The 240,291-nt window shown below is 54.8% G+C and overlaps 30 protein-coding genes and 3 long non-coding RNA genes across 75 annotated transcripts in view; 14 read left to right on the top strand and 19 right to left on the bottom strand.

Moving 5' to 3' along the window:
• Positions 1-2,957: 2,957 nt before the first annotated feature.
• On the bottom strand, positions 2,958-20,924 carry gcm2 (glial cells missing transcription factor 2). Of its 2 annotated transcripts, none has more exons than XM_077624239.1 (12): positions 20,579-20,924; positions 20,039-20,211; positions 19,817-19,923; positions 19,339-19,708; positions 6,086-7,188; positions 5,182-5,245; positions 4,876-5,064; positions 4,686-4,798; positions 4,480-4,605; positions 4,149-4,411; positions 3,851-4,079; positions 2,958-3,723 (listed from the first exon to the last, which is right to left on the bottom strand). In XM_077624239.1, the coding sequence occupies exons 5-12, from the start codon at positions 6,176-6,178 to the stop codon at positions 3,463-3,465; spliced, it is 1,338 nt and encodes a 445-aa protein (XP_077480365.1). In that variant the 5' UTR covers positions 6,179-7,188; positions 19,339-19,708; positions 19,817-19,923; positions 20,039-20,211; positions 20,579-20,924; the 3' UTR covers positions 2,958-3,462. The 2 variants fall into 2 exon arrangements, with proteins under 2 accessions (XP_077480365.1, XP_077480366.1); XM_077624240.1 differs by having other exon boundaries at positions 4,528-4,605.
• Positions 8,753-24,806, top strand: lama1 (laminin, alpha 1). Its single transcript, XM_077624933.1, has 63 exons — positions 8,753-8,872; positions 9,026-9,092; positions 9,198-9,368; positions 9,472-9,584; positions 9,650-9,701; positions 9,786-9,976; positions 10,068-10,247; positions 10,327-10,416; positions 10,489-10,606; positions 10,688-10,866; positions 10,932-11,198; positions 11,282-11,422; positions 11,497-11,622; positions 11,678-11,779; positions 11,859-12,076; positions 12,143-12,254; positions 12,340-12,450; positions 12,684-12,811; positions 12,895-12,981; positions 13,076-13,287; positions 13,422-13,528; positions 13,604-13,784; positions 13,889-14,025; positions 14,086-14,319; positions 14,400-14,543; positions 14,607-14,786; positions 14,935-15,120; positions 15,200-15,327; positions 15,404-15,536; positions 15,604-15,744; positions 15,812-15,930; positions 16,007-16,096; positions 16,174-16,367; positions 16,442-16,584; positions 16,665-16,763; positions 16,829-16,931; positions 17,008-17,164; positions 17,223-17,424; positions 17,503-17,813; positions 17,899-18,043; positions 18,122-18,218; positions 18,284-18,382; positions 18,449-18,652; positions 18,728-18,882; positions 18,958-19,101; positions 19,420-19,553; positions 19,615-19,765; positions 19,841-19,965; positions 20,056-20,206; positions 20,532-20,676; positions 20,754-20,895; positions 21,020-21,134; positions 21,347-21,505; positions 21,583-21,734; positions 21,816-22,010; positions 22,081-22,264; positions 22,401-22,507; positions 22,592-22,781; positions 22,848-22,997; positions 23,058-23,211; positions 23,305-23,438; positions 24,286-24,499; positions 24,598-24,806. The coding sequence occupies exons 1-63, from the start codon at positions 8,753-8,755 to the stop codon at positions 24,750-24,752; spliced, it is 9,375 nt and encodes a 3,124-aa protein (XP_077481059.1). The 3' UTR covers positions 24,753-24,806.
• A 40-nt stretch (positions 24,807-24,846) lies between these two features.
• LOC144091687 (uncharacterized) lies at positions 24,847-36,088 on the bottom strand. Its single transcript, XM_077624232.1, has 24 exons — positions 34,910-36,088; positions 33,934-34,100; positions 33,755-33,874; positions 33,569-33,673; positions 33,427-33,469; positions 33,276-33,351; positions 33,089-33,210; positions 32,919-33,015; positions 32,748-32,835; positions 32,518-32,670; positions 32,337-32,434; positions 32,052-32,227; positions 31,841-31,906; positions 31,231-31,362; positions 30,873-31,159; positions 30,752-30,796; positions 30,638-30,676; positions 30,385-30,573; positions 26,942-27,034; positions 26,350-26,853; positions 25,831-25,875; positions 25,583-25,678; positions 25,418-25,498; positions 24,847-25,338 (listed from the first exon to the last, which is right to left on the bottom strand). The coding sequence occupies exons 2-24, from the start codon at positions 33,994-33,996 to the stop codon at positions 25,330-25,332; spliced, it is 2,727 nt and encodes a 908-aa protein (XP_077480358.1). The 5' UTR covers positions 33,997-34,100; positions 34,910-36,088; the 3' UTR covers positions 24,847-25,329.
• Positions 35,484-40,680, top strand: zbtb14 (zinc finger and BTB domain containing 14). Of its 6 annotated transcripts, none has more exons than XM_077624238.1 (10): positions 35,484-36,012; positions 38,079-38,273; positions 38,360-38,530; positions 38,613-38,711; positions 38,799-38,942; positions 39,044-39,279; positions 39,368-39,453; positions 39,515-39,654; positions 39,744-39,839; positions 40,089-40,680. In XM_077624238.1, the coding sequence occupies exons 2-10, from the start codon at positions 38,085-38,087 to the stop codon at positions 40,227-40,229; spliced, it is 1,302 nt and encodes a 433-aa protein (XP_077480364.1). In that variant the 5' UTR covers positions 35,484-36,012; positions 38,079-38,084; the 3' UTR covers positions 40,230-40,680. The 6 variants fall into 6 exon arrangements, with proteins under 6 accessions (XP_077480364.1, XP_077480362.1, XP_077480361.1 ...); XM_077624236.1 differs by lacking the exon at positions 35,484-36,012 and adding an exon at positions 36,019-37,016; XM_077624235.1 differs by lacking the exon at positions 35,484-36,012 and adding an exon at positions 37,025-37,222.
• Positions 38,753-43,175, bottom strand: LOC144091691 (uncharacterized). The gene is made up of 3 exons (XR_013305814.1): positions 43,026-43,175; positions 42,741-42,830; positions 38,753-40,401 (listed from the first exon to the last, which is right to left on the bottom strand). It is a non-coding gene; the product is annotated as an uncharacterized LOC144091691 (long non-coding RNA).
• A 998-nt stretch (positions 43,176-44,173) lies between these two features.
• Positions 44,174-59,089, bottom strand: LOC144092145 (piezo-type mechanosensitive ion channel component 2-like). Its single transcript, XM_077624932.1, has 53 exons — positions 58,685-59,089; positions 57,976-58,071; positions 57,101-57,208; positions 56,990-57,032; positions 56,756-56,932; positions 56,478-56,662; positions 56,127-56,340; positions 55,821-55,968; positions 55,606-55,737; positions 55,426-55,531; positions 54,950-55,326; positions 54,735-54,843; positions 54,439-54,656; positions 54,178-54,326; positions 53,990-54,068; positions 53,794-53,888; positions 53,298-53,727; positions 53,033-53,203; positions 52,856-52,969; positions 52,559-52,759; positions 52,276-52,480; positions 52,090-52,191; positions 51,823-51,994; positions 51,659-51,745; positions 51,414-51,570; positions 51,213-51,309; positions 50,961-51,126; positions 50,795-50,884; positions 50,640-50,728; positions 50,497-50,562; positions 50,301-50,425; positions 50,112-50,223; positions 49,977-50,036; positions 49,740-49,906; positions 49,056-49,642; positions 48,869-48,970; positions 48,636-48,792; positions 48,332-48,514; positions 48,116-48,251; positions 47,912-48,008; positions 47,694-47,841; positions 47,541-47,628; positions 47,343-47,469; positions 47,109-47,267; positions 46,905-47,052; positions 46,636-46,824; positions 46,478-46,570; positions 46,213-46,379; positions 46,012-46,128; positions 45,857-45,936; positions 45,536-45,767; positions 45,145-45,286; positions 44,174-45,065 (listed from the first exon to the last, which is right to left on the bottom strand). The coding sequence occupies exons 1-53, from the start codon at positions 58,749-58,751 to the stop codon at positions 44,964-44,966; spliced, it is 7,968 nt and encodes a 2,655-aa protein (XP_077481058.1). The 5' UTR covers positions 58,752-59,089; the 3' UTR covers positions 44,174-44,963.
• A 266-nt stretch (positions 59,090-59,355) lies between these two features.
• Positions 59,356-64,732, bottom strand: sycp2l (synaptonemal complex protein 2-like). 6 transcript variants are annotated; one of them, XM_077624479.1, is made up of 24 exons: positions 64,577-64,732; positions 63,271-63,390; positions 63,084-63,197; positions 62,906-63,007; positions 62,795-62,828; positions 62,641-62,720; positions 62,491-62,579; positions 62,387-62,421; positions 62,168-62,310; positions 62,028-62,080; positions 61,866-61,911; positions 61,700-61,792; positions 61,539-61,614; positions 61,324-61,469; positions 61,088-61,181; positions 60,954-61,006; positions 60,821-60,887; positions 60,673-60,740; positions 60,559-60,592; positions 60,125-60,462; positions 59,964-60,058; positions 59,803-59,902; positions 59,569-59,627; positions 59,356-59,496 (listed from the first exon to the last, which is right to left on the bottom strand). In XM_077624479.1, exons 1-24 carry the CDS (start codon positions 64,625-64,627, stop codon positions 59,436-59,438), a joined length of 2,151 nt encoding a protein of 716 aa, XP_077480605.1. In that variant the 5' UTR covers positions 64,628-64,732; the 3' UTR covers positions 59,356-59,435. The 6 variants fall into 6 exon arrangements, with proteins under 6 accessions (XP_077480605.1, XP_077480604.1, XP_077480606.1 ...); XM_077624478.1 differs by having other exon boundaries at positions 61,324-61,472; positions 64,577-64,731; XM_077624480.1 differs by having other exon boundaries at positions 61,324-61,472; positions 62,804-62,828; positions 64,577-64,727.
• Positions 64,733-65,027: 295 nt separating this feature from the next.
• On the bottom strand, positions 65,028-67,151 carry LOC144091786 (caveolae-associated protein 4a-like). Its single transcript, XM_077624423.1, has 2 exons — positions 66,450-67,151; positions 65,028-65,555 (listed from the first exon to the last, which is right to left on the bottom strand). The coding sequence occupies exons 1-2, from the start codon at positions 66,786-66,788 to the stop codon at positions 65,103-65,105; spliced, it is 792 nt and encodes a 263-aa protein (XP_077480549.1). The 5' UTR covers positions 66,789-67,151; the 3' UTR covers positions 65,028-65,102.
• Positions 67,152-67,212: 61 nt separating this feature from the next.
• Positions 67,213-70,862, bottom strand: LOC144091784 (tomoregulin-1-like). Its single transcript, XM_077624420.1, has 9 exons — positions 70,168-70,862; positions 69,440-69,549; positions 69,238-69,367; positions 69,132-69,161; positions 68,918-69,014; positions 68,697-68,845; positions 68,466-68,619; positions 68,240-68,401; positions 67,213-68,007 (listed from the first exon to the last, which is right to left on the bottom strand). Exons 1-9 carry the CDS (start codon positions 70,307-70,309, stop codon positions 67,929-67,931), a joined length of 1,053 nt encoding a protein of 350 aa, XP_077480546.1. The 5' UTR covers positions 70,310-70,862; the 3' UTR covers positions 67,213-67,928.
• An 848-nt stretch (positions 70,863-71,710) lies between these two features.
• On the top strand, positions 71,711-80,931 carry LOC144091774 (melanoma receptor tyrosine-protein kinase-like). Of its 2 annotated transcripts, XM_077624395.1 has the most exons (27): positions 71,712-72,045; positions 74,185-74,336; positions 74,581-74,788; positions 75,136-75,270; positions 75,353-75,421; positions 75,485-75,603; positions 75,680-75,821; positions 75,907-76,023; positions 76,114-76,240; positions 76,387-76,460; positions 76,532-76,622; positions 76,689-76,888; positions 76,973-77,105; positions 77,168-77,261; positions 77,369-77,526; positions 77,733-77,765; positions 77,851-77,995; positions 78,091-78,213; positions 78,300-78,398; positions 78,488-78,673; positions 78,804-78,959; positions 79,050-79,125; positions 79,196-79,342; positions 79,426-79,523; positions 79,722-79,853; positions 79,915-80,005; positions 80,194-80,931. In XM_077624395.1, exons 1-27 carry the CDS (start codon positions 71,886-71,888, stop codon positions 80,511-80,513), a joined length of 3,585 nt encoding a protein of 1,194 aa, XP_077480521.1. In that variant the 5' UTR covers positions 71,712-71,885; the 3' UTR covers positions 80,514-80,931. The 2 variants fall into 2 exon arrangements, with proteins under 2 accessions (XP_077480520.1, XP_077480521.1); XM_077624394.1 differs by having other exon boundaries at positions 71,711-72,045; positions 75,907-76,240.
• Positions 80,932-81,141: 210 nt separating this feature from the next.
• sugct (succinyl-CoA:glutarate-CoA transferase) lies at positions 81,142-90,969 on the top strand. Of its 2 annotated transcripts, XM_077624416.1 has the most exons (15): positions 81,142-81,319; positions 81,736-81,787; positions 81,903-81,976; positions 82,440-82,525; positions 82,912-82,962; positions 83,052-83,172; positions 83,252-83,343; positions 83,436-83,579; positions 84,113-84,208; positions 84,280-84,351; positions 84,422-84,519; positions 84,605-84,707; positions 89,520-89,583; positions 90,385-90,579; positions 90,901-90,969. In XM_077624416.1, exons 1-14 carry the CDS (start codon positions 81,184-81,186, stop codon positions 90,555-90,557), a joined length of 1,362 nt encoding a protein of 453 aa, XP_077480542.1. In that variant the 5' UTR covers positions 81,142-81,183; the 3' UTR covers positions 90,558-90,579; positions 90,901-90,969. The 2 variants fall into 2 exon arrangements, with proteins under 2 accessions (XP_077480542.1, XP_077480540.1); XM_077624414.1 differs by lacking the exon at positions 90,901-90,969 and having other exon boundaries at positions 90,385-90,649.
• A 5,295-nt stretch (positions 90,970-96,264) lies between these two features.
• inhbaa (inhibin subunit beta Aa) lies at positions 96,265-98,754 on the bottom strand. Its single transcript, XM_077624417.1, has 2 exons — positions 98,149-98,754; positions 96,265-97,093 (listed from the first exon to the last, which is right to left on the bottom strand). The coding sequence occupies exons 1-2, from the start codon at positions 98,600-98,602 to the stop codon at positions 96,300-96,302; spliced, it is 1,248 nt and encodes a 415-aa protein (XP_077480543.1). The 5' UTR covers positions 98,603-98,754; the 3' UTR covers positions 96,265-96,299.
• A 2,611-nt stretch (positions 98,755-101,365) lies between these two features.
• On the top strand, positions 101,366-111,484 carry nub1 (negative regulator of ubiquitin-like proteins 1). 5 transcript variants are annotated; one of them, XM_077624407.1, is made up of 20 exons: positions 101,366-101,561; positions 101,734-101,856; positions 102,016-102,183; positions 102,268-102,332; positions 102,400-102,467; positions 102,544-102,699; positions 102,836-103,031; positions 103,145-103,439; positions 103,522-103,674; positions 103,779-103,925; positions 103,989-104,048; positions 104,129-104,300; positions 104,369-104,507; positions 105,960-109,484; positions 109,673-109,773; positions 110,475-110,541; positions 110,635-110,747; positions 110,933-111,045; positions 111,256-111,314; positions 111,394-111,484. In XM_077624407.1, the coding sequence occupies exons 2-13, from the start codon at positions 101,740-101,742 to the stop codon at positions 104,503-104,505; spliced, it is 1,734 nt and encodes a 577-aa protein (XP_077480533.1). In that variant the 5' UTR covers positions 101,366-101,561; positions 101,734-101,739; the 3' UTR covers positions 104,506-104,507; positions 105,960-109,484; positions 109,673-109,773; positions 110,475-110,541; positions 110,635-110,747; positions 110,933-111,045; positions 111,256-111,314; positions 111,394-111,484. The 5 variants fall into 5 exon arrangements, with proteins under 5 accessions (XP_077480533.1, XP_077480531.1, XP_077480536.1 ...); XM_077624405.1 differs by having other exon boundaries at positions 110,475-110,553; XM_077624410.1 differs by having other exon boundaries at positions 110,475-110,553; positions 111,256-111,318.
• ssr1 (signal sequence receptor, alpha) lies at positions 104,583-108,277 on the bottom strand. 2 transcript variants are annotated; one of them, XM_077624421.1, is made up of 10 exons: positions 108,110-108,277; positions 107,013-107,140; positions 106,844-106,940; positions 106,659-106,762; positions 106,379-106,537; positions 106,224-106,300; positions 106,046-106,124; positions 105,882-105,975; positions 105,752-105,766; positions 104,583-105,093 (listed from the first exon to the last, which is right to left on the bottom strand). In XM_077624421.1, exons 1-10 carry the CDS (start codon positions 108,177-108,179, stop codon positions 105,026-105,028), a joined length of 891 nt encoding a protein of 296 aa, XP_077480547.1. In that variant the 5' UTR covers positions 108,180-108,277; the 3' UTR covers positions 104,583-105,025. The 2 variants fall into 2 exon arrangements, with proteins under 2 accessions (XP_077480547.1, XP_077480548.1); XM_077624422.1 differs by lacking the exon at positions 105,752-105,766.
• A 46-nt stretch (positions 111,485-111,530) lies between the features above and the next one.
• LOC144091789 (uncharacterized) lies at positions 111,531-116,092 on the bottom strand. 7 transcript variants are annotated; one of them, XR_013305852.1, is made up of 8 exons: positions 114,190-116,092; positions 113,409-113,549; positions 112,764-112,828; positions 112,521-112,681; positions 112,234-112,429; positions 112,104-112,162; positions 111,985-112,028; positions 111,531-111,587 (listed from the first exon to the last, which is right to left on the bottom strand). It is a non-coding gene; the product is annotated as an uncharacterized LOC144091789 (long non-coding RNA). The 7 variants fall into 7 exon arrangements; XR_013305853.1 differs by lacking the exon at positions 111,531-111,587 and having other exon boundaries at positions 111,779-112,028; positions 112,234-112,284; positions 112,360-112,429; positions 114,190-116,090; XR_013305848.1 differs by having other exon boundaries at positions 112,104-112,429.
• galnt11 (UDP-N-acetyl-alpha-D-galactosamine:polypeptide N-acetylgalactosaminyltransferase 11 (GalNAc-T11)) lies at positions 114,529-117,862 on the top strand. Its single transcript, XM_077624411.1, has 12 exons — positions 114,529-114,887; positions 115,145-115,420; positions 115,497-115,620; positions 115,694-115,860; positions 115,941-116,066; positions 116,176-116,425; positions 116,484-116,601; positions 116,670-116,822; positions 116,890-117,093; positions 117,178-117,282; positions 117,359-117,496; positions 117,630-117,862. The coding sequence occupies exons 2-12, from the start codon at positions 115,255-115,257 to the stop codon at positions 117,756-117,758; spliced, it is 1,680 nt and encodes a 559-aa protein (XP_077480537.1). The 5' UTR covers positions 114,529-114,887; positions 115,145-115,254; the 3' UTR covers positions 117,759-117,862.
• A 2,436-nt stretch (positions 117,863-120,298) lies between these two features.
• On the bottom strand, positions 120,299-124,827 carry LOC144091780 (zinc finger Y-chromosomal protein 1-like). Its single transcript, XM_077624413.1, has 3 exons — positions 122,581-124,827; positions 121,677-122,084; positions 120,299-121,613 (listed from the first exon to the last, which is right to left on the bottom strand). The coding sequence occupies exons 2-3, from the start codon at positions 122,065-122,067 to the stop codon at positions 120,403-120,405; spliced, it is 1,602 nt and encodes a 533-aa protein (XP_077480539.1). The 5' UTR covers positions 122,068-122,084; positions 122,581-124,827; the 3' UTR covers positions 120,299-120,402.
• On the top strand, positions 123,357-126,836 carry LOC144091776 (5'-AMP-activated protein kinase subunit gamma-2-like). 7 transcript variants are annotated; one of them, XM_077624403.1, is made up of 14 exons: positions 123,386-123,797; positions 123,857-124,347; positions 124,555-124,570; positions 124,645-124,757; positions 124,865-124,946; positions 125,009-125,067; positions 125,182-125,227; positions 125,312-125,366; positions 125,440-125,566; positions 125,639-125,804; positions 125,878-125,915; positions 125,978-126,127; positions 126,185-126,278; positions 126,364-126,836. In XM_077624403.1, the coding sequence occupies exons 1-14, from the start codon at positions 123,611-123,613 to the stop codon at positions 126,747-126,749; spliced, it is 2,010 nt and encodes a 669-aa protein (XP_077480529.1). In that variant the 5' UTR covers positions 123,386-123,610; the 3' UTR covers positions 126,750-126,836. The 7 variants fall into 7 exon arrangements, 6 of the variants coding, with proteins under 6 accessions (XP_077480526.1, XP_077480525.1, XP_077480527.1 ...); XM_077624404.1 differs by having other exon boundaries at positions 123,724-123,797; positions 123,857-123,966; positions 124,022-124,347; positions 125,182-125,366; XM_077624401.1 differs by lacking the exon at positions 124,555-124,570 and having other exon boundaries at positions 123,381-123,797; positions 123,857-123,966; positions 124,022-124,347; positions 125,009-125,102; positions 125,137-125,366.
• Positions 126,826-130,908, bottom strand: xylb (xylulokinase homolog (H. influenzae)). Its single transcript, XM_077624412.1, has 19 exons — positions 130,767-130,908; positions 130,523-130,605; positions 130,162-130,231; positions 129,996-130,076; positions 129,839-129,925; positions 129,649-129,777; positions 129,518-129,583; positions 129,304-129,376; positions 129,109-129,230; positions 128,472-128,553; positions 128,352-128,392; positions 128,159-128,274; positions 127,968-128,083; positions 127,835-127,908; positions 127,669-127,765; positions 127,540-127,598; positions 127,335-127,422; positions 127,156-127,250; positions 126,826-127,092 (listed from the first exon to the last, which is right to left on the bottom strand). Exons 1-19 carry the CDS (start codon positions 130,827-130,829, stop codon positions 127,024-127,026), a joined length of 1,611 nt encoding a protein of 536 aa, XP_077480538.1. The 5' UTR covers positions 130,830-130,908; the 3' UTR covers positions 126,826-127,023.
• Positions 130,909-131,064: 156 nt separating this feature from the next.
• On the bottom strand, positions 131,065-134,386 carry eci2 (enoyl-CoA delta isomerase 2). Of its 2 annotated transcripts, none has more exons than XM_077624419.1 (11): positions 133,877-134,386; positions 132,981-133,042; positions 132,806-132,909; positions 132,590-132,688; positions 132,327-132,524; positions 132,186-132,255; positions 132,009-132,111; positions 131,819-131,939; positions 131,668-131,757; positions 131,446-131,589; positions 131,065-131,362 (listed from the first exon to the last, which is right to left on the bottom strand). In XM_077624419.1, exons 2-11 carry the CDS (start codon positions 132,991-132,993, stop codon positions 131,207-131,209), a joined length of 1,098 nt encoding a protein of 365 aa, XP_077480545.1. In that variant the 5' UTR covers positions 132,994-133,042; positions 133,877-134,386; the 3' UTR covers positions 131,065-131,206. The 2 variants fall into 2 exon arrangements, with proteins under 2 accessions (XP_077480545.1, XP_077480544.1); XM_077624418.1 differs by lacking the exon at positions 133,877-134,386 and adding an exon at positions 133,468-133,834.
• Positions 133,907-138,188, top strand: rmc1 (regulator of MON1-CCZ1). The gene is made up of 20 exons (XM_077624424.1): positions 133,907-134,109; positions 134,188-134,264; positions 134,327-134,411; positions 134,518-134,574; positions 134,655-134,741; positions 134,830-134,970; positions 135,053-135,156; positions 135,285-135,374; positions 135,443-135,548; positions 135,627-135,735; positions 135,827-135,880; positions 135,963-136,016; positions 136,084-136,212; positions 136,287-136,393; positions 136,457-136,633; positions 136,745-136,822; positions 136,896-137,069; positions 137,157-137,244; positions 137,316-137,453; positions 137,533-138,188. The coding sequence occupies exons 1-20, from the start codon at positions 134,011-134,013 to the stop codon at positions 137,610-137,612; spliced, it is 2,034 nt and encodes a 677-aa protein (XP_077480550.1). The 5' UTR covers positions 133,907-134,010; the 3' UTR covers positions 137,613-138,188.
• Positions 138,189-138,736: 548 nt separating this feature from the next.
• On the bottom strand, positions 138,737-152,129 carry rreb1a (ras responsive element binding protein 1a). Of its 2 annotated transcripts, XM_077624391.1 has the most exons (19): positions 151,882-152,128; positions 145,541-145,645; positions 145,309-145,459; positions 145,179-145,239; positions 145,021-145,110; positions 144,778-144,941; positions 144,208-144,349; positions 143,986-144,149; positions 143,729-143,918; positions 143,424-143,645; positions 142,947-143,340; positions 141,572-142,874; positions 141,311-141,486; positions 140,910-141,110; positions 140,676-140,837; positions 140,472-140,588; positions 140,292-140,389; positions 139,676-140,222; positions 138,737-139,563 (listed from the first exon to the last, which is right to left on the bottom strand). In XM_077624391.1, the coding sequence occupies exons 2-19, from the start codon at positions 145,641-145,643 to the stop codon at positions 139,229-139,231; spliced, it is 4,620 nt and encodes a 1,539-aa protein (XP_077480517.1). In that variant the 5' UTR covers positions 145,644-145,645; positions 151,882-152,128; the 3' UTR covers positions 138,737-139,228. The 2 variants fall into 2 exon arrangements, with proteins under 2 accessions (XP_077480517.1, XP_077480516.1); XM_077624390.1 differs by having other exon boundaries at positions 145,309-145,645; positions 151,882-152,129.
• A 2,206-nt stretch (positions 152,130-154,335) lies between these two features.
• On the bottom strand, positions 154,336-159,077 carry LOC144091770 (coagulation factor XIII A chain-like). Its single transcript, XM_077624389.1, has 17 exons — positions 158,457-159,077; positions 158,325-158,387; positions 157,930-158,224; positions 157,589-157,837; positions 157,380-157,498; positions 157,162-157,269; positions 156,893-157,067; positions 156,655-156,793; positions 156,460-156,563; positions 156,192-156,280; positions 155,936-156,089; positions 155,752-155,861; positions 155,441-155,606; positions 155,219-155,373; positions 155,022-155,158; positions 154,831-154,936; positions 154,336-154,601 (listed from the first exon to the last, which is right to left on the bottom strand). The coding sequence occupies exons 2-17, from the start codon at positions 158,352-158,354 to the stop codon at positions 154,539-154,541; spliced, it is 2,199 nt and encodes a 732-aa protein (XP_077480515.1). The 5' UTR covers positions 158,355-158,387; positions 158,457-159,077; the 3' UTR covers positions 154,336-154,538.
• Positions 159,078-160,124: 1,047 nt separating this feature from the next.
• On the top strand, positions 160,125-164,513 carry nrn1a (neuritin 1a). The gene is made up of 3 exons (XM_077624852.1): positions 160,125-160,286; positions 162,040-162,187; positions 162,915-164,513. Exons 1-3 carry the CDS (start codon positions 160,247-160,249, stop codon positions 163,156-163,158), a joined length of 432 nt encoding a protein of 143 aa, XP_077480978.1. The 5' UTR covers positions 160,125-160,246; the 3' UTR covers positions 163,159-164,513.
• Positions 164,514-165,463: 950 nt separating this feature from the next.
• On the bottom strand, positions 165,464-171,319 carry fars2 (phenylalanyl-tRNA synthetase 2, mitochondrial). Of its 5 annotated transcripts, none has more exons than XM_077624310.1 (10): positions 171,301-171,319; positions 170,098-170,412; positions 169,652-169,738; positions 169,517-169,576; positions 169,285-169,453; positions 168,817-168,979; positions 168,614-168,745; positions 166,282-166,442; positions 166,036-166,193; positions 165,464-165,873 (listed from the first exon to the last, which is right to left on the bottom strand). In XM_077624310.1, the coding sequence occupies exons 2-10, from the start codon at positions 170,328-170,330 to the stop codon at positions 165,735-165,737; spliced, it is 1,302 nt and encodes a 433-aa protein (XP_077480436.1). In that variant the 5' UTR covers positions 170,331-170,412; positions 171,301-171,319; the 3' UTR covers positions 165,464-165,734. The 5 variants fall into 5 exon arrangements, 3 of the variants coding, with proteins under 3 accessions (XP_077480436.1, XP_077480435.1, XP_077480437.1); XM_077624309.1 differs by lacking the exon at positions 171,301-171,319 and adding an exon at positions 170,899-171,156; XR_013305833.1 differs by lacking the exon at positions 171,301-171,319 and having other exon boundaries at positions 165,725-165,873; positions 165,955-166,193; positions 170,098-171,160.
• lyrm4b (LYR motif containing 4) lies at positions 171,132-173,081 on the top strand. The gene is made up of 3 exons (XM_077624312.1): positions 171,132-171,281; positions 172,576-172,696; positions 172,908-173,081. The coding sequence occupies exons 1-3, from the start codon at positions 171,196-171,198 to the stop codon at positions 172,953-172,955; spliced, it is 255 nt and encodes an 84-aa protein (XP_077480438.1). The 5' UTR covers positions 171,132-171,195; the 3' UTR covers positions 172,956-173,081.
• Positions 173,082-175,086: 2,005 nt separating this feature from the next.
• On the top strand, positions 175,087-179,449 carry LOC144092120 (uncharacterized). Of its 2 annotated transcripts, XR_013305980.1 has the most exons (5): positions 175,087-175,406; positions 176,609-176,728; positions 177,583-177,702; positions 178,455-178,572; positions 179,161-179,449. It is a non-coding gene; the product is annotated as an uncharacterized LOC144092120 (long non-coding RNA). The 2 variants fall into 2 exon arrangements; XR_013305981.1 differs by lacking the exon at positions 178,455-178,572.
• A 3,225-nt stretch (positions 179,450-182,674) lies between these two features.
• Positions 182,675-194,230, bottom strand: tmem108 (transmembrane protein 108). 2 transcript variants are annotated; one of them, XM_077624908.1, is made up of 6 exons: positions 193,910-194,230; positions 193,004-193,304; positions 187,258-187,344; positions 186,130-186,636; positions 185,818-185,969; positions 182,675-183,743 (listed from the first exon to the last, which is right to left on the bottom strand). In XM_077624908.1, exons 3-6 carry the CDS (start codon positions 187,298-187,300, stop codon positions 183,636-183,638), a joined length of 810 nt encoding a protein of 269 aa, XP_077481034.1. In that variant the 5' UTR covers positions 187,301-187,344; positions 193,004-193,304; positions 193,910-194,230; the 3' UTR covers positions 182,675-183,635. The 2 variants fall into 2 exon arrangements, with proteins under 2 accessions (XP_077481034.1, XP_077481035.1); XM_077624909.1 differs by lacking the exons at positions 193,004-193,304; positions 193,910-194,230 and adding an exon at positions 190,319-190,717.
• A 147-nt stretch (positions 194,231-194,377) lies between these two features.
• topbp1 (DNA topoisomerase II binding protein 1) lies at positions 194,378-203,214 on the bottom strand. 2 transcript variants are annotated; one of them, XM_077624906.1, is made up of 26 exons: positions 203,040-203,214; positions 202,681-202,777; positions 202,465-202,599; positions 202,245-202,388; positions 201,979-202,160; positions 201,713-201,906; positions 201,443-201,619; positions 200,741-200,901; positions 200,501-200,664; positions 200,194-200,441; positions 199,858-200,129; positions 199,586-199,758; positions 198,522-198,733; positions 197,999-198,459; positions 197,695-197,889; positions 197,517-197,632; positions 197,323-197,446; positions 197,018-197,255; positions 196,781-196,946; positions 196,520-196,719; positions 196,298-196,459; positions 195,989-196,152; positions 195,770-195,904; positions 195,604-195,693; positions 195,377-195,538; positions 194,378-194,587 (listed from the first exon to the last, which is right to left on the bottom strand). In XM_077624906.1, the coding sequence occupies exons 2-26, from the start codon at positions 202,765-202,767 to the stop codon at positions 194,462-194,464; spliced, it is 4,488 nt and encodes a 1,495-aa protein (XP_077481032.1). In that variant the 5' UTR covers positions 202,768-202,777; positions 203,040-203,214; the 3' UTR covers positions 194,378-194,461. The 2 variants fall into 2 exon arrangements, with proteins under 2 accessions (XP_077481032.1, XP_077481033.1); XM_077624907.1 differs by having other exon boundaries at positions 200,741-200,898.
• Positions 203,215-203,395: 181 nt separating this feature from the next.
• Positions 203,396-221,984, bottom strand: dnajc13 (DnaJ heat shock protein family (Hsp40) member C13). Of its 3 annotated transcripts, XM_077624905.1 has the most exons (56): positions 221,788-221,984; positions 220,209-220,289; positions 218,721-218,796; positions 218,493-218,642; positions 218,371-218,412; positions 217,997-218,197; positions 216,443-216,649; positions 216,267-216,362; positions 216,109-216,200; positions 215,880-216,046; positions 215,728-215,807; positions 215,492-215,661; positions 214,651-214,750; positions 214,465-214,572; positions 214,230-214,385; positions 213,993-214,049; positions 213,795-213,916; positions 213,628-213,703; positions 213,040-213,135; positions 212,823-212,963; positions 212,638-212,655; positions 212,013-212,095; positions 211,781-211,934; positions 211,591-211,694; positions 211,354-211,513; positions 211,206-211,268; positions 211,038-211,139; positions 210,863-210,967; positions 210,560-210,762; positions 210,390-210,474; positions 209,659-209,813; positions 209,550-209,595; positions 209,330-209,484; positions 209,062-209,263; positions 208,876-208,991; positions 208,715-208,793; positions 208,518-208,653; positions 208,272-208,456; positions 208,129-208,203; positions 207,937-208,056; positions 207,367-207,762; positions 207,188-207,301; positions 206,937-207,053; positions 206,687-206,864; positions 206,527-206,618; positions 206,349-206,448; positions 206,073-206,260; positions 205,836-206,005; positions 205,713-205,755; positions 205,466-205,639; positions 205,222-205,401; positions 205,012-205,152; positions 204,802-204,945; positions 204,638-204,737; positions 204,383-204,487; positions 203,396-204,210 (listed from the first exon to the last, which is right to left on the bottom strand). In XM_077624905.1, exons 2-55 carry the CDS (start codon positions 220,274-220,276, stop codon positions 204,432-204,434), a joined length of 6,744 nt encoding a protein of 2,247 aa, XP_077481031.1. In that variant the 5' UTR covers positions 220,277-220,289; positions 221,788-221,984; the 3' UTR covers positions 203,396-204,210; positions 204,383-204,431. The 3 variants fall into 3 exon arrangements, with proteins under 3 accessions (XP_077481031.1, XP_077481027.1, XP_077481030.1); XM_077624901.1 differs by lacking the exon at positions 204,383-204,487; XM_077624904.1 differs by lacking the exon at positions 204,383-204,487 and having other exon boundaries at positions 212,638-212,652.
• Positions 221,985-223,523: 1,539 nt separating this feature from the next.
• Positions 223,524-227,491, top strand: lztfl1 (leucine zipper transcription factor-like 1). The gene is made up of 10 exons (XM_077624318.1): positions 223,524-223,825; positions 224,223-224,347; positions 224,422-224,616; positions 225,240-225,297; positions 225,368-225,439; positions 225,509-225,574; positions 226,064-226,141; positions 226,233-226,409; positions 226,487-226,590; positions 226,913-227,491. The coding sequence occupies exons 1-10, from the start codon at positions 223,823-223,825 to the stop codon at positions 226,929-226,931; spliced, it is 897 nt and encodes a 298-aa protein (XP_077480444.1). The 5' UTR covers positions 223,524-223,822; the 3' UTR covers positions 226,932-227,491.
• A 2,029-nt stretch (positions 227,492-229,520) lies between these two features.
• On the top strand, positions 229,521-232,094 carry LOC144091866 (C-C chemokine receptor type 9-like). The gene is made up of 2 exons (XM_077624530.1): positions 229,521-229,577; positions 231,039-232,094. The coding sequence occupies exons 1-2, from the start codon at positions 229,521-229,523 to the stop codon at positions 232,092-232,094; spliced, it is 1,113 nt and encodes a 370-aa protein (XP_077480656.1).
• A 5,222-nt stretch (positions 232,095-237,316) lies between these two features.
• gli3 (GLI family zinc finger 3) overlaps positions 237,317-240,291 on the top strand; it is a 66,993-nt gene continuing 64,018 nt past the window's right edge. For both annotated transcript variants that reach the window (XM_077624393.1, XM_077624392.1), the window contains exon 1: positions 237,317-237,657. The gene's annotated coding sequence lies outside the window, so the exon portion shown is untranslated. The remainder of the gene's footprint in view (positions 237,658-240,291) is intronic.

The following is a 240,291-nucleotide window of genomic DNA, read 5'->3' as shown; positions in this document are numbered from 1 at the left end:
CAGTGGATTGCATACCTGTCAACCTGGGCCAATTCCTCCCCGTATTAATGATTGGAATTCCCCGTATTAAGCAATAGAAAAGTGTACAAATGCAACGCGGCACATATTTACTCACATACTAGGGTGCACGTCAAAGTGTTCTGGTCGCGCCGCGTTGTCGTGACGCGACCGTGAATGTATTCGGACCCAAGCGCTATGACTCATAGCTGCTTAAATAACGAAACAGGAAATGATCATTAATCATTTCCTGTTTCGTGTGAAAGGGGAATGCGTGTGCGCATATCATGCTTAAAGCATGACAATATTAGCAGTTGACGATGACGTTTTCGTCTGCTACCAGTGACCGAGACGATCCGGATTAGAGCCGAAATGCGTCAAACGAGATCCGTTTGACAAAAAACGTACTTTAAAAAAAATCCCGTACAAAAGTTGTTATACGGCGTACACAATTTGAAATGATCAAAAAACGTATAAAATACGGGACAAAACGTATAAGTTGACAGGTATGTTTTCCTAAGTCAGAGTGGGAGGCGAGCTGGCAAGGAAAAATGACGTCTAGCTTAACCAAACCCAAATGAAGAGGCTGGCGTCCAAGCGGGCTTTTGCACACAGGTGAAAGCAATCAGCAATCAGCAATCACCAGGACAGCACAGACACTTTCAACAACAACAACAAGAGCAACAAAACACCACATGGGAATGTCAAAGTTGACGGGAGATGGCACACAATGTTTTTCTCCATGCAGCATATTTCATTGTTCTCTATCGTCACATTCAAGTGGAGCAAAAATGGGCTCGCCGCCGGACAAACCACCATTTTCTTGCCCCATTTCATTTCCTGTACACTTCCCTTTCCGAAAAAGGCTGGATTGGCGCCCCGCCCCGCCCCGCCGAGTCCCAGTTCAATCTCAAATGGGAAAGCGGGTCATCAAAGGGTAGAGGAGAGTCGGGGGATGGACGTCAAGTAGGCCCAGAAGCTTCTCGACTGGCTCAGCTGCCGTAATCTCGCCTTGTAAAAAGCCCGCCGCCGCCGGCCGTGGCTTTTGGCTCTGGGCTCTAAAAGCCCACCGCTGTCCAAACTGGAGTGGGGCGACCTTTCATCAAGACGGGCCGCCACCTGCTCCGCTCGCTCGCCCTAAAGTACGCCCGCCCGCCCGCCCGCCCGCCGCCTTTCATCTTGTCTCTTCATGCAAATGCATGAACCTCAACCCAAATGCACTCCACTTTGCGCCAAACGTGCTCCTTTGGCCCGCTTGAACTGCTCTGTCGGAAGGGGGGGGGGGGAAGGACCCTGGAAAATCCAAATAAAAAGCTGTCAAAACTAAGCAAAATAAAAAAAAGGCCCCGAGCTCCATCCCTAAAGGCAGCAAGTAAGCGCGCCTGACAAAGTATCGGAGGGAAGAAGCGTTCAGGGGGGGAGGCGTTGGCGGCACGGTCACGTGACGGCGGCGTCGCTCGCATTCCCGACGCGGGTCGCCGAGCGCCGATCCATCATGTGACGCGACGCCGTCCGTGGCGGAGAAGATGACATGTTTACTCGGCGGCTTCCTGCCGTGGGAGTGGGCGCTGCGGTCTGGTATAGACCCCCGCCCGTCCCCCCCCACCGCCACTCTGCGAAGATCACAAACGCGTCGCGCTCAGACCTGTCCCGTCCCGTCCCGTGGCCAGTTTTCGTCGGAGATAAACTTCAACATAAACCCAGTTCATTCTTCTGCACTCAGGCGCTACCTTCCTGTTCTGTCAAAACACGCACACCTGCTCCCAGAAGTCGGCCATCCGGCCGGCACGGGATCGAGGGGGGGGGTGACCGGTGCCCCGACCCCCCCCGGTCCCCGTGAACCCGTGCCGTCTGGGTTAAGTCTCACGCGAAAATGGCGGACGACGGCGCTCCGGTTTGAGTCCGGGAAGTGAGAAGGCCCAGCCATTCCGGGTGGGAGGCCCATTTTTGGGGGGTGACACTCCTTCTTGCTTATCCTACATGTTGGAGTCAAAGAAGGAAGACAGAGTCCTTTCTCCACAAAGACCCATTTGAATGGCCAAAATCAAAGTATCTGCAGGTCTCACTTAGCTAGCTCAAGGCTACCGCCACCAAATGTCCTCAAAGAGCCGTTCCAAGGGTTACCATCTCCGGCTCGGAGACATTTTTAGCGCTAGCGAGCGGGTCGCGCTCCTCCTTGCATGTCCTTCGTGTGACCTCAAGATGTTTTCATCTGACGCACACACACACACACACAGGTGAGCGAGCAGGTCCGGCGCGTGCGCGCGGGTTGAGGGCGGGGGTATCCGCGTGTCTTTGATGTGAAGATGTCTTGTTGATGTTGGCGTCCGCATTGCGAAAGGAAGATGAAAAGCACCATCATGCCGGTACTGGTTCTGGACGTCTACGTGATGAGACGCCGATGAGACGCTCCGATACGCGCCGATGATACGATTGCGGCCGGAACCGGTCTGGCCGGTCGGTCGGGCGGGCGGGCGCTGGATCGGGGAGGCGAAAGGCCCAGGCGTTTCTTCGCCATGGCGCCTCTTTGTTTGATCCCCGAGAAACGCAGAGGCATTTCCAATTGCGGGGCGGCCGCGTCAAGGTCCCGACGGATGGGCCCGGGGACGGACGCGGTCAGATCCGCCCGAGCCAGGGAGAGATTGGCGTGGGAAAAATGGCTGATGGAGATCAGCACAGGAGGAGAAGTAGAAGAAGATGAGATGATAAGAAAGGATAGAATGACTGCCTTGGCTGACTTCCAAGTCAAAACAGATCCGAGTGGAGCCACGGCGGGGCGGCCTAACAACCTTTCTTCTTCTTCCTCCTCCTCCTCCTCCTCCTCCTCCTCTTCGCACCTGTCCCGCCGACTCACCCCTTGGGCTGACCTTCGATCTCTAATTACCTTCACCTCACCTTGAACTCTGTGGAGGCGCAAAGACGACTCCTCCTAATGGAACTTAGTGACAGACACCAAACTCTTCCTGTCCGCACACGTTTATTACGCACACACATTTCGTGTCACGGTCGTCCTTCGACGTCACGCGCCGGCACACTTTTTGCCTTTTTTTTTCTTTCTCCCCGAAGGCCGCGGCCATCGAGCGTCGGCTCGTCACAAGTCGTTCGGGAAGCCGATCGCCCGCCGGTGAATAAATAGAACAAACGGCACGTCGGCGCGAGAGTGGTCGCGTCGTTTGAAATGAAAGGAAGTCACAAAGGGGGAGGGGCCCGTCAAAAACGGCGGCGGACCCCGACGGGTGGAGGGCGGGAGGACGTCATCTCCGGGACCGAGCGTTGGAATGTCCGTGGGCGGAACGCCGTGCGGCGAGGGCTTCGCCCCACTCCGGTGAAGTTGCGGCCGTGGTCACCGGGCGTCCCCGTCCCAAGCGATTCGCCACCGGGAGGTCTGGGAAATATTTCTCCCCGAGTGGCTTTGTGTTCACATCGGCCAAAAGAGAATGCGCCGCTTCCCCCAACCCCGTCACGTCAGTAGTCGTCGTAGCGGAAGGCGCCGGCGGCGTTGGCGTTGACGTAGCCGTAGCGGTAGTCGTAGCCGTCGGCTCGCTCCGTTTTGGTGGGCGCTGCCGCTTCGGGCTGGAAGGAGAGGGACTTGATGACGCCCCCCGACTCCTCCGTCACCTTGACCTGGGCCGAGTAGGCCGACGGGTCCGGCGGCGAGGAGCAGCCCGGCTGCGCTTTGGGGCAGGCCTGGTAGACGCCGCCCTTGGGACACGGCTGATAGGAGACCTGGGGGGGGGGGGGGGGGGGGGGGACCGGGGACCGGAGACCGGGGGCGCCTTCTCAGACCAGGAGCAAAGAGACCAAAGACCCAAGACGCGAGCGGGCGCGCGTGACGGCCAGCCGGTCCACTCACTTTGGTGGTGGTGGTGATGATGGTCTGCAGCGCGGCCGGAGACGGCGGGGGGTTCCCCGGGTAGCGGCACGCGTAGTCGGGAGCGTAATAGTGGTGGCCGTCGCCGTACGCTGACGAATTCTTCAGGAGATCCTTCCAGCCGGCTTTGGGCGGCGCCGCCGCCGGGTCCAGGGAGGACGACGAGAGGGGGGCGGCCGTCGAGGACGCCGGACAACCCAGCGCCGTAGCCCTGCCGAGGTTGGCCGGCGTTTAATGGCGGGGCCGGCGGCGGCGGCGGACGCCAATGCGCCGGGCTCACCTGGGATCGCAGAATTCCGAAGCCGCCGTCGGATACGGAGGCGAGGTCAGGTAGCCCTGGAACTCGTACCCGGGTCTCCCCACGTAGAGTCTGGGAGCGCCGGCGCTCTTTTGCGCCCCGGGGGAAATCTCCCCCAGCGCCACGTGAGGGTTGTAGTAGGCCTCCGGACTCTGGAACGGCGGGTAATGCTGCGGGAAGCCGGGCTCGACGAAGGAGATGCGTTCGGCCGACTCCACGCAGGAATGCGGGGCGGGCCCGAGAGCCTGAAAGCGCCAGCGTCAGCGAGAACGGCGGCGCCGCCGCCGTCGGGAGCGGGGCGCTCCTCCTTTACCTGGGCATCCGCCAGGCGCCTTTTGGGGGCGTACGGCGGGGAGCTTACTCGTCTTTTCACGGAACTTCTGCGGGCCTCCGTCTCGGACTTGGACTCCGGTCTGGGATGGTCGTGGACCCCTTTGGCCTAAATGGAAGCGAGCGGAGGTGAGAGGAGCCGACCGTAGGCTCAACGGCTTAGGTTTAGGGCTTTGGGCGTCCATCCACCTGGAAGAAGATGGCTTTCCCGTCCACCCTCCAGAAGTTGGTGACGGGGTAGCCGCTGTGGCCGCGACACGGCAGGAGCTCCAGGGCGCCGCCGCAACTGGGACAAACCTTCTCTGGAAGGGGGAGCACGTGAGCACCCTCTCGGCGAGCGCTGGCCGGGAGGGAGAGAGGGAGAGCGCGGGATACTCACTCTGCTGCTTCTGGCGCGCTTTGTCGCAGATGGCGGGCCGCAGTTGCAGTCGCGAGCCGTCGGGCAGGGCGCAGGCGCGAGAGCACACCACCACGCCCAGGCAGGACTTCTTCAGGATCTGGCAGTTGTGGTTGTTGGTGTTCCTCATGGCCCAGCCCGACAGGTGGCGCTGGGCGTTCTTGTCCTCGGCTAAAAAGGCATCGTTAGCGGGGCGCGACGACACTCGCCGATTCCAGTTTCGGGAAGCCGAGCGCCTTCGGGAGCCCAAAAGGCGGCCGAGAGGCTTCGAAAGGGTCGGTCGCTCACCGCTGTAAATGTAACGCACGTAGCCGTCCGTCCACTCCTGGAAGGCGTCAAACTGCTTAGTGTCCTGCAAAGAGGGGTCGGCGTTTAGCGCCACACTTTGCCAAACAGAGCGCCCGCGCCGCCACTTGCGGGAAACTTTACAGAAAAAGCAGACGTAATCTTTTGGCTGAAATGTTTCTGCAAAACGCTGTCACGGTCGTCCCAAAGCTATCGATCAGATCTGCATGTGTGCGCGTTTGCGTGCGTGCGTGCGTGCGTGCGCGCTGCCTCTTGTTGTTTAAACAGTGAAAACTGGTTTTTATATTTTGTTCCCAGTCAAACCAAAACACACGCACCCCGCAAGCTCCCCCTTCCCCGGTGTGCGCGCACACACACACACACACACAAAAAAGTTTCCTTTTTAACAGGTCATCAAAAATGTTCCCGACATCGAGTTATTTTTCAAGCCATCGGTACACTCGATGGTTTTGCAATCGGGCGATTTTAGTGGCGGACCCTGTAAAAAGAAAAAAAAAACGAGCCAGTCCCAATGCCAGACCCAGACCTTACTCAAGGCAGACCCAGATTTTTGGGAGTCCCGACACAAACGAGACCTTCGGAACGCGGTCTCCGTTTACGGATCCGTCTTTTAGACCATTACGAGGACTTGTTTTTTTGAAAGAGGTGAGTGACTATTGGGTCCCACTTTGAATCCAAAGGAGTTGATGGCCAGGAGACGTCCGGTCCGTTCCAAGCGAGAAGGCTACCTTTGCTCATTCGCCGCCGAGCAACGACGGGACGTCTACTGGCGACAAACTCGTTTCAAGGGCTTTCCATGGAGTTTTTGAAGAAGGACAGGGAGATGGACAGAGGAGAGGAGAGGACAGGAGAGGAGAGGATAAGAGTGCAGTCGGCGTTCTAGGACCTGTGGGAGTTTGGGGTCGTTGATGTCCCAAGTGGACTTCATGCCGAAGGAGCAGACGCAGTCGGCCTCCTCGCGATCTTCCGCTCGGGACATCCCCGCTTCCGGATCCCGGTCCCGGTCCCGTGCACGTTCCCGCTCCGCTTGGTGGTCGTCCCCGTCGCTTAGCGGAAAGTGGCAACAAGTGGGCCGCCGTCGTCTTCGTCGTCGTCCTCGGAGATTGCGGCGGATGCGGCTCTGCTCACCGTGCCGCCGGTCCCGATGAATGACTAGGTGAGGTGAGGAGTGCCGTGCCGCGCTCTCCTGGGTAGGAGGGGCCTCTCCGTGTGTACAGTATGGGAGCGCTTTGACGTGCGTGCGTCAGTGCGTGAGTGCGTGCGTGCGTGCGTGCGTGCGCTCATTCTAACCTCTGTCTTTTGGATTGGCCACAAGGCGCTGCTTTCATGTTTTTTTTTTCAAATGCCATTTATTTTTAGAGCCCGTTTGTTCCCCGTTTTCTCAGAGTTTTTCCAAACGCTTAAGTTTGCCTCGGAGTTTCCGAGTGGAGCGGAAATAAATACATTTAGGACTAGAGCCGACGGCCGCCCAAGCGGCTAACTTCCAAAGCGTGGTAGCACCGGATTTATCCAGAAGTCATCCGTTTCACGGTTACGTGGTTTCACAGATAACCACCGGACGAGTCTGTGAACGACAGGAGTCGATCGCAAGCACGTGGGTGCTACGACACGCCGAAGGCTGCCCCCTACTGGTCAACTCGCAAACCGCCGGCAAGACGGCCCTCTCCCACAGAAGAAGGCCGTAGCGCTAACTTCAATCTGCCCGTTAGCAAAAGGTCCCAATGGATAGAGAGTGGCCCCCACTGCAAGACGCGGGATTTGAAAGTTAGCGTCCGCAACGACAGCCACCTTGGCCGTGACTCTGGTGAGGGAGGGGCCGGGAGTAAAGACGAGCATTGCGCATGGCGCCCTCGCGTGGGATAAGATTTGATGAAGCTAAAATGAAGCAAGTCTTTGAGCTCTCCCTCTCTGGCGAGTGTGTCCGTGTGTGTGTGTGTGTGTGTGTGTGTGTGTGTGTAGTAGTGGTGTTGTGGAAACAGGTCCGTGTTTCTGTCAAAACAAACAAGTCATTATAGTCATCAATTATGGACTCCTTAGCGCTCGTGCATTTGGTGTACAGACAAACACGGAGTGGGGGAAAAGTCATTGGTTTGCGCTTCAGCCGCGCCGTAGCCCGTTGACCTCGGGAAAAGCGCCGCCCCTTCATTCTTCTGCCGTCACTCCAACGCCGCGCCAAAGTCCGGAAGCGACGGGACCGAGACGCGTGGACGTGCGGACCGCTTTGCCGCTGCGGGATTGGCTTGGACTTTCGCATGGTTGGACATTGATAGAGGGAGATCCCATTCCAGGCTTCGGACTGGAGGCCTTGTGCTCCGGGCAGCCCACCCCCTCAAAAAACGTGGGAGCCCCCTGACCCCCCTCCCCCCTTACACCCTCACTCACTCTGAGGCGGCAGGGTGGGCGGCTAAAAGCCAAAGGGAGCGCTCAAGATGACCATTGGAAAAAAAAGCTTCTAGTCCTTATACGGCCCAGACCTGGTCAAACACCACGTCATCATCGTCATCATCATCGTCGTCGTCCTCTCGAGCCTACTTGAATTTGTTCAAACGCTCGATGGCCAAGTGAGGCGCCTCCGACCAATAGGAGCCATGCAACCCGTGAATTGGATGCAGTGCAACAAAAAAAGTGGATGGGATGCAAAGGGGGGGGCTCCCGAGTGCCAAAAGCCGATTGGTTGCACCGTGGCCGGCACGCGGACCGGCCGCTAAAAAGACCAGGCGGCCCCCGGCAGCCCCCGCTCCCTGCGGGGAGGTGGTACGGTCCGCCCCTTCCCTCCCCCCATTAGAGAAGAGAATGAATGAAATGGCATTGGGACACAGCGACACATTCTTCAAGTGGGGCCGCCCGGCGCGCATTCCAGCGTCATCGCCTTGGTCTCGGCCCGCTTTTCGCCATCGCCATGAAGTGCCTCCTCTTGCTCTGGCTCTCCTTCTCGCCGTGGCCCGCGGGGCTGGCCGCTTCCCGCCAGAGAGGTGAGACTCGTCCTCCTCCGTCCCGCCACCCGCAAATTCGTCCGTCCCGCAATGCCGGGGCGAGGGTCCGTCCGGGGTGGCCCGGGTCGCTCCTCGTCCACCCTTGACTACTTTCTGCCGAGTGGGAGCGACGGCCCGGGAGGGCCTCGTGACTTTGGCGCGCTCCGGAGAAGTCGCCATCCGGCTCACGAGCCATGCTGCGAAAGCGGGCGGCCGGATTCCTAGAGCGTGTTGGTGTCCTTGACGCGCCCGTCCGTGTTTAGTCTGGGCGTCGCGTTCCCGTGCCAAGGACGCTCCGCGCATAGGAAAGCGGCGCTCGGGGGAGAGTTCAAACGTTTGTCTGCCGACCGCCGGCCTTTTGTCCGCTCGGGTGGAAAGTGGCTTCTTCCGTGTGGGGGTTAGGCTTAGCTTTGGGCTACGGGTGAGGGTGAGGGCGAGGGTGAGGGCGACGCTTGAGAAAAGAAAGGAAGCAAGGAGCCAACGGGAAGCCCAGAAAATGGTGCTTAATGGCGGGTAATTGGGCGTCTTGACCCCCGCGTGCCTTTGCCAAGGGGTAATCTTGTATTCTGGAACCAAGAGCAATGGTGAAAAGCAATGGGGAAAGAAAGCGCCTGTGCCTGTGCCTGCGCCTGCGCCTGCGCCTGCGCCTGCGCCTGCGCCTGCGCCTGCGCCTGCACCCGCACCTTTGCTTTTGCCTTCGCGTGTGCCTGATAATTAGCCTTAACAAAGGGCATCCTCCCCCGCCCACACACACATAACAATGGCAGCCCCAATCCCCCCGGGCCAGGCTCCTCAATGCCACTTTGTGCGCGAGGGACCCGGACCACCCACTCGCTACTCTCGCACCTTTGCAGCTGCGCTCGCAAGAGCGCGGCCTCTGGGAAAAGTCCGCACCGGCTTTCTTCCGGGGGGTCCATTTAGGTGCGATCCGAGTCCGCTCGGCAAACTTCATCGCTCCCAATCGCCCCCAAAATGTTAAGGCCTAAATGGAGCAAAAATTCCTCGAGCCATCCCCGGGTGTCGCAGGTTTGTTTCCGGCCATTTTGAACCTGGCCAGCAACGCGGACGTCAGCAGCAACGCCACGTGCGGAGACCCGGAAGCCGAGGTCTACTGCAAGTTGGTGGAACACGTTCCCGGACGCCTGATCAAGAACCCCCACTGTCCAAAGTGCGACGCCAACTCCATTCTGTCCAGAGGTAGCAGGTTTTTCCAGGCCAGACCAGAGGCCAGAGCAGAGGCCAGACCAGAGGCCAGCCGGGCGGGCCAATGAGAATTTGAACGGCGGCCTTCTCTGTCCAGAACGCCACCCCATCGGCAACGCCATCGACGGAACCAACCGATGGTGGCAGAGTCCCAGCATCAAGAACGGGCGGCGCTTCCACTGGGTGACCGTCACGCTGGATCTGAAACAGGTGAGCTCGGCGGAAGCGGCCGCTCCGTGGCCGAGGCCCATCCCCCGTCCCTTCTGGCCTTTCAGATCTTTCAAGTGGCCTACGTCATCATCAAGGCGGCCAACTCTCCTCGACCGGGTCAGTGCGGCGCCCCGCCATCCTGGCCAAACGCCAAATGAAAAGCCGGAGGGCGGGGAGATGTCAACGGGGTCCTCGCCGCAGGTAACTGGATCCTGGAGCGTTCGGTGGACGGCGTGACCTTCCAGCCGTGGCAGTTCTACGCCATCAGCGACTCCGAGTGCTTGTCTCGCTACAACGTGACGCCCAGACTGGGACCCCCCACCTACAAAGGCGACACGGAGGTCATCTGCACCTCCTTCTATTCCAGGCTGGAGCCTCTGGAGCACGGAGAGGTGAATTGGGTGTTCCGGTTGGGAGCGCCCCTTGCCCCCCTTCCGCCTCTTCCGCCTCTTCCGGACCCTCCTCTGGCGTCTCTCGCCGCAGATCCACACGTCGCTGATCAACAGTCGACCCGGAGCGGACGATTTGACTTCCGAACTGTTGAACTTCACCTCGGCGCGTTTCATCCGCCTTCGGCTGCAGCGAATCCGAACGCTCAACGCCGACCTGATGACCCTGAGCGCCCGCGACCCTCGAGAGGTGGACCCCATCGTGACCCGTCGGGTAGGTCTGGGCTTTTCGGCCATGGCGGCCGACCGGAGAACAACGACTCCATGGCCCCCCCCACCTCTTTTTCTCCCAGTACTACTACTCCATCAAAGACATCTCTGTGGGCGGGATGTGCATCTGCTACGGACACGCTCGCAGCTGTCCGCTAGACCCCGTCAGCCAGGTAATGGAGGGCGGCGCCGTCCCGTCGGTGCCCGCCGGCCGCTTTCTGAGGCTTTCTGGTGCGCCCCCGTAGAAACTACAGTGCGTCTGCGAACACAACACCTGCGGGAGCAGCTGCGAGCACTGTTGTCCCGGTTACCGGCAGCTGCCGTGGCAGCCGGGCACCGTCTCCGAGGGAAACACCTGCGAAGGTGAGGGTCGGCCCGTCTCCCCCCACGTCCGGCCTTTGGCGGAAACGGAGGGGGCAAATCTCTGGCCGTGCCCGTCGTCAGAGTGCAACTGTCACGGGAAAGCCGACGACTGTTTCTACAATCAAACGGTGGCCGATCTCGGATTGAGCCTGGACGTCCGGGGCCTTCGCCGCGGGGGCGGCGTCTGCGCCCATTGTCGGCGGAACACGGCCGGGATCAACTGCGAGACCTGCGCCGGAGGTTTCTACAGACCCGAGGGGGTGAGGCGCGCCGACCGGCGGAAGCCGTGACGCCGGGGGAAGCCGTGACGCGTGCACGCCGGCAGGTTTCCCCGCGTGCCGAGTCGCCGTGCGTGGAGTGCCGCTGCGACCCGAGGGGCGCCCGGTCTCCCGTCTGCACCAGGGACGACGCTTGGCCAGGTGAGTCGGCGCCGGGGACCGGCGCCGGGCAGTGCGCGTGCAAAGAGGGCTTCGCCGGGCGCCGCTGCGACCGTTGCGCATTCGGCTTCCGGGATTTTCCTCTCTGCGACCGCTGCGAGTGCGAGCTCGCCGGCAGCCTCGGCGACGACCCGTGCGACGACTGCGTTTGCAAAGTAGGTCCCCGGGTCCCGGCTCCCGGGATAGGATCCCTCTTGATAGGCCGGGGCGCTACACGAGACCGCTGGGTTCTTCCCAGGCCAACGTGATGGGGGTGCGCTGCGACCTGTGCAAAGCCGGATTCTACAACTTGCGGGCCGCCGACCCGCTGGGCTGCACCGATTGCTTTTGCTTCGGCGTGTCCAACGTCTGTGAAAGCTCCACCTGGTCCACCGCGCAGGTGACAAAGACTTCAAATGGGTCCGCTCGGGACAACAACATGAGGACGGGCGCTCCAATGTCCATTTCTGGCAGGTGGTTTCCAAGGACCCTCGGCTTCGCCCTTCCGCGGAGGCCTCCGACGACGACGCCTCCTTCGTCGAACGGCGTCAACACGGAGGGCTGTCGTGGGAAGCGGGCGACGCTTTTCTCGGCAACAAGGTAGGCCACGATCGGCGTCCGTCCGTCGCGGGCGTCAATTCGCCTCTCTTTTCAGCTCTCGTCCTACGGCGGCCTCCTGAATTATTCGCTGGCGTACCGGGGCTGGCGGGACGAGCCGCAGCGTCCGGTCGCCGTCCGCACCGATGTCAGGCTTCAGGTAGACGGACGGCGCCGAGCCAACACCGGCCCGAGCGCCAGGTGGATCGTGGTCGCCATGAGCGCCTTCTCCTCCGCAGGGGGACGGGCGAACGCTCCGCCTCTCGGCCCTTCGGGCCGTCCTTCTGTCGCCGTCGGCTCGGCGCTCCGTCGCCGTGGAGATGCTCCCCCGGCATTTCGCGGAGGAAGGAACGAGCGCGGCGGTCAGCCGCGACGACCTGATGTCCGTCCTCGCCGAGGTGACCTCGCTGCGGGTGGAAGTTCACGTCGACGACGCCTCCGCCGGCGACGCCGTGAGGTGAGGTCGCGGTCGGACACGCCTTGGCGATCCTCGAGCCACCATTCCAAACTTCCTTCCCGGCAGTCTCGTCGCCGCGTCCCTGGACGTGGCTGACCCTCGGGCCGCGTCGGGCGTCCGCGCGGTCGGCGTGGAGACCTGCCAATGCCCGTGGGGGTACGGCGGCACGTCCTGCGAGGTGAGACCGGAGGAAACGGGGCCACTCCGAGCAGAGGGAAACACCGGCCCCTCCGAATGACCGTCTTTCTGCATGTCCTCCGCAGTCCTGCCTTCCAGGTTTTTACAGGCTGGGCGGCGTTTTGTTCGGAGGGAACTGCGTGCAGTGCGAATGCAACGACCACGCCTCCGAGTGCGATGCCAACGGCACGTGTCTGGTGAGTTGGACGGCGAGGCCACACATTTGCCGTACGCCGCAGATGAGACGAGGTTTTGAGGCGGGTGGGGGGCATCTGGTGCTTCCAAATGCCAGAGGGACATGACCACGGGAAGCCAAAGATGAGGAGGGGGAAGATAGGTCGGACGGGGGAGCGACTGCCGGCGTACACACGCTAGCCAATGTTTGCCACGAGACCCGTCGGCGAGTTTAGTCACGTGGTGTGTCCGGCAGGATTGCGGCCATCGCACGGGCGGACCGCACTGCGAGCGCTGTCTCCCCGGTTTCTACGGCGACGCCACCCAAGGGACGGAGGACGACTGTCGGCGCTGCGCCTGCCCTCTGACGGAGCCGTCCAACAAGTGGGTGGCGCCGTGGCCGATCCTCTTCAAGTGGGGTAACCGACGACGGGCTCCCTCTCCTCTCCTCTCCTCTCCCGCTTCAGTTTCAGTCCCACTTGCGCGCTGGACTCCTTCGGACTGGCGCGGTGCGACCGGTGTCGGGAAGGCTACGCGGGCAGCAAGTGTCACAAGTGAGCGCCCCACGGAGGCGAGCGGCGGAGGCGGCGGCGGCGGCGACGAGTCCGACGACGAGAGCATCCCGACCTTTGTGCTTGGTTTGGCCAGGTGTTCGGCCGGTTTCTACGGGAACCCGCAGGTGGCGGGCGGCTCTTGCGTCCGCTGCCAATGCAACGGCAACGTGGACGGCGAAGAGGAGGGGCGCTGCGACGGCGAGAGCGGGGAGTGCCTCCGTTGCATCGGCAACACGGCCGGAAGCCACTGTCACATCTGCGCTCCCGGTTTCTACGGAGACGCCGTGCACCAGAAGAACTGCCGAGGTCTGTTTTCTTTTCTGTTTTTGAAAGCCCCAAAGGAATGTAGAGCTCTCCAAATCCAGATTACGAACGCTCGCTCTTTGGCCCCTTTGTGCACTTTTGTCCAAATCCCTTCACTTCCGGTTCCTTTTCGACAGACTGCCAGTGCGACGTCAACGGATCTTCGTCCGGCGTCTGCGACGAGGCGTCGGGCCAATGCGTCTGTCGAGACAACGTGACGGGACGGGCGTGCGACCGTTGCCAGGTTGGAGGACTTTTTTTTTGCCCTTTGCTCTTTCGAATTCAATATCACCGAGCGCCGGCCGACGTTGGGCTTCAGTCGGGCTTCTTTGGATTGCGGAGCGCCTCGGGCTGCGAGGCCTGCCGATGCGACCCGCGAGGATCTCTGGGGGAGACCTGCGACGACAACGGACGCTGCCCGTGCGTCGAGGGAGCGGGCGGAGACAAATGCGACCGCTGCGGCCGCGGATACTTTGGTTTCCGTGCCGACGACTGCGCAGGTGACGGTCACGTTACCGGAGCTCCGTGGCTACGGGAGTTTCCAAAGAACAATGGAAAAAGTCCATCTATCGTCCTCCAGCTGACGTTCTTCTCCTTTTCCTAGCGTGCGACTGCAACCGCACGGGCGGGAATTGCCACCACCAAACTGGGGAGTGCATCTGCCCCGCCCACACGGAGGGAGACACCTGCGAGGCGTGTCAGGCGGGATTCTGGGATCACCATCCCGTGGCCGGCTGCAAGGTACGCCGTCACAAAGTCATGGCGACGGCGTGAAATCAGGCGGTCCCTCCGTCCTTTCAGCCTTGCGACTGCGGTGCGGACGGGAGCTCCGCCTCCCGCTGCGACCCCACCGACGGCCGCTGTCCCTGCAAGGAGGGATTCTCCGGCAGGCGCTGCGAGCGCTGCGCTCCCGGTCACTACGGTTACCCCACTTGCCCGCCGTGCGGCTGCGACGTAGCGGGGACGCGGGAAGAATGGTGCGACGCCACCTCGGGAACGTGCGACTGCCGGCCCACCGGCGAGTGCGCGTGCAAGGTAACGCCAGACGGGCCGCGCCAGGTCGCCGTGAGTCCCGCCGGCCTACCTAGCGAGTATCTGCCCGTGTGTCCTCGTAGGCGGCCGTGTCGGGGCGACGCTGCCAGGAATGCCTTCGGGGTTTCTTCGCCCTGTCCGCGGAGCGGCCGGAGGGCTGCACGCCGTGCTACTGTTCCGGAGTCAGCCGGGACTGCGAGGAGCGCGCCGGCCTCGTCGGAGCCCTCGTGCGTAGCCCGGGATCGGGGCTCGCCCTAATGGCCGCTCGCTGACGCCTTCCCCTCGGGCAGATCTCGGCGGACCGCTCTCCCGTTCTGCTGCCCATGGTCGGCCGGGCCGACGGCGAGGCCGCCACGGCCGGAGTCTACCGACGGGGCGGCGACACGCTGCTGGATACCAGGCGGCTCAACGCCAGCGGTGGAGGAGGGCCCCTCTATTGGAGACTGCCCCCCCAGTTTGAAGGGCAGCAGGTGAGCCCCCTTTCGTTCTGTAGGGGTCAGCCAGGCACTTTGTTTGGCGCCCGTTTGGGTTAGCGTCAGAGCGTCGGATACAACGTCGGTCTGCGCGTTATCGGGGAAACGTGGGGCCCAAAGTGGTCACTCTGGCATTTGCCTTTAGCTCCTGTCCTACGGCGGGGTGCTGTCCTACGTGGTGACCTTCTACGCGGACGACGCCGGAGGCTTCGCCAATCAAGACCCGCAAGTGCTGATGAGAGGCGGAGCCTTAAGGAAGCTGCTCATCTACACCGACGCGGCGGCGCCCGACAACGGCGTCGGGACCCGGCACGACATCCAGTTGACAGAGGTGCCGGCCGACTCCTCGGGATTGGACCGCCGCTAACTTGCGTGGTGACCTTCCGTGTGTCTGTGTGCGCCCGCAACAGCGCAAGTGGAAGTACTTCAACTCGGTGTCGGAGAAGGCGGTGAGTCATAGCGACTTCCTGTCGGTTCTGGCCGACTTGCAGTACGTCATGGTCAAGGCTTCGTACGGGACGGGACTGCGGCAGAGCAGGTGAGCGCCGGTCAAGCTCTCCCGACCGGCCCAACGTTTCCGTCCGGCCCCTTTGACGTCTCCCGAGCCTTTCCAGCATTTCCAACATCACCATGGAGACGGGGCGGGAAGCCCACCTCTCCGAGGCCGCCGAGGCCGGCGGGACTGGCGCGACCGGGTCGATCGAGTCGTGTTTCTGTCCGCCGGGCTACGCCGGACTGTCCTGCCAGGTAATGCCGAGACTCCGTCGTCGGGGTCGGCGTCCTCTGACTTTTCCCCACTTTGGTTGGTCCGTAGGATTGCGCCCCGGGTTTCTTCCGCCAGCCGCTATCGGAGTTGTCGCCCGTGGCTCGAAAGTCTGCTTTCGTGAGGCCGTGCGTGGCCTGTCGCTGCAACAACCACAGCGCCGGCTGCCACGTGGAAAGCGGGCGCTGCCTGGTGAGTGGCGATACCGGTCGGAAGGACCGCGGAGCCACGCTCACGCGGCGCCGTCCCGGTCGCGCAGGACTGCCGGCATCACACCGACGGGGCCAACTGCGAGCGGTGCGCTCCGGGTCATCACGGGAATGTCAGCGGCTCCGTCGACGACTGCTCGCCGTGCGCCTGCCCTCTGCGGGACAACAGGTGTGGCGCCATTCTTTGGCTCCCGTCACTTTCCACAGAGTCAATATTTCATTCTCCGATTTTGGAACGCTCGCAGTTTCAGTCCCACGTGTGTGTCGGAGGGAACGCTGGGAGACTTTCGCTGCAATTCCTGCCTGCCGGGATACGAGGGCCGCTACTGCCAGCGGTACGCGGCCGCCTCAAGTTACGTCGGGCCGCCGCCGCCGCCGCCGCTCCCGCGTACGACGGCTCTCCCTCTGGCAGGTGCTCTCCGGGTTACTACGGCAACTCCTCGTCGCCAGGGGGGAAGTGCAGCCCGTGCGGCTGCAGCCATTGGGGCTCCCTGGAGGCCTCGTGCGAGCCCCTGACCGGCCTGTGCCGGTGCAGAGCCGGGGTCCGAGGTCCCACTTGCGACCGCTGCGACGAGCGCTACGTCTTGGAGGAGGGCAAATGCGTGGGTGAGTGCACGCCCCCTTGCCAAAAACCACCCAAAAGATGGGCCTCCACGTAAGCCGCCGTCGTTGGCCTCTAGCGTGCGACGACGATTGCGCCGGCGCCCTGCTGGACGACCTGGACGCCGTCCACCGGCGGTGGCGAGCCTTCAACATCAGCGCCGTCACTATGGCGCCCTACCATCAGCTGGTGGCGCTCATCCAGAAGACCGGCGACTTGAAGGTACGAGCTGGTGTCATTTATCGCCACAGGATCCGCGTCACGGCGTACGCGTTGGCTCACTCGAGCGCTTTGTCTGACAGCTGATGCTATCAGAAGGCGCTTCTTTCGAGACGAGAGTCTCGCGTGTAGAAGAAGAGGCGGCGCATCTGACCTCTGACATCGCCGCACTGATAGATCGGGTAAGCACGCGTGGGTCATCCTCCAAGGGGTGGCTACAAGGAAAGCCTTTCCAACCTTTGGCCAGGCCGCCGGCGCCGTGTCGTCCGGCCGCGGGGAGCTCGGCGACAGCTTGTCGCTCGCGAGCGGCTTGACGGAAAAGATCCAGGCGATTCAAGACGGCATCCAAAGTGAGCCGTCCGTCGCCGTCCGTCGCCGTCCGTCGACCCCGGCTGGCTTCAAGTATTTAACTGGCCGTTGGCGCAGCGCTCGGGGCGGAGGCGGAGCGACTCAACCGGACCGACCGAGAGGCGCTACAAGCGGCCGATCGGACGCGTCTGCTGGACCGGATGACTTCGGCGCTGCAAAACATGCGAGCCCCGCGTCTCGGCGGGGCCGCCGATTTGGCGCGTCGTGAGCTCGGGTGAGTTTTCCATCGCGCTCCATCTTTGCTCCGTCGAGCCCAGCCATCTCTTTCTCAGTCTCGCAGAGTCGCTGGCGGAGTCCATCCCACGGCGCTTTCCGGCCGGGGAGGACGGCGCCCTCCGCCTCCTGGCCGGGGCCCTGGACGCTAACGTGCAAAAGCTGCGAGAAGCGCAGACTCGAACGGGAGACGCCGCTCGAGAAAGCGCGCAAACGCAAGTGTTGCTGAAGGCCGCTAACGGGCTGCTGACCGACTATGAGGTAGGTAGCCCCTCCCCCTTCCCGCTATTGGAATAGATCCAATAGCCAACCACGAGTCGGCCGCCGTCTGCGCGTCAGGCGAGGCGGCGGAACGTCAGTGAGGCGCGGGCGTGCGTGGAGGGCGCGATGGAGGACGCTCGGCGGCTGCTGGACGACGTGCTGGACCTGACCTCGCCGCTGGCCAACGTCAGCGCCGCCGGACCTCCGCTGGCCCAATTGCCGAAAGAGGCGGACGCGCTGGGAGGCCAACTGGATCAATGGCGCACCCCGCTGAGAAAGAAAGTGGAGGCTCTGCTCACCGCTTTGAAGAGCAGCGACTCGCTGGAACGGGTTTATCGAGCCGAGAGCCACGCCCGCCAGATGGAGAGCCACGCCCTCTCCCTGGATAGGTAACCACCGTGCCACTCGGCGGTCTACCAACAATGACGCCGCTTTTCCAAAACTAAAAACCGTGGCCGTATATTACCGTCTTAGCGATTTGTCACCGGCGCGGAACGCTTCCGAGAACGGCCGGCGATCCGCGTCGGCGCCGCCGGAGGCCGACGTCGCCGACGACGTGGAGCGCGCCTGGCGGATGGCCTTGGACGCCGTCCGCTCCGCGGGCGCCGCTCTCGACCTGGTGAGAAAAAAACTCCCAGACTCGGCCCGGAAAGGAACGTGGTCAGAAAGAGCCGCGCTCTCTCGCCGCGTCTTTCAGACCGGCCGGTGGGAGCCGTCCGCGGAGGGCGGAGCCGCACCCAACCGGATCTCCGCCGCCCTGGACGAGACTCGGGCCGTGGAGCGGACCAACCGAGGTGAGTCCTCGGGCGTGGGGCGCGCTTTTCCGCTGGAACGCTAGCTCGTCCTTTGCGCTCGCCAGACTTGCGGCTGACGCTGTCGGCGCTCACCGGCAGACTGCGGACGCTGAGCCAGCGCACGCTGAATACCAGCGTCCTCCTCCGTGGGAACCTCACCGCCGGTGAGACTTTGCCGCTTCCGACCCGAGGTGGAGCGGCGTGCCAACTAACTGGCCCACGGGACGCAGGACGGCCGCCGGGGCAGGAGGCCGGCTCGTTGGCCGGCTCGTTGGCCGGCTCGCGGGCCGCTCTGGCTCACTCCAGCGTGCGGGAGGCGCTGGAGCGTTTGTCGGCCCTGGGGCGCCAGCTGAGCGACTCCCGTTCGGCGCTGGAAAAGACCAACGCCAGCGCGGCAGAGACCGAGCGGCTGATGACGCGCACGCGTCTGGCAGGTTTGTCTGGGCCGAAAGAGCGGGCGGGGCCCCTCGCCCTTCTTCCGTCACCCGTGTTTTTGGCGGCGCACGCAGCCGACGAGGCGCGGCGTACCTTGGAAGAGGCGGAGCTTCGCACGCAGAACCTGAGCGAGAAAATCAAGCCCTTGAGCCGGCTGGGAGAAAGCCTGAGCAGGAACCTGTCCGACGTCCGGGAGCTCATCTACCAGGCCAGGAGACAAGCGGCGTCCGTACGTGCTTCCCCCGACGTCCCGCCGTCCCGCCGTCCGCCCCGCGTGATCCGTCACGTCGTGCCGTGTCCTCAGATCAAGGTGGCCGTGCGGGCGGACGGCGACTGCGTGCGGTCTTACCGACCGCAAATTCAGTCCAGCAACTTCAACACCTTGACTTTGACGCTGAAGACCAAAAGTCCCGACAACCTCCTCTTCTACGTGGGCGGCAAGACGACGGTAAGCGCCTCGTTTCTCCGCGACGACTTGGTTTTTGGGGGCGGAAACCAGATGCGCGAGGAAATGCAGAAGAAAAGAAAGGCACGGTATGGAGCGCAAACTGTCCGACTATCGGCCCCCGCATGAGCGACTGAATGGTGGGCGAACTCGAGCTTTGACATTTTCAGCGTTTGCTTAAGACCCGAGAATCAATCGTCTAAACGTCGCTTTGCAAATGAATACATTTGAGTTACTCACTGCGAATGGACGTGCCAGCTGCCATTGGCTTTGAGGGTTGTCGCTATTCCGCCGCCGCCGCCGCTGCCGCCGGCTATCCAGGTGGACTTCCTTGCGGTGGAGATGAACCACGGCAAGGTTTCCTTCCTCTGGGACGTGGGATCGGGCAGCGCCAGGCTGGAGTATCCGGGGCTGGACATCGCCAACGACAAATGGACCACAATCAACGTCACGCGGTAGGTACCAAAACCTCCGTGCGCGCCCGGCGTCGGCGGTAAAGGACGGCCATTTTGGCAGGTTGGGCGCGCGTGGCTTCCTGTCCGTCCACCAGCTGGAGGCGTCGCCGTCGCCGCCGACGGTGACGGCGGCGTCGCCCGGACCGGCTCGGGTTCTACACGTGGGCAACGACACGACGGTCCACATGGGGGGATTGGCGGACGGCGCTCAGGTGACCCGGACGCGCGTCGCGCCACGTACGGGCGAGCGGGCGGGCGCTTACCGTCTGTCTGTGTGGCGACGGCAGAGGCCCGCGGCCTTGCGGCGGTCGACGTTTCGGGGATGTCTGGGCGAGGCGTCGCTCAACGAGAAGAACGTCGGCTTGTGGAACTACGTGGACAGACGGGGACAGTGCGGAGGCTGCTTCAGCAGGTAGGCAGCAGAAAAGTAGCGGGACGGACGGGACGCGCCGACACGCGCCGACACGAGGCCTGGCTAAACTTACGCCCAACGCCATCTCAGTCCACAGGCGGAGGAGACGTCGTTCCACTTTGACGGCTCCGGATTCTCCGTGGTCCAAAAGTCTCTGCGGGCCACGTCCACTTCCGTGGTCTTGCTGTTTAAAACGCTGTCGCCGGGCGGCTTACTCTTGTACCTGGCCTCCAACGACACCGTGAGCTGGAAAACACACAAATGTGACAAATATGGGGTCGTGCCGAAAACAATGTTACTTTATGGCTCATAGAAAGCGAGCTAGATGAGCGGGTGGGTTTTAAGAGTCCACGTCATACGACGACGCTAACGTTCACAGTTGCTACAAAGGTGGCTAGCTAGCTTCAGGGCGCTGACCGGGCTCCGGCTCATCATTGGACGCAGTTACGCCAGAGTCCCAAACGAGAGGGGCTGAGCCAAAATGTATCGACAAGATGGCTTTCCAAAATGGCCGGGCCCTAAAACGACGACGATTACAGCCTAATGTTTCCTGGCCTTTCCCGCAGAGGGACTTTCTGTCCATCGAGCTGGTGGAGGGCTGCGTGCGTCTTACCTTTGACCTGGGCTCCGGTCCCCTGGTCCTAACTTCGCTCAGGAAGTACAACACGGGCTCGTGGTACAAGGTGACCTCGCAGAGGAACCGACGCAAAGGTGAGCCCCGCGCGCCGGAGTGGGACTCGAGCGGGCGGCCCTGAAGGACGGCGGTACGTGTCTGCCCCCGACTTTAGGCTACCTGTTGATCAATCCGGCCGACCAATCGTCCGATAAAGAGATGCTGGAGGCGGAGTCCCCCGGAAGCGCCTCCGATCTCAACCGTTCCGATCTGGACCCCATCTACGTGGGCGGACTTCCGGCCTCCCGACCGATCAGGTCGGGTCGGACTCCGGCGTCGGCGCGGTCGTGACCCGACAGCTTGTCGCGACCCGACAGCTTGTCACGGTGGTGACATCACACTTTGGCATTCCATGCTTCCCCCCCCCCCCCCCCCCCCCAGACGCCAAGTGGCCTCCAGGTCCTACGTGGGCTGCATCAAGAACGTGGAGATCGCCAGGTTGAACTTTGACCTCCTGAGGGATGCCCACGGCGTGAGGAAAGGCTGCATTCTGGAGGTGAACGTCTACCGTTTGGACTCTAACCCTAGCTCGGGAATGTCCAAACTTCCACTCTGGCCTACGGTCTGGATATCAGCAGACACAAGTGGCTCATTTGGATAAAGCGGGGTGTCTGGAGCGTTCGGTGCTTGCTAGACATTTGCTCCGACTTTTGACTGCCTTAGCTCACTTGTGGATGTGTTTGGTCTGGCATCTTCCCGGCCATCTAGGCGGTGCGAAGCGTGTCCATTTTAAGCGCCGGCGGCGGCTACGTCCAGATTGCTCCTGGTTCCCTGGAGCAGGAGGCGGAGATTCTCTTCTCCTTCACATCAAACAACCGATCGGGAGTCCTGTTGGCCGCCTTGACTCCAAAGCCTTCGCAGCGGCGGGTAAGACGATGTCGATGCCGCCTCTGCCACAGGGTGGGCGTGTCCCACCTTAGAAATACCCGCGCCCCACTTGCCAGTACTTTCTGTCCGCGCACCTGCTGGCCGGTTCTTTGGAGGCGGAGTTCGGGGAGATCGGCGCGGAGGGCCAACGGGTGGCGGTCGCCGCGCCCGACGGCGGATCCTTGGCCGATGGGTCAAAACACTCGGTGGTTCTGAACTTCAATAGAAAGTAAGCCTCAGCGGCGCCGCCGGTGGGGGTGGCGACGGCTGCCCTCGCAGCCGTCCCAACGCCAACGGGTCCTTCCCGCAGGTCCTTTTCCCTGCAAGTTGACGAAGGAAAGGTCAAATGGGCCTCGCCGACAGCCGGCGGATTGGCGGACCTCTCCGCGGCCTCTTTTTTCATCGGGGGACTGCCTTCGGGGGAGGAGTCTCATTTGCCGCTCCGATTGCAGAACCTGTCCAAGTCCTTCAGAGGATGCGTACAGCACCTGGTGCTGGGCGACCGGTCGGTTCCGCGCGTACCAAGGCGGGCGGTCCCCACGTGCTCTCCGTATTGATCGGTGCCGTCCCGCTAGCTTGATCGACCTGTCGGTGGCGCTCAAGTATGAGGGGGCGGTCCTCGACAGCTGCCGACTGGAAGAGAAGATCACGGGGGCGTTGCTTCCCGAAGAGGCGGACGTGGAAGCCACTCTGTATCCTTCCCACCCGTCGGTGGCCCCGCCCACCCCTCCCGGCACCATGACGTCTGCCCAGCTCACGGTAGATCAAATTCCTGGAGAAAACTTGTAATGGTCCAAGTGCAGACAAATATATATTATTACCCACGCTATCATTTTATGAGTGTAATCTTTTGTGCCACTTGATCTCCTGAATGTATCACCCCCATCCCGAATAGTGCGCGCAGGAAAAGGAGTTGAGCTTCCTGCCCACGGCGGTGCAGTTTGGCTCATCGCGACACAGTCACATGACCTTTCTCTTGGAGCCGGCCGCCGTGCGCAAAAGGTGAGTCGGCTCGGGGGGGGGGGGGGGGCGCCGTTGCCCGGCCGCCGCTCAGGTGACCCGACCCCTTCTCTTCTCGTCCGCCAGCGTGTCCCTGCGACTGTCGCTTCGAACGCGGGCTCGGGACGGCTTGCTGCTGCTCCTGACCGACGACCGCCGGGCGGACTTTGCCGTCCTGCAGCTGGTGGGCGGCCGGGCGCTGATGTCGGCGGATCTCGGGAAGGGCGTGGCCACCGCCGCCTCCTCGGTCAGCGTGGACGATGGCAAATGGCACACGGTAAGCGGGGCGGAGGTCCCAAAAGTGGGCCGGCGGGCGGACTTGACCGAGCCGCTCGCCTTCCAGGTGAGCGCGGACGTCGGTCGGCGATCCGTCTCCGTCTCCGTGGACGCCTCGGCTCCGGACGTGGCGGCGGTCAAGGGCAACCAGCTGGACGTGAGCGAGCGCCTGTACCTGGGCGGACTGCCGCCGGCGTACCGGGGCCGAAGAATGAACGTAAGAGCGATGCGGCGCCGGCACGGTCTCGCCGGGGATTTGAACGAGCGTCCGTCTCAGGTGACGAGCGGTTTCCCGGGTTGCGTTCACTCCGTGAGCCTGAACGGCGCCACGCTGGATCTCTCTCGGCCGGCATCGCGACGCGACGCCGCCTCCTGTTTCAGTCGGGACGAGACGGGGAGCTACTTCGACGGCAGCGGCTACGCCGTACTGAGTGAGTCAAAGCGCCGGCCCCGGCGAGCCCCGGCGAGCCCCGGCGAGCCCCGGCGAGAATCTCATGGCTCACCCGGTGGGTCCTTCCGCTCAGTGAGGGACGGCTACAAGGTGGGTTCCGACGTGTCGGTGTCTCTGGAGTTTCGCACCAGCCGATCGGAAGCCGTCTTCCTCGGCATCAGCAGCGCCAAAGTGGACGCCATCGGACTGGAGATGATCCGAGGGCAGGTAAGCGCCGAGCGCCGTCGAAATAGATTGGGCGGTGCGGTGGGCCGACACGGGGACTTTTTCCTCAAGATTGGCCCATATTCAAAGTTGGCCTTTGGACATTTTGACGTGTCCCATTCCAAATCCCACAGCCGTGGATCTCTCGTTCCAATGTTCCTACGGTATTCCTGAAACAATTTGCATACAGAACCAATGTTCCCTCTAATTTGACCATGCAATGTGGGAGGAAACCGGAGTACCCAGAGAAAACCCACAGTGCAAACTCCACACGGGTCAACCGACCTGGATTTGAACCCAGGACCCCAGAGCTTTGAGGCCGACGTGCTAACCACTCACGCCGCCGGGCCGCCTAGCCATAACATTTAATGATTAATATCCATGCATAGTCCAAATTAATAAATGGAACTAGAATTTGCACAAATCTGATTGACCTTATTTTTCTCATCTGTCCTTGAGGTGATCTGGCGTCCATTGATAGTCCCTATTTGTCCATGGGAAAACTCGCTGACATGAGCTTCGCTGCATATTTTGCAAAACAGACTTTTGTCACTCAAAAAAACAAAGTTTTAAACACTTGTTCTCCTATTTGGACGTACTCCGACAGCCATTCCCACTGAAAAGACCCACTTACGAGCAAGTGCTGTCAATGCCGTGATGCGTGACTGCGCAGTGGGATTGCATTTTATCCAATGATGGCTTGGACAACTGTCACTCAATGAATTTCACAGTAAAATGATAGAAAGAAAGAAAGAAAGAAAAAAAGTGATATATCCGATCTATCTCATCTGTTGACTGCGCTGAGAGTGTGCGACCAGTGCACAGCTGAGTTGTACGGAACCCTTTTCAGGTGGTGTTTAACGTGAATAACGGGGCGGGGAGAGTCGCGGTGGCTTCCGGCGGTCCGGCCCTCTGCGACGGACGTTGGCACCGCCTGCTGGCCAGAAAGACCAAACACAGCCTTACTCTCAGCGTGGACGGGAGGCGCCACTCGGTTCCCAACCCCTACCCGCAGTCCACCTCAGCCGAGACCAATAATCCCGTGTACGTGGGCGGCTACCCAGGTCAGGCCCGCCCGCCAACCCGCACGCCAAGGTTTTCTGGGGCGAGAACACCGGTCAGCCGGTAAACGCCTTTTGCCTTTTGTCGTTTGCCGCCGCAGACGGAGTCAAACAGAATTGCCTGTCGGTGGAGTCGCCCTTCAGAGGTTGTCTGAAGAACATTCGGCTGGTCAAGTCGCACCTGGACACCCACCTGGACGTGAGCCGAGCCCATTTGTCGTCCGGGGTCACGCCCGGCTCGTGTCCGGCCGCCTAGACACGTTTGGACGAGTCCGCTCTTCCGCTAATAAACAAAAATCTTTGCTCTATCGTCCGGATTTGAGAGTTTGGTGAAAAGTACGGACGGCGGCGAGGGATGACACCATTGTTTTATTATGTCAATGGTAACGTGACGTTTGAAGAGTGATAAATAGAGCCAGATCCACAGCCAGTGTCACAAAAATCAGGCGGAGCACGGGAAAGTCATGACAGTACTATTGAAATAGCCAGAGAGCTAAAGTTTAAGCATCAGTGCCAATAAATATTTGCATGGAAAATAAACTAATCTAACGAGCCAGACCGGCATGCTAACGTGGCAAACGCAGACACCAGCGTTAGTTCTAAGTTGCCGGGCCGCCACGCCACGCCCACAAAAAGGCCCTTTTGATTCGTCTCAGCCCTGAAACGCTTTGCGATACAATTTGGGCCGCTAAGCTGAGCGCGCCGCCGATCATGCTACATGGGGAATTTGCAATCGGTCCGACGGAACAAAAGATGAGGATCCGGGCGATCCGGGCGGTCCGGGCGGTCCCGCCGACTGCGGCGGCTCCTTCCAATCAACGTTGGGTTCTTCTTCAGGCTTCCTGAAAGACACAAAGACGGACGTGGATACCGACCGACCGGGACCGGTCCTGGGGCGGGCGGGCGGACGGGAGCTCGCACCTGCTCCGGCTCCATCTCGGTGTCTCCGCTGATCACGATCCTCTTCTCGATCCTGGTTTCCAAAAGTCCTCGACTGGCCACCTGACAACGGGCGACGACGGTCAAGGTCCGGCCGGCCGGGAGGGACTCGGGCTTCCTTCCACTTTGAGGCTCCTCCTTCCTTACCTTGCTCACTTGAGAGCCGGCAGACGTCTCGGTCGCAAAGGTCTGCGAAGTCAGCAGCAGCAGCGGTCCCACGGGCCGATCCGCGTCCGCTCGTCTCTGAAAGGCATCGGAACCAATTGGTCAAACTCCATCTTACGCGTCCATAGCCGGCCATCCGCGGAAAGTTCGGCATTTCATCCCCACGTGAATGGATTTTGCCGGAGCCAAATGTTTGGAAGTTCCCCAAGGGAGACCAAAAGAGTCCTCACCCCCAAAGCTTCCAACATCAAAGTCTTCCTCGCCAGGGGGGCCACCTGACAAAGACACATCAAAACCACCATTTGAGCCACCAAAAGCGGCTCCAAAGTCATCAAGCCGTAGGTTATGCTTCAAATGGCTCGCTCTAACTGGGAGTTACGCTCCAACCCGCTTCTTTTGCTGGAACTGGGTTGCTGGGAGCGGGCGGGGCGTGTTGGGTTTTGGGGGGAAGGGGGGGGGGGGGGGGGTGGCGGTAAGCCAGGGGACTGCTTTTGTTGCGGGAGCTTTCCAGACCGGTTTCATTGGAACTGCTTGCAACGTTTTGATATTCCCCAGTTTCAATGGAACTGGAACACAGGGATTGGATGGATGCAGAGGAACTGGTTGGTTCACTGGATGTGGTTGCACGGGGACTGCCTTCAAAGGGACGGCTTCACAGGAAGGGGGAAATTACAATTGCTTTCAATGAAAATGCCTTCACTCAAAGTGGCTTGATGCGGGACAGCTTTCGGGGAGCGCGTGGGCGTTACCTCTTCCAGAGGTTCCCGCTGGTCCGGGTTCCCCGACCGCCCTCGATCGCGGGAGCCCTGCCGGGTCGGCGCCGGTTGCGCCGGGAAAGGGAGGTTTCCCCGAGCGCCCCGCCCAGCTCCGTCGTCGTCGGAATCCTCGGGGCGGTCCGCTTGGGGAAAGCTGGCCGTTTCGCCGTCCCATTCGGCGGCGGGGCGGCGCGGACCTCCACTTTCTGGCGATCCGGGCTCCGTGGCGTCTTCCGCCACCACCCGCGCTAACACGCTGATGGCGTCTTGGCTCGTCTCGCTAGCGTCATCGTCGCTAGCTCGGCTACCCGGCTCGTCGTCGTCGTCGTCGAACTTAAATTGACGGCTAGCCCGTCGGGCCTCCATCATCACGTCCCTGACTAGGGCCTCCGCGGCCTCATCGACACGAACGAGTCCCCCGAAAGCTCCTGGGGCTACCTGGATGAGGAAGTCGTCCTCCCCGGCGACCGGAGCGGCGGTCCTCGTCCTCTCCAAAGCCTGAAACAAGCGAGGGGACGACGGGAGGGCGTTAGGGTGGCGTTAGGGTGGCGCGGTGGCGGTCCAGGCCGGCGAAGCCAACGAACACCTTCGGCGGCGCCTCCTCTGGAAAAGCTGCTTCTCTGGCCGACTTGAGCAGGGCGTTGAGCTCGGGAGACATTTCATCCCACGGAGGCCTCGGCTGCGCACACGGGAACACAAACTGCAGTTATCCAGTTATCGAGTCGGGTAGGCCAACAAACTGAGCCAGGCCAACATCCTAGCTTTGCGCGGGGGGTGGGGGGGGGGGGGATGCTTAAGCTCAGAGACAAGACGAGACGAGTGCTCGCACGGTGCCGTTTTTGACATTTGCTCTTTTGACGAGCGACGGCGGCTAGCCGGTCCCCCCTCCTGTGGCGCAGCGCTCGCTGTCTAAAGCCTGCCTTTTCCTTTCCACTTTGCCTCTTAGCTGCCCCGTGCTAATCGTTAGCTCTGAGTGACGTCACCATAACACGCACCGAGGCGCGTGCCCGCCCGCGAGCCAAAACAAAAGTTCCCTCCCTCCCTCCCTCCTTTCGAGAGCATCACCATACGTTGCCCGGACTGGTCACCAGCCAATCACAGGGCACGGTCAACTTGTCATGCCGACTCTCCCACACACGAAGTAAAAAACACGGCGGGTGCAAAACACAGTGTCAAATCTTAACACCCCAAAACCTATAGAGCAGGGGTGCCCAAAAAATTGAAATTGAAATAAAGTTCGAATATAATCTATCCTAGATGACCAAGGTACTATTATTGGTCGATAGCACAACAATAATATTTTCATCCCCCTCTCTCTCTCTGTCCATTTCCCAGGCTAAGCTCTTACAAATTTCCCATGAATGGAGAGTGGATGTTAAAGTAAAAAAGTTGGAACATCCCCACCGCAGTAAGTCACAGTGTGATACCTTTCTACCACTCTGGTATGTTGCAAGTGCAATCAGTGGATTGCAATCAGCTGGTGCTTGTTTCAGCAGCCCAACCCCCGCTGCTTCAACTTCAACTGTGTCTTGTCCAGCCAAAAGCTTTAGCCAGCCACAGCGTAGCCGCCTAGCCACCTAGCCGCCCGTGAGGAACGCTTGGCCCAGCCCTGAATTGTAACCATGACAACCAAGTAGAAGGCAGGGAGAGGTTGCCTCATTTAAATCAGGGCTGCCCACGACGTAAATGGCTAGATGGCCAAGGTACAATTATTGGGTAGATAATATAACATTTTGATCCCTCCCCTCTGTCCATTTCCTCAGCTAAGCTCTTACAAATTTGGCATGAATGGAGAGTGGATGTTAAAGCAAAAAAGTTGGAACACCCCCGCCGCAGTAAGTCACGGTGTGATACCTTTCTACCATTCTGGTATGTTGCAAGTGCAATCAGTGGATTGCAATCAGCTGGTGCTTGTTTCAGCAGCCCAACCCCCGCTGCTTCAACTTCAACTGTGTCTTGTCAAGCCAAAAGCTTTAGCCAGCCGCAGCGTAGCCGCCTAGCCACCTAGCCACCTAGCCACCTAGCCGCCTGTGAGGAACACTTGGCCCAGCCCTGATTTGTCACCATGACAACCAAGTAGAAGGCAGGGAGAGGTTGCCTCCTTTAAATCAGGGCTGCCCACGACGTAAATGGCTAGATGGCCAAGGTACGATTATTGGGTAGATAAAATAACATTTTGATCCCTCTCTCTCTGTACATTTCCCGGGCTAAGCTCTTACAAATTTCCCATGAATGGAGAGTGGATGTTAAAGCAAAAAAGTTGGAACACCCCCACCGCAGTAAGTCACAGTGTGATACCTTTCTACCACTTTGGTATGTTGCAAGTGCAATCAGTGGATTGCCATCAGCTGATGCTTGTTTCAGCAGCCCAACCCCCGCTGCTTCAACTTCAACTGTGTCTTGTCCAGCCAAAAGCTTTAGCCAGCCACAGCGTAGCCACCTAGCCGCCCGTGAGGAACGCTTGGCCCAGCCCTGATTTGTCACCATGACAACCAAGTAGAAGGTGGGGGGAGGTTGCCTCATTTAAATCAGGGCTGCCCACGACGTAAATGGCTAGATGGCCAAGGTACGATTATTGGGTAGTTAATATAACATTTTGATCCCTCTCTCTCTCTGTGTCCATTTCCCAGGCTAAGCTCTTACAAATTTCCCATGAATGGAGAGTGGATGTTAAAGCAAAAAAGTTGGAACACCCCCGCTGCAGTAAGTGAGGGGTGCCCAAGAAATTGAAATTAAGTTTGAATATAATCTAACGTAGATGACCAAGGTACTATTATTGGTCGATAGCACAACAATAATATTTTCATCCCCCTCTCTCTCTCTGTCCATTTCCCATGAATGGAGAGTGGATGTTAAAGCAAAAAAGTTGGAACATCCCCACCGCAGTAAGTCACAGTGTGATACCTTTCTACCATTCTGGTATGTTGCAAGTGCAATCAGTGGATTGCAATCAGCTGGTGCTTGTTTCAGCAGCCCAACCCCCGTTGCTTCAACTTCAACTGTGTCTTGTCGAGGCAAAAGCTTTAGCCAGCCACAGCGTAGCCGCCTAGCCACCTAGCCGCCCGTGAGGAACCCTTGGCCCAGCCCTGAATTGTCACCATGACAACCAAGTAGAAGGCAGGGAGAGGTTGCCTCATTTAAATCAGGGCTGCCCACGACGTAAATGGCTAGATGGCCAAGGTACGATTATTGGGTAGTTAATATAACATTTTGATCCCTCCCCTCTGTCCATTTCCTCAGCTAAGCTCTTACAAATTTGGCATGAATGGAGAGTGGATGTTAAAGCAAAAAAGTTGGAACACCCCCGCTGCAGTAAGTGAGGGGTGCCCAAGAAATTGAAATTAAGTTTGTATATAATCTAACGTAGATGACCAAGGTACTATTATTGGTCGATAGCACAACAATAATATTTTCATCCCCCTCTCTCTCTCTGTCCATTTCCCAGGCTAAGCTCTTACAAATTTCCCATGAATGGAGAGTGGATGTTAAAGTAAAAAAGTTGGAACATCCCCACCGCAGTAAGTCACAGTGTGATACCTTTCTACCACTCTGGTATGTTGCAAGTGCAATCAGTGGATTGCAATCAGCTGGTGCTTGTTTCAGCAGCCCAACCCCCGCTGCTTCAACTTCAACTGTGTCTTGTCGAGCCAAAAGCTTTAGCCAGCCATAGCATAGCCACCTAGCCGCCCGTGAGGAACCCTTGGCCCAGCCCTGAATTGTAACCATGACAACCAAGTAGAAGGCAGGGAGAGGTTGCCTCATTTAAATCAGGGCTGCCCACGACGTCAATGGCTAGATGGCCAAGGTACGATTATTGAGTAGCTAATATAACATTTTGATCCCTCTCTCTCTGTCCATTTCCCGGGCTAAGCTCTTACTAATTTAGCATGAATGGAGAGTGGATGTTAAAGCAAAAAAGTTGCTTCAACTTCAACTGTGTCTTGTCGAGCCAAAAGCTTTAGCCAGCCACAGCGTACGGCCCATCGAACAAACATTGCAGGAATTTGGTCTGGCGCCGGCCGGCCTCACCTCGTCCGCTTCCAACGGTTCGATCATCGGCGACTCGTCCATTCGGCGGACGGGCGAGGCCGCCAGCCGCTTATCCCACTCGGTGGGCCCGGCGGTCGGGCCGCCGCCCTCCAGGAAAGAGCGGCGCAGGTCGCCGATGGCGCTCGCCGGCTTCTCCACCCGGCTCAGAGGCGGCGGCGGCGGCGCTCGCTGCGGACGCAGGCGGGGCGGCCATGGGAGTCCCGGCACGGCCCCGAAAGGCGGCGAGTCTTACCCGCTCGTCGCCGGCCGAGACGTCTTCTTCCTGCTCCGACTGATGCAAAGACAGAGGCGTTAGTCACCTTCACTCTGAAGCGTTCCGCCGGCCGCCGTCGGTGGTTGTCGTCACCTCGGTGGCGGTCAGGTCTCCGTCCGCCGTTTCCGTCGGTTCCGTCTGAAGGCCCGAAGAAATGGACGAGAGGCGGAAGCATACGTAAAGATTGCCTTCACTATTGTCTTTTTGTACCCACGTTGTGAAGTTTGCCGTCGAGGCGCTCGGCGCTGGACGGACTTTCCGACGCCTCGGTGACTTTGCTCAGGTCCCCGTCTTGCTCGGGTTCCGTCTCCGGATCTGGCTCCGTCTCCTCCCTCTCTGGCTCGGCTTCCTTTTCCGCTGGCTCGGCGTCTGGCGGCGGTTCTTGCTCCGCCTTTTGTTCCACCTTTAGCTCCACCTTTAGCTTGGCTCCTCGCTCCACCTTCTCCTCCGCCCCCGGCGCCGCCTTTTCCTCCGCCCTGAGACGCTCACGCACCTCCTCGACTAAAGAGAAAAGGAGATGACCGGAGGAAGAAAAGCCAAAGCGGGTTTTTTGGTGGGACTTTTCCACTCACCAACGGCAACGGCGCTTTCCCGATGGGTTCCGACGTCGTTCCGCCCCTCCCTCCTCTTCTCCGGCGTCACCGTGGCGATGAGGTCGCCCACGGTCATGGCTTTGGACACCACGTAGAGACCCGAGCACATGTCTACGCGGGCACAAAGACGGGCGGTCAGCCGTCCCGAATGCCGCCACGCCACGCCCGTTTCACGTTCCGCACGCGGGGACGCATGCAAAGCAGCCAGGGTAGCGGCCGATCGGCTCGATCCCACGCGGCGCGGACGCCGGCGTTCCCTCCCAAGCGCAAAGGAGGTTTGGGCGGCGGAAGGACCGGGGCCGCGACGTCGGCTCTTGGCGCCGCGACCCCGGAGGTGGGGCTGGCTTATTTCAATGTGAGGCTGGCCACTCGGCTTTGCGCGAGACGTGCGAATGGAGTCGGGAAAGGCCGTGGCGCCGTCGAGCTCGGCGGCTCGGGCGAGTGGCGCGAAGGAAGGGAAGGGGCCGCCGGCCGACGGCGACGCTTTCCCGCCCGCGGCCAGACGGAAGCCGTGCGGGGAAATGCGTGGGAACCGCCGCCAATCGTGGCCCTGCGCGGGCACTGGATTGGCGGAGTCCTGGACTGCTACCTGTTCGAGCGCTTCCAGAGAAGGCGGGAGAGCCACTCACAGAGGAAGGGGGCGTGTCGCTCGGAGCTGAGGACCAATTCAATCTCTGGTCACAACAAAAAGAAGGCACTCCCCAAAGACGGGTCGCCGAGCGCACGCACGCACGCACGCCTCGACTCAATCGTGAAGCGGCCCGATGTGCGTGTTTTGCTTTGCCGTGTCCAAAACGTACCTCCGTCCAGACTGCGACTCAGCAAGTTCCTCTTGCTGACGCATCTCGGGAAGTTGGGCGCCGGCCTGGAAATCTGAGCGCTGGCTCTGCGGCTTTGGATTTGAGTGCGCCCGCTGTAGCGGAACTTGGATCCCAGATTGAGAAAACGCTTGGGAGGTTCTTCCGGGGAGACCAGCCTGAGAGAGACAGAAGGGTCGGCCGGTGGATGGTGGTCAGATGGGACGGTCTCGGGACGGTCTTGGGACCGGCCGGCCGGCCGGCCGGCCCACGGAGGCGCTCGCTTGCCTGAAGAAGGAGTGGTGCTCCACGCAGACTTTCCACAACCTCTTGGCCGCTCGGTGGTTGAGGAGCTTGAAGGCGATGGTGGACTCAAACTGCTCAAACTGGACACCGAGGAAGAGCGCCAAGTCAACGGCCGTGCCGCCTTTCGGCGCCACCCGTCTCCGCTCCATCTCGGGGACTTCACCTCTTCGGGTCGGATCTTGACGTAGAAGTTGTTTCTCTTGTAGGAGATCTTCAGGATCTTGGGCCAGGAAAACCTGTTGATTCTCAAACGGTCTCTGTAGACCAGTAGGCCGCTACCGCAGACGCCCAGCGCGATGGCCACGCCCTCCGAGTCCTAAGCACGAACGGACCGGGCGGCGGCGGTCAAAGGCGTACAAAAGGAAGCCGGATAAACGCGCGGACCCTATTTACCCTGGCGTGATGAAGGTCCACGCCGTACATGGAAAGCTTCTTGACGTTTTCCAGGAAAAGCATCTCGGCTTCGGCCGGCGTCATTCCTCTGAAGGCAGGCGGAGGCTATCAGCCGTGGGCCCGAAAGCCCCCCGGTGGGCAAAGCTGAGCGGGCGGAGCGGGCGTCTCCACCTGTGACTTTTGTGAAGCTCGCCGATCTTCTCCTCCATTTGCTTGCTTTGGTTGGGAGCCAGGCAAAGTTCCCCGACGTAATCCCAGCCGCATTCGTCTGAAGGATGGAAGGAGGGCGTGAGGAGAGGCGGCGCCGCTGGGATTTTGGCGGCCGGACCGTCCGCCCTCACCCGGGTCGTGGTCGCCGAGCTCCGACTGAAGCGTGTAGGATCCCAGGACCACGTGAGTGGCGAAAGAACACGGGAGTCGGCCCGAGGCCACGTCCCGCCGCAGCTGCAGGCACAGGAAGTACCTGCCCGCCCGCAAAAGTCCGGGCTAGGGGGAGGGACCGGAGGAGGGGCCAAGGCGGTGACCTACCTGGTGAGGTCCTCGGAGAGCCGAGCGGGGTTGGGGGGGTAAAACTTGACGTCAAAGGAGAAATTCCAGGGGACGCCTGCCGGCACACAAAAACCCAAACAAGTCAAATATGACCAAATATTTGGGCCCGGGAGGGAACTGGACGACGGACCTCTCAGCTGTTTCTTCATCTCTTTCCCGGGATCCAGCCAGTTCTACGAGCGAGAAAGAGAGAAATGAGAGGGGAAGGGCGTCCGCGGGGAAGCGGGCGACCGCGGGGAAGCAGGTGGCCGCGCGTTTACGGCCAAGCGTGCCTTGTTGTCGTCCACGTCTCTGAAGGACAAGGCAAAGTAGTCTCGCTCCAGCAGGTTGACGTGCTCGCACACTTTGTCCAACAACTGCAGACCGTGAGCTCGTTTCTGCAAAGCCACAAGTGGCTCAAATGTGGACAAATGCCAACAAAAGCGGCCAAGGCGATGGCGAGGCAACGGCGCGCTCACCTCCAGCGTGCAGCTAAAAACGCTCCCGTCCAGCAGGGTGACTTTCGTCTGCGCCGTCCTGAAACTCATGGACCTTCTGACCGGCGGAACGTGCGACGGAAAGTCCCGGACGCCGCCGCCCTGAGCGCGGAGACACGTCAGCTCGGCGCGGCCCCGTCGTCGCCGGCGCCCGTTCTTACCTGCGCGGCGACCCCGTCCGGGAGAGACTCCGCCTCCCGAGGCTCCCGTCCCTCGGTGGTCATGGCGACGCGAGGGCTCACCACGAGCGGGATGGAAAACGATGGGCAAAAGGGTTGCTTTGACCAGCGTCAATCTTTTGAGCAGTCCAGCTGTCGGGCATGGGTCGCTATGGCGACGGGAAAAAGGGATTAGGAGTGGCGCTCTGCCTGATGTGGGTCAGCGACCTGGGGGGGAGGGGCGGGGCGGCACGACGGAAAAAGCCGGCGGCCCAAATCCATTGGAAGCGGAAAGGTGGGAGTGGGACCGTGGTTTTGAACGGGAGGGAATGTGTTCGCCGGCCCCTCCCGATCAAAACGGACCGGGCGTCAGTTGGTGGTTGGAGCAACGTATTCAACTCCCAAAAAATACTGGTGGTGGGATATGACCATCCCACCCAAAAGCGAACCAACGCGTCAGGTTTTGGTCTTGACAAATGACACTTGGTGATGTCGGGTTGAGTCGACAGCTGCCCCACAATATTGGCTGCCATTGGTTGGCGGATGGGCGGACCCAAATCCATGGACTCAAACGAGATCAAATGAAAAAGTTGAACTTCTGGGCTAAACGTCGATTGCATTCTGACTGGCTGAAAATGCAAGGACGGTGCAAGGTGGTGCAAGGTGGTGCAAGGTGGCGCGACGTGGCGCGGCCCATTGCGGGGAGGGAGGGAGGAAACACCCCACCACCCCAAGTAGCCGCTCGCTCATTCGATCGTTCGGTCGGTCGTTCGTTCGTTCGTTCGTTCGTCCGAGTACTAGCGAGCACCGACCGGGCAGATGCAGCTGTAGCATGATGAAGCAAGTGCATCCGTGAAACTAATGATGAGGCAAGCGCTCGCTCGCTCGCACGCACGCACGCTCGCACGCACGCACGCACGCACGCACGCGCTCGCGGTTCAAACGTTTTCGTCAAGGTGAAGGTTAGAAAGTGGCCTACCTGACTCGACGACGACTGGATGCGTCCGGGACGCTCACTCGCTCAATCGCATGCACGCCCCCCGCCGCCGGGATGGTGATGGTGCTGCTGCTGCTGCTGCTGCTGTTTTTTTATTTATTTTTTTAACCCACGTCATTTCTTTGACGCAGTGACGTCACGACGCACAGGACGGGTGGGGGCGCTCCAACACTTTGCTTCATTGAAAACTTGAAGGATTTTTCTTTATTTTGTTCCTGTAGAACTTTGGTGTTTTCCTCTACGAGACTCCCCGGTAGCGGCAAATGGACCAAGGATTGGACATTTATCGCCGTCAATGGCAATTCACTGAGCGTGACGGATTGTTACTATTGATCAATACTATGTAGACGTCCAATGCATTTGGGGGGGCTGGCATCCCATGATTTCTTTCACTTTTTTGCTTTGTTTAATCACATACAGTCGTGCTGTTTGTCATTGGCTGCCCTCGACGCTAATAGACGTCCAATCTATTTCATTGTAGTCACTGAAGAAGCTTTTCTGTGTGACTGGTGATGCCAGTGGGGTCGGGAGGGATCCAAAGGCTCGGGGGGTCAGTGCTGTCCTCTAGAGGCAGATAGTCGCAGCCGGGAATCAAACCGTCGAGCAAAATTCCAGCAACAACAAATCAAGTGGAGCTATCATGCTATCGGGGGAAGAGGAAGCCTTAAGCGGGTCAGGTTTGGACGGAGTGGGCGAGCGCAGCTCTTGCGGGCTCCCCAAAGGCCAGGCCAGGCCAGGCCAGGCCAGGCCAGGAACAGGCCAAGACAAGCCGGAGCAGGCCGCTGCGCGTGAAAAGAGCGCGCATGCGCGGTGAGGTGAGGGCAGCAGGCACCGTTCGGGATCTTGGCGTACAGGCGGAAAGCGCGGCCTCGACAAAGACGACAACAACGACGACGACATCATCATCATCATAATCTTCTTCATCGTCGATAAGATCTGGAAAAAAGCACCAGGAGGCTCGAACCCGGAGCCATCGGAGCGCTGCTCAACTAGCTGTTGGGGTGGGGTGGTGGTGGTGGTGGTGGGGGGCGGGCCGGCTGTGGCGGCCACGGCGACGGGAGCGAGGGCGGCCGCGCGGCACCGAGGTAAGGAGTCCGTCGTCGTCGCCGACACTGCCGTCGCCGCGCCCGCGCTCGCGCCCTGTTCGCGGGGATGGCTCCTTGCGCGTTCTCGAGCCGCCGTTCACGGTCGCTCGCTCGCTCACTCGCCCGCCCGCCCTCGTGCATGTCCTCCGTCTCGCTCCCGAACGCGATCGGCCGCGCGCAGAGGGAGAGCGTAAGGCACCGAACGGCCGGCCTCTCTACGAGAGCCCAGCCGAGTCGATTGACACGGACAGCGCCATTTTGTGTCTTTGAGTCGCTCGGACAGGCCGCCAGCCATTAAACGGCGCAAGCTAGCCAACAAACTGAGCCAGGCCAACGTCCTAGCTTTGCTCGGGGGGGCCTTAAGCTCAGAGACAAGACGAGACGAGTGCTCGCACGGTGGCGTTTTTGACATTTGCTCTTTTGACGAGCGACGGCGGCTAGCCTCTAGCGGCTAGCTCGTCCCCCCTCCTGTGGCGCAGCGCTCGCTGTCTAAAGCCTGCCTTTTTGTTTCCACTTTGCCTCTTAGCTGCCCCGTGCTAATCGTTAGCTCTGAGTGACGTCACCATAACACGCACCGAGGCGCGTGCCCGCCCGCGAGCCAAAACAAAAGTTCCCTCCTTCCCTCCCTCCTTCCCTCCCTCCTTTCGAGAGCATCACCATCCGTTGCCTGGACTGGTCACCAGCCAATCACAGGGCACGGTCAACTTGTCATGCCGACTCTCCCACACACGAAGTAAAAAACACGGCGGGTGCAAAACACAGTGTCAAATCTTAACACCCCAAAACCTATAGAGCAGGGGTGCCCAAGAAATTGAAATTGAAATAAAGTTCGAATATAATCTAACCTAGATGACCAAGGTACTATTATTGGTCGATAGCACAACAATAATATTTTCATCCCCCTCTCTCTCTCTCTCTGTCCATTTCCCGTGCTAAGCTCTTACAAATTTCCCATGAATGGAGAGTGGATGTTAAAGCAAAAAAGTTGGAACACCCCCACCGCAGTAAGTGAGGGGTGCCCAAGAAATTGAAATTAAGTTCGAATATAATCTAACGTAGATGACCAAGGTACTATTATTGGTCGATAGCACAACAATAATATTTTCATCCCCCTCTCTCTCTCTGTCCATTTCCCGGGCTAAGCTCTTACAAATTTCCCATGAATGGAGAGTGGCTGTTAAAGAAAAAAAGTTGGAACATCCCCACCGCAGTAAGTCACAGTGTGATACCTTTCTACCATTCTGGTATGTTGCAAGTGCAATCAGTGGATTGCAATCAGCTGGTGCTTGTTTCAGCAGCCCAACCCCCGCTGCTTCAACTTCAACTGTGTCTTGTCCAGCCAAAAGCTTTAGCCAGCCACAGCGTAGCCGCCTAGCCACCTAGCCGCCCGTGAGGAACGCTTGGCCCAGCCCTGAATTGTAACCATGACAACCAAGTAGAAGGCAGGGAGAGGTTGCCTCATTTAAATCAGGGCTGCCCACGACGTAAATGGCTAGATGGCCAAGGTACAATTATTGGGTAGATAATATAACATTTTGATCCCTCCCCTCTGTCCATTTCCTCAGCTAAGCTCTTACAAATTTGGCATGAATGGAGAGTGGATGTTAAAGCGAAATAGTTGGAACACCCCCGCCGCAGTAAGTCACAGTGTGATACCTTTCTACCATTCTGGTATGTTGCAAGTGCAATCAGTGGATTGCAATCAGCTGGTGCTTGTTTCAGCAGCCCAACCCCCGCTGCTTCAACTTCAACTGTGTCTTGTCGAGCCAAAAGCTTTAGCCAGCCGCAGCGTAGCCGCCTAGCCGCCCGTGAGGAACGCTTGGCCCAGCCCTGAATTGTAACCATGACAACCAAGTAGAAGGCAGGGAGAGGTTGCCTCATTAAAAAGTAGATCTTGGAGCAAAAAAAGTAACTATTTGAGCTCAATTTAATAAAAAAAACAACAACTAAATTATACACATTATTATTGAGTGGACTCACTTATGAGTCCCGCACGAAAGAAGGCGTCAGGGGTAAAAGGTCACCCGAGAAGAGGGTCTGAGCCGAGGATGTTTTTCCCGCCCGAGGTCCAGATGGCCGAGACGGTGAAGTACGTGGACGAAGAGCACAAGAACGTCTTCCTCAAGTTGCTGAACGAGCAGCGGCTGGAGGGCGAGCACTGTGACATCGCCGTGGTGGTGGAAGACGTCAAGTTCCGCGCTCACCGCTGCGTCCTGGCCGCCTGTTCCAACTACTTTAAAAAGCTCTTTAAAAAACACGAGGTAGGCAAGCCGCCGTCGCCGTCGTCGTCGTCGTCGTCGCCACCGCCCTGGCCGATGCCGCCGACTCAGCGAGGCCTTTCTTCCAGGTGGACAACTCGTCCGTCATCGAGATCGACTTCATCCGCTCGGACATCTTCGAAGAGGTCTTGAATTACATGTACACGGCCAAGATCTCCGTCAAGAAGAGAGACATCAACCTGATGATGTCGTCGGGACAAATTCTGGGCATTCGCTTCTTGGACAAACTTTGCTCGCAGGTACGCCTCGTGTTCAACGGCGGCGTCGACGGCTGGCTTTTCGGGGATCCATTGGGATCTACAAAATTGATCTCTCCATCAGAAACGAGAAGACGCGCCGTCCGAGGACAAAGACAAGTTTCCTTTCGACATCGTCAAGATGGCGCTCCCTCCCGAAGCTCAGCTGGTGGCGGACGCCGAGGTCAGTTCCCCGGCCCCCGCAACCCCCCTCCCCCTCCCCCTCCCCTTTCGCTCAACGGCGTGCTGAGGCGAGCGTATATCTGGGCAGGTTCTCGGGGAGCACGAGGTGGCGCCCGTGGCGGACGAGCTGGCGGGGGCCGGCGCCAACCAGGAGATGGACAAGTCCCCCGACGCGGCGCTGCGCGAGCAGGAGGCCATCCTGAAGGAGCTGGCCAACGAGCACGTCCACAAGGTAGGCGGAGTTCCCGGGGCGGCCTTTCGCCCGAACGGTGTTTTCTTGCCGTTCCTCGGGGTGAAATGTCCCACCCGGGCGTTGGCCGGCCGGCCCCCCAGGTGGCCTGCTACGACCAGGACGTGGTGCCGGACATGGAGACGGAACCCAAGGAGCTGGGGGCGGAGCACCACGCCACCCAGACGCTGACGTTCGACAGCATGGGGGAGGTGAAGGACGAGCAGCCGCCCGGTTGGGCCACCGCCGACATGAAGTTTGAGTATCTCCTCTACGGGCACCGGGACCAGCTGGCCTGTCACGTGTGCGCCAAGACCTTCCTGGACGAATCCCGACTCAGGTAGGGTGGGTCAGGGCTCCTCGGGCCAGGCCACGTCACGTCACGGCCCATCCTGGCACCCAGCTGACACGCCGCCTTTGGTCTCCAGGAAGCACGAGAAGCTCCACTCGGCCGAGCGACCTTTTGCCTGCGAGATCTGCGCCAAAGCCTTCACCACCCACGCTCACCTGAAAGGTAACGCCGACGGGCCGTGCCGGCCGGGTCTTCCCACGTGACGTCGTCCCCTTCCTCGCAGAACACCTGAAGATCCACACGGGCTTCAAGCCGTACCGCTGCGACGTTTGCGGCAAATCCTTCATCCGGGCTCCGGACCTGAAGAAACACGAGAGAGTCCACAGCAACGAGCGCCCGTTCGCCTGTCAGATGTGCGACAAGGTGCGTGCGCGAGCCGAGGTCTCGCGTCTCGTGTCCCGGGTCCCATCGTCCACTCCTCACCCGTCTCGTCCCGTGCCGTCCGTCTGCAGGCTTTTAAACACAAGTCTCACCTGAAAGATCACGAGAGGAGGCACCGAGGAGAAAAGCCTTTTGTGTGCGCGTCGTGCACCAAGGCCTTCGCCAAGGTACGTGGACTCCATCCGTCTGCCGCGGGCTTCTTGGCAAACATGCATGTTGATCCATGGTAAAATGGAGTGCTTAGAATTTCAGTCTCCGCCAGTTTTAGCTGGGAAATGGACTTGGTTATTTCAAAGTGTCCCAAAGTGTCAAAGAACAAGAGCAGACTGTGAGATCGGGGGAATCAAATGCCACCATTTCAAAGTTTGTTCTTTTTTGGGGGGCCCGGCTGACCGCCACTTTTTGTTCCCGCCCAGGCGTCGGATCTGAAGCGACACGAGAACAACATGCACAGCGAGAGGAAGTTGGGGAACCCTCTTCAGAGCGACGCCGACGCCTTGCAGGCGGCCGCCATGGCCGCCGAGGAGTCGCACATGGATGGCATGGCCTGCTCCTAAGCGCCCGCCCCGGGACGTGGAGGACGGACGGACGGACGGACGGACCGGGACTCAGGGTTTGACCAGCCAGTCGCAGCCGGGTTTGACGCCGTACACGTCCAACAAGATGCAGTGTGGGTGGAGCCGCCACTCGCCGATGTTCCCGCCGACCTCGAAGAGATGCGGCGCCACGCTGCAGAGAAAGACAGACAGATGGACGGCGCCGCCTTCACTTCCACTCTATTGGCGTGACGTCATCCAGCGTTAGCTAGCGGAGGCCGTCGGATCCCGCCGCTCGCTTTGTCACCCCGACCGACCGACCGAGCAAACGTCGGCCGGCGCTTTTTGTGCCGGCCGTCACCGGATTTCCCGGGACATTACGCTAACGTGTACGGACCAATGACGCGGGTTGAAAAATGACCTTACTTTATTTGTATTTTAACTTGAGAATAAATGCCGAAAAATCCAGCCATTTATTTGCCTTCTACCCATGCCGTCCAAATGGAATGGACTAAAAATCCCTTAAATAAATGAAAATAGTTACAGGTAGAAATACGAAACGATTGTGGTATAATTAGATGATGTGAGTCATGTGGTCAAGAGATCACCATTCAGCTTTAAAGGTACCAGCCGAAAACACAAAAGCTTTAAAAGATATGACAAGAAAAGCCACGGCATAAATATTTGGAAGCAATGAAAAGGTCAAATACAATTAAAAAACAAAAATAGTTAGTACTTGCCGTTTTTAACCGATCTGCGCATGTGCACTGGCAGGATGTTTTTTAGGTTTTGCCAAAACACAGGTTTGGACACCTCTGGCCAACATCACCTTCAAACTTGACCCTTGTCTTCTCAGATAAAAAAATATATCCCTTAGATCTTCAAATCCTGTCTGCCCTCATTAACTTGTAGTCTAAAGCTCTTTTGGCAAACTTCTTATTCTGTCAATCAGATACCATCAAATCCTGCTTCCAACTTGTCAATTTGGTTACTGTACCAAAAGTGAAGCTAATTTAGGTCACCAAATAGAAGCCACCAGCTACCGATTTCAATTGATCACAACTTCACGGGCCACTGTCAGTCAGTCAGTCAGTCAGTCCAACACACCCACAAAATGAATAGTTCACAACGTTGAGGTCATTCCCTGGCTATGCCAAGACTGTATCTTTGCGCATGATTGGCAGGCAGGCAGGCAGGCGCAGTCATTACAGTAGATCCCCCCCCCCCACTGGCTGGCTGTTCTTTTTACTCTCCTCTAGTCTGGGTAGCGGTGGCGGCGAGGGAGGGGGTTTCTTACAGTATAGGGTTAGGGTGTCAGCACGGAGGCCCCATCCAGTCTGGTGTGACGGCGATGTCGCCTCCTGACCAGTCCAGCCCTGACCCCCTCTCGCTTCGGCCCGCATCGCCCCCGAGAGACGTGGAGGTTGATGCGGGCGGGCGGGCGGGCTAGCACCGCGGGGCCCTCCCTCCCTCCCTCCCTCCCTCCCTCCCTGGCTGGTGCCTTTGCTGGTGGTCTCAGTGCCCTATTAGTGACTCGCGGTGGGTCCATCACGCTGACAAAACAGGGGCCTGTCAAATTAAGAAGGGCGATATGTACTCGGACGCACCGAGGGAACGACTAAAAAATGATCGGAGTCTTTAAAAGGCCCCTTATCCAGTCTATTTTTCATGTTTTCCTCCACAAACAAATAATCAGGATCTTGATGTGGTGTTAAATATAGAAAACACACAGGACAGGGGTCCACAAGGTTCAAATGACATGAAAATAATTAATCAAATAAATCCTACTTCTGCCTCGAGTTTTTCAGTCAATTATTTCAAATCCATTCATTCTGAAAAAATAAATATCCAAAAAGCTTCCGTTTTTGTTTAAATGAGTCAAAAATGACACCTGCACTGTTGTTGAATAAATGTCACTTAGGTTTTGTCAAAACCACATTTAAAACTAAAAATGAAACGGTCCAAGCCCTATGGTCTTTAAGAAAGTTAACGGGGTAAAAGTATATCATCGATTTGAGTGCACAGTTCCACTACATGGCAGATTTTTTTGTACCAATGACCAATTTCGTCATACGCACTTATCTGGGTAGGATGACAATTAGGCTTTTGTCGAGTCAATGATGATGACAAAGCCTATGTTCGATTATCATTTGTAAGTTCAGAAAGATGTGAAACTCACAAGCGGAAGCTACTCCTACACTTGCCACTATAGTATTTTTTTTAAATTCAATTCAATAGGGATGACCCTACTTTACAGTTTTTCATTTATCACAGCCATGTGTGGTCTACATTAACCGCGATAATCGAGGGATTACTGTTTCTTCCTTACACGTCCACTAATGGCATTTGTGTGGGTGACTTATCCACAGGTTTTTGCTATTAAAAAAACACCAAGCTAGTCAGTGTTTTCATTCAAAAGTTGAATGTATCATGATGAAAAACGAGCCAATTGCGCAAAGCCTTGAATACTGAACGCTGACGTTTAAATATGACACGGATAGAGAAAATGGGAACTATTTAAAAATGACTCACTTTGTTATGGCGTCGACAAGCTATTCCTTTCTGGTGGTTTGGGCCAGCCCCATTCTTGATGTTTCCCAGCAGTCTGTGCTCGTTGAGGGACTGAAACACACAATGGAATGATTTCTTTTTAAACAAAGAGCAATCGGTAACGCAATGTAGCCAATTTGTTTGCAAACATTTTGCCGTCTGCACACACACACACACACGGGGCTGGCTACATCACGTCAACAAATCATGCTCTTATCAGTCTTAAGACGAGAAGTGGGGCTTCCAAAAGCCCAAATGACAACGTACCGAATGTGCTGCATCGTCCTGTAAGAACTTTGTCGGGCTTTCTTCGGCAAATGGTCACTTTTGAGCCGCTCTGCAGTGCACGAGCGTGCTGCCTCCTGGCTCGTCAGCCATCTTGGGCTTTGACGTTGGCTATTTGAACTCTGACCTTGGCCACACCTATTAAAAATAGACACACAAAAATATAAATTCTTTTCATAATAACGTGCATTAGTCAGTGTGTGTGTGTCGGGGGGGGGCTGTAAATGCTTTTTGGTTGGACTTTAATACTTTTAAAAAAATACAGTGGTACCTCATCATACGACCGCTCGTCATACAAAATGCTCGTCTTACGGGGGAAATTTCGATCGAATAATTTGCCTGTGATGCGGTCAAAATTTCGTGATGCGACCAAGGCATTTTTTTTGCATATCTTTCGTGTATAACAATATTTACGAGCACCGGATGAGTTATTCAGACCAGGAAACGCACAACGCGCATGCGCGGGGAAAAGAGGGCTTTCTGGGTCATGAAGTATACTCGTGCACACTACGCCGACAGGCAATGGCACTCAGAATAAAACTTGACCCACAATCAATACGTGGGTAAGCTCAGCTGCTGCATTTCCTGTTATTTTGATTATCTAATACGAGGAGTATTATATTACTTGTCGTTGGCTGCTCATAAGAACATCAGGGGCACTGGCTCGCAACAGCATCCCCGGTAGCAACTCTATCATAGGCGCCGTTCAAAGGGGATGCGAATACAGATGCTACAAGCTAAAAGGGAGCCGCTAGCCAGCGCCCCCGAGGCTCCCATGAGCAGTGGAGCGATCGCTGATAAAAGACTGCTGCTCGTTGGCAAGTGATCGTGCGTTATCCCATTGTGAGGACATTTGTGTGCATCATTTTCGGAGTCTTTTGAAGGGAATAGTACGACAGCAAACAGCCCATCGATAGCGAACGTGAGGGTGGAGTGTTTGTTCCGTTTACGAGTGTGTTGTGTGGAGAAAAAAAAACCCGAAGCGTCCGCGAGGACAGAGCGGTTCACCAAGACGAGGAGGCGTTAGACGTTGATTACAAATCGGCGATCGGCTGAGGAAGAGGAAAAGCCAAAAGCTGACGAGCCAATGGGGTGAGCCCAATAAAAAGCACTCAGGCCAGGCCACAGAGCCTTGTTAGCTAAGTTCCTTTTTATATTTTTGCTCAGGTTTTGGCAAACAGAAGTTGTCTTGGGTGTCGCCAATGAACCCCGGCGCTTATACGCATTTTGGAAACAAAAAACAAAAAGGTTTTTTTCCTCGGGCGTCCAAATGTTAACATTCCCTTTAGCTCCATGGTTAGCACATGCTAGCACCTTCACTTCAGCTGCTTTTTCATTTGAGAATGTTTATCAGAGTTGATATATATATATATGGAGAGAAAAGCATCTATTTTACAAAGCCTTTGTGGCTTTATATTTCTATGTCGGTGTCCAAAAGGCTCCACTCGGGGAAGCCGCCAAAAACAAAGGGCACCTCCAGCGAGCGCCACGAGTTCCGGGCTAACCGGCAGAGGTGATGAGCCCGCGACGGGAGTCGGTGACACGTCAAGCTCGACGCAAATGATGTCACTGCTGGAAATAAAATGGTCTTTTAAGAAAGCTTTGGAGTCCGGTGGTCCTTTCCGTGAAAGCGGGGCATCCCGGCCCCATTTGAAAAAGGGCGTTCAAGAAAGGGCGTCCTGGCAGAATTTTCCAAGCGTTCCTTAACCGCTTCAGTGCTTGAAAAAATGTCCCGCCTTTTCCAGAAGAATTCCCGTTGTTTCCAGTCGTGCTCTTTGACGCCGGCGACGCATTGGAAGAAGGAGGCCTTCCGCAGACTCCCCGTCGCCGTCGCCGTCGCCGTCGCCTTCGCCCGGACCAAAACGGAAGGGCGAGGACGACGGGCGCGTTCCAAACGGATGGACCTTTTGCCGGCGTCCGTCAGCGCCTAGTCCACTTGATCAAAGTCTCCGGCGACCGGTACAAGAAGATGAGTTTGGCGTAAAGCTCCTCTTCCAGCTCCAGTTCCCCCGTCTCTCGCACCTAGGAAAGAAAGAGGGAGGGAGGCCGTGAGCTCGGGTGCCTGGAAACCAGGACGGCCGGCGGCGTGCGTGGACGCTACCAGGAAGATGTCGGTGCACAGTTTGAGGATGCGGTCGACGCAGGGCAGCTCCTCGAACATGATGGAGTGACTGATCCCGCTGAAAAATTCCCGCACAAACTTCCCGATGACCAACACCACCGAAGCGTACAATCCCATGATCCTGCCGGACAGCGAGAGATGGAGTGAGAGAGGACAAACGCTCAGAGGGGGGGGGGGGGTTAGCAAAGTAGCACCTAAAGCAGGGCTGGCCAAGTCCAGTCCCAGAGCGCATCCAGTCTTTTTTCCATGTCTCCTTCCGCCAACACACGCGAATGAAATCATTTTGGGAGGGAGACAGACTGGATGTGGGAGGGGCTCTCCAGGACCGGACTTGTCCAGCACCCCGACCTAAACGAAGCGCCGTCCGCACCCGTATCCGGCCAGGAAGCCCAGACTGGGCGGACTGACTTTGTCGCTGAAGACAAAGAGCTGAAGTCCCGCCTCTCTACCGCCGTCCGACACCGCCGCCGCCGCCGCCGCCGAGCCGCCTCCCAAACGTACGAGGCCGGGAGCCGGTTGGTCGACGATCCACCATTCCCGCACCTCTTGGCTCTCGTTGGCCGTTCGCTCCAGGGACAACGAGATGTCTTTGTAGCGGCCGTCTGACGATGACGTCGAAAGGGGGGAGAAAGTCGACGGAGCGCGCTTTAGTCGTGAGAAGCGGCATGGCACGAGGACGAGGATTTGAAACCTGGGTAGAGCTGCTCAATGGGCTTGGCGTTGGAATCGCTGGGAGCTCGCAGGAACGCCGGCAACACGCCGTCGATCACGCTAGAAGCAACAAATGCCCGGTGAGGCCACGGCAAAAGCTCGGGTGGGCGGCGCGCCCAAAAAAGCTTCACTCACACGGGGAGCGCCCTGGTGCCGTTCAGCAGCTGGATCAGTTCCAATCGAGTGCGATCGGTCAGGTAGATCACGTGTTTCCCCGAGGCCAGCTCCGCCTTTGCCCCCAGACTTAAGTTCCTGGTTTTCGGGAGAGAGCGGCCTCGGGGTTAGTTAGTCTCTCGCTCCGACCGCTGGTCGTTTTGTCAAGGAGGGAAGCACCACCTCTGAACCGTCCAGGACAAGGTCAGGGGAAAGTGGTCCAGGTTGAGCACCTGGCTCAGGTATCGTCTGCTGGGCGGACTGATGGTCCACAGGGAGTTGCTGCTCCCCTGCAGCTCGGCCACCGTCACGTCCTCGTGAGTGTAGGCTTCCAGAAACTGCAAAGCACTCTGAGAGGGGGGGGGGGCAAAAAGCCAAAAGGATTTGGCGGGACTCTCGCGGCAGAGTTCTCGCGACACCGCCTCCTTCGAAAGGAGCCAGGCCTTACCGGGGTGTAACTGTAGGAAGCCACAAAGGCTCCAAAGTCCTCCTCCGTCAGCTCTTTCAGCTGGTTTTGTTGCGCGCTCATGGTGAAGATGGGCTGACGAGCGGCAACGGTTAAGTCTTGGGTCTGGCCGTTTTGCCGGCCCGGGAGGGCGCCTTTACCTGGAAGCCGCCTAGGGTGACGGTCAGGGAAACGTCCAGCGGTTGGTTGACCACCCCGGCCACGGACTTGACCAGGGACATGAAGAGCAGCGGGAACCAGACGATGCAGATCAGCAGCAGAACGATCAAGCCTCCCATCCCGTACTTGACCACCCGTTTCTTCTTCTGCCCGCGAGGCTGAGGGTACCTCTGGAGACCGCAAGCAAACAAACAAACAAAAAGTCTCTAGGAGGCTCACGGTCGAGTTCGCCGCCGCCGCCGCCGCGGACCTTCTCCGACTCCCGCCAACACTTTAAGACGAAGCAGTGGGCGTAGACGTCCTCCACGCAGATCCAGGAGGACAGAGACAAGGTGGTGTCGGTCCAAACCCAGTCCATCACCGCCCGCAGCTCGGTCAGGAAAGGAACTAGACGGAAACTACATCGGGGGAAAAGTCAGCCGGCCGACGGCCCAAGCGAGCGTTCCCGGCTTACCCCTGGAACAGGAACAGGTTGAGGTAGTTGTGGCTCTTGGTCAGGAAGTTCCCCAGAACCCGCGTGGGATAACCCGAGCGAATCTGATACGCCGACAAGCCGAAGTAAATGCATTTGACGAAGTACCACAGCTGAGCCACCAAGTTGTGGTTGAAGCGTCTGGCGAGAGGCGGACCGACAAACGGGTTGGGCGTCAAAGCGCTGGGTTCGTTGGACGAGGCGCCAAACCTTCACCTTTCCGTGACCGTGGGCAGGATGAAAAACATCCAAAAGTGGATTCCCAACACCAAGATCACTTGGAAGACCAACTTTCCCAGCACGGTCTTTCTTAGATACAGTGCTCGGTCCACGACCATGGTACCTGCGGAAGTCGGTGACGACGTTCGTACGGTCAGGCGGACGGCCCAAGGCGCGCTCGACGGTCGGACCTACCGAACTGGATCAGAACCATCACCAAGAAGGCTTCGGGAACTTGGTCCTCCGAGAGCGAGGAAGTGATGTCGGCGGCCGCCGAGTGTTTCTGATCGGTCGGAACAAAGAACAAATGTAGAGAGCGCTCGGCGCTGGCCAAAGACCAAAGCCTACCCCGAAGGCCCAGAAGCCAAAGACGATGACGATAAAGTCCACGGTGTCGGCCAGGAACATGAGGACGTAAACGTCCGTGACGGCGCTGTATTCCGGTTGGACCAGAGCTTGGAAGAACTGACTGAGCGGATGGTAGAGGGACTTGCACCTGGAAGAGTTTGCTCGTGGGAAAAAGGGAGGGCGGGGCCGCCGAGATTTAGCGGCGCCCTTTGGCCTACCTGCTGACGCAGTAGCGCTTGCAGCGAATGGACAGTTCCACCACTTTGTCCAGGAACAGCTCCAACTTACTCAGCTGTTCTGTAGAATTCAGGCTGCCTGAAAACAACCAGGTTCCACGCCAACATTCAACAAGTCTGCCAGACTCGACAAGTCTGCCGGACTCTGGACCCCGGAGCCCGAATTCGGATCGCCCGCCCTTTTACCTGCAGGCGAGTACACCTGGGCGGAGCTCCATCGGGCCCGGCCGCCGGCGCGCGCCGAGCCTCGGCTTAGTTTTGCTTGGCCGTCAGCGTTGCGTTCGGGCCGAGGGGAGGCGGTCTGGTCCCAAAGTCCGTGGCACTGATGGGGATCCAGAAGCAAAGGCATCTGGAAATCGGCCTTCGGGACGCTCGGCGGCAGCGGCGCCGCTCGGGGCAAACCTTCAGGATGGCTCGGTGGTAGAAGAGGGCGAGCAGTTGCAGCAGGTCGTACAGGACGTAACCTTCCTTCTTCTCCACCCCCAGGATGTTGGGTGGGTGGAAGGGCTTGGAGCGGTCCAACTCTAGTTTTTGGTTGAAGGGAAAGAACCCGAACTGGAAAAAATACTTGATCACGATGGTGACCTGGGGATGGAGACGGAGGGCCGGGCGGGACAAAGGTGAAGACCACGAAGACAAGAGCCCGAAGCCGTCTGGCGGCAGCGACGGCGGCCCGACGATCGGAGCGCGAGCGACGGCGTTTAACCTCCGTGTAGACGATGGCCGTCATCCAGAAGGTTTTGCTGGGACGCGGAACGGAGAGCGTGGCCCACAGGAACACCAGGACGGGAAGTACCAAGGTCAGGCAGCTGGCGGACACCATGTGGTTCAAGACGATGACCAGGTAACACACCGTCTCGGACCTGGGACGGTCGGGAGTCGGGGGTCAGGTCCGCGCGGGGGTTCCGTTCGGCGCCGGTTCCGTTTGGCGCCGGTTACCTGGCGGCCAGGATGTTGTAGAAGGCGTAGCACAGCTGGAGCAACTGGGGTTGGTTGCCATAGAAAGCGTCGGACGCCTCCAGCTCGGCGTTTTGGAAAGTCCTGCTCCAAAGACAACGTAGCATCGGAAGGCGCCCGCCTAACCGGAGCGCAGCGGGCGCCTTCCGCTGCTACGCCGGCTCCTCACATGTTCTTCAGCAGCTCGCTCGCCGTCAGCTCCCGAGGACGCGATGGCAACAGACGGGAAGCCGAGGCGCAACCGGAGAGGAAGTCGCCCTTCTCCGGTAACGGCCGCCTGCGTCGTCCCGTCTTGCCCGTGCTCTTCCCGGAGCCCTCCTCGCCAATTTCCGCGTCTCGGATGTCCGAAGCCGGGGCCAGGCTGTGGGGAGGTGGGGGTTTCCGAGAGGCCACCCAGGAGGCCTCCTCCGGGGGTTGACTTCCCTCCCGGGCGGTAGACGGGACCCACCCGCGGTCGTCCTGGTCCGAAGAGGAAGACGAGGCCACCCTCTCGGTCCGGCTCAATTTGGCCCGGCGGCGACGACTTCCGGCGGCCGCCAGACATTCCGCGCAGTCCCCCTCGGGAAGGAGCGCTAAGGCTGACGATTGGGCGTCGGCGGCGATTGGGCTTCCCGCCGGCCGTGCCTCCTCCTCTTCCGCATCCGCCGTCTGGGCCTCTCCCTCGGAAGCGCCGCGGTCTGTTCCTAATTCGGTGGGACTCCTCATCATCTGTTCCTGGTAGTACGCGTGGATGGCCTCCCTGGACGGCGCTCGACCCTGAGGAGAGAGCAGCGGGCGCTCGGAACTCCGGGCGCCTACTCCGGACGGGAACTCCGGGCGCCTACTCCGGACGGGGCCCCCGTCGGCCCCTCACCTGCTTGGCCTGCTGGGTCAGCATGCAGCGCTCCACGCGCAGGACGGTGGAGATGGCCACGTGTTCGCGACACAGACCGCCGAGCCAAGCGGTCAGCGAGTCCAGCAGAGCCGAGAGCAGGACCCAGCAGAAGCGAAGGATGTTGGCGGCCCGGTGCAAGATGGTATCTGCTCGGAAAAGGGGCCGTCAAACGGGGCTTCCGGATGCCGAGCAAAATCCGGGTCAAAGTCCGGCTACCCGGTCCGTCCTCCTTGGGCTCCTCGGCGTCGTCTTCCGGGTCCTCCGTAGCGTCGGGCGCTGGGGAGAGCCTCGGCGCTTTCAACAGAGCCTTTTTCTTTTACGGTTCTGCCTTTGAGTGGGAAAAAAAAGTACCTCCGCTGGGCTCGCACGGCGAGGCCTCGGTCCTCCGCTCGGGCTTCTTGGCTTTCTTGTGGCGCGCTCGCAGGGCGGTTCGGGAGTCCGTGATCCAGGCGTGGTAGACAAACTGAGGCGGGCGGGGGACACGGTCATGTTTGCCCCCAAAAAAGAGCCCACCTTGAGTCACGCAGAAGAGGAGCGCACCTGAAAGGCCGACTTGTCATCTTCCTCCTCCTCCTTTTTCTCCGCCTCCTCCTCCACCTGCTCCTCCTCCTCGTCGTCTTCCTGGCTGTCGCTCTCAAAGAGAAAGTAGTCGCCGCTCCTGACCACTGCAGCGGACACAGAGCTTTAGTTTGAGCCAGCCAAAGCCATTGGCCCATTGGAGAGAGACGCCACTGACTGGAGGCGTGGTTGACCCACGGTCTCCACCAATCCCCTTGCGTTTTCCCTTTGGCCTTTTCCTGGGCTGCGGGAGCAAAGGGATGGAGTTTAGACGCCGCCGGCCTCCTCGGGTAGCCCGGCCGGCCAGACGGACGGGCGCACCGTCGCCACGGGAGCTCCTTTGGGTCAAACTCAGCATTTTCTCTTTTCCTCGGCGGAACTTCTGCTGCCGGCATTTGATCCTCTCCATCCTGGAACGCACGGCGCCGCTCATTGGCGTGGCGGAGGGGGATCGGCACGGCGGGAAGGGGCCTTACTGTTTTTTCAGGAGGTCCATGGACATCTTCTCCACCTCCAGTCTGGCTCTCACCGCTTTCACGGTGGAGGCCTCAAAAAGTTCGGCCCCCCTGCGGAGCACGCAGAATTATTCTGATAATATCAGATGGTCATTAAAAAATATATAAACGGAAGGGACTTTCCTACCTGGAGGCCAGCAGTTGTGTATTTTGCAGGTCCAGAACCACGTAGAGGAAGTAGTGACTCCTGAAGACCCGGCGTTGCAGTAAGAGGAAGCAGAAGCAGACGCCGTCCCAGATGATTCCCGCCTCGTCGCTGGGCAGTTCGCATTGTTTGCTGCTCTGCTGCTCCGCTGGCGAGAGCACACGGCGTGGGTGAGGGGGGGGGGGGAAAGGAAGGAAAAAGGAAGCGGCGCCCGCGCTCGGACGGCCTTCTCACGCTTAGCGTATCCCCGGATGGTGCAGGCCAGGCTGAAGAGCTGAACCAGCCAGCAATGCTTGACCACCAGCGACTTGATAAAACCGCACGCCAGGATCTGCGCACATTCCAAAGCCTTGCCGGAGTCCGTCGGGTTCCCGGGTTCCCGAGTTCCCTGTCGGCGCCCGAGACGCCGCCGCCGCCACCCGCCGACCAACGTACGGACAGGACGTTCTTCATGGTGATGACAAAGACGTTGTAGCCGATCAGGCAGTCCCAGTAGAGCAGGATGGAAGGCACGGGTTTAAGCAGGAGGTCTCCGCCCACCAACAGGAAGTAGAAACACGCCACCAGGTAGCCCATACAGAAAATGCTGATCCTGCCAGAGGTCGCGAGTCAAGCCAAAGCCACTGTCCCGTCGTCCGGGCATTTCCGACCCGTCCCTCGTCGGGCTCCGACGGACCCACCTGGTGGTTCCGGTGATGAAGATGATGGTGAGCACGAACCAGAACATGTAGCTGAAAATGATGATCTTCATCATATCCAGGTAAGACCTGCGCACGCCGTCCGGAAGGTCAGAGGCGGACGTCCGGGGACGCGCGGGCACGGCGGTGACGAGAGCGCGGCTCGCCTGCACAGCGTGAAGTCGGGCACGGCGCAGAGGCGGAGCCCGGCGGCGGGGTCGTCCCCGTCTTCCACGTCCGGCTCGCCGTTGTCCCCCGCCAGCGCCCGGAAAACCGGGTCGCGCTCGTCCCGGAAGACGCCGAGCTGCAGCGAGGCGGCCAGCGCTAGCAGGAAGTCGTCTGCGATGGAAAGGCGGAGCTTTTGCCGGAGGTGGCCTCGGAGGGCGAGGGTCGGGGCGAGGGCCGGGGCCGGGGCCAGACCCGGACCGACTTACAGAGGAGGAAGAGCGGGTTCGGGGGCGTCAGGTGATCCGGCAGGAAGAGCCACTTCACCACGTTGGAGTCCACGTCGGACGTCGGCGGCCGCCACGGGTAGTCTGCGGTGGCGTTCCAACACGACGGACATTTTGGCCTCCCGTTTTCAATGGGCTCCCCAAAAAGAGCAAGGAAAAAGCACTCACCTTTGCAGGCGGCCGGCGGGTATCCCACGCACAGTAGGTACTGGAAACACAAGAGGCCCGACAGGAAGTAGCAGTACTTGGACCACACCTGGCCGATCCGCTTCCTGCTGCGCCTGGACAGCACGCCGATGAGCCCCAAGGCGTGGCCTACGGCAAACAGGTCCATCCGCTGACCGATGACGTTGACCGCCAACAGGAAGCAGGTCTGACGGGGAAACGGACGGTCGGTCGGTCGGTCGGTCGGTTGGCCGGGGCACGCCGGGGCGCCGTCTGGGCGTCTCACCTCCAGCCCGAACTTGTAAAAGAAGTAGTTGAGGAAATATTTTCCGCAGCTCGCCACGTCTCGGTCCAGGTGACGCCTGCCCACGTCGTGGAACATAGTCCTGCTGGGGGGCGGGACTTTGTTGGCGCGGAGGCGGTACAGTTGCTGGTGTCTGGAAACGGTCACCTCCAAGGCCAGCAGCGCCAGCAGCGTCAGGTTGGGCTGCCCACACAATTTCACGTGACGGTCAGAGAAGAGAAAAGGCGGGCGTGTCGGGCGGACCGGGCAGAGCGGGCAGAGCGGGTGGCTCCTTCTCACCCTCAGGTAGTCCAGCAGTTTGCCCTGATACTTGTAAAGGCCCACCCACTGGGCGGGGTCAATGGGAGCGGCGTACAATCTCGAGGTAGACGCGTCGCTGCTGGAGTTACCTGGCTACACGCACACACGCTCAGAAAACAAGTCTCAAGCGGACGGACGGACGGACGTCGGCGTTACCGTGGTGCAGTTGAAGGTGTCCGGCTGGACAATGTTGAGCTGGTACACCATCTTACAAATGGCCACCACGCACGTCCACACGGTGCAGACTCCGGCCAGCGGGGGGCGCCAGGCTCGGCAAGGTAGCGCCACCGCCACGCAGGCCACAAACAGAAGGTTGAACACGCACACCTGCAAAGAGAGACGCGGCCGGGCGGGGCTGAAAAAGACAGACGGATGGACGGACGGATGGACGGACGGGCGGACGACGGCGCGCTGCGCAGACCTCCTTGACGGAGATCCAGATCATGTAGGACGAGACCATTTTGACAATGTGCAGTTCCAGCAGCCACCACAGGAGGCGCTGGAGGCGCTGCAGAGACAGGAGGAGTCGCAGGAACAAGACGGAGAGGCGGTCCACCACCAACCTCCAGGACACCGACGCCGCGGTGTGTTCCGAAAAACTCTCTTCTTCAAAAGTATACGGGAACTCTTTTTCGTCCTCTTCCTCCTCCTCCTCTCCATCTTCTTCCCCTCCTACTTGCTCTTCTTCTTCTTCTTCTTCTTTTTCTTCCTCCTCTTCTTCTCCCAGCCTCCAGGTATCCTCGGCCTCTGGCTCTTTTTCCGAAGTGGCGCCTCCTTTCAGTCCCTCCTCAAAGAACTGAGAAGCTCCTCCCACGGACACATCCACGAGGCTGCCCTCGGCGTGCACCAACCTGAAGATCGGCAGCGAAACAGGTGGCGGCGCAGCTCGGGGCGACGGGCGACCGATCGGATGTTACCTGGTGATGGTACTGTTGTGAGTGTCCACCACGGTTTTCAGGTCGGTCAGTCGGAGGAAAGGCTCGTGGAAGTAGTGCAGGTGAACGATACACACCTGCTCCGTGGAAACCAGCGTTAGCATTAGCGTTCGGGGGGTCGACGTGCCCACCTTAGGGCCGGCCCCCAAAAAAGCCGTATTATGTGGTCGATGCGCACCAGAAGGAAAGCCGTGGGGATGAAGATCCTGGTAAAGAGGACGGGAACGGAGAACTTTTCCAAACCCAAATCCTCCAACCTGGACAGACGGAAGAGAGCAGAGGTTGGAGACGAGAGGAGACGAGAGGAGCCCGGGCCACGTTCGGAGACCGAGCCACGTTGGGAGCCTCGGGGATCGGACGGCCAACCTGCGAGTGCTGAGTCCGGTGTAGTAGCTCCAGGTGTGGAGGGACGAGGGGAACTGAAAAGTGTAGATCAGAAAGAGGACCGACATGGAGTAAACCACCACGGCCACCCAGAAGCCCCGCAACAAGGCCCGCCACTTCTCATAGTTCAACTGCGGATGCGTGGGAATGGGTGGGGGAGGCCAGAGGTCAAAGGTCAGAGGTCGGCCCTTCACGGATGGGCTCCCTCGCCAACGCGCCGGCCCCCGGCCGGGTCTTCCCCACCTGGTAGAGGGCCACGCAGCACAAGAACATCACCATGTAGATGACCTTGTAGGCCACGATCTTGCCTTCGAAACTGACAAAGAAGAACATGGTGCCGCAGACGTAGATCCAGTATTTGACGAACATCCGGGTCACGGCCGCCGCCAGGGCGTCCGTTCGGACTCCTCCCTTCATCTGGAGGACCTCCCGGTAGGAAATCTCCTCCATCTTCTCCTGGTCTGAGAAGTGGACGGGCCGACGTGAGGCCGACGTGAGGCCGACGTGAGGCCGACGTGAGGCCGACGTGCGTCTCTTACCTCGAGCGTGGACGGCGACGGCGGACGGCCCGGAGTCGCTCGGCCGCCGGTCCCCCTTCTCGGCGCGAGCCTGCCGCAGCAGCACCCAGAAGGTCAGCAGACACACCAGCTGCCCAAAGCACGTGGTTAGACGGGAGTGGCGACAGCGCCGGTGACGGTGGAGGCGGCCCGTCGGTGACCCGCCCGCTCGCTAAAAGGCACCACGGCTCTTCTACCTTGGCGGCCAGCTCCCGGCAGGGGTCGTCCATTTTGGGAAAGAGTCCCGGCACTTGTCGGACGCCGGCGAAGCTGAAGACGTACTGCAGGAGCAGCAGTAGGTTGCCGTAGGCCACCAGCCAGGGCGAAGACGCCAGTGTGTAGCGGCGCCGATGGCGCGTCATCCACAGGGCGCACGACCACAGCAGCAGAGCGCAGGTCAGCCACGACACGTAGGTGATGGACCAGGCCATCATGGCCACCAGGGCGGCCACGTAGCTCTGCCTCAGGAGGAAGCCCGACGCCGCCCAGGCCGCGCCGGAGGCTCCCGACGCCGCCGCTTCCGACTCCTGGCCCCAGCCACCGCCGCCTTCCAACGCGCACGTCTCCAACGTGTCTGAGCGTGTCAAACGGACTATTTCAGCGGACGATCTCAACTCGTGGATGGAGGTCCCCGCTTCCGGCTAAGCTGTCCGTCGGCGCGGATTTTGCTCACCCGAGCGGCTGAAGGAGGAGCCCGGCGTGTCCGACTCCAAAGGTGTGCTCTGCGTGGGCGGGGCCAAAGACTCGCAGGGACTTTCCGACCCGAAAGAATCCAGAGGCTGAAAAGAGCGCAGGGCGGCGTCACGCGTCCCAACCGGAAGCCCAATACCGATACCAAATCAGACGTGCGTACGTATATGTAGTCTTGCTGGTCGTGGGATTTTCTCCACAGTTGTCGCCGCCGCTCCGCCGTCGACTCGCTTCTGACGCTCGCCGCGTCGTCGGTGACCGTCTTCTCCTCCGCGCCGTCCACGCCGTCCAGCGTCTGAAAAAGAGGAGCTTTCGCTGTCACGCCACGGAAGCCGGTCGGCCCGTCGCGGGTGGCGAGGCGCGCCGGCTCAAACTGACCCGGTTCCGTCGCAGCCCGGCCACCACGTGGTAGAGCGTCAGGAGCGTCAGAGGGCTGACAAAGTGAAACCAGCGGAGCTCGGGGTTGACGCGCATCTTCCAGGGGGCGGCGCAGTCCACCGACACCAGAGGCACCAGGCCCAAAGCGCTGCGTGGTCCAACGGCAGAGGCTTAGCGGTGGCGGGGGTAGCGGCGGCGGCGACGGCGGCGGCGGCGGCGACGGCGGCGGCGGCGGCGACGGCGGCGGCGACGGCGACCACCACGGCGACCACCACGGCTCCCTTCCCGTCTCCGCCCACGCCTCACCCCGCCCAAGGGGCGTCGGGAAGCCACGCCTCCTGCAGCGACGGCAGCTGGTAGGCGTAGACCAGCAGAAAGTGGGCGGCGGAATAAAGCAGCGACATCAGCGACAAACACCGGAAGAACGGGGCCGGGAAGCCGCCGCTCCAAGACCACCGGGTGCACGCCACCTGAAAGGAAAGCAGGTAGGGCAGGGAGGAGAGGGACGGCAGCACCACGCCTGCCGTTGGGCCGGGGGGAGGAGAGGGAGACCGGGTCGTTAGCGCGGATTTGGGGGTGCCGGGTGGCGTTCGGGGTGAGAGGAGGATTGACGGGAACTAGCGGGTTTCTCTAAGTAGCGGGGCGGGGCCAGGTTACCTGTAAGTCCCAGCAGAAGCGTGAGGAGAACTTTTCCCCCGGCGGTCACCGCATTGGCGACCATCACCCCGGTCTTGCGGAGCAGTTCTTCCACTTCGGCCAGGACCGGGTTCCCGCCGCTCCCGTCCTGGCGGGGATCCTGCCGGTCACACCAGTTCGGGTCAACAACGCCATCGCTCAAAAGCCTCCGCGTGCGAGAAGCGCTAACCGACTCTGAGCAGAAGGCCGATCGTTAGCGTCCGTGGCACGCTCCTAACGAGGTTACAAAGGCCGGTTACAAAGTAACACAATAATAGCCCAGAAACCCGACCTGCGTCTCCGCCTCCGCCTGCGCCCGCGGCTGCGTTTGGGGACCCGTTTTGGCACTCAGCCTCCACGCCAGCAGGCCGACCAGCAGCACCCCCACGTCCGGGAGGACCTGCCGCACGGCCGACGCCGGCTCGCTTCCTGTCAGACTGAAGGACGGGGGTCACGGGCGTCCAAACGGAGACGGGCCGGCGACCTCGGCTCACCTGACTAAGCCCAGCTGACTCAAGGCCTTTTGCCAGGACGTGCCTGCGAACAGACGGGTGAGTCAGACGTGCGGACGGACGGACGGACGGACAGACGGACGCGTCTCTCACAGTTGTACTCAGGTGCCAGGGTAACGGTGGTGATCTGGAAGAACGTCTGGAAGAGCAGGAAGAGGAAACTGGACACGCAAACGGCGGTCACGCAGCGAGCGCCGTTGCCTAGGAGAACAACGGCGACCGCTTTCAGACCCGCCAAACCAAGTGAGTACGCGTCCGGTGGATCCACCAGGGAAAACATGGCAAAATGAGGCCGACATTTGGATGGGGGGGCCGGCCAGAGCTGGATTCCCGGGTTCGTCCGGGAAGCAAACAGGAAGCCCGCTGGCGCCGTGACTCATTGGTCAAATCCGCCCCCCCCCCCGACGCGACACGCCAAATGTGCGCATCTGCTGGGGAGTTTTCTTTGGCTTCCTCAGGAAGGAAGACGACGCGTGGCCTCCTTTCCTTCTCTCCTCAGCCTGAGCTGGCGCACAACAAACAAATCGATGGCCGGCGCCGACATTATCCGGATGGCGCGTTCATTGATTGTTGGGGACATGGGCCGTGTGTGGGTTGGCGCGGGAGCGAGCTGGGCGTGGCACTCCGCTCCGTTCATCCATCTCGTCCGAGGTTTTGACGACGCCTCGGTAGGGCTGGCGTACAAAAAACCTGGCCAAAACTAGACTTTGTTGTTCTTATTGTGAGTGTCATTATAATGATATATCATGAACTGCATTCAATACATAGTTGAATAGAATGATGTCAAATTCATCGTTTAAGTTATTTTTAATCTGCCAAAAAGAATCTAGTTTGACATTATTTTTTGCCATGGTGGGCATCATCACGACCGACTCCCCTCCCCGCCAATCGAGAGGGCTCCCCTCATCCCCTAGTACGGCTAGTGCCCCCCGCCCCCAGTCTATCATCACGACCGGAACGACGGGTACCTGCGTCGAGGGCGTCGCCGGGTCGGGGCAGCAGCGGCAACGCCAGCAGCAACAGGACGTAGACCAGCGAGAAGCCGTTGAATCGCAGCAAGGCGGCTGCGCACAAGGACAAGGTGTCAAAAGTCTCTCCTCTGGCTTTATGATTCACAAGGCCAGCCAAAAGAAATAGCCAGAAATGAAGCGTTAAGACAATGCAGCGCAGCAAGTGAAACTTAGCAATCGACAATCGATTGAAACGATCGACGTCAACGAGTTCCAAAAAGGTGGAACGCAACACTTTTCGGACTTTTCTGATAGTCGTTTGGAGCGTCCGACGGATAGGAAGCCCGAGAACCGCCGGTCTTGGGCTGGGAAAATCTCGGCCAACCCTAACCCATCTCCGCGTGTTGGTGCTAAATTCTTCGGGTCGCCTGAAATGAGGACGTGACTCGCGCCTCCCTGGGCCTCAGTCCGGACCGGACCGGACCACACGGAGTCCGTCAAAAATTGTCATTTTGTCATTTGGATGAAACTCGCGCGATGGCCCAAATTCCCCCCTCTCAGATGAACGAACGAACAGTCAGCCAAAACACTTATCAAGCCGACAGCAACGAAGCAAATGATCATTTTGGCCAGACTAGACGAGTGAGAAGAAGCAGTTTGGAAAGCTCAACGGCGGCGACAATGAGTTCATGAGAAAAAGAAGGAGAAATAGAAGAAAGTGTGGTACCTGCGGTGAGGCTGAGCGGCAGAAGCAGCCTGAAGATAAAGCCCAACAGGAGCAGCCTGGACGACATCCTGAGCGAAGGACGAACGGACGACCGGCCGGCCGGCCCTGCTTCTGCTTCTGCTTCTGCTTCTGCTTGCGTCTCTGGATGTCCCGGTGTCAGAGGTGCGTCCACCCGCAGGGCAGAAGGAGCGCTGCCGCCAGCACTGCCACCTCCACCGGCATTTCGCACCGTGGAGCGCACTCAGGCAGAAAAGTGGTCCAAAGTTGCTCTTCACAAAGTCCTAAATGTGTTTTTGTCGTCTTTAGTCTGGAGAAGGGCCACCGGGAGCTACGCAGATGTTTTCAGACTCTTGTTTTTCCTTTTTCTTTTTTTTTTCTTTTTTTTTCCTCCCTTTTTCCTCTCTGACGAAATCAAGTCTCTGGCCCCGCCCCCCGCTCACCTTCTCAGCCAATCGGTGCCAGGAGGAGGCCCGCGAGCCCCACCCCGAGAATTGCCCCCTTCCCCAAAATATGACGGGCGATTACAGAGCGACTTTGTTCGCCTGGACTGTGAGTGCCAAGAACCTTCCTTCCTTTTTTCCTTCTTTTTTTCCCTTCGTCTTCCCCATTTCAACTCAGAGACGGACGGTGATGCCCGTCGGATTTTTCCCAATGACATCCACACAGACCCATTTCATTTGCTTGCATTTATTTTCAAAATTCAAATGAGTGCGATCGAAAAGAGGGGAAAGGTGGCGAAGGACGGCCGGCGTCACTCTGGGTCGGCCGGACGCAAACTCCGCCCCAGACTAGGGCTTTCCCCGGACCTCAACCTGGAATGGACACGGCGAACCCCGCCCTTTAGAGCTCGCCTCTCGCCGGGACTCCAAAAAGGTGACGCTCACCTCTGCTGGTGCTCCTCGCAGAAATCAGACAGTCGGCGCTTCTCGGACTGGAAGAAGTTCTGCAAGGAAAAAAAAACAAAACACAATTCCCCCATTTTTGTACGTATACGCATGTATAAAATGCATTGCAATACCAAAATGCACATTGGACTCGGCTCCGTACATTTATTCATTTAACGTCGATTCATTTCAATGACAATACGGGGGCTTTAGGAACGGCTAACGTTAACTGACCGTCATTTGCGAGTACATGTTGTCCAGGTAGGCGGACGTTTCCTCCAAACACTTGACCAGGTTCCAAAGAGACGTCTCAAAGTCCTCGAGGAGCGTCGCCCTGCGCCGAGCGTCCGTCAAAAAGATGCCGCGGAATCGACGGAATCCGGGTACGGGAGCACCTGTGCCGCCGGATGTCGTCAAAGAGCGAGTCCACGTGCCGTTGGAATTCCCGGGGCGACGACGACACCTGGGCCCGGACCTTCTGCCGGCGGGCCTGCCCAAAAGAAAAACTTGCAGTTCAAAAGGGCCATCAGAAGAAGGGACGGGAAGTAAAGCAGACGTGGAAATGCTGCTCCAAGCTTCTCTTCAACGCTTCCAATGCATCCGTGATTCCGGGGGCCGTGTCCGACAGGGGCGTGGGCCCGGTGGGCCCACTGGACCCGGCGGGCTCCTCCTCCTCCTCCTCCTCCACCTCCTCCTCCTCCCCCTCCTTGTCTGCCACTGCCACTGGCGCCACCACGGAGGGCGGCCCGGCATCGCCCTCCGCCGACGCCATCGGCGGCTCTCGGTCAAAGTCCAGACGTCGATCGGCGACGGCCGGACGGTGGATTCCGGCATCGATCTGACCGGCGGCGGTCGACTCGCTCCCGGGATCGTCGCATTGGTTGGACAGGTAGCCTTTTCAAAACAAAAGACGGGCACAAGCGCCGGTTTCGGACCGGCCGAGAATCCGACGGTCCAATTTGAGGCGGCTAGACGCCGCGTATTTGAGACCTGAATCCGTTTTGTCGCCCGAAGCGAACTTGTCCTGCAAACACAGAAAGTCAAAGCGTCAGCGGGGTCGGGTCACCTCCCGGAAGAACAGAGTCCATGGTGCTCAAATCCAACCATTGTTATAGGAGAAAGGTTCAAGGCGTCCCCCTGAAAGATGGCGGGCTCCTCCTCGAAAAGAACGCCTGCAAGTCAGCAAAGGTCTAAACGGCGTCGGCGTCGGCGTCGGCACCGGGTGCCTTGGCCGTCCGTCCCTTCCGCTTACCAGAGTCCTTTAAGGGTGTGGAGTGAATGACCTGTTGGAAAAGGACCTCCGCGCTGCTTCTGGAAATCTGCCGAGTGGTGAAGGAGATGGGCCCGGAGATGGCTTGCGCGAACGCCGGCGTCGAGAGCGTTACCTTGAGAACCTTGGCGTCCTCGTCCGAGGTGCAGGGCGACGACAGGGGGAGGACTGCGAGAACACATGCGGGCGGGCGGAAACAGCCAGCGGGAGCTTCGTGTCATCCGTTCTTCCAAGGAGCCAAGGACCCACCTTTCAGTTGAACGCGGGGCCTCTTTCTGCCGCATCGCCCCAGCGTCCTGGTCTCCGAGGGGGGGGCTCCCTCGGCCGGGTCTCGCTCGGCCACCTGTTAGAACGAGACGGTCGACGGACGCCGCGGAGAAGGAAAATGGTCGGCCACATTCATTCTTTTTTCCCCCCAACGTGGTGCACCGCTTTAACTTGGACGGGAAGCCGCAGCCATCCGAGCGCGTTTGGCTTTCAGGCACCTCTTGGGGAAAGACGCCGCCGGCCGCCGCCCGCAGCTCTTGCAGCAGCTGGGGCCGGAAGAGCAGCTCCACCCGGTGTCCTTTGACGCCCAGGTGCGTCACGGGAACCTTCATGCGAACGCCCAGGACGGCCCAGGACCCGCCTCCTTCTGACGGAGTGGGCGCAGTGGGCTCGAGGCCGGAGTTGTCGGAGTTGCCGCAGTTTCCCAACTCACCCTCCTCCTGCCGCACCTCCAGCCGGTAGCGCTCTACCTCCTCCATCAGAAGATGCACGGAACCCCACAGGAAGCCCTGAAGGATGATGACACACGCACACGCTCAAACCACGGGGGGCGCCCACGGGAGGCACCCGGCGGGCTTCCGGGGCGAAGACCACCTCGGGCATGTCCACGAAAAAGGTGACGGATCGTGAGCCCAGGTTGAAGTCCACCCAGAACTCGTCCAGTTTCTCATCTTTGGGGCGGCAGAGCTCGAGAGCACAACAACAAAAAAAACAAGGTGACGGCAGGAGGGCAAATGCGTCCTAGGCGGCTTTCTGTTACCTCGGTGGTCTCCAAGAAGGCTCGGACGCACGGGAGGGTCCAAACCCTGAGGAGAGAAAAAAAGCAACAAAAAAAAAAAAATCACTCCCGGGACGTCCGGCTCACGGTCGACGGATTGAAATCCGCGACGAGGGGACGACGGGGCGCGACCGGCGGGCTCACCGTTCCCGGTCGTCGCGACGATCGTTGAGGAAGTTGAGGAAGCGGCGACAGTCCTGTCGGGGACGCGGACGTGGATGGGACGGGGCCCCAGCGGTCCAACGGCGTCGGCGCCGGCGCCAGCGGACGGACACCCGACGGACCAACTCAAAGTCGCCGTCTTTGATGAGGCAGAAGGCTTCGGCCAAGTCGCTGCGGGAGAACCAGACGCCGGCTCGGGCCATCCGCTCCTTCCTGGGCGTCAGACGGCACAAGGCCTCCAGCAAGCTGGCCTGCAGCTCGTAGTCTGAAACCAAAAGCGGGCCAGCCTGACGCCGGGCCCACGCCGGGCCCGACGCCGCCACGCTCGCTCGCTCGCTCACCTCCGATGGTGCGGATGGTCGCCGCCACCTCCAACCTACAGAGGGAGGGACCAATCTGCCAATCTGCCAGCGCTCTACCGGTCGATGAACGTCGGCGTGCTCACATCTTCTCCTGAAGCTCCTTCTTCGATTGGACGTGCTTCTTCCCCTCTCTGCTCAGAGAATCCAGGATGCTGTTGAAGGTTCTGGTGGCCTGCGAGAGAAAAGGCAAACGGCAGGACCTTCCCGCGGAGGAGGCGGGCGGCGCCGCTCACCTCCAGCCTGACGCCGTAGTGCAGCCGGCCTTCCAGAAAGGTGTGCAGGAGCTCCAGGAGGATCACGTCCAGGTCGGAGCCTGACGGACGGAAGGAGGGAAAGAAAGAGGCCGTCACTACTGGCGACGCCACTGGACGTGGCGCCACCCGTCACCTGAGCCACCTGGAGGACGCGAGCGGCTGAGCAGCTGAAAGAGAGAAAAGTCTTTAAGCCTGAAAGAAGAGACAGACCGAGCGGCCAAAATGTCCGCCCGCCGTCATTCACCAGCAGGATGTCGTAGAAGCTGTCCATCAGAGGGGTCTGGGCAGAGCTCCTCTGGTCGGCGGAGAGCAAACGGTCGCGCACCGTTTGGAACCACGACAGCACCTGAGGCCGGAGCGCCGGCGGTGGGCTCGGTTGGGTACCCGTCCCAAGTGGGAAACTCCAGCGCCGCAAACCTTACCTGGTACGTGATGGCTAAGGCGAACAGGTTGCAAGCCACGTCTTTGTCGTCCAGCAGAATCTCCAAGGACTTGAGGACCACGTCCACGCGGCCAAAATCGGCCGAACTCAGCCTCTGCGAGCCCAAGAGAACGTGTGACTCTTCTCGCGGGGTCAGCGCCCGTCGGCGCCCGTCGGCGGGCGCTCACCTTGCGGACCAGCAGGCTCAGCCGAAAGAGCGTGGTGTCGGTCAAGCCCTCGTTGAGGAGCGAGCGAGCCAATCGAGACGATTCGCCGTCGGACATGCACGCGTCCATCTCCGTCTCCAGCTGCCACGTCAGGGAAAGCGTTTGACAAGCGCACCAAAAAAGTCACCCGGAATAGAAGAGGAAAATCCCCCCAATTAACATCATGGGATCGGAACAGGGACTCGAACCTCAAACAAGAGGAAGTGAGCCGGCAATCCGGAATTCGGAAATTCTAACTAAATGCCCTCAAATAAGGTGAAATGAACAGGAAATAAGCCCAAATCCTCATGGTTGCAAAGCAAATTTCCCAACTATTTGCATTGTCCCATTGATTCTGCTCTATTTTGTGACATACAATTTTGTTTAGTTTTTTTTTTCCTTCTATCCTCTGCATGTCTGAATGTCGCCCCGACCAAGATGGCCGCCGCAGCGTGTCGCGGGAGGGGGTCGCTTTTCAGGTGACTTATAAGGTGACTAAGGCCTGAAAAACGACTGGCGTGGCTCACAATCACCAGCTGGGGACGCTAAAGCTCCAGTTTGGACGCCCGACAAACGGCCAAATGGTTTGAGATTTTCTTTTCAACTTCGACCTGAACCGGTTTGGCAAAGTCGCTCGCTCAATGGGGCGAACAGGTCCGAACAAGTCAGAAGGTCCTTCCACGTGACTTTCCTGCTTTTTCTAACCCCAAACGAGACATTCGGTCACAAGGTGGAGGGAGGAGGGAGGAGGGAGAAACATACCTGTCAACCTGGGCCAATTCCTCCCCGTATTAATGATTGTAATTCCCCGTATTAAGCAATAGAAAACCGTACAAATGCAACGCGGCACATATTTACTCACATACTAGCGTGCACGTAAAAGTGTTATGGTCGCGCCGCGTTGTCGTGACGCGACCGTGAATGTATTCGGACCCAAGCGCTATGACTCATAGCTGCTTAAATAACGAAACAGGAAATGATTTAATCATTTCCTGTTTCGTGTGAAAGGGGAATTCGTGTGCGCATATCATGCTTAAAGCATGACAATATTAGCAGTTGACGATGACGTTTTCGTCTGCTACCAGTGACCGAGACGATCCGGATTAGAGCCGAAATGCGTAAAACAAGATCCCTTTTACAAAAAACGTACTTTAAAAAAATCCCGTACAAAAGTTGTTATACAGTGTACACAATTTGAAATAATCAAAAAAGGTATAAAATACGGGAAAAACGTATAAGTTGACAGGTATGGAGAAAGGAACAAGTAAATGACGACTGAGTGAGTTACCATATAGTCAGCACGCAGGTGCAGCTCGTTCATGATTAGCGCATGCGCCATCGACAGCCTCGCTTTAAATCCAAGTGGTGACGCTTGACCTTCGACCTTCGGGAGACACTTTTTCCTCAGGCAAATCCATAGATTGTCTTGCTTGTGTTTTTCAAAGAAGTTCAATGGGATTCATTAATTTATTGGTGGCAATGAATGGACGCCTGACCGATTCATTTTGACAAGGGGCGGGGGTGAAAGAGCGTCAACCCTCCCACTTTTAATCAATTGGATGCCTAGCTTTGACAACGGCAGCCATGAGTCTTCAAAAAAAAATCATCTTTCGGGGGTTGTTAAGGGCCATTATCAGAGGGACTTTGTGTTTTGGATTCACTTTAATACGTATACGCGCGCTACATTTGTCAATATATGAGTGCAGTGCAAGCTATCGCTAAGAATAAAGGAAACAAGGTTCCAGCTGCAATTTATTGACACCCGGGCCCGACATTTGGTTGCGAAAAGCCAGCCGTCGCCCTCCGAAAGCTGCCTACGAGAGCTGCCTCATGTCGTAGACGGGCACGTCGCTCTCCCGGTCAGAGGGGCGGCGGCGGCCTTTGGGGGGCGGCACGGGCGCGCCCCCCTCCTGGCCCTCGGCCACCGTCCTCTCCTTCTTCAGCACGCCCTTGGCCAGGGTCTCCTTGATCTTCTGGCGCCGCTCGTCCGGCACCATGCGCTGGCCCAGTCTGTTGACTTTAGTGCCCAGGCTTTCCCGGGTCTTGCTCAGGTTCTCCCGCGAGAAGGCCGCCTTCAGGCTCTCCATGCGGGTCAGGCCCGTCTTCTTCTGACGGGCCGCCGCCACGTCGGCCTCCTCCACCACCATGTACTCCTCGTCGTCCGAGTCCGACGGGGGCGCCGCCCCCGCGGAGGGTTCCTGGTGGGCGCCGGCACCCCTGGGCTCCGCCTCCTCGGCCGGCGTGGCCTCTCGCACTTCCCGGTCGCCCTGACGGAAGATCGGGGGACAAATTCAAACGGGCGAGAAAAGGAGGGCGCGCCCACGACAAGTCTTGAATCGATTGCGTGCGATAGGCGCGAATGAGATTTAGCCCGACGAAAGCGACGTGCCGACGCGAGCCCTCTTCGTGGAAAGGGCGGGGGAGGAACGAGGCCGTCTCCGGAAATAACCGACGGCAGCTGGCTCGCTAAAGATATCGGCGGGCGAGCGGGCGGGGCGCTCGGGTTTCCTGGCTCGTTGACAAAGCACGGATCGTGATGTCAGAGGTCGAAGGTCATTCCGCCAAGTCACTCCCTCCACGCACAAAGGCGCACCTCCGGCACTTAACCCGGAGAAGTGCGATACGTCTTTTTTATTGTTTTATTTTGAATTTTTATTTCGAATACGCGTCTCCTCCTTTCGCCGACCAGCGCACAACGGGGGATGGCGGCCGGTGAGGTGACTTTGTTTTTCCCATCGCTACGGAACATGACACCGCGGACGGGGATTGACCGTGGCCAACTCACTGGCTAACTGGCTAACTGGCTAACTGGCTAGGCTGCTCCAGGGCTGCTTGCTCCCTTTCCTTTCCTTTCCTTTCCCTTCCCCCAACACAGCTGAATCAATCAATCAAGCCTCATCTGATTCAGGTGTGGTAGGACAGCTAATATGGAAAAGAGAGTTGGGCACACATTGCCATACATGAATATTTTGTCTAGAGAGATATAAAACATCATAAATAATACGGTAATAAAAATAAATAAATCTGAGTTTAGATAGCTCTCCCCCCTTAAAAAAAAATAACAGAATAGCTCATCTCCTAGAGTTTGAATGGAAATTCCCCACTATCAAATCCCCACCACCACACCCAAACAACCCCCGTCGCACCGGCTTCATGCCGACCTGGTAGATGACCACCCGGAACTTATTCTTTGCCAGGAGATCCCCCTGCGTGGCCTCCACCTTCTTGACGCGCAGGTTCTGGTTCTCCAGGCGCACGCGCACGTCCTTGAGGTGTCGGCCGACCTTCCGCGTCTTCTCCAGGAGCTTTTCCAAGCCGACGGCGGCGGCCCCTTGCTCGGCCGCCAGCTTGAGCACGGCGCCGCGGATGGCCTCGGCGGCGTTCTCCAGGCCCAGCTGCCGCTCCTCCATGCGCTGCTGCGTGGCCTGCACGCTCTCCATCAGGGAGGCCACGCGCTCCAGCAGGGCCGTCACGCCCGCCGCGTCCGAGCCGTCCGTCATGCTGCCGGCCTCCCCGCGACTGGCCGAGCGCGGGCGGGGGTCTCAAAAAAGAAAAAGGGGCTGCGGCCAGCCAGAAGGGGAAGTGACACCACGCGGGGTTGTTGTTTTTTTAAGACGGCCCTGGCAAAAGCTAACCCTTCCCACCAATCCCACGTCTATCCTCGTCGATAGCGGCGAGCGACTGGAGTGGCAATCCGAGGCTCGCCGACGACTTCTCCGGGCCCCCGAAACGGAGAGGGATTCGGGATTAAGGCGGATGCCAAGGCGCACGGTCAGATGGATCGGAATAGCAAGATGAACTCGAGGGGCCGTCCGTCAACGGGGAGGGGGATTTCCCACCCCGCGCCAGCTGACACCTAAAATTAACCTCCCCGCCCGCCGGAGCACGGGCCCGGGTGATGTCAGCGACCAATCCGAGCTCCCGTTCATTTGTTAGCGTGGTGTTTAATGGTACAAGATCCTATTGGCACCGTCACATCACAGCAGCATGCAACAAACTACATCTCATCTAAAACATGGACATTAGCTACTGACATCAAATATTTAAAAACAGGGGGAAAGAGCATCTCTAAATGTCACAATTACAAAATAATATTAAAATAAGGTATAAAAAAAAGACAAAACATCCATAAAAACAAACATCAGAGTTCCTTTTTCACCCCCGAAAACGACAAGCGGGCGAGCGAGTGAACCGCTTGGGAAAGAGTAGAAAAGAAGCAAAGGTCACGGTCTCAGCCGGGCTCGACAGCGCCCCCCGGCGTGGTGAAAAGGCTTTACAAAATTGGAAAAATGTCCAAGTGGTGAGCTACAAACGTTTTCAATAGGATAGCCAAAAATGTGCCGCTTACTGCAAAATGTAAACAAAAGCAACAAAGAGGCGCTAGCGCTAACCCTCAAAAAGTTCCTCCGGAGCGGAGCCTCGGAGTTCGTCCGCGCCCGCCTCTTTCAATCAAAAAAATGACTAAATAAAGATACGAGACAGAGAACAACTAAGGCCCCTTGGGAGTCAAAAGAAAGAGGCACCGCCAGTGGAGTTATCAAAAGTGTCTGTGAAAAAAAGTGGACCAAATGGAGGGGGGAAAAAGAGGGAGCTAGCCGAGTTAGCCGGGCTAGCCCGGGCCAGGCTAGGTCGGGTCGGCGCTACATCATCCTGGACGACGTTCCGGACGGGAAGTGGTGTTGCTTCTGTCGCCGCCCTGGTTTGGCCTTGTTACACCTCCTGCGTGACAGGCGACAAAGGCACGTGTCAAAAAAATGGCGGACCAAAGGCTAACTTATTATTAGCATCCCCAATGGAGATGGACCCGTATGGCTTCACTGAACGGATACTATATTTGGTATTGGCGCATCTGCCGAAGTCAAAAAACGGCCTGGGTGCGAGACTAGCGGCGGAAGGACTAGCGGCGGGAGGGCTAGCGGCCGACGGGCGCTTTAGCGTCCCCGGCGACTACCTGGTGAAGCACATGACGAGCGCCACGATGATGGCAATCTGCACGGCGCCGATGACGCCGGCGATCAGGACGTAATGCAGCTTCTGGCCGCTGGGGACCACGTAGAGGATGTTGAAGTCCAGCGGACGCTCGCACCGGGGACCGCCGTACGACGGCGAGCACCTGCGGGCGGAGGCGACAGAGATCAGCTCGCCGACCGTGGCTGGATTTGGGCCGACGGCCGTACCTGCAGGCGGGCCGCTCGTCCCTCATCTCGCACTGGCCGTGGATGCAAAATAGGGCGCGGTCGGGCGGGCAGGGGGCGGAGCCCTCAGCCGAGCCGTCCCCCTCGGCCAACGTCTTTCCCGAGGCCTTGACGCCGTCGTCCTTCCTGCTTTTGTCTGACGAGAGCGACGGCGGTGGGCGACGCCCGTCTGGTTGGCGGCGGCGGCGGCGGCGAGGGCGAGGGCCAGCTTACCCTGGCAACGGCCCACGTGGCGAATGTCTATCTTGGTCTGCTTGAGACAGGAGGCCTCGCGCACGTGGCACGGCGTCTCGTAGGTCACGCCGTCGTTGCCGCACACGGGGTTGTCGTTGTGGCCGCTGCACACGATGTTGCACATGCAGCTGCCCCGACGACCTCCCTTCAGTCACGACCCCCTTTTTTTCTTCCCCGTTTGTCCCCGGGACGTTACTCACAGCGTGTCCTCGGAGTCTTCGTCGCACTCGGCGCCGTACTTGCAGTTTCCGCATTTGGAGGTCTTTTTCCCGCGGACGCCACCCGAACCTTCCTCGTCTACGCGAGAAAGACGCCGTCTTTAGATGGCCGTCGTTGTCGTGATTCGTTTTTAGGCAAAATATGCGGATCTATTTACGAGTAGTACGCGGAAAAGAATGACGGCGGACGACGTACCTCCTCCATCTCCAGATCCCGAGCCTCCATCTGCCCATCGGAGGGAAGCAAACCGTGAGGCTGCGCTCGCTGGCTCCCTCCCTCTCTCCCTATGTACGGCGCTTACCGCGGTCGCAGGCGCCCTCCGCCACCGTGCCGATGGCCCGCTGCTTTTTGCACGCCGCTCGCCGCAGGAAGCACTCATTCTGGTAGGTGTCGCCGTTGGAGCCGCACACGGGGACAAACTTCTTGGGGCACTAACAAAAAAAGCCAAAGAGGTCAACAACGAGCGTCCGGCCACGCCCCGCCCCCGTCGGCGCCGGACTTACGTGGAACTGACACACGCATTTGATGTCGGCGCCGTTCTCTCGGCACGTCCCGCCGAATCGGCAGGTGCCCGCGTCGCAGACGCGGAGGTCGCTCTTCTTCACCGACGCGTCTGGAAGAAAGGTGGGCAAAGGCACGCTGAATACGCGGGGCCGTCCGTATCCGGGAGGGGCCCGCGCGTCCACAGACTGGTCCCAACCGCACGTGTAGCTAGCTCGCTAGCAAGGATGTGGAAAATAACATCCAGCCGGCCCAGACGAAACCACACGGAGGATCTCGGCGGTCGTCGCCACGACGACAACGCGACAACAGGCGCGGAGGCTAGCCGCCGACGATAGCGCTTCGGCGCCATTGAAGTGGGGGGGCGGGAATTCAATTGAATTGAACGTCTATTGCCGTCCGTGGCGGGCGACAACTTGGAATCGATCGGTGGCCATCGACGGCCACCGGCGTCCAATCCGGCCGGTCCGGATGAGCGGACAACGATCGCCGTCGGTGGCGGCCGACGGGTTAAGGTTAACAGCCTGTATTGTTTATTCCTGAAAGCTAACTGCACTCAGAGGAGTTCAATCATTCAGTACCATTGACGACCGGAGGTGTCCAATTCATTTCGAGGAGGAGGAGGAGGAGGAGTCAGGAGAACCCACCCGTCCCACTCGGAATGAATTGGACGTCTGCGGCCGCCGAAGCAAAGTAGGTGTGTGCGCGTGCGCGTGCGCGTGCGTGTCACCTGGACACTCTTGGTCCTTTCCCGGTCCACATTCGACGGTGGAGGTGGAGGTGGAGGCCAAGGGAAGCAGCTGTGCGACGACCAGGACGAAGAGGAGTAGGGGAAGGAGAAGCAGTTGGAAGGAGGCCACCGGACGGGCCATGATGGATGACGTCAGGCGTGGAGGAGGAAGGAGAGCTTTTGTGCAAAAAGAAAAAAAACGAAAAAAAAACGCTGTCTGGTGGCGGAGAACAACAAAGATGGCCTTCAGCGCCTCATGTCGACCATGGGGAGAAGCAGGTACGAAGAGGGGAGCGATGGCCGGGACGGGAAGGAACCAGACGGAACGGGACGGGACGGGGCGGGACGGCGACCCCCACGTAGACTCGCACGCTCTTCTGGAAGTCCTCGACTAGCAGCGTTCGCCGGCAGGCTCCATCCCCCCGGAGCCGCGCTGCGAGCTCAAGAGGCGGCGGCGACGGCGACACGAGCTCTACGACATCCAAGCGAGGATCCCGATTTCCGAGTCCGAGCAGATTAGGATTAGGATTAGGATCCGGATTCAGATTGGTTTTTCTCCACGATCGCTGGCTCGCTGGTTTGCTGGCTCCTTCTTCTCTTGGACCTCCTCCTCCTTTTTCGTCTTCTTCTTCTTCTTCTTCGAGCGATCTCGTCAACAAAGGCCCGGCTGGCTCACGTGACCACAGCGACACCCCGCCCATTATATTCCCAGCGAGAGAGAGAGAAAGGGAGGGGGGACAAGTATTCGGTAGAGTGACGTCACGACGTTGTCTCACTCCAGGTGTCCCATACTTGAGTCCATCCCAACTAACTATGGGAAGGAGCCAGGGTACACCCTGTTAACCAAACGCAGAGGATTATTAATCGCATTTATTTATTTTAAAAAATACAATTTTTCCACATGCGACGATCTACGAACATGCGAAAAAGTTCCAGCAGAGGGCTCTCTGCTCGCAGCCGTTCCATTCAAAGAGAATTCGCAAGGCAAGTTTGGATGACAGACAGAAAGCATCACAGCATCAGACCACGATTCCGGTTTGACTGCAAGTTTCGATCATCGTGACGACTTGCATCCAACGAGCGAGGCTTTCAATTTCTTCATCGATTGCCTTTAACGAGCAATTTTCACACCGCAAACGGGGAGGCGGCCAAGGACGCTCCCATCCCATCATTCTTAGCCTTATTGATCCATGCGCGCGCGCGCTCTCGTTTTGTGATGTTAAAGCCTTAAGAGCTCGTTAGGAAAGTCCCTTGACGTCGACACGGAAGGAGAATCTTTCTGTACCGCGAGTGGACGGCGCTAGACGTCCAATCCATTAGGACTGGGAGGGAGGGGAACATTTTTGTAGAGCTGGAGCAAGATATATTTATTCATCTCATTCATCAATTCATGTCGTCAGTAACAAAACAAGCCCATTTTGACCCAATTATCGTGAGCAAGTGCTCCAAACTGTTTCCGTCAAGACTCGTTTCTGAAAGCGAGCCAGTTGTCAGTCAAAGCTCGCACACTGGCAAAAATGGGCGTGTGACAAAGGTGTGTGCGTTTGTGTGCGCCCGCGCGCGCATCCTCTCACGCCGTTGTTGTCAGACGAGAAGTAAAAAAAAAAGAGTAGCCTGGTAGCCTACGTCGTCCTTAATTTTTCCGGCCGCCGGTACGGTCCACATCGGAGCTCCTCTTGGAGCGGAAAAAGTGGAGCGCCGCCGAAGTGCACGTCAAGATGTTTGGCGATGGCGAAGGCGATGGCGAAGACGGTTCGGTATCGGCGACATCGGCGACATCGGCGACCCCGAGCTCTTATCGTCCCTTCTGGACTTTTCTGGCACTTTTCTCCTTGTTGGACCCCGGCTCGTGCACGCCGACGCCGAGCGACAGGAAAGGTAGGACAGGACGCTCGCCCCACTTGTCCGCCAAATCAGGTCAAAGAGACGGCAAGACGCACACGCACGTCGATGTCGCGCCGCGCCGCGCCGCGCCTCCAAGTCTTCCGGTGTTTGAACTCGCCACTCGCGTTTTACCAGTTTCTCGAGATCCAAAATGGGCTCAAGAGACAACTGGTAGAATCTTGAAAACCTCGACAGCCAGCGAACGCACTCGTATCTCGAGGCAGCTTTGACGGCTTTTGATGGATGACTTTTATGTGTGTGGAGTTGCTGCTCTTTCTCTTATTTTTCAAACGGCAAATAGAACACAAATGAATCTATTGGATTGACTCATTGTGGTTATTTTGGAGAGAAAACATGTATTGCTTAAATGAGATCACATATTCAGGATTCCACTTTACGTATTTTCTAACCTATACAACGGTTTAGTTACTATGAACATTTTCTCCTCGTCTTGACAATTGGCGTTCTTCTGCGTATGCAATTCTTGGCATTGTCTGGCGACCGGTCATTTGTCGGACAGCCGCTCCATTGTTTGTCCTCGTATCGGATGGGCACCTCGTTAGTCTCGGCGCGTCCTCGCTTTGGCTGGCGATAGTGTGTCACCACACAAACATTTTTAACCCCTCCTGGTGACCTTGTCAAAGCATCCTTGAGCCGGATATCGAAGGCCGCGTTGGCGCCTCGTCGGGCGCCACTTTTTGTGTCAAAACCTGCCTCCCTCCGGGCGCCTGTACTGGCATACGAGTTTAAAGTGGATAGCTTTTATGCCCCACGTGAAGAGTTCCTATAGAAATACCATTTGTCTTTGTGTATTTGTGGAGTTGGAGTAGGTCAAGTGGGGGGCTTTTTCATTCATCTGGATCCGGTCGGTCCGCCCACGGCCGCAACCTACGGAAAGAAATGATTGACATGGCGTTGGGCTAGGGCTAAAGTGCTTTTATTGATTGCACTTTAAGCAAGTGGGGTCGCCTCGGGCTCACGGCAAAAAGGACAACACGGTGGCCTTGTGCGCTAATCTCCCCGCCTCTCTCGCGCACGTACGCACACGCACGAACAAGCAAGCGTGCGAGGAATGTGTCATGCGGCCGAAAACATTCACCGGCCCGATTCCCACCCAAACACGGCGACGTGCCACTTCTTCACAACGCCACTTGGGAGGCTTAGGGCTATTTGTATTTCGATTTGGACGCTGGTGGGCTAGCCTTTAGCACGTGTGTGCGTGCACGCTTCCCGGCTAGGCCCACCAAACGCTCACTTTGTTCACTTTCGCAATTCGCAACCAGTTTCTACACGTCAGACGAACACACACACACACACACACACCCCTCCGTGCAGAAAGTGAGAGTGTCTGCGCCCTCATATCTAAAAAACAAGCGCTCCTTTATTCAAATGGTCTCATATGTAAATACATTTTTTGTAGTAAATAGTTCAAATGTATTGAACTCCCCACTCAGGTTGTCGCCATCACCAAATTCCGTCGGCCGAACGGTGCCCGATTCGCACGGACGGACGGGGGTTGTGTGAACGTGGCGGTGGTGGTGATGACCTTTGACCTTTCCCGGGGGCGCTCGATCATGTCGAAACCTGACGACGGGCGCGCGCCGACCTCCGCGTTCCCGGAATTCCGAAGCGAGAAATCCCTCGGGGCGCCCGTGAATGAAAGCGCGAAGGAAAGCGGTGAGCGAGCGAGCGAGCGGGCCGTCGCGCTTCCGCGTGACCGGAATCGGGTCATTCCGTCGGCACGGAGAGATGTAAGGGAGGCCAGGTCCCGTCTTCGGGGGTGTGAACACACCGTGCTCCCGGTGTGAGGGTTAGCATTTAGCCTGAGCGTCCCAGGCCGAAAAAGAAGAACCTTCTTGGCCGTGGACGTGCTAAATGCTACGTGCGCGCCAGTTGAGGTGGCACTCCAGTCCATCTTTGGCCAATCTGGACTGGAGTTCAGTTGCTGGCTACTATGTAACGCCTGCGCTAAGATGTGTGCGTCCAACCCTCACGCACGGGGGAACCCAACCACTTTTTTGTCTCAGTTGACGGGGATAGGCGTCCGATCCGTTGGTAATGGGACGGGCGCGACGGGATGTGACGTGGACGGCGGCCAATGACGTTGGCTGCCTTTTGTGCGTGTGTCATCAGTGTGCCAGGGCATGAGCAACCAGCTGACTTTCCTGGGAACGCCGGAGAATCACTACGACAACATGTTGCGCATGTACGCCAACTGCTCGGTGGTTCTGGGCAACTTGGAGGTGACGTACGCGGAGGAGCACCACGACCTGTCCTTCCTGCACGTAGGCCACGCCGTCCGTCGCACTTTGCCAAACGGGGGCGCGTCTGGAAAGGAAGCGGAAGGTCGCAAAAGCGTGACCCCGACCGAGCTCGGCCACTCGGCCGGTGGTTTTGAGCACGCCAGCTTTGGGTGGCCCGAATGTGGGTGACCTCTAGGAAGACCTTTCCAGACGCGCCGGCGTTTCCCCGAGCCGCGCGCCGCCAGGTACGACGGCGGGGCCTCTGTCGCACACGCTTTGTCTTCAGTCCATCCAGGAAGTGGGCGGCTACGTGCTGGTGGCCATCAACGATGCCCGGACCGTGGCCCTGCCCAAGCTGAGGCTGATCCGAGGTCAGAACCTCTACGAGGGCAAATACGCGCTGCTGGTCGTGGCCAACTACAACCGGAGCAAGCCGCCCGCCGTGCCCAATATAACGGGTGGGCTGTCCCAGCTGCTGCTCAGCAACTTGACCGGTAAGGCCAGCCAGGCCAGCCAGGCCAGGCTACTGGAAAGTTTCCCCAATTGTGGAATGTTCTGCACGGGCTCCCAATAATTAAAAAAAAATGTTTCTTAAGGATCCGGAATCATTCTGTTATGATTAGCCTCGACACACACACACTTTAGATTTACTGAAAAAAAATAAGAACAGGAAAATCCTTACAAACTAAGACTGGGAAAAAATGAATAAAACACAAAGTTACACAGAAACAGTTTTGGACGCTGGTGAACACGGAGACGCCGGCCGATAGCGTTTGCACCGTGCTAGGGTTAAACATGTGAATGGAAATCAAATGAAAATCAATCCAAAAATATGCTTTAGAAATCCTCCGAGGAGGCGTGAAGATAAGCCACAATCCCTTTCTGTGCAACATGGACTCCATCCAGTGGGGGGACATCGTGGACCAGAGCAGCAATCCCAGCATGCTTCTGAAAATGGAGCCATCGGCACACACATGTACGTAGGCTCTCCTTCTCCTTCTCCTTCTCCTTCCTCTTCCCGACCTTCTCCATCTGTTTCACCCTCCCGACTTGTCCAGGCTCGCCTTGCCACCCCACTTGCGTCAACGGCTCTTGCTGGGCGCCCGGACCCCAACACTGCCAAAAACGTGAGCAGCCATCGAGTGCCCCCTGGGGAGAAAAATAACGTAACGGCGTCCTCCCCGACGCAGTCACCAAGCTCTCGTGCGCCGAACAGTGCAGCCGAAGGTGTCGCGGCCCCAAACCCGCCGACTGCTGCAACGAGCACTGCGCGGCGGGTTGCGACGGCCCGCGGGCCACCGACTGCCTGGTGAGCGTCCGCCGCCGTCTTTTTGGGGTGCTCCCGCCCACCCCGTTTAACCACCGCGCCGGTGCTGCCTCGTCAGGCGTGCCGGCTGTTTAACGACGACGGCACCTGCAAAGACGCCTGTCCTCCCGAGAAGCTCTACGACCTCAAGACGCATCAAGTGGTCAACAACCCCAAGGCCAAGTTCACCTACGGCGCCACCTGCGTCAAGGCCTGCCCGCGTAAGACGCCCGCCGCGCACCGTAGCGACGTCGCGCGTCCGTACGGCCGACGGTACCCCGTACAGAGCGCCGCTCGCGTCTCTAGACAACTACGTGGTGACCGGGGGCTCGTGCGTGCGGACCTGCGGCGTCGGCATGTTCGAGGTGGACGACGACGCCGGCGTCCAGCGATGCCGGACCTGCGAGGGTCCCTGCCCCAAATGTACGTACGTAGGCGCGGCGAGAAGCGGCGGAGCGCCGGCGGTTACCCGGGCAACCCGGCCAGCCTCGTCTGTGCTCCTCTCCCGACCAGCGTGCGACGGCATCGGCGTGGGCGACCTGGTCAACACCATCGCCGTCAACGCCTCCAACATCGAGTCCTTCCGAAACTGCACCAAGATCAACGGCGACATCTTCCTCATCCAGACTTCCTTCAGCGGGTCGGTCCAAAACCAACAAACGCGGCCCTTTGCCGTTAGCCTAGCGCTTGGCATTGGACTTTTCCCCCCTTTTTGCTTCCGACGTGTGTCGGGAGCAGAAGTAGCCTCGCCCGCCGCCTTTCCGTCTTAACGCTTGCTCTCCGCAGAGACGCCCACGACAAGATCCCGCCCATGGACCCGGCCAAGCTGGAGTACTTCCGAACCGTCAAGGAAATCACAGGTAGCGCCGATGGCCAACGAGCCGGCGCTAGCCCAAGCCCGGCGGAAAATCTCCACGTTTGGCGGTTGCAGGTTTCCTGCTGATCCAGGCCTGGCCCGAGACCATGAGCTCTCTGTCCGTCTTTGAGAACCTGGAGATCATCCGCGGGAGAACCACGCGAGCGTAAGCGCGGCCGTTTTTCATCCTACGGAGCACCGGCGGCCGCGTCCGACGTGTTTGCTCCCTCAGACAGCACAGCCTGGCCGTGGTGAGGGCGTACAACCTCCGCTGGCTGGGCCTGCGCTCCCTGAAGGAGGTCAGTGCGGGAAAGGTCACGCTGAAAGACAACCCCAAGCTCTGCTACACGCGCAGCGACCAGTGGACCCGCCTCTTCCGGTCCAAGGACCAAAGCGTGGCCCTCAAAAACGTGTCGTCGCCCCAAAGTTGCCGTGCGTGGACGCGCCCGTCGTCGTCGCCGTCGTCTCGGTGGCCGCCTTGGCGATAACGGCGCCCTTTGGCTCCTCCCCTCGCAGAAGAACAAAACCATACGTGCGACCCTCAGTGTTCCCCAAATGGCTGCTGGGGGCCCGGGCCCGCCATGTGCGTCTCCTGCCGCCATTTTGAGCGAAAGGGGAGCTGCGTGGCCTCGTGCAACCTGCTGCGAGGGTAGGACGCCGTCCTCGCCGCCCACCCGACGGAACGTCAGCCCGCTTGTCGCCCGTCCGCAGGGAACCCCGCGAGGTGGCGCCGAACGGCGGCAGCTGCGTGGAATGTCATCCCGAGTGTCTGGTCGCCGACGGGACGCCGACCTGCCACGGAGAGGTCGAGTACCGGCCGGGTCTTCCTTCGCCCCGCCTCTTTTCCATTTATTGCCGGGGGCGAGGGAGGGGCTCTGGAAAGTGACGGCGCCCGCCGCCGGCCTCCCGCAGGGTCCCGACCGATGTTCCCGCTGCGCCCACGTCCAAGACGGCCCCCACTGCGTGCCGCGCTGCCCTCACGGCGTGATGGGCGACGGCGACGCCATCATCTGGAAATACGCCGACGACCGAGACCGCTGCCAGTCCTGCCACCGCAACTGCACGGAGGGGTAGGCGTCATCCTCCTCAAAATAGTAGCGCTGCACCGACACCGGTAGCGCTAGCTTGCGCCGCGGTACCGTGCTGACTGGAAAGGATCTATCGCTCCTTTGAGCGCCGATGTCGCTGGAATGTCATAAAATACTTTGAGTTTGAAACTAGTGCAACTGAACAGAAGATAACTGGAAGCCCGTGTTTATCCGCTTGTCGTCCGCAGGTGCACGGGACCGGGATTGTCGGGATGCGCCGGGTAGAGTGACCACGTCGACGACCACCACCACCCGCTCTCCCCCCGGGGAGACTTCTCAGAGACTTTTTCGCTTTTGCGTCCTCAGAGCGGCGGGGGATTCCACCCTGGTGGTGGGCGTGGTCAGCGGTCTCCTGCTCGCCGTCATCCTGTCGTTGGTGGTCTCGCTCTCGCTCAGGCGGTGCTACATCAAGAGGCGGAGGACCGTGCGCCGCCTCCTGCAGGAGAGGGAGGTGAGCCAGCCGCGTCCGGGACGCCGCCCTTCTTTAATCGCGTCCGGGACGCCGCCCTTCTTTAATCGGCGCCGTGTGCCCTAATCCGCGTCCAGCTGGTGGAGCCGCTGACCCCCAGCGGCGAGGCGCCCAACCAGGCTCTGCTGAGGATGCTGAAGGAGACGGAGCTGAAAAAGATCCGGGTTCTGGGCTCCGGAGCTTTCGGGACCGTCTTCAAAGTCAGGCGCCGGCCGGCGCCGCCACCGGGTCGCTTAGGGTGTTAGCTAGCGCCGAGCCCGAGCCAAAGGTGCTTTTGTCCCTCCAGGGTTTGTGGATCCCCGAAGGTGAGGACGTGAAGATCCCGGTGGCCATCAAGGTTCTCCGAGAAGCAACGTCGCCCAAAGCCAACAAGGAAATCCTGGACGTAAGCCGCCGTCTGGTCCCGCACGATGATTGTCGGCGTGTACATTGTTTTTTTTTTTCTTCCCCTGGGTTGCCCTCGACGGCGCGCAGGAGGCCTACGTGATGGCGAGCGTGGAGCACCCCCACGTGTGCCGCCTGCTGGGAATCTGCCTGACGTCGTCGGTGCAGCTGGTGACGCAGCTGATGGCGTACGGCTGCTTGCTGGACTACGTGCGCCAGCATCGAGAAGACGTGGGCGCTCAGTGGTTGCTCAACTGGTGCGTCCAGATCGCCAAGGTAGGCCCGAGCCAAGCTAAGCTACCTTTCGGGCGCTGGGGCAGCCGTGTCATTTCTCGGCGTTCGCCGTCCCGACCATGACGTGGCTTCAGCGCTACACTACTTTTTGACGCCGAACCGCTTTTGGCAGGGGATGAGCTACCTGGAAGAGCGCCACCTGGTACATCGAGATCTGGCGGCCAGAAACGTGCTGGTGAAAACGCCCAATCACGTCAAGATCACCGACTTCGGCCTGGCCAAGCTCCTGACGGCCGACGAGAAAGAATACCACGCGGACGGGGGCAAGGTCCGTGCCGTGTCCCCGGCCGGCCGGCCGGGTGTGCCGCCGCCCTCGGCCGATCGGCTCGCGTGATGCCAATCGTTTGCCTTGGCTCAGGTTCCCATCAAGTGGATGGCCTTGGAGTCCATCATTCAGTGGACGTACACGCACAAGAGCGATGTTTGGAGTTACGGTAGGTTGTCCGCTCCCGCGTCCGCACGTCCGGCCCCCTCCGTCGAACCGTGGGCCGCCCCCCCCGCCAGGGGTGACCGCCTGGGAGCTGATGACGTTCGGGTCCAAGCCGTACGACGGCATCCCGGCCGGGGAGGTGGCGTCGCTTCTGGAGCGCGGCGAGCGCCTGCCGCAACCGCCCGTCTGCACCATCGACGTCTACATGCTCATGGTCAAGTGTGAGAGAGAGCGGAAGACCGGCGCCCATGACCACGACGACCAACGAGCGTGCGCGCTTTAATAAAAACAATTGCGTCCTCAGGTTGGATGATCGACGCGTCCAGTCGCCCCAGCTTCCGGGAGCTTATCGTGGAGTTTTCCAGGATGGCACGTGACCCCGGCCGCTACCTGGTCCTTCAGGTAGGTTAGCGTTAGTCTTGCCACCGTTTTACCATAGGCACTGGCACTGGCACCGGCACTGGCACCGGCGCCCCTTCAATGGGATTGGACGTCTAGTGCTAAAGTTATTTCAAGCATCAAAAGACCTCACGTGGCCTCATGTCGGGAAGGTTAAGGGGGTTAGGGAGGGTCAGCTGACTGTCTTTTCAACTGTGCCAGTGCGACCCGCCCAGCCCGTCCGACGGCAGGTTCTTCTCCCGCCTGCTCAGCTCGGACGATCCCGACTATACGGTGGACGCCGAAGAGTACCTGCTCCCCTACAAAGGCGTGGCCCGCCCATGCGGCGCAACGGTACGGACCCTTCCCCGCCCCTGTCTGGGTCCCATTCGCCGCTTAGTTTGTATGTGCGCAGGCTCATCCCGTACGGGCCAACAGCGTAGCCATGCGCTATATCAGCGACCCCACCGGAACCGCCGCGGACAAAGACCACCTGGAAGGGCACGGTAAGGATCACCTGCAATAGCAGGCCACCTTGTTGCTACGTTTGGCTGAAAATCTGTGCGAGGAGATTGTTTTCTTAAACGATATCACCGAATTTAGTACGCGGTCTGATCCGGTCCGGTCCGAAAACCACTGGCGCTTGAGGCCATCGTGGAATAATCAATAAGGCGCCCTCCCGCATTTGTCGCAGAGTACGTGAACCAGGCCGAAGGCGGCGCCGGTAGCTGCCGATCGGACTTGCGCAACCCCAACTACGAAGACTTCCATCCGTTCTGGGACCCGGCCTCGCCATCTTGCCCACGGGACAATGGAAAAGTGGGCCCCCGCATCCAAGAGGGCCCCGAATACTTAAACACGGCGCAGAACTCGCTGCCCCGCATGGCCAGCCTGGACAACCCGGACTACCAGGCCGACTTCGTGCCGAGGGCGGCACCCACGAACTCCCTGTTAGCTGCTGAGAACCACGAGTATTTGGGCCTGACCGCGGAGCTGCAGACAACTGCCTGCTAGGGAGCGCAAAAGAGTTGTTGTTGTTGTTGTTGTTTTTTAATCTCAGAAGTGAAACCAAAACACAGCTAAGAGAGAACAAGGACGAATGAAGAATCATTCTAGTCGCACTCACACGTTCACGTCTTTTTTAAATGAATGTCGAATGCTCTGTATTTGCCTTTAGCTTGTAGCTTTTTAATTTATGTGAAATCGTTGTTGCTGTTGTTGTTGTTGTTGTTGTTAGAAACGTGTTTACAGTTTCCCTTAATGAGCACAGAACAATTGGACACAATTAAGCTAATGTCCTCGTAGTAGCCCTGCATTGTAAGATACTTCATACTTCTGGACTTTTATCAAATGACTGTGACACATTCATTCATTTTCCGTAGCGCTTATCTCGACTGTGATTCCCGTGAAATAAACAAACAACTCAATTGTAGGCGAGCTATATGCTTTTACTTCAAGACAATTGAAATGAAATGGACTCTCTGCGTACGAAATGAATGATAATTTCAAGAAAGTATTTGAAAGTTGAGACTCATTGGAACTCGAATTGATTTTCTTCATAGTGTGACTCGGTCACACGCCACATTCAATATGGCAGATTTGTAGACGTGTCCCGTCAGCGGGAGCATGTTTTTTGGGGGGAGGCACTTGTTATTAGCTTCGGTCAAGCGACCGCCGTGCCGTCATGTTTTTGTTTGGTTACCCTCCAGCCCTCGTCCGTGTCTTTAGTTGGCCGAATTTGGCCTCGCTGTCGCCGGGGAAGATGAGAATAAGAGTACGAAGTCCGGCGTGCGGACGGCTGCTGTCACAAAGCGCAACAGGTAGCACGACTAGCCACAAAGCGCAACAAGTAGCACGACTGAAGCTAACAGGCTAACGCCGAACGCAGGGTTGGCTTTGCACGCCCATTTTACTTTCTCGACAAATAGCGCCCCCAAACGTGCTGAACGTGGCACATTTAGATCAACTCTAGCTTTTTGGATCTAAACTACGTGCCTTTTTTAAATTATAAACAAGTGGTAAAGTCCTATTTTCAAGTGAACATCACCCAGCCACTTACAATTGAAATAAATTCTCCCCAAATTTAGCTAACAAATGGGTTCAAATTAAAAATAAATAAATATGAAAGGTTTTATTTTCATTTCGAACTATAGTACAATGACATTTAATAAGGATAATATGCGTCCTAATAGTCAACTTGATGAGGAATTGACACACGTATCTCACTCCTCTGCAGGCGATGACGGCCGATTGCCACTGGAGGGCGTCAGAGTGTTGGATTTGACCCGGCAAGTTTTTTTCTTTTTCGTGTTGTTAATGAACTCATGCAGAGCGTACCAGATCATCTACATTTGTTGTTCCATTGACAGCGCCAGACTTTTAATCCCTTTTTTTCCAATTTAGAGTCCTTGCCGGCCCCTTCGCCACCATGATTTTGGGGGACCTTGGCGCTGAGGTCATCAAAGTGGAGAAACCAGGTATTGTGAAGGATGAATGGTGAGAATAAAACTCAAATGGCCATCAATTGAGGGGAACCTATCCTCATATTTCTGTCGTCCATTGAAGCAGACGGATGTCTTTCCCCTCAAATGGTGCAAACATCTGCTTTGACTTGGGAAAACAGTCCCGTCCATTTCTGCTGATGTTTTTGATTTGCGTTACAAAAAAAGCAGGGATAATGCGCAAATAAGTGCTTCCTCTTGGAAAATAAAACGTCCCTTGTAATTGCGGCTCCTTTTACGTGGCTCGTCCGTCGACAAATTGGACCACGGGAAAAAAAATCCATTCAGTGGCCCCTCCCTGTCAACGCCAATCGGATGTTTGGGAAAAGGCCAAAATGGCCTCCGCTACGATGAAGACCAGTGAAAACAAATAACGGCGTGTCGCCATCCAAAGTTGATGGATGACGGATGTTTTTTGTGCACGTGCTGTTTTCCGCAGGCGGCGGCGACGACACCCGAGCGTGGGGCCCCCCCTTCGTGGGCTCGGAGAGCGTCTACTTTCTCAGTGTCAACCGCAACAAAAAAGTGAGTTTTTTGCTCTCGCTCGCCCTCCATTCTTTGTTTTGGAACCATCCGCCCGTGTCTCTTTTGGCGTGGCGTTGGCCCGCGCTGGCCGGAAACCAAGATTGGAAGCAAAGACTGATGACGGTGTCACAGCCAAGCTATCGAGACCTTCCCAAAAAATGAACGTTAATAAAAGTGCAACGGTTTATAATTGAAACCGAACCTATCACCTTTCCCTATTGTTATTGTGCCGCTTGAATTTATACGTATGTTAAATAGCTGGGCGCTTCTTAATCACAAATCGCGCCCTCTAGCGGCCGGTCGCGGATAATGTTATTTTCGTCCGTCGTCATGTTTCTAGCGTTTGGGACGAATTGTCTAATATCGCCAACGCTCTCCTCTTTCAGAGCGTGGCTGTGGACCTCAAACACCCGGCGGGAGTACGAGTCATCCGGGAGGTATTTTGGCCCCGGCCGCCGGCCGCACGGCGCCCCGCCGGCCCCCCGCCGGCCCGCCGCCGGCCACCTAACGCGGCCTCGCTCGTCAGCTGGCGGCCGTGAGCGACGTGCTGATGGAGAACTTCCTCCCGGGCAAGCTGGCGGCCATGGGCTTGGGATACGAGGAGCTGAGCCGCCGCAACCCGGGGCTGGTCTACTGCTCCATCTCGGGTGCTCCTTTTGCGCCGGTGGCCGACGCCAGTCCCGCCACGACTCGACTGGCGGTAACCTTTTGACCTTTGGCCGGCAGGTTACGGGCAGACGGGTCCCCTGAGCGGAAACCCCGGGTACGACTCGGTGGCCTCGGCCGTGTCGGGGATGATGCACGTGACGGGGTCGGAGGTGAGTTCTGGCAGGCGGGCGGGCGGCGCCAACGCTCCCGTTTGGTGACCACGTCCCCCAGCGCTCACTCATCCTCCCACCCCGACCGACAGGGCGGCGAACCGGTTCGGCCCGGCGTGGCCATGACCGACTTGGCCACCGGCCTGTACGCGCACGGCGCCGTCTTGGCCGCTCTGTTGCGGCGCCGACAGACGGGGAGGGGAACGCACGTGGACTGCGACCTGCTGTCTTCTCAGGTATGACGGACGGGCGTGAAAACTCCCGGTGGCTTTCCCCAGTCTAAACAAACCTCCCACGCGGCGCTTGGTTTGTCGGCTGGCCTCCAATCCATCAAAGATGTTTTTTCTTTCTTTCTTTTTTAATCGGCAAAGGGGAAGAGTTGACTTCAAAGCCAAAAGTCCATTCTCTGTAACTCCCGACAAATGTCAATCATCGATCGGTTGTTTTTAAATGAAAACCTATTTTGCTGATGTTTTCCACGCTCTGCTCCCGCCGGTCTGTTTTGCGTTTGCGCCGGCTCGCGTTTCGGGCCAAGAGGAAGAGGCGCTGGCCCGGCTCGGGCTGGGCCGGCCGGCCGGGCCAGACCACATGTGAGGCATAGCGCCGCTTTGAGGAGCCTTTGCTGCGGGCTGGCTGGCCAGCACAATCATTTACGGAGGGCTTTGAAAGACGCTTCTTCGCCGTAGGAGAAGGCTTTCCGACTCATTTGTCGCCAGCGGCGGCGGCGTCAACGTCGCTACGCGGGACTGAACGCTGCTTTGGTCCTCAGGTGTCCTGTCTGAGCCACATTGCCGCCAACTTCCTCAACGGCGGGAAGGAGGCCAAGCGTTGGGGGACGGCGCACGAAAGCATCGTTCCCTACCAGGTGACCTGCAACAAAAACGTGTCCGTCTCGATAAAGGACTTCAATTTAATCGCCCCCCCTCCCTCTGTCAGGCCTTCACCACCCAGGACGGGCACTTGGTGGTGGCGGCGGCAAACGACCGGCAGTTCGTCAACGTGTGCCAGGTACGCGCGAACCGTCTGCCGGCCGGCCGGCCAAGGCACCGACCGATGGTGACCACCGCCACCTTTTCAGGTTTTGGGGCTTCCCCAACTGAGCCGACGACCCTCCTACGCCACCAACCGCCTCCGGGTTGAAAATCGCCGGGGGCTCATCCGGGAACTGGCGCGGAGGTACGTGCCGCCGGGTGGGTTGGTGGGTTAAGGTCGCCATTTGCGGGCCTGGCCTGCCTGGGCTTAAGACCGGACCTCTGGCCAGGTTTCTGCAAAAGACCACGGGGGATTGGCTGACGCTGTTCGAAGGCTCCGGTGTTCCCGTGGGACCCGTCAACAGCATGCGACAGGTCTTCGCCGAACCTCAGGTAAGCTTAAGCGCGAGGAGATGAGCCGTTTTGTCAAAAGCGTGGGATTTGGTGGAAAAGGGGCTACGGTGTCTCTCTCGTAAGCGGTCCGATCGGGTCGGACGAGCGCTTTGGCCTCACGGCACGGCACGGCACAAAGTGAAGAATTGAACGCGTGGTGAAAATGTTGTCGCGCCGCGTTAGTCACCCGGTGGCGTCTGCAGAATGTTCCAATGTTTTTGCGGAACGGGGCTCGCTCGCTCGGGCGCCACCTGGCACGGCGCTGTGGGATCCTCGCTATGATTCAGCGCGAGCGCCTGGCCTGCCTGGAGAAGCGGACGCTTGTTTTCAAAAACATTGGATTAGTTTGAATGGCTGGCTGGCTGGCTGGCTGGCTCCCTCCCTTTCTGCCTCCCTTCTTCCCTCCCTCCTTTCCTCCCTCGCGCTTGTCGAGACGCACCTCTAGTCTGGCGATGCTGTTTGTGTGATGTCTGAGAAGTCCAAAACACTTGTCAACTAACTTATTGGGAGACCAAGAGAACACATCCAAACTCTAATCTTCAGTATTTTGACGGATTTGTCAATCTGTGAATCCCATTTTTTTGTGTATCCCCGAGAAGCCAGGATTTGTTTCCCCTTATTGTTTAGCTGTGACGGCTAGATGGACTATTTATTATGAAAGTGTCATTGTGAACGCCAGGGCGGAATCGCTGGATCCGTTTCGTCTTACAAACACCGATAAGACTCCCTCGGTGAGTTCTGAGACTTTTTGACTCGACCGTGTAAAGCGTTGCGCCCCAATGTCCAAGCCCCCCCTCAAAAAACCAAATCTGAGCTCCAAAGCTCCATTTTGGCCCGTCAACCTCCGCCCGTAGAAGCGTGGCGTGGTGGAAAGGCCCGTTCCGACGTGGCCTCTGGGCCGTCTTTTGGCTTCCGGCGACGCGGAGGCTTCTCGTGGCGGAGCGCGCCCGCCGCCCCAAAGAAAAGTCTGGAAGTCATTTGGCCGCCGTCCCTCCCGCCGTGGCGTCAGCTTTGGCCGCGCCGGCTTTCATCCGGACTTTTCCATTGCTTCAGCTCCGCGCCTCGGAAATCCCGCCGTTCCGCCAGAGGAAGTCCGCCGTCTTTCACGGCTTTTATTATTCTTTTTTTCCTCGGCGCAGATGAGAAGAGGGGGGGGCGCCATTTCCGAAGAGCCACTACGTACGAAAAGAAAGGCGAGGGTGAGCCGGTGGGGCAAATTCAAGTCTTTTTTTGACGTCCAATCGCGGGACGGAAACGATATCCCCGCCCGCCGCTTTTGGTTTTGTCCAAAAAGAGGCAGCGAGAGAGGCGACGTTCTGACCCGGAATGTCGGTGTGAGGTCCGTGCGACCCGAGAGATCCGAGCGGCATTTTACCGCAACTTTGCTTCATTTGACGCTTCCCAGAACGTCATAAAGTTTATTTATAGCGCTGATTTACGTCCGACTTCCACTTTGCCGTTGTTTAGCTTTCGGCGGCCCAGATAAATCACCCGCGTCTCCGCTCGCGGGGAGATGGAAGCCATATTTAGCCGCAGATTTTGGATGGCGGCTACCGGACGGCGCTCGTAAAAGGCGGGACTTCGGGTCAATTAACGCTCAATCATTCCCACAATTTATGAGCAAGTCGGACAGAAATTCCTTCTCCACTTTGTGCCGTTTTGTGCCCCAAAAAAGCCAAACCGCTCTAAAAAAAAAACGTCATCCATCCGAGAACGCGCCCGAAAAACACCGTGAAACGTTTTTGTCAAACGGTGCCAATCAGACGCGTCCCCGACGGCGCGCCGAGACGTCAGCGCGGTTGTTCTCCGAGGAGCGCCGCTTCCACCGAGCGCGAAACGTGCCGTTCCGCCGACGATCGCGAGGTGACGTTTGTTCCTCGGGCGCCGACGGGCGAACGAGCCGTCGAACCGGGATTGGGCCACGTGGGATTTAGGGGCGGAGTCATCCGCTATCCCCTTTGCCGTGACGCCGGCCGCCGACTGTTGAGACAGCTGGAAGGCCGGCGTCACCTCTGGGCGACGGCGAAGACGCCGGAGGCTTAGAGGGCCCGATTCGGCCGCGTCCGTTGTCACGGCGACCCCGCTCGCTCCGCGGGTCACCGGCGGGCCAGGCCACACGTGCGAGCGCGTCGATGTAAGACGATCGCCGCTCGCTGGAAAAGGAGCGTGTGAGGGAGGGAGGACGCCATCTGTAGAAGGTGAACCAAATCGTTGGTGAGTGAGTAGCATTTTTGTGGGATGCCCCCCCGTGCCACGTTTTGGCTAGAAAAGGACTTTCTAGCTAAGAGGCCAGTAGCGTTACACCGCAGCGGTAGCTACTGGGGTTAGCTCATCTCACGCCCGTGTGGCTAGCGTGCCGAGCGGACCTCGGCCCAGCTGGCGGTGGCGGCGGCGGCGTGACAAATTTCCCAAGGATCCACTTTGTTTTTGTGTCGGAAAAAAGCGGCGGGAGGAGACATTTTTTGGCGGGGGCAAACGTCGGCCTCCCGTGAAACCCGGCCCCGATCACACAAGCAAGGATGGGTGCTCCGGGCCAAGCAAAAGCCGGGGAGGGCGGGAGGGCGGGAGGGCGGTCGGGCGAAGCCTCTCCTTTCCCAAAGCGCCAAAGCCCAAGCCGAGCCCACGGCGGGCCGGTGGCGGCGCGGACCCCCGCGGGGCGCCGGCGTAATGAAATGAAAATGCGCCCGCATACTTTCCCATGGCGGAGGAGGCTCCAATTAAAGGCCGACGGCGTAAACAGACGGGCACCGGGACGGACGGCTGAGCGGCGAACAAAAGCGCTCGCCTTGTTTGGATTTCACGTGTTATTTTTGGAGGTGTTTTATGTAACGGGGTGCCGCTAACGAGCACAAATACCAAAATACAAAGAGTGGCAGACAAAGGCCAAGTCTCTATTTTTGACTCGTCCGCCGCTCGTTAAGGCCGGCGTCGACAATGCCGCGAGGTGGCGTCGTCGTCACGTGACGCTCGGAGGAGTCGCGGCGGCCCAAATCCGGGGCCAGACGTTGGTTGGTTGGGGGGGGGGGGGGGGGGCGAGCGTGTCCCACCAAAGTCCGGGGAGGCCCAAATCCACCACCGGGACGGGGTCAACCCTCGGCCTCGGCCGCTTTATTTTGGGGTACCGTCGATACCTTGGCCATATTTCCACGAGTGACGGCAAAAACGGCCAATGACCCCACTTAGGAGATGGCTTAAGTGCATCGGCCCGACCCTCTTTTTGGCTTCCGGGCGAGAAGGCAACCTTCGGCGGCCCTCGGCGGCCCTCGGCGGCCCTCGGCGGCGCCTTCTCATCAGACGTTTGGCCGCCGATGACTGGTTCGCCTCGGCGGGCGCGCTTTGCTCTTTTCTTTGCCCGCCCCGGGGAGCCTTTGAAGCCGAGCGCGGCGGTCCATTAAGCCGACGTTGCGGCCCCCCGGGGAGCGCCCGACGGAAGATCTGAGCTCGCCGCAACCTGCCGCTCCCGCTTTGACCTCGCCTATCAAAGCGCGCCTTGCATGAATTATGCTTTTCATGGCGAGCCCCCCACGCGAACCTTGACCTCCCGGTCCGAGGCGTGGCTCGGGGGAGCCCCCGTTGCCACTTTTAGACAACAAAGAGACCCCCCCCCCCCCCCGCTTTGAAATTTGGGCTCCGACGCGGCCTTCCTCGCCGGTCGGAGCGCGCGACCGGCGCCGCCCGGCGGAGGCGAGCTGGCCCGCCACTCGTTGGGCGACTAGTGTTGGTGAAAATGAAGCGTGTTCAGTGGCGTGTGAGCGCTCGCTGGAGAAGGGCTTTTCTTGGCTAGCAGCTTAGTCGCTGAACCCGAGGAGGCCCGATGCTTCCTTTCAATCTGTCCAGGACACGGGCAGACAGACAGACAGACTTGGGAGTTGAACAGCAGTCCTCTGACTGCAACTCAAGGGTATTCTGGAGTGCAGCAGAACCCTCAGCCAAGCTCTTTGACCAAACTAGCGTTGACAAAGGCGCGGCGGCGGCAACATTTTCCACGCCGCGTGTCAATCCCAACTGGAACGACGAGAGGCTTCTGGAAACGTTTTCCTTCAAAGCGTGGGGACGTCATCTTGGAGTCATATGTTTGACGGATGGCGCGCTCCTCCGATTCCTTTGCTAGTACCTCCCCACCGTCGTCCTTCTTTGAACCGCCATATTGCTGAAATATGAGCCAACCGCCCGGCCCTTCCTTCGCACGGCGGCCGGGCCCGACGCGCTTGGCGAAAAGGGTCCGAGTTTCCGCCCGGTCTTAGGCTTTGGGCTCCCGTTTTGGGCTCCCCGCTCTCCATTCGGGTCCGGTTGGCACGAGGGGCCGGAAAAATCTAGGGTGGGGAGAGAACAAAGCGCCCGTGTGCGTGCCCGCCTGCCCGCCTGCGTGCGTTTGCGCCGCCACGGCCCATATGGATGTCATGAAAGGGCGCCTCAAACACGCAGCGAGCGTGGCGTGCGCACACATCAAACCGGTGAGTCACCGGGAGTTTGCGCCAATGTCGAAAACACTCAAGACGTGGTCGCCTGACACGTCCCGAGCGCTCCCTCCGGAGCTCCCGAGGCGGCCGAGAGCGACCGTCGCCGCCCTCGCCGCGGGCGGGGAGCGACCGTCACCCCGCCCCCGCCGCGTCTTCTCCGTCCCGAGCACATCTGCCACGCATCTGGGCCCGCTCCCGTTTGACACCCGCCGGCTGTGGGGAAACCCCGGCCACCGTGAGGAAAGAGCGGACGTGGGAAGTGGGCCGTCCGTCCGTGGGCCGTCCGTCCGTGGGCCGTCCGTCCGTGGGCCGTCCGTGGGAAGGGCTAACCGTTTGGCCTTTGTGTGTGCAGGTGAAACACAACGGGCTGGTTCAGGAGATGATGCATCCTGTCGCGGGGCCGATCGCCGTTCCCGGTCAGCACCCGTCCTTTTTTTATTATCCCTCCCTCCTCCCGATCCTCTCCCCGACGGCGACGGTCGGACCGTACGGAAGTCCGGGATCTCCGTACGGTGACGTCCGATCCGTCTCCGGCGGACGACGTCGGCGGAGACGGATCGGACGTGGGCCGAGTCTTTCGTCGCGGTTCGGTCTTTTGTCACGTGTTGTCCACTCCGGCCGGTGACTCGAATGGGTGCGACATTTTGGCCGGAAAGGCGCATCGGAAGCACACGCGCGGGGAAAAGTTGGACGGCGAGCGCTCTGCGACTATGTCAGGCCGTGATTGTTTGCCAAAGCGAAAGCAGATGTTTTTCTGCGCGTATTTCGTTGCGATGGCTTGTAAACTTGATCCGCTTTTATCCGCTGCCACGCCACTCACAGAATATTTCAATGCACATACTGTACATATATATATATATATATATATATATATATATATATATATATATATATATATATATATATATATATATATATATATATATACTTAGTCTTAGTTGTTAGTTGTATTTGCTAGCTAAGACTAGATTGTCAAATTCCATTGGGTGACCTCTGTGACCCCAAAATTGAATTGGATAAAGAGCCCCTGACTGCTTTGTGAGCATAAACATGTTTGTTAAAAATGAAACATTGGCCTCTGTGACCGATGACAGACACACGAGGAGTAAGAAAAAAAAACCACGCCCGAGTTCTAAAAAGAAAAAAAACACAGAGCGTGGCTCGCCGCTATTTCCTTTGGTCCCATTTAGCCGGGTGACCACCTCGTTCCTCGTCAGGTCCGGCGGTTCGCTACGGCGGCGGCGGCGGCCTGAGGCGCCGCCCGGCCGCGCCCCCGCCCGTGGTGGGCCAGCACACGGCCCGAGTGCTGCGGGACGCCCTGGGCTACGGCGACGACGCCATCCGGGAGCTGCTGGAGGCGGGAGCGCTGGCCCAGAACCCGCTGGCCTGAAAGACGTCTGACGTCCGCGCCGGTCGGTGCTTGAAATTGGCAAACGCTTGACAAACTTTGGACTTAAAAAAATAAAGATATTGACAAATGTCTTTTTTGTATCTTTTCAATATTGCTTTGCTTCAAAATGTTCTTTTTTTGGGAGGCTATTTTCAACTCATTGCTTCCATGTTGATGGCTACTTAATACTTGTGGCTGGGTTGAAATCTCCAAAAAATCCCCCCAAACTCCATAAGATTAAAGGAAAGAAAATGAACAGTTAAAAAATATAGATCATGAATAAAATGCTCTTGATTGGGAAAAACTGACGAGTGAAATCTAAACTTTTGTTGTTGTTTTTTAGGCCTGTTTTGCGGGATGGCTTTCCCGTGGACCAAGGAATCGACCCACCAAACAAAGCGCCCGCCGTCGCTTTCAAGGTAAGTCAGCTCTTCTTTTATTAAATGGCAAAAACGATAGCGGTAAAAAATCGGACATTGGATCGACGCTGCTCCCTCAACAAAATGAGACAAAATACATTGAAAGCATGCCTTGAAAAAGGCCGATAAAGGTCAGAGGTGAGACGAACCCAGCGCCTTTCAAATTGTGTGAAACGTCGACACCGAGCGTGTTTACAGTGCGTGCGAGCGGGCCGTCATAATACAGCTGCGCGCTCTCACTGAGTCATCCGCTTTGTTTACGCCGTCCGTCTGCCGTCTTGGCCGGGCCGGACCGGACCGGGCGGGGCCGACGGGAACGCCGGGAACGCCTCTTTTGATTTGTTGGGCCACGCGTTTGCCAGACGCGTTTTCCCAGGCCTTCCGGAGCCCCCCCCCCCCCCCCCCCCCCCAAGTCAGGCGCGGGTCAGCCTGAGCCGGCGGAAACGCCGCGCTCCCCCCCCCCCACTTCCAAGCCTCCCCGACTTCTCGGAGGGAACCTCCGCGTCATGGCGCTCCCCAAAGAGAATTCCGTTCGCTTTTGATCTTCGCTGCCTTACGTTTAAAGGGGGGTGGGGGGTTGGATTTTTAAAGGTCTGTTTTCTCCCACACTTGGGAGCTTTCCCTTTCACTTTACGTCTTCTTTTTTTCCACTTTTTGAGACATTTTAGGCTTCTTGCTTGGCTGCCCCCTCCCCAATTCCAAAACCCGCGGCCTTCCAGACTTGACATCTGGTCAAAAGTTCGCCTGGCTCCGTCCGGGGTGGAGGCGGGCGGGCAGCTTTTTGCTCCTGGCCGTCCGGCCGGCACAGACAGAGCCCGTGCCGTCCAAGCAACGGGGGTCGCTCGCTCACTCGCTCGTGCTGAAACCAGAAGCACCTGACGCCAATCCACTGATTGCACTCGCAGGACACTAGTATTGTGGAAAGCTTGCTCTTTATGAAAACCTACATTTTGTGGAATCATTTGAATATAAAAGCCTAGTCTTATCGGATGTTACGCCTTTATATCAAATCAAAAGCCTTTATTGTCATCATACACAGCTGCGTATATAACCAAATGGGTGAAATATCATTCATCAGGGTGCTCTTAAATGGGTGAAAATGGTCAAAAGTTTGCACTTTGATGGCCCACGTTTGAAATAGGTCAAAAAAAGTCTTGAATTGGCTCTTGACAGTTTAGCTTTGCAAAGGTGACAAAGGCACATACTACATAGGTGAAAAAGTTGAATGGACAGGGGTTGGGCCGCTGTGGGACGGAGGGATGGGAGAGAGCAGCTTTCCGTTCAAATCATCCAGCAGCCACCGAGCTGACAAACTTGAAGGAGCGGGGGTTGGCCTACAAGATGCACCTGACGCCAATCCACTGATTGCACTCGCAGGACACTAGTATTGTGGAAAGCTTGTGCTTTAGGAAAAGCTACATTTTGTGGAATCGTTTGAAAGGAAAGCCTAGTCTTATGGCATGCTAGACCTTTATATCAAATCAAAAGCCTTTTTGTCATCATACACAGCTGCGTATGTAACCAAATGGGTGAAATATCATTCATCAGGGCGCTCTTAAATGTGTCAAAATGGTCAAAAGTTTGAGCTTTGATGGCCCACGTTTGAAATAGGTCCAAAACAAAAAGTCTTGAATGGACTCTTGACAGTTTAGCTTTGCAAAGGTGACAAAGGCACATACTACATAGGTGAAAAAGTTGAATGGACAGGGGTTGGGCCGCTGTGGGACGGAGGGATGGAGGGAGGGAGGGGAGAGAGCAGCCTTCCGTTCAAATCATCCAACAGCCACCGGGCTGACAAACTTGAAGGAGCGGGGGTTGGCCTACAAGATGCACCTGACGCCAATCCACTGATTGCACTGGCAGGACACTAGTATTGTGGAAAGCTTTGCTCTTTAGGAAAGGCTACATTTTGTGGATTAGTTTGAAATGAAAGCCTAGTCTTATGGCATGCTAGACCTTTATATCAAATCAAAAGCCTTTTTGTCATCATACACAGCTGCTGCGTATATAACCAAATGGGTGAAATATCATTCATCAGGGTGCTCTTAAATGTGTCAAAATGGTCAAAAGTTTGAGCTTTGATGGCCCACGTTTGAAATAGGTCAAAAACAAAAAGTCTTGAATGGACTCTTGACAGTTTAGCTTTGCAAAGGTGACAAAGGCACATACATAGGTGAAAAAGTTGAATGGACAGGGGTTGGGCCGCTGTAGGAGGGAGGGAGGGAGGGAGAGGAGAGAGCAGCCTTCCGTTCAAGTCATCCAGCAGCGACAGGGCTGACAAACTTTGAAGCGACGGGGGTTGGGCCCAAACAAGCACCTGACGCCAATCCACTGATTGCACTGGCAGGACACTAGTATTGTGGAAAGCTTGCTCTTTATGAAAAGCTACATTTTGTGGAATCATTTGAATATAAAAGCCTAGTCTTATCGGATGTTACGCCTTTATATCAAATCAAAAGCCTTTATTGTCATCATACACAGCTGCGTATATAACCAAATGGGTGAAATATCATTCATCAGGGCGCTCTTAAATGTGTCATAATGGTCAAAAGTTTGAGCTTTGATGGCCCACGTTTGAAATAGGTCCAAAACAAAAAGTCTTGAATGGACTCTTGACAGTTTAGCTTTGCAAAGGTGACAAAGGCACATACTACATAGGTGAAAAAGTTGAATGGACAGGGGTTGGGCCGCTGTGGGAGGGAGGGAGGGAGGGAGGGTTAGAGGGAGAGGAGAGAGCAGCTTTCCGTTCAAATCATCCAGCAGCCACCGAGCTGACAAACTTGAAGGAGCGGGGGTTGGCCTACAAGATGCACCTGACGCCAATCCACTGATTGCACTCGCAGGACACTAGTATTGTGGAAAGCTTTGCTCTTTATGAAAAGCTACATTTTGTGGAATCGTTTGAGATGATAGCCTAGTCTTATGGCATGCTAGGCCTTTATATCAAATCAAAAGCCGTTATTGTCATCATACACCGCTGCGTCGAAGGAAATGGGTGCAATATCATTCAACAAAGGTGCTCTTAAATGAGTTCAAATAGTCAAAGGTCTGCACTTTGATGGCCAACATTTTCAATAGGTCCAGAAAAAGTCTTGGACTGGCTTGGAGAGTTTATACCAGGCAGCTTTTCCTTCCTTTTCCGAGCCATCCAGCACATACATAGGTGACAATGTTGAATGGACAGGGGTTGGGCCGCTGTAGGAGGGAGGGGAGAGAGCAGCTTTCCGTTCAAATCATCCAGCAGCGACCGACTGAGCTGACTGACAAACTTTGAAGCCACGGGGGTTGGGCCCAAACGAGAAGCACCTGACGCCAATCCACTGATTGCACTCGCAGGACACTAGTATTGCGGAAAGCTTTGCTCTTTATGAAAAGCTACATTTTGTGGAATCGTTTGAAATGATAGCCTAGTCTTACGGGATGCAATGGCTTTATATCAAATCAAAAGCCTTTATTGTCATCATACACAGCTGTGTATAACCAAATGAGTGAAATATCATTCATCAGGGCGCTCTTAAATGGGTGAAAATGGTCAAAAGTTTGCACTTTGATGGCCCAGCACAGACACAGAGTTGAAGCAACGGGGGTTGGGCTACGAGAAGCACCTGACGCCAATCCACTGATTGGACTTGTGACTTACCAGAGTTGTGGAAAAGTCTCCTCTTTGGGGCTTGGCTGGTGCCAAGCACCCTCACACCCGACCGGGAGTGTGGTACGTGTCGCAATTGTTAGCGAACCAGGGAAAGTCACATCAAACCCCCGTAGTCCCCACACATTGGACGTGCGGCTCTCCAATTGGAGAGTTCCAAGCCGGCGCCGACGACGCCCCTCCCTCACTGGCGAGAACGTTGGCGAGCGCCCGGGCAAACGTGGCGGCACGCGCGCGCGCTGATTCACGCGGTGAGTCACCACGTGGGCACGGCGTCGCGGGACGGGTCGCCGCCCCGTCCCGAGGCGACGAGCGAGACGAGACGCCGGAGCGCGTCTAGACGGGGTGGTCGCCAGACGGGCGCCGGCCGGCGACAAAGCCGAGCGGAGCGGGAGAGAAGGTCGGGCCAGCCAGACGGGTCAACGTCCCGCCGTCGTTTCCTTCCCCCGTGAGCGCCGACTAATCCGTAAGTAAGAGCGAGCAGAACGGGAAATGAAAAGGCGGATGGAGGCCACGGCGGCGGCGGTGGCGGAGGCGGAGGCCCCGCCGGCCCGCCCCGCCGTGCCCGACATGAGACGTTTTTGTCCTTTGAAAGTTTAATGTGAAGCAGAAAAGTCCAATAAATTAGATGTCAACAGCACATTTGTACATCAAAGCCAGAGTTTCCATATTTACAAAATAACAAATAGACTTTTTAGCGGCGGTCCTAGCGTCGTTGTCGTCGTTGGTTTCTGCGGAGCCGGACCCAGAGAAAGAAAGCGGCATAAAAGCATCCCGTGACCACTGGAACCAAAGTCTTTCTATTCCAGTCCGTCCTACGTAAGGATGCGGTCGGGATAACGTGGCTACGCTCAAATCCGGCGGTAGCGATCGGAGCGCCATTCCAATTAGAGCCGTTGTAAGCTTTTGGAAGCTAAGGTAGGTAGCGGCTAACGTGGCTAAATTAGCCAACCATCATCGTACAACGGACCGCTTTATTTTCAAAATGTCATCACTTTTAGGATGATCTTATTCTCACGTTTTTCGTCTTTGCTCGGGCCTAACATGCCATCGTACGGTCGGCGTACGCCACCCGACTTGGGATTTTTTTCTTCTTTTTCTGGAACCAAAGACATTTTGGTCCCGCTCTAGACAACACCACAATATTAGACAATTGTGGACGCCGGGCGGCCGAGCTTCCTCTTGGGATTTCATTCCAAAAGGCCGGTCTCCGGCGTCCAACAAAAAAGGGGCGCCACGCTAACATTTCGTTTTGCGTCCGAAGACGTAGTGCAAAAACAATCCTCCGAGGACCACGCGTCGTCGTTATTAGCGATATAATATTCTTCGTACGTAGCGTAGCGACAGACGGAAGACGGATGGACGGACGGACGGACGGAGAGGCAGCGCCTTTGGCCGCTCCTTTCGTCCCGGTCGTCCGGGGGTGGGGCCTCCTTTTGGGAGGGTCACTTTTGGAGGGGCTGGCTTTCCGGCGAGGCCGCGGGTGGACCGCGCTCCCGGCGGTTGCATAGTTTGCGGCGCGGCGTGTCAACGTCCGTTCAGAAAAATATATTAATATCCCATTTTTTTTGTTTTTGGGGGTTTTTGTGTTTTTTTTGTCGTTTTTTTTTCCCCTTAGGGAGAATGGCAAAGTGCCGGCTAGCCGGCCAGCCAGCCAGCCTTGGTGGGCGGCGCCTAAGAACAGCCGCACTCGTCCACGATCATGTTGTGGATGTCCTTCTTGATGATCTTGTGCTCCTCGTTGTAGTAGAGCATGGACATGGCGCGCAGCCGCGTGGGCACGCAGCAGGAGCGCAGGTTCTGGAAGGGGGCGTAGTTCCGCATGCGGTAGTGGCCGATGACGGTGGAGTGGAAGGAGAGCGGCGGGCCGCCTCCGGCCGCCGCCGCCGCCGGCCCATGCGAGGCGCACTCGCCCTCGCAGTAGTTGGCGTGGTAGCCGCCCGGCGCGATGATCCAGTCGTTCCAGCCGATGTCCTTGAAGTCCACGTAGAACTGCCGCTTGCAGCACACGCGCAGCTTGCCGTCGCACTCCAGCCCGCGCTTGCGTCGGCGACGGCGGGCCGCCGCGTCGGGGCGCAGCACGGCCATCAGGAAGGGCCGGTGGGAGCGCTCCCGTTGGGAAGGCCCGCCGGCGGCGGCGGCGGCACCCCGCCGCCGGGGCTCGGACGCAAGCGCCGGCGCTGCCCCCGCCCGGGCGCACAGCGGGCAGGAGACCCTGACGGCCAGCGGCGAGTCCCGCGGCAGCGCCCGGGCCGCCGCCGCCGCCAACGGGAAGGCGTGCCAGCCGCTGCGCCGGGCGTCGGCCGTCTTCTCGGCCAGCAGCGCGTCGTCGGCGCCGTACAGGCGGACGGCCACCTTGCCGCGGCCGGTCTTGGCCGAGCGCAGGAAGAGCCAGACGTCGGCGCGCTCCACCGCCGAGGCCTCGCCGTCTTGCGACAGGACGAAGGTCACCGTGTCCCGGCTGGCCCCTGAAAAAAGAGGCACGTCAGGACGGATGGACGGGAGGAACGCTTGGCCTTTTCCTAAAATAGAGAATGCGTGGCGTGCCGTTGGGTCGGGGAGGAGATTTAGTTTGAATGGAAGATGGAAAAAGCACACGCTTCCGTCCGTCTCCGTGACGTCGCGACGCGCGCGGGGAAACAAACGAGACAATATTTAGGAGCGTCGGGTCGGCCGGGCGGGCGGGCGGGGACCACTGGAGCGCCAAAGTTTCCAAAAGTTTGGAGCCAGCTTCTTTTCGTCCCTCCTCGTCTGGGAACAGATCTCGTTCGCTCGCTCGCTCTTCCGTCCGTCCATCCGTCGGCGTGTGGACTTTGATCCGCCCCGGCGGAAAAGCCAAGAAGCCGCAGAGAGACAGACGGATGTTTTTTTTTTCCCTCCGTCTCGCTTTTGTTTACCAGCTGTTTGACGGCCATTTCTCAACATGTGCCGCCAATAGAGAATGGCGGGCACGCCATCGGCGCCTTTTCGTGCGGTCGCTGGCATTTTTTTCCCCCCCGGCCGAGAACAAAGGCTCATCCGCGAGGACCCGTGGTGTTTTGCGCGTCTCATTCGTCGGCTTTTTTCACACCCGCCGTCGTCACGGCGTGAAGCAAATGGAGGCCGCTACCGATTGGCGTCCTGAACGGATATGTCAACGCTAAAAGAACATATGAGCCGCCTAAAGTTGCCGGCCAGTTTGGGGCAGAATTCTGACCCCAAAACTGGCTCGTTTTCGATTGGGGCGTGACGGAAATTCCACGGCGAGTCGGACCCGATGAATGCGCGCTGGGCGCTAGCGATGCGTTCAACAGAGTCCAATTAGCCTAATTGTCCCCCCTCGCGCGCGTCCCAGAATTCCAGTGAATTAGCGAGTCGGTCAACGCATGGCTAGGCGGCCACAAAGGCACGACGGCGCTTTGGCTATTTTGGCGACGGCAACGACGCTTTGGCTATTTCCAGCGCCGACGTTACGCCGGCGGCGATGAAAACTTTTGCACCAAACTTGTCTTTTGACACGTTTGGCGTCCCCCTCGCCACTCACCGGGCTCGGCGAAGGCGATGATCTCGGTGGCGTCTCGCTCGTCGTCGTCGTCGTCCTCGTCGTCGCCGCGGTCCCGGCGGGAGGCGGCGGCGGCGCCTCCTTTGCCCGCCCGCCCCCCGGCCCGGGGTTCCTCCCCCTCCATGTGCACGCTGCCGTCCTCGGCCACCCGCCCCACGTGCAGCTTGCGCAGGGCGTTGAGGAGGGCAGCGCGGGGCACGGGCCGGGTGATGTTGGGCCGGGCGCGCAGGTGCAGCGCGTCCAAAATGTGCCGCTTGACCGCCTCCACCACTTCCCGCTGGGGCCCCGCCTCCTCCCGCTCCATCCCGGCCAGGGCGCAGGAGGGGCAGCGGGTGGCGGCGCTCGGCTCCGGCGCCACCGCCACCGCGTCCGGAGACGAGGGGCAGACGTGCAGCAGCAGCAGGACGGCGCCACTCAGCGCCGTCAACGCCGACATGCCGGAGAGCGCGAAAGGAGTCGGGACGGGACGGAGAAAAGCGGTGGAGAGAGGAGTCAACTTGTAGCTGGCTGTCTGTCTGTGTCTCTGTGTCTCTGTCTCTTTCTCTGTCTTTGGCGGCGATGCTTGTCCTTCCTTCTCTTCTCTGCTGGCTGAGCGATCCTTGAATGATCTTGAGCGCACTAGTTGAATGCTTTCAGCCGGGTGGGCGGGCCCGCGCTCTCTCTCTCTCTCTCTCTCTCGCTCGTTCACTCGTTCTTCACCGCCACCGCCGCGTTGGTCTCTGGACGCCCCTCACGCTCCCCCCACCCGCCCTCCCTCCTTCTCTCTGACTCAGACGCTTCCAACTTTTACCTCGGCTGCTTTTTCTTCTGAAACCCCCCAACACACTCATCACCCCCGACCGCCAGCCCCCTTTGAACTTCCCCGTGACGATCCGTTCCTCACGAGACGTCATCCCCGTGCCCGTCTGGACGCCCTCCGGCCGCAAAAACCACGGGCGGGCCTCCGAAGAAGACCCGCCAACGAGGTTCCGGCCGTCCGAGGCCGTCGGGCGGGGGGACGGACGGGCGCCACCGTCTCCGGTCCCGTCCGACAACCCAACCCCAAAGCGGACGGGTTCGGATGGCCCGTCTCTCGGTAATGGGAAGCAAAAAGTTTGCCTGATCCGGCCGGCTCCCGGCCAAAATCGGCGCCTTTGCGGACGCGCTGACTCAGTATTTGAAAGATAAACAATCTACGGACATTGTTTCCTTTGTGGAGAAGGCCTTCCCGTAGACGGCGCTCGTCGGACGTCTCCCGGACCGCGTACGTCTGGCCTTAAGAGCCACGTCCGCTCGCGTGCGGGAAACACTTTGCTCGCCCTCGGGTTAGGGGCCAACGTGACGAAGACCGGCAGACGTGACGCACCGTGACGTGCCGTGCCGTCGACGCCCATTCGCCCAAGGCAGCCCGACAGCCCCTCTCTCCCTTTGTGAGTCAAAGGCCTCGTCGTCATCGCCGTCGTCGTCATTTTCTTCTTCTCTATTTCATCTTGAGCGAGTTAGTCCGGTCCAGACAGGATGTCTCATTCCGTCTCGACTAAAAATTCGGGCCCGGACGGCCTCCTCGGCTCAATCGTCAAGGTAGAGAGTAGCTTTGCCACCGTGTTGCGGCCTCTCGGTGACGACAACTAAGTTGAAGTGAGCGCCGTGTCTTCGTTGAGACAAACGTACGCTTTGCCTAAATGTTGAGGATTTTTAGCGTTGGCGCGGGTGAACCTTTTCGACCGCTTGGGGAGCACCTTGACTCGCCGCTTGATAAATGCTGCGTAAAGCCCGTTAGGAAAACAGGAAATAACCCGCTTCAGTCGAGCCATCGCAAAAAGACTATCCAAATGCGACAGCCCTTTCTTTTTTTGAATAGAGGCTTTTCCCCACACGGCGTTATTGTCAGCATCCACTCCAGCTCGCGCGAGCCATCCGTAGGCCCAGTGGCGTACGCGTCGAGGCCCCCGAAGTCACGCCAGGACACGCTAAAGGCACGCACGCACGCACGGACAGACGGACGTTCCGCCGCAGCGCCGGTCGGGAATGTCGATGAGGACGAGCCGACGGAGCGAGAGGGAGAGAGAGCGAGCGGTCGCTCAATCAGGTGCGCGGGGAGGCGGATGATTACGTGCCGATGAGATTGGGATTTGATGTACTATATGCGACGTGCCGCCGTGAATTATTCATGCACGTCGATGTGCTCGGCTGCCGTTTAAGGTGAAGCAACGGGCTTGAAAGAGACGAGGACGCCATCGGCGGCCGCTCGGCATCAAAGCGAAGGGGTCGAGTCGGAACGCCGCTCACCTTAAACGCTCTCGGCGAAGAGGCGCGAGGACGAACGCCTTCAAAAGCGCGCTGCCAGTCGAGAAAAGTCCAAATCTCCACAAACATTGGCCGGCCTTAGCGCGTCATGGCCTTTGCCACCCAGAGAAAAAAAAAACGGGAGGCCGCGCCTGCCTAGTAAGCTAGAAAGGGGCTCCAAAAGAAGCTAGGAAAACAAAAAGGCCAACGGAACAACAAACCCCCAAAATGGCTAAGGTTTTTGGCCAAATGTCCTTTGTCAAAAAGGATCTTTGGTCCCTCCCGGACGTTTAGCGGCGGCCAAAGATTTGGTGGCTTTGCCATTTTTGGGGCCTGACCTTTGACCTTCCGCGCGAGCGGATGAAGTGACGCTCGCTCGGGGAGAATCCCCAGCATCATTAGCGCGGCTTCAAACGACGGCGGCGGTTCCCGACGGAGCACGTCCTACATACGCTTATCTGCTGAACTTCACCTGAACTCTGACGCTTCCTCGTTTGGCCCGCGCGCTCACGTTTCCACGGCAACTCCATTCTCGCGTCCGTCCGCCACGCGTTTATTAATTATTATTATTATTATTAGGTTTTTTTTATGAAAAAAGTTTAATCCACTCAAATGTGATGAGACATTTTCCCATTTTATTGAACGAACAAACGCCTACAAACATTTGATCGACGAGTAACGGATTGTGGAATGACAACAAAGGCATTCAATTCAATTCGATTCGATTGTATTTTCCAGTGTCGTTGTCGCCCCCTGGCGGTCAAACTCGGGGTCGATACGTCCTCGTCACGTGTCTGTAGATGAACAGAATATCGTTTCGCTTTTAAAAACGTCACATTGTCGCTGAAAGCAAACTTTTTTAGGGGGCCCAAGTGCCATACGTAGGCTCAAATCGATGTGGAAAAAAATGAATTATAACTCGGTTTTCCCTTTGACCTAAGCTTCCGTTTCCGTCGTCAGCAGGAAAGATCGTCTATCCGCGAAGAGGCATCGCTCCAGCGGGCGAGGCACGGGCCCAGCGGTCGTCTACGCGAGTCGTGCCTGGCGGGTGGCGGTCCAAGTGAGAGCTGGTCTCAGCGGGGGAAATCTGCGAAAAGAAGGTGACGACGCCAGTGAGAAAGAGACGAAAGGTAAGAATAGCGACGTGTTCCCACCCAAGCGAACGCAAGTCAACGTCACACTCGGCGACGGCGACGGCGAGACAAGTGTCGTGACGTCAACGTAGCGCTCGGAGCTCTCGACTGACGCGACTGAAACTTTGCGAAGCCGATGTCGTAGACGCGCTTGCTTGTGACGTCACAGGGGAGCATGGCGGAGCAGAACTTGGAAGCCAAATTGAAGACGTTGCTGAAGCGGGATAAGATTCAGTTGTGGACGGAGCCGTACACCGACGAGCGGCAGCAAGCCGGAAGCGCCCACATGCAGGTGAGGCACTTTGTTTCCTCGTGGCAAGCTCGCCAACGAGTTGTTTTGGCGGTGGGAGGCGCTCCAAACGGCTCTTTGAGGAGAGGTCGCTCTTGGCCCGGCGGGCGGAGGGGTCGAAGGGTCGAAACCAAGTCTTGTCCCCCCCCACCCCCTCTTCAGGAACTGGCGGAACGCTACGGCGTCCTGCTGCATCTGCCGGCCCAGGAGGTGTCTGGTGCCCTGGAGCGCCTCCGCGCACGGGCGCTCCAGCGAGGTCAAGGCAACCGCACCTTCAAGGAAACAGATGTGGCCACGCTGGAGCTGCTGCTTCCGCCGGCCTGTCGAAAGGTACGACCATCCATCGACTGGCGCCGTCACGACCGGTTGTAAACACCACCGCCTTCTCACGTGTCCTTCTCCTCCTCCTCCCAGGACGGCCGGTCCCGGATGTTCCTGGAGAGCCGCTTGGACGTGCTCGCTCAGGAGTTCATGGACAGGTAAAACGGCGTGGATGGTGACCAACCGATCGATGGACCCACCGAAATGCTCCGGTCCCCTCCCCAGGATCGCGCGAGAAGTGGGCACGCTGGAACACTTCAAAGTCATCCTGAACGGGAAGACCCTGGACGGCGGTGAGCGCACGTTGCCGGGCCCCCCGCCGCTCGGACCCCCGCCCTCCCTGAAGGCCGCTCCGCTCGCCGTCCCCAGGTGCGCGGCTGGACCAGCAGGGCGTGGGCAACCACAGCAAGATGATGGTCCTCAAGGTGGGCTCCCCCGCCGCTTCGCCATCCGCCTCGCCGTCCACCTCGCACGACCGCAGCGTCCAGCGCACGCACAGGGGCTTCCAGATACTCTCCGAACGAGGTACGTCCGGAGCTTGACGGGGGGCGGCGGCGGCGGCCCCCGTCCGGCCGTTTTCGGTCGCGTTGGTACGACGTGTTTCTTTTTTAAAGCCCAAATGTATTTGACGGAAGACGGCTAGCCTCGTGTCGGTCGACAGACGGCAGCGAGGACCCGGAGAGCGCGCCCTTCCTGGAGGTGGCCGACCAGAAGGGGAACCCGCTGGAGATCCCCCGGCAGGAAAAGAAGGCGCTGATCCTGGCCATGGGGCTCCACGAAAAGGGGCGGGCCCTGATGAAGCGGAAACGCCACGACGAGGCGCTCTGCCACCTGCTGCAGGCTGACCTCCACTTCAGGTGAGGGCAAAGGTGGCGGCAATGGCAACGGCAACGGCAACAATGACTGACGGACAGTGACCTCGATCGACCCCGCGCTCGCTTGACACTGACGCCCGCCCGCCCGCCCGCAGCCGGTGCGGCTCCACGCTGCTGGGCGCGGTGGACAACTACGGCGTGCTGCAGCTGGACGTGGTGTGGTGCTACCAAGCCCTGGAGGCCCTGTCCTGCCTGGAGGACGCACGCGAGCGCCTGCGGCGGGCCGAGGACTGCTTCCTCCGCTGCTACGGCGAGCGCCGCCAGAGGCTGCTGTCCATCAAGGGCAACGCGGGGCGGGAGGAGGCGCTCTTCCTGCGCCTGCACCTCCTGCGGAGCCTCCTGGCCTTCGTGGACGGCGACGACCCGCAGGCGCGCAGACAGCTGGAGCAGGTGAGGAGCCGGCGGATCCGGCGACCGCTCGACCGGGGCGACCCGTCGACTGACGGCGAGCGCCCAACCCCCGTTCCCCCAGGCCGAGTCGCTGTGCGCCCGCCTGCGTCCCGACGGCGAGAAAATGACGGAGCTGATGCTGCTGGGCTTCAGCGAGCGGGAAGCACGGATGGGCCTGCGTGCGTGCGGCGGCGACACGCACGAGGCCGCCGTGCTCATCGCCAACCAGCGACAGGTCAGTGTTTTGGCCGGCACCGACCGCCGCTCCAATCGGACGCCTTTTTTGGCCCCTCCCGCCAAGCGGCGGACTTTTCTTTTCCTCCTGCCTTGGCCACTCAGGAGCGGGAGGAGCTGCGGCAGCGCGAGCGCCTCCAGCGGCGACGGACCCGGGCCGGCTTGGCCGTCCTGACCCAGGCGGGCTACGCCGACAGGGACGCCGCCGTGGCGCTGCGTCAAGCCGACGGCGACGTGGCGCGTGCCTTCCAGGTGGCTGCCCCCTCCCTCCATCCCGTCCGTCCCGGCCACCAAACTTACTTTCCCACCTCTCAGATCCTGCTGGATGCTAGCCAAACGCCGGCCGCGTGCGGTACGGAAGAGCAGGTCCTGCGGGTAGGTCAGCCGTCTGCCCCGCCCGAGCTGGTGCGTAGCGTGACGCACCACAACGCAACGCTCCGCCCTTCTGTGGCCAGTTGTCGTATTTGGGTTTCGAGCGTTCGGAGGCGGAGGCGGCGCTGGCCTCGACCGACGGCGACATCCAATCGGCCGCCGAGCTTCTGATGGACAACGGGGGTCGGGTCCCCCGGCCCGCCGCGTCCCCGGACTCCCCGGAGGAGGAGCCCGCCACGTCGTCCGGCTCCACGGGTACGTCCGACCCGCCGCGCGTCACCGCGTCCAAAGCGTGCGTGAGCGTCTCTTTGTTTGCACGGCAGACGAGAGCGAGCTGGTCAAGGAGGTTCTGGAGGACATCCCGCGTCACGAGGACGACTACTTGGACCTGACGCTGGAGGAGGAGCTGCGCCTCATCGACAGCATCAAGACGCACCTGGTGCGCTCGCCGGCACCCTGATTGTAAGAAGGCCGTCGAAATGAGCGCCAGCCCCTTTTTTGGAAAGATATATTTCTAGACATTGAGCGCCACACAAGTGCAAATGACATTTTATTTGCAGATATTAGAAAGCAACACAAAGTTCAATGAACAGTAGTCTTCAACTTAAGTTCTATTCAGCACCGACAAACCGTTCAAGTTGCCCCCGACCGAGCGTTTAAACATAAACATTTGACACGTGCGTTTTAACACACAGCTCCAACCCCCCCAAAACAAATGAGCAGACATAAAGTAAAAAGCCACGTGGAGGGCCCTTCTGAGCCTCCCTCCTTCCCGCCCGCTGGCCACCGAGACGGGCGTCCGAACCGTGGGACGTCCGTCGCTGCCTCGGCTTGAGCGGCGGCGGCGGCAGCGCGGGCGGTCGGTACGATGCGGGGTGAAGAGTTTGGCGTTTCAAAAAGGCTTTTTTGGGAGAAGGGGGAAAAACATCAAAAAAGTGGCCCTCATCGTCCAGATGGCTCCGGCGAGTGGGCGGGCGCCGTCACTCGTCGGAACCGGCCGAGCGCTTCTTGTTGCGTTTGCGCGGGGACCTTTTGGGCGATGCTTTGTCTGGGAGGGCAGGAGAAAGGAAGAAAGAAAAGAACACATTAGCGCGAGAACTCCAACAGTCTATCAAGCAACATACAGGGTGTTCCAAAATGTTGAACCCCATTTCCTAGGCCAATCATTTTCCTTGGAATGACCTCCAATTTTACAGCCTGTGTAGAAACCTTTCAAGTTTAGGTGTGAAAGCTTTGCCATTTCTATCTCTTCGGGTTAACAAATGCCGTGCACTTGAAAAGAAAAGGCATTTTGCGCCCATTCAAGTCATCCAAGAAGACGTGGCTGCTCAAGTGGTTAGTGCGTCTGCCTCACGGCTATGGAGCTCCGGCCGCCCGGGTTCACATCCCGGCCGGCCCGGCCCGGGAATACCAGCTTGCTCTAAGGCAGTGGGTGCCTGGTATTCCCAGGCCGGCCGGGATGTGAATCCAGGTGGCCAGAGCTCCATAGCCGTGAGGCTGACGCACTAACTAACTAACTAACCACTTGGATGACTCGAGTGGGCGCATACGGTCGGGTCAAACATTTTGGAACACCCCCTGTATGTTGCCCTTTGGAATGAATCAAGTTTTGGACAGACGGAAGTAAGTGGGAAACCCGCCCCACCGAGCCGTTTCCAACGTCTCGAGACGACGGTTACGGACGACTAGCCGCGACCGAGCCTCACCTCTGCAACTCTGCACTGAAGGCGTGAACCGGAGAGCGCCGGAAGCCAGAGAACAGACGAGAACGTAAGCAAAGTTCAGAAAGGGGGAGGAAAATGAGAAAAGGACAGACTGAGCGAGCGAGCGTCTTACTGATCTGGTTGAGCGTTTCTTGCGGGATCCAGCTGAGATCCACGTCGTTGTGACCCGATGTTCCCATTTCCACTTTAGCGGCCGGACGCCGCCTCTGTCGGACGGACGGACGGACGCAGAGGTGGGAGGGTGGTCCGGCGGAGTCACGTCTTTTCGGCTTTTACCTTTCGGGACTCCAGCAGCTGGTGAAGGCCCACGATGACCAGCAGGCTCAGTCCGGACAGGAAGACGTACATGAAGATGCTGTCGCAGAAGGAGAGCGGGAAGACCTCGTTGAATGCAAGCATTTCAAAAGAATAAAAGAATTGACGAGCACGACAACAACAAAAAAGCTTTTGTCACGTCTCTCCGTCGAGTCCGTCCTCCTTCTCGGTCACGGTGACCGTCTGGTTGAAGACGGCGTCCTGGAAGACGTTCCCCTGCTCCAAAAGAGAGGGCCGGTCAAGGGAAGGGCGCGTTTAGCCGGCGGTGGCGGCGGCGGCGCCCGCCGGGCTCACCTCGCCGTCCTTGTAGTTGAGGTTGACCACCAGGCCGAAGGGACGCCCACCCATGGGCTCTGCCGGAACGAAGGAGTACTCGAAGGTGGCCTGGCGACCGGGCGCCACCGCCGTGTCCAGCTGCAGCGCCGTGAAGTTCTGGATGTAGTACTGGTAGTCCTGGCCACCCCCCAAAAAAGACCGGCGTTTCAAAGGGCCCATCTTTTCTTTTGCTTTTTTTACTGCACTCTGCCGATACCGTACGCTGGTAATTCCAGATAGAACGTTGGCGGTCAGTCACCTGCGGGTATCGGAAGGATGCGTCCAGGGAGTCCACCACAAAGTCCTCGGAACCTTTATTGGTGAAGCCCAGCAGGAACTTGACCACGTCGTTGGCGGGGAAGTCTGCGGGGTGGGCCCTTTTAGTGAATGACTGGTCGCAGGCACGCCGGACGGAGCAAAGCGCCCGACGGTCCGCTCACTCACCTTCCCCTTTGACGAACAAGATGGCGGTGTCGGCGTCGGGCGAGGCCCGCATCTCGCCAACCGACGGCTCCTCCTCCTCGTCCTCCCTTTCTTCCGCCTGAAACGAGGCGCGGTTTAGCGGCCGGCTCAGGTGTGGTGTGGGCGGGGGCCGGGCACTCCCGGTCCTCACCAGTTGGGTGTTCTCGTCGTCTTCCACTTCGGCTTCGTCGTCCTCGTCGTCGGCCGGCACTTCGTCCGTCGCGTCTTCTTCCGCGGCCTCCTCGTCCTCCGTGGGGTCCTCGCCGCGAACCACGGCTCCTGCGCTCGCACAAACGGGTGTGTGAGTCACTTCCATTAAAAAATATATATATAAACTCTTTTCCTTCAAGGTGTGTGTGTATTGACATTCTTGAAAAATACCAAATTGCTTAATTTCTAGCTTCTTTTTTTTCGTGAAACATTGATCATTTCAATCCATTGTAAAACCACAATAGATGAATAAGAGACTATTTTAACACCCCGTGAAGCAATTCGGGGACAAAGTTTGCACTTGATTGCTCTGAGGAGATTAGAAGATGACCTCTTGAGCAATTTACAATTGACTTTTGAATGTTTACATTGATGAGTGCTTAGCGCGTTGCCTCACGGTGCAGAACCTGGGTTCAAATCCAGGTCGGTCCACCTGTGTGGAGTTTGCATGTTCTCCCCGAGCATGTGTGGGTTTTCCCCAGGTATTCCGCTTTCCTCCCACATTCAAAAGACATGCGTGGTAGACTGATTGGACACTAAATTGCCCCTAGGTATGAGCGCAAGCGTGATTGGTTTATTGTCTCTTTGTGTCCTGCGATTGGCTGGCCACCGATTCAGGGTGCCCCACCCCTTCTGGCCCGATCTCAGCTGGGATAGGTTCCATCACCCGCCGCGAATCTAGCGAGGATAAAGCGGTTTCGCAAATGAGATGAGATTTCAATGCAATCAGTGCTATCCAATGGAGTTTCTTAGCTGGCGACTAGCAGGAAGGACACGTCAGTCTAAACGAAGCAAACTCTAATTTAAAGGTAATCATGTGCACAATGCACGCGGGATAATTCAAGCACTCTGTGTACAAACTAGGGTTTGTCGGAAGTCGTTATATTAACAAAATTAACTATGAGAATGATGAGGCACGTCAATTGAAGAACAGACGGTCTTTACCCGGATGCTATTCCAAGCTAGCGCTAGCGCTCGCCCAGGCCAACGCCGCTCCTGCTGGACAAAAGGGTTCCCCAAAAAACAAAATATACAAACCTCTAAAAACAACGTGCGCAGGGAACGACAGCAGCATCACGAGAAGGAGTTTAGGAAGAAAGGACATCATTTTGTACAACAATAAGTCGCCACCGGTTCATTCACGCGAGACAGTAGCAACAGCGACGTCCCCCTGCTTTTCTTCTACGCTTTTGGCTTCTTCTTCGTGGGTAGGTACACCAGAGCAACTTTACCGTGGAGGTTGAGTGACTGCCGCCCTCTGGTGGATTCATTGCATAACTGCAATAGAGCGGATCCTAGTTATTTTGGAACTGTTTGATTCTGACCGGATGTGGATAAACAAGAGTGACTAACATTTACACTTGTTGTAATTGTGCCCAAAAGAGGTTTTCTTTACTGTTGTGCTTGGTTTTGACAGCATTGCAACAAATTAATGATAATAAAAATAGAGTTTTGGTATTCATTGAGTTGTTGTTCAAAACAAAAAATAAAGTTGACAGCAGGTAAAAAAGCAACGAGTTAGTGATCGTGAAATCGTCCCAAAGCATTCTATTAAGGACTTACAATGATATGCTGTGATTTATTTCACTGGAATTTCTTTCAATTAGTGGCTTGTTACTCAATTTGTTTCTATCTCTAGCCATCGGGGAGATATGAGATGCTGGGCCGATGATGAGCTAGTAAAACTGTTGCTATTTGAAATTGGGCGACGTGATTTTAAAAAAAAAATCAACAGGTATAGTAAGGATTCTTTTTTTTTTTTAATGACCATGAATTGTAAGGCATTTTTTAAAGACCATGTATAGTGAGGCTTTAAAAATGACCATGTATAGTAAGGCTTTTTTCTTAAAAAACTGACCGTGTAAAGCTTTTTTCTTAAAAAAAACTGTATGAAAATGAAAAATGATCATGTATAGTAAAGAGTTTTTCTTAAAAACAAGACCATGTATAGTAAGGCTTAAAAAATGACCATGTATACTAAGACTTTTTTTTTTAAATGATCATGTAAAATAAGTAAATGTATAGTCTCATTTCATCTCATTTTCTGAACCGCTTTATCCGCATTAGGGTAGAAGGAAACAAAGGAGGATGGATTTTATGTACAAATAAAAAACAAATAAAAAATATTTTTGGTGAGTAAAATGTGGCTATATTCCTAAATAATATTTCAATTGTATGAGGTTATTATTGATGCGTTTTTATATGTGTCGCATAATACACGTTAGTATTATGAAAACAATGTAGTATTTTGATGTGTCTATTTTTGATACGCATTACCTACGTCAGAGTTCAAAGGTCGGCTCCACCCTTCAAAATGGCGGATGAGCCATCTGCCAGTCCGCTAGTAGACTGCAGGCAGCTCAGAAGTGACCATTTACCGAAGAAAGACCTGATCAAGTTCTCACAGGACACGGTACGTTGTCATTTGGGGATTTCGAAGCCCCAGTTGTCATTTGAAGAGGGCTTTACGACGGTAGTAGCATGCTTCCATCGCGTCATGTGGCCCAACGTGGATGATGCAGACAGTCAAATGTTTGCAAACAAATTGGCTACATTGCGTTAGCTACAGCTCTTAATGTTTCATTCCATTGTGTGTTTCAGTTCCTCAACGAACACGGATTGCTGGGAAACATCAAGAATGGGGCCATAACAGCCAAAAAGGAGCAACTTGTCGACGCCATAACGAGCTGTTTGTCAGCAAAGTGAGTCATTTTTTTTAAATAGTAGTTTCTATTTACTATATCCGTGTCATCATTAAATATCAGCGTTCGGTAATCACGGCTTTGCTAAATTGGCTTGTTTTTCATTATGAGACATTCCAGTTTTGAATGCAAACATTAACTGGCTTGGCGTTGAATTTTTTTTTTTTTTTTTTTTAAATAGCAACAACTTGTGTGGATGACTCACACCCACATAAATGCCATCAGTGGAGGTGTAAGGAATAAACAGTACACTTTTATAGAATATAGACATTTCCCTTCACTTTCTTAAAGGAAGACCTCAGGGCTTGGACCTTTTCATTTTTTTTTTTTTTAATGCGTTTGAGACATTCAGTCAACAAAAACGCAGGGGCCGTTTTTCACTTGAGTTTAAACATATGATAAAATAACAATTTTCCCTCATTATAGGTCTCCAAACTGGTCCTCGAGGGCTGCTGTGGGTGCAGGTTTTGCTTTCAACAGATCCAACATTAACAGTTTAACCTATGAGGTTTCTGCTGAAAAAATAGAATCACCTGAATGCAATGCAGTGATTGTACTACTAGGATACCAGTTCCAGATTGGTGGAAAGGTTTCTTCTTACAGTTTGGAATGAAAACCTGCACCCGCCGCTGCCCTTTCTGGAATAGTTTGGGGACCACTGGTCAAAATGAGCAATTCTATAATCATGCTGTGTTTTGTAGCGGTTTAAAGCCACGGACGGACACGGACGGTGGAAGAGGTGACAGCTGTCAAGAAGTCAAGGCAAAGGTTGTGGACGATGTAGGACCCAAGTGTTTCAGGTGATTTATTTTCTTGTAATGCGTAGTAAACCTCCTCATTGTGTATCTTGCTTCTCTTCAGTGTCCACCCAAGTTGACCAAATCAATGCTGAAGAAAGATGACCAGACAAACTTTCCCAAAAAGGGTGACAGTGGTGGACGGTGGCACACTTTTTGACAGCAACATCCCCTCAGGTACTTGTCATTATAGAGCAGGTGTCTCCAACTCTGGTCCTCAGGGTCCCTATCCAGTATGCTTTCCATATCTCCCACCACATTTGAATCAAATGATCAAGGTGTGATGGAGGACATGGAAAATAAACTGGACTGGGGCTGGAGGTTATTTATTTTCTTGTAATGTGTATGTTGCTTCTCTTCAGTGTCCACCCAAGTTGACCAAATCAACGCTGACGAAAGATGACCAGACAAACTTCCCCAAAAAGGGTGACATTGGTGGACGGCGGCACACTTTTTGACAGCAACATCCCCTCAGGTACTTGTCATTATAGAGCAGGTGTCTCCAACTCTGGTCCTCAGGGTCCCTATCCAGTATGCTTTCCATATCTCCCACCACATTTGAATCAAATGATTACGGTGTGATGGAGGACATGGAAAATAAACTGGACTGGGGCCCCTGAGGACTGCAGTTGGAGATCCCTCTTATAAAGACATTTTTAAGTCACCCAATATTTTTTCCTCCTAGGCCTTTAATTTTGTGTGCGATGAAGGCCTGCTGACTGAGGAAAAGAGAGCCTTTCTGATGTTGGTAAAACCTAACTTTTTACTTAACTAATCCTGGACTTAGTCTATTGTGTGTTGACCCTCTTTTTTTATTTTCCAGAATGCCAAGAAGAGATTCTTTGTCCATGACCAGCAACACATATTGAAATGCTAGCTGGCTTATGTGGAAAAATAAAAGTTCTTGAAATGTACATTTGCATTCTTTTTTGCTAGTTATATGAAGAAAAAACAAGTGGCTTGACATTTGAAAGTTTTTATTCAAAGGTACACATTGGTATGAACCGTCTTCTCCACCTGTAGACAAGATTAAAACATGTTGAAATTTTTCTAACACTTAGGCTAAAAAAAAACAGTTTTTTTTTATTTAAAACACTTAGAAATATTTCAACATACACTTAGTCAGAAAAAAGTAAGCAATTTGGAATTTTTTTTAAACAATTAAAAGACTTAGAAAAATTTCAACAGCACTTATAATTTAAAAAAAATCAACATAACACTTAGGCAAAAAAAAAAAACTGGGCTTTTGAAATGATAAAACACTTAGAATATAAACACCAAAAAAATAAAGGAAAAAAAAGACCATTGAGGGTCTTGGGTCTTTTTTCTCCAAGTGTTTTAACAAAGACAAATGACACTCAAATCTCTTTTATTAAAATTTCTGACTGAAAAAAAGAAGTGAGATCCTCCTTACCTTAAGGATCTGGTCACCATGAGCCAGAGAACTCCTGACTTCACCTAAGAGGAAGGAGAGTAAATTTAGTCAATAAAATAGATCTGGATGAATACTTGGATATTCGACAATAAACGAACCTCTCAGAAGACTGCGTTCAGAGATGAGGCATCACTTGGAGACCCTCCAAAGTCTGGACCTAATGTGTGCAAAAAAAAAGAAGCAAAAGTTAGCATATTTAGACACTGGAGATTCAACAAATAGACTTACATTTTTGTTGTTAAATCTAGTTTGACCTTGATGAGAAGACCAAAGATGATGCTAAACGGGGGAAACTTCATTTAACAAAGCTATTTAGGAGTTGCCAAACAACTAATACAGGAAGAGAAATCTTACAGAGTTCAGAGACGCCGCATCATCTTCAAGTGGGCAACCTGGGAAGATCACCTGGACATGGACCTGATGTCTGCAAAAAAAAAAGAAGCAAAAGTTAGCATATTTAGACACTGGAGATTCAACAAATAGACTTACATCTTTGTTGTTAAATCTAGTTTTACCTTGATGAGAAGACCAAAGATGATGCTAAACGGGGGAAACTTCATTTAACAAAGCTATTTAGGAGTTGCCAAACAACTAATACAGGAAGAGAAATCTTAGAGTTCAGAGACGCCGCATCATCTTCAAGTGGGCACCCTGGGAAGATCACCTGGACATGGACCTGATGTGTGCAAAAAAAAAAAAAAGAAGCAAAAGTTGTCATATACAGAGACTGGAGATTCAACAGATGGGATTAGTTTTACCTGTAACCTCAAGGGTTTGAGTGTCCTGGGGCACACGGGAACAACTGCATCTTGATTTAACCAAGCTATTTGGGAGTTGACAAACAATTATTACATGAAACAGAAATCTTACAATAAATGATCAAGATAAAGAATGAAAATAAGTTAGTGAGTGATCCGTGCTAATTTCCCTTTTCCAGACAAGGCGATTAAATATACAGACTGAAGTTAACAGCTAGTAGAAAGTTGGCTTAACAACTTTTGATTAAAATGATTTGTTTAGCACTCGCAGTGAAAACTATCAGTACATACATCATTTTGGAGTGAGCCTTTAGCTAACAAACTGTCCGTTGATATCTCGGCTTTGTTTGAATCCACTCAAAGTCTTTCTACACGACTCGAAAATGGAGAAAACAGACTATAGATCTCTTAGTATTAACATCAAGACGACACTTGTCGTGGTCAAATGGAAAGCGTTGTCGTGACGCTAATGCTAAGATAGCTTGTCACATGTGGCACAGAGCCCAAACTTAAATTGTCGACGGTGCGGTCAACCTGGCATTAAACTTACAGATTGGTTGGCGGTTTTGCTACATTGATTCCTAAAAAATCTGCCGGTAGCGTGATAAAAATGCACTTAGGCCAGTAAATGGCTCGACGGCTTACCTCGTTGGCGTGCTTACACGGCCATCTGCATGGACATGGCTGTTGGAGAAGACGAGGCACTGCGCATGTGCTTAATTTACACAGCTTCCTTGAAGATAGGCCACGCCCATATTAGCGACATCTAGTGGTTAAAGACACGATCTGAAACATACATGGTCATTTTAAAACAAACCTTACTGTGCGTGGTCATTTTTTTATTTTTATTTTTTAAATAAAGCCTTACTATACATGGTCATTTTAATAAAAAACCTACTGTGCGTGTTAATTTTTTTTTAAAGCCAATGGTTGTTTTTTTAAAGAAAAAAAGCCTTACTATACATGGTCGTTTCAGAAAAAAGCCTTATCCTTATTCATGGTCGTTTTTTATTTAAAAAAAGGCTTTCTATATATGGTCGTTTTTATTCAAAAAAGCCTTACTATACATGGTCGTTTTTATTTAAAAAAGCTTTACTATACATGGTCGATTTTTAAGGGGAAAAAGCCTTACTATACATGGTCATTACCAAAAATAAATAAATAAATCAAGTCGTCAGATATCACCAATATTACTGGAGAGAGTGACTTTCTACAATTAGGATTTTCGTTTTATGACAAATGGTCATAAAATAAAGGAATTTCGAATTGGAAAAGTCATCATTGAGCCGTCTTCTTTTCTGTCCTTGTGCGATCTTTGAAACGATTAAAAAACACTAAAGGCAATTCGATTGGGAGATATTAATACTGCAAGTGGAACTCTATCTTTATAGAAGCTTGCAATGTAGAAAACGGGAGCATTTCTTACCTTTTCGGCATGCTTCGAGTACACAAAAATCAGCCAACGTCAAAAACAACAACTTCTTGCTGGACTTCTGTTCATGTCGTTTAACAAACGTGTCTTGGTTGGAGCGGACCCAAATGAGGCCGTTTAGATCATGCGATTAAAAACCTGAAAAGACGTTTACAAACAAAACAAAAGAGGTCAACGAAAACCCTTTTCTTTCATTGTCTTTTCCGGTCCGTTTCACTTCCGGCTCACCAATGTGACGTCAATTCAGGGAACGCCCTCGACTTTTGCTCGTCTCGAAACAGTTCTGGCATATTTTCAATAATGGTGATACCGAGGTTCGACAGTAGAGGGGACGCGCGTGCTGCCGTAGTCGTGCATTCTTCGTGCTAGCCAGCGAGTGAGCTCGCTCCGGCGAGGAGACGTCCCTGGTGGATTATTCGGTCGCCATTTAACAATTAGATGAGGGAGAGTTGGGGAGGGTAATGAGAGGACGTGATTAACGTCGGTGTCCTTTTTTTCTTTTAGTTTGAAGGTAAACCGGAAGCGCTTTGGTTTGGCGGACTTGGCCTGTCGGTGGCGTTTTCATGCGAAAGGAGCGGGCGGAAGAACACCGCTTGTGATCACCGTGCGTTTCCGGCGCGGAGATTTGACGTCAGTCAGCCCGCAGTTTTGTTTATTTGTCTGCCTCTGTCTACTCGTCGGCCGTCACACCGGTGAGTCTCCGTTCATCGGTCCGTTCGTCCGTCCGTCCGTCCGTTCGTCCGTCCGTCCGTCCGTTCGTCCGTCCTGCTTTGCCGTGCCGTGACGTGACCGCTGTTTTAGCCGAGCAAAGCGCCAACGACTTCGCTCGACTCGCGTCTTGTCACGTCACGCAAGATCCCGTTTTGCAGTCACAGTAATGCACTTTATTCAATGCATCTATTCAAGCCGTGTAAAAAAAACAATGGCAGTCTTTGCTCGGATTGTCCAGACCGGCACCACCTGGCACCACCTTTCGTTACCGAGGACGCCGTTTGACGTGTGGCGTCCCCTCCCCCCGTGTCCAGAGTGATGTGAGGAGGCGATGCCGCCTGCGCCCCCATGGCTCCGCTGCCTCTGCGTTACTTCTGCCTGGGCTGCGCGGTGACGTCGGCCGCCTGGGCGCTGCTCCTCTTCCTCTACTTCACGGCCGAGCCGGGCCTGGGCAGGATCCCCGTGGGGCCGCCTCGCCGGTCGGGGCCCCCGGCACGGCCGGCGGCGGAAATGGGTAAGCTCCGACTCGCCCGATCGCCCGCCCGCCCGTTCGCTCGCATGCCGATAACAGCCACCCTCTCCCTGCGCAGGCATGATCTTCGACGAGGCCGACCGGGAGCTGCGAGACGCCGGCTACCGTCAGCACGCCTTCAACGTGCTGATCTCGCGCCGCGTCGGCCCTCGCCGCCAGCTGCCCGACACCAGGGACCGAAGGTAGGCGGCGGTCCACGCCGCCGCTCGGTCCTCCCCCGAAAGCCCCTCCCCTGACACGCGGCGGCCTCGGCAGGTGCGGCGACGAGGCCTACCCGGAGGACCTCCCGTCGGCCAGCGTGATCATCTGCTTCTTCAACGAGGCCGTCTCCGCCCTCACCAGGACCGTCCACAGCGTCCTGGACCGGACCCCCGCGCGCCTGCTCCACGAGATCATCCTGGTGGACGACCGCAGCGAGCTGGGTAAGCCCTCGCCGCGGGGAGGACTTCCTCCCGAGTCCGAGATGGACGCGAGCCGGGCCAAAGGCGCTTTTGGCGCGCAGCCGAGCTGAAGGACGAGCTGGAGCGCTACGTCCGGGAGCGCCTGCCACGGAACGTCAAGCTGCTCCGCAACCAAAAGAGGGAGGGGCTCATCCGAGGACGCATGATCGGAGCCGAGCACGCCGGCGGTGAGAATCGGAGCCGGCGTTTTGGGGCCGCCGCCGGCGTTTTGGGGCCGCCGCCGTCTCCGAGCCGCCTCTGAGCCTAAACTAGCCCCTTTCCCGTTCCCGCTCGTAGGTGAGGTTCTAGTCTTCCTGGACAGCCACTGCGAGGTCAACCAGGCTTGGCTGCAGCCCTTGTTGGCGGCCGTCCGCGCCGATCGCCGGACGGTGGTCTGCCCCGTCATCGACATCATTTCCGCCGACACGCTGGCCTACTCGGCCTCCCCGGTAGTGCGCGGCGGCTTCAACTGGGGGCTGCACTTCAAGTGGGACCCCGTGCCCGCCGAGCAGCTGGCCGGGGCCCGTGGCGCCGTGGCCCCCATCAGGTAAGCGCCGCCGCCACCGTCGCCGCCACCGTCTAACCTGATTTGGGTCCTCCCTCAGGTCGCCCACCATGGCGGGCGGTCTCTTCGCCATAGACAGAAAGTACTTTGTGGAATTGGGCGCGTACGACGCCGGCATGGACATTTGGGGCGGCGAAAACCTGGAGATCTCATTCAGGGTGAGGCCCACTCGCCGCAACTACGCCCGCTGGCCCGCCAGCTCTAAAAAGCCGCCTTCCTCCCTCAGATTTGGATGTGCGGCGGGCAGCTGCTGATCATCCCGTGTTCCCGCGTGGGTCACATCTTTCGCAAGAGGCGTCCTTACGGCTCGCCGGGGGGCCAAGACACCATGGCCCGCAATTCCCTGCGCCTGGCCCACGTCTGGATGGACGACTACAAGGTGGGAAAGGCGCGGCCGCGGCGCCGACACCGGCGGGCGACCTCGCTCACGTCGTCCGTCTCGGCAGGAGCGCTTCCTGTCCCTGCGGCCCGAGCTGCGCCGACGCGACTTCGGCGATGTCGCCGAGCGCGCGGCGCTGCGGGAACGTCTGCGGTGCCGCTCCTTCCGCTGGTACCTGGACAACGTGTACCCCGAAATGGAGAGCGGGCCGCAGGCGCCCGTGCCGGCTGACAAGAAGGCGGCGCGTCCCCGGGTGCTCTCCCGAGGTTGGGTAAGCGAGCGAGCGAGCGAGCGCCTACCTCCCGAGCGTCCCCTCCGGATGGCCGACGGACGTTCTCCCCTTCCCTCCCGTCAGCTCCGGAACACGGCCGCCGGCCGTTGTTTGGCGGCGCGGACGCGAGCCTCCCAGAAGGGCGGCGCGGTGGCGTTGGCGGCCTGCGACCCCGCCGACCCCGAGCAGGTGAGCGTCCGCCGGGCCTCCGTGGCCGGCTCCGCTCCCGCACCCCCTCCTGACTCGCACGTTTCCGCCCGCGCAGGAGTGGACGTACGACGAGGACGGTCAGCTGATCCTGGCCGGCCTGCTGTGCCTGGACGTGTCGGAGGTCCGGACCTGGGACCCCCCCAGGCTCATGAAGTGTCACGGCTCGGGGGGCTCGCAGCAGTGGGACCTGGAGGTGAGGACCACACGTGAAAATGGCCCCCATTGCCAGCTCTCTCGGCGAAAAAGCCCGTGGTCGGCCGGTGGCGGCGGCGGATGGGCTTCCTTCTCGGAGCCGCCTGACGCCGCCCTCCCGCGTCTTTCCGCAGAAATCGGCGCGGGTGTACCAGGTGTCGGTGGGCCAGTGTCTGACGGCGGACCGGAACGGCCACGTGACCGTGGCCATATGCGACGCCTCGGCGCCGCAACTCTGGCGGCTCCCGGAGGTCGCGGCTTGACTCTTCGAACGCCATCTTGGCACTTTTTGTCGTTGTCGGGCTCGTGCACGATTCCAGCTCCGAAGGAACGGGAGACCAATAAAAAAGTCATTTTTACAACCGTACGCCATCCATCTTCTCTTCTTTGCCGTCCGTGTGCCGCTTTCAAGGGAGACTTACTTGCCTTTTGCTATCGACCGCCTCTGCCAATTCAATTAAGTGGGCGCGGGGGAGGGGCCCAGGAGGGGGTGGGGCGGAGCCAGGCGAGGCTTGCCGGCGGCTCGCATCGAAGCTCAGAAGAAGAAGAAGAAGAAGGGAGGAGGAGGAGAAGGCCACGCACGCCGAGTCCTGAAAAAGCCACACAGCGGCAGAAGATGAAGTCGGAGCTGCTGGCCGTGGCGGCGCTGCTGGCGGCCGTCCGCGTCCGCGGCGCAAAGCTGCTGAGCGGTGAGTCGGCGGGAGGCTTCGTCACCGGCCGCTTTGGGGATTTTTTTTGCCGATGTCAGGCGTGGTCTCCGTCGCGCTCCAATGCAGGCGGGCGGGCGGGCGTCCACACCGGTCTTTTCAGTGGCGTGGCGTCGTCCTTTGACCGCCTGGCCCCGTGAACCATTTGGACAGGCCAGACGGTGTGTTCGGACGGGGATTGCTACAAGATGGCGCACTTCCGCGACGTGTCCAGCCGTGTGGACTTTCGGGAGGCGGAGCTGGCGTGCCGCGTGGACGGCGGCTCGCTGGTCAGCATTGGCAGCGCGCGAGAACAGGATCGCATCGAGGCGTTGCTGGAGGTCCGGCCGGTCCGTCGCGGCCGTCGTCGTTGTGGTGGTCTCCGCTCACGTGGCCCTCCCCGGCGCCCTCTTTCAGGACCTGCGTTCCGGCTCGGGAATTTCCGACGGAGATTTCTGGATCGGTTTGAGCCGGGCGGAAGGCGAGGAGGATCGGGACGGCCCCGGGGCTTCCTGTCCGCAACGCTACAGGTGGAGCGACGGCAACGCGGCGTCCTTCAGGCGAGATCCCCGCGAGCGTCCGAGCGTCCGTCCATCCATCCGTCCGGCCTTCGTCCAACTTCCACGTGTTTTGGGGGCGTGCGCAGGAAATGGTACCCGGACGAGCCGTCGTGCGGCGCCGAGTCCTGCGTGGTCATGTATCACCAGCCGGGCGCGCTTCCCGGAGCGGGCGGGGCTTACCTCTACCGGTGGAACGACGACCGCTGCTCCATGAAGCACAATTTCATCTGCCAATATCCCCACGGTAGGTCACCCGCTCGCTCGCTCGCTCGCTCACTCGCTCTCGATGGGCGCTTCGACGCATTTTGTCTTTGGCAGGTCGGCGTCGGGAGGAAGAGGAGGAGGAGGAGGAGGAGGGCAGTGATGGCAGGGGGCGGGGCACAGGTGGGCACGCCTGCAAACAAGGAGCGCTCGCTAAATGATTATCTGTGTGTGTGTGTGTGTGTGCGCGCGCAGAGGCCACGGTGGCGGGCGGCGTCAATGGAGATACAGGTACAAAATCCTTGTAAAGAAAAAGTCTCACTATACTATGTCGTTTTTTAAGGAAAAAAGCCTTACTATACTATGTCGTTTTTTAAAAGAAAAAAAGCCTTACTATACTATGTCGTTTTTTAAGGAAAAAAGCCTTACTATACTATGTCGTTTTTTAAAAGAAAAAAAGCCTTACTATACTATGTCGTTTTTTTAAAAGAAAAAAGCCTTACACTATACTATGTCGTTTTTTAAGGAAAAAAGCCTTACTATACTATGTCGTTTTTTTTTTAGGAAAAAACGCCTTACTATACATGGTCTTTTTTAAAGAAAAATGCCTTGCTATACATGGTCTCTTGTTGTTGTTTTTTTAAAGGTTTACTTTACATGGTAATTTTTAAAGAAAAATGCCTTACCAGAGCTGCCAATCTCCAGTGACCCCATTTCCAGAGTTTTTTCCAGTGAATGCGATTTTTGCAAAATCTATAAAAAATATACAAAAAAATAAGTTTAAATCAAACTGTTATCATGTTTTTACATGGTCATTTTCTAAAGAAAAAGCCTTACTATACATAGAAGTTTTTAGAAGAAAATAAATGGCCTACAAGTACAGCTATTTTTTTTTTAAATTAAAACAGCAACATTTTTCACAAAAACACTGCCTTGCAAGCTTTTTTTTTTTTAAATTTGTGTAAACCATTGAGAACAGCCATGCGGTCTCCGTTTTGTTGGGGTGACGTACGTACGTGTGTGTGTGTTTCAGGCAGGTTTCCGCCGCTGCTGCTGTACGTGAGCCTTCCCACAATCCCGCTGCTGCTCCTGACGGCGGCGGTGGCCACCACCCGTTGTCGCCGCCGCGCGCTCGGCCCAAGGTAGATGGCGACCTCGCCGTCGGGGCGCGAGCGCTCGGGCGGCCTCCTTCCCGCGCTCCTCTCGCGGACCGTCGGCGGCCGGCCGGCCTCCGGATCTCCAAGACGGGCCCGAAGGGCGGCGGACCCGGCACGGCCTGACGTCCGGCCAGCTGCCGCGACCCCCCGGGATTTCCACCAAACGGTCCCAGTAAAAACCAGAGCCGAGAGCTCAAAGTGTGTGTGGAACTGATTTTTATTGCTCCGGCCAAAAAAAGGCCACAAATCGGCCGGCTTCCCCAACGGTGGGGCTCCGGGAGAGAGACACGTGGACCCAAGCGCTCAGTCGGCCGGCGCGGCGCCCCCTACCGGCTCGTCCGAGTCCACGAGTAGCGGCTCGTCGGCATCCGTCGGCGCGGGGTCCGCGCCGTGCACGCGCCTCCTGTGCTGCTGCAGGTTGCCTTGGCGATTGAAGCGCGCGGCGCACACGTCGCAGGCGAAGGGCCGCTCGTCGGTGTGGACGATGACGTGCCGCGCCAGCTGGGAGCGGCACTTCTTGTCTTCGCCGCAGACGTGGCACACAAAGTTCTGCGGCAAGCGGGCGCCGTCCAGGTGGACCACGCGGCGGTGGCGCTTCAGGTGGCCCGGCCGACGGAAGCGGCGCGGGCACAGGTCGCAGGCGTGCGGCCGCTCCTGGCTGTGCACGGCCGCGTGATTGTTCAGCAGCGAGGGGAACTTGAACTCTTTGCCGCAGGTGGCGCAGGGGAAGACCTTGGGGGGGAGCAGCCGGGCGGCGCCATCGCCGCCGCCGCCCACCTCCTCCGGGTGCTCGCGGGCGCCGTGCCGCTCCAGGCGAGCCGGGCCGCAGAAGCGGCGCGGGCACAGGGCGCAGCGCAAACGGCGGACGGCCGGGCGAGCCTCTTCCGTCCCCGGCCGCTCGGCGTGGCGGACGTCCTTGTGGCGCTCCAGCTGGTAGCGGCGGGCGAACTTGCGTCCGCAGACGTCGCAGAGGTGCGGCCGCTCGTCCGTGTGCGTCAGCAGGTGCGCCGCCAGCTGCGAGCGGAATTTCAGCTCTTTGCCGCAAAAGTGACACAGCAAGGATCCGCGGGCGGGACGCCGGCGGCGGCCGTCGTCCGCCCCGCCCTCGCCCTCGCCGTGCACCGTGGCCCGGTGGTGCTCCAGGTCGTTGGTGCGCATGTAGGCCTTGGGGCAGAGGTCGCAGCGGTGCGGCTTGACCCCCAGGTGGATGACCTCGTGCGTGCGCAGCGCCGAGCGGCAGCGGAAGGTCTTGCCGCAGACGTGGCACAGCCACGTGGGGCCGGGGGGCCGGCGTTCGCGGCAGGCCACGCCCCCCGGGTGCAGCCGCGTCAGGTGGTGGCGCAGGTTGTCGCGGCGGTTGAATCGCAGGCCGCACAGGTGGCAGGCAAAGGGCTTCTGGCCCGTGTGGATGAAGAAGTGGCGGGAAAGGCTGGCCTTGCTCTTCATCACCTGACCGCACACGTGGCACACGGCGGCCTCCGTCTCCGTCTCCGCCTCCGCCTCCGACGCCGCACCTGATGACACGGCCCGCGTAATTGGAGATGCTCAGTGGCCAAAGTGAATAAATGTGCTCTGACCTTCTTCCAGGCCAACCTCCACTTGGCGCCACTTGGGAGGCCGACGAGTCCTCTGAGGTCGCCGGGCCGGCGGCGAGTCCAGGGGTATCATCCAGTCTTCCCAGGCTTCTTCCGCCGCTGCCTCCCCGCTACCGTCGGGAGGGGCGGGAGCGCCGCCGTCGTCGGGGCGGGGTCTCGGGGTGGCCTCGGCGGGGCGGGGTCGCGGGGAGGCGGGAAGGCGAGCCGACGCGGGAGCCCGGGGTCCCTTGACGCCGACGCGCCTGCGGCCCAACCGGCGGCGAGAGGGCGGGTCCGTCTGGACGGCCGCATCCCGGCTGTGGGCGACGTCGCCGTGGCAGTCCGTTTCGACGGCCTCCAGCCAGCTCCCGGGGTCGAGCGCCTCCGCCGCCATGGCCCGGCCGGCCGCACCTGGGCAAGAAAGAAAACACACGTGAAGTCCGTGAATGGGGGGGGGGGGGGGGGGGGGGGGGGGGGGGGGGGGATCCGGTCGGCTCGGCACTTTCGTTCTCCCTGCCGGTTGTTCGACGGACGCATGACAGCTTTGGAAGCGCCTGCTCTCTCTCTCTATCTGTCTCTCTCTCTCTCTCTCTGTCTGTCTCTCTCACTCTCTATCTCTCTCTCACCCTGGAGTGCCCCCAGCACTCAAGGAATAAACAAAGTGGCGTTACGAGGTTCTCTCTAACGAAATCCAGACGGACGGCGACGAATCAAGACGCGTTCGCTACACGAAGGCGACCCCAATCCAAAATAAAAAATAGAATCCACGTCAGAGCCGAAAGGAGAAATTGAGCGCAAGAGTTGCTTGGCGAACTATTATTAGCACGTTGCTAACAGCAGCGTGCGCTCGCGCGGATAAGTCCAAAACAAAAAACATTGGGCGTGGGTGGGCGTCTTTCGGACTCACCGCGGGCGGGCGGGAGAGGCAGCAGACCTCAGATCCAGACAATTCCGTTGTTTGCAGATTCCGAGTGGAAATTGCGACCACAATGTCCACGGAGAACGAGCGTCAAGAGGCTCGCTCGATCGATCGATCGATCGATCGGCGTTCTACTAGGCTCTGCTTCGTCTCTTCTTCTTCGCGCTTCTACTGGAAGAGCCTACAGCGCCCTCTGGCGCCTCTTGGCGCCCTGTCAACTAAAGCTCATAGAATTCTAGAAATGGAAGCCCTCTGGCGGTCAAGAAGGGGAAGTTGGGGCAATCATCAGTTTGGGAAACACTGGCCTAAATGACGTGATCAAAAAGTTCACCAGCGGCTTGTTCTCCTTTTCCCAAAAGTAGCAGAAAATAATAATAATAATAATAATAATCGGACATAGGCTTTGTCATCCTCAGAAAAAGTCGAATGCCGGTGAACAATGTCATAAAAATGGATTACCACATGTCAACACATGCCTACAGGGGAGATAGCAGTGCTTAGCGCTCATCCGACGCGTCGCGCGGGCGGCGTGAGAAAGGTTGGCGATGACAGTTCGCGGCGGCGTGAGAAAGGTTGGCGCTAGGTGTTCGCTGACCTTAGCAAAAGAGAACCGGTCCCGCCCGATACCTGACCGTGGGAGACGCTGACGCCGGCATCTTTTAGGCCCGCCCTCCGCCGTGAGCCGCCACCGCCGCCGCAGAGAGCCATCCCTCCCGAGAGGCCAGCTCGTCCTCTCGACCAGTTCGGACACGTCCGCGGGCGGAATCGACGCCGTCACGAGTCCCGTCCTAGGTGTCTTCATAGGTAAGTCGCTCCCTTCCTCGTTGTTTTCGGACCACGTCGAAAAGGGAAAAATGACCCAAAAAGCAGAGTCGTGTCTCCAATCGACGCACGGCTCAGGAAACGGGATGACGTTCCCCGAACAAAGGGCTAGCCCGCTCGGGGTTCAAGGTCAAGTCGGGTCGGCTCCTTTTTGAGCCCGACGGGCCTTTTTTCTTCACAGGTCGCGTTGGCTGCCATGTCGCTGCGTCCGGACGGAGCCGAGGAAGACGGGAAAGACCGCCAGGTAGGATGCAAATGCCGACGGCCAGGCCACCTAAGGAAGGAAGTAAGCGCGTGGTGCCGCAGGGACGGATGGGGGCCGGCGGCGGAGGCGGCGGCGGCGAGACGCTCCGGCCGGGATCCCCGCCGAGCGCCAGGCGCAGGTAAAGGCTCGGCGCTGACACCCAGCCGAGCGCCCAGACCGAGCGCTCGCCCACGACAGGCCCAGCTTCGGCGGGATGTTCCGCTCGGCCTCCGAGGAAGCCCGGCGCCACGCCTCCTCCAACATGGTGGCCAAACTCTTCGCACGGAGCGGGACGCCCAAGAGAAGAAGTGCGCCCATCCGTTCTTCTTCGGGCACGTGTCCATTTTCACTTTGGTCCTCCAGCCTTCAGGCCGTCGTCCGCGGCCCCGCCGGAGCGCCCGACCTGCGCCATCGAGCCCCGACGTCCGCGATCGTATTCGTCGTCGGCGGGCGCTTTTCGCTTGGAGACGTACGTCGCCGAGCCCAGACGTCCGCGATCCTATTCGTCGTCGCCGGCCCCGTCGGCGAGCCCGGGCGCCTTTGGCTCGGAGACGTCGGCGGGCCCGGGCGCCTTTCGCTTGGAGACGTACGCCGTCGAGCCCAGACGTCTGCGATCTTATTCGTCGCCTCCGGACGCCGGACCGCGCCCGTCCTCGGCGTCGGCCTCGCCCCTCCCGGCTGAGCATCAGGTGCGAAAGAGCCCATACAAAAACAAATCACGTCACGGCGCCCGCGCACGCTCGCTCGGTTCGAGCCGCCACGCGGTGACGAAATTCCACTTTGCGCACCCTCCGCCAATTGGGCGACAAGACCGGAGCAGAACCTCGCCGAAGCTTCTGCGTTTGTGCTCCGGTGCTCGCTAGTCAAAACGTGTCAAATACGATGGCCTTCTGCAGGTGGCGGACGACGGCGGTAAGACGTCTTCCTCCGGACGCCGGCCAGGGCGTTGAGCAAAAGGCGGGCTTTTTTGTCGTTGTTGGGCTCAGCGGCGGACGACGACTCGGGAGGGGACATCTACGGGCGCTTCATGAGGTCTCGCAAGTGCTACGAGCTCATCCCCGCCAGCTCCAAGCTGGTCGTCTTAGACAGCACGCTGGAGGTAGGCGGCGCGCGCGCCTCTCCCGCGATCCGCGGCCATTCGGGCGCCCGAGCCGATGGCGGCGGGATTGGCGGGATCAACGTGCCTGACGTTGACCTCGCTTGCAGGTGAAGAAAGCCTTCTTGGCGTTCGTGGCCAACGGCGTCCGGGCCGCTCCTGTGTGGGAAAGCCAGAAGCAAAGCTTTGTGGGTAAGGGGGGGGCCTTTGGGGCCCGCCGAGGTTCTTCTTCTTCTTGTCGTCGTCCCTTCCAGGGATGCTGACTATTACAGACTTCATCAACATCTTGACCAGATACTACAAGTCACCCATGGTATGACACACACACACACACACACACACACACACACACACACACACACACACACACACACACACACACGTGGTGGCTGCCAGGCACTTTGCCTGCCCACGCGTCTTCTTTCAGGTTCAGATTTACGAGCTGGAGGAACACAAGATCGAGTGGTGGCGAGGTCGTCGTCGTCGTCTTCTTCTTCTTATGGCAGTGGTGAAGAAGCCACGCCGGCTGAGTCCTCCTTCTCGTCTGTCGTTTTCAGAAATGTACCTGCGGGAGACCTTGGATCCTCTGGTCCACATCTCGCCAGACGGCAGGTACGCCTCTAGCGCGGCTTGGGCGCCTCTCCGGGGGGACCGGGGGGTGAGCCTCCACGTCTTTGGCCGCCAGCGTCTTCGAGGCGGTGCGCTCGTTGATCCGCAACAAGATCCACCGTCTTCCTGTCATGGACCCGCCGAGCGGCAACGTGCTCTACATCCTGACGCACAAACGGATCTTGAAGTTCCTGCAGCTCTCCGTGAGTGGCCCGGGTGAAAGGCCACCTAGGGCGCCGCCGGCTTAGTTTGGCTAACTTGGCCGCCGGCGACAGCTGCGCGAGATGCCCACACCCGCCTTCATGAAGAAGACGCTGGAGGAAGCGGGAGTGGGCACCTACCACCACGTGGCCTCCGTCCGCCCGGACACGTCCCTCATGGCGGCCCTGTCCATCTTCACGCGCCGCCGCGTCTCCGCCCTGCCCGTCGTCAATCACCTGGGTAACGTTTTACCTTCGTTTCGACCGGGAACCGACGAGCGACTTTACGTTGGACCCGACACCCGTGCGCGCAGGCCAAGTGGTGGACATCTACTCCAAGTTCGACGTGATGGTGAGTAGGGCGGGCGTAGGGGCGGCGACGGCGGGCTGACGGAAGCGCCGTCCGTCCGTCAGAATCTGGCGGCGGAGAAGACGTACAACGACCTGGAAGCGAGCGTCACGCGGGCACTGGGGAATCGTTCGCGGCGGTACTTTGAGGGCCTCGTGAAATGCCACAAGACGGAGACCCTGGAGACCATCGTCGACCGCATCGTCAAGGCCGAGGTGAGGCCTCCTCCGCCGTGCCGTTGCTGGCGCGCCGCCTGAACCCGCCGTCCGCAGGTACACCGGTTGGTGGCGGTGGACCAAGAGTCGCGCGTCGTGGGCATCGTGTCCTTGTCGGACATCCTCCAGGCGCTGATCCGGACTCCCGCCGGTACTTCTCCGGGCCAAAGTCCGCACGCGGCGGGCTTGGCGCTCGTCCTAAAGAGGACTTTTTCTCATCTGCGTTTTTTTTTTAGGCGTGCTCAGGAACCAGCGCTCATTCCACACTCCCGCTCGGTCGGACCCCGACCGGAGAGGCGGCTACGAGCCGGACGACGGGCGCCGCCGCCGGGATTTGGAAGGGAACGAAGGGGTCCGTGACGCAGAACGCCAGCTCGGCCGAGATCGGGACGGCGAGCCCGGACGGCGATGCGAGCGGGTCGAAGAGACGGAGAGGGAGCGGCCGCCGGTCCCGGACGCCGACTCTGCTGGCGATCGCCACCTTGACGTGGAAGACAATTTGGAGCGGGAAGCCATTGTGGACCTCGAGCGGGAGCGAGAGCGCTCTCGTTCCTCGCCTTCCCCAGAAGGCGACCGCCTTCACGACACCGAGCGGGAAGCTGACTGCGAGCGGACGGGCTAAAAGAGTGGCGTTGGGTTTTGCCGGGGGCCGGGCTTACCACGGCCACTTCTTGATTGACTGCAAGCCACTAAAGTCATTCCATTCTTACGGTCTTTTGGCGTCGCCTTTAATGGGACGGGGAATGTTGGCAGCGTCCACGGGTGAAACTTCTTTCAATTCACAATGATGAAAAGGGATCGTGCGGCCGGTCGTCGTGCACGGTGCCAAAAAGTTGAGGGTCGGGTCGCCCTTTTTTGCACGCCGGCGCGGGCCCGGGCCGATTCCAGTCGGGCTGCTAGGGGCCCAACTCCCGCAGAACTCTCTTCTCCAATCGGGCGTAACGGCGCAGCATCTCATCGTACACCTGACGAGACGCGCTACGGTGACTCATTTGGTCCGCCGACAAACGAGTTCGCCGCCCACGTACCCGCTGCGCTTCCGGATGCGGCGTGACGGCCAGTCGTGCTTCCGGAGCGTTCTTCAGCACGTCGAAGAAGGACTCTCCCGACGCCTCCGGCGCCCCTGAAAGGACGTCGACGCGCTCGTCAACCCGTCCGTCGGCGGTCGGGACGACCGAGCGTGGCTTCCTTCTCGGGGTCAACGTACCGTGCAACGCTCTGTAGGCGGCGCCCAGGCAAGCCGAGTCGGACACGTCCATGGTGTAGACCGGCACGTTCATCACGTCACACAAGACCTGACGCGCGGGCAAACGCGGAGGAGAAAAGATGGCTCATTCAGCCGTCCGGCACCCGGCCGGGCAAAGGCGGAGGGGAAAAGGTTGGTCGGCCGGTGCCCGGGCTTTCCCGCTCACCTGCAGGATGTCTTTATTACGCGAGGCGCCGCCGGTGGCGAGAACCCGACTTCCCGGAACTGAAGTCGCACGGAGGAAGACAATTGGCCGCGCGTCTCTCGGGCAAAGGGCGAGAGGCGCATTTCCTACCGACGGAGTAGCCCAGACGCTCGGCGTGGAGCCGGCGTGACAGGAACTGACCCTCCACCAGGGCTCGCACCTCCGCCTCGGCGCTCAGCGACGACACCTGCGGCGGCAAGTACGACGGCGGGGCCGTCAAAGAGGGCGGAGCGTCGAGTACGAGGGCGGAGCCTACCTCCTTGTCCTCCGCATCGAAGAGATGCACTCCGACCGCCGGAGGCGTGATCTCCCTCACGTCAAAATAAAAGCCTGCCCAGGGGGAGTGAGAGGGGACGGGCACGAGGACGGTGGCGGGGTGGACGGCTTACCCACGTAGCCGTGGTTTCCCAGCGGCGTTTGTCTCAGCGCGGCGGAAAAACCTTCCCAGGACCCACCGGCGCAGCGGTTCCTCAGTCGCTCCCGGGTCAAAGATCCGTTCTTGAAGCTGAGGAGGACGGCGACGAGGGAGGGAGGGAGGGAGGCCCGGTCGGACCCAAAAGAAGCCGACGGAAAGACTCACCACAACAAGGCCATGAACTGGCGCCAGTCGACGGGATTGACAAAGACGTGACCTTCGAGAGCCGGACGGGCGTGCCGGAGCCAGACGAAGAGCGTGTCGCTGGTCCCGAGGCTCACCTGGCGCAGGCGCAGCACGCGAGCGCTCTTTTACCGAGAGGCCGAACGGACGCCATCGCCACACCACACGCACTTACGGCCAGGTCGCCCTCCCGGAGTCTCATTCCTGCCAAAGACGCTGTCGGAAAGAGGGAGGCGTTACAGTGGATCCCCCCACCCCCCGCCGGCAGGGGGCGCCGTCGGGGGAGCGGACTCACCCGGGTTGTCTCCGGTGAAGGCCACCACCGAGCACTGGTCCGAGAAGCCGAACCTGTTGACCCAATAGGGCGACACGTTCCCCTGCGGTGGACAGGTTCACACTGAAGCGCGCCTTCTCCTCTCATCTTTTTATTATTCATATAGGACGCAGATATTGTTTGACTTCCCATGACATCAGCACGAGTGGGTATTTTGCGGAAGACATTCCACAGCAACAAATATATACTCTATGTAGATCATGTTCAAATGAATGAATTGGCAAAAGGAGCCCTCCTGGGAAAACTGCAATTTGGCTTAGAAATCAATGCAGAAATACCAAAAGAAAACTTAAAAAAATAAAAATTCAACGGAACGGGGGCTTGCCTAAGCTTCCCAAAGCCAAACAAATTGGAATACTAGATTGGCTAAAAAAAAGAAGAAGACTCGAAATCTCTTCGGCAGCCATCATCCTTCATTCGTTTTTACCGGAAACGGATTGGACGTGGCCATTCCACAATATTCAACAGCTCCCTCTTTCTTTCTTTCTTTCCCCAATGTCTCTTTTACCAAGCACCGTAACGAGGCCCTACTCTGCGCTTGACGAGAACTTTCACGGCGGCGACCAAAGGGTTAAAGGCCAAGAGCGCCGCGCCTCACCAGGACCGACGCGGAGGGCAGTGGCGTGCCCAGCAGGCGCTCCAGACCCGGACCGGCCGCCGCCTCCAGGCACGCCTGGCTCCACTTTTTGCTCCGGATATCCAGGAGGTTCATTCCGGAAGCTTCGAGAGGGAGGGGTGGCGTAAGCGGCGTAAGACCGGGGGGGCAAAAATGGGGGAAAATGCCGGCACCGACCGTCGCCGTAGTCCATGGCGGCGTAGTCGCCCAGGAAGAGGGACGCCGCGAAGCTGCTGACCAGCGAGATCCTCTGAAAAGGAAGGAGGGAGGGAGGGAGGACACCCCGGGCGGATATGTCCATCCGGAGGAGGAAGAAGAGGCTTTGGTCACACCCAGTGGGCGTCCATCCGGAGGAGAGCTTGGCTCTGAAAAGGCGGCGTCGTTGGCTGACCTCCGTCTCCCCGAACTCTTGCGCTCGCTCCTTACGCATTTTGCAAATCTGACTTCCGGTGAACCGCTGCACCCCCCAAAAAAAGGGAGTCAAACGGCACAGCCCCAGCCAGCCGGCTTCGGGGCGCCCACCTCGTAGGCCCTGGAGCCGGTGATTTCCGCCAGCTGGGCGGCCCCGCCCACCGCCTCCTGCAACCGCCGGCACTGTCGCCCGGTACTGCTATCCATCCACACGGGACAGTCGCGCACCGAGAAGCAGTCCTGAAACGTCCCGTCCCGTCAAAGGGGGCAGGGGCGGACGCAAAACCCCCCTCCCGCGCACCTGGAGCTGCTGGCTTAGCCCGTGCTCTCCGCGGAGGCGTCCAAGGGTCAGCCCCGCTCCGTTCTTCCAGTACACGCTGCCGTGTTGCTGAAAAAAGGGAGAGGCGGTTGGCTGGCGTGACGCGGCCCTCCGACGCTGGGGCGCCGAGAAAGCTCACCTGAGCGCTGCCCGACAAGGCTCGCACCGTGGAGAAGTCCACACCCGCTTCCTGCATCTGTTCCAGCAGCAGGTCCAGAGCCTGAAGCGGTGCCTCCCATTATTGACGAGGTCGCCGTCATGCGTCAGCGGGCCGGCCGGCGACCCGGCGGCCGGGCGGGACCCACCTTCACCCACATGAGAGCGGGCGAGGTCACCGTCAGGCCGTCCGCGCCCACGTGGACGCCTCCCTCCGTCCTGCGCCCCGAAATCAAAGTAGTCCAATTAGTACGAGCTCCAGCGAAGGAAGGATTAAAAAAAAGTAACCAAAATAAAGAGTCATACAGAGTGATACGCACTCCATAGCACCTACGCGCCAACTTGTGCGCAAGCCATTGAGGAAACAAATTGAAAAAATATAAATAAATTAAAAAAAAACACGAACTAAATGTAATAACTAGTTAGGATTCAATACATTTTAAATAGTATTAAGTGGCCAACTTATAAACTTTTTTTTTTTGTTGCTTCACCTTGATCCTAATCCCGTACCTGAACTCTGGCAACTGCGAATCAAAGTGGACTCGGTTCTGGTGGATGACGTTCAAGTCCTGATCGATGGCGACCACCTTTAGCTTCGCAAACAAGTTGACAAATATTGACAAAAGCTTATTTGAGTTGCATGCTAGGAGAAATGGTGGGCTTAACAAATAACTGCAATATAATCAAAAGCGAAGAGAACATCCCTCCGTCCGTCCGTCGGAAGCGAGTCCGGGCTTGACGATTTTTTATTTACCTGCTGAGTGCTGAAGTCAAAGCCCAGGTAGAGCTCCCCTTCCTGATGCGCCGCCGCCGCCATCTTGCTTTGACTCGGGAGTAGGGGGCGGAGCCGGGGAGTCAAAGTGACAGGCTCGCGTTTCGATTCGACGACACGTGACCAGGATTAAAAGAGACAGTTTGCGGGATGGACCGCACGTCGCCGCTGTTAGAATCTCGACAAGTGCGAGCCAGATTTTTGCTGGCAAAACAAACAACCAAACCCGGCTAACAGTTGCTAGGCCAAAAGCCTCCGTTTCACCAAATGAAGCGACACATCAGAGAAAAGGGAATCATTTATGAAGCCGTTACACGGACGACCGCGCGTTAATCGGTCGAGACAGACGGAGCTCAGGCACTTGGCGACGGGACGTCCGTCCTTCCTCGACGACGGGACGTCCGTCCTTCCTCGGAGACCCGTCACAGCTTGGCTTTAGCCTGAAAGAAGCTCATGACGGCGTTGAAGCATTCCTCCGACGTCCACCGCTCCATCAGACGCTCCACCTCCGCGTCGTTGACGGCGTGGAGGTGCTCCTTTTCGCCCGAGCGGATCAGCCGCTTGGACAGCGCCAGAGACTGTGGGGGAGGGGGAAGGCGGCATGACCGGCAGGCGTTCCGGGAAGGCGGCACGAACGGCGACGGCCGGCGAGCGCCATTACGTCGGGAGGCAGCTTGGCGTAGCTCTCCAGGAGGCTGCGGGCTTCGCTGTGGAAACTCCTGTCTGGGAAGACCCGGGTCACCAGACCCAGTTCGCAGGCTTGGGCCGCCGTTAGCTTCTTGTTGAAGAGCAGCATCTCGTTGGCCTGCGCGTACACCGCCAATCACATGCGCTCGTGCGCCAACCAACTTAGCTTACCTTTGGGTGAGCGGGGCGGACCTACCTTGCCGTAACCCATGATGCGAGGGAACGTGTACGACGAGCAGCCTTCGGGACTCTGACCCAGTTGGGTAAAGGGAGTGTGGAAAGTGGCCTAAAGACGGGCGAGAGGGTCACGCCCAGGCGCATCCGCCGCTGGCGCGTCAGCCACGTACGCTCTCGCTCGCGTAGACCAGCTCAAACATGCCCATGACGGTGACGGAGATGCCCACGGCCGGTCCGTTGACCAGCGCCACCAGCGGCTTGGGGAAGTCGATGAAGGCCTTCACGTACTTCCTGTTCGGACGCCACGGGAGGGTCAACGGGAGCGCGACGGGTCACCGAGCCGGAGAGCGAGGTCATCACCTGAGCAGCTCCCCTCCGTCTTTGGCCATTTGCTCCACCCCTCCCTCTGGGATTTTGGTGAAGTTGCTCAGGTCGTTTCCGCTGCAGTAGTAATCGCCGGCGCCTGCGTCCACGGAGACCGTATGCGCACGTGAGCCACGGAGGTCGGTCCACCCGCCCACACGCCACGGAGGTTACCGGTAAAGACGGTGATGACCGAAGGGTCTCGCGCCGCTTGCCCCAAAGCCTCGATGATCTCCTCGTACATCTGAAAGACACGCCGACCGTGGAGAAGCCCGGCCTTTGGCAAAATGGAAAAGCTCGCGGGCCGGCGCTCACCCGGGTGGTGATGGCGTTCTTCTTGGCCGGCCTGTTGAACGTGACGGTGGTGATGTTGTCCCGCGTGTCGACCAACAGGCAATCGTAGCCGCCCGCCGTGGCAGTGGCGGGGGCGGCGGCAACTCGGGCCGGGCTTCCGCCTTCCTCCGCCGCCGCCAGGGAGCCGATCAGGTCGCAGTACCGCTGCCGGGCCTCCTCCTGTCCCGCGCATTTGACACATGAGAGCTCAAATTCCCCCAGCTCACAGAAAAGCGCCCACGCACCTGCGCCAGCGATCCCAGGGAATTCCAGGCGTCCCACTTGGCCTTGTTGACAAAGTCCAGCATTCCGGGTTTGGGGGCGTCGCAGGGGCCGCGCGTGGCCTGTCGCAAAGAAGCCGAGCCGCACGTCGTCAGCCGGGGCGAGCGTGACCCCACCCAGGGGTCGGCCACCCGTTTGGGCGAGAGCCAGCGACGCGACCCGACTCGGTCGGCGCCCACCTGTTTGAAGAGAGCGTAGATCCGTAGCTTGGCGTCGTTCCCGGGGTCTTTCTTCAACGAAGAAAGTTTGCTCTTGGCCTCCTCAAACTGCTCCACGGTGGCACCTGAAGAGAAGCGCGTCATGACCGACGCCGAGGTCCGCCTCGGCCGGGCGAGGCTTCGAGCGGCGTCTCACCCATCGCGGACATGTTGGCGCGGCGGAAGCCCTGGGCGGGGAGGCCGGACAAACGGCCCAAACTGACAAAACATTGGCAAGACGTCAACAAAACGCGGCGGCCATCTTCTAAGTTCTACACCTGGACGTGTGACATTTGCCACCTGGCTAGCAAGGTAGCTAGCTAGCTAGCCGACCCTGAATGAGGGGTCGGCTGGCTAGCATGCTAGCTAGCCGACCCTGAATGAGGGGTCGGTTGGCAAGCATGCTAGTTAGCTCGCCGACCCTGAATGAGGGGTCGGTTGGCAAGCATGCTAGTTAGCTAGCCGACCCTGAATGAGGGGTCGGCTGGCTAGCAAGCTAGCTAGCCGAACCTGAATGTGTGGTCCTCCGCTCCAATTCGACTATTGTGACTGTCCTGCTTGACATTTCTCAGCTTTATTTCCTCCATGCAAGAGTTCGCTGTTCTCGAATTGCTCGAAAGAAAAAACGAAAGGGGGGAACTCACCAACGAGTGAGCCTGAAGCCCGCAATAGCCATTTGCAAGCCGGCGTACGAAGTCAAGAGCAGGACAACAAGGTTGAACCGATGGAAAAGTGTCGTCACTTCCGGGGCAGGTCCCGTGCCATTTTTGGTTGTTTTTGTTGTTGCAAATATAGTTGAATTGACATCCTGCGTTTTATTCCATTGACAAAGCACATCGACGCGTTTCCGTGTATAGGGCAACGTTAATGTTGAATGGTGCTTTTTGCCGCGTTAGGCTTCTTAAGCGCAGAAAGTCTACCAAGGAGTAACATTTTAGTTTCGGTCAACCTTTGTATTATTTTATCGTGAGTTGTATTTTGTGGCATTACACACACAAATATATTGAATAAAAACTGTTCAAACTTGTCCGGCCGGCGTCAACTTTGACTTGCCTCTTCTGTCATCTTATTGTGAAAGCGAGCGAGCACTCATTGTCGTGCTGCCGAACACTTCCGCGTGTCGTCGTCTTTCGGTTCGTCGCCCTGGAAAGGAAGGCAAGAAAAAAAAGGAAAAGCAACGATCGACGATGAGCGACGACCACTACTTGGAGCTTTGTGACAATCTGGTTCACTTTGAGAACGCTTCGAGCGTCAACAATGTTTTCTTCGACGAAGCCAACAAGCAGGTCAGCTGACCCGCGAGCCCGCCCGGCTCCGACAAATGGCCCCCAGCCAACCCAGCCTTCCTTCTTCTCTTTCTTCAGGTCTTCGCGGTGCGTTCGGGGGGCGCCACGGGGGTGGTCGTCAAGGGTCCGGACGACAAGAGTTCCGTGGCCTTCAGGTGCGTCGCCGACAAGCGAGCGCCTCCTGCCGTCACGCCCCTTGCTTTTGCCTTCTCTGCAGGATGGAGGACAAAGGGGAAGTCAAGTGCATCAAGTTCTCCATCGGCAACAAAATTCTAGCCGTGCAGAGGACCTCGAAATCGGTGGTGAGCGAGATAGAGAGATAGAGAGAGATAGAGAGAGAGAGAGAACGAGAGCGAGCGCCGCATTTGAGCACGGAGGGAATTTCAACTCCTGGCGGCTTCATTGCAGAACTTCATCAACTTCATCCCGGACTACCCTCACACAGAGTTCACGCACGAGTGCAAGGTAAGGCGCCGGGCGATCGCGGACGATCGCGGTCGATCGCTCGGCCGATGACGCCGACCGTCTTGCGCCCCCGCCCCCAGATGAAGAACGCCAACCTCTTGGGCTTCTGCTGGACCAACTGGAACGAGATCGTCTTTGTCAGCGACCAGGGGCTGGAGTTCTACCAGGTGAGCGCCGGTCCCCGGCCTCGGGTGGGCGTCGTCCGCTCGTCCACGCGTGCCCCGCCTCCATCTGCCCCACCCCGCCCGCCTCTAGGTCTTTCCCGACAAGCGCACCGTCAAGCTGCTCAAGAGTCACAGCTTCAACGTCAACTGGTACCAGTACTGCCCCGAAGCCGCCGTCGTGCTCCTGTCCACCACCGTGCAGGCCAACGTCTTGCAGCCCTTCGCTTTCCGGGTCAGAACTCTGGGCGGGCGCCCCGCTCGGCCTCGCTTGGCCTCGCCCGCTTTTCTAACCGCACGTGCGCCGCGCAAAGCAGAGCGGGAGCGTGTCCAAGATGTCCAAGTTTGAGATCGAGCTCCCCGTCGTGCCCAAACCGGCCAAACTCAGCCTGTCGGAGAGAGACGTCGCCTTGGCCACCGTGTAAGCGTGGGCGTGGGCGTTAGGAGGGCGGGCTTTGTCCGGGTTTCTCACGCCTCTGGCCTTTCGGGCGACTCGGCTTTTTCCTCTCTGCCACCGGCCGGCCATCGATGGACGTCGAAATGATCCAGTTACGGACAGCTGTACGTCATGTACCTGAAGCATCACTCCAGGAGCCCCAACAGTCCCGCCGCCGAGGTGGTGCTCTACCACCTGGCCAGGTACGCGTGGACCTCTCGGGCCCAGGGCCTCTCCGGCTGGCGCTAAATGTCCACGTCCGCGTGCGCAGGGAGGGCGCGTGTAAAAAGACGCACGTGTTGAAATTGAACACCGCGGGAAAGTTTGCGCTCAACATCGTGGACAACCTGGTGGTGGTGCATCACCAGAGTTCCCAGGTAGGTGAACGCCCGCCCGCCCGCACGTGGAATTCCCGCGGCCGACGAGTCACGGGCGGCCCGCCTACCCCATTTCAGACTTCCCTGATCTTCGACATCAAGTTGAAGGAGCCGGACGGCACGGTGGGCACGCACCGACCTGTGCTTCCCGCTCGCTCCATCCGGCCCTGTCGGATCCCGCTCTCTGGCAAGGCCGCGGTCGCCGCAGTCGCCACGGTCACCGCCGCTGCCATCGCCGTGAGAATAAAGAAGAGGTTTTTATTTTTTTCCCCCAAAAGGTCCGGCGGTGGCGGCGGCGGTCTCATCTCAAGTCCCCATACCGTGTCGGCTCTGTATCCTTCCTTCCTTGCCCGGCACCTGACGTTGACGTGCGCTTCCGCTCCGGTCCTGTCGTCCGCCTTGACCTCCGCGCAGACTCGTCTTCCTGGAGCGTCTTCCAGCCGGACATCATCATCAGCGCCAGCGAAGGTCCGCCGCCCTCACTCTCGCCCTCATCCTCTCCTTGGCCCTCGCCGACGCGCCGTTTTGCCGACAGGTTACCTGTGGTACCTTCGCGTCAAGTTGGGTCCGACCGTGGACATGCTCCAAGACAAAAGCAAACTGATGGACTTCCTCTTACGTCGCCACGACTGCAAGACGGTCATCCTGTCGGTTTGCTCTCAGCGTACGTCGATCGGCCGGGGCGCCTCGCTAGCGAGCGCGGCGCGCCGGCCAATTGCCGCCAACGTGCGCCCGCAGTGGTGGAAGGCGAGCCGAGAGGAAATCTCCCCGCCGTGGCCGCCGTCTTCGACAAACTCAACCATGTGTACAAGGACTTCTTGGAGGCGGAGCAGAGCTACAGCGTCGTAAGCGAGGGGCAACGCCGGTCGCTCGCCGTCCTTTTGCCTGATGCGAGGCGCGTGTCGTAGGCGTTGGAGGCGGGAGCCGCCCGAGGAGGAGGAGCTGCGGTGACGACGACGGCGCGAGGGGGAGGAGGAGCGGGCGCCGCCGCCGCGGCCACTCACAAGCGACCCGTCCGGAGCCAGGCCGTCATAGACCAATCCGACATGTACACGCACGTGCTATCGCCATTCACCGAGCGGAAGGTAACCCCGGAGCCTCGAGCCGGCGCCCCTGCGCCGGCTAGCTCCCGGCAGGGAGGTTTTGAGTGCGGCTCCGTCCCCTGATTGGTCCGGCGTTCGCCTGCTCGCTCGCAGGGCGCCTGCCACAAGTTGACCATCGCCGTATTGATGGAGTACATCCGCTCGCTCAACCACTTCCAGATCGCCGTACAGGTGGGTGAGCGGCGCCGTTAGCGGGTGCGGGCGCGGCCATCTGACGTGACGCCACCCTGCCTCTGGACGGCAGCATTACTTGTACGAGCTGGTGATCAAGACTCTGGTGCGGCACGACCTCTTCTACGTCTTGCATCAGTTCCTGCAGTATCACGTCCTCACCGACTCCAAACCTCTGGCGTGTTTGCTTCTGTCCCTGGAGAGCACCTACCCTCCGGCCCACCAGCTGTCCCTGGACATGTTGAAGGTACCGGTCCGCCCCGCCTTCGCCGCCGCCGCCTTCACCTTGGCGTAGCCGTCAAAGCCCTCGGTATGCTCCCTCGGCGTCCTGCAGCGCCTGTCGACGGCCAACGACGAGATCGTGGAGGTCCTGCTGTCCAAGCGCCGGGTTCTGGCCGCTCTCAGATTCATCCGCAGCGTGGGTACGAACCGCCGAGGGCCGAACGGCACGCCCGCTCGCCGGCCAAGGGCTTAACCGCCGACGGTCGCGCAGGCGCCCACGACAACGCGTCGGCCAGGAAGTTTCTGGACGCGGCTCGCCAGACGGGCGACGACATGTTGTTCTACACCGTCTTCAGGTCCTTCCAACAGAGGAACCTGCGCCTGCGGGGTAACCCCGCCTTCAACCCCGGTGGGTCCGGCGCTCGTCCGTCGACGCTAAGCCCGTCCATCCATCCCTTCCATTGTCCGTCCGTCCGTCCGCCCTACAGGCGAGCACTGCGAGGACCACGCGCTTCACTTCACGCGGCTGTTTGGAGAGCAGGCCCTGATGAAAGCGGCCACCGCCTGAGCCCCGTGCCTCACCTCGCTCTTCTCCTCTGTCCCTCGGCTTCCTCCTTTGTCCCCGGGCGGGCCCCTCCGGCGTCCCTCCGGCGTCCCTCCGGCGTCTCGCCGTCCGCGCTCTCCGTCCGCTCCTGTACAACAAACAGTGGCCGCCTCGCACCCAACGTGCGCGCACGAGGAGCTCCGTGCGGGGAGTGGGACGAAAGGAGCAGATGTCGGTCCCATTTGCACGGACACCCACCGACAGACGTGCGGCGTTGGCCGTCTTTTCTTTTTTTTGCCTTTCATTCACGGTGCGATCGAGTGACGTAACATTGTAAACCAGAGCTCGCGTCTCCGGGAGCAAACAAAACGGTCGGAGAAGAACCCTGAGAGCAACATTCTCTTTATTTATTTGTGTGTGTGTGTGGAAATCACCAAGCATCATTGATTAAACATGCAAAAAAAAAAAGAGCTATCCTACGAGTCACCCAGAGAAAAACATCCAATAATAATGATCATAATAAGTTCACGTTCACAGTTTGACGGAATAGATTTGATGATTTAAAGCTTTTTGTATTTCTTAAACGCCGCAATTACTCGTCTACGAGAGGCCGCCGGCACGTTTCCTGACAATTGCGCGCCCCGAGCCGGACGGCAAATAAATACCTTTGCAAACAACCTACGCGGCCAAAGTCACGTCTTATTGTCTTGGGGGGTGGGGCCGAGCTCTTCCAAAGCCCACGGGACCAACTAACCGCTAACTCGGCGCCGCCTGACGTTGCCCAACACCGAGGATCTTTCGCCGGCTCGATGCCGCACGAGGGCGTGCGTCATCGAGCTAGAAAGGCTCGGCGGCCGCGACACCGACGCCGGAGTAGCGGTCGGCGTCCCGTCGGAGCGCGGGTGGGTGGTGTCCGGCGAGAAAAAGCCAAGGACCCTGGCGTCTTGCCCCCTCCCCCCTTAACCTTAGTCAAGTTGCATCCAGTGACACAGGCTAGTGTTTGCTTTCACCCGAGCAAGCTTTATTCCACTTGCATTTTGATTGTCTCTGACGCCATCTAACAAAAAGAAAAGGAGAATCAAAAGGATACATTTGCCTGGAAATTTGAAGGGCAAGTCAAGTCGGTCGACGGGGAACAAGCTACGGGGAACAAGCTACGGGGCTCAAAGCGCCGCCAGTACTTGCGGGCGCTCTAGCTTTGCGCACACCGAGCTCCGACGCCGTTTACATTTGGCGTCGGGCCACGGCCGCTCGGCGGCGCTCGGCCCCCTTCGGGTTGGCTGGCCGGCAAAGCAAACGGGGTGGGGGGTTGGGGATGCCGCGGCAGCCAGTGACCACCTCGGAAAGGTGACGTACGCCAATTTCATTTGTTCACTTACAAACCCGGGGCAAATATGGAAAAAAAATATCAAACAAAATAAATTCCCCACACCACGAACAAGTCCAGGAAAAAAAAAAAGTCAACTGAGAAGTCCTCGCACGCAACATCACGGCATCGGTCCGCCGTCTTTTCCAGTTTCGTCCCGATCTGCTTGCCGGTCCAACAAAAGTTAAAAAGCTCTAAAAGGTCGAGTAGTAAGGCACTTATAGAAGGTCGGTCGGTCGGTGGGGGCGCCCCCCCCCTCCGGGCAGCCCCGGGCTCAGTCGGCTCCCGCCGGCGGAGGCTCCCCGTCGGCCCCGTCCGGCGGCTCGGGAGACACGGCGTCTGTCCGGCCGGCGGCCTCCGGGTCCGAGGTGCGGCCGTCGTCCGAATCCTTGGCGCGGCCGTCGTCCAAATCTTTGGTGCGGCCGTCATCCGAATCATTGGCGCGGCCGTCGTCCGAATCCTTGGCGCTCTCGTTCTCGTTCTCGGAGGGGGGGCGGGCTATGCCGTCCTCGCCGGCTGTCTTGTTGGCGTGGATGCGTTGATGGCGGACCAGGCTGTGCTTGAGCGTGAACGTGCGCTCGCACGTGGCGCAGCGGTAGGGACGCTCGCCTGAAAAAGACAGCGCGTGCGTCAGCGTTCCGGCACGTGGGTTAGCGTCCCCGGCCCGACCCTCCCCGTCAGCCTCCCGTCCCGGCCCCCGTTCGCCACCATTGCCACCTACCCGTGTGCGACCTCATGTGCCTGGTGAGGTCCTGCAGCGACCAGAAACGTTTGGCGCAAACCACGCAGGTCTTCTTCTTGCGTTTGTCTGCCACGGCGCCGTCGCGCGAGTCCGGGCTCTTGGCTTCGTCGTCGCCCTCGGGGCACTCCGCCTCCTCGTCCCCCTCCGGGCTCTCGACCTCGTCGTCGCCGCGCTCGTCCTTGTCGTCGTCGTCTTCGCTCTCCGGGGCGTCGCCGCGCTCCGCCGCCGGCTCTAGGCCGCCGTCGGGCCCCTCCTCGTCGCCTCCGTGGTCGTCGTGGTCGTCGTCGGGCGCCGCCTCCCGGCTCGGGTGTGCCTTCTCGTGGCGGGCCAGCGTGGTGGCATAGCGGAAGCCTTTGCGGCACGTCCCGCAGACGTGCCTCCGGTCCGAGGCGCCTTCGGGGGCGGCGCCGGCCGAGTCGGACAGTTTGAAGTCGATCAGCTTGGAGCCAAAGTTCAAATCCAAACTTTTGTCGCTGCGACAGTCGTCGTCGTCCTCGTCCTCGTCGACGTGCTCGTCCCGACGGCACTTCAAAAAGGAAACAAATCCGGTCGGCGGGCGCTAAACGGACGAGGACAAAAAGTCCAGTCGCCTCACCTCGGCGGCGACCGGCGCCGGGCGGCCCGCTTCTCGGAAGGCGTCGTCCTCCGCCTGCCGGGACCGGAGCTCGCACGTCGGGGCGGGAAGCGACACGGCTGCGCACGCAAAACACACAGATCTTTAGAGTGGCGGCGGTGGCGATCGGCCGATCGGTCAGTCAGACGGCTGGGGTCTCACCTGGGCCGGATGGCGCGAGCTCCTCCCCCTTTCGCTCCGGTGGCACGTCCGGGAGGGGGGTGGCCGCCACCTCCACGGTCCGCTCGTCGGCCGGCGGCTCCGCGTCGGACTGGCTCCCTGCGGGAAACGGGACACGGCGGACTTCGCTTTGAGCGCAGAGCTTGCGTGCGCAGAACGGCGCCCGATCGGCGAAAAGGGGCCCACCGGCGCTCTCGGGCGAGCCGTCGTCACTTTCTTTCGTAGCCAGGGCGCCGTTACGTCTCAGGGTGCGGTTGGTGACGCCGTGCTTCCTCAGCAGGTGGCGCTCGCAGTTGGACTTGGTGGAGAAGAAGGCGTCGCAGCGCGGGCAGGGGAAGGGCTTCTGGCCTGAGGACGGAGGAGCGCGCCGTCAGCGGCGGGCCGCCGACCGCCGACCGGGCGGCGTCCGCCGGGGCCTACCGGTGTGCGTCAGCATGTGCCTTTGCAGCGAGCTGGCCCACGGGAAGACGCGAGGGCAAAAGGGACAGGTCATCTTCTGGACCGAGTTGGAGTAGGCGTTCTTCTTGCCTTTGGACGGCGGCGGCGGGGCCGTCGCCCCCGTCGCCGTCTTGCCTCGCTCCCTCGGAGCGGCCTCCTTGTCCGCTAGCGCTCGCCGGCCGTCTGCGCAAAACAAACAAAAAAACACACACACAAAAAAAGATCCCGTGTGCTCAAAACAGGCAAAACACTCCTGAAAAAACTAGCCACGGAAATGCGTCGGACGACGTGTGACGAGATTCGGGCCACCGTGCCGGACCTAGCTTCCCCCGAGATCGGAAAAGGCGCTTAGCGAGAACCCCCGATGGGGTGGGAACTCTGACCTCCCGCGGGCGTCTCCGAAGTGACGTCCTCCGTCTGCAGGAAGTTGGTGAACTTGTTGGCGTCGGTGGTGGCCAGCATCTTCTCCACGCTGGCGAACTCGCCGCTGGACTCCAGGTCCACGGCGCCGCCCAGGACCGGGAGGAGCTCGTGAGCGTTCTTCTTCCCGTTCTTCTTCCTGAAGCGGGCGGGGAAACGGTCGGTCAAAGAAAAACAATGGCGCCGCCGCCGCGTCCAAAAAGAAGGGGAGTCAGAGAGGCCACCTGGCGCCATCGTCGCGGGGCACTTGCGGCACGGCGGTGCCGCCCGGCGGGTCGCAGGGCGAGCGGCTCGTCGGCTGGCGGTCGGCCTCCCCCGGCGCCACCGCCGCCGCCTCTCTCTTCAACAGGTCGGGAGCGGCGGACACGGAGTGAATGATCTGCGCAATGGAGGCGAGAGGTGGGAGCTCCTTAATGGAGGTGGGTTTGGGCAGGAGGGGCTTGAGGCGCTGGGGCCGGGGGAGGGTGCCCGGCGGGAGGCCCGGGGCCAAGCGGAGGCCCCCGGGAGGCGATGGTGCCGGGGCCGGGGCTGCCGCCGCCGTCTTGTCCCGGCGCGGCGGAGCGTTGCCGTTTTGCTCCGGTTTGAGCCGGCGCTTCTCGGCCTCCTCCCGCCACAGGCGCTTGCCGGGGATGGACAGGTCCACGGGCTGGTCCGGGGAAGGCGTTTCCGAGAGGGGCGACGCCACTTCCGCCTTGACCACGGCCGGCGCGCCCCGGCCCTTGGCCGAGAAGTCCAGGGGTTGGTCCGGATCCCGCGCTCCGTAGTCCTCCGTCTTGACCCGGCCGGCCGCCGGCAGGCGAGCGGCGGTGGCGGCGATGTGCTCCTCGATCTCGCGCTCCTGGACCTCCGGGTGCTGCTTGAGGAGGTGGTGGATGCAGTTGCGCTTGGCCAGGAAGGCGGCGCCGCAGCGGCGACACTCAAAGGGTTTCCGTTGGCAACCGTTGTGCGTGCGCAGGTGGATCTGCAGGGCCCGGTACGTCTTCAAGTCCTGGCCGCAGAAGCGACAGGCCGCCTCGGCGCCGGGGCCCGCCCGGGCTTCCCCCGAGACGCCGGGCTCGGCCGAGAAGACGCACTTGATGTGTTTCTCGATATCCTTCCTGGACGTCTTGCCGTGTTTCTTCCGGAGGTGGCGCTCGCAGTTGGCCTTGACGGTGAAGGGGTAGTGGCAGACGCGGCAGATGTAGGGGCGCTCGCCGCTGTGGGTGCGCAGGTGACGGATCAGCGTGGCCTTGTCGGGCGCCACGTAGTCGCAAATGTTGCACTGGTGGGGCAGGATGCCCAAGTGGAAGCGCATGTGAGCCTGCAGGACGCCCGAGAAGGAGAAGACCCGGTCGCAGAAGCGGCACGGGAAGGAGCCCTCGGCCTCGCCCCCCGCCGCCCCCTTCCCGCCCGTGCCGGCCGGGGGCGAGTCCGACGAGGGCGACCCGGGCCCGGCGTGGCCCAACGAGGCCCGCTGCGAGCTCCGCAGGGGCGGCGGGGTGCTCGCCGTCAGAGGGGGCTCGGCCTCCGACGACGCCGCCTCGGGACCTGCGCCGGGAAAAGGGGGGGGAAAGTCAAGGACGGGAACGGAAGCCGTCAAATGGGCGCGGCGAGACCCACCCGTGAAGGCCGGCCCCGAGCGATCGGCGGCCGCCGCCGCCGCTTTCAGGACGCGACGGATGTCGGCCAGCTCCAGCACGCCGGCCGCCTCGCCGGGCTTGAAGGCGCTCCCCCCGCCTCCGGCAGTGGCGGCGCCGCCGCCGTCGGGCTGCAGCAAGAAGCCGGCCTGGAAGGGCTGCAGGGACAGCAGGCCCAGGGCGTCTCTCTGGGACAGACCCTGCAGCGTGGACGTCCGGTCGGACGGGGGCCCGCCCGGGGCCGCCGGCCCGCCGGCGCCCGCCGGCGGGAAGGCGGGCTCCTGGGGGAGGCTGCAGCTGAGGGGCTCCACGTGGATGGCCTTGATGCTGTCCAGGTGCGCTTGGTGGATCTCGTCCTCCGTGGGGGGAAGCGTCACCTGGAGCCCAAAGACCACAGCCGGCGACATGGTGAGCGGCGGCGGGCGCCTCGGAGGAGAGGCGCTCGCCGGCGCTCGGTTACCTTGGAGACGTGCCTGAGTCCCAGCGCCTCCATGAATTGATCCCGAGGGGAAAGCGGGACGTCCTCGGGGGCGGCGTTCGGCGCGTCGCCGGCCGCCGGCGAGTGTCCGCGGCTCTTGTGGAGGTCCAGTGCCGAGCGCAGCGGGAAGGCTTTGTCGCAGCGCTCGCACACGAAGCGGTGAAACTTGCCCACGCAGCGTCGGAGGTTGGTCTCGCACCACACCTGAGTGGAGGCGAGAAACGGACGACTCGAGCCGGGCACGGGGTGGGGCGGGACGCGACGGGGCTTCCCGGGGCTCGGCTCACCTGGGCGATACGGGCAAACTTCTTGCAAGAAAAGTCGATGAAGGCCAAGTCGTTGAAGCCGGCGGGGATGGACGGATTGGTCTGGATGAACGGTCGCCCGCCGGGGTCTCGGGGCAGGATCCTGTGGACCCCCGCGTTGTGGCGCAACAGACCGCGATGGGTGCGGAAAGAAAGGCAGCACCGGTCGCACCTGCCGAGCCAAAAGACGGGTGCCGTGAGTCACCGCCGGAGGCTGGCTGGCCCGCTTGCCGGGGTACCTGAGCGCGCTGTCCGGGTGAGTGTCCATGTGCGCGTCCAGCTCCGCTCTGCCCACGCAGCTCCTGAAGCAGATGGGACACGGGAGCGCCGCACCGTCCCCGGCCGCCGGGGTCGTCGGCGCCCCCGCCGTGGCTTCCTCCGAGGAGGGCGATTCCTCAGTCACCTGCGCAACGCGGCCGTGGTCAGCGGGCTCCGCCCCTCCCCGCGTCGTCCGTCCTCACCTTCTTGGCGGGGGGCTCCTCGCCGCCCTCGTCCTCCGGGTCCTGCCGCCTCTTGACGGACGGACGGCGGCGCTTGGTGGGCGACGGCGGGCTGACGGGCAGGAGGCCGCCGGCCGGGTCCTTCTCGTGAATCTTCATGTGTCTGATGAGCGCATTCATTAAGCACAGTTTGTTACGTACTGCTCATTTGCAGATGTGCGTTACAAAACAAAAAATACAAGTCGATCGCGGAAAGTCTTTTTGGGTGCCTTTTTTTTAAAGACTAACCCCACCCCATTCAATAGATGCCCGGCGTGGTCCCCGTAGCGGTCGTCAAACACGCGTGCCTTTTTGGAGAAACGGCTTCCCGTGTTGTCACGACGAAACGGGCGGAAGTGGAATCTGAGCCAGTTCCCGCAAGTTCCTCGTCCTCCGCTCCCCAGCCCACCCTCTTCTCTTCATTGGCGCCTCATTTTTACGACGGCCGGCACGCTAACGGTTGGGCGTGGCCGTGCGAGACGTTCTCAAGTGCACCGCTACCCGAACGCCGGCGGGCACGCAAAAGCGGCGGCGGTCGCTCGAGCGTCGTACCTGTGCATGTTGCCGTTGGTGGTGAAGGTCTGCGCGCAGACGCTGCACTTGTAGGGCCTTTCGCCGCTGTGCACCAGCATGTGGCGATCCAGCGAAGACGCCGAGCTCAAACACTTGCCGCAAATGCTGCACGAGTGGTCCGTGGCGCCCGCGTCCACGTTGTGCTGAAAGAAGGGGGGCGTCGCCGTCGGGCGTCAGGGCTCCCCGCCGACGGGCGTCGGGGTTCCCACGGCGGGCACTCACCTGTCTGATGTGCATGGTGAGCTGATGCTGAGACTGGCAGCTCTTGTCGCAAAGCGGGCAGACGTGAGCGCTGCGCTCGTCCTTGGCATCCTGCCGGCGGACGCGAAAGGCCGGCGTCAAGGCGCGTTCCCCCGGGACCGCGGCGGCGACGGCCTCACCTGGCTCCGTCGGACGTTGCGCCCCGACGCCGCCCTGCCGGACGTCTTGTCGGAGGACGGGCTGCCGCGACAAGCGCCTTGAGCGGCGAGTCCGCCAAAAACGCGAGAACGGCCGACGGCGAGCGCCCACCTCGGCGAGGCTCCCGGTGCCACGTCGCTCCCCGCGTCTCCGTTAATTCTGCCCGTGGCCGACATGACCGCCGACATCATGGCGTTGATGGAGGACAGGTCGGCGCCTCCGCCTCCGCCCCGGCCGCTCTCTTCCGTCTTCTCGGGCGCGGCTGGCGGGCGGAGAAGCAAAGCTGGTGAAAAGGCCCGCCGGGAAAGCGACGGCGGGAGAGGGCAAACGGCGCCGGACGCACTCGCCGGGCCGACGGGCGGCGTCTGCTCCGCCGGCTCTCCGCTCCTCGCCGAGACGGCCGCGCCGGCCGCGCCGGCTTCCCGCAGCTCCGGGGCATTCTCCATGTCTGAGGGGGCAAAGGACACGCGTGGTCACTTTCGGGGAGGTTAAAGGTCACGAGCGAGACGCGCGAGCTCGGCGGGGGCTGAGAAGAAATGATGAGCGTTTCCCGTTTAGCCTCCCCCACAGGAAGACGCTCTCCGGAGCAGAGCGGGCCGCTTCCTCTTCCAGCGCCGCTCGTGCGCGCACATTCCACACGAGCAAAGGAGTGGGACTTTTGCCCGCAACGACGGAAAGTAAGCTCGGCCCCGTGGAAACTCGGGACGACTCGCGGCGAGCTTTGTTTTTTTCGGAAAAGGAACGGCGCTAAGTGGAGCGAGCCTAACCCCGAAAGTCTAGGCGCAAAGAGCGGGGTCAAAAGGAGCAGACTTGTCGGTGGCTTCCGCCTGGGCTTTTTGGAGCAGGGAAACGAGGACGGGGGGGCGCCGACAACTGCCGGCGGAACGCCGGTGCGCTGACGAGGCGGGAGCAGGTGCGCAAACGGCCCACCGCTTTTTGACACTGGCATCATTCATCCTCTGGAGCAAGTGTCACTATTGGCTGACAAAGCGCTCGCCCAGACGGACGGACGGCGGCGGCCAGCACTTTTTACGGCCGCCTGAAAACGAACAGCAACAGATGGTTGAGAGGGGAGGGCTGGGGGGCTTAGGGAGGCTGGGCGAGATGGACGGAGGGAGGGAGGGAGGGAGGGAGGCTAGGCTCGCGGCGAATGATGGAGAGTCGGCGAGTGACACGGGACCTGATGTTTGGTCGCATCTGCTGCCACCTGTCTGTCTGTCCACCGCACGCACGCACGCACGCACGCACGCACGCACGCCAAGGCAAAAGCAAACCCCATTGAGGCACGGAGCGGTGGGCCCCCTGACGGACGGAAAAACAAAAAAAGCACATACTTCCCAGCCAGTGAAATACACGTGCTAATCTGGCAAAACTTTTAGGCCTTCTCAGGGCAGAAATTGCGTCCAACCAGCGCTAATAGTAGTGAGGCGGTCATTTGGAGGGAGGCTAGGGGGAGGCCCCCTTGCATATGTGAAAGCGTCTCCTGGCAACAGGAAGTTGACACTAAGAAGAGTCACAGGAGATGACTTTGCCGTTTGCAGCTCACACTCAGCTGCCAGCCGCCATCCTCCACACTCGCACTCTCTTGACACACACACACACACGGACACACACGGACACACGCGCGCACGTGTTCTGCTGCTAAGAATGTAAAGTGCGGGCTTTTGCTTTATCGCGTCTTTAACTTGTCTTCCCCCCTGACCTCCATCTTGTTTTCCAGCTTCTTCCACGCCAGCGGCGCCAACTTTGCCACGCCCGAGCGGCCGAGAACCCGCTGACTGTGGGGCAAAGAGAGCCGGGGGCCGGAGGGGGGTTTGGCGGGTTCGTGGGGTAGCCGTATTTACCTTTGAAGAAAGGCCAGCGGCTCGACCAGCATCCGCCACCGCGGGAAGACACCCGACGACGCGTCAGTCGACGCGGCGCGGGCCAAGGAGCCCGAAAAAGGAGCCAGCGTGCGCTTCCTTTCCGGGCGCCATAGAGCAACTTTGGGGGGAAAAATCCTTTTGGGGGATTTGGCGGCGCTGGCGCTGGAAACAAAGCATTTTTACGGGCAAGTACTTGTTTGCGAAGAAACTAACTTTGGAGTCCTCCCATGGGCGCTGTGCAAGTAGCACAGGCCCATGTGTGTCTATCCCGGTTAGGGCCGGGTTAGGGTTAACCCAGCACGAGAATCCCAAGTGGCTCCTTTTCTTTTTTCGGGGGGAGGGTGTCGGGAGGCACGGCGACGAGACTCCTCCCTCTCTTGCCGAGCGTAACCGCTTTGCCTAGCCAAAACGTTTTAGGAAGACTTTATCGCGGCCGGCAAACGACGACGACGACGGCAAAATCCGGTACTTTCCCAAAGGGGCATTGGAGAGCGCCAAAGGCCCCGTTTCCACGAACGCTAGGAAGGCGACGGCCGAGAGGAGTTGCCGCTTACCCGCGATGCGTCGGTCCCGGCCGGCCCAGCCGCGACAACTCCCCACCCACAAGCCGGAACGGGCCACAAAGAGCGCCTCTGGGCGCTCATCATCAAAGGGCGCCCGTGACATCGTGGTCCTCATCGAGAGGCGGCCGCCGCGTCATCGCCCGTATGTCGTCGGCGACACGCCGGCGACCGGCACAAAGGCCTTTCTCCTGCCACTCGGCGATGCCAAAAGCAAAGTCTACCGCCACTTTTGCAACACACGACTTTAGGTTTGCTTGTGCCGTAGATTTTGGCACGCCGGCATTGTCAGGTTGATGACCCCCTAACCCACCCCCACAGCGCGCACCTGGGAGTGAGAGCGAAAAGGCCCCCGTCCCTCGTCTCGAGTGCCGCTTCTTTCCAATGACTTTCAGATTAGACCAGCGGATATGGGACGGCTCCAACTTTAGTCAATAGGGCCTTTGCAAATTCCGTCATGGTGGACCTCTACTTGGACTTTTTTTAAAAATCCGCGGCAGGTCTCGCCGGATAGAATTTTAGGCGGCGGGTCTGGGCCAAAACAGCCGGGTGGCGAGCATCGGCGTGCCCGCGTTCGTGCGGGGCTGCGTGGGGGGGGGGGAGTCTGCCGGTCTTGTCTGCCGTCGCCGCGGTAACAAGGTGTGTCCCGTGTTTGGAGAACAAACAATGGTACCTTTTCACAGAAGGGAGGGGCCGCGTGTGCACGCATTCCTCTTCTCTCTTAATCTGCGATGTCACCAGCACGTGTGGGATTTACAGTGCGTAATTAGGATTAGGGGCGGGTCGGCCTCTCCGTCGGGCTACTTAAGCGCAGCGACGCCTACGCGCCACCCGCGGCCCGCCCGCGGAGGAAAAAGCCAGCAACTCTGACTGAACCGACCGGGGTTGCTTTTGGCCCGCCTCCTTTTCCTGCCAAGACGGGGCTCCGTCCAGTGGAGGCTTTTCTAGCTGTCGTGACAAATGCTTTTCCCCCTCCAGGATGAAGAGGAGCCCCGTGGAAGTTAAGCGTCTATAAACGCCCTGCCTGCCTCCCTCCCTCCCTCCCTCCCTCCCTCCCTCAGCGACCGGCCGAGCAAAGTGTTTAGTCAGCAGAGTGGAGCGGGGGAGGGAGGAGGCTCGGGTTAGCCGGCCGGTACCGGCCGGGCCAGAGCGCTAAACTCTTTGCCGAGCCCCCCGCCAGGGGGCGGGCGCCTCCGCTTCCCGCGCGGCCCGGGCGTGTTGCGGCGGCGCCTCCGGAGGTCGGACCTGTCGGGCAGGATGCCTAACGCGCTGGGGCGGGCTCGCCTCGTCTCGCGGCGCCGCGCCCGCCCGCCGCTGATAAGCGACTCCGCGAGCGCCCGGGCCAATCGCCTTTGCGCTGCGCCTGCCTCAAATAAAGAAGTATTTACCGCCAGGACAAAGTCCGAGCTGTGAAAGAATGTCAGGCAGGAGCCGGGCAGGGCGGGGGGGCGGTCTAGGGGGGGATGGCCGGACCTGTTTGTTTTAGGGACAGTGGCCACGTTGACCGCTGTTAGCTTGGATGAGCAAACATTGGTCCCCGTCCCATACGGACGGGCCGCTTCCTCAAGGCCTTCACCTGAAAACGCGTTCTGGGCCAGAAGCAGGAAGAGGAGGAGCTCCAGCTTCCACTGGAAAGTCACTCTCTGGAAAGGAGCCTTTCCAGAGAGTGACTTTGTTCCTTCGGCGGCCAGTTCCAACTAAGAAACGTCTCTGGGCAATCATTCATGGAAGCAAGCGAGCAAGCATTTGGGGGCTTCCGAAAGGGGGGGCACGCCTCCCCCCAACCATTTGCCGGCAGGCCGACACTCCCTCCGCTGTCTTCAACTTTGGCCTGCACCTTGCAGTTATCTCCTCCCCCTCCTCGCCATCTTCCCTCGCCCGACAGCCCGCGGGTGGGGCGGGGGCCCGAAACCTAATCTTATCTAAAAAAGGGGCTTCTATAAATAGCGAGCGGCACACAACGAGACGTTGCCAGCCGGCGCCTCGCCGCCACGGGGGGAAAAGGACGGCGGCGAGCGGAAGCCCGACCGGTGCTCGACGGACGCCGGCGTGTTAACGTCCGGCGCTCGGCGAGACCCTTAGCCGGGTTAGCTGAACTCTTTGCCAGGGGGCCACCTCCGCTTCACCGCGCGGGCGTGTCGCACCGGCACGTGGCAGAGGCCAGGACACGGTTCGTACCCCGGGGAAAACTTGTCCCAAACAGGTCAAAGGTTTTGCAAAAGCCGACTCCGACGTAGGAACGGCGGTGGCGGTCCCAGCGAGGGGCGCGCGACCGACGGCGGTCTGGTCATTGGCCCGGCGGCGGCGGCCACCCGCTCCGGCCAAATATTGCCTTGGATAGATGGCCTTTTAGCTCTTCTGAATGCTAGTCAGCATCGGGTAGGTGTTTTGTTTTGGCCACCGTGGGGGACATTGCCCTCGTAGACCGCACAGTTAGTCTCAGACTAGGTATAAGCGGCACCCCAGTCGGGTGAGAACGCAAAATGAAAGGGGGAAACTACATACAAGTCGCAAAGCCCGTACGTCAAAGGCAGAAGGGACAAAATAGGCAGTCGATCGATGTCAATGATTAGGAGCACTTTTCGGGTAGAAAAACAAGATTAAGGGCTGATAGCCAGTCACAGTGACACAAGTCACACTTGAGTACACGTGGCAGGCAGGCAGGCAGGCCCGGGCAAATTGGGAAAAGGCACAAATTATAGTCCGGAAAATACGGCAGCTGGAACTTGTGCTTTGCCTTCAACGGAGGCCTTCTTTCATTATCCTTGGGACTCGGTCAATGACCCTGACTTTTTGAGCATCACTTGCAAAGGAGTTTGTCCACTTGCACGGAGAGGCCAAAAGTGGCTCCGACAACATCGCCATCACCGTGTTTAGACCATTTTCTTCTCGCGTCAATACAAACGTTCCCGCCGTTGACATTTGTCAATCATCATCATGCTCCTCCGCGGCCAAAAGCCAAACGGCCCCAGCTACTTCAAAGGGGGCGGTCACGTCCTACGTCGTGTGGCGTCACACGTCGCCGCTAGTAGTAACGAGCCGTCGGAAAGAGTCGACTCCAAAAGACCACAACAACAAAAAAACACAAGTCAGCGCTTTCCGCGACTGTCAATCATTGACTGGTCGCAGATAAGACACACGCGAGGCAGCATCCTAAGCCTAAACGGCGTGCACGCGAGAATCGACGTGTAAAGTCAACGAGACGGCTCTGCGCGTGCGCGCCAGAGATGAGATGGGGGCGCAACAGGCGTCAGTGCGCGTCAAGCCCCAAAAGTCTCCCCAAAGTCCCCGAATAGGGACCACTTGCGACCCCCTTCGCCGCCTTTGACGGCCGACCGTCGCGTCGACACACTTTAGACGTCAACGACTGCGACTTTGTGGAGAAATTGGCCTGGCAAGGTCACGGCGGCGCCGTGCAGCTAGCCGCTGTTAGCTACGATGGGACCGGAAGTCGCTCCCGCGCCCCTCCAAATTAAACCAAGCGGCCATAGTGCGAGTGCGCGCATCGACGCGACGGTAACGTGTGGACAGACAGAAACACAAGCACGCATACACGCACGCACAAATGCACCCACTTTGAGGGAGCGTCACACACGCGACTCGCCCGAGTCCCCGCGGCACCAACTTCTAGCGAAGGCCAATCAACAAGTGGTTTTATTTTGACGGGGGCCAGGGGGATGACGGCGGCGTGTTCGGCGGCGGCCTGACGATGGTTCGCGGCCGCTAGCATGACACATGGCCCCCTCGAAGAGTGAGTGAGCGAGCGAGTGAGCGACCAAAGTGCAGCCCAGATACGGATGCTCGCCTCCGGCGGCGAGCACACTTTGACCCCGTGTAGCGCGACGCCTTGTCTCCCTTCCTGACTGACTCCCTCCCTCCCTCACTCACTGCCTGCCCCGGTGGACAAAAGCACGTCTCGCCCCCCCTCCCTTCCCCAACACTAGTTCAAAGTTGTCCCAAAAGTGCGAAAAAGCTTAAAAGTGCAGCAAAACAGGAAGAGAGTGGAACCGAATTCCATCGCTTGGATGCGCTGCATCAAACTAGGAAGCGAGGAAAAGTGGCCGTTGGCTCGCTCGCTCGCTCGCTCGCTCGCCATCTTAAAGTTGACTTGGAAGACGGCAACAAGTCAACAAGCGGCTCAAAGCCCTCACCGGTCGACGACGACGACGGTGGCGGCTGAATCGGTCGACGCCGACGCCGACGCCATCGCCGCCGCCGCGGTCGCGACGACTAGCCCGATGAAAAAGAACGAGACTTACGTTAGACTTGGTCGGCCCGCTGGCGCCGAGACATCGTGGCCCGTCGGAGCAGATGACGACGGGGAGGATGACGAGACGAGACGAGACGAGACGAGGAGACGAGGATGAAGGCAGGCAGTGACGACGGAGAGGCTGCAAACTTGATCCGAAGAGGAGACGAATCAAAATGGCGTTTCCGAAGGGATGTGCAAACTTGGACAAACTTTACTCCGGCTTCTCCTCCTCCTCCTCCCCTCCCTCCCTCCTCCTCCCTACTCCTCTAGCCCCCCCTCCTCTTCCTCCCATGTCTCTCTCTCTCTCTCTCTCTCGCTCTGTCCCCCACACCCCCCACTCGCTCTCCCGAGTAACTCGCAAGTTGCGCGAGTCAAAAAGACGAAGAAGGGAAGAAAAAGAAGAAGCTTGTTGTGTGTTGGATTCGTCGGAATCCCTCCCCTCCTTTCCCCTCCCCTCCTCGGTCTAAAGCCGTGCACTAAAGCTCATCACGTGTTGCGCTTGTGTATGTGTGTGTGTGTGTGTGTGTGTGTGTGTGTGTGTGTGTGTGTGTGTGTCTCCAAGGGGACGTGGCCATCAAGCATCTCTGTGCTCACGGGAGGCTTCTTCCTGCTTTCCGCGCACGCGCAGCCAACTTCTTTGAAACTTTGCCGTTAGTCATTTGACGAGTCGACGCTCGCTCGCTCGCTCGCTCGACGGCTGGTACCCTCTCCCCCTCCCACTCCCCCTCCCCCTACCCCCGCGTCCCTTCAGCGCGAGCGAGCGCAGCATCCGAAGAGCGCGAGAAGTGCGCGAGATCACGCGAGACTTGAGCGAGAGGACGCTAACGGCGACGCTTTGCTAGCTCAGCCTCAGCCTCAGCCTCACCATGGTCACGCTCGCCTCCCGCGACCTTTGCACACCTGTCGCTCATTAGCGTCCGCCTTCACCTGCGCTCGTCAGATGGCCGACATCAAAGCGGACCGACCGCTCGCTCCTCCTCCCAAAAGTTACGTCGGAGCAACTTGTCGTCCCCGGATCCACGTTTGGAACGCTGGTGACAAGCTTGGTCATTAATGGGAGCTATTTTGCTAACCTGCCCCAAATGCGGGGAGCCAATCTCCCAGTGTTCCGCCCTCTTTATTCTGGAGGTGGATGAAAAGTCGTACGGCGCCTAGTTGGCGCCCGGAACATCCGGATGGCCAGAAGCGGGTCGACGACGAGAGCGGGGTCGGTCGGGCGACGTCCCCGCATTGGCCAATAGAAAAGCCAGAGATCGGGGAAGCGCTCCAAATATGTTTCCCGGGCTTTCCGCGATGTTAAACTGAAAGCCACTCAAGTACAATTGGCGACCAAGCGGGCCCATTTTGGAAATCTGGCCGAGTCTCATCCCGTGAGTTTAGGATTTAGGGTTAAAGAGTTCACGCGTGGAGGAGAGATGATTTGGGCTTAACCCAGGCGTGGCGCAGCGCGCGGGCCCCGATACCTAGCCCCGCCACCTAGCCCCGCCACCTAGCCCCGCCACCTAGCCCCGCCACCTAGCCCCGCCACCTAGCCCCGCCACCTAGCCCCGCCACCTAGCCCCGCCACCTAGCCCCGCCACCTAGCCCCGCCGCCGTCGGCTTTCTTTCGGACGCGACTGCGGGTCGCCGGCCGGCCGCAAAAGTCGTGAAGGCCCGCTTGGCCAGCGCGCTTTCGGGAAGCCGCTTAGAAGGGGGGCGCCGGCACGGTCTATCGGGGAGGAGGGGCCTTTATCAGACGGTCGCCACGGCGACGTCCTCCGAGCGGCCGAGCGATGGCCTCGGGACGGGTCCGCTCCTCCGCCGCTCCACAGGAATTGACGCCCCCGCGATGGGTCGCGTGATTGCGACGCCTGGCGGCGGCGAGTCGCTCCGGCCCCGGAGCGATGAGCACGGGGGAGGGGCCGCCAAACCAGTTTCCAGTAGTGACGCCCCCTTTTTTTAATGTTCAGCCACCCAATCCTGTTTAACCCTTTCATGCAAAACTAGGATTTTTTTTCTTCAAATGTTTTATTAGATTCATGTAGGACTCCAAGTTGTAACCCAGGGGACGGCGACAATATTATTGTAATCAATTATTGTCATAAAATACTCCTCAGCAAAACAAAGGGTGGCCCTAGTGAATTTTGCTCTGGGAATGTTGTCATGTATTTAGCCTATTTTTTTCTCACCAAATCTATGGCGACCTCACGTCGCTTGACTCTTTGGCTGCCGTAGACGCCGACTGACGTTCAATTCACTCAAAGTGGTTCAAGCGATGGTTCAAGTGTTGCTTGTGGCGCTTCCTGCAGGTCAAAGTTGGACCTGGGGCCCATGGGTGCCATCTCAGAAAACAGGCTTGTTGGCATCGACCGTATGGGAACGCTTGGCTCCAATCCGCAACGTGGGAACCCATTTTCTAACGGTGTCCGCGGATGGAAGGGAGACACGGAGGCAGATGCGACAAACACCCCCGTAGACTGGATGTCTTTGACTATGCTTTATTGATGAGGACTGCGTGACAGCGGAAACCCTTCAAGAGAGAAAGGCTCCATCGATTGGGATTGGAGACGTGGTTTGGGGGCGGTCCAGGGCCGCGGAAAGGGGTCGTCGGCGAAGGGGCCGTCGTCCAAGCGCCAAAGGGGGCGGCGGCGGCGGAGCGGAAAGGGGTCGCCACCCCGGCGTATTTCAGTCGGAGGCCTCCAGATTGTCCAGCTTGTCCTCCACGACAAAGTCGACCTTTCCCCAAATCTGGAAGAACGGAAGATAATTCACCGTACCCGTCGGCACTCGCAAATAAAGAGGCGGCGCAACGCGCTCCGTTTGTACGGGCGCGAATGTTTCGTCGCGTTTCGTTTGGCATCACTCTCGGGGTCACGGTCAGGGGTCCCCCCGCGTGCCTCTCTCCGTTGCCTCGCCCCGAGACTCGGCCGGCTCGGAGATGTGAGATATGAGACGGGGGACCGTCTGGCGGCGTTACCTCGCACAGATTTGCGCAGGACATGACGGCCACCAGGGTGCGCTTTCCCGTCGTTTCCGGGACGAAGGACTCCTTCCAGTTGAAGGAAGCTTGCGGTTGGAGGATACTGAAACCCAAGCGCACATGTGAGAAGGCGCCAACCCCAATGAAGCGCCAAGCCCAGTGGAACCCCAAGCCCAATGGCCACATACTTGTAGAAGCGTTGCCTGTTGGACATGACCCGAGGGCCCTCCAGAGCCACGGTGACGTTATACAGTGGAAATTTGAAGGTGTTGGTGAAGGAGACGTTGACAAACATGTCCTGTCCCACGGCTTGAACCCCGCTCACCTGCGGGGACAGACACGGGTCAGGGCGAGGGAGCGACAAGCCGAAGCGGGCCGGCGCTACCTTGAGCTGGAGGTCGGGGGCCCGTAGGTAGACCACCTTGACGGCCTTGAGGCCGGCGCTTTCGCCGCTGCCCGCCAGCGTGAAAGCCAGGAAGCGCTGGAAACCCATGTGCTTCAAGTATTCCTCGGCCTCGGTCTTCACCACCACGCGCTCCTCTGAAAGCCGCTCGACATTAGCCAACGGCGCCGGTCGCGGGGCGGGGCCTCGGCGCCGGCCGCTCACTCTTATCGGGCGCCACGGTGACTTCCAGCGGCTCGGCCTTGAAGCGATTGGACACCACTCCCGTGTAGAAGACCACGGCGCAGGTCAGCAAGGCCTTCACCGTCTGGGCCACTTCGCCGGCGTTGTGCAGCTCCACCGTCAGTTCTACGTCCGTTCCCATCTCCACCTGAGGGAGGCGGCAGAAAGGCCAAGTGCGAAGGTGGCGTCTCGCATTTTGTACGCCGAGAGATGCCGCGGGCCGAGCCCCGCCCGCCCGCTCCCCTCCGCGTTAATTACGGCCACGGAGCAACGCAACGGCACGGCGCGGACACCTGGTCGACGGAGAGCGTGACCGTGATGGCGGCGGCCGCGGCGGCCGGCTGATCTCGAGCCAAACCGAAGCTCTCGGCGGTCTCCATGGCCTTGTCCTCGTCCGGGCTTCCTACGCGTACGGCGGGAGGCGTTTGAATGGACGGAGCCGCGCCGGCGGGCCCGGCCGGCTCGGGGCGGGCTGACCTTCCGGGTACTTGTAGGTGTGGGTGATGTCGTCGGCGTCGTTCGCCAGGACTTGCTTGGTGAAGAGTCCCGTTCCGACAAGCCTCTTGTCCACGTGGGTGTCGATCTCGTTGCCGTATTTGTCCCGCGTCTCGTAGATGACGTCGCTGTTCACCTGCTGCGGCGCCGGCGGCGGAGCGTTAGCCGCGGGAGGCTGCGCGCGGTGGCGGGACTCGGGGGTTTAGCGGCGTGAGGCGGCGCGGCGGCGGAGAATGACCTCGGCAAAAATGAACGGCCCGTCGTAGGCGTGCCCCACCAGACCCTCCTTGATGGCGATGACCGAGGCGGGCCCGCAGCGGTACAGTCCTGCGTTCGGGAGAATCGGGCTCAACTCTTTGCAATTTGGCCGTCGGTCGGTCGGGTCCGAGTGGCTTGGGGTTAGCTAACCCTACGCCCTAAGCCGGCCCGACGGAGTGCCGTTCGGAGCTCGTCACGGATCAAGTCCCGCGTCAAGGGTAGAGCCCAGAAGCGGAGACTTCCTTTACCGTCGCTGGTCTCCTGGGGAGTGGCGTCCACCACCTGCCAGCCGCTGAGTCGGGGGGGCAGGTCGGGCCTCCTCATGAAGACCTCGTTCCAGCAGTGGTAGTTCCTGCCAGAGAGATGGGCGCGCTAGTCCGGCGGCCGAGGAACCTCGACGGAGAGCGCGAACGATCCGGAGACCTCGACGGCGAGCGGCTCACCAGATGGAGTCGTGCGTGTTGCGCACGTCCGCCGAGCCGTCGGCCTTGAAGATGAGCTCGATTTTCAGGTTGCCGTTGTTGTCGTGAGCCGAGTTAAAGTTGGAGATGATTCTGGCCGGGATGCCCAGGCAGCGCAGGACTGGCGGCGGAGGCGCAAGCCGTCATCCCCGAACCCCGGCGGCGCCGGCCCCGGCCCCGCCCCCGGACCCGCCCCCGGACACGGGCGTCGGACTCTTACAGGTGTTGAAGACCCCGGCGAACACCCAGCACTGGCCGTAGCGCACGGGGCTGCCCGTGTTGGCGTACTGCAGCAGGATGTTGACGCTGCCGGTCCACAGGGTGGGCGCCGTGCCCCCGGAAAAATTCTCGCTCCAGTTGCCCACCAGCACGCCGTTTTCGTCCTGAGAGTTGATCTGGCAAAAACAAAACAAATCAAAAGAAAAAACAAAGAGGTCACGCGTGATACGCAGGGAGAAAGAAAGCGGGACGCCCGAGGACGGGGCTCACCACGGCGGAGCCCTTGCGGACAATGTGGATGGCGTTGCCGCGGGTGCTGATGGGCATGCGGCAGGCGTCCAGGATGTAGATGCAGGCGTCCAAGATGCCGCGCTCAAACTGCAAAGAGGCGGCGGGCGTCACGGCGGCGGTCGCGGGTCGGGGAGGCCGGGCCGGTGGCGGATGCGGGCCGGGCAGGCCGGGGAGGCCGGGCCGCCGGCCTGACGCACCTGGCCGTAGATCCAGTCGCGACCGAGCAGGGTCTCCCTGGAGCCCATGAAGATGACGCCGTTGTCATTAAGGACGTACTCCTGCCGTCCCTCCTCGTCGGGATGGTACACCACGTCCTCTGCCGAGAGAAGTCGAGAGGACCGTGACCGGGTGCCCGGCCGGGGCCTCCGAAGGACCACCCGGCGTCCCGCCGGCCCACCGCACCCACCGCTGCTCCAGCAGTTGAAGAGCAAGTAACAGTCCGTGTTGGGGTCGCGCTTGGTGCGCTGCAGGCCCCATTTGGAGATGATGGTGATGTACATGCGGAACCTCCCCACGATGCTGTCGGCCTTGGGCGTGATTCCCAACACCAGCCAGGCGCCCTGGGAGTCCAGGATGCGGCCCGCCCAGCGACCCCGATCCCTCGTGCCGAAGGTGGCCTGCTCCAGGGTGCGCCGTTGTATGGAGGGGTTGGAACCTGAGGAGGAGGCCCCGGTTAGTAGAGAGGCGCTCCGCCCACGCCGCCGAGCGCTCCACCCACGGCACCGAGGACTCCGCCCACGGACTCACCGATCAGGAACTCCAGCCGGAACCTGTCCCTGGGTGTGACGGGGCGGGAGAAGGTGACGTGCAGGAGGAACTCTTGCCCGCGCCGGACCACTAGGTTGTCGCCGACGTAGTCTTGGGTCCGGTGCTTGGGCATGTTGATCTGCCTGCACATGTCCACCGTCTCCACGCTCAGCTGCCCCCCGCGCCCTCGCGGCTCCACCTCTCCGTCTTCCTCCTCCTCCTCCGCGTCGTCTCCGAAGGGTTCGAATTCGGGGAAATCCTCGGTGTCGGACGCCCCCAGGTTGACGGTGGACGGCTGCCGTCCGGCGGGCTCGGAGTTAACGTGGTCCGGAGGATGGCGGCGGCGGCCGATGCGGCGGGGGTTGGGTTAGTTACCCCTAAGCGTCACCACTCACCGGCTCGTTGTAACGTCCCGTGGTGTTCATGGCGCCGAAGGGAGCTTTGGAGGCGACGGGAAACTGAAGAAAAAAACCAAATGTTCTGGGCAGCCGGCCGCGAGCGATTTGATTTGGGCTGCCGCTCCTTACCTGTGCGGTGGAGTCTACGTCGCCACAATGTCGCCAACTGCCCGCCCGCTCCTCTTGAAATAGACGGCCGACTTCCCCTCGGAGGCGGCGGGGGGCGCTTCCTCCCGTCCCGGACGCAGGTCGCCCTGACCACACCACTTCCCCTTTGTTTGCCCCGCTCCCTCCCGCTTTCGGTCAAACCGTGAATGAATTTGCAAATGCTCCTGAGCTGGCATGGACGTTGCCCCCACACGTCCATTCGGAGATGGCCGCTCGCCGTCATCCATCGTTCCACGAGTGGCGCGGCTCGACTCCGTGGCGGAGCGGCTCGGCTCGGCGGCCGAGCGGCGGTCCCCTCCCGGATGTTCCCGGTGATCTCGACACAGGGTCAGGGTCAGGCGGGGCGGCGTGTCTTCGACCGGTCAATGACGATATGGGGTCAGTGCAATCGGGAGGGGTGTTGAGGGAAGAGAGGCTTGGACGCGAGTGGAAAGCCAAAAAGGGGAAGGTCAGGAAGCAAAAAGAGAAGCGAAAAAGCGTTTGGGCAAAATAACAGGTCGCTCAACAACCGTTCCTTTATTCCAAAGCCATGGTTAGGGCTTAGGGTCACGTACCTCACAGAAGCAGAAGAAGAAGAAGAAGAAGAAGAAGAAGAAGAAGAAGAAGAAGTAGAAGAAGAAGAAGAAGAAGAAGAAGAAGAAGAAGAAGAAGAAGAAGAAGAAGAAGAAGATGATGATGATGATGATGATGATGATGATGATGATGATGATGATGATGATGATGATGATGATGATGATGATGATGATGATGATGGTGGTGGTGGTGGTGGTGGTGATGATGATGATGATGAAGATGATGATGATGGTGGTGGTGATGATGAAGATGATGATGATGATGGTGGTGATGATGCTGATAATGATGATGCTGATGGGGATGATGATGATGATGATGACGACGACGACGACGATATTGATGATGATGATGACCAAATAAAATTAGCTGTCATTTGTAGACCCGTTCTTCAGAGGCGTGGACGCCTTGTCGCCAAAGTTGGACGACGTGTGGCCTTGCTTGGTGGTCTTCACTAGTTCATAGTTTTGCTCTCTCCTTTAGCTCCACCGGAGGGCGCCAGAGAACCCTTTCGAGGCCCACAAACCACACACACACACACACACACGCACAAAGGCCTTGGAAGCCTTCATCTATTACGACATCCTAAACCCATGAACACGGACGGTATATCGATATATAGATTTGTATTTACAACAGGGTTTACTCAAGAATTCACTTCATTTCAAGCACCTGACGTTTTTTCTTCTTTTTATTTAATTCTAAGCATTTTTAGTGGCTAAGGAGACGTGAATATTTTTGATGTTGGAGGAAAAAATCAACACATCGCGTGGCAATATCCATTACAAAAAAAGAACAGACCATTTAGGACTGAAAATAATAGTACAGCCACTGAGGGGTCAAAAAATGAGACAAAAAGTAGCTGTCACTTTTTACAAAAAAATGGAATATAGTATGTCAAAAAGCTGAGGATGCTCTCGATGACGACGAGGATGAGTAAGAGGAGGAGTCTCTCTCTCTCTCTCTCTCTCTCTCTCTCTCTCTTTCTCTCTCTCTCTCTCTCTCTCTCTCAGTCTCTCTTTCTCTCAGTCTCTCTTTCTCTCTCTCTCAGTCTCTCTCGCTTCATCTCCCCCTTTCTCTCGCTGTCCTCTTTTCCCACCAGCTAGCCACAGAGGAGGAGGAGTTTGTACTTGTGACTTTGCGGACTCCGGTGCGCGTGCGAGCGTGCGCGTCCACCCAGGATGGCGGGAAGCCTCGTGCTCGTCGTGGCGCTTCATTTGGGTGAGTCGAGTCACATTTTTTGGCCTCAACAAATCCATCCAACGATCTTTGTGGCCTCTTACCAGCCAGCCACTCTCGGGGGCTTCCACCGAAAGTCCAAGAAAAAAAAATAACATAGACATTTCCAGCGATTAAAAAAAATATTTGATGTCACCCTTTTCCTTTTCTTCCATTTCATTAAAGCCGCGCGAGTGGTTAGCGACAGGTTGCATGTGTGCGTGTGTGTCCAAAAACGAGACCTGTTCTTGTTCTGCTCCTCTTGTGGCATTTGACGCGCGAGAAGGCCGAGCGAGCGAGCGGATGGCTGGCTGGCTGGAGCTCGTTTCGTCTCCTTCTTTTCCTTCTCCTTTTCACATCCCAATTGGCTGGCTTCTGACATCGATGCTGGACACAAAAAGAAGCAAGCGAACGGGGCCAAATTAATCGATCATGAAAAGAAATGGGGTGACGTCATGGGGCATGAGAGCGTGCACGCGCCTGCCTTCCCGCAGAACGGCAGGCGGGCCCGGCGGGCTCCGTCTAATATCTGGACTCCGCCACTATGAGGGCCAGGATGATTGCTTGCATGTGCTTGTTATTGTGCTTGTTATTAGGGGCAGCGAACGAGCTCGCTCACGGTTGCACAAGGGCGCGCGCGCGCGTGCGTGCGTGCGTGAGCGTGTGTGGAGTTGCGCACGTGCATGCGAAAAAGAGAGCAGGCTCTTTCGCTTGCTTGCTCGTGACCGCGCGCGCACCCCTTCTTCGTCTTGCCATCTACTACGACGCACGATTAACACGACTATGACGAGGAACATTCACGTGCTCCGATGATGATGATGATGGAATGATGGAATTCCACCTCTCGATTTCCTTTCAGCACGGGGGGGGGGGGGGGGGGACAAATGGAATTGCCTTTGGAAAATCTTGGAAAACCAAAATGACGAACCGGGCGGTTCCGTTGTTGTTCAAAAAACAATTGCTTCCGTTTGACAGCTTTTTGTGACGGATGCGATTTCGTTCGAAGGAAACGAAATGAGTCGCGTGCGCGCGTTAAAACAAAAAAAAGATGTCCTTGTTCGTGGGCCGCTCGTTTTTTTTTTTTTTGCTTGGGTGCTTTGTGGGTGTGTCGCGGGATGCCTTCCTTCTGCACTGCAGGCATGTGGCCGTGTGCGTGCGTGCGTGCGAGCGTGCGTCAGTGCGAGTCAGAAGGAAGCCCCCACGTGCACACAAAGAAAAAGGGGAGGAAAGTTTCTTCCTCCACGAGCAAAGCATCGTCAATAAATCCAAAGAAATCCCATTTCTGAGGCGGAAAAAGACGGAAAATGGATAGAGATGAGAAGAAAAAAAAGCCAAAAGATTTGGAAAGAAAATCAAAAGAATGTAAACGTAGCTGGTTCCGAATATCAATATGCTGTAGTTTGAGGTGGCGTCACGCCGTCCCGTGCTCTTTGTAAAAATAAAAGACGTTTTGTAAGGGCTGCTCACAACTGTTGAGACAATCATGCGTGCGTGTCAGGTCAAACGGGGGCCGGCCGGCCGGCATTCTCAAGATGAGCCCGCCTGCCTGCCTGCAAAGGCCTCGTCTCACGGCCTGCCGGCCTTCCAATGACCCCCGAGCGATCCGCGGGGCGAGAAACGGGCTTCTCTGGCGCTCATTGTCTTCCTGGAAATTTCCCCTGCTGGCCCCAAACAACAACAAGGAGAAGACAGACTTGTCCATCAAAATAATCTCTTTTTCCTCTCTGCTGTTTTCTGTGGGTTTTTTGTTGGTCAGGGTGGCTTCTGCCGTCTGCCCTGGTGAGCCCCGCCCACTGCGACGCCGTCTTCAAAGGCTTTTCCGACTGCCTGCTTCAGTTGGGGGACAACGTGGCCAACTATCCCACGGATTTGGACGACCGGCAGAACCTGCGCAAGATTTGCACGTACGTCCCCTCGGCCTCTCTTCACGCCGTCCGTCCGTCCGTCCGTCTGGCCGAAGCTTTTCAAACGGGCGGCAAGTGAGCGTCGAGAGCCGCGTTTCGGCGTTTTTGCGGCGGCAAACGTGCCGGCGTTTTTTTTTCCTTTGGCGCGCACGGTAGTAGGATTTTGACAGCACGAACACGACAAGCGTTTGCATTCGATGGACTCGAACAAAGCCACTTCTCCACCGACTCGTGAACGTAAACCCCCCGGGAGGCCCAAGTGCGACCCTGGGACGTGAAGGCCGCACAATTTCCGGGCGGGACTTTGAGAGCTCCCTTTAGTTTGGGGGCGAGATAAGGACAAGCGCAACAACGTGTGAGCCGCGTGGCGGGCGCATCTCCGTGCGAAAGGCTTTGTTGGTTGTGGGCGTAACCCGCTTGTCACATAGACGCGCTCCAGATGGCGCACGTCCATTTCTCCCCGGGTTAACGTGCGCGACCGAGCAGGGCACGGCAGGCGAGCGCTAATTGTTGGGGCGAACACGCTGGGGTCAGGGGTCGTAGCGTCTGAATTGCGCACGCCTCATTGATCCGGTAGTGGCTAGCGGGCGGAGCCACGAGGGAGGCGAAGCGAATGACTTGATCTTGTTTGTTTTGTTTGCGCCATTTCAGTGTCTCTACTCCTGTTGTACTCACACCATCATTTTGCCCCCCAATCCCCCTTCCCATCGGCTTTTTTCCCCCGCAGCTACTGGGACGACTTCCACTCATGCGCGAGCACGGCGTTGTCCGACTGCCAGGAAGGCGCCAACGAGCTTTGGGAGAAACTCAAGAAGGAATCTCGCAGTCTGGATTTTCGCGGAAGCCTGTTTGAACTGTGCGGCGCGGGAAACGCCGCCGCCGCCCCCCGTGGATGGGGCGCGGCCCCGGGCCCGAGGGGAGCGCCGGTGGCGCTCCTGCCGGGCCTGCTCACCTGCTTGCTGGCCCTTTAAGAGAGCCCCCCGCCTCCAAAACACAAGCCCGTGAAAGCGCGGGATCGTCTAGCCCTCCACTTTGCCTTCGGGGCGCACCAGGAAAACCTGGGATGCGGGAAGCAAAAAAAGGTGTCCCGGCCGGCGCCGTCCCCGCCAAGCGTGGTAGCGGACGGCTCCGTCTCAAAGTGGCCGGCCAATCTCAACACGGTCGAGGGGGGTTCTGGTGAACCGCCGGGAAGCCGGCGTCGTCGTCCGCTCGGCCCTTTTAGGACGCGGCCGGAAAGTTGTCCCTGACGCGCCGACTCTCGAAAAGGCCCAAGGGGGCTGCGGGTGAAAAGGGCCGCTTCGGGAGGGTGCCGGCCGAGAGTGGCGGCGCGGACCGACGCTCGCGTCGCCGCCCCCGGCCGAGCGTTCGGAGTGCTCGTGCAGCGTTTTGGGCCCTTTTGACGTGAAACCGGCTTGGCGTTTTGCGGGCCTTTTGTCGGCCGTGACGAACCGGGACCGTGGTTTTCTTTTGAGCAAGTCAATGTTTTAATCGTAGGATATCTTGGGGCCGCGATTGGCCGGCCACCCACCCGGTCGGTGCTCATCGTTAGCCGGGAAAAGCCTCGGCACCCCGACACCACCCTGGTGAGGGAGGGAGGATAAGCGGTTCGTAAAAGGAATGGGAGGTAAACGAGGATATTTGGGGGGTTTCTCAGTCTCTCGCGTTGCGACCTTTTGTTTTGGTGTCGGAACGTGAGCCTTTTGGAATTTTTCTCGTCAAACATCACAAGTGTTTTACTCATGTTTTCCCCCGTGTTTGGGATCGTTGGTGCCGTAACCCTATCACGCCAACCTCGGACCTTCCGGCATGCATGTTAGCTAGCTTTTGGCGCCCACCGTGCCCGCTTCCAAGGTAGCTAATGTGGAGCGTTACGAAGAAAGGGAGTCCGTTCATTTTGTGCCGGTTTCCTGAAATGTTGTGAATTGTTTGGGGTTTTATTTTGATTTTTTTTCCCTAGGTGAGGAGTAGAATGTTTAACATTGTTGTGTTTGTGGTGGCCAAAGGGAGCAAAAAAGCAATAGCAGCACCACGCGCGTTGCGCGTTGTGGCGCTACGACGCCAAGGCCAGCGTAGCTCCGAGCAAGCAATCAATACGAACATTCGTCCACAAACTAAGACTGTTGACTTCCAATAAATAGCGAGTAATAAGATCGACTCATCGTCTTGATAATTGTGTCATCTCTCCGTGCCTGCAGGGTTCCTTTCCGTCTGTCTGTTTGCTTGCAACTTTAAAACTACAAATCTTTTGTCATAGGAACCTTATTCCACTTTTAACGAAACTGAAATGATTTAGTGCTGAATAAAAAATAAAAACGTTTGAAGGAAAGCCATGCGCTCTCTCTCTCTCTTTTTTTTCTTCTTCCATGTGGGACACACGCGCCCGCATTCATGATTAATGAGTTTGTGCACACGCACGCTCAGTCTATATTGATGGATGAAGAAGGCCGGTTGGGGGTAAGAGAAAGAAGGGGGGACTCAGCTGCAGACCGAACATCAAATGACACTAGTCTACAATTAGCCCATCGCAAAATAATCACAACGCCAAAACAATCGCAAAAAGGTGATTCTTTCGGTCCCCTCCCGCTTCTAACGTGCGTCCGTCCGTCCAAGAAAAGCAAAAGCAAAAAGACGTACGTACTACTTGTAACGTTGATGCAGAGTGGGATGCGAAGACTCCACATGCCGGCTTTTGCTCCGCTCTATTGAGACCGCACTCCATTGTGTGTGTACGCGTGTGTGTGCGCACACACATCGATGAAATATACACGCACGGAGGTAGGCAGGCAGGCGGGCGGGCGCAGACTAATTCCTGGAAGCGAGCTAGAGTCGTGAATAATTCAAGGAGCAATTAAGGCCTGCAGGAAGAAAGGCGTTTATGAAATATTTATGACGGAAATCCCGAGAGATGGGACTCGGCAGCGCGCGCTGCTAGAGCAATGACCAATTGAAGAAGAAGAAGAAGAAGAAGAAGAAGAAGACTCCCCCTTTTCAAACGCCCCAAATAAATCCAAATGCAAGAACAAAAAAAAAACGAAACATAAAAGAAGAAACCAACGGTGTGTTTAGAATTTTTTTCCTCCTGTTTTCAGTTGTTGTGGAGAACAAGGCCGAGAAGGGAAGCCAAGCACACCAAACATGCCATTTTCAGGAGAACATTTTTGTTTGACGACGGCAATGGACCGTCATCGTAACCCTCGCGTCCGATCTCACGGCTGGCCAGCGTGAAGCCTTAAAAAAATAATTTTAAAAAAGAAACAAAAAAAGGGGGGAGACCGGTTATCTTTGTGAATTTTATTAGTCAACGTTTTGTTCCCGGCGGGAGGGTGGATGAGCGAACGGTGAGCACGTCCGCCTCACAATTCCGAGATGGCGGCCTCCGACCTTCCCGTGTGGAATTTATGCATGTCTTCCCCTCCGCGTGAGCTTTCTCCGTCTTCTCCGGTTTCCTCCCACATGCACGCTAACCCTAACTGATCAATCTAAACCCCTATGCAGCTGCAGCAGGGTGCTTGCCGCCCGCCCGCCCGCTTGCTTGCTTGTTGTGCTTTCAGTAGCGTCCCTCCACACCCAGCTGCGTTTGGACCCGCCGTTGGATTTCGCCGTGAACTTGCCGGACTTCCCGTCGGCTCAGCGTGCGTTCCGTGTGGCGGTAAAGCAGACAGAAACACAAACTCCGCCGCCCGCTCCTGCAAGAAAGGCCACGCAGTTCCTTTGCTTTTTGTTTTCCATTCGCGTGCGAGTCGCCAATCCGAATGTAGCGAACTCACTTCCATCGATAACTCACGACAGTTTTATTTCAACGTCAACACGGGCACCTTGACCCCGTGCGTTCGTTCGTTCGTTCTCACGTGGGGTGCGTGAAGTCATCGAGTAGCGTCACCTCCTCTACCAGGTCCCCGGCGACGGCGCGTACCAACTCGTAGAAGTCGTTGGTGTGGAAAGCGGCCCCGTCGGCGGGAAGCCAGAAGGAGATGTCGTTGCGCAGCGGCGGGTACTTGCTCAACGCCTGGGGAGAGAGAAGAGGGCGTTTTGCGAGTTCTTTTCTCATTGGGGGTGACGCACGCCTCCCCAAAGGAGAAAGGCCGGCTCGCTACCTGGAAGCGGACTCGCCGACGGACGTCGTCCACGCGGAATTGCTTGAGGAAGCGCTCGTCTTGGCTCCAGAAGAGGCGGATGTCGGGGATGTCGTAGAGGACCATGGCCAGGCGCTCCAGGCCCAGTCCGAACGCCCAGCCCACCTTGTCGGGCGCGCCGGCTGCAAACGCACCGCCAGAGGAAGCCAATGTTCATCCGCCGGCCCGTTGCGCGCTGTCGAAACGGCGCCCTCGGCGGACGACAAAGTGGATAAAGACGGCGGGAGGAAATCCTCCGCGCCTCCCGCCCGCCTTCCTCGCCATCTGTCCGAGGGCCTCCACCGGCGCTCGGCGTTTAAACTTCAATCGGATGCGGGCGGGCGGGCGGTGACGGGAGCGAGCCGGCCCGCCTCCGCCAAGGAGTGCGCGTGAGACCAAAGGGCCGTCGGAGCGACGTGATATGCCGATGGTCTCTTTTGCGTGGATTTCAAAGAAAGGGCGATTTGAAAGGAGAGCAAAGAAGACGATCCACCTTTAGACAGAGGGTGGCTCCCTTCCTTTTGCTAACCAGGCAGAACCAGCGATTGATTGGCTGTCGACAAAGCATAAGTAGCGGAGGTGTGCGGGGCGTGAAATCTGCTCAAAGTCGTGTTCCTAGCAATTAACAGCCTCTCAAAGCGCTCACCCCTGTCCCGCCGCGCATTAGCAGCTATCCGCCCCGGTGGACAGCGCTCTGTCTGTCGGAAAGATGGAAGTTGTGAGAGAGGGAGGGAGGGAGGGAGGCATCACGCCGGCCAGGATGACAGCCGTGGGCAGGGGGCCGGGCGGGGGCCAGGGGGCGGCGGGCGTCAACACACAAAGGCTCCGATTTCCGCAAGAGGAAAAGAGCGAGCTGCTCGGTGTTGGAGCGTCACCCTTGTAGCCCAACGCCGTGCCTTCTTTTCATCTCTTTGTCTCTCTTCTCGTCCCTCCACCTTCTGCCGACGGCTCGCCGGGAGAATTTCAAGGAGAAAAGTGGGAAGCCTAACGACAGCGGGAGTAGGGGGTGCTGGCTCGGCTCGCACCCGATTTATTGGGGAAGGGGATTAGGAGCCAAAGCCCACACCTGAGCCCGGCGCGGGCCATCCCCGGGGACCAGGGGCCACAGCTTTGAGGGGCTGTTAATTGTTAGCGACAAGACTTTAATCAGATTTGGCTCAGCCCGCGCACACAATATCCCACCCGCCGGCACGCGCCCCCCCGCCGCTCCCCTGGGAAGGAAGGCCGTGTGTAAATCAGGAGGCGTGGCGATGGACCAGTCCCATATGTTGGGAGGGGAACCCCTGGGAAACACACGCCTGGCCGTCCGTGTCTGACATTCCAATTACAGCCACTGGCCACAAACAAGCAGGAAATATAGGGCAGATGAATCAGATTGCCTTTAGTAAAGGGCTTTTTCGGAATATCAAATTGCCTTGGGTAACGGGCTTTTCGGAATATCAAATTTCCTTCAGTAAAGGGCTTTCCGAAAGTGACCGGATGAAGAGTTTTCTTTTCTCCCGCGCTAATCCGTCAACCTGGACTTCCTCTCGCTCTCCTTTGTCCTGCTTCAAGGCCCCCCGCACGCATCCACACAGCCACCCAGCGTGCTCCAGGCGACACATATGGCGGTCACACTATTAAATAAGACACACGCCAGCCAGCCAGCCAACTGGTGTCCCCTGTTGCCGCCACCCTGCCTCCCTCCCCAATGCTCTCTACTGCAGTCGCTCTACTGCTCTATGGCTTTTTTTCCCCCTATTGTTTGTAGCGCTCCAGAAATATTGGATGGAGATGGAAAGAGGAAGGGGGTGTGGAACGTGGCACGTTACCACGGCAACCAGCCACACTGCCGCAGTAAAGATAGAGGGGAGGTGTGCGGGTTTCCTCATGCAGTCCACTCGTGCTCCAAGCGCTTACCTACGAGCATCTTTCAACTATTTTCGGCCTTCTCTCGTGTCACGACCGCGGTCAAACGCGCGGCGGGCGGGATAGGGGGGGCTATGGCGAGTTTGTTCGGGGAACGCTATTTAGCGGGAAGCTCCATCAAAAGAAGGCGCCGGTCCCGAGCACTTGACGGCTGACGCACACATTGATTCAAGGTGACACGTGGAACGAGAATGCTGACTTACGCTAGGACCGCAACGCAAAAACAAACGGCTGAATCCACAGGTTCCGAATCTTGCCTATTCGGGGCTCTACTGTACTTTCTAATCCACTATAAGGGCCGAGTAGCACACTTGTCACTTGTTTTTTTTTTTTAAAGCACTTAGTAGTTTTCATTTGACCAAAGCCTATGAGGGTTAGGTGTGTGTGTGTGTGATAGTTCTCTGACCAGAGTTGAGTAGTTGCTGCTCCATGATTCCACAGCCCAGCACCTCCATCCAGTCGCCATTGTAACGCACCTCCATCTCGAAGGAGGGATGAGTGAAAGGGAAGTAACACTCCAGCCAGCGCACCTCCGCGCCTGAGGACAAGGGAAAAAGTCGATTGATCTTGGGGTATTTGCATCGGCCGGCCACTTGGGGCGCCACCTACCTTCTCCAAACAGATCCCCGACCAGCGCCGAGAGCGTCCCCTTCAGGTGCGACTCCAGCAGCTTGACCGCCTCCAGACTGTGAACTTGCTGTTTTTGGGGCGTCCTGCGCCCCGACTCCTCAAACAGGCGCAAGTCTTGGCCGTTGGCGATGCCAGAGAAGAGCTGAGGGCCCAAAAGTGCAAAGTTGCCCATTGCAGGGACTAAAAGTGCAAAGCTGCCCATTGCATTCCCTTTGACCAAACAAGAACGGCGTCTGGATTATTTTCTTTGGAATTGAGTGGAACTTCAAAACGGACACTCTTTTGCTCATTGCTTTGAGCGTTGAGTGGGACTACTTGGCAACCGCCCCGTAGCGCTTCGTACCAGGGAGGGTTTACGGCCAAACTTGGCGGAGACCGCACCGTATTCTGGGAGTTGGAAAGTGGCACATGGGCTTGGTATTTTCTTGTGTCTTTTCCTTTGTCTACCTGGTGCTCGGAGAAGAGGCGCACGCCCTCCATCTGGTGGAAAACGGGGTAGTGGCTGGCGTCGATCTCGTCCCGTCTGTAGACGTCTCCGGCCAACAGAAAGGCGTCCAGCCCCCCGCTCACCAGCTCTCGCTGGTGGGCCGAGGTGTGAGAGCGAAGCATGGTGTTCCTGAAAGAGTGAACGGGTGGGTGGGAAGCTCGGCTGAGCCATTGAGCGAGCGTGGCGCCCCACCTGTTCAGGTAGTAGTTGTCGCCGCGTTTCCTGCTGGGGTGCCCGCTTGGGATCAGCAAGCTGTCGACCGACGACGCCGGCGTTAGCGAGCGGGTCGGCGGGCGAGGGGCCCGACGTGACGGCGTGGGGACCCACCTGTCAAAGTTCTGCTCCGCCGTAACCACGGGGCTCAGGTTGTCGTGGGCCGAGAACAGTGGGTTTCCAGAGCGAGCGGTGTAAGCGCTGAACACACACACACAAAAGCGCCACCTCGTCAAAGACAATTCCCACTTTTTGGGCAACCTCGACGGCCAAGAGAAGGCGGCAAGACGACACGTCAATGTACCGGCGCTGCGGACTCTGAACAAAGAGTGCAACCAACGTCTGCCGGACAACGACAACCTTGCGCTTCAGGCGCTACTAGTGCTCGCTAATTCTGGTCGGTCACCGAGGAACGATCGAGCACAAAAGTTTGAATGGGACATTTAGCAAGGAGCCCAGTCGCCGAGACGAAGCGGCCATTTCCACAGTGCGTCATGTCGCTCAAAGAAGCGAATTTCAAGGAGGACCAAGAGGAGGAGGAGGAGGGGGAGGTGGCACACCTGTAGAAGTGAGTTTTGATCCTCTCCTTGAGGAGCCAGAGAGGATGATAGCGTTGGTTGTGGAGCTCGCGGCCCAGTTTAGCCAGAATCTTGGGCGTGACGTTGGTGAAGTCGTCGCAAGGGTAAACGCGGCCCAACACTCGCAGGCCTTCCCGGCCCGGGGGCGGCGAGGACCGTCGGCGCCACGCGGCCAGATGGGGCCAGGGCGGGCGCGGCGGCCCCCGGAGGATCATGACGGCGGCGCCCGGAGGTCGGCCAAAGGATAGGCGCCCTCGAGCCCCGCGGACGTCCGATCGCGACAGTCGCTGTCAAAAACTAAAGGAGGAAAGACTGGATTGATTGATGGGTTAGAACCTCATCTTCTTCCGCTCCAGTAAGGGGCCGAGGAAATACACGGCAGTTCACGCTCTGCGTAAAAAACACATGGCCTCATTGGTCCGGTCGACACCCGAGTCGCCACCCCGGGCGAGCGGGCCCGTCGATTTGGCCCGCCCGCCCGCCCGCCTTAGGCTGAAGTCTGACGGGAGTGCAACTGCTCCAATGGTGAAGTCAGGAAGCATCCAAATAAATACATTCATTGAAATACAAATCAAAACATTGAAATAAACATGCATATTTCTAGGAAATATAACAAAACACAAACACATGTGTGGAAGTGATGCCATAAATGTTGAAACGAACGAACAAATGCTGAGACATCATCACATTTCATGATGGATTTTTAAGCAGCAAATTTGGAATTTGGGAATTACATTCGAGGTCAAACGATAGTCAAATAATAGCGAGGTTAGGTTGTCTTACTCTGACCACCGTTCGGCGCCGTCTTCCTTGTTTTAGAAGTCCGAAGCGTGCCAGAATGCTTGGTAGGTTTTTGAAAGAAAAACAAAATGCAAAGGCATATCCCCAGACCCCTTAACGGTGTGCGTACATACCAAACGAGAGTCTGGCCCCGATTTACTACGAAGGGGAAAAAAAAACAAAGTTAGGAATGAACGAGGCGAATGCTAACTTGCGACTGGCGCTCTTTGAACACACTTGAGTCGCGGGGTCCTTCATTGCCCGCCACCGACTGTAGCCGCTAAGCTAACTGACGACAAGATGGCGGCGCCCTCCACATCGCAGGTGATTTCTCTCTACAGGATGCTCTTAAGAGAAAGTTACAATTTCCCGTCGTACAATTACAGGTGAGGCTTTTGCGCGTACCCATGCCGGGCTGCTTCTACGGCGTCTTTCCAAATGTGTTTTCTGCGTTTCTTGTGTAACTACACGCAGGATTTGCATCAGACGTTACAATCTGCTTGACAGCCTGTATAACTGCCTGCGTCACTAACTGCCCGCCTAACTGCCTAAATGCCTAACTACCTAACTACTTAACTGCCTAACTACCTAACTACCTAACTGCCTAACTAGCTGCCTGCCTACATCCGAGTCACAAATTGTATCGCTTCATGTGTCCTGTCCTCGTTTAGCTCTCGCTGTTGGGTTTAATAGTTTGCCTTTTAAAGTCAACAATTTGAACGATTTTCTGCCAAGCGACTGTCGTTTTTTATGGTTTTCGTCCAAAGGCAGTGACACTTAGTCATGGGTTTGTGAGGCTTTGCGTATCGTTTCGACACAGTGACAATGTGTTGACACTGTGTTCCCGAACACTGACACCTGGTGGACTTAAAAAGTCACTGCAGGAAGCATAGTTTACACCAGGGGTCGGGAACCTTTTTGATAAAGAGACCCATAAACAATTCATGTTTTCAAACATTATTCCTTGAGAGCCATACTCAGAATTTAAAAGTAAAAATACATGAAAATATGTGCATTTGTCAATCATTTCACCACTTTGAAAGTAAAAAAAAGTCTCTGAATTCTTTTAAGAACATGTTTTCACTGTTGCTAATCAATGAGTATCAATGAGAGTATGCATGCAGAAGAGTATAATGAAGAAAAATTATGATTCAAAAGCCGCTGCGTTCGGGACTTAGGTGGTCTCTCACCAGCGGTTCCCATATTTTACCACACAGGTTAGCGGAGAGCCATATACACCCATCAAAAGAGCCACATATGGCTCCCGAGCCATAGGTTCCCTACCCCTGGTTTACATGCTCAACTGACACTGATCTGATGACCTACTGTATCCAATGCCAACATATGCCTTTACATTTTCTTGTTCCGTATATGTAATGTAATTAAAATGATCTTTTATATTTGGTGAAGTGAACATCTGTCATAATGTCATAACCTAAGTTGAAGTGCGATAACAGTGGATTTGTTTAAAGATTTTGATTCAAAAGATGAGTTTCTACACGGTTGTGTCGTTTGTCATTCGGTTCTTTGTCGCAATTTCTCCTGCTTTGGAGGCCAAAATGCAAAGTGGTTTTTGCTAACAGCGAAAGGAAAAGGCATTTGACCCGGGGCAATGACGCCGGCAAGTGCGGAGCGGGAGTTGACGACGATTAAAATGACCCTAAAATGCCTCTTTTGCAGGACCTACGCGGTGCGCCGAGTGCGTGACGCTTTTAGGCTTCACAAGCATGTGGACGACCCAAAGAAGGTGGAGAGCCTGCTGTTGGAGGGCCGCCAGTCGCTGGCGCTGATCCAGAGGCAGGTGAGGCAGGCGCACGGAAGAACTCGCTCGCTCAATCACTCACTGGCTTGGCCTCGGGTTCGCTCGTTGGACTAGCACGCAGATACGTACGGCCGTTTTACCGAGCGGCCACCCCCCTCATTTTTTGGGCCCCGCCCATTTTCACCCCAGCAAGTTCCCCTTTGATCCATTCATACAATTGCTCCCGTAACGTGTCGCGCGTGGATTGCAGGTGCTGGTGGGAGCCATGTTCCAGGCACCCAAGACGGTGGTGGAGTAGCGGCAGAAGCTCGGACGTCGCCCGCCCGCTCGTTGTTCCCGAGGAGGCGGGAGGCGCATCGGTTCCGTCTCCCGGCTCGGGCATTTTTCCAAAATAAAAAAGACCTAGGTGTGATCAACTGCAAAAGGGAGCACCTTTTTAATGGATGCGCATTGGCGTCACCTGGTTTTGTTTTGGGCCCGGCCCAAAGTGCGTAGCGATGCGGGGGCACTTGTCCTTGCGCTAAATGTAGCGGTGGGCCACCACCAGCCTAAAAGTGCTGGTGCTGCGTCTATTGGCTGAATGGAAATGACTTTGGTGGACTTGAATGAATCTTTCACGTTGAACACCTGTAAAGTTTGCAATTTCCGCCCTCTCCTAATCCAGCCGTTGGCCAATACAGACATATTATTTCTCTTGTATTTAACACCATAGGCCATTTTCCAATTGCTGCCATCTTGCAATTAGATTCTTTGTTATTTGACACCATAAGCCATTTTTCCAACTGCGCCCATTTAGCACATTTTTTCCGCCACTGGCCCAAACCGGGAATACATTTTCATTTCTCTTTGGCCCAAACCTTTCTATATACTTGCACGATGGTGAGGTGATCAAGGTGGGCTATTGTTTTTGGCTTGCTAACTCGTGAATGTCAGCCTTTCCATTTTCCCAAAAACTTGACATTGCTTCAGTGTGTTGTTGTTGTTGTTTTGTTCACTTCACACTGTTTACTTTCTTACTTTTTCCATCTCCGCTTTCTCAGCAAGTCTGCAGTGTTGCCTGAAACTCTTTGGTGTCCAGCAAAAGTTACTTACTACCCTTACTAAAAGTGCATTTTTTTGTGGTCAAATGAGCGGACGTTCAATAAGTCAGCCCGCTTAGGCCAAGCATTACGCTAATTCCATTCAAAACAGACGTGGCGAAGCAGTGGAGACTTCCGTGTGTTTGTGGAGCTTTTAAAACATCAAAAATACAGTGATAAAAGCACCGTATAGCTCATAATTTCAAAATGAAAAAAAGTTGCTCCATTAAAGAACACACTTCACTCCACAAGTACAATATTATGTGAACCCCCCTGAATGTTTTTTTATGTGATACTGTAACTGTAAATCATTTTTTTTTCCATAATTTCAAGACAAGGTGTGTCAATCCTAGCAGTACACATATTCAAAATTATGCAATTTAACTGATTAAATTTGGAGAAATTTGAAATTAAAGTTGCTACATGGGTACTTTGTAATGGTTGCACTTCCCATATTTGTGGTACTGTAAATAAAGACATTTTCATAGTTCCCAGGCAAGGGGGGTCAGGTTTAGGGTTTCAGTCAGTGTTTTGCCTTGAGTGATGGTCCGGTGTGCCGCGGCAGATGACACTTTCCTAGCCTACATAATCCCTCATTGAAGTATGGCAATGTTGACGTTGAGCTGGTGCTGTGTCAACCAGGGTATGGACGGACACAAAGGAGAAAAAGGCGACTGCCGACTGGATGACAACTTGGTCAGTGGAGCGCACTTGGAGTCCACATCATGACATCTTGATATTGGGCGTCTTTGTTTTCTTTCCCATCAGGTTCAAATGATTTCCCAGCCAGGGCCCCCAGGAGCTCCAGGGTTAGCTGGAGCCACTGTGAGTGACCCTCGCAAATCCGATGAAGTGGGGATTTGCGTCAAACCTAAATAAAAGCGGACAGAAAGACGTTCAGTTGCAAATCACGTGAACTCTCCAACCTTCATTGGCAATAATAGGCCCCAAATCCATTTCAATTACAGTGGTACCTCGACATACGATCTTAATCCGTTCCGGGACTGAGATCGTACGTCGAGCTTTTCGTAACTCGAGCGGACGTTTCCCATTGAAATGAACTAAAAACAAATTAATTTGTTCCAACCCTCTGAAAAGAAACACAAAAACAGGATATTGGATTGGAAAAAATATTTTATTTCTTCTAATTCGCCATCAATTAACAAATTAACACATAACTAGTGGTTTAATACTATTAAACCACTAGTTATGTGTTAATTTGTTAATAATATATATAATATATAATATATAATATATAATATATATATATATATATATATATATATATGTATATGTATATATATATATATATATATATATATATATATATATATAATGTATGTATATGTAATGGTTTATTTTGAAACTGCTGTATTCAGTTTTATTGATTTGGAAGAATACACATCTCTTTGGTAGCTATACAAAATAGCTCTGGTCTATCTGATGGTGCAAATGTAATTCCATTTTTCAAAATAAATCATTGATTGATTCAATCATTTTCCGTAGCGCTTTACTTCGCAGGGATTGCAAGGATGCTGGCGCCTATCTCGGCCAACTATGGCTTGCCAGCCAATCGCAGGGCACGAAGACAACAACACGCTGATTAACTTCAAATGACTTCAGGTGGTGGGACTAGGCACACTATCTCAGAACTATTGCACGCCAGTCAGGTAAAACAATGATTATAACATTTATTTTAATGTCTTACGAGTTAGTTGCTTGTTATAATGAACAAGTGTGCGTTTATTTTGATGTCTTACGAGTTAGTTGCTTGATATGGCGAACAAGTGTGCATTTATTTTGATCTGAAGATCGCCATGTTGAGCTCCGCTAAGCAAGCAAGGGTTAAGGTTAATACTTAAAGCTAAAATTCTAATGTTATTTTGCTAAATGATGTATTCTGCAAGTATTAATAAGAACCGAACGGTGTTCTTAACGTGGTGGTTATTGTTACGGGATTCCAACGGTCTTTTTTGTGTGGAAATATCACGCTAATGAGCGATTAGCACGAGGCTAGCGCGAGTGGCTAATCGCTACGCTAGCAGGGAGTCCACGTAGTGCTTCTAACTGTACTTTATTGTGGATGCTAAATGAGCGTGAGTTAAGCTAATGTTCTTATTCCTATGATTTTGTTTGTAAAAATACACTTATTTGTCGGTGCGAATGGGCTAAACGTTTTGCTTAATGATGTTAAATGCAACTGCAAAAACGACATAGTATAGTAAGGCTTTTTTCTTAAAAAACGACATAGTATAGGAAGGCTATTTTTTTCAAAAAACAACAACAACATAGTATAGTAAGGCCTTTTTTTTCTTTAAAAACGACATAGTATAGTAAGGCCTTTTTATCTTTAAAAAACGACATAGTATAGTAAGGCTTTTCGTAAAAACAGGACACAATGTATAACAAGGCTTTATTCATAAAAAAACGACATAGTATAGTAAGGCTTTTTTTCTTAAAAAACATCTTGGTATATAGTAAGGCTTTTTTTTCTTAAAAATCGACATAGTATATGTAGTAAGCATTTTTTCTTTAAAAAACGACCATGTATAGTAAGGCTTTATTTCTTAAAAAAAACGACATAGTATAGTAAGGCTTTTTCTTTTTTAAAAAACGACATAGTATAGTAAGGCTTTTTTTCTTAAAAATACGACATAGTATAGTAAGGCTTTTTTTCTTAAAAATACGACATAGTATAGTAAGGCTTTTTTTCTTAAAAAAGCGACATAGTATATAGTAAGGCCTTTTTTTCTTAAAAATGACAGTATAGTAAGGCTTTTTTTCTTAAAAAACAACATTTTTCTTGAAAAAAAAGACCATGTATAGTAAGCCTCATCTCATCTCATTTTCTGAACCACTTTATCCTCATTAGGATAGCGGGGGATGCTGGAGCCAATCCCAGCTGTCTCCAGGCCAGAGGCGGCGGACATCCTGAATCGGTGGCCAGCCCATCTTAGGGTACAAGGAGACGGACAACCACGCTCACTGTATAGTAAGTCTTTTTTCCTTAAAAACGACATGGTATACTAAAGCTTTTTTCTTAAAAAACGACTTAGTATAGTAAGGCTTTTTTCGTAAAAGCATGACACTATGTATAAGAAGGCTTTATTCATCAAAAACGACATAGTATAATAAGCCTTTTTTCTTAAAAAACGACCATGTATAGCAGGGGTCGGGAACCTTTTTGACAGAGAGAGCCATAAATAATTCATATTTTCTAATGTTATTTCTTGAGAGCCATTCTCAGAATTGAAAAGTGAAAATACATGAAGTTTTTTTTGTCATTTCACCACTTTTAAAGTACAAAAAGTCTCTGAATTCTTTTGACAACATTGTTATGCTGTTGCTAATAAATCAGTATCAATGAGATCATGCATCCAGAAGAGTAATAAAACACAAAATTATGATTAAAGTGGTGGTAGAGGTAGTATCAACGCCACAGTGACGCTCATATTAGTGCGTTCGGGACTCGGCTCTCTCACCAGTGATTTCCATATTTTACCTCACAGGTTAGTAGAGAGCCATATGCACCCATGGAAAGAGCCACATATGGCTCCCGAGCCATAGGTTCCCTACCCCTGATGTATAGTAAGGCTTTATTTCTTTAAAAAAATGACATAGTATAGTAAGGTTTTTTTTCATTAAAAAAAACGAAATAGGACATAGTATAGTAAAGCTTTTTTCACAAAAAACAACATAGTAAGGTTTTTTTCTTAAAAAACGACATAGTATAATAAGGCTTTTTCTTTAAAAAATGACCATGTATAGTAAGGCTTTTTAAAGAAAAAAAAAAGACCATGTATAGTAAGCCTCATCTCATTTTCTGAACCGCTTTATCCTCATTAGGGCAGCGGGGGATGCTGGAGCCAATCCCAGCTGTCTCCAGGCCAGAGGCGGCGGACATCCTGAATCGGTGGCCAGACCATCTTAGGGTACAAGGAGACGGACAACCACGCACACTGTATAGTAAGGCTTTTTTTCTTAAAAACCGACATAGTATAGTAAGGCTTTTTTTTCTTAGAAAACTACATAGTATAGTAAGGCTTTTTCTTCTTAGAAAACGACATAGTATAGTAAGGCTTTTTTTCTTAAAAAACGACATAGTATAGTAAGGCTTTTTTCTTTAAAAAACGACATAATATAGTAAGGCTTTTTTCTTAAAAAAACGACTTGGTATAGTAAGGCTTTTTTTCTTAAAAATCGACAAAGTATATGTAGTAAGCATTTTTTCTTAAAAAAATGACCATGTATAGTAAGGCTTTATTTCTTAAAAATATGGCATAGTATAGTAAGGTTTTTTCTTTTAAAAAATGACATAGTATAATAAGTAAACTTAAACTAAGTATTGTATAGTAAGGCTTTTTTTCTTAAAAAACGACATAGTATAGTAAGGCTTTTTTCATAAAAACATGATACAATGTATAACAGGGCTTTATTCATCAAAAATGACATAGTATAATAAGCATATTTCTTAAAAAACGACCATGAATAGTAAGGCTTTATTTCTTTAAAAAATGACATAGTATAGTAAGGCTTTTTTCATAAAAAAACGAAATAGGTCATAGTATAGTAAAGCTTTTTTCACAAAAAACAACATAGTATAGTAAGGTTTTTTCTTAAAAAACAACATAGTATAATAAGGCTTTTTCTTTAAAAAAATGACCATGTATAATAAGCCTCATCTCATCTCATTTTCTGAACTGCTTTATCCTCATTAGGGTAGCGGGGGATGCTGGAGCCAATCCCAGCTGTCTCCAGGCCAGAGGCGGCGGACATCCTGAATCGGTGGCCAGACCATCTTAGGATACAAGGAGACGGACAACCACGCACACTATAGTAAGTCTTTTTTCCTTAAAAATGACATGGTATACTAAGGCTTTTTTCTTTAAAAAACGACTTATCATAGTAAGGCTTTTTTCACAAAAAAACAACATAGTATAGTAAGGTTTTTTTTCTTAAAAAATGAAATAGTATAGTAAGGCCTATTTCTTTAAAAAACGACCATGTATAGTAAAGTGTTTTTCTAAAAATAAAAAAAAAAGACCATGTATTGTAAGGCTTTTTTTTTCTTCCTTTAAAAAAAGGACCATGTATAGTAAGGCATATTTTCTTTAAAATGACCATGTATAGTAAGGCTTTTTTTTAATTTAAAAAATGACCATGTATAGTAAGGCTTTTATTTATTAAAAAAATGACCATGTATAGTAAGGCTATTTTTTTTTTTAAATACAAAAAAACGCATTGTGAGGCATTTGAGCAATAATAGTCCTATTTGACTTTATTGTATACATAATGAATGAATCTTGGCTTCTGGCTCATCCTCACAAGGCTCGTGTACGTCCAAGATATTTGTTGAATGTAAGCTACAGCATGGAGGAAATGTTCCCCACAAGTTGCCTAACGCCTTGCCTTGTTTGTTGACAGACTCGTACCGGCGCACCCCGGATTGCGCCTTCATCCAGGAGTCTCCGGCGCCCCAGTGAGCGGAGGCTGACACAGTCATGCTTTTGGACGGCCCCCGCAGATGCAGGCGGACGATGACGCCGCCGCCGCCGGGCAAATCCTCACTGATCTGCAAGTGGTTTGAGCTGTGTCCCCGACGTGGATGTGGACGTCTGGCAGAACAACGCCACCATGCGGTTCTTCGACAGCCGGCGGTTGTGGTGGGACTGCCAACCAATAAAAGTGTTTGGGTGGCTTATTTGAAATCCTAGCTAATAGCCAGTGTCTTTTGTTTTTTAGGCCAATTCTTTTAACTAATTTTGATGTCATGTTTAAATGTAAAATTTTATTTTTGAATGTTTTTTTTAGTAAAAGGTAATTATTCTCATGTCGCAGGTGGCTCTCCCCGCCGAAGGCGGGGAGAGTCACCAAGAGTACGTCTGCGGGACGCGAACCGGCTTCCACTCGGTCGGCACAAACTCCACTGTGCGCATACTTACCGGTCGCGCTAAAGGGCCCTCCCACTAAACTTCGGCCGCCTAAGTCTTTTCGCTGAGAGGGCGCTCGAGTAATTTGGCTAAGTGTGCAAGCCGCCTCCCTACTCAGCATGGTCCTGTCCAATAAAACTTTTTGGGTGGCTTATTTCAAATCCTAGCTAATAGCCAGTGTCTTTTGTTTATTTAGGCCAATTCTTTTAAGTAATTTTGATGTCATGTTTAAATGTAAAATTTTATTTTTTAAAGTTTATTTTTGTAAAAGGTAATTATTCTCATGTCGCAGGTGGCTCTCCCCGCCGAAGGCGGGGAGAGTCACCAAGAGTACGTCTGCGGGACGCGAACCGGCTTCCACTCGGTGGTCGGCACAAACTCCACTGTGCACATACTTACCGGTCGCGCTAAAGGGCCCTCCCACCGTCCCACTAAACTTCGGCCGCCTAAGTCTTTTCGCTGAGAGGGCGCTTGACTTATTTAACTAAGTGTATAAGCCACCTCCTTAAAAAGTACAGTCCTGCCCACTCAGTTTTTATTTGACCTGGAAAGTGAGAAGTTGGAGGAGGCGGGGAATCTAACCAATGACCTTTTGTATGGTAAGTTGGTGCTCTACTATTGAGGCCAAGTCAGCCACCTGGTGAAATCGACATCCTACATCACCGCCATCCGCAGGTGAGTCTAAGAAAAACAAGAAAAGAAATATTTTCTGCACAGCAACATGAATGTCTCTTTTAAACTTCCTTTTTTTGTCTTCAGGTATCCTCGCTCTCCACAGTTTGGGAAACCTTTTGGTTGGAAGACTGTCCATCCCACAAGTCATCCATTTTTGCCTTTGTCACTCATCTGAAAAATAAAAAATTAAAGTTGACATCCTAGTATCTCTTGTTCTATTATGTGACCTTGACTTTTATTTATAAGAAATATTTTTTTTCATTCTAAAAACCTTTTTGTAAGGGGATGTGGCTATGCACACGCACTATGATCGCTGCAACAAGGCGAGACATCACATACCGAGCCAATACGAAGGCGACCGGTCGGGGAGGCGCTTCATCCGCAAGCTGCTCCCAAACCTACTCCATCCTGTCAGAGAGACCACAAGAAAAAAACCTTACTATACATGGTCATTTTTTACAGAAAAAAGCCTTACTATCTGCGTCATTTTTTAAAGAAAAAAGCCTTACTATACTATGTCGTTTTTTTAAAGGAAAAAAAAAGCCTTACTATTCTATGTTGTTTTTAAGAAAAAAGCCTTACTATACTATGTCGTTTTTTTAAAGAAAAAAAGCCTTACTATTCTATGTTGTTTTTAAGAAAAAAGCCTTACTATACTATGTCGTTTTTTTATTAAAAAAAGCCTTACTATACTATGTCATTTTACGAAAAAAAAGCCTTACTATACTATGTCGTTTTTTTATTAAAAAAAGCCTTACTATACTATGTCATTTTACGAAAAAAAAGCCTTACTATACTATGTCGTTTTTTATTTAAAAAGCCTTACTATACTATGTTGTTTTTTTAAGGAAAAAGCCTTACTGTACCATGTCATTTTTTAAAGAAAAAAAGCCTTACTATACTATGTCGTTTTTTAAGAAATAAAGCCTTACTATACTATGTCGTTTTTAAAGAAAAAAAGCCTCGCTATACATGGTCGTTTTTTAAAGAAAAAAGCCTTACTATACTATGTCATTTTTTTTTTTAAAGCCTTACTATACTATGTTGTTTTTTTTAAGAAAAAAGCCTTACTATACTATGTCGTTTTTTAAGAAATAAAGCCTTACCATACTATGTCATTTTTTAAAGAAAAAAGCCTTACTATATATAGTATGTCGTTTTTTATGAAAAAAGCCTTACTATACTATGTCGTATTTTAAAGAAAAAACCCTTACTATACTATGTCGTTTTTTATGAAAAAAATCCTTACTATTCATGGAGTTTTTTATTTTTTTAAAAGCCTTACTATACATATGTCGTTTTTATTTTTAAAAAAGCCTTACTATACATGGTCGATTTTTAAGGGGGAAAAAGCCTTACTATACATGGTCATTACCAAAAATAAATAAATCAAGTCGTCAGATATCACCAATATTACTGGAGAGAGTGACTTTCCACAATTAGGATTTTCGTTTTATGACAAATGGTCATAAAATAAAGGAATTTCGAATTGGAAAAGGTCTTCTTTTCTGTCCTTGTGCGATCTTTGAAACGATTAAAAACACTAAAGGCAATTCAATTGGGAGATATTATGACTGCAAGTGGAACTCTATCTTTAGAGAAGCTTGCAATGTAGAAAACGGGAGCGTTTCTTACCTTTTCGGCATGCTTCGAGTACACAAAAATCAGCCAACGTCAAAAACAACAACTTCTTGGTGGACTTGTGTTCATGTCCTTTAACAAACGTGTCTTGGTTGGAGCTGACCCAAATGAGGCCATTTAGATCATGCGATTAATAACCTGAAAAGACGTTTACAAACAAAACAAAGCATACAGGTCAACGAAAAGCCTAGTCTTCCCATTGTCTTTTCCGGTCCGTTTCACTTCCGGCTCACCAATGTGACGTCAAATCAGGAAACGCCCTCGACTTTTTTTCCCTTTTTTAAAATATATAATAGTTTGAAATGAAAGCCTAGTCTTATGGGATGCTACGCCTTTATATCAAATCAAAAGCCTTTATTGTCATCACACAGCGGTGTATAATGAACTAAGTCTTTATTTTAATGAAAAAATATACTGAACTACATAGTGTAGTGATCAGTCAAACAACACTGGGATTTGAACCCCAGCTGCCCACATAGCAGTCAAGTGAACAAACCTCTACGCCGGCAACACGCTCGTTTCATCACATAAACAAATTGAAACGAACTTGGATGACGATGCAGACACTCCAAAATTGATTTTGTATTCCCTTCAAAATATTCCGAAAATCATGCACACAAATGTCCTCACAATAGGATGACAAACAAACATACGGACGTCACGTACTAATAGCAACTAGTCTGGGACTAAAAAAAAGTAGAGCAAGTTTTATTGGTCAAATCAGTTGAAAAGGACACTTGACTAGAGTACAAAAAAAGACAACGCCAAACTCCAAAACAGTCGTCGGGTCACAAAATGTTCCGTTTTCTTTGAATTTTAAGTCCATGATGAATACTAGTTTGGATTGGATGCCAAATACGGTGACTGTTAAAAAAAACAAAAAACGATGTTAACATTTCATACTTTGTTGCGTCGTTAAAAACCGACGAGTGCGCAAAGTGGACAAGACAAACAATACGTGGTGGTGAGACTAAATGAATACAGAATGAGGCACGATTCAACAAAAGTGCTGATTTGACCTTTGGCTTTCAAAGTAAAATATTGCCAGGAAACAGTTGACAGTTGATTGCCCATTTTCAAACAAAAATCATCTTATACAGTTGGATTTTAAAAAAATGAAAATTGTAACAACGTTCAAACCTGCAAACTCTTGACTCCGCCCCTGAAATAGGCAATACAGACCAAAAGCCGTCTTAAAGTGGAGCGTGGTGAAAAAGTTGCCGCATTTCAGTCGCTTTGTGGGTTCTCATGACAAACGCATTTGCTTCCCTTTTGTTTAGCGACAATCCTGAAATACAGACACTTTTTCCAGCCTGTTCCAGCGGCGTGTGGGCGGAGCCAGCGGAACGGACTTCGGAACCACCACCAAGCTAAAAAAAAAACAACAAAAAACAAAGCTTTAGAACAGGGGTCTTCCAACTCCGGTCCTGGACATCCCCTGTCATAGAGACATAGAAAACAGACTGGATGACAAGGGCCCCCCCGAGGACTGGAGTTGAAGACCCCTGCTTTAGAAAGACATGGAAAAGAATCATTATAAGACATTTTTTTCATTCATTTTTTTTCTTTCTCCAGTATAGAAAATGTACATCAGAAAAATAGCCTCCTGGCACGGCGTAGAAAAGGGGGCTCCAGCCGGGGGTGGGGGGGACCCTAAGTGGCCGAGGCTTTGTCCCTGTTGACGAAGAGGGTCTCCTGGCAGAAGGGGTTGACCAGGACCACGCCGTAGTCGCCGTTGGGCGGGAGGCAGCTGTCGTGCTCCTGAAATGCCGTTTGTGTCATTTACTTTCAAAGCCTTAATACATAAATGGTTGTTTTTATTGAAGAAAAAGACTTGGTCTTTCTATCTTTTTTTTTTTTAAATATAATTTTTTTTTCTATATTGCACATCCTTGCTTGCAGGTAAAGTGAGGACACTGTGGTGTAGAGGTTCGTTTGCCTGACTCCCACACGGGCAAGTGCGGTTCGATTCTTGGTGTGGTGTCATTTTCCCTTAAATGGAAGCAAGCGTGTGGACTCAAGGATTTCCAAAAACGACAAGGAAAAAGCGTGGCCACTGCGTGGTTTAGAGGTTCACTCACATGACTGCCATGTGGGCAGTTGGGGTTCAAATCCTGGTTTGGAATCATTTTTTATGTAAATAGAAACAGCCTTGTGTAGTCAAGACTTTCCAATAATGACAAAGTAAAACTTAATGGTGTAGAGTTTTGTTCACCTGACTGCCATGTGGGCAGCTGGGGTTTGAATCCCACTGTCGTTTGACTGATCACTACACTATGTAGCTCAGTATATGGACTAACTTATTTTCATTAAAATAAAGACTTAGTCATTTTTTTCAGCAAAACAATTTTCCAGTCAGCCTATGGCCAAAGGCTGAATGGCAACAGATGGGTTGGGGGTTCCTGGTGGTGTCTGTCAGTCAGCCTTCGGTTTCGAACCCCACTTGCCCACACGGCAGTCAGGTGAGCGAACCACTACACCATTAAGTGACCACACTTAAATTTGTCATTATTGGAAAGTCTTGACTACATATATGTAGAAATAACTAAGGGAAAATGTTTCCCAACTGGGATTTGAACCACAACTGCTTGCATGGCAGTCAGGTGAACAAACCTCTGCACCATGCAATAGCCACACTTTACTTAGTGATTATTGGAAAGTCTTGACTACACACGGCTGTTTCTATTTAAGGGAAAAATGTTTCCCGACCGGGATTCGAACCCCAACTGCCCACATGGCAGTCAGGTGAGGGAACCTCTACACCACGAAGTCATCACACTTTAGTTTGTCATTATTGGAAAGTCTTGACTACACATATATAGAAATAACTTAGGTAAAATGACTCCCAACTGGGATTCGAACCACACCTGTCTACATGGCAGTCAGGTGAGGGAACCACTACACCATGAAGTGGCCACACGCCACTTCGTCATTATTGGAAAGTCTTGACTACACATGGTTGTTTCTATTTAAGGGAAAAATGATTCCCGACTGGGATTCGAACCCCAACAGCCTACATGGCAGTCAGGTGAGGGAACCTCTGCACCATGCAGTAGCCACACTTTACTCTGTCATTTATTGGAAAGTCTTGACTACACTTATATGGAAATAACTTAGGTAAAATGATTCCCAACTGGGATTCGAACCACACCTGTCTACATGGCAGTCAGGTGAGGGAACCACTACACCATGCAGTGGCCACACTTGACCTTGTCGTTTTTGGAAACCCTTGAGTACACACGGTTGTTTCTATTTAAGGGAAAAACAATTCCAACTGGGATGCGAACCACACATTCCCACATGTCAGTCAGGTGAACAAACCTCTACGCCATGAAATGGCCACACTTTACTCTGTCATTATTGGAAAGTCTTGACTACACATGCTCGTCTCTATTGAAAAGAAAAATGTCTTGGTCTTTTTTGGATTGAATATGGTTTCTCCACCTTAATATTACACAACCTGGAAAAAGTGGTGTGGGTTGCCGGAGCCTAACACAGCCAAACCATCGGGACTCAAACCCCATCTGCCCACACTAAAGTCAGGCGAGTGAACCTCTACACCACGAGGGAGACCTACTAAACATGGTGATTTTTGGAAAGTCTTGACTACATATGGTTGTCTCTCAGGGACTTGGTGGGTTTTTTTTGTAGAAAAAGGTTCATTCATCTTCCATCCTGCCACTGTTACCACCAGGATTCGAACCCTACCTGCCCACATTAAAGGCAGGCGGGTGAACCTCTAAACCACGAGGGGGCCCTACTATACATGGTCATTTTTTTGACAGCCTTGACCACACAGGGTGTTTATTTAAGAGAACCAATGAGCATCCGATACCTCGCTCTCCAAAGCGTGAATCTCTCGCGGCAGCTCCACGGCGTGTCGGCTGAAGTAGTCCATGGTGATGGCGTTGTTCCAGTAGCTCAGGTTGTTCTCCTGGCTGGACGACTTCTTCCGCCGCCGCATGCAGCACACCGTTAGCAGCGTGGCTAACAACAACAACAACAACAGCAAAATAACGCCATGAGACGATGAGCGCTCCCACAAATGGAGCTTGGACTCGCCGTCGATAGCAAGAGAGGCCCACAGGGGGCAGCAAAGCATCGCAAGTGTAGGATTAAAGGTCAAAAACGGCGGTTTAGGACTCACAGCAGGTGGCGGCGGGCACGGCGACGGCCAGCACCATCCACACCATGTCCACGCGACTCAAGCAAACCAGCGGGCGGGTCGACGGCGACGCCGCCTCCGAGCTGTTGTCCGCCCCTCGGGGGTCCCGCGTGGTGGAAAAAGGAAAGCCGGTCCGCGGCGTCTCTCGGGCGGACGCCCGGCCGTCCGGGTCGGCGGACGCGGCGGTCCGCCGCGCCCCCTGGGGCTCCGCGTCCGTGGCGTCGGGCCGGGTCGACTGTGAGGGGGACGTCCCCTCGGCGTCGGTCGGGCCGGGCCCGGAGGTTTGGTTGCCCGGGGTCACGTCCGCGGGGGTGACGGTCACGCGTTGCGTAAGCACTTCCTCGAGGGGCCCTCGGGCGGCGGTGGCCAAAACCACGGTGACCGGGGTCACTTTGCCCGACCAGTCGCCGCTGCTGGAACCTTCGGTCGCCATGGTGACAGAGTCCCGGTGCGCTGAAGCTGGCGGCAACGCCAGCAACGCCAAAACACCTGGAAATTGGCAAATTGTGATGATTATGGAACGGGAACATTCATCCGTTTACCATCCCGAGTCCCTCCATATTGATGGGATTTCCATCTTTTCATGGCGTCCAGTTCACTTTGAGAAGGTTCAAATCCTGGCATTAAGGAGCCTATAAGTGATTAAAAATAGAAATGATGGAGTGGACATGGTGGGCGAGGGCCGCCCGGATGCCAGAGCGCAGATAAAGAGAGGCAGGCGCTCGCTTCCTGTTGCAACGCCCCGTTAATTGTTGCGAGGGACACCTTGTGTCTGGAGAATTTGGCGGCGGCGGCCAACGGGAAGCGCAGAAGCTAAACAGGAAGTTCTTGGGATTCCAAAAAGAAGGCTGTACGTAATGGGAACATTAAAGGCCGTCATTTGGCCACGGCTTCAAATAAGTCGGAGGAGGACTTTGAAAACGTTTTATGTCTTGAATTCCGACTTTACGTGTATACTACATTTTTGGTTGGGCGAATTTGCAAAAGAAGATCATTGACTTACTGTAGTAATATTTTGAATGTCGTTGCCTGGAGTCAAATATGAAGTGAAAGGGGGCAAAAAAAATGGATGGCTCCATTGATTAAGGGACTTTTTAGGGGTGCACTCACTCAGCAGTTGGCAGCGCAGGACCTGCTGCAGGCTTGTCTTCATGGTATCATGCGATCCGGGTCCTCCTCCAAAGTGCTCATGGTTCTCTAGGAAAAAGCACACACACACAAACACACGGAGGTCAAATGAAGTCAAAACATGATTTTTCCTGAATAAAAACAACCACATACGCTTAAGCTTTCCCCCAAATGAACGTTTTTTTTGGGTCACACTTTGAAGAATGTTAAGCGTTTTTGCTATCAAACATTCCCGCAGCTTCCAAGTGGCTTAATCATACCCAAGTGCCCAATCACCCCGTTATGAAATCTTATTTTTTTGGGCCATTGTGTAAGCAGGACTGAAGGCGCTCACGCGGCCGACTCCAAAAAAAAGGGAAAAAAACACAGCATGTTTCTGTCCAAAAAAAGGCCTTTAAAGCAGCGGACAATGACTCGGTGCCGAGTCATGGCATCGCTCGGGTGTCCCCAGAGCATCATCTTACCACACTTGATTAGGCGCACCCACAAAAATACCAATCCGTCGCTTAGCGAGCGAGCGAGGGAGCTAGCTATCCCCCGAAAGGACAAACGGCAGGATGCGGGGGCTTTTGAAGTGCTGAGGCGCCATTGTTGTACATGACTTCCTGTTTTGTTCCCACTTTACCCCGACGACTCTAATCCCGTCCATTGTGACCACTGCGTCTCCAGGGCAACCATTTCCAGGTATTTTCCTCAACCCACTGTACAAAATCAGCACTATTTAGTCCACCGGACAAAACTTCTTTACAGGCTGAGGTCGCCGTGACGACCAAATGATGACGACAAAGTCATCGTAACAATTCGTCTTTACTTTAAAAACGGGTCGGAGAACCAAAAGTACCATCGGGAAGTTCTGGGGAATTTTCCTCCGAGAATAATAGACGGAGCTATGTCCCGTTTACAGTTTCCTGTCAAAAGACAGAATGGCGAGCCAAAACATCAGCGGGGAATCGAACCCACAGAGGCAGGTGATATAACCGGTGAAATAACCACTGCGCCACCGTGTCACACGATTTTTTTTTAAATGTTTTTACACATTTTCAGACAGCAATCTGATATATTTTTACGATGTTCGTGTATATGAAGTCAAAAGTTTGGTCGTTAACATTTTAGGGCTTTAAAAGGTAGTATTTTTCTGGCAACATTTTTCATCCTTATTTGCTTATTTTCTCCTTTTTTGAAGGTATTTTGTTTTTCTGGTGTGGCGAGGGCGCAAGTGGGGAGCCCCAAATGAGAAGGGGCGCTGGAAAAGAAGCTGGGATGGGCGCGCGGGGTGACGGAGGTGCTGCTTTTGGATTGCTTTTGCTCCCCACCGCTTCCATTCCATCCCCCACTTGGAGGGCCGCAGATTAAAGTCTGAAAGATGCTAGTCTTGACACACACACACACACACACACACACCCAAGCGCAAACGTGTGTGTGTGTGTGTGTGTGTGTGTGTAGTACATCACCAAGTGTGCGCGTAAATTGCAAGCTGGCCGGCTGAGGATATAAGAAAAAGACAATTTGGACTTTTAGCTTTGTTAGCGTTGTTACACAAATAGAGAAAACAGCAATCAATATCAATAAATCCAAATAACTCGGCCTTGGGACTTTGCAATAAAACAGATCGGATGTCTATTGCTGTGGGTTAAAAACTGCTTTTTTTATTTTTCGATCGTCTATTTAACAAAAAAAAGTGGAAGGTAAAAAAAAAAGAAAGATTATGATCCTCATTCTCTTAAGACTTGATCCTACGTCAAAGAAAAATGTCTTAAGGGGAAAACAATGCGGTCTGTGGAGTGATTTTGCGGGTCTGATCCCAGCTCGGGCCAGCGATCAGCGAGGACGCGTGCGTCGGCTTTGACTAACCGCCGATTTAAGCGCGTCTAATTGAGTGTCGCGCGGGTGACGCAAGAGGATCAAGCGCCGGCCGACCGGCTTAAGCACCCCCTCCCCGCCGGGAGCGGCTTCAAAGTTGGCGGCGGCTCGGGTTTGGTCGCGATGGTTATCCGCCGCAGATTGGCGGCGAGCGCTAACAACGCTAATTACCAAACGGAGCATTGGCAATCTCAAAGTTATCTCGGGACGGTTACGCAACACGTCATCAACTTCTATGCAATTTGTAGATTAGAAATGAATCATTCCTATTTTTTTCCCCCTTTTAAATCAATAATTAAAACATTTTTAAATCCCCAATTGAATGTTTTTCTTTGTATTGTTTTTAGTTCATTTTTTAAAATCTGTTTTTGATCTATATACCAAACTGAATATTTATGGCCTTTGATCCGGTTCTTTCAAAAAATGTCTAAATATTCCATCTAAAATGTTTCCTCTTCCCAGTTTTATTTTTCACTGTGAATAAACAGCTATTTTTCCTTTTTAAAAGTTCAAACATATGGTATTTGCCCTCTTTTCTGACCATTTCTTTTTAAAATAAATTTTACAAATGCACTACAAGAGAATATTTGCTATTAAGAGGCTCAAAGAGAAGATTTGTACCCATTTTAATGTCCAAAAATGTCAGTTAGCATTTAGCACTTAGCGAGACAAAAGCCAGCTTGCCGGAAAAGCGCCGCCCAGTTTACGAGCGTCGCGGCGGGTGGCTAAATGTCAAGCGTCGTTCCCCGCGAGACGCCAGGACGGAGGCGGCCGTGCGAGATGTCGCGATAAAAGCAGAAGCCTCCACATCTATTATTAGCAAAAGATGGAAATTGCCCCAGAGGAAAAGTGCAAGTGTTTTGGGGAAAATGACTACATTAGAATCAAATCAATATTCAGCCATAATTGGATCCTTTTTTCTGAAACAGCTGCTTTCCGTTTAGTACTTTTTGGGGGGGGCAAAGACCACAGTGCCACGTCTGTTCTTCATCCCCGCGCCGAGCCAGACGCCCGCGGCTGCCCGGCGTCCCCCCGGCGCACGGCGGATGACGCCGGCGTCGCCATGGTGACGCAGCCTCAGCACCCGCAATGCAATGGTGAGCAGACGCGGCGACATCAACCCCGACCGACCGACCGACGCCTTTTGAAAGGGCTTGACGACTGGCGCAAAATCAACGCTCACCTCAGAAACCTTCACTGGAAAGATGTCAGAATTAAAAAGGGACGCTTTCGGCGATATGGAATGAAGAGTGACTAGCTTAACTAGCCGACTAGCATCCGGCCATAACTGGATTTGTAAGTAGAGGCCTTTTTCCAGGGACTGTTGTGGAATCTTCCAAATTAGCGGCAAGTCCTCTTGGACAAAATGGGCCTGGAGATCCGTCTGAGCCCATCTAGCATCCCAAAAGCGCCCATTTTTTTTGTGCGGCAGGCCCTTTGACAACGTTGGATTCCGACGCTTTGGGAGTCCGTCAAAGCCAAGAGGGAAATGATCCATCCACAAGTTGCCAAGGAAACAAGGGAAGGAAGGCCGAGCTATTTCTTCTCCCGAATGGAACGGTCCACCTTCGTCATCGGAGGTTAACGCACGGTGGAACCGGCGCCTTTTGAGTTTGGCGACACGAAGCATCGGAGTGGCACGGCCGCCGCCGCCGGCGGGCAGGAATGTCAGGAATTCCCCGGCGGGAATGACGGAAGGACGCTCTTATCTGCAAGTCTAGCGCTGACAAACACCTCCGCTTGGAAGCGCTTTAATGGCCGCTCATTTATCAACGTCGTGCATTCTCAGTTTTTTTTTTTTTTGCTGTCATCTTGTCTTGCTTGGATTTCAATTTCACAGGGAAAGCTGCTATTAGTGGCTCTTCACAGAGCAGGGACACTTTTTCCCACGGGCAATAGGGGCGACCGCCCAGGGCACAATTTATTTGGGGGGTGCACCACCAGAGTCCTTAAAAAATGTTCAATGATGTTATATGTAAATTGCACATTTTTGATAAGGACGTAGTGGATGATTTTGCATGGCAGAAGGCCAGAAAAGTCATGTTAGATGCCAAGTGGGAAAAGGGAAAAAGACATGCAAAACCTCGGTGAGTGCTGAATTCAGATGGCAGTTATCCTTTCGATTTTTGGAGCTCAGCGTTTGTGCAAAGGTTGCCACGCTCATCCTCTTCGTTTGGGTCCAAATGACTAATTTCTGATAAACATCAACGAGTCAGCCGGCTCTCCAACGATTGGACATCGACGTGAACGCCTCAAAGCTGTGGAAACGCCGCCTGTCGTATGTGATATCCTGTCGGGATCCGGTTTAGCGGCGCCTATTTTGTTATCCCAAAGTCCAAAGTCCATCCTGAGCACTTGCACAAGGGGTCCCGCGGGGGCCGCATTCCACCTCACCGTGTACCACTCGCTACCAGCCCTTTGAGGGGGGGTCAGGGGGGGGCTTGTAAGTCGCCTATTAAAGCCTTTGGGAGGCACATTCCCCGATCCTTTCCCATCAGCATTTTATCCCCCTTCCACCATTTCCTGCGACAGCTCGGGATGAGAAAGCAGATCGTTTCCGGGCGTTTCTCAGACTTTTCCGGACTTTTGGCGATAAGAGCTTCTCCGTTTGCACTTCCAATCAGACCATCCTTTTCCAACGACAATCCTTCCAACGTTTGAGGCACTACATGTCCTGGTTAGCTCTCTCTCTCTCTCTCTCTCTCTCCATTTTCCCACTAATCTCCCTAATGCGTCCACTCCAGATGTCATTACCCCCGCTGACCCCGCTCCCCCTTACGCATGGCGTTGGTGGAGCGGAGGTAGAACCGGGGGGGGGGGATTGTCCGGCAGAACAAAGGAGGCTAGAGGTGAGGGGGTGCGCAAACATTCCGCTTACAATGGTGAGGTCTGACTAGCAGGTTGGCCCACGATTTGGCGTGCTCCGTTGGGCCTTGACGGACGGAGTTCCAGTCGCTGGTCCGACTCCCGTGTACTCCAAAGGCCAGAACGTTGAGTAGAACCACATAGGATCCCATTTTTGAGTGCAGTGACGTTTCCGTTTGACAGTTCCTTTTCGCTGAGAATTGCTGCCGGGCCTCCCAGTTTCCATGGGCTGTCTAAGAGCGTTCTAGAGCGAGATCATTACAGTGAAAGTTTCTGAGGTGAGCGTTGAGTCAGTCTTACGGGGCGTGGCTTAGAAAGTTAGACTCGGATTGACTAGCCATGTTGTGTGCGTGGCTTTCGGACGATGTTGTTATTCGCGGTGTTTTTTTTTAGTAGGTTTAGACTCAAATGTAGTCAAATAGACGAAAAAATGAAGGAAATTAGGGTGGGCAGATTAAACATACACCACCAACCCGATTTACAATAACTCTAAGCATATCTCAAGTGACAGTACATGAGTATCGAGTTTTTTTTGGAAGGAGTTTCAGGGCGTGCCCTGGCAAGTGACACAAGTGACCAGCGACCAGTAGGTCTGCCCGTGAGAATTTGGGGTGAGCGGTAGGCAACAGCAGCTACTTTTTCCTCATTCAATATGTCCAATTTTGGCTAGCAAAATACACGACAAATCTCCCCAGTTTGCCTGGCTGGAACGCAGACAACCTAGAATTTGCTCCCATATTCCCGTTAATATCCAATAAATGATCTCAGTGGTCCCGCATCGGGCACGCCATGGAAAGCCCCTTTGCCCCGCTCCATTTACGTGGCCAACAACCTTCCCAACCCTCTTTATCCGTCCCTCCGGCGGGGACAAAGTCTACCGCTGGGATTTGCCGCCGTGACGCCTCGGCGGAGCGGAACGACGGCGGCGGCGTCCGCCGACGCGTTCCGATGATGCGGCGGACGATCGATACGCGCGGCAGTAAATAAACGCCACTCCACTCACCTATGACGGCGCGGTAATCGTCTGCGTATCCGAGCCCGACGGCGAGGCGCACATGGTCCGGGGGGGGGCGTCTGTCTGGCTGCCTGACAAGTGCGGCGACGGTGGCGACGTGGAGCGGATGCGCAAGGCGGTGCCGGCCGGCCGGTGGACTGAAGACCCCTCTCGGCGGTAGGTGCTCGCTGGCCCGGTGCCGTGAATGCGCCCCCCCCTGCCTGTGACGCAGGTCCCTCTCCGCCTCCGAGCGGACCGGGCCGTCGGGGTTTGGTCGCGCCGGTGCCACCCACCGAGTGCGAGGGAGGACCTAAAAGAGAGCGTGCGGACGGGGAGGGAATGTTAATGAGGGAGCTCGGAGGTGGGGACGGGACGGGGGGGGGGGGTTGAATGCTGCAGTCGCGGGATCTGCGGAGAGGCTAAGGACGCCTTCCCGCTAGCGACCCCGGCCCCGGACCCCGGGGGAGCCATTCGGGCCACGAAAACTGGAGTTTGGAGGACATTCGTGACGTAAAACAAATGTGTTAAGAGGCGGAGCTACTTTGGTTTCAAACGCAAAACTCCACTTGGATTCGAGCCATCTTTTTCAGTCAGTCACACACAAAAAACAGCAAGTGAAGGAGGAAAATGGGACTGTTTAACAGAGATATGTAAAAAAGAGATCAATGTTGTGTGCCTTTAAGGGGTGTGGTCTAAGGACCGACAAACTGATTTTGCTGCTTGTGAGCGCCTGCCGTGAGTCGGGGTCCACAACAGCTTTGGATATTTAGGTTTGAATTTGTTTACTGAATGGCAAGCCATCTTCAATATCTCCTGTGTCTTAAATTTCGGTTTGCGTCACAAATAATGCCAGTTAAAGTATTCGTTCAAGCATTTTTGTCAAATTTCGTTTCCGAATAGAATGAATGTGCTCACCTCAGAAAGTTTCACTTGAAATAGCGTCGCTTAAAATGGCCATTCCTGCCGACCGGGAGGACTGGCAGCGGCCGTTTGGCTACGTGGGCACCGTGGATGATCGACCAACGAGTTCACTTTGTTACCTCGGGCCAGCCAATGTCGACATGAAAACACAATCGCAGTGAGATTAACAACCTCAAAAGTCAATTCACCAAGGTGAGAGTGAAATAATGGCAAGTGTCTCACCCGATGATGAATCAGATGAATCCCACGTCCCTGAAAAATACATCAATCAATAAATAGAAGGAACTGCTCATTAAAAGCAAAAGGTGTTATTGTAGCGCCACCTGCAGGTCGGCCACTAAAAGTGCAGCCAATAACAAAGCATGACTGGCCATTTTGTGCAGGGCTCTCTTTGGAGTCATCAATCAGCGGCGGGCGCCACACTGCAGTCTCCTCAGCACGACACAGCCACGCCACGTCACGTCACGTGCTACATTAACTTTTATTTCACGTGAGACACATCATATTTACAACATTTAATAGAGGAAAGAATACAAATGGGCCTTTTCACTGCAGGCGAGACTTTTTCAGGCGGGAGCTTTGCCCGGAGCCTTTGCGTTTACGCAATGATGCCGCCTCGCCCGCGTCTTCGTCTGCGTCCAGGAGGTAGCGGGTGGTGGGAGGGATGGGTTCCTGCCGGGGGGGGGGGGGGGAGAGAACGTGGTAAATCCTTGGGTGTCGCAATGGTGAGAGAAGGAAGACCTCCCGTTGCAGCGGGCGGTCGCCGGCAAAAATGGATTTAAGGGTTCACGTTTCCAATGGGAAATGACATTGCTTGTTCAATTGGGTGGGAAGGATGGGGGGTATTTCAATGGACTGACTTTTGGGGCATTTGAGGTCACTCCCCATCGATTTCAAGTACATTCGCTTTATTTTATGAGGCAAATTTGGATCACTTTCTCTTGATTTTGGATCATTTTCCGTTCATTTTTATGTGGGTTCAATGATTGTGAAATCTATGCAGGTCCAAGTCACTTCCTTTTGGGGCATTTGCTATTGGGTTATTATCCATATTTAGGATCAGTTACTATTGATTTGCTGGTGGCTTTTTGGATAGAAAAAAATATGACCAATGATAGCGACTTTCTTTTGATTTTGCGTTATTACGTTCAGGTGATTTGGGGGCAATGCAGGGTCCTTTACTGTTGATTTCAGGGCATTTAACCTCAATTTTTAGGGGTCTGGGTTGAAAATCAATAGGAATGAATGGAAACATTTTCCTGTGCTTTAATTGGGGACAATGTTAACTAAATGAACAAAGTCAATGTGTTTGGTCGAATGTGCCAAAATGGATGGGGCCTTTTATTTATTTATTTTTAAATGAAAATGCAGCTGTTGGGGGTGGATCTTGAATTTTTGGGGCGACCAACACACCACCCTTTTTTGAAAGAATTTTTTTTTTTTTAAATGCAAAGGTATGACCTGCATGAGGTAGTCAGCGATGTAATCGGGCCTGAGGCACGACACCCCCTGGGCGGAGGCCTCGGACACGTCCACCCGGAAGTCTCCCGGACGTAGGCGGCTGAAATCGGCGAACAGGTGCGTGGCCGTCCCGTAGGCGGAACGCGAGGCGCTCGGCAGCACCTGAAAGGTGAAACGCCGGTTGAAAAAAGACTTTTTCGTGGCATCCGATTGGCCGGCCGTCGCACCGTGGCGCCGCCCGACTCCAGTAAGCGGCGAAAGCCGGCTTCGCGGCCCTGGTCGATGTTTAGCATCACCGTCCAACCGCTGAAGGCTCCCTGGAGGAACATGGGCGGGTTCAAACGAGTTGAAAGGTGGCCGATTCGAATCACGACGTAAACTTTTGTACCGTACCCCCTGTTCCGAGGGCCCGCCGCGTAGTAGGGCTTTCCTCCACCGCATGGCCGCCAACGCCAAGCACCTCTCTTGTGAGCTGACGGAGGGCAAGGCGTCCAGGACGGAGCTGCTCCCCCACTCGTGGTCCTCCTCCTAGCGAGGGAGGAAGCAAACCCGGCGTGAAGATTCCTCGCGATGGAGGCTCGGGGGGGGGGGCTGACTCGCTCGGTGTCGCACCGGTAGGAAGCGGCCCCGAGAGCGGCAGGCCTCCAGGTAGGAGCGGTGAAGGATCCATTTGCCGGCCGCCATGGCGGCCAAGTATTTTTCGTTGCGAATGGGCTTGCCGACGACGATGTGGGAGCAGCTGGGGTCGAAAGTCAGCGTGTCCAGGATGACGCCGCCTACGGGCGGAAAAAAATATATGCTACTTGCACCTGAAAATGTTTCAGCGAAATTTGAGACACGGGGGAAATTCCCGGCAAATATTTGCCTTGAGATACGAGCATAGTATCTGGAGGCATTGCCGTCCGTCCGTTTTCCACTCACCGAGCTCTTCGATGAGGTGACTGTAACGGACGCGGTCCTCCCGATCCAGCGAGGACAGCTGGAATCGAGGTGGGGTCCTCGGAACTTCTGGAGTGACCACCTTATTTTGGGGCTCCTCTTCAAAGTGCTTTGCCATTTCCTCCTCGATGACGTCGCAAGCCGCTGATGGCGACGGGGATGATTATTTGGGATCTCTTTCCCGACGGCCCGCGAGCCACATACCCTTCTCCAACAGATCCGAGTCGCTCACGGAGTCCTTGAACGCTCGCGTGTGCTCGGGCGGCGGCGGCGAGATCTGCGATGGACTGCCGGGCCACTGCAGGTTGTCGGCCAGCTTGGCCCTCTCTTCCCGCGCTGTCGGGTCGTCCCAAACGATCTGCTCGCTCTGCGAGGGTTCCGTGTTGGGGTCCGGGGTGGCGGCCCTGGAGAGCCACGGGTCAGACCGTCTCCCCAAATGGCTTTGGGGACCCCCGCCAGACTCACCTCAACGCTTCTAGGGTGCGCCGGCTGCCGCCGGAAGTCTCGGGGGCGGAGTCCGCCCTGGCCGGCCCCATGCGACCCAGCAGCCTCGGCGTCCGCTTGGTGGCCGACATGACCTCTTGGAGGGCCTTCTGCAGGTCTTCTCTCATCTGCCGAGTCTGAGAAGCTTCTGTAGAAGCGTTGGACCCGTGAGACGATGGGGGGTTTCTCACGCGGCCTGGCCCGAGGAATCGGACCCACCGCTCTTTTCCGCCAGCTCGTCTCCGTCGTCATCGTCTTCCGCCGCCTCCGGCTCGGGACCGGCGTTCGGGCCTCGTTTGTCGACCGGGGCTCTCGCCGAGCTTCGTCGTTGCGTTCGCGTCAGAGGCGGCGATCCCTCCGAGCCGCCGCCGGGAACTTGACTGAGGTCCAGGCTCATCTTGGGGTTGTAGGTGCAAGGGTACAGGGACTCCGGGACACGCCTCTGCTCCTCGGCGCACTACAAGAGGGCAAAGAAGGAGTCGGGTCGGAGGCACGACCTGTGGGAGACGCCGCGGGAGACCTACGGCGTCCAGCCAGAGTGGCGAGACCACGTGCAGCCCCCTTTCCTTGGCGCCTCGGTATTCTCGGCTGTTGTCGTTGGCTCGGGCGTGGTAGACGTAGTGCGTGACGGAATCGTCGCAGGACCACCTGCGCGCACCCCAATTGTTTTTTTTTTCAGTTAGCGTGCCTTCGCTAGCTAACGCGGGTGGCGATTCACCTGAAGTCGGCGCCGAGCGAAGCGGCCGTGGCGTTGAGCTCGCTCTGCGTCTTGCTCAGCTTTTTCCCCACCCAGATGACCACGCCGCTCAGCGGGCCGGCTTCCGTTCGGACCTCCTTCAGATACGAGCGAGTGAGAAAGGAACGGCCGGGTGGCCGGCGTGCCGATCGGTCCTCACCTCCTTCCGAGGGCTGCCCAACTGGGGACTGGCGGAGACCGCTTGCGCGTCGGCGAGGTCGGCGGGGTCGCCGGCCCGGCCCCAGGTGGTCAGGGCCGCGTTCATGTTCCTGCGGATGACCTCCGTCAACGGCGTCTCCACCCTCTCGCCGGGTTTGGATCTGGCGACCGGAGTGTCCACGCCCCCCCAGGTTTCCTGGAAAGCAAAGACGGGCGCAAGGGTGAGAAGAGCGTGGCGGATTTGGATGACGGGTGAAAGTTTCTGGGGTGAGTTTATTCTAAAATGATTTGGTTTCAAGCGGCACCTTGAAATTGAACGAAGGCCTGAAGAGTTGGTCCTTCCTGAGGAAGCGGGACGGGGTGTCCAGTTGCAGCGAGGGCTCCTTGGCCAGGGGGTTCCCCGCGCCCTCCCCCGGGTGGCCAACGGGGGTGCCGACATCCTCTTTGGACTTCAGTTCGTTCATCGCGGATCGGAAAGCTTCGCTCCGGAAGCGTCCCACGTCCAGCGGCGTGACCGCCTTGCCGCCCCGAGGACGCAGCAGCGAGTGGCACGCCTGTCGGGGAGGGGGCGTGGGGGCCTCCTGGGAGGCCAGCTCTTTCATCACGGATCGGAAAACTTTGCTCCGGAAGCGTGCGGCGTCCAGCGGCGTGATCGCCTCGCCGCCTTGCCGCCCCGGCAGCGGGATGAGCGGCGAGCGGCACGCCTGTCGGGGAGGGGGCGCGGGGGTCTTCTGGGAGGCGCCCACGAAGCCGTCCTCCTGCGTCCCTGAGGAAGAAATGGGCTGTAAACGGCGTGGGAAAACCAGTGGATTTGCATTTCGTCCCTACCCGGGGAAGGCGGGCGGTCGACCAGGAAGCGCTGCGGGTCCGCCTTGACCCCGCTGCTGGCCGACACCATGATCCACCGACGGGAGACGGCCGGGAGGCCCCACTTCTTGGACGCCTGATACTTGGTGCCGTCGGGGGTCTGGAGGACCAGGTGGGTGCTGGCCAGCACTCCTTTGGAGGGGTTGGCGAAGCGCACAAAGTAGTCCTGGACACTAAAAAGGGGGTTTGTTTAGTGGATTTTCACACCAATAGGGCACACTTAAAAGTACGTTTTTTTCTCTAAAATGGTGGATGCGCCCAATGGGTCAGTGTACCTAGCGCTACTCCATGAAACAACGCATGTTTAACTGCTTTAACTTCTATTAAGGCAGGGGTAGGGAACCTATGGCTTGGGAGCCACATATGGCTTTTTTGATGGGTGCATATGGCTCTCCACTAACCTGTGAGGTAAACTATGGAAACTGCTGGTGAGAAAGCGCAGGAATAGGAGCGTTACGTTGGTATTATGGCATTGACACTACCCCAGCGCCTTATAATAATTTTTTCCCATTACACTCTTTTGTATGGATTTTCTCATTGATACTCATTGATTAGCAACAACGTAACAATGTTGTCAAAAGAATTCAGATTCTTTTTGTACTTTAAAAGTGGTGAAGTGACTAAAAAAGGCACACATTTTCATGTATGTTGACTTTTAAATTCGGAGCATGGCTCTCAAGGATTAACATTTAAAAAATATGAATCGTTTATGGCTCTTTCCATCAAAAAGGTTCCCGACCCCTGTATTAAGGTGTATACATTTTACCTCAATAAAGCCCTATCAAACTTAGTTTTGGTCATGCTGCTTTAAAAATTAAAAAAAAACACGGTAGTGGCTAGCATAACGTACGCTAGCCTAGTGTCATGCTAGCGCCCTATCCGCCGAGGCGCCTTTTGTATTGACAAAAAAAACAGAAAATACACTCGCAAGTGAGGCTGCGCCCTTTCACATGGTGCGTTTTATAGGTATGAAAATATGGTCAATTTAAGGGGCGGGCGATGTCTGGAGAGCGAGGAGGACATACTTGGCGCCGAGGTGCTTGGCCAGCTCCACCAGCGAATCCCTCTCGGCTCCCGTGAACTGGCTGACCGAGAGGACGCAATCCTTGAGGGGGAGTCGTCCGTCCATCACGGGAACGGGCGTGAACAGAGGATTGGAGGAGACCTCCAGGAGACGCTCTTCCTCCACGCACGTCACCTGTGGAGATAAGGAACCGCCTGAGAAGATGCCCGAGAAACAAGAAATCACGTCCCGCCTCTTTAAGAAGGAGCGCTGCAAAAAAAGAGCAAAGCTCACCAGCCACGTGTCGGTGACCACCTCGTCCACCGTCACCTCCACGGGACAGCCCAACAGCGGCACCACGGCGTAGTCGGCCACGGCGCGCGTGCCGCCCACCAAAACCCGGCCCCCGTTTTCCATCAGCATCTGGGAGAGCTGGGCCTCCGCCTCGGCGCCGAAGCCCCGCAGGAGGAAGCGTTTCCCGGCAAAGACGAGCGCCTCGATGCCCTCCGGCGCGGTCGCGTCGTGCTCGAGGGCGCCGCTTTCCTCGGCCGGCGGCGCGACGTCAACTTGAAGCGATCGGGTCGTATTAAAAAAGGTGTCGACGTCGATCGAGGCTGCTCGATAACTCACCGACGGTCGGGTGGTCGTCCGTGTACTGCGAGAGAAGGTCTTGCTCCGCCTCCACCTGTGTCGGAGTGCTCGGACTGGCGGCGGGGGATTCGAAGGAGAGCGCCGAGACCAGCGTACGGTGGGTCGGCGCCGCCAGGGTCTCGCCCAAGGCGGGAGGCAAACAGTCGGGGTGGAAGAAGTCCTCCTCCGGGAGGAGTCGGCCTTTGGAGATGCCGTCCAGCAGCCACGGCAGCGTCACCACGTGAGGTCTGAGCGAAACCAGAATCAGAGCGCCGTCTCCACGAGAACCCGGAAAAGCCACGCTGACCTGTGGGTGGCCTTGGAGAGAAAAAGCTTCAGCTCCTCCTCCGGTTCTCCCATGACCACGTGCGTGAGGTCCTCCCTGGGCTGGTTGAAGCGAAGGCCACCTCCCGCGTTCACCAGCCGACGCAGCTTCTCCAGCTTCTTGGGGGGAAAGCCGCAGAGGTACAACTGCGCCAACGTCGTGAGGAGATCATCAAACAAAACTTCCCCGCAAAAAACGGCATCAAAAAGCCCAAACGCTTGCCTTGCAGCCGTCCAAGACGTCATCGGTCGGACACAAAGTCAAGTCCAGATTGTCTAACGGATCTGGAGCTTCAGCCCCGGTGACGCTTGCGTCGGTGAAGGCCGACTGGTTCACCGTCGAGCTAACGTTGACGGCGCTCAAACCCAGCAGAGAAACACCTTCTGGATGAAAAAAAATGGAGAGTAAAATGGTGAGAGCCAATAAATAAAGACTTGAACAAGTATAAATCAGGTGAAAACATCCGTTTTTAAAATGCATTAAATGCATTTTTTCACATTTTATGTAAGCCACGTTATTTTTCTCTTGAATTTCATTCATAGACGTCAAAATTAATTTTGTTCAGCATTTTATCGGTTTATCTATTCTCTATTTTGAAAAAAAATGACCGCATCGGCTACATTGTCTTACAATATGGCGTTTCGTGCATGTCAAGTCTAATTTATGGCCATATAAACTGTAACCTCGATTAAGACATGATTTTTATTTGCAGAAAAAATGGCAAATGTGAGAAAATACGGTATTTAAAAAAGATCATTTGATTTTGAAATGGCAAAAATGTTCCATTCAAAATACTTATGAGTAGTTAAAATATTTTTGGGGTCAAAGGATCGCCGCCAATGAGCTTAGTAATTCAATATAAAATGTTAGTGCAAATTTACATTCCTTTTTCTCCCATCTTTTTAAAAACAATTTTAAACTAACCATCATTTTTCTCAGAGCTGACCGGGGTGGACGTATTCGCTGTATTGGATTTTAGGGCGCCGCCCTCCACCGCGTAGCGAGACTCATCCTGGCAGGAACCCTTCTCGATGCTGTCGAAAAGCCAGGGCAGGGCCACGCAAAACACGTTCCATTTGCGAGCGCACTCGTACTTTTGGCCTGGGGGGGGGGGGGGGGGGGGGGGGTCACGTACGGTTAGACAACAACCCCCCCGACAAAAAGACGCTCTGGGAAATTCTCGAACCGACTCACCCGACGGCTCGCTGGCGATGAGGTGAGTGCACTCGTTCATTTTCAGCTGCCCCGTGTAGCTGGCGCCGTGCCGCTTGCACTGGCGTTGGACTTCCTTCCGCTCGGCGCTGGAGAGACCCGTCACGCACACGGTGCAGCCCAGCAGAACGGGGCACAGGTGCTCCTCCGTCGGAAGCTCCGTGTACCTGAACAAACTAAATAAAGACAACGGGAATGAGCGAGCAGCTCTACATTTGCCCCTCCCAAAACACACGGCAGTATTGAACCTGTTTTGCGATTTCTCCCAACAGGTTTTGACCCAGGAAGAAAGCAGGATGGGTTTGCCCAGGCTGGCGGCCACCAGGTACTTCTTGCTGCCCACCTGGCCGGCGATCAGGTGGGTGACCGACACGTTGAGGTCCAGGTAAACGCGCCCGCCCATGAGCTGCACCAGATCCATCACCTCGGTCTGGGAACGTTCACGAAGCGGTGCGGTCAGACGAGGCAAGGGGTCAAGGGGTCGGAGAACCCAGCGGAACCGAAAGGAACCGACCCTGGCCGCTTTATCCAGGTTGGTGCAGGAGACGGTGACGTCGGCCATGGCCATGTTGTACACCGGCTTCTCCGCTTTGGGGACGCAACGTTCGTGCTGCAGGCAGAACACGACCACCAGCGGACTCACGATTCGGCAGCCCAGCTACGGGGACGACACGCATTTTAAACAACGAAGACGTCCACTCCGCGAGTGAACGTGACACGGCACGGAAATGTACTTTTTTGCAGTGGTGGAACGCGGGACAGTCAAAGTCGTTGAAGATAAACAGGGATTTGTCTTTTTGCTTCATTTTTAATACAGCGTCCTCGTCGATCTTCTTAATGTACTTTTCAGACTGAAGCTCCATAATGGCCTACAAAGGAAGAAAAATATCAAATCGAGAAGCTGTAGTTGTGAATCTAGATTATTTTGATGTGCAAGAATGCGTTTTTACCTCATAAGCTTTGGCAGCATATTCCGAACTTTCTCCTTGACTTTCGACAATCTTGACGACGAAACCCTCCTTCTTTAATTTCGACATGATGGACGACCTACAAAAACATTATTTTAGCCATTATAACAAAGACTAAAATTAGTGGTTTGAATAAGCAGCATTTTAATGAGCTACAATTAAATAACGTGGCGTTGTCTGGCATCTTCATTTGTTTGTGAAATTTCCTTCACTATTGGTGAATTAAAAACTAAATGAACAAAAGAATAATAGTAAATGCTAATGGAACGCGGTCCAAGCTAACTTTACAAAACATACAAACGTATACGCTAGCTCCCGCTAGCTAAACAAAAGACTCTTACCTTAATTTTCCATGAAATAAAATGATTACTTGCAGCTAACTTGTCACAAAAGCGCAGAAAAGCCTGACATTTTCAACATTTGTTGGTAGTATATTTTTGAATGACAAGTTCCGCGTATTATTAGCGCCAATACGTCACTTTACGGGTGTTACAATGTTAAAGAACCGTGTGGAAACAACGATACTACAGCGAATAAACGTCTCTAAGGTTGAATCACAGATAATCCAGGATAAATAGTCAAATGAATATGCTTAAACATATTAAAATGTGTTGACAAAATTATATCAGTTTGCCTCACTTAATTACAGGATAATAGATATTTGCGTAAATATGATCAGGCATTAAGGCAAATAAACAACACTGTGGGTTCCCTTTTATTCTTAAAATTTTATGTACAAGTGCGACTGATTCATTGTTTGAATGTACATTCAATATAGAAAGTTTATATACGCAATATTACATAGAACATGTCACAAACTGCACTAGTCTTTCACACAGACTCAACATCATTCGTCCCGTCGACAAAGAAGCTCATTTCAGGTTGAAGTCATAAATATTCTAGTGCTTGTTTTTCATTTTGGTAAAGGGGGACTTGTTTTGTAAAATTGAGGATGAGGGCAACTATGGAATGAAGTAGGAATTTACACCAAAAATGGCATCATCCAAAGATCCTTGAGTTGAAATAGGAAATTTCTCTTTTTGCAATTTCCCATGATAAAACTCGAGGACTGACAATTTGGAGCGGGACATAACAGCAAAGTGACATAATCCATTCATTATAACGGCCAACCTTCCAATGTTTTTTTCCCCAGGGGGGAAAAAAAAAGAAAATCTCGAGTAAAAAATATATTCATACAAAAAGTAAACTATTTTTCATTGGAAGAAATCGTGGAAACAAAACACGGCTTATCTGTTAAGACAATTTCAAACAATTTAGGGAGGTGCCGCGGTCGGTGGCCATTCGGGGTGGGCGGAGTCGCCGAGATGCCCCTCCCCGTCTGCGCCCCGTCGTGCAGGAGGCGGAGCCTGAGCCTGACTGTGGACCCTTGCCAGTGCGCGCTTCTCCCACGTCAGCCTTGATCTCCGTGCTCGCCGTCCACCGGGGGTGGGCCGCTGGGCAGGACGGTGGTGCCGCTTCCTGCTGCCGTGAGGTAACCGGCTACTCCTGGACCTGGGGGAGACCACGGGACCAGAGATAAAACATTACGGCGGTAAGCGGGAAATGGCATCGGCCTATACTATTAAAAAAAACAACAACAACAGCTGCAGGATTGGGCAAGAGGTAAGGAATGGTGGAGAACATGCAAAAGAGCAGTCCGGTCCAGTACGAGGTCAGAGTCTACCTGCGTTAGTGCAACAGAGAGGAGGGCTCTGAGGGCCCGGCTGGGGAGTCTAGAGCCCCCCTCGCAATGGGCTGCTGGCGGCCAGGAGAGAGGGAGTGGAAACCCCTGAGGAGGAAACCGGGAGAACAGAAAAGAAGACCCCCGGGATTTGGAGAGAAAAAAAAAGCTCGGAGTCGCTAGCGAGTAAGCGTTTGTTTGCTCGGAGAAAGCAAAGCCTGAAGAATCCACGGCCTGGAGACCAATGGAAAACTCTACCTGTGAGGTAGCCCGCGGTCTGAGATTCGGAAATGAAGAGATCGTGCTTCTGGTCCTTGTAGGCACTCCAGACAGAGGATTTTGCCAGGATCTCGTTCACCTGCCAAACGTAACCAGACATCGGTTTGAATCCGAATTCCGACCAGTCCTTTAAAGCCGCTGACCTGTTCTCCGTACTGCAGGCTACGAGTCATGGACTTGAGAGCCTTCACGATCTGGGCTTTGGTCGCAGAGGGGTTGCCCACGGTCTCCAGGCCAAATCCTTCCAGGAGTTTCAAGAGGTACGGAACCAGGTCCACCTTGAGGGCCTGAACGGCAGCAAATACTTAAAGGGAAGAGTTCTACAAAAAAAAGACCCGCCAAGGTAGCATTACCTGAGCGACCAGTTCCGTTTGTTCCTTCTGAAACATGCGGTTCAGCGCCTCACACGCCAACCCGGCCATGTCCGTGCGGACCTTCATTCCGGTCATGAGGGGGCCGATGGCGTCCAGGGCGGACATGGATCGTACGCAGAGCTGGACGGCGGACAAAATGGAATGAAGGCAACCCATCTTTTTCTAGCTCCCCAAAGCTAGCTGGATTACCTCGTTATCCGAGAGCACGTGGATGAGACGGATGGAGCTCTTGGGAATGGCGTTGTTCTTGTGATTGAGCGCTGCCAAGATTCGGGGCAAGTGACCCAGCGGCGGAACCTGATCGGCCAGCCCCGTCTGCGTGCTGAACAGGCACACGGCCGCCGTGGTGACCGTCTCCAGCGCCTCCCCCTGAAAGCCACGGTGGGGATGAGGTCCCGTTTGGAAAGTGCGCGCCATTCCGGCCGCAACTTACGTTGGGGTTGTTCTTTTCCAGCAGTTCCGTCAAGGTCTCCATCAAGGACACGAGGAATTCGCGAGGCTTGCGGAGCACCCATCCCGGTTGGGCGATAAAGATCCTCAGGAAGACTCCACCCACTTCCAGCTCACCCTGACCCGCACCGTAAGCCACGGTGAAGGTCTCCGGCAACTAGCCAACGACCGGCGAGATCGTTATTGTCGTCATTGCACGAAACTCGCCTTGTGAGAAGAGTCAAACTTACTTTCCAGTTGGCTTCAGGATTATCTTTCTGCATCTTAAAGTGCCTGAAGGAAAACAAACACTTAATTAACGATGTATTCCTATCCCGTCCTTCCAGACCTCCAATCCGACTCTCAAGACTTACTCGAGCATCATCTCCCTGACGGCGGTGGACACGGTTTCCCGGGAGCCGTCGTTCCAGATCAGCTCGGGGTTCTCGTGCGTTCCCTCGAATATGTGCACCGCCGCCTCGGCGTTGTCGCGCATGGCGTCCATGAACACGCCCGGCAGGAACCGGATCAGAGTCAGACGAACCTGGCGGGGTACAATTCGCCAAGGGTCACTTTGACGACCCGTGGAAAAGCGTCTCTCCGACGCCTACCTTGGGCCCGACCAGCTTGTCCGAGGTCATTTTGGAGAAGAGCTCGGCCGTCTGCGTGCGAACTTGAGGGTGAGTGCAGTTACAGAAGAGATCGAGCAAGTAGATAAGCGCCCCTTTGCTCATGGCCTCCTTAACTATTTTGGTATTGGATGTCAAGGCGTGGAGGGTTTCCAACACAATTTGTCTGCCTGAAAGAAGAAGAACAAGAAGAAGAAGGTACAGTTAAGGTCCAATAGATCCTGAAATGATTTTTGTTCCAATTGGTCGGAATTGTACTTGATGGGAGGGAGTGCAACAGAAGGAGAAGGTTGGATAGCACCAGCGACTCGGCGATGTTGCTCACGCATTCTTGATTAGACGTCACGGTGTTGACAACCTGCATGGAAAATGGACAAAACCCTCACAAAGAGAAGTCAAATCGCTCCATACGTTTGTTTCTGGGTATTTTTTGTACCTCTAGTACGAGCTGCTGAACCCTGCCGGCCCCATGGACCCGCAGCAGGGAGAAAAGCAACTTGAAATGGCCGATGCACTCCGTCTCCGAACCTGCGTTACGAGTCATTCGATTGAGAGTCTGGGCTTAGGAAGCCACCACGACTCGACCTCCGTCTCACCGGGGTTGTTCTTGATGACGTTGCGTAGGGCCTCCAGGGCCATCTCGGCGAAGCGGAGGCGCTCGGCGTGCTGCTGGGACTCCACCTTGTTGCTCTGGTTCATGGCCAGCAGTGTGTTCAGGTACTGGGCTTGGGAGCCCACGTAGTCCAAAAGGCTGGCGGCAAAGGCTTTGGGATACTGGCGCAAGAACGGCAAGGTTTTCCATAGTCCCGAAAGAAAAACCTTTGCCACCAGACACCAGGAACTCACCTCCAGCGGAAAAGTGGGTTGTTCGTTGTAAACCCGGACAAAGATCTCCCCGACGATAAGCTCTTTGCTGTGGTCGGCGAATGCGAATTCGGCGCCGAAGCTCTCGTCGTTTTCCCCCTGTCCGGAGAGGAAAGGTCAGGCATCCGGGAGCTTCTCGAGGCGGACATGCTAACGCTAACCATAGGTGATTCCAGATCAACTGTGGTCAAACACAGTTGGTTCTGTTCTGGCCATCAAACATCAATTCTTACTCTTTTGATGTTTCCCTCCTGTTGACACTCCAAAAACTCCATCAGCTCCGCTCGCGTTCCGTTGTTCCAGATGAGATAGGGGTTCTCCGAGTTGCTATTCAACAGTTTCAAGACCTTCAAAACAAAAAAAATCACAGGATTTGAAACTCAGTCTGGGTTCTCTGGCCAGTTCGACCAACCTCCGCAGAAGACCCGACTCCGAGCCTCCTGGAGATGTAGGGCGTCAACATGGCAGAGAGGCTCTTCCGGATGGTGGGGTTCTCGGGGGGCACGCCGTCCACGCCGTTGGTCTGCGCCGCGTGGTCACCCCCGTCGGAAGTGGGCGGCATTTGCAGGTAGCCCCCCAAACGGCTGAGGGACACCAGGCTGAGCTTGGCCAGGTGGTTGGCCACCTCCTGTTGGTTGGTGTCCTGGCTGGCTTGGACGCCGCTCTCCTCCAGCGTGTAGTCGTAGTTGAAGAGCTGCACCAGAAGGTGCCAGAGTACGCCGGCGTGGTACAGTTGCGTTTGGAGGAAAAAGTCCACCGCGAAGGAGCTGATGCACTGGACGGCCAGAGCTGCGGTCTTGGGGAGACCCTGAGCCAAAAACACAAAAAGTCTCTTGGTATTGAAGAGCCATAACAAACTTTATATAGCCGTTGGAGATATGGGTATTTGCCGCCGTCTGCAGTTTTGAGCTGAATTCTGAACAAGTCCTTTCACGGTACTTCCTTGAACTGAACATTTTATGTCACGCTTTTGACGGCTCACCTTTCCGTAGTACATGATATGGCAAAGATCTCTGATGATGTAGGGTAGCTCGATCATCTTTTCTCGGCATTCCTCAAACTGTGCCGCGACGCTGTAGCACTTGCAGATGTGCCCGCACACCTAAAGAGTTTTTTTTTTGTTTCGTTTTTCTTCAAGACAACCAGACAAGATGGGTCAAGAAGCGCCGCTGACCTGAACCGCCATGTCGTCAACCTTGCTGGATGCCGTCAACACCGAGACGCAGCGGGAAAGAGCTTCCAGCAACACCTGAGGAGATTTGGACAGGGTCGCCCTCGTCACGGTCCGACACCACCGCTCGGCGACGGAAGACGTACCTCGATGCCGTTCTCGCGACGAAGCTCCTCCGCGTTGAGCGCCGAGCAGTTGACCGTGTGGAAAGCCAGTTCGGCGGCGGCCGGCAGGAGGGGGGAGGTCTTGGAGAAGAGGTGGTCGTCTCGGGTCTCGATGGTGATGGTTTTGATCAGCATGGGGTAGCCGGCGTACTTGTAGGGTTCCAGTTCTGTTTGGGGTAAGTTCAAAACGTTAACGGCAACCTCGGATTCGGAACGCTTCGTGTCTACCTTCTTTGTGCCGGTTGAAGAGGATGCTCTGGGTCTTCAGGATGAGGATGATGTTTTCCGGGTCGGGCCCGTCGACGACTCGCGCCGACTTTGTGCAGAGGAATTCGTAGGCCTTGTTGACTTTCTCAAACATTTCCTGAAATGGTGGGAGCGTGGGTTCAGAGGAATATCGGGTAGCAGGCCGTGTAAAAACGTACCCTGCCGTCGGGGTTCTTGTCTGGATGGTACTTCTGCGCCAGCCTGAAGTAGGCTTTCCGGATCTTGCTCTCCTCGTGCCTTTTTGGGAAAATGACCTCAAGTATTTCAAACAGATAGGTAGCCCGGGACCACCTCTTTGGACTAAAATATGTCCACTTACATCCCTTGTCCTTTGGGGAGGTTAAGGACTTCGTAAGCGTCATCTATGGACATGGAGGGAGGCTTCTTCTCCACTTCTCTCTTCCAGGCTTCAAGAGTGTCCCTAAGCAGCTTCACCTAGAAGATGAACCCCGTTCAAAGAGGCGTCCTCCTTGAAATAGAACAGCGAGCAAGCGATGGCACCTACGGCGTCTCGGATAGGCCAGTCCGGGAAGTGCACGGTGTCGCACAGGTGTCTGAGGTAGTAGATGTTGCAGAAAAGCTCGTTGTCCAGCTGGGGGAAGTTGATGACGGGGATGGGGCAGTACTGGTAGAGGGCGCGCGTGTTGCTCTGCAGCCTCGGGCTGAAGTCGGCAATGTGGGCGGCGATTTTCTCGATCATCATGCGCCTAAAAATCAGGAACGGTCAGGGACGACGCAGGTAAACGAATCCACGGCCGGATCCAGTTCCCGACCTCATCTCGCAGCTCCAGATGGCCTCGGGCGTGTCAAATTCTCCCAGGAAGATCTCGGAGAAGCGCTCGGCTTCGTAGTTTTCCAGGTAGCACACCATGGCTTCGGGGAGAGCCGGTCCCAGGACACTGCGCTGAACGATGTCCTGACCTTTAGCCTGACGACAAAAGCGGGGGTCAATTCCAAAGACGGTCCGCGAGATACAAAAGCAGGCGTCCGTACCTCCTCGGATTTGAAAGCTTGTTTCAAGTGAGTGTACTTGAGGAACCTAAAAGGAACACAAAGCAGATGTCACGGTCCTGTGGCGGAAGAAGAAGAGTCCAGTTGGTACCTCGCAATGGGAAGTACGTTGGAGCCGGTGTACATCATGATGAAGAAAAAGACTCCGGTCAAGTACAGCCGCTGCAAGTTGGGGTTGTCCTGCATCACCAGATACAGGATGTTTGCCACTTTTTCCACCAGGATTGGGTCAAACGTCAAGAGAAGCTGTATCAAAAAAATGAAACAAAATTTTTAAAAAGCGGACATTTTATCCGTTTGAAAAGCGTAAGTGCAACTAGAGCTGGGCGATAAAACGATAACGATAATTATCGTGAGATCATTTTGGTCAACAATAATATTAAAAACTTTCGATACAAATTGGATCATTTAAAACTGCAATTACAGTTGATTATTTGATATATTCATATTAAACCCCAACTTTTGGTTTGAAGGCAAATTTATAAAAATAAAGACACCTGTCAAAATGTCTGCAGGTTTTATTCTTTACTTTTCCTACGTTTAATGGCACAACAGAACGACAAAAATATTTTTCAAATCATATTTCATATTATTTTCTTATAAAGTAAGGTAACAGTTACTTTCATATTTGAATAAGGAGGAAAGTCATTTATTTACTTATTCACAGAAGTTTGAAGTTTCAAATTTGAAACAAAAAAGATGTGATAGTGATATGATAATGATCAATAGAATGCGATTTTTTTGGTTTTGTTATTGTGATAACAATTTTTATCATATCGCCCAGCTCTAAAATGCAAGCGTGCTTTGTGAATCATTCTGTACCTGAACAATATGAGGCAGGCACGCATTGTCGGATATCATCCTCTTGATCTTTGGTAACGGGCGAATAATGGCATTATCCGCATCCCTGGAAGAAGAGAAGAATAGTTACACACCCGGCTTGAAATGGTGGATTCTTTGCAAAAACGACGGCGTCAAAACAAGTCAGACACCTGCTGGGGTAGTAGGAGCACATGGTGATGAGCATGTTGAGGATGAGCGTGGCCAGGTCCGACTCGTTCATCACCGCCTGCCCCGTGGCCAACAGGCACCACTTGAGTTGGGGGACGGCCTGCAGGGGACGCCATCCGTCCATGCCCTGGGCCCAGCATCGGGTCTTGGCCGTCAGGACGCCCGTGGTCCAGAACTCTTGCATCTGAAATCAAATCGCACTGCCGGTTAATAAGAGGTTATGAGAATTGTCAGGAAATGGTTGGTATTATTGGTCTTGTGGGAATCATTTTCCTGATCCAAACCTCTTCAAAACTGAACGGTCCTCTTCTTTCCTTGTCGGCGTTCCCAAAGTACCATTCCTTCTCACTCTCTCGCTTCATATCCGGTGATGCTTCCAAGACGTTGCTCTAGGGAAAATCCACAACACACCCTTTAAATTTGTCCCGTGGGAAATTGACGCAACGTTTGCTTGTTTACCTGAAATGGCACGGTGGCTCTGCTGGTATGTAGATGGGCCAAGGTGAGCAGATCCACCAGGATGCGGACCCCGTTGGAATCCATGATGTCCTTGACGTTTTTCTACAACATGAAAAAAAATGCCCTGAGTCATTAACGTAGCGAGATGATGAGTTTTTGCTAGCTCACCCTGTTGAGAATTAGCTTGTTCAAGAACAGGATGAGTCGGTCTCTTTCCAGCTTGTCTGTACACTGTAAAAAAAACAATATTGGAGGACTTTTTAAGTCTTTTAAAAGACAAAAAGTAGGATTTCACAACTCAGTTCTTAGTACTCACCCGGTCCAACATCCCTACAATATATTTGGTGTCGGTGAAGGGACCAATCTCCTCAAAACATTTGCTGTAGACTATCGTTAGCGCCTGAAGGCACAGGCATTTCATCGTGACTTTGGGCGTAAGCAGGAAGCGGTGGTAGAGCTCGTTGAAAAACTCGTACCTAGGAGGCAAAAGAAGAGGCTAAAAGTCAGGGGAAAAAAATTCTAGTCGAAAGCCTGAGACTCTGTTAGCTCTTACGATCTCTTGATGGCGCTCGTTTCCTCGTTTTCGTCCTCTTCCAGCAAGAGGCGCAAGTAGTAGTCCCCGATTTTGATCTCGTCGGAAAGGCACTCGTATTTAACCTACGGACACAAGATGGACGCCTCGCCCGTTGAAGGTAAAAGGCGGAGAAGAGCGAAAGACGGGTCGGGTTGGGTCGGGGACCCACCTCGAACTCTTGGTGGTTCCAGGAGATGACGGTGGCATTGCCCAGCTCCCGGTCTACGTTGAAGGCGCGCATTTCGCCTTCTAGCGCGTCCCGGAGTTCCTCCCTGGTTTTCAGGTTCCAGATGAGGTTGGAACGTGCGTGGTCCAGCTGGAATCTGATGAACAAGTCATTCAGGTGGAGCTCCTCGGCAAATAAACGTGAGGTCGAACGCAGACAAGGTTTAACAACCAACCTGTAGTAGAAAAGCTCCCAGTTGGCTTCGATTTTGATCCGTTGTCGTCTTTTTCGTAGGATGACCGGTTTTTGAGTGGGATTCTAAAACCAGAGGAGGAATACAACATGGCCAACTGTGGTTTTTAACAAAACCAATGAGCAGGATTCAGTGCCATTGACGACTTTCTACGTCAATTCCAGTCAAACTGACAATGAATGAATAGCTTTTAGTGCCATGGAGCTACAAGCAACGGCTTGTAGTAGACAGACATTTGGACAAGTTTTCCAAAATGCCTGAAAAATATCAAGTGAAAGTTTTGGAGGTGAAAGTTTATTTACAAATCATTTTGCTTGGTCGTCGATGGCAACGGGTGTATTCATTTTCAACATATGGAATGGGGGGGGGAGGCATGGCATGAACAAGCACAGCTGGAAAAGTTGCAAAGTAGAAGGAAGAAAAAAAATGACAACGAAAACAAAGACGCCCCATCCACACGTGTACATTTTTTTTATCAACCAAAATTCTCCCGTTTTAGGACATAACTTAAAAAACACGTGAGCTGGAAAGAGTGACTGAATGAGAAGATGGAAGCATGAATTCTTGGCTGGAAAGAAACAACATGAGACTGTCAGGTCTTACTTACCAGGTTATTTCTGTCCTGCTACAAAAGTATGACGGCAGAGGGGAGGAGTAGAGACAACACAGTGATTATTGTTTGGTATAGTGCCCACGACTCGGTTTTGCCTTTTTGGAGGAAGCGCAGTCGGAGAAGCCTAAAGTTCAGCCACCATCTGATTGGCGATCAAGTCAAGCCCACCCCTTCCTCACCTCCTTTTGAGCGATGCCCATCTTGTCCCTCCAGTGCATAAGAACCAGATCGGTCTTCTCCTTGGCAAACTTCTCCATTTCTTTGGCCGCCTTGCCGGCAATCCGCTGCCACTCGGGTACCTTGTTGCGGTTCAGTAGGTCCTACGCCAGAAGAAAGTGAACATTCCTAATCGAAATCGGGCACGGGCTACTTCTCTACGCGAGGTCATGGTCTTACCGTGGCGATTTTCAAGTTATCTCGCACGTGCATTCGATCCACGTCTTTCTCCGGCACCGAATCGGGACTGTCCATGTAAGCCAGCAGGCCCGTCGGCTAAAATGATCCAATAAAAAAGCACGTTGACAGTGATGGACCTCCAATGTGCTCACTAAGATGGCTGGCATTATCATTCCACGTGTTACAGGAATGTAAGAAACATAACATCAACTGCCCCTACCTACCCTGTCCAGCATCTACAAATCCCAGTGCCTAATTTATCATTACTATAAATTGATTACCTATGTGTTTGTTTGTTGTTCTGCTCAGCTTATCTCACTTGTACTACTTATTTATCTATTTATTATTAATTTGTCTGTTTGTTGTTGTTGTTATTTGTGCGCTAAGTGGTTTAAATCTCATTATATAATGACAATAAAACCATTCAATTCAATTAATGGCTGCCATTGACTGGTGACCAGTCCTAAATGCTAACTTTAGCAAATTAGCAACACTAATACTTGGCACAAATGTCAACAAGCTTCCTACAACCTGAATGTTATTTCAACTTGGCCTGCAATTTAGAGTCGAAATTGAATCAAATGTTACCAAAATTCTTTTGAGGAGGTTCATGGCGACGGGGTTCTGCGCAGTCCACAGACCCACCAGGTGACGGCTCAGCTGTCTGACGGAACCCAAAAGAGAAGACGCGTGATTTCCTGCACGGGCGGCGTGTTCGCGCCGCCGCCATCGTCGTCATCGTCATTGTCGTCCACCTGTTAGTGAGCATCCTTTGGTCCACGCTGATGGTGAACAAGGAAGTGTGCAGATGGCGAGGGAGGGCACCCTCGCTCAAAGCCAGGTCTTGCATCTTGGTGGCTATTTCCTTGTCTCCTTCCTGCACGTCGGCGCAGAACAACATTCATGAATTCATGAAACATTTGAATAGAAGCCGAGTATATTCTTCTCGTTACCTCAATAATGGCCTTCATCACCAGACCGGCTCCCTTCACGATTGCCATGGACGGATGCTGCGACGAAAACAAGTGAATCAAAGTCCACAAGGAACCAGATTGGGGTAGAACAATTCCTAGATGTTAAATTGTTTTTTTACATGGTGCTGGAAATTATTTTCTCACATATAAGCCTCCCGTATGCCCCATGAGTCACATTTTTTTTTAAATGAGAGAAGTTCCAAACCCATGGCAAACCTGGAATAGTTTGAAGAGCGTGCGTCCGTTGGAGGCCACCATCTCCAGCAACATGTCAAACTGCTGGCCCTCGGTGGTCTCGCTGTAGGGGGCGCACAGGGCGAAGGTTAAAAAATCCAGCAGGGCGCTAATGACCAGAGCCCCAGTCCCGTGGTCCTGAAGGGGCAAACCGGCTGTTAGCATACTTTCAGCCTTTTCCAATGACTGTGTGTTCTTAACTTAGAAAAGAAATTACCACGTTTGTGATAAACTTTTCAAGCAGATTCTCCAGGAACTTTTTGGACGACAGCAGGGAGGCTTTGTTGAGTTGCTCCTGCCTCAGGTCGTAGTCGTCGTGCATGGGCTGGATGGGAGGAAGTGTTTTTTTTAGACGGGAGGGGGGTCTTTGAGTTTCATGCAAAGAAAAAGGGTCAGTACTTACACACATGAGGGCGCAGAGCATGTCGATGGCTGCATGCGTCACACCGTTGTTGTTTCTCTTTAAAGCTTTGACGGTCTTCACGCCTAATTTTTCCCTGAATCTGGAACACACACACACAAAAATCAGCTTTTTTTGGATCTGAAAAAAAATGGACACATGTTACATCACAGGTGGCAAAGTGGCGGCCCGGGGGCTAAATCTGTATTTTTTTCTTTTTATGTTCTTTTTTGTTTTAATAATCATAATAATAATCGGACATAGGCCCTGTCGTCATTATCAACAACACAAAAAGCCTACTTGTCATCACACCCAGAAACTTTACAAGAAAAGTTTCCTTTTTCCTCTTTTATTTTCGACTGTAAATGAACAGAAACGCAATATTTACTATTTTTGCTTTTTAAATAAAATCAAAAGATTAAAACATATGATAGAATATTTGCCCTCTTTTCTGACTAAATATTTTTTAAATACACTAGACAATATTTGCTATTAAGAGGCTCAAAGAGAAGATTTGTACTAAATTTAATGTCCAAAAATGATCTCTCCACGATCAGAAAAGCTGTCAATTCATAAATCGATTAATTTTGGCACCTTAAGTGGAAGACAGTACGGATGAAAGCAAAACTACGACGTGGCCTCCAACAAAAAAATGATTGACACCCCTGTGCTAGATGATTGAAAACGGGTCAGACAGTTGGAGTATAATAACTTTTGAATGACTGTCCATTGGGTACTTCAGGAGAAAACAATTCTGCCTGTTTATTTGGAACCTAGAATATCCCTAAAAAATGACACTAAGCAACCCGGAGATAATTAAAAAAAAGAGGGAAGAAGACCTTACTTTGGCAGCTGCGTGAAGGCCTGGAAGCCAGCCTTGGAGGCCACCAGGCGGCGGACGGCCTGGAAGTGGCTCTCCAGCTCCGAGTTGAGCGTCGGGAGCTCCGCCTCCTGGCACAGGAGAGCCAGGACGGCATTGTTGATCAGCTTTTCTTTGTTCTCCGAGAACAGACCCTTTGAAAGAAAAAAAAACAGAGATGACTTCCAAGCGCCATGGCGGACGAGACTCAAAACACTCACGTCTTGCGTCACGGCGTGCAACACGCCGCTGTAGGAGATGTTGGCGTTGAAGCGGAATACCGCGTCGGCGAAGTTTCCGTCTGGGGGAGAAATCGGTCCCTTTCTGGACTTTGCCGGCAAAAGTCATCCGACGGGGACGACTCGGGACTCACTGGGAGGCGCCGCCAGGAACTTGAGGTGCAGACTCTCCACCTCCTCGTCCACGGGCATGCTCAAGAGGCCCCAGCGCTGGCCGCGGCGCGTGGGGGCCATCTTGACGCAGACGTCCCTGTTGCCTGACGCGCGCACGCCGTCCAGGAGGCTGGCAAGCAGCGAGTCTCTGGGGAGAAACCTCAAAATTGATAGCGGTCTGGTCCGCGTGCGGTTAAGAATCGAGCGTACCGTTCCGTGGAGGAGAACTTTCGGATCTGGCCTCGGATGAATTCCACCGTAAACACCTGAGGGTTGTCCGCGTCGCAGATGAGCGCAAACACCTGCGGGACGAACGGAGGTCAGAGCCCGTTCGCGGACGAAAACGGTTCAAACGGCCATCGGCGCACCTCCCCGAAGGGTTTGAGGGTCACGATGTTGTAAGAAGCCGGATCCCTCTCCACCAGGCACGTCTCGGTCAGCGCCAATATGCGTTTGACGGGCTCCTGGAGGTCAAGAAATTCCAATAATTAAACGGTGGAGGGGGAGGGGAAGAGCGGGCGGAGCGAGCGGACGACGTTCCCACCGGGTGGCGCGGGGTGATCTTCTGCACCACGAACTCGGCCAGCGAGGTGATGCTCTCGTCCGAGCCATACTTTCCCAGCCGGTCAGTGGAGAAGTCCTCGAAGGTGATGGCCTCCTTCCTGAGCCGCAGCATGATGCCGATGAAGTTGCCCGCGTGCTCGATGGCGCAGCGGATGATGTCGTCCCGGTGCTCCGAGGCGAACAGGTGCTGAAGTGCAAAGCGGCAGATCAAACTTCAACAGAAATCCCCAAATGATCGGGTCTTCACTTATCGCAAAATGACTACTTTTCGATTTTTTAATTATTATTTTTTTAAATCTACTTTGCCATTTTTCGATTATCGCGGCCATGTCTGGTCTCCATTAACCGTGACATTGGAGCATACCTGTCAACCTCTGCCGATAACTGCCCTTATAAATGATTATGATTCCCCTTACAAACCCCCAAAAAACCTTACAAACACCGTACGAGTCGTACGGTGTTTGTAAGGTTTTTTGGGGGTTTGTAAGGGGAATCATAATCATTTATAAGGGCAGTTATCGGCAGAGGTTGACAGGTATGTTGGAGGGATTACTGTACTTCAAGTTTAATTCAAAAAATTACAACAATTAAAGATAACACAGCATATGGAGACATTCTAATATAACCCAATTTGTGTCAGTGAGTCTGAGCTTTGTCAGTGGCCTGTGAAAAGTAGATCTTGGAGCAAAAAAAGTCAGAACACTCCCGCAGTAAGTCACGTGCACAATACGGGATGAATAAAGTTATCCAATCCAATCCAACCCCCGTTGCTTCAACTCTGTCTGTCCTGGATGGCTTAGACCAAAATGTCCCCTCCCCCGCCCCAGTTCCCCACAGCGCCACCTGAGGATCGCTTTGCCCACCTCTGGTGTAAACTGTCAAAGCCAGTTCAAAACTTTTTTGGGACCTATTTCAAACGTGGGCCATCAAAGTGCAAACTTTTGACCATTTTGACCCATTTAAGAGCGCCCTGATGAATGATATTTCACCCATTTTGTTATACGCAGCGGTGTATTGTGACAATAAAGGCTTTTGATTTGATATAAACCCGTAGCATCCCATAAGACTAGGCTTTCATTTCAAACGATTCCACAAAATGTAGCTTTTCCTAAAGAGCAAAGCTTTCCACAATACTAGTGTCCTACAAGTGCAATCAGTGGATTGGCGTCAGGTGCTTCTTGTTTGGGCCCAACCCCCGCTGGTTCAACTTTGTCTATGCTGGGTGGCTCAGACCAAAATGCTGTCCCCAACTTCCCCTCCCCCGCTGAACCTGAATTCTAATCCTCACGGGAGGTTGGCTCATTGAAAAATTGATCTTGGAGCGAAAAAAAATGCTAGCGCCCCTGATTGAGCCTCTCAAACATGAATGGTAAATACCCACTTAAAACAGGCATAAAAATAAATACAGGGTCAATAAATGTTGAAAAAAATCAATAAAAATGGAATAGAGGAAAAAAAAGAGACCTGATGGAATGTGGAAATAAATACCCAAATCAATGAATGAATCAAATGTTTGGAGAGCGCGCATACTCACCAGCCGGCTGAAACCGCCATAAAGGATGCAGAAGCCGCCCTGGTAGTCCGAAGTCTCCACGAAGCCCTCCACGTTGCGGTAGTCGTACGAACACATCACGCGGTTGGTGTGCGGGTCGATCTGGTCGATGCCGCCCGGCGTCACCTCCAAGCTAACGGGCTTTCGCGTGTCGCTCCAGTGGTGCTTGTAGCAGTTGTATCTCTGGTGAACATTGACCACATGTTTATACTAAACCACTTGACCATTAGCTCCTACTAGTTTAGGATCATTTCATTTGGATATGAATTAGTATTTCCACTCAATGTGGGAAACTTTGAAATTTGGCTAGCGGTGAATGATGGATGGGATATCTAAAGATCAATGTTGGTGCTCACCCTTCCGGTAATTTTCCCTTCTGAAAACTCTGTTCGGAATCTCTGCGGAAGACGAAAAAAAGAAGAAAAGGTCAACGGCGCCGAAATCTCACGAGCGCACGCCAAGCCTTGCCAAGCCTTACCAAGGCCTCCGTGAGCAGCTCCGTCCGATGCTCGGTGGAGAACTTGAGCGTCTCCGATTTCTTGCCGGTGCCCTTTCGGAACGTGAGGCTGAACTCCGTTCCCTGGCCTTTCCCCACGGGGCCAATTCCGCAAATGTCTCCATAAGGCCACTACGGTGAGACAAAAGCGTTTGAAAGCAGAACGTGGCTTTCGTGAGTGACGTGGCGTGCGAAAAGGTGGTCAGTTACCTGATTTGTTACTTCGAGCGTGGTGGGGTTGTAGGTGGTGATGCCGTGCGTTCCCACCGAGAAGACGCGCTTGTATCTGGAGTGAGAAAAATCGTCAACATCCGTCAAAAGTTTCTTTAAAAAAAAAAAAGTATACCACAGGTGTCAAAGTGGCGGCCCGGGGGCCAAATCTGGCCCGCTGCATCATTTTGTGCGGCCCGAGAAAGTGAATCATTAATGCTGACTTTCTGTTTTAGGATCAAATTAAAATGAAGATTATAGATGTATATTATATTTGCTTATTTTCCCCCTTTTAAATCAAAATTTGCAATTTTTCAATCCATTTTTTTCTTTGTTTTGAGTTCAAAATCATTTTGTAAAATCTAAAAATATATAAAAATATTTTCCACTTGAATATGGAACATAATGATTAAAAGAGATTTTTCCTTAATAAGAAAAAAAGCTCAAATAAACATTGTTTTAGATCTATAAAAACAGAATATTTAGGATATTTTGATCCAGTTCATTTAATCCATTTATAAAAAATAAAAAAAAATCTAAAAATGATATCTATAATGGTCCGGCCCACATGAAATCGAGTTGGTTGACGTTAATGCGGCCTGCGAACCAAGCAGAGTCTGACGCCCTTGCCGTATACACACATTGATTTGAAGTGTGGCCTTTTGCTGCTCGCTAACATGAGGGACGACAAGGGGAATTCCTGCTCAACGACAAAACAACTGCACGCTTCATGTTTCGATTCACGCTGGGGACGTCGTTCAAAAATCTTTACCCTTCCGCTTGTGGTGTTTCATAACCTCACGTGTTAAGCAATTTCCTGTATCAGACATGAGTAGTTCTCCCTACTTCATTCAACCATCTGTGAAGCAAAGCGTCGATGAATATTGCTAATCAATTGAATGAGAGAATTAAGAACCGACGGCTAAATGTAGCTTTTGCTTATAGATTTAAAAAAAAAATATTTGAGCTGTATTTCTTAGAAGGGAAAACGTCTTTGAATCGTTTTTCATTTCAAAAGGAAACAAAATATATTTTTGTAATTATGTTCAATATTGAAGTGGAATTATTTTTTGATTTTCCAAAATGCTTTTTGAACTAAAAACACAAGAAAAAAAATGGATGAAAGAAATTGCAATTATTGATTTAAAAATGGTGAAATCAGGAACTATGATATAGATCTTTAATTTTCATTTGAATTTGATCCTAAAACGTAAAGTCGGCACTCATGATTGACTTTCTCGGGCCGCACAAAATGATGCAGCGGGCCAGATTTGGCCCCCGGGCCGCCATTTTGACAGCCGTGATTTAGACAGTGTTCTTGTTCTTTTTGATTGATTTCAAAACAGAATCGATCAGAAGCAACGGACGTCAGCGCGATGGAGTCGCGTCCTCCCCCCCAAGCGCCAAGCTTAACAGGAGTCGCCGCCATCCCCCGACCCGAAGATGACGAGGCCCCAGATCCCCACGCAAAGCAAAGCGCTCGCTTACTTTCCCCTCCAGGAGTGCTTGGTGGTGTAGTAGCAGGCCAGGTCCGTGTTGTCTTTCAGGACGTTCATCTTTTCGGAGGACCTGAAAAGGACGGCGGGCGGAGGAAAGTTAAAAAGAGAAGAGAACAGATCCGTCACATCGGCCCCTCGGAACCCGCCGAGGGCACCCGAACGCTTCGACGCCATCTCCAAAAGACGCCCGGCGAGCACGCTTCGCGCTAGCCTCCCACATTCTGCGGCATGGTGGGAAAAAACGCCGTGTTATCCAATCGGCTTCGGGTGGCTACGAGAGGTGTCATGGAGAGGTCAAAGGTTAAGGCGGAGATCAGACGTCGATAAAAACGACTCGGCGTGGATATTGATTCAGAGTTAATAACCCACTAGTACTACACGATTGTTGACGAGCTTAGCTCATTAGCACGCAATCACTCGCGGGCAACCCTGACGCTTAAAACTGATTGGATCCATTTAACCAATTGAGAAGAGCTTTCCAAAAGTGCAAAGCTTTCAGGAGTGCGTTTATTCACAAATGATTTGTGAAGTGATTGTTGATGATAAAATTAATCAAACTCACAAGCGTTTAAGTGCACAAGTTGACAAGAGGGGGCGCTGTGTCAGCAATTTCCAAGGAGCTAGGAAAACTGACTTCACGTTTCCTTCCTTAACTCAAAGTTTCAGATTGAGGAATGTTGGTCATTGAGGAAATCATTTGACAATCTGAAGCAAACGCATGCCAAATTGCAAAGAAAACCATGGCGGATTCTGTGATTAAATCATGTGAGGAGGCATCCCAAGACCAGCAGGCACTTCCTGCCAGCCGACGGATCAATAGTGGTGTAATAATGGACAACCGTTGGTGTAGAAGATGGAAAAGAATGACATTTACACGTCAACTGTTTACTATTTGCCTTTTCATTTAGATTAAATATTTTCAATACAAACCTTTGCTGCATATTGTAAACCATTTTTCATCCCCTGGAAGGATGTTGCACTGGTATTGCGTCAAAATAAAACACTGGTACACGTCTGGTCTTGTTTCTAATATTTCTTTCATTTTAAAAAAATAAATTAGAGGTTTTTGTAGGCACTCTCCACATAACCCAAGATAAAAAAATGCTTATTTCGAAACTTAAATGTTTAATACTCAATTTAACAAAAGAATAGGTCTCCAAGGAAGGGTGTACAAGTTTATTTCAAACCGAATTCTGGCACTTTTTGTTGTTTTTATGAGAAACAGCAATGCTAATTTACTCCCTTGTGACAAGCGTTTGCTTACCTGGCTAATCAGTAGAAAACTTAACGAGACCGCTTCACTGCAAAGCGGCCTAGACGCCTGACCGAAAACTGTCAAACTTAAGCCCCGTCGCTTCCACTACCCCACTTCCGAAAGAGACCATTTTAAAAACTGCCTTGACGTTTTGTGGAGTGTTTAGACAGAGACTGAGTTCGGGGCTCCATCTTGTGATGCTAACAAGACTAGCTAGCTAAGTAGCGCATCACTCGGGTTCAGTTCGGCGGTGGCGGCTAAGCTATTCGGAATAGCAGCAGGCTTCAATTTGCACGGGCGAGGAAGCATTTACCTGTCAAATGACGAGCGGGTGTGAATTCCAGTCGTCACTGGGCCCCCCACCCTTCTCTGTGTGCTGCCGCCGCCTGTCGCTTTTGCCGCTCGGGTGCCGAAGGAGCTCGCTTGACGCTCTTTCCCTCGCCCCCCAACAGCGCTCAGGACGCTGCCATATTCCTCGCAACAAGAGTGGGCGAGTACGCATGCGCGAGGCCTGCCTGTCATGCGTCGGTCAGCTGATCGGCATGTCAGTTAATAGAAGGGAACCAATGCTGATCCCAGATCAGCCCGTAAAATGAAATAACCTCGTTTAATAGGAAGAAATACACAAAACTGATTCAGGAGCAGTTGTTAATTGATTCGTAATGTTGCCATCTTTTTCAAAGCGTCAAATGGTGATTAATTGGCTTAACTAATGATTTACAGCTCATTGCTTAAATAACTGCTCAGCGTTTCTACCATATGTTTAAAAACGAAATAAATGAAATTCACGTGAAACACCAGTGCCGAGATGAGGATTTTTTTCTGCCCTCTAGTGGCAATAATTGTCAAAGCGAATAAAGATATACATTATTGGTGGACAGAAATCATATTTTTGAGACCAATTACGGGAAGTCAAATTATACTAATGGAACTAACTTGTTAAGACAATGTTTTGCCTTCCACTACATCTTAATAAACATGATTCAACACAACTTTTGTATCTTATCTACATTTCCAAATACACGCACGACCTATAAATATTGAATGTAAAGGCTGGCTGTAATTGAATTTGGGGTAACTCACCGTGATTGTAGGTAAAGGGGAAACATCTTGTCCTCCGTATGTTGATGTGACACTCTTAAGTTGAGTGGGTTTCAGACTAGTCAGTCACGTTATAATGAAGCATCTGATTTGGTGACCAACCATGCGCTGCCTCTTAGTCTAATTCATTTAAAAGCTCAAAAGAAATTCAGGGGAGGAGTTTCCATCCTTTTTGTAAGATCACATCACTTTCAAGGAAAAAAAAACTCCATTGGAGAAGGCCTCAGATTCAAACCTCGAACCAGAAACGTGAGGCAGATGTGCAAACCAATAGGCTACTGTGCTGCCTGAATGATGCTACACTGATTGGCAGCATATTCAGTTTTTCTACACACTTTATTGCAGAGTGGCCATTTTCCACAAATCCCATTCGATTTGCCTGATAATCAACACAAAGGTTTCTGACTAATGTGCAACACTTATTCCCATTTTGAAAGAGAACTCGGGTTTCTATGTTTAGTTAGCCCGTCAATAACACGTTGGACATTCTGTACTACACATGACATTTTCTTGTAATTTTGACAAAGCATGATGGCGTATAATATAGGCCGTATATTATTTGCAGTTGCAGTGTTTTTCTGTTTTATATCTTCTATCTGTCCTCAGTGAACTGTTAACCATAAACGTGCTCATCTTATATTTCTGTCATTAAATCCTTGAGACCTAATGCACAATAAAGCAATTGAGCAGACAATACTTGTTGGCAAATATTTGTTATTCACGTATTCATGTTTTCAAATGAGAATACAGCAGATTGAGATTCTGTTTAATGGCAGGCAGTGAGTTTTTATTGGATACTTATTATATTAATGTCTACAGTTTTATGCTAACTATGGCCTGTGCTATGCAGTTTGGCTTTAGCTTTACGTTATAGCTTGACCTTTACGTATATACGACGACGTTCTACGTCACTGATGAACGTAACGTCCTGCGTTTAACGTAGCTGCCATGAACGCAACGCTCGTAACCACGGCAATGACGCTATGCTTGTTGCTACCTGGACTAGCCTGGCCAAGCTAAGAGATTATCTCCGAACAACTGCTGCCAAAATTACTGCTTTTTACGCACTGCGAGTATATTATCAGCACAAACTATTTCACCCTGGGCGCTACTAAGCTACACTGAAGTAACTAGAATGTGTTTTCCTCTAAATCTGTTTTAAATTAGACGTGCATTTTCACCGTTGCTGCCATTTTGCGACACAAGTTAGCTAAATCGGTGACGCAAACATTACTTCAACAGCCACCATGGTAAGTAGTTCAACAACATTGGTTTTTCTTGGTTAGAATAAATTCTCATTTCGTGGAATGTATTGTATTTAACGCTTGATTGTGTTGTTGGCGAGATTTTGTTGTGTCATCTTGGGCTTTAATTTAACGAGTAGGTTTTCTCTTAAATAATGTTAAAATGGAGGATCCGGAAAAGATCCGAGTTTGAACAATGGTACATATAAATGATTATTTATTATGTGGACTTTGAAAATAAATAAAAATGAGTCAGTAATTGCTAATCGTTGGCAAACATCACAAAATATCACTAGAATAATAAACATTTGCCATCCAGAATGTGTTAGTGCTAAATTAAGATTTAAAAAAAAAGAAAATGAAATGAATACCTGCTTTTAACCCCTGTTTCCTTTCTCCGTAGGCTGACATCGGGTGTAACGATCATCATCAGAACGAGGTCATCAACTACATGCGCTTCGCACGATCCAAACGCATGTTGAGGCTTAAAACGGTGGACTCCTGCTTTGAAGAACTTCAAGACAGCAGGTGGGTGTCCCTTTAAATATTGCCACGACCATTTTGAGAGAACTTTCATGGACTTAAGAAGCGCGTTTCCCCAGACTGGTGGAGGAGACCTTCACGGTGGACGAGGTGCGCGACATGCTGGACGGCCTGCACGCCGTGGTCCGCGGCGAGGTGGAGATGGAACTCATCAACACGGCGCACACCAACGTTCTGCTGCTGCGCCAGCTCTTCTTCCAGGCGGAAAAGTTCTACCTGCGCTTGCAGACGGACATTTCAGAGCTGGAGAACCGGTGAGGAACCAAGATTCTGGAACGGATTCATGTCAAGTAAAAGGAGTTGTTTGAAAATGTCCATCTTGTTTTGTGAAGTATTTGCTTACTTCATGTAGATTTCATGATTAAATGATTATAGACTATTTACTACAAAAAGACTGACAATTTAGAGGTTCGCAACAAAGAATAAACTATCAAAACAGTTGTTTAAAAAAAGTGATATTCAATTCCGTGGCAATTAGCTTTAGCTTTTTAGCTCTATTTTCGAGTGTCTTCCTATTAGCAGAGGCTAATTCATTGCTGCTTTTACAGCAAATAACAAAAAATGATATGAACATCATTTTACACCTCAGTAACCTTTGCCAAAAATATCAACCGGTTGATTTCTTTTTTTTTTTCTTGCAGCTTTGCATGACCGCGTACGTCGAAATTGCCACACACACACCTGAGAAATGCGCAAACTACTTGCAATCAAGTGGCTTTTCAAAGCGCACGTCGCTAGCCACAATATCTTTTTTAGAGTGAAACATGGCTGAATATTACAATCATCATAACAAACATTTCATAATAGTTTGTTTTTGTTTCCCCCCATTTCTTTTGACAGAAATGAATGTTGACTTTTCTATTCTCGCCCCGTACAGAGAGCTACTGGAGCAAATAGCCGAATTTGAGAAGACTGACTTTAAAGTTTCCCAAAAGGTGAGTGACTTGTTTTTGAATTGAAATCAGATTGCAAAATAATTATTTTTTTTTAAACAATTTGGTGTAGTTGAACCAGGAAAGCAGCAAACCCAAGTTGGCGCCGCTGAACGAAGGCGGCGTATCGGAACTTTTAAACAAGGTTTGAAGTGGGCAGTCGCGGTGAAGAACCAAGCGCAGCCCCATTTTGTAACCTTGCCACTTTTTTCAGGAGATTGCCAAACTACAAGAGGAGAACGAGAAACTCAAAGCTAAAATGCGCACTTTAGAATCGCAGGTAGGAAAGTCAGCACTTTTTAGGGTCATTTTGGAGGAAAAATGAACCCCATAAAGTCACATTTTGGCTTACTTAGACCACAAATGTTTGGATTTTGATTGACTATTCTTTTTTTACTGTACTTATCTAAGGAAAACTTGCTAAAATGTTTGTCAAAAGCAGATGAATTCAAATCCAAATGGAAAAAAGAGCCCTAATCACACTGTAAAGTTGCCCTGGCCTGCCATTGACACCAATAGACGTCCAATTCATTCAAACTGGAAGGTCTGACGGACTCAATAAATGTTTAAAAAACTACTGTTTATTATTTTTTAAATTTAAAACAGGCATATCAAATATTTCCAACAAAAAAAAACAAATTTGGGATCATTTGGCGATTCTCAAAATATCCAAATGGTTCCTGTCCCAAATTGATTTGACATCTGGTGCCGTCAATGGCAGCCAAGAAGTATTAGCCGCATTGATAGCAAACTTCTCCTCACTTAAAAGGCCATGAATGTCCTGGAAGAGAAGAGCAAAACCCAGAAAGTCCTGGAAGACCTTCGGAAGGTGGAAGGCGACAAACAGGTACGCTAGGTACGCTAGCTACAGCATTTAAGCAGGAGTTCTTGGCAAGTTCTCTGAAGGCCCAAATGAGCCACATTTCTGTCACTTTCAGCTGTCGGCTCAGTCCAAGGAAATCAGCTGCCTGGAGGACACGGTGGCGGCCCTCAAGGAGGACTACAATCGCTCATTGACCATCAACGCCGCCTCCCAGAAGGACCTGCAGGAGAACCTGGTGTCCACCAAGCACGAGCTCCTGCGGGTGCAAGAACAGCTCTCCATGGCGGAGAAGGTGGAGTGGAAATTTGACCCTTGGCGGCGGCGGCGGCCTTTTTCCCCTGGCTGAGCGTCTTCTCCGTCCGTTTTCAGGAACTGGACAAGAAGTTCCAGCAGACGGCGGCCTATCGCAACATGAAGGAGATCCTGGCTAAGAAGAATGAGCAGATTAAGGAAACTAGGAAACGTTTGCAGAAGTAAGAGCAGACGCACGGCACACAAAAAAAATGCCCGCATTTTAAATGTAAACAAACTGGGAAACTCACAAGCATGCCTTCGTTTTAGTTTCTCAATGACCATTCTGCTAAATAAAAATAAAAACAGGGAAACACTTTTTAAAGTGTTTTTTTATTAGTATTGTTTTGAAAAACAACGGTAAATATTCCATTCGTGTCTGTTGACCACAAATTCAGACCCAAAACATGGCATTTTCACATCATGCTAATAGTGCGAAGCTAACGCCGTAACAATGCACATTCAAAACCTGTTTAGAGAGTTTTTGGGATGGATTTTTTTCAGGTACGAGCCCGACCAGTGAAGCGGCTCAAGGGGAAGTACGGGTAGAAAAAAAGGGAACCACGAGGGGCTCTGCGGCGGCGGTGACGGCGGCGATGACGATGACCTTGGCGACCTTGGCCTGGGCCTTTCACTCCCCCGGCTGCCCACAATTTGTGAGGACTTGTACCTTGGTATTTAAGCAAATGTTAGCAAATATCTGTTTTGCACGGGTCCATTGGAACCTCAAGACCAGGTTCTAGTCAAGATTTGGACTCTTGGAATAACGTCTCCAAAACCGGGAGAACGTTTGACCCTCACGTGACCGCTCACTTACGTGTTTCTGTTCTGCTTATTAAATGGCGTGCTGTTTCGTTTGCTCCATTTCCCCGACATCAACGTAGATTAAAACCAAAAAACGGAGACCCGGAAAAGGCAAATAGACAGCTTTGTTTGGCAAATTAAAAGTTCTTTACAACACAAGTTGAGATTTCTGGAGCCTTTTTAACACAAGTTAGCCGTCGGCTAGCTTAAATGCTATCGATTTACTTTCCCAAGACGAGTTGTAAAATGACATTTCTTTCATTAAATTGTCTCATCTCATTTTTGAGTGTTTATTTTTGCTCCCGGTAAGTATTGGAATTGTCGTGTCCAATCAGAATTGAGGCTTTTTTCAGTATCGGATGTGTCCAAAGATAAACATTAGCCTCCGTAGACGAGCGCAGAAATTAGAACGTACACACTCCCGTTTTTGCATTTAAAGTGGATTGGACGATTGACTTGTTCAGATTGTTTTTTTTTTGCGTGAAAGCTGATTTGGAGTGAAAACACCCACTTTTTTGCCGCAGCTGTTTCCCCCGGGCCTCATTGTGGTGCCAACGGACACCCGGCGAACAAATTGCGCCTCTTGCGAAACAAAAAGCAAGCCTGTCAATCAAACCAGCGGACTCGTGCGTGTTTCGTCATATCTGCTGGGCTCCGTCGCCCTCGTGGAGCGTGTGCGTGTTGTGGTCGGTAATGTGACTTTGTCATTTGATGTGTTTCCCTTTAGCGGCTAAATTGGCATGACCCATTTTTGTCTTGGGTCACGTGATGGTTTTTCAGAAGTCATTATTATGACTGGACACTATCTATCACCAGCGTTCAAGTATATGCCACTTTTTGGTGTGCGTTGTTGTGACAATGCAAGGTTTTTTTTGCTTTATTATTATTAAAGCGTATCAACTTTAGGTCGAATTGCCATGACAAGGACAGGAACATCAGTACTATGTCGATTTTTCATTTCTATTAAGGTGTTTGTTTTTAATAGGAAACTGCTTCATGACAATAAAGGCATTTAATTCCATTTTGAATCAGGTTTCTCCATTTTATGGGTGTACCGGGAAATAGTGCGCTGACAAAGTTGGCTAAAATGACTATTTTTGAACTGCTCAATAATTCATCAGATAAAAACAAAGTCCTAACACGACCATTTTGATCATCAGTGATTGCGTAGTGAGTTTTAGTGTCATAAAATGGTCCAAAATTATTTAGATTTTTAAAATCACTAAAGACCTAATAGTTCCAATATAATATCAAAATTTCCCTTCATTTTTAAAATTGTTTCTACTACTTTATTTGTTTACTCAAAAAAAAGTGAATTTTCTGATCTCTATCAAATATGTTAATTTAGATCACATGTGTCAAAGTGGCGTCCTGGGGGCCAAATCTGGCCCGCCGCATCATTTTGTGCGGCCCGGGAAAGTCAATGATGAGTGCCGACTTTCTGTTTTAGGATCAAATTCAAATGAAGAGTATAGATGTATATTACATTTCCTGATTTCCCCCCTTTTAAATCAATAATTTTCATTTTTTAATCATTTTTTTCTGTGTTTTTAGTTCAAAATCATTTTGTAAAATCTAAAAATATATATAAAAAAAGCTAAAATAAACATTGTTTTAGATCTATAAAATAAGAAGAATATTCAGGGCTTTTAATCCAGTTCTTTTAATCCATTTATTTAAAAAAATCTAAATATGATATCTAAAATGATCGGGCCCACGTGAAATCAAGTTGACGTTAAAGCGCCCCGCGAAGCAACCCGAGTCTGACACCCCTGATTTAGATGGAAAAAAAATGTAGTGGATGTGTTGCTTACTGCCCTGATGGATTGTCCATGGATTTTAGATGCACCCTTGAGGTCATCCCAATGACACACACACACAAAAAACAACAAAAAGCGCAGGTGTGTGAGGTGTACATCACCCTTTTGCCATTCATCATCCAGCCGACAGTCAAATTTCCAAATCTCAGATGACCGGGTGAACGCTTTGAACAGCTGGACGGAGTGGAAAAGATCATCTGCTTCTTCTCCCTGACCTTCACCTGAACGTTTCTGGTTTCGCCGTCTCTCGTCGCCGGGAACTTGAACATCTGCCAAAAGAATTGCTTCAGTCGGGGCGGGCTTATTGTTGCCTGACACGTGCTTTTTCCGCGGCGGCGCTCATAAAAGACGGCGGGCGAGGACTGGCGCTCGCACAAAAGAAGAACTCGCTGAAGGCACCCAACGGTGAGTAGAAATGAGTCACTTATTGACAAACTATTGTCATTTTATGATCTGGTGACCTTGATGTCTATTTTTGGCAGAAAAACATGGAGGATTTTTTTCCATCCACGGATATGACAACGGAAATGGATGAATATGTCACAGTGAGTATATTGGGACATTTTATTAATTTATTGAAATGTAAGTAGGACCTTGTAAAATGACCATGTGAGTTTTAACACTCTACTGTTAATATTTAATGCGTTTACGGTATTTTAAGATACATCGGTGGTGTCAAAGAGGTGGGCCGGGGGTCTTTATTGAGGCCCGGCAAGTCGTTTTGTGAGGCCCGTTGGGTTTTCAAAGATTAGTATATAGTATACGTATATATGATTTTTTGCACAAAAAGTAATTTTAAAAATCTAAAATAATGTTTTATTTTGAACATAAATTTATATATATATATATATATATAAACTGTTCAAATCAGCATTTTTGGAAGCTAAAAACTATTTTTTTACTTTTTAAAATCCAAAATAAACAGTATTGAAAATGTATTTCCCTTTTTTTTTAAGTTAAAAAATACTTTTAATACGTATAGATCCAAATAATAAAAAATGGTACCATTTTTTTTATTTGGATTGATTTTAATATTTGTAGAAAACAATAAAAATGGATTTGATATTTGTTTGGCTCAAAATGAAAGGTCAAATAGTCAAAGTTGGTCTATAAATGGAGTTCCAAAAATGCAGCCACAACGTCTGGTTCACATGCTGCGTTATCTCGGCCCCCCCATCTAACCTTTATCTCCACCCTGGGGGTGTCGGTGCGCACCTCCCGCCGTCTTTGGAGAGCAGCAGGAAGTCACGAAACGTTGCGGTTTCTCCAGCCCAGTGCGGAACACCTGCGCCAGACGTGCTCGGTGGATTGACGTTTGCGTCAAAGCGTTTGATGTGGAGTGGGCGCGTCTCCAGCAGAACCTTTACAAACCTGCAAAAAAAAGCGAAAAGAGACAAAAACATTGCTGACAGGAAGTGAAAAGGCAAGGTGCTGCGATTAAGAGTGTTCCTAAACACTTTCTGTGGTCTCCAAAAGTTCTGAAAGCAGATGAAGTTCTCACCAACGCCCATGGATTACATTTCCGCCAGCAGGGGGCGATATATCAGCCATGAAAACTTCCTTTTATATGTCCAATTATATAAAACAGGTGGATTTACCTTCACTGAATTAAGCACCGTAGTCCAGGCAGTGTTTAAAAAAAATTCAGCCATTTTTTTTCATTTTAATCCGTGAGTGCTTCAACTAAGGCTAACGACTGTTATCGCTAGCCTAGCCCTAGCATAGCGGCTCGGTCGTAGCGGGTCATTTGTACTAGCGAGCTCAGGTCGGAGCCTTCTTTAATGATAAAGTTGTCCCGAACATGGCAAACTGTGCGTTAGCATTGCATATTTGTTGTTTAGAACTGTTAGTGTCCTTTTTGTTTTGTCTAATAAAACCTAGCATCTTCTCTTGCCCCCGCAAATAACTTTGAGGTGGAAAATGCTAGCCTAGCCTAGCAACAAGGCTAAAATGAAATTCTTTGACGTAGCAGCTCATGGTCTAAAACTGTATTACGCATGTTTCAGACAGAGCCCTGGGACTACGACTACGACACAGGACCCACCCAGTCCACCGGCATGTGCGACCGGAGCTGGGTGCGGCAGTTCCGAGGTCGCTACGAGCCCCCCCTCTTCTGGAGTATTTTCGTACTGGGCGGCGTGGGCAACCTGCTGGTGGTCTGGGTCTTCAGCACGGCGCGCAATCGCCTCAAGACCATGACCGACGTCTTCCTGCTCAACCTGGCGGCGGCCGACCTGCTCTTCCTTTGCACCCTCCCCTTCTGGGCCTCGGACGCCGACGAGGGCTGGCGCTTCGGGCGGGCTCTCTGCAAGACCGTGTCGGCCGTCTACAAGATCAACGTTTTCAGCGGCACCTTCCTCTTGATGTGCATCAGCGTGGACCGCTACGTCGCCATCGTGCAGGTCACCAAAGCTCACAACCGGAAGGAACAGCGGCTCTTCTACGGGAAAGTAGCCTGCGCGGCGGTCTGGGCGCTGTCCACCGCCCTGGCCGTGCCCGAGTTCCTCTTCGCCCGGGTGAAAACGGGCACGAACGCCACCTCGTTTTGCGTGATGGTCTACTGGAACAACGGCGGGAACTTGACCAAGATCCTGGTGCTGAGTCTCCAGATCTGCATGGGTTTCCTCCTGCCTCTGGTGGTCATGGTCTTCTGCTACTCGGTCATCGTCCGGACCCTCCTGCGCGCCCGCAACTTTGAAAAACACAAAGCCCTGCGCGTCATCATGGTGGTGGTCTTGGTCTTCCTGGCCACGCAGTTGCCGTACAACGGCCTGCTGGTGCTGGAGGCCTGGCAGGCCGCCAACGCCACCATCACCGACTGCGCCGCCGTCCAGCGCTTCGACGTGGCCGGACAGGTGGCCAAGGGTTTGGCGTACACGCACGCCTGCCTCAATCCCTTCTTGTACGTCTTCGTCGGGGTGCGTTTCAGGCAGGACCTCTTGGGCTTGGCCAAATCGGGCACCCGAAGACTCGGGAGAGACGGGATCCCCAAGGTCCACGTGCTTACCGTGCGACCGTCGGTCGCCACGGACACCGAAACCACCCCGGCGCTTTCCTTGTGAAAGTCGGGCGGACCTGGATTGGGTTTCTTCGTCACACGTCAGAACTCTTTACGCTGGCTTTGGAGTCTTTTTCGGTTAATCTAGCTGGACTGGGAGAGGCCGGGGGACTGTCAATAGTCCAATTTCATCGAAAATCCGGGGCGGAAGTTAAAGAAAATGGTCTAACCCACAAAAGTGATTTGGCAAAACCAATGTCTGTTGCTGTCAAAGGCTGTGAAGGAATTATTTGGCCCAAACATGTCTTTGTAGGACCATCAGATTTGAACCTAAAATTGCCTGAGCTAAAACTGTCTTTGGATCTTTCTAACTAATTATCCGCCATCCATTAGGATAGGCGACCAATCCATTTGGACTTCAGGGACAGATTGGTCGCCCTATTACCATGAATAACTTTTTGTGGGCACTGTACATATCATTTGTAAATAGCATTCTATGATTTTTTGGGTTGTGTTTTGTATCTCTAAGTTAAAAAAAAAGCTATTCTTTATTTTACAATTAAAAAAACATTTTTAAAACCTGCCATTTCTATCAACTATGAAGATAAACGTTGACAGGTGAGCCACTTTTTGGCATCTGCTCGCCGGCTGTGGGAAACTAAACCCCTCGGACGGCCATGTTGGCTCTAGTTGTGGTTTAACTGTCTTCTTCTTCCTCACTTTGCACATCTAACCGAGTTCTAGTGGCCCAAACGGAAATCGTGCGGCTTTGTTAGCAACACGAACCCTTGGGGTGCTGTGGTTGACCACCGTCTGCGTTCTGCGGTCTTCAGGTGAGACCCACATTTGTTGTTCTCGCTTGCAGTTCACCTCGTCGCCCTAGAGTGGCGTTGTTCACCCATAAAATAACTTTTTCTTTTCTCCACGAGGGGGCTGAAAAGGGCGCCCTCTACCGGATATCTTTTTCAGCACCCAGAGCCCAAGTGGAAAAATGAGGAGAAGATGGATGTGGTGCCTTTAAAGCCATCCGGCCTTTCTTTGTTTAATCGCTCTGTGAAAAATGTGAGCGGCGCCCAAAGTCGAGCAGGACCTGAATCCGGACGACATCCCATCCATCTCGCCGCAACCCACGCGTGAAGACTTGGAGGAGCCGCTGGCCTCCATGTTGGACCCGTTGGGGTCCGCCGTTGACGGCGATAGGCGTTAAAAAAAAAGGCCAATCAAAAGGTTCAAAATAATCATGGGAAAATGGGAGTTATTAGGAGAAAATGTCAATTGGATCCTGTTGTAAAATTGCTTTAAAGGGAAAATGTGAGTTTTTCCCATTAAAACACAAGAATTGTAAATGACATTATTATCATATTACATCAAATTCAAATGACGTTATCAAATTGAACTGTATCAGGCCATAAATGAGCATGTTAAATCATGCTCAATTTGAAAAAAAAATCTTGTTAAATTGCAAACGATCCTCACGCTGATCCTCACCGAATCATCATCCCGTTAAAATATGAAAAAAATCCCCTTTAAAACCCATTAAAATATTTATAACCCCACCATGTGAAAATCATCACAACATTGCATGTGCATTTCTATAGTTTTTCCTTTCAAATGTCATTTTCATTCAGACGTCTCACATTGATTGAGCACCAACGACGACTATAGACGTCCAAACCATTCAGCCCGACTCAAAGCTCGACCTCCCTGTCGGATCAAATTGGACGTCCATCCCCGTAAAAGGTGGGTTAAGATTGAAAAAAATAAAAATCCCCCCAATGGCTTCTCAGCGGGGTGTGTAGACTTTTGGAGCGGTGACCCTTTGCCATCCCATTAGAAACAATAAAACTCCTCCAAGCGAAGCGTCAAGTAAATTCTCATGGAACACAACACACACACACACACACACACAGACACACACACACACACACACTTGAAGCGGTTCCCCCAAGACTCGCTTAAAGAAGAAAAGGCATCAATATTTGATCAAAAGCGCGGCGTGTTTGCGGTTCACATCAAAGTTACAGGTAGACGTTGGCGCTCTTTTGTTTGGCCTCCGTTCATCTCCCACCTCATGCCGGACCTCCGCCACGTGGCTTCATTAGCCGCCGTTTCTTATTGGTGCCACTCTTTTTTTTTTACTTGATGATATTATGGTTTCTTTGTACAGGCGGATTTTGACGTTTCACTCACACATCATGTTTTAATCTTCCAATTTCAACATTTTTTTTAAATTTTTGTGATTTGACAGCCAGTGGCGGATCCACCGGGGTGGCATGCGGGGGCAATGGCCCCCCTAAAAGACAGCCTGGCCCACCATTGAGGAAGAAAAAAAATATCTGATCAATTTGACATTTACCCGTCGATGCTGGGGTTGTGACAATGAATTCATGTCAACCAATACATTGATTTGTCACGCACAATTGAACCCAAGTCATTCAAAAGGCAAAATGATTACAATTTTGCTATGCTGTTTTTCCAAATATTTTTCCTTTTTAAGAAATACCACCTCCCCTGTCCTACCCACGTCAAAATTCTTTGTTTTTTTTATTGCTTTGGGTAAATTGAAGTTGATTGTGTTACGTGTTCACAATTTTGCATGAAATCCATCTTTATTCAAGTACTCTCGACCCCTCAAAAAGTTCCTAAACCCTTTCCAGCAACAGCGAAAAACAGTTTTTTTGGGTTAATATACGACAAACTGGGAAAAATATTGACTTTCCCTTCCCAAACTCCCTCAACCCAACTTTTATTGTCCATTTCCCGTCCCCGTTTCCCTCCCCGCTAATCCGATTTTGCCCACTTTGAAGCGTCTTTGCATGAAAGTGACCCACATTCTTAAAAAAAAAAAAAAAAGACAAAATAGGAATATTGATAAGTGCCTGGAGCGCTCGGGGTCTGTCGAACTTACAAGCGCGAGACGCTCCAATCGGAGGAGCCCGGGGAGGATTTATCGCGCTCTCCCGATAGACGGCGGCCGTAATGACTTGGGCGCCGAAGAAGAAAAAGTTTGGAGGAGCCGCGGGCGGGCGGCAGATAGAAAGGTCGGCGTCAACGTGCCTCTTCCTTTTGGACTCCATTAGATAATCATATTCATACCACACAGGGCCGCTTCTTCTTTCATTATTGCCTTTTAATCCCACCCGATAAGGAAGGGGGGCGCGCGGGCGTCTTTTTATGATGGCGTCATTTGCGCCGGCCGTGAAAAGTCACCCCGCGGGGCGACGGAGGCCCGGGAAATTGCTTCCATTTTGATACAAATGTGCTTTTTGGGATGACGTCGCCGCTAAAGACGAGGTTGATCTGCGCTCTTAAGAGAGATAACGTTTTGTTTTTTGAATATTTTGCTTCTGTTATGATATTCGCCAATCAAAGTTGGATTTGACCCTTTTTTGTTCTTTAGTTATGAACTGTAGAACGTGGATTGTTTTTTCAAAACAACATTTTCACCCAAAACGGGACATTTTAGATGGTTTCCAAATGCGAATCCACGGTCAAATTCACTCGCAGCTATTGACGGCAATGGACGCCCAATGATATTTGAGCTGGAATGGCCATGACAAGTCTATATATATTGTCAGCGCGCCGTCACTTTGTCACATGGCGAAGAAATATGGTGGCCGTTATTGATTTGACTCAGTGTGTTGTTGCCAAATAAGCACAAAATATTGTGCTATTTTTTTCTTCTTTTCAGTCATGCGTTGATGCCACGTCAAAGCTGACAACACTTCACTCATCATGCCGCTATTTTTCCAACAATAAGGTCACAATCCAGCTGTTCTCTCTCTCTATTTTTTTTCATTTCCTCTCTCTTTTTCTCTATTTGTTACATTACATTGTAATGTCTACGTTGTCTATGTTCTCTACTTGCATTTTTCCAAATAACGACAATTCACAAAATAATCCTCATGTTTTCAACTCAAGGTATATTTCATACACAAACATTTGTTTTAAAAAAATCCAGAAATTATTCCAAATTTGAGGGTAAAACTTGATTTAATTGGGGTGCGACACGGTAGTGGAAAGGGGGGCTTCGGCGGGCAGGACCCCCCCGAACCTTCCTTTCATTTTCTTTCTTTCTTTCTTTCTTTCTTTCTTTCTTTCTTTCTTTCTTTCTTTCTTTCTTTCTCGGGCTTCTTTTGATACACGCTTTGGCCCGTCCAACTTCTTGGGAGAGAACGGCGGCTCTTTGGCCCGCGGGCACGATCCCACGCAATCCCAGAGATCCCCTTTGATCCAATACGTCAGGGAAGCCCCTCTCCCACATGAGCGCTGACTGATTACCGTCGTCATGGCGACCGCCCAATCCCCCCCCTCCATTGTCGGGGCCGGGCGTCCAATCCTTTAGGACCGGGAGGGCCACGGAACGAACGGTCGTTGGACGTCTGGCCCCGTCAATGGCATCCCAGAAATAAAAGACTAGTTTGACCGCTGGCCACACGCGTGTTGACATATTGAAAAAAAATGTATCGGTGGGCTTGCGGCTAAAGAGTAAATGCATCATTTCCGTGTCTATCGATCACATTTATTGATCAGCAGCGGTTAAAAGTTGCGCCGGAGATGGCGCTTTTTCAATATTTTCCTTTCATCGTATACGCAGCCTATAATAATTGACTAAAAGAAAGCACGTTATGTTAAGGAATTAGAGTTATTTAATTAGCTTCATGGGCTAAAATGGCATTAATTAGGGTATTTTTGACTACCTGGTGACTTGAATTTCTTACATTTTTTGGAGTAGTCCATCTTTGAAAACAGTGTTCAATGTGTTAAATTTGAAATGTAATACATACATACATTTGTATAGATTAAAGGTGCCAAATACTCGTTTTCACAGTTAAACATAGTTTTTTTCCTTGACATTTTTAAGGCTTTCATGTGGCTTTTTAATACATGATAGTAACATAGTACTTCTATAATACTGCAAAATCCTTATAACTTGCTTAACAGCATCATTTTCACATATTTTCCTTGACATTGTAAAGGCCATGTGAACACTTTAATAAACAAGAAGACGTTGCTTATTTATAATACTGCATTCCCTTTAGGCCTACTTCACGTACTGTATGTACTTTTAAGTTTCTGTCAAAACTTGAAAATTCTCTCCTGTCAGTTTAAAAAAAAGTGGATTATTGCAGATATACATTCTACTTCGTGATTTTTTTCTTAAGTTTTGTCAAGTGAGTGGTAGAAAAAAGGGGGTTAAGGGGGTACACTAAATAAAAAAAGAAAAAAAAGAAGAGGGCGGTGTAGAGTTGAAGGAAGGAGGAGTCAAATGGGGGAAGGAGCAGCTGGAGTTCCACACTTCGTCCTCTCTTCTGGAAGAAAAAAAAAACAAGACTAAGCGGGACGTGCACTCTCTACTTCGTGTGCTGTTTTAGGGGGTGCGCAGACTTTTTGGGTGGATGCTTGTTTGTCTGACAGCACTTGAAGGCAACCAAGAAGCTAGAGAAGACGCCGAGGAGGACCACCAACTTTGGCCGTCTCGTTTGGGACTTCCAACGTGGAAAAAAGAAGGAGAAGAAGGAGAAGAAGGACGAGGAGGACGAGGAGGACCTTCTGAGGGGCTTCTGCAGCCCACGAGAAGAGAACAAGGATCCAGCACCCCCAAAAAGTCCATAGAATCGTCTTCGGTAAGTCGCCGGATTCTCGCGCCCTTTTTAGATGCTAATAAAAGTTGGTCAAGTTGATTTGACGTCAAAGTTTTTTAGTTGAATTAAAAAATGGACGACTTTTTTTGCACAAACTGCGTGTCTAACGTGTGTGTGGGGTGTGGGGGTCGCGTGTGTTATCGTATTTCACGACGTGTGTGTGTGTTTTTTGGACTTGTTGAACACGTTAACGAGACACCGGATTATCGTTAGCTTAATTGCAAATAATGACGTCTTTTCTTTCACTTGTCTTTTAATACGTTGTCCTAGCGGAATGAATATTTCTTATATTTAAGAAATTATTTCTTATATTCTACGTGTGTATTCGTGTTGTACACTATGTGTGAGCGTGTCTTGTGATTTTGGCTAGTTGTCGTAACAAAACATACCAGAAAATTGCATTTCATAATCCTTATTTTTTATGGTTATGGTTATTATTAGTTTTGAATTTAGGATGCGACAAACACACTTTTATAACTACGTTTTTTCCTGTGTTTGTGGGTGTTTAATGCACACACACACACGTGTATCATAATTATTTTTTAGTATATGTTATAATTCGTTGCAGTGAAACTACTACTAGCATTTTTCCTTCTTATTAATAATTGTATTACTTAAAGTTTAACGTGTTATTATAATCATGACATACTGTTACACGGTAAACTTTTTTAACTGTCAATTTTGAAAAAGATAAAGCACTGTAAATATCCATGTATAATAAAAGTATATTTTTAGGCTGCGTTATGAATATGGAGAAAAATTATGCCTCTTAAAAACTAACTTTAAATGAGTTTATCATTAGTCAACGTCCAGTCCATTTGAGGTAGGAGGGATGCCAGCCGTCAATGGGAATGTGGATGTGGTCAAAATCATTTCAGAAAAAATGAAAAAAAAATAGATGCTCTTATGGAGTTAAATAATTACAGGACTTCCAATTAGAAAATATCCAAATAACAACATCAGGTGTGTGTTTATGCACAATAAGGTAAGTTTATGTAGACAAGGAGGTAAGTTTATGTACATTTTTCCAAAGGGGGACTTGGCAGGGGGGTGCTATGTCCACATGTGGAGATATTTTGTTGTAAAGTTTGGGCCAGCTGCTCCACATTTCATACACTGGCGTCTCGAGTTTCCTCGTGCGACACCAAAACTCATCGTTTTCACACATGGACCAAAAATATTAAAAATAAGAAAATATAGATTTTTTTTATATTTCAAAAGATTATTCGTGACAGCAAAAAGTTGGTCTTTTATCTGTGGTTTAAGTTAAAATTGCAAAAGAACATGGAATTGTATGATGTCAACAAGTTTTCATCAGGTTTGAAATGAGATTTTTCATCAACTGTGTACTTGCAATTATTTTATGCACTGTGAATTTCCAAATTATAGACATAAATGTAGTCCATTCTTTTATTTTAAAGTTGAAAAATATTTGAATGAAAACAAATACTATGCTGTGGTATAACATCATGTTTTAAATGTACTGCAAATATTTTTCTTTCAATTTAAATGTAAAGTTTAATCATGCCTATGATTTTTTTATGACTTTATTGGAGTCGTCGTATTCCTAAAAATATTCATAAAAGACTTTTGACCGCTCATAAAATTACAGGGAAGGCAAAAATCCTATTAAAAAATCATAATATCAGAAAGTATAGCAAGTTTACGTTGCATTTAGGAACTCATTATCTACCTCTGACGGCAATAGACGTCCAATTCATTTAAACTGGACAGGTTGGTATTATCATATAAAGTTAAGAAAAACAAAATCAGCTTTTTTTCCACTTTAAGGTCAAAGGTCAAGGGTACCGTAAGTCAAACAGGTGCACCTTTTAAAAAGAAAAAGAAAACACAGAGAGGACACGTTGTCATTATCATGACGAATGTTCCTGCGTTAAAAAAAAAAACGTTCGCAATCTCCTTTCACGGTTCGGCTCGCTATTACCGATGTTTTTTCCGATAGGCTTTATCTTCACTTTTGAAGTCCGAATTATGCAGAGTTGGCGTGGGCCACCGCCGCCCCCCTCGCCGTCCCCCCGTTTGCGTGCCCCCACAGAATGGAGCCTGTCATGTTAATGCGAGGAGGTGACATTCTATTAGCTTCTTGAGCTATGGCCTATCCTCACACACACACATGCACACGCACACGCACACACACACAGGCGCACACATACACACACACACACAGGCGCACACACACACACGCGCGTTAGGTGACGCCAGAGGCCCTAATGAGCGCCGTTGTCGTGCTAATGCCGGCGTCGTGTCGAGGAAGTTGACTTCCCTTTTCGGGATAATTGTGCGCTTGTCCTGACCCGTTTTGTCAGCATTCATCTTTTTTTTTTTTAAATGTTTTCTCACTGGTTTTTAAAGATGACTAAAAACGGAGAGTCTGGGTGTTTGCTTCAAGATGTCAGGCTTGCTTGAAATTGAGGGGTAACTATCTATTTTTAGTAAGCCGTATGTGGACGTATACTCGACTGTTTTAGTCTAATTTACAGTTTTAAAAAGTGGTCAGTGGATGACATAGTCATGACGGGAAAAATAAACAGGAGGTGGGGGAAAATAGTCGCGAAGAATCCCTCAAAAATAAAGTGGGATACACTCTTCTTCCCA

The sequence above is a fragment of the Stigmatopora argus genome, chromosome 17, assembly GCF_051989625.1.
Source record: "Stigmatopora argus isolate UIUO_Sarg chromosome 17, RoL_Sarg_1.0, whole genome shotgun sequence".
Taxonomy (NCBI): domain Eukaryota; kingdom Metazoa; phylum Chordata; class Actinopteri; order Syngnathiformes; family Syngnathidae; genus Stigmatopora; species Stigmatopora argus.
Note: the sequence above shows the minus strand (reverse complement) of the source record. Positions and strands in the feature narration are given on the sequence as shown.

Bases quoted from the DNA above. Each gene is read 5' to 3' on its own strand.
- lama1 (XM_077624933.1), top strand. From the start codon at position 8,753: ATGGTGAAAAGCAATGGGGAAAGAAAGCGCCTGTGCCTGTGCCTGCGC. The intron at 16,932-17,007 runs GTGAGCCGTCCG...CCGTTGGCGCAG, and splicing joins GATTCAAGACGGCATCCAAA to CGCTCGGGGCGGAGGCGGAG. The intron at 21,735-21,815 runs GTAAGCCTCAGC...TCCTTCCCGCAG, and splicing joins GTTCTGAACTTCAATAGAAA to GTCCTTTTCCCTGCAAGTTG.
- LOC144091780 (XM_077624413.1), bottom strand. From the start codon at position 122,067: ATGGCGGCGGAGGCGCTCGACCCCGGGAGCTGGCTGGAGGCCGTCGAA. The intron at 121,614-121,676 runs GTCAGAGCACAT...CCGTGTCATCAG, and splicing joins GGAGGTTGGCCTGGAAGAAG to GTGCGGCGTCGGAGGCGGAG.
- sugct (XM_077624416.1), top strand. From the start codon at position 81,184: ATGTTTTTGTTTGGTTACCCTCCAGCCCTCGTCCGTGTCTTTAGTTGG. The intron at 81,977-82,439 runs GTATTGTGAAGG...TGTTTTCCGCAG, and splicing joins CATCAAAGTGGAGAAACCAG to GCGGCGGCGACGACACCCGA. The intron at 84,708-89,519 runs GTAAGCTTAAGC...TTGTGTGTGCAG, and splicing joins AGGTCTTCGCCGAACCTCAG to GTGAAACACAACGGGCTGGT.
- gcm2 (XM_077624239.1), bottom strand. From the start codon at position 6,178: ATGTCCCGAGCGGAAGATCGCGAGGAGGCCGACTGCGTCTGCTCCTTC. The intron at 4,606-4,685 runs GTGGATGGACGC...GCTTCCATTTAG, and splicing joins GGAAAGCCATCTTCTTCCAG to GCCAAAGGGGTCCACGACCA. The intron at 3,724-3,850 runs GTGAGTGGACCG...CCCCCCCCCCAG, and splicing joins TCATCACCACCACCACCAAA to GTCTCCTATCAGCCGTGTCC.
- lyrm4b (XM_077624312.1), top strand. From the start codon at position 171,196: ATGGCGGCGCCCTCCACATCGCAGGTGATTTCTCTCTACAGGATGCTC. The intron at 171,282-172,575 runs GTGAGGCTTTTG...CCTCTTTTGCAG, and splicing joins TTCCCGTCGTACAATTACAG to GACCTACGCGGTGCGCCGAG. The intron at 172,697-172,907 runs GTGAGGCAGGCG...CGTGGATTGCAG, and splicing joins TGGCGCTGATCCAGAGGCAG to GTGCTGGTGGGAGCCATGTT.
- tmem108 (XM_077624908.1), bottom strand. From the start codon at position 187,300: ATGAAGACAAGCCTGCAGCAGGTCCTGCGCTGCCAACTGCTGA. The intron at 186,637-187,257 runs GTGAGTGCACCC...GCCAATTTCCAG, and splicing joins CCTGCGCTGCCAACTGCTGA to GTGTTTTGGCGTTGCTGGCG. The intron at 183,744-185,817 runs GTATCGGATGCT...ACGGCATTTCAG, and splicing joins TTCACGCTTTGGAGAGCGAG to GAGCACGACAGCTGCCTCCC.
- rreb1a (XM_077624390.1), bottom strand. From the start codon at position 145,643: ATGGAGAATGCCCCGGAGCTGCGGGAAGCCGGCGCGGCCGGCGCGGCC. The intron at 144,350-144,777 runs GTACGACGCTCG...TGCGCTCATCAG, and splicing joins ACCAACGGCAACATGCACAG to ACACATGAAGATTCACGAGA. The intron at 140,589-140,675 runs GTGGGCCCCTTT...CGTTTCCCGCAG, and splicing joins CGGCTCGCCCGAGAGCGCCG to GGAGCCAGTCCGACGCGGAG.
- galnt11 (XM_077624411.1), top strand. From the start codon at position 115,255: ATGGCTCCGCTGCCTCTGCGTTACTTCTGCCTGGGCTGCGCGGTGACG. The intron at 115,421-115,496 runs GTAAGCTCCGAC...CTCCCTGCGCAG, and splicing joins ACGGCCGGCGGCGGAAATGG to GCATGATCTTCGACGAGGCC. The intron at 116,823-116,889 runs GTGGGAAAGGCG...CCGTCTCGGCAG, and splicing joins TCTGGATGGACGACTACAAG to GAGCGCTTCCTGTCCCTGCG.
- LOC144091770 (XM_077624389.1), bottom strand. From the start codon at position 158,354: ATGAACACCACGGGACGTTACAACGAGCCG. The intron at 158,225-158,324 runs GTGAGTGGTGAC...GCCGGACGGCAG, and splicing joins CGGGACGTTACAACGAGCCG to CCGTCCACCGTCAACCTGGG. The intron at 157,499-157,588 runs GTGGGTGCGGTG...TTCTCTCGGCAG, and splicing joins CTTCAACTGCTGGAGCAGCG to AGGACGTGGTGTACCATCCC.
- zbtb14 (XM_077624234.1), top strand. From the start codon at position 37,995: ATGAGTCCCGCACGAAAGAAGGCGTCAGGGGTAAAAGGTCACCCGAGA. The intron at 38,712-38,798 runs GTCAGTTCCCCG...ATATCTGGGCAG, and splicing joins AGCTGGTGGCGGACGCCGAG to GTTCTCGGGGAGCACGAGGT. The intron at 39,280-39,367 runs GTAGGGTGGGTC...TTTGGTCTCCAG, and splicing joins CTGGACGAATCCCGACTCAG to GAAGCACGAGAAGCTCCACT.
- fars2 (XM_077624310.1), bottom strand. From the start codon at position 170,330: ATGATCCTCCGGGGGCCGCCGCGCCCGCCCTGGCCCCATCTGGCCGCG. The intron at 169,739-170,097 runs GTGTGCCACCTC...GTGTGTGTTCAG, and splicing joins ATCAAAACTCACTTCTACAG to CGCTTACACCGCTCGCTCTG. The intron at 166,194-166,281 runs GTAGCGAGCCGG...CTCTCTCCCCAG, and splicing joins GTCGGCGAGTCCGCTTCCAG to GCGTTGAGCAAGTACCCGCC.
- nrn1a (XM_077624852.1), top strand. From the start codon at position 160,247: ATGGCGGGAAGCCTCGTGCTCGTCGTGGCGCTTCATTTGG. The intron at 160,287-162,039 runs GTGAGTCGAGTC...TTTGTTGGTCAG, and splicing joins CGTCGTGGCGCTTCATTTGG to GGTGGCTTCTGCCGTCTGCC. The intron at 162,188-162,914 runs GTACGTCCCCTC...TTTCCCCCGCAG, and splicing joins AACCTGCGCAAGATTTGCAC to CTACTGGGACGACTTCCACT.
- LOC144091776 (XM_077624399.1), top strand. From the start codon at position 123,611: ATGTCGCTGCGTCCGGACGGAGCCGAGGAAGACGGGAAAGACCGCCAG. The intron at 124,348-124,644 runs GTGCGAAAGAGC...TGTTGGGCTCAG, and splicing joins CCCTCCCGGCTGAGCATCAG to CGGCGGACGACGACTCGGGA. The intron at 124,758-124,864 runs GTAGGCGGCGCG...CCTCGCTTGCAG, and splicing joins TCTTAGACAGCACGCTGGAG to GTGAAGAAAGCCTTCTTGGC.
- xylb (XM_077624412.1), bottom strand. From the start codon at position 130,829: ATGGCGGCGGCGGCGCATCAGGAAGGGGAGCTCTACCTGGGCTTTGAC. The intron at 130,606-130,766 runs GTAAATAAAAAA...TTGTTTGCGAAG, and splicing joins TTGACTTCAGCACTCAGCAG to CTAAAGGTGGTCGCCATCGA. The intron at 129,778-129,838 runs GTGCGCGGGAGG...GGGACGTTTCAG, and splicing joins GGCTAAGCCAGCAGCTCCAG to GACTGCTTCTCGGTGCGCGA.
- LOC144091784 (XM_077624420.1), bottom strand. From the start codon at position 70,309: ATGGCCCGTCCGGTGGCCTCCTTCCAACTGCTTCTCCTTCCCCTACTC. The intron at 69,368-69,439 runs GTAAGTCCGGCG...TTTTTTTGTTAG, and splicing joins AATGCGTGTGTCAGTTCCAC to TGCCCCAAGAAGTTTGTCCC. The intron at 69,162-69,237 runs GTAAGCGCCGTA...TCCGATGGGCAG, and splicing joins GGAGGGCGCCTGCGACCGCG to ATGGAGGCTCGGGATCTGGA.
- topbp1 (XM_077624906.1), bottom strand. From the start codon at position 202,767: ATGTCGAAATTAAAGAAGGAGGGTTTCGTCGTCAAGATTGTCGAAAGT. The intron at 202,161-202,244 runs GTCGGTTCCTTT...GAACGTTCCCAG, and splicing joins ACCTGGATAAAGCGGCCAGG to ACCGAGGTGATGGATCTGGT. The intron at 198,734-199,585 runs GTATGTCCTCCT...CCCCCTTTTTAG, and splicing joins GCCAAGCACCTCGGCGCCAA to TGTCCAGGACTACTTTGTGC.
- dnajc13 (XM_077624901.1), bottom strand. From the start codon at position 220,276: ATGAACGTCCTGAAAGACAACACGGACCTGGCCTGCTACTACACCACC. The intron at 211,140-211,205 runs GTGAGCTAGCAA...TTCATGTTGTAG, and splicing joins ACAAGCTAATTCTCAACAGG to AAAAACGTCAAGGACATCAT. The intron at 210,763-210,862 runs GTTTGGATCAGG...ATTTGATTTCAG, and splicing joins GACCGTTCAGTTTTGAAGAG to ATGCAAGAGTTCTGGACCAC.
- sycp2l (XM_077624478.1), bottom strand. From the start codon at position 64,627: ATGGCGCATGCGCTAATCATGAACGAGCTGCACCTGCGTGCTGACTAT. The intron at 61,473-61,538 runs GTGAGTTGGGAA...CCACTCCGTCAG, and splicing joins GGAGGTGCGGCAGGAGGAGG to AAGGAGGCGGGTCCTGGGCC. The intron at 61,007-61,087 runs GTGGGTCCTTGG...GTGTTCTCGCAG, and splicing joins GCCCCGCGTTCAACTGAAAG to TCCTCCCCCTGTCGTCGCCC.
- LOC144091687 (XM_077624232.1), bottom strand. From the start codon at position 33,996: ATGACCACCGAGGGACGGGAGCCTCGGGAGGCGGAGTCTCTCCCGGAC. The intron at 31,160-31,230 runs GTGAGTGGAAAA...TTTTCTCTTTAG, and splicing joins GGAAAGCGCCGTTGCCGTTG to TCGAGGAGGTGCGTGAGCGT. The intron at 26,854-26,941 runs GTGTTCGTTGGC...CGCTTGTTTCAG, and splicing joins CAGAGGAGGCGCCGCCGAAG to GCTTTGGAGAGGACGAGGAC.
- LOC144091774 (XM_077624394.1), top strand. From the start codon at position 71,886: ATGTTTGGCGATGGCGAAGGCGATGGCGAAGACGGTTCGGTATCGGCG. The intron at 75,422-75,484 runs GTGAGCAGCCAT...TCCCCGACGCAG, and splicing joins ACCCCAACACTGCCAAAAAC to TCACCAAGCTCTCGTGCGCC. The intron at 75,604-75,679 runs GTGAGCGTCCGC...CTGCCTCGTCAG, and splicing joins CGCGGGCCACCGACTGCCTG to GCGTGCCGGCTGTTTAACGA.
- lztfl1 (XM_077624318.1), top strand. The intron at 224,348-224,421 runs GTGGGTGTCCCT...GCGTTTCCCCAG, and splicing joins GAAGAACTTCAAGACAGCAG to ACTGGTGGAGGAGACCTTCA. The intron at 225,298-225,367 runs GTGAGTGACTTG...AATTTGGTGTAG, and splicing joins ACTTTAAAGTTTCCCAAAAG to TTGAACCAGGAAAGCAGCAA.
- eci2 (XM_077624418.1), bottom strand. From the start codon at position 133,499: ATGGCTATTGCGGGCTTCAGGCTCACTCGTTG. The intron at 132,525-132,589 runs GTGCGTGGGCGC...TGCGCGGGACAG, and splicing joins CCCTGGGATCGCTGGCGCAG to GAGGAGGCCCGGCAGCGGTA. The intron at 131,363-131,445 runs GTAATGGCGCTC...CCTCCCCCACAG, and splicing joins ACGCCAAGCTGCCTCCCGAC to TCTCTGGCGCTGTCCAAGCG.
- LOC144092145 (XM_077624932.1), bottom strand. From the start codon at position 58,751: ATGTCGTCCAGGCTGCTCCTGTTGGGCTTTATCTTCAGGCTGCTTCTG. The intron at 52,192-52,275 runs GTGAGTGCTTTT...ACGCCACCGCAG, and splicing joins CCCGCCGGCCGCCTGCAAAG to ACTACCCGTGGCGGCCGCCG. The intron at 45,066-45,144 runs GTAGCGTCCACG...TTTCTTTCCTAG, and splicing joins TGTGCACCGACATCTTCCTG to GTGCGAGAGACGGGGGAACT.
- LOC144091786 (XM_077624423.1), bottom strand. From the start codon at position 66,788: ATGACGGACGGCTCGGACGCGGCGGGCGTGACGGCCCTGCTGGAGCGC. The intron at 65,556-66,449 runs GTCGGCATGAAG...ATCTTCCGTCAG, and splicing joins TCCGGGTGGTCATCTACCAG to GGCGACCGGGAAGTGCGAGA.
- rmc1 (XM_077624424.1), top strand. From the start codon at position 134,011: ATGAGCGACGACCACTACTTGGAGCTTTGTGACAATCTGGTTCACTTT. The intron at 136,394-136,456 runs GTAAGCGAGGGG...CGCGTGTCGTAG, and splicing joins CGGAGCAGAGCTACAGCGTC to GCGTTGGAGGCGGGAGCCGC. The intron at 137,245-137,315 runs GTACGAACCGCC...ACGGTCGCGCAG, and splicing joins CAGATTCATCCGCAGCGTGG to GCGCCCACGACAACGCGTCG.
- ssr1 (XM_077624421.1), bottom strand. From the start codon at position 108,179: ATGATGTCCTTTCTTCCTAAACTCCTTCTCGTGATGCTGCTGTCGTTC. The intron at 106,941-107,012 runs GTGAGGACCGGG...GCCTCGTTTCAG, and splicing joins ACGACGAGAACACCCAACTG to GCGGAAGAAAGGGAGGACGA. The intron at 106,301-106,378 runs GTGAGCCCGGCG...CTTTTGGAGCAG, and splicing joins TCAACTACAAGGACGGCGAG to GGGAACGTCTTCCAGGACGC.
- inhbaa (XM_077624417.1), bottom strand. From the start codon at position 98,602: ATGTCGGCGTTGACGGCGCTGAGTGGCGCCGTCCTGCTGCTGCTGCAC. The intron at 97,094-98,148 runs GTGAGTGGCGAG...CTCTTTTTTCAG, and splicing joins CATCGCCTTCGCCGAGCCCG to GGGCCAGCCGGGACACGGTG.
- nub1 (XM_077624407.1), top strand. From the start codon at position 101,740: ATGGCGGAGCAGAACTTGGAAGCCAAATTGAAGACGTTGCTGAAGCGG. The intron at 102,184-102,267 runs GTACGACCATCC...TCCTCCTCCCAG, and splicing joins TTCCGCCGGCCTGTCGAAAG to GACGGCCGGTCCCGGATGTT. The intron at 103,032-103,144 runs GTGAGGGCAAAG...GCCCGCCCGCAG, and splicing joins CAGGCTGACCTCCACTTCAG to CCGGTGCGGCTCCACGCTGC.
- LOC144091866 (XM_077624530.1), top strand. From the start codon at position 229,521: ATGGAGGATTTTTTTCCATCCACGGATATGACAACGGAAATGGATGAA. The intron at 229,578-231,038 runs GTGAGTATATTG...CGCATGTTTCAG, and splicing joins AAATGGATGAATATGTCACA to ACAGAGCCCTGGGACTACGA.